Source organism: Mesoplodon bidens (assembly GCF_964165515.1).
Source record: "Mesoplodon bidens genome assembly, chromosome: 1".
In the NCBI taxonomy this organism is placed as follows: domain Eukaryota; kingdom Metazoa; phylum Chordata; class Mammalia; order Artiodactyla; family Ziphiidae; genus Mesoplodon; species Mesoplodon bidens.
The window spans coordinates 71,979,100-72,267,457 of NC_138176.1; the positions used below are offsets into that span (position 1 = coordinate 71,979,100).

Sequence of the window (288,358 nt, forward strand, 5' to 3'; positions counted from 1 at the left end):
TTTTTTATTAACTGGCTTTGGGAGAAAAACCTTCCATCAGCCCTTTTAGGGATTCTGAGGCTTTCCTCACCTTCTATGGATACACCTGCTTCACACATCTTGCTCCCTCTTATGACAGAATTCTTAAGCTTGTATGTCTTCTCTGGATCCTGCAAGGCACCAGCCCTCATACTGACGGCCTTCCTGTTGCTTTCTTAAGGGCAGAGATAAAGCTCAATTTTGTGCTCTCTCTGTAGCCCACATATTTCACTGGTTTTCTGCTTGTGTTCACTAGTCATCTGCCTAAGCCCACTCTCCCCATTGTCAGAGTGTTCTCAGAGAGTTGGCCATAGGGTGTGTGTGTGTGTGTGTGTGTGTGTGTGTGTGTGTGTTAATGAGGTATGCAGAGTGCTGGAACTGTCCCATTGGTCAGCTGAGGTGATCCTTGGGTAAGGCATCCTACTAGCTCATGGGTGATTTTCTTGATGGAGTCCATGATGCAGTCAGTAGGATCTATTTTCCTTTAATACTCTTCAAGAGTCCCAGCTGCTACACTCTAAGCATCTTCCCACCCATGACTCATTATTCTAGATGGGATGAGAGAAAGCCTCTAAGGCAGCATCCCACACAGCTTCCACTTTCCCCAGTGGGAGAAATCATGGGCTGAGAAGATTTATTTTGGCATTCAGCTATGCACTAAGGGATAATGTGAGTAAAGTCAAACAGTTCCTCTTACCCTCTCCAATACACCCAAACTTGTATTTTTTTGCTCCAGTGCTGTGATGGAAGTTTTCCCCTGGAAACCTGGATCTCCATAAAGCTTCTCCCATCTGGGGGTGGCTCTCTAAGACAGCATTCTCTAGGGACTTTCAGACCATGGCCAAGGGATGCTGGAGCCAGTTCATGGGCCACTTTATTGTCCAGAGCCAAGACCAAGGTCTGTATGCTTATTACTCAAGGCATGGGTGGATGAGACTTCTCTGAGGTCCCTTATTGTATGGTGCTGGATCCCACAGCTTCCACAAAGGCACTTTTGCCCACAGATGGATGCCAAATTGTTGTTGAGAGGGGAATACAATGAGGGACATCTTATTCAGCCATGTAGCCAACATTACTCCTTTAACTCCTCATTTTTAAGTAATTTCAAATAATAGAATGTCTTTGGTACTTGGGCTGTTATAACAAAATACTATAGAAAGGGTAGTTTAAACAACAAATGTTTATTTCTCAAAGTTCTGAAGGATGAGGGGTCCAAGATCAAGGTGCTGGCAGATTCAGTAACTAACGAGAGCCCTCTTTGTGGTTGGCAGAAGGCTGCTTTTTTGCTGTATTTTTACATGTTGGAGACTGAAAGGGCTCTGGTCTCTTCCTCTTCTAATAAGGGCACTAATCCCATCATCAGAGTTAAACCCTCATGACCTTATCTAAACCGAATTACTTATCAAAGGCCCCAGCTCCAAATACCACTTTACGGATTAGGGCTTCAACATATGAATAATGTGGAACACAAACATTCAGTCCACTACACAGGAAAAAAATATCGGCCATCACCATTCATTCAGAATGTTTTCTAGAAGATACACTGTGTTTTCTTACCGAGGAGTCTTTGTTGGTCTACTTCATTTTAGACATCTGAAGCACATGAGACTGCTAACTAAGGTCACCTGAATATGAGAAAGTGTTTTAGCAGGGTTAGGATGAACAGGGCAGGAGTCAGAAACTAAAAAAGGCAGTCTCATTGGCAAGTGGGTGGCTGCACTAGCAGATGTACTCTTTCCTGCTGGTGTTACTCTTTGCTCCTCCTTTTTGTGAGTAGTATACATTGTGTATCAGTTACATATTGTTAAATGCTATTTAACAAACCATTCTAAAACTCAAATGTGGCATAAAACAAAAATAATCTGTTATTCCTCATAGTACTGCAGGTAAGCTGGGGATCAGCTAATCTAGATTGGACCCAACTATGTGGCTCTGCTTCAAGCTGTAGGTCTGGCTGGCTTGGTTCACTCAGTTCATTCTGACTGATAGGGCAGCAGGGATGCTCTTTTCACGGAGATGGCAGTTATATAAAGAGGGCTGTATAAAAGTAATAATGCCACTTCAGGTCCAGGCTCAGAATAAGCACACTGTCACTATTCTCCACAAGCAAGTGGACAATATAAGATACATGGCTAAGGTCAAAATCAAGGCATAGGAAAGAACAGTATGCTCCAGATAAGGTCATGACAAGAATATGGGTGTGGAAAGGAATGAAGAATTGGATACAAAATTTCAATCTATCATAATCTATACTCTGGCCACAATTATTCATTTGTGACCCCTCCCCCCAGGCAAAAAAACAAAAAAACAGAAACAAACAAAAATCTCACCCTCTTCCCAGAGTCATTAAAAGTCTCATACCACATGACATTAGGCTCAAAGTTCAGGATCTTATAATCAACATCAGTCCAGATGAGGCCCTTTTTGATCTGGAAATCTATGAACTAAAATGGCAAGTCGTTTCCCCCAAACACAACACACACCACTGGAAGAGTGAAAGAATAGTTGCAATAAGCACTCCCATTTGAAAGGAGGAAGAGAGAAGAATGAGACACAGGTACATAGTAGGCATTGGGCTATAATTTTGAAAACCCATTGGGAAAATGTTGCCAGGAAACCCCTTTTTAGAGATAGGGAGTGGTCTTAGATAAGATCCTAATTGTGCTTGCAGGAAGTGGTTCCCCAGTCAATCACTCTCCTGGTTTGTTGTTCTACCCTCTTGAATGTCCTTTTCTCCCAATTATCTTCTTTGGCCATTTCTGAAAAGAACTTTGTCACAGATAACCTTTGTGGAAGCTGAGCAACTTTCTCAGACTGTTCCCTGCTGTAGACAGCTGTGGGCTCAGAGGTCTTACAATTCCAGCAGGCCCAGTTCTCTCAGTCCTGGATTTCATCATTTTGCCAACCAAATATCTCAAGAATATTGTGTATCTTCTCTATATTTTTCAATGTATTTCATGGGCCCCCAAACAGCCACAATTTTCTTGAATGTGCACTTTTTTCCCTGCTCTTAATCTTGGACACAGTAGGCTTCTGTGGACTATGCCAGTAGTCTCACATTTCTCAATGTAACTATCTTCATATGTAGAAAATGCTTTATTTTGTGATGAAAAATAATTGTTCCTGAGTATCAAAACCCAAAGTATCTACCAATAATAAAATATTTAATCTTCTGAAAATATATAACCTGATTCTTTTATATAATTCAAAATGAATATGTGAAAAATTAAGCTTGCCTGATTTGTATAAAATTATTATCAGTGTTTTTATATGCTATTAAAAAACAGTTAAAAAAAAAACAATAGCCTCTTTTATCCAGAAAGCCTTTCTACAGATGCCCTTTTTTAGGGCTGGAAGAGATCTACTAGGCACCACCTTAATTTTTTCAGAGACCTTAACAAATGGCGTGAGGGCCAAACTCTGATTTGTTCTACGCCCCCAGGCTGTATGCTAATATTGATTTTATCTTTGCTCCCATCTTGTATCTTAATCTTCTACTGTCTGGAAAGCTGAGGAGGAGGAACAGTTTAATTTTCAAATCCAATAATTTCTGGGTTTATAACATTCTGCTTACAAACTGATAAATTATTTTCTGATCTCATTTCTTTCTTGTAGAAATACATTCTATGCAGGTGAAAGAGATCAGCTCACACTTTTTATATTTTGCTTATAAACTATCTTGCCCAAGTCTACAATTTGGTGTGGTACATTTTTATCTTCCACCTGTCCCATATAACAGGTGAAAGTTTAAAAGTTTTTGCCTCTTCCCAATATGTTGTTATTTTTCCATATATATATATATAATTTTATTAAAGTATAGCTGATTTACAATGTTGTTAATATCTGCTATACAGCAAAATGACTCAGTAATACATATATATATTCTTTTTCATATTCTTTTCCATTATGTTTTATCATAGGACATTGAATATATTTCCCTGTTCTATACAGTAGGACCTTGCTGTTTATCCATCCTATATGCAATAGTTTGCATCTACTAATCTCAAACTCCCAATCCTTTCTTCCCCCACTCCCCACCTTGGCAACCACAAGTCTGTTCTCTATATCTGTGAGTCCTGTTTCTGTTTTGTAGGTATGTTCATTTGTGTTGTATTTTAGATTCCACATGTAAATGATATCATATGGTATTTATCTTTCACTTTCTGACTTACTTTGCTTAGTATGATAATCTCTAGTTGCATCCACGTTGCTGCAAATGACATTATTTCATTCTTATTTATGGCCGAGTAGTACTCCATTGTATTTTTGTACCACATCTTCTTTATCCATTCATCTGTCAAATGGACATTTAGGTTGCTTCCATGTTTTGGCTATTGTGAATAGTACTGCTCTGAACATAGGGGGGCATGTATCTTTTCAAGTTATAGTTTTGTCTGGGTATATGCCCAGGAGTGGGATTGCTAGATTATATGGCAACACAATTTTTAGTTTTTTGAAGAACCAACATACTATTCTCCATAGTGACTGCACCAATTTACATTCCCACCAACATTGTAAGAGTGTTCCCTTTTCTCCACACCCTCTCCACATTTGTTATTTGTAGACTTTTTAATGATGGCCATTCTGACCACTGTGAGGTGATACCTCATTATAGTTTTGATTTGCATTTCTTTAACAATTAGTGATGACAAGCATCTTTTCATGTGCCTGTTGGTCATCTGTATGTCTTTTTGGAGAAATGTCTATTTAGGTCTTCTGCCCATTTTTCAATTGCATTGTTTGGTTTTCGTTATTGAATTCTATGAGTTGTTTGTATATTTTGGAAATTAAGCCCTTGTCCGTCACATCTTGTAAATATTTTCTCCCATTCTGTAGGTTGCTTTTCATTTTGTTTATATTTTCCTTTGCTGTGCAAAAATTGTAAGTTTGACTAGGTCCCATTTGTTTATTTTTGCTTTTATTTCTATTGTCTTGGGAGACTGACCTAAGAAAAAAAATTGGTAGGATTTATGTCAGAGAATGTTTTTCCTATGCTCTCTTCTAAGGGTTTTATGATGTCTTGTCTTACGTTAAATTTTTAAGCCATTTTGAGTTTATTTTTGTGTATGATATGAGGGTGTGTTCTAACTTCACTGATTTACATGCAGCTTCCCAACTTTCCCAACACCATTTGCTGAAGAGACTTTTTCCCATTGTATATTCTTGCCTCCTTTGTTGAGTATTAGTTGTCCATAGGTGTGTGGGTTTATTTCTGGGCTCTCTGTTCTGTTCCATTGATCCATATGTCTGTTTTTGTGCCATTGCCATGCTGTTTTAATTACTATAGCTTTGTAGTTTTGTCTAAAGTCTGGGAGGGTTATGCCTCTGACTGTTCTTTTCCCTTAGTGTTGCTTTGGCAATTCTGGGTCTTTTATAGTTCCATACAAACTTTAGGATCATTTGTTCTAGTTATGTGAAAAATATCATAGGTAATTTGATAGGGATCTCATTAAATCCGTAGACTGCTTTGGGTAGTATGGTCATTTTAACAATATTAATTTTTCCAGTCCAAGAGCATGGTATATCTTTCTTTTCCTTTGAATCACCTTCAATTTCCTTTGTTAATGTTTTATAGATCTCATCATATAAGTCTTTCACCTCCTTGGTGAGGTTTATTCCTAAGTTTCTTTTTAAAAAAAATAAATTTATTTATATTTTTGGCTGCATTGGGTCTTCATTGCTGCACACAGGCTTTCTCCAGTTGTGGTGAGCGGGGCCCACTCTTCACTGCGGTGCGTGGGCCTCTCACTGCAGTGGCCTCTCCCACTGCAGAGCACAGGCTCCAGGCACACGGGCTTCAGCAGTTGTGGCTCACAGGCTCTAGAGTGCAGGCTCAGCAGTTGTGGCACAAGGCTTAGTTGCTCTGCAGCATGTGGGATCTTCCTGGACCGGGGCTCAAATCCATGTCCTCTGCATTGGCAGGCAGACTCTCAACCACTGAGCCACCAGGGAAGCCCCCTGTTTTTTTTATGTGATTTTAAAATAGATTGTTTGTTTGCGTTCCCTTTCTGATATTTCATTGTTAGTGTAAAGAAATGCAACTGATTTCTGTATGTTAATCTCGTATCCTCCTACCTTGCTGAATTCGTTTATCAGTTCTAGTTTTGTGTGTGGAGTCTTTAGTGTTTTCTGTATATATAGTACATCATCTGCGTATAATGACAGTTGTACCTCTTCCCTACCAATTTGAATACTTTTTATTTCTTTTTCTTGTCTGATTGCTGTGGCTAGGACTTACAATACTATATTGAAGAGAAATGGTGAGAGTGGGCATCGTTGTCTTGTTCCAGATTTTAGCAGGAAGGCTTTTTCAGCTTTTCACTGAAAAGCTGAAATATAATTGAGTATTATAATGGTTGTCGGTTTGTCATAAATAGCTTTTATTATGTTTAGAGATGTTCTCTCTACACCCACTTTCATAAGTTTTTTTTTTTTTGTCATAAATGGGTGCTGAATTTTATCAAGTGTTTTCTCTGTATCTATTTAGATGAACATGTGGCTTTTGCCTTGTCTTTTGTTGTGGTGTATTATATTGATTTTGCATATGTTGAACCATCCTTGTGACCCTGGAATGAATCCAATTTGGTCGTGTTGTATGATCGTTTTTATGTGTTGTTGGATTTTATTTGCTAATATTTTGTTGAGAATTTTTACATCTATATTCATCAAAGGTATTGGCCTGCAATTTTTTTTTTTTTTGGTAGTGTCTTTGGTTTTGGTATCAGGGTGATGGTGGCTTCATAGAACATCTTTGAGAGTGCTTCTTCCTCTTCAGTATTTTGGAGGAGTTTGAGAAGGATCACTGTAAATTCTTCTTCCTGTGTTTTGTAGAATTCCCCAGTGAAGCCATCTGGTCCTGGACTTTTGTTTGTAGGGAGTTTTTTATTACAGATACTATTTCACTTCTATTGATTGGTCTGTTCAATTTATCTGTTCATTCTTGATTCAGTTTTGGTAGGCTGTATGTTTCTAGAAAATTGTCCCTTTCTTCTAGGTTGTCAAATTTGTTAACATATAATTGTTCATAGTATTCTCTCTCTTTTTTTTGTATTTCTGCAGTATCAGTTGTGATTTCTCTTCTTTCATTTCTTAAATATTTTGTTTATTTAGGTCTTCTCTCTTTTCTTCTTAGTGAGCCTGATCAGAGGTTTGTCAATTTTGTTTCAAAGAACCAGCTCTTGGTTTTATTGATTTTTTTCTATTTTCTTTTATTTATTTCCACTCTGATCTTTATTATCTCCTTCCTTCTGCTGAACTGAGGTTTTGTTTGTTCTCCTTTTTCTAATTCTTTTAGGTGGTGGGTTAGGTTTTCTTGAGGTTTCTCTTGTTTCTTAAAGAAGGCCTGTATCACTATGAACCTCCCTCTAAGAACAGTTTTGCTGTATCCCATAGATTTTGTGTGGTTGTGTTTTCATTGTCATTTGCCTCAAGGTATTTTTAAGTTTTTTCTTTGATTTCATCACTGACCCATTGGTTTTTTTAGTAGCATGTTGTTTAGTCTCCATGTAATTGTTTTTTTCTCATTTCTTTTCCTGTGGTTGATTTCTAGTTTCATGCCATTGTGGTCAGAAAAGATGCCTGAAATAGAACTCTTAAATTGGTTGAGGCTTGTTTTGTGCCCTAGTATGTGGTCAATCCTAGAGACTATTTCATGTGCACTTGAAAAGAATGTGTATTCTCTTTTTATTTGGATCAAATGTCCAGAAAATATCAATTATGTCTAACTGCTCTATTGTATCATTTAGGATCTCTGTTGCCTTATTGATTTTCTGTCTCAAAGATCTGTCCACTGATGTGAGTGGGGTATTAAAGTCTCCTACTATTACTGTATTCCCATCATTTCTCCCTTTATTTCTGTTAGTATTTTTTTTTTTTATGTATTTGGGTGCTCCTATATTGGGTGCATATATGTTGACAAGTGTAATATCTTCTCCTTGTATTGATCCTTTTATCATTATATAGTGTCCTTATTTATCTTTATTTATAGCTTTTGTTTTAAAGTCTATTTTGTCTGATATGAGTATTGTGAACCCCACTTTCTTGTCATTTCCATTTGCATGAAATACCTTTTTCCATCTCCTCACTTTCAATCTATGTGTGTCCTTTGCCCTAAAGTGAGTATCTTGTAGACAGCATAATGTAGGCTCTTGTTTCTTTATCCAGTCTGCCACTCTGTGTCTTTTGATTGGAGCACTTAGTCCATTGACATTTAAGGTAATTATTGGTATATGTATTTATTGTCATTTTAGACCTTGTTTTCACATTGGTTTTATGTTTCTTCTTTGTCCTTTTTTTCTTTTTGTTTTTTCTTTAGTGGTTTGATGTTGTTCTTTTGTATCATCCTTATGTTCTCTTCTTTTTGTTTTTTGTGAATATACTGTAAGTTTTTGATTTGTGGTTGCCCTGTTTTTCAAGTAGGTTAACCCCTTCCTATATCTACTTGCTTTAGACTGGTAGTCATATAAGCTCAAACACATTGTAAGAAAACAATCTATATTTTCTTACTCCTCTCTCCCACACTTTATGATTTTGATGTCCTCTTTTACATCTTCATGTTCATCCTTTTGCTGTTCATTGTGATTATCATTGCTTTCACAGAACTTTTTTGATTTTTTTAAAATCTGTGTACTGACTTATTTAAGTGATTTACTTTCCAATTGTGATTTTCTCTTTCCTATAGAGTCTTCTTTTCCATTTAGAGAAGACCTTTCAAATTTCCTTTAGGATAGGTTTAATACTGCTGTATTCTTTTAGTTTTGCTTGTCTGAGAAATTCTTTATCTCTCCTTCCATTCTAAATGATAATTTTGCTGGATAGATTATACTAAGTTGCAGATTTTTCCCTTTCAGGACTTTGAATATATCTTGCCACCTGCTTCTGGCCTGCAAAGTTTCTGTAGAGAAATCAGCTGATAGACTTATGGGGGTTCCCTTGTAATTAACTCTTTGTTTTTCTCTTGCTGCCTTTAGAATCATCTCTTTAACTTTTGCCACTTTAATTATATATCTTGGTGTAGGTCTGTTTGGGTTTATCTTGTTTGGGACTCTCTGTACTTCCTGCACCTAGACATCTGTTTCCTTCCTTAGGTTTTGGAAGTTTTCAGCCATAATTTCTTCAAATACATTTTCAATCCCTTTTTCTCTTTCTTCTTCTTCTGGGATCCCTATTATGCATAGATTGACATGTTTTGTATTATCCCATAGGTTTCTTGTATTGCTTTTAAAAAAAAAAATTTTGGTTTCTATTTGCTGTTCTAATTGGGTGATTTCCATTATTCTATCTTCCAGATCACTTATTCATTCTTCTGCATTATTCATTCTTATATTCATTGCCTTTAGTTCAGCTTTCATCTCTGCAAATGAATTTTCTAAATTTTCTTAACTCCTCCTTATATTTTCTGCTTCCTTTTTACAGTAATCTGCATGTCTGTCAATAGCTTTTCTTAATTCCTTCAGTATTTGCATTATGTCCTTTTTGAACTGGATATCTATTAGACGGAATAGGTCTGTTTCATTGTTTGGTCTTCCAGGGGAATTCTCTTGATGTTTTAATTGGAAGTGTTTCCTCTGATTCTTTTTTTACTTATATTTCTCTTGCTCTATGAGTTTAGGAGAAACAATTATCTACTGTGGTCTTGGAGAGCTATTTTTATGTGGGAACATCGCTGCATAGCCTGCGTGGGTTTAATGTTTCTGGTGGAAGGGCTGTTTTTATTTTGGATGTCTGCTGCCTCTTTCCTCAGTGTATGCTGTCCATTATCCTCCTGATAAGATGTGTGAATGACGTTGTGGTGACCAGAGCCACATTGGATATTGAGCAGGGTCTCCTCTTTGCTCTGTGGTTGTCACTGCCCTCTCAGTGGCAGGGTCTGCTCCCTAGTTGTTCAGTGTAAGCCCACAGATGTTTCTGAGCAGTGGTGTAAAGTAGGCAGGATTTCAGTGCTCCCACTGGGAGAGGAGCCACTGAGTAGTCCTCCACCAGAGATGTTCACTGGTGAGTGTGCTCTGTTGTGTAACATGTCACCCTTTATGTGGGCTCACAAAGTACACTGTTGTTGGCACTGCCCTCAGCCCCATCTCAACTGTGGGAATGCCAGCATTCGGCTCTGGTGTCCCTCAGGCATTGTTTTCACAAGGCCACCAGAGCAGATCCATTGAAATCAGGTCCCAGGACTACAGTAGTCATGCACCTGGAACTGCTGTTGGAGCTATGGAGGCAGCTCAGACCCTGGCATGTCCCAGCCCCCTGAATGCACATGCTCACAAAGCCCACAGCTGCTAAGGGCAGACCCGTCCCAGCTGAGGGAGCACCCATTGTTTGTTTGGATGTCCCCCAGGTGCTGAATTCACAAAGCCAATGGCAAAAGTGTAAGTCTGTGGCTCATGCAGCCATGGGGAAAGATTTCAGCCCTGTTTCACAAGTCATGCAGCCCCTGGGGCTCAGATGTGGCCTCAGCCCTGCCTCTGCACATGGGCAACCTGCTGGTGTCTGCTCCCAGAGCCCACCAAGGTGAAGTGGTGATCACTGTGTGTAGAAAGAGGCTGCAATGGCAGTCCTGCCCTCTGAGTGCCACTAAACAGTGGCAGCTCCCTTCTATGGTGGCTCAGGCTTCTTCTGTGAACACTCCCAGTTGTGGTTGTACCACACCCCAATCCCTTCAGGCTGTGTTCATGCAGTCAACACCAGTTCTCTCCCTGGATCTGTCCTCTAAACCCCAAGTTTCAGCACCCAGCCCCTGCCTGTACCAGCAGACACACATCTCAGGCTGGGGAGTGTGGAGCAGTGGCATAGACCATCTGTGTAAGTCTCTGTTCTGCCTGCCATTAACCAGTTGTTGCATTCTCCTCTGAGCATTTGAAGCTGCCTTTCTGTCCAAGCTGATCTCTCCACCAGTGAGGGGGCTTCCCAGGATGCTGAAGCTCCCTCCCTGGGACGCAGATCCTGTCCTGCTTCCTTTTTATTCTCCTTTCATCCTACCTGATTACAGAGATCTTTCTTGACCTTTCATGTGTTTGAGGTCTTCTGCTAGTGTTCAGAAGGAATTGTTTCACTTGTAGGTGTATTTTTGATGCATTTGTGGGAGGAGGTGAGTTCTATGTCCTTCTCCTCTACCATTTTGATTAGAGCTCCCCCAGATATTTTTCAGTTTCCGTACCGTTTTCCCAGTCTTCACCCATGACTCAGTCCCAAATCCAATGGCATGTATTTCATGTTTTACTTATATCTGCTCTCTACTTCAGTACCAAGTTTGTATCAGTTAATTGTTGCTGCAGTGTGGCTGCTGAACAAACAACCTCAACTCAGAAGCTTAAAACAAGTTAATCATTTATTCTCAGAAATGTGAGGTAGTGCATGGCCTGGTGGTTTCTGCATTAAGCTGCAGGTCTAGCTAATCCTGACGCATCATTCAGGCCTACTCCAGAGCTCTGGCTGAAGGAATAATAGGTACCTAGGGAAACCTTTCTTAGGATCGTGGCAGAGGTACAAGGAGAATAGTGCAAACACTTGAGGCCCTTACCACCTACTCTTGGAACTGGCACTTTGTTACATTTCCCCCACCTGCCATTGACTAAGGAAGACCCTTAATTAAGCCTAAAGTCCCATAACAAAAATATATAAACTACCCTTGATGAGACCATGGCAGAATATTCATGCAGGGGAGGATTGGAGTCAATTTTATATACTACACATTCAGAGACCTGAATAGCCCTGAGTGCCACCAAGAATTATAAGTAGGGCCAGCACAAAGAGTATCTGCTTCTTTATTGCTAAATCCTTAATACTAGAATTATAATCAATTAGTGCATCATTATTCTATAGCTTCTAGTTTGACCCTGGTAAACAAGTATATGTTGTCAATTCATGCTGAAAAATACCTTCCATTACTTACCCATTTTCATGCTGGAAACTTTCATTTGAATGAACAAAATACTAACTTTCATCATAAGTCTTATCACCTCCTTTCTTCTCATTGTCATACTACTAGAACTGTCACTAGATTCTCAAAATGCACATCTTATCTGCATCACTTAGAAGCTTATATTTAGTCCCATGTCATCCTTCATAAATGCCCACAGATTTTGAGATGATGAAGTACTATGTATTCCCATTGCTCTTGAAATTTCCACCAGCCTTGATCTGAGAACCCCACTTTTTAGGCCAATCATTGTGTTGGCAATCTTGACAATCTTAGCTGAACGCCTATGGAACCAATTTTCTCATTGCTTCCATTAGTATTTGATAATTTTTACTCTGCCATCTAACACCAAAATCCAGTGACTCACTAAGAAATAACTCAAGACATTCTAAATTTGGAGTACTATTTAATTATGTATTCTAATGTACTTATTCAGGGTACAGTGATCTACATTTATCTATATTTTGGTTAGTATATTTATATTACCATAACAGGTTGCAAAGGGGTTACCCAACTTGAAAATTTTGCCATTAATAAGTAGCTTTTATCTAGTCAAGTTCTGTCACTGTGTGTTTTGTTACATTATTACAATTTACCTAATTCTGGGACTTCCCTGGTGGCTCAGTGGTTAAGAATCTGCCTGCCAATGCAGGGGACACGGCTTTGACCCCTGGTCTGGGAAGATCCCACATGCTGCAGAGCAACTAAGCCCATGTGCCACAACTACTGAGCCCACGTGCCAAACCTACTGAAGCCCGCGTGCCTGTAACCTGTGCTCCACAACAAGAGGAGACGCCACAGTGAGAAGCCCGCACACCGCAACAAAGAGTAACCCCAGCTCACTGCAACTAGAGAAAGCCTGCGCATAGCAACGAAGATCCAACACAGCCATAAATAAATAAACAAACAAAAATTTAATTAATTAATTAATTAAAATGAGCAAGAGTGTGTCACAATAACTTAAAAAAAACTTACCTAATTCCTTGGACTTGGAAGGGTAATTCATATAAAAATAAAATACTTGAATAAATTTAACAAAAGATGTGTAAATCCTCTATACTTAAAAATAAAAGTTGAGAGAAAGTAAAGGAGATGGAAACAGATGGAGAAACATAACAGATTTTTAGACTGAAAGAATCAATATTCCTAAGATGTCAAATTTTCCTAAATGGATCAATATATTCAGTGTAATCCCAATCACAATTCACAAGATTTTGTGGAAAACAACAAACTGATTCACAGAGTATGATGCTAAAATGTGTGGTAGTATAGAATATTGGTTCAGGACTCAGATACTAGACTCAAACTCTTGGCTGTACCATCTTCTATGTGTGACCTTTAACCAAATAAAGTTTCACAACTCACTGTGATATTTAATTTGTCTGAAATTTGGTATGTCCCCTCACTTTGTAAACAACATTTATGATTTTCTATAAACTGATGTGTTGGTAGTTTTCAAATGGGCCATGAACTATGTTCCAGTAACACAGAGACAATATGAAACTCAGCTATCTCTGAACTTTTATTCTCTCATTTCTATAGACAATAGCAATAGTAACCCACCTCATGGAATTTCTGTGAAGATTAAGTGAGATAATGCAAGCTAATTGGCAAAGTCCTGGCACACAACAGAGATTCAATAAATATGGATTACCTAAATGGAAAAAAAGATAATAGATGAATGAGAGTTGGACGCAAACAGTGCTTTTATAACTCACACTACATTTGCTATGGAATGATTAAACGAGACTAGTTCTTGAGCCTCAGATATAAAAAAAAAAGTCATCTTTTCAAATTAAAAAAAATACTTTTTCCCAAAATAGTAAGCCAGTTACGTATGGCATATCAGTTGAAGCAAGAAGGACCACTATGAGAGATAAGGAATAAGGGATTTATGATAGAACTGACTGAATTGTGGGAGCTGGTAATGGCATCTACGGAAAGACATTCTGTGTCTAAAGAGGGCTGAAGTCATGAATGTAAGCAGGCCACACATCTAAGATTAAAAGCTGGGCATGAAATGAGTGAAAGCAAAGGCAAATTGGAATCTAAATGAATAAACAGGAACCCAGAAGACAAACTGGAAACTGCTCACAGCTAGCTCTCATTGCATTTAAATCTGACCACACAGTGACCTGTATATTTTAAAGCTGGCACACTAGACCTCATAGCTGTGTAGGTGTCTGGCCCAGGTCTCAGAGAAGCTGAGAATATCCAGTGAGAGACAAAGAAGCTGCAGATTCAGCTGCTGCAGGACATCAACAAAGTGTATCTGAAGATCAGCTACAACATGCGTAAGCTGCAGCTGTGTTTGAGGTCCTGCACAAACCTTCTGATCATAATTAGTGCTGCTTCACTTCCATCTTTCAAATCTTACATAAATTTTCTTGTAGGCAACCCTAACTTGGAACCATACAGGGAAGAGAATTCTGGAAAATGTATTTCTCAATAAGACCATTTCTCAACCCCTATGGTAAATTACCATGTCCTGTTTTTATCACTGAATATTAAATCCTGCTATAAATATATAAGAATAAATGCATGAGTATGATATTAAGAACAATCATATATTGATAAATGCATAAAAGAAATTAACTTTCTTTGAATACTCATTATGTATCAGGGATATTTCTCAACACATTTCACATTACCATAATAATCCTCACAACTGCATAGTAGTGTATTCTCTAATTTACCATGATTTCATTTAAAAAGTAGTGAAATAAATACCAAAGAACACAGAATTTATGGCAAACATGAATCTGAACATGGGTCTTTAAAGTCAAGGTAGAGATGCATTTTCTACAGAACTACAGTAAAAACAAAACAAAACAAAACAAAAACAAAAAAAAACCCATCATGGTTAAAACTATTAAGAAAAAATACCAAACATTTTCAATGAGCTTGAACACGATAGTGGCAATTAGATGAAAGGAATGATGATTAGGTGGCTTGAAATAACTCATTTTAAAAAGGTATTACATCCAGAGAAGAGGAAGTTGAAAGGTAGAATGGTCTTCACATATATGAAAGATTCTTACTTATAGGATTGCATGGTTGTCAAAAATTTGATGATTTTGTGATTGACAGGAAGACACCAACACATATAGGCAAAGGATATGAGCTCTCTTTTGTGTGTGTGTATGTATGTGTGTGTGTGTGTGTGTATATATATATATATATATATATATATTATAGTTCAGTTTTACCCACTTTTTGTTTATTGGTGTATAATTGCTTTACAATATTGTGTTAGACTCTGCTGTACAATGAAGTGAATCAACTATATGTATTCCTCCCTCTTGCACTTCCCTCTCACCCACTCCCCCCATTCCACCCATCTGGGTAATCACAGAGCACCAAGCTGAGCACCCTGTGCTTTATAGCTGGTTCTCACTAGCTATCTATTTTACACATGGTACTGTATATATGTCAATCCTAATCTCCCAATTCATCCCATCCTCCCCTTCCCCACCCGCCATCCCCATGTCCACATGTCTGTTCTCTACATCTGCATCTCGATTCCAGCCCTGGAAATAGGTTCATCTGTACCATTTTTCTAGATTCCACATATATGTGTTGATATATGATATTTGTTTTTCTCTTTCTGACTTACTTCCCTCTGTATGACAAACTCTAGGTCCATCCACATCTCTACAAAAGACCCAGTTTTATTCCTTTTTATGGCTGAGTAATATTCCATTGTATATATGTACCACATCTCTATCCATTCATCTGTTGTTGGATATTTAGGTTGTTTCCATGTCCTGGCTATTGTAAACAGTGCTGCAAGGAATATTGGGGTACCTGTGTCCTTTGAATTATGATTTTCTCAGGGTATATGCCCAGTAGAGGGATTGCTGGGTTATATGGTAGTTCCATATTTAGATTTTTAAGGAGTCTCCATACTGTTCTCCACAGTGGGTGTATCAATTTACATTCCCACCAACAGTGCAAGAGGGTTCCCTTTTCTCCACACCCTCTCCAGCATTTATTGTTTGTAGATTTTTCAATGATGGTCATTCTGACCAGTGTGAGGTGATACCTCAATGTAGTTTTGATTTGCATTTCTCTAATAATAAGTGATGTTGAGCATCTTTTCATGTGTCTCTTGGCCATCTGCATGTCTTCTTTGGATAGATGTCTATTTAGATCTTCCACTCACTTTTTGATTGTTTTTTTTGATATTGAGCTGCATGAACTGTTTGTATATTTTGGGGATTAATCCTTTGTCCATTGCTTCATTTGCAAATATTTTCTCCCCTTCTGAGGGTTCTCTTTTTGTCTGGTTTATGGTTTCCTTTGCTGTGCAAAAGGTTTTAAGTTTCATTAGGTCCCATTTGTTTTTATTTTCACTACTCTAGGAGGTGGGTCAAAGAAGATTTTGCTGTGGTTTATGTCAAAGAGTGTTTTTCCTATGTTTTCTTCTAAGAGTCTTATAATGTTCAGTTGTACATTTAGGTCTTTAATCCATTTTGAGTTTATTTTTGTGTATGGTGCTATGTAGTGTTCTAATTTCATTCTTTTACATGTAGCTGTCCAGTTTTCCCAGCACCACTTATTGAAGAGGCTGTCTTTTCTCCACTCTATGTCCTTGCCTCTTTTGTCATAGATTAGGTGACCATAGGTGTGTGGGTTTATCTCTGATTTTTCTAACCTGTACCATTGATGTATATTTCTGTTTTGTGCCAGTACCATACTGTCTTGATTACTGTAGCTTTGTATTATATTTTGAAGTTAGAGAGCCTGACTCCTCCAGTTCTCCTTTTCTTTCTCAAGATTGTTTTGGCTATTCAGGGTCTTTTGTGTATCCATACAAGCTGTAAAATTTTTTGTTCTAATTCTGTAAAGAATGTCATTTGTAATTCATTAGGGATTTCATTGAATCTGTAGATTGCTTTGGGTAGTATAGTTATTTTCACAGTATTGATTCTTCCAGTCCAAGAACATGGTATATCTTTCCATCTGTGTGTTATCTTGATTTCTTTCACCAGCGTCTTATAGTTTTCTGAGTACAGGTCTTTTGCCTCCTTAGGTAGGTTTATCTGTAGGTATTTTATCCTTTATGATGTGATGGCAAATAGGATTGTTTCCTTGTTTTCTCTTTCTGATCTTTCATTGTTAGTGCACAGGAATGCAAGAGATTTCTCTGTATTTATTTAGTATCCTGGCAACTTTGCCAAGTTCATTGATGAGCTCTAGTAGTTTTCTGGTAGCGTCTCTAGGATTTTCTATGTATAGTATCATGTCATCTGCGAACAGTGATAGTTTTATTTGTTCTTTTCCAATTTGTATTCCTTTTATTTCTTTTACTTCTCTGATTGCTGTGGCTAGGACTTCCAAAACTATGTTCAATAAGAGTAGCGAGAGTGGACATCCTCGTCTTATTCCTGATCTTAGAGGAAATGCTTTCAGTTTTTCACCATTGAGAATGATGTTTGCTGTGGGTTTGTCATACATGGCCTTTGTCATGTTAAGGTAGGTTCCCTCTATGCACATTTTCTTGAGAGTTTTCATCAAAAATCGCTGTTGAATTGTGTCAAATGCCTTTTCTGCATCTATTGAGATGATCATTTGCTTTTTATCCTTCAATTTGTTAATATCATGTATCACATTGATTAGTGTATGTTGAAGAATCCTTTCATCCCTAGGATAAATCCCACTTGATCATTGTGCACAATCCTTTTAATATGTTGTTGGATTCTGTTTGCTAGTATTTTGTTGAGTATTTTTGCATCTATGTTCATCAGTGACATTAGCCTGTAATTTTCTTTTTTTGTGATATCTTTGTGTGGCTTTGGTATCAGTGTGGTAATGGCCTCATAGAATGAATTTGGTACTGTTCCTCCCTCTGCAACATTTTGGAAGATTTTGAGAAAGATAGGTGTTAGCTCTTCTCTAAATGTTTGATAGAATTCACCTGTGAAGCCATCTGGTCCTGGGCTTTTGTTTGTTGGAAGATTTTTAATTACAGTTTCAATTTCATTAGTTGTGATTTGTCTGTTTATATTTTCTAATTCTTCCTGGTTCAGTCTTGGAAAATTGCACCTTTCTAAGAATTTGTCTGTTGCTTCCAGGTTGTCCAATTTATTGGCATATAGTTGCTTATAGTAGTCTCTTATGATCCTTTCTATTTCTACAGTGTCAGTTGTAATTTCTCCTTTTTTCATTCCTAATTTTATTGATTTGCATCCTCTCCCTTTTTTTCTTGATGAGTCTGGCTAAAGGTTTATCAATTTTGTTTCTCTTCTCAAAGAACCAACTTTTAGTTTTATTGATCTTTGTTATTGTTTTCTTTATTTCTATTTAATTTATTTCTACTCTTAATGATTTCTTTACTTCTACTGACTTTGGGTTTTCTTTGTTCTTTGGGTTTTCTTTGTTCTTCTTTCTTTAGTTGCTTTAGGTATAAGGTTAGGTTGTTTATTTGAGATTTTTCTTGTTTCTTGAGGTGAGATTGAATTGTTATAAACTTCCCTCTTAGAACTGCTTTTGCTGTGTCCCATAGGTTTTGGATCATTGTGTTTTCATCTTTGTTTCTGTGTATTTTTTGATTTCCTCTTTGATTTCTTCAGTGATATCTTGGTTATTAGCAGCACACTGTTTAACCTCCCTGTGTTTGTGTTTTTTACAGGCTTTTTTCCTATAATTTATTTCTAATCTCATAGTATTGTCATCAGAAAAGATGCTTGATACAATTTCAATTTTCTTAAATTTTCCAAGGCTTGATTTGTGACCCAAGATGTGATCTATCCTGGAGAATGTTCCATGTGCACTTGAGAAGAAAGTGTATCCTGACACTTCTGGGTGGAATAGCCTATAAATATCAAATCTATCTGGCCTACTGTGTCATTTAAAGTTTGTGTTTCCTTATTTATTTTCTGTCTGTATGATCTGACCATTGGTGTAACTGGAAGTTAAAGCCCCCCACTATTATTGTGTTACTATCAATTTCCCCTTTTATGGCCATTAGCATTTTCCTGATGGATTGAGGTGCTCCTATGTTGAGTACATAAATATGTATAATTGTTATATCTTCTTCTTGGATTGATCCCTTGATCATTACGTAGTGTCCTTCGTTATCTCTTGTAACAGTCTTTATTTTAAAGTCTACTTTGATATGAGTATTGCTAATCCAGTTTTCTTTTGATTTCCATTTGCATGGAATATCTTTTTCCATCCCCCACTGTCAATCTGTATGTGTCCCTAGGTCTGTAGTGGATCTCTTGTAGACAGCATATATATGGGCCTTTTCAACCATTCTGTGTCTTTGGTTCGAGCATTTAATCTGTTTACATTTAAGGTAATTATCAATATATATGTTCCTATCATTACCATTTTCTTAATTGTTTTGTGCTTGTTTTTGTGGGTCTTTTTCTTCTCTTGTGTTTCCTTATTAGTGAAGTTCCTTTAACATTTGTAAAGCTGGTTTGTTGGTGCTGAATTCTCTTAGCTTTTGCTTGTCTGTGAAGCATTTGATTTCTCCGTCAAATCTGAATGATATCCTGCTGGGTAGAGTAATCTTGGTTGTAGTTTTTTCCCTTTCATCACTTTAAATATATCCTACCACTCCCTTCTGGCCTGCAGAGTTTCTACCGGAAAACCACCGTATGAGAATTCCCTTGTATGTTTTTTTGCTTTTCCCTTGCTGCTTTAATATTTTTCCTTTGAATTTAATTTTTGTTTGATTAATACGTGTCTTGGTGTGTTTCTCCTAGGGTTTATCCAGTATGGGGCGCTCTGTGCTTTCTGGACTTGGGTGGCTATTTCCTTTCCCATGTTAGGGAAGTTTTTTACTATAATCTCTTCAAATATTTTCTCAGACCATTTCTTTTTCACTTCTTATTATGGGACCCCTGTAATTTGAATGTTGGTGTGTTTAGCTCTGTCCCAGAGGTCTCTGAGACTGTCTTCAATCCTTTTCATTCTTTTTTCTTTATTCTGCTCCTCAGCAGTTATTTCCACTATCCTATCTTCCAGTGCACTTATTCATTCTTCTGCCTCAATTATTCTGCTATTGATTCCTTCTAGTGTATTTTTCATTTCAGTTACTATGTTGTTCATCTCTATTTGTTTGTTCTTTAGTTCTTCTAGGTTTTTGTTATACATTTCTTGTATTTTCTCGATCCATGCCTCCATTCTATTTCTGAGATTTTGGATCATCTTTACTATCATTACTCTGAATTCTCTTTCAGGTAGGTTGCCTATTTCCTCTTCATTTATTTGGTCTTCTAGGTTTTTACATTACTCCTTTGTCTGTAACATATTTTTTTGTTGTCTCATTTTTTTTTTTGATGGGTGGGACTATGTTCCTCTCTTACTGGTTGTTTGGCCTGAGGTTTCCAACACTGGAGTTTGCAGGCAGTTATGTATAGCTGGGTCTTTGTGCCTAAATGAGGACCTCTGGGAGACCTCACTCTAATTAATACTCACTGGAGTCTGAGGTTCTCTATTAGTCCAGCAGTTCAGACTTGGTACTCCCACCACATGAGCTCAGGCCTGACCCCCAGCCCATGAACCCAGATCCTGCAAACTGTGCAGCAAAAGAAAAAAGAAAAAGAATAATAACAAGGAATAAAAAATAAAATTAGAAAACAGATATATTAGAAAAAATGAAAATATAAATGAAACAACAATTGGAATGTAAAACAGAACCACAATAACAAAAAAAAAAGGCGGGGGGGGTGCTGAAAAAGGCCTTGGCTGTGGGGGAATGGAGCTTAGGCAGGTGTGGGGTTTGGGGGGGAGGTGGGGTCTAGGCTCAGTGCAGCCAGAGAAGGTCTCAGTTTGCCTCCAGCCTTGGAGGGAGGAGAACCAGGCCTGGGACCCCAGAAGGCTCCCTGGGGCCCAAGTGGGCAGGGGAAACACTAGCCATGTTCCTTCCCTGATCCTCTGATCCCTGAGGGTCCCTCTCCATTCACCTCTACTCTTCCTCTTCCCCCCTACACGTTGCCAGAGAGGGCCTCAGAGGGCAGAGGACTAGGCCCGGGATGCCAGCAGGCTCCTTGGGGTCCGAGTGGGCAGGGAAAATGCTAGCCACATTCCTCTCCAATCCTCAACCCCTGAGGGTTTTCTCCCTGTCCCTGTTGATCCCCTCATGGTGAGTGGGCCTCTCCAGGTGTGGGAACCCCTCCCCTCTCACAGCTGCCTCTCAGGGATGCTGGTCCCATCCCACCCCCACTTCTTATACCCCCACACTCCCCCCCCATATCCTACCCAGTTGCTTGGGGGTTCCTCCTGTTCCCTTGAGTGTTGAGGTCTCCCACCAGCATCTGGTAGATGCCCTAGTTGTGAGGAGACACAAACTCTGTGTCCTTCTACTCCACCATCTTGACTCCGCCCCCCACCCCGAGGGGCAGAGTCAAGATACATATTTATCTCTTAATGCAGGTAAAATATATATATAATTCACTACAAACAGACAGCTATACACGCCAGGCAAAACACCAGCACATCCAGACAGAAAGGCAAGGCAAGCTCCTTTACCCTTCAAGTCTTCCCAAAGCAGTCTTTCTACTGGGATACTACTTAATCAGAGTGAGAATTCTGTCCCATCTTTTGAACAGACTTGACTTATCATTCTCAAAGGTTTTGTAACTCCTGGCTATTTCTAGCTGTTGAAACTCTGGCTATGTGCTTGACTCCTCACCAGGTTCAAGAAATTTGTAAAAACCTCCACATGTGCATGAGTTGAATTTTTCCAGGCATAGCACACCACTAGCTTGCCCAGACTTTAGGTTTGCCTATGATCCATTCTGCTAAGAGAGTTTTCTTATCCAAAAATGAATGGGTGGAAAAGAGGAAATGATCTTAAGCTCTGAAACTAGAGGTCTAATTTAGGTACAAAACGATATTTTATGATAGTGGGACTTTAAGAGACTGGAATGAGGACTACAGAATCCCTATGAGTTAAGTTTTTTTTTTTTTAATAGGTCCTTTTCTTTCTGGTTTGCTCTAATTGTGATTCTAGATGTCTCAAAATACTTCCCAAAATTTTATTCAATTTTATTCAATCAAATTTTATTTAATCATTCATTTAGAAAATATTTTTTGAGCACCCACCATATACCAGGTACTGCCTAGAATGTCAAAAAATGGAAGACTTGACTATCTAGGTTTTAAAAAGAGATTACAAAAACCCTTCCTGATGTACACCAAATAAAGTTATCAGACTTCTACACACTGTTCTATCAGAACAAATTCATAATTTAATACTTCCTCTTCTTAAGTGACATATCTGTTTTCTATAAGTAATTAAAAATATATATATGTGTCAGGTGTGCAGCATTACAGTTCAACATCTGTATACACAGCAGATACACTACAGAGAGATCATCACCACAAGTCTAGTTACCAACCATCACCATACAGTTGACCCCCTTCACCCATTTTCCCTATCCCCAATCCCCTTCCCCTCTGGAAACTACTGGTCTGTTCTCTATATCTATGAATTTATTATTGTTTTGTTTGTTTTGGTTTTTGTTTTTTAAATTCTACATGAGTGAAATCATGCAGTAGGTGTCCTTCCTCATCCAACTTATTGTCTTTTTTTTTTTTAACTTTCCTTTCTCTATGTACTGCTCTCTTGTCAAGGATTCCTAGTTTCATGGACCCCAGATCTGCCTCCTACTTTGCTTATACCCTTCTTTTGAAACACAGATTCTAGTAACTTCCTGAGAAAGAGTAAATGGGAGGCAAATTTTTGAGACCTTGCATGTCTGATGTTGTCTTTATTACCCTTATATTTGATTGAGAGTTCAGCTGGGTATGAGAATCCCATGTAGGGAGTTTTGAAGGCATTTCTTCTTCTTTTCTAGTTTCCAGAGTTAGTATTGAGAAGTCTGATGCTATTATAATTCCCAATCCTTTTAAGAAACTTGTGTCTTGTTTTTCCTTATAAAGTTTTTGAATCATCTTTTTGGACCCAGTTGTGCTCTGGACTCTTCTTAATTGTCCTTTCCAGTCAGAAAACTATCTCTAAATTCTGGAAAATGTTTTAAAATAATTTATTCATTAATTTTCTTTCCTTAATTTTTTTTCCATTGTGCCTTTTTAAAATTTCTATTTTTTGAATGTTAATCTCCTACAGTGAACTCCTAATTTTATTATCTTTCTCCCTCCTTTCTATATCTTTTCCCACTTTTGGGGAGATTTGCTCAACTTCATAATTTAATCCTTCAGATGAATGCTTTGTCCCTGCAGTTATTTCCAAGAACACCATTATGTTCTTTCCTCTTTTTTACAGCCTCCTTTTCTTATTTCAAAGTTGCAGCAGCTTCACTATTTATTTGAAGACATTAATCATAATTTTTTAAACTTTTTTTGCTCTCTGAGTTGTTTAAAAATTCTTCAAAGTTCTTTTGTCTTTGCTTTATGTGTGTTCTATCTCCCATGTTATGGGACATTTTTTTCTCATAAAATGATTGTCCATTCATATTTCAGTTGAAGTGCTAAGAAACTGCTAGGGTGCTCTGTGTCCATGGGCTGGGCTTATTTACTGGTTCTCTGCAATATAATGTGATAAAGCTGAACCATTTTACCAGGAGTTCTGAAATTCTTAATACCTCTAGGGTATCCTCTACCAAAAGGTATGCTTTACTTTCCTACGTGGGATTTATAGTCTGGCTGCCACTGTTCTTAGATTCAAGTAGAGAAGGTATCTCGCTATTCAGAATGTAGATTTTCATGTAATCCCACTGTTTTCAGTATAAAACTCTCCACCTTCAGCTGTGTTTCTTTTGTACAAGCTCATCAGAGATTAAAACTCCGATTTTCAACCAGTCTCGTGGATCATGTGACTTGGCTTCTAGGATGTAAAATGTGCTACAACTCTTGTAGCAGAAACACCCTGTCCAGGGGCTTTCCTGGTGGCACAGTTGTTGAGAGTCCACCTGCCAATGCAGGGGACACGGGTTCATGTCCGGTCTGGGAAGATCCCACATGCTGTGGAGTGGCTGGGCCCGTGAGCCATGGCTGCTGAGCATGCACATCTGGAGCCTGTGCTCCACAACAGGAGAGGCCACAACGGTGAGAGGCCCGCGTACCACAAAAAAAAAAAAAAAAAAAAAGAAACACCCTGTCCACATAGGAGCAAGGTACTTTTGAGCAGAATTACAGTTGACTCAATCTATCCACTGGGAAAATAATGTCCTTTTTTTTTTTTTTTTTTTTTTTTGTGGTAGGCGGGCCTCTCACTGCTGTGGCCTCTCCCGTTGCAGAGCACAGGCCCCGGACGTGCGGGCTCAGCGGCCATGGCTCACGGGCCAAGCCGCTCCGCGGCACGTGGGATCTTCCCGGACCGGGGCACGAACCCGTGTCCCCTGCATTAGCAGGCGGACTCTCAACCACTGCGCCACCAGGGAAGCCCGAAAATAATGTCCTTAAACAGCTCTACATGGACAATTATAAGTCCTTACAGAATATGTTAGAAAGTTGCTAAATTAATATAAAATAATATCAGCAAATTCTATAACTACATAATGCAATGGACATCAAGTCACAAAAATACCACATTCTTTAAAAATTTTTCTAAATCCCTCATCATGCCTCCTAACTCTGTTTCCATGAACTCTGTAATCCTACATCACCTGCGTTCTTGGTTCCTACAACTTCACTGGTTTTAGAGCTTCCTACTGGGTCTTTCCTGTTAGGTCCTTTGGTCTCCCTCTTAGTTATTGCTTTCTCTTAATCTCCAGGCAATGTCAACTCTCTCTCTCATAACTTCCATCTTAATGAAATATTTATTTACCTTCTGTCAATATCATAGTATTTATTAATATATTTAAAACAGAAAAATCTAATAGTATTCCTAGAAACAGGACAAAAATCCCTCTCAGTTGCAAGATAGGACAACATGCAAACTAGATCCACTGCTTACATTTTCCTTTCCTGGTGAGGTTAGTTGTGTTTTATGATCATCTAAAATTCCCATTCTTTGGAAGCCTTCAAGCAGAGGGGTGGGCCAAACTTTAACCTATCTCTTCTCTTAAAATCTCTATTCTAGAGTTGGTTTCCTGATCCATTTGAAGGTCCAGAGTTGTGAGGCAGGTAATTGCCAACATACACCATGGCTTTTGGTATTTTTTCAGACCATTTAAAATGCCACCTTAAGAAAGACCCTGAGTTCAAATCCTGAATATAGATACGACTCACAAATGTAGAGGACTGATTGGGAAAGAAAACAGGAAGATCTCCTCTCTCTCTCCCTCCCTCCCTCCCCCCTTCTCTCTCTCTCTCTCTCTCTCTCTCTCTCTCTCTCTCTCTCTCTCTCTCTCTCACACACACACACACACACACACACACACACACACACCCTCTGCCTTTGGCAGTTAAAAATTATGACCAAATGTTTCTCAGTAGCTCTCAGTTGTTATGAGTGTATAAAGGAAGACGGCTGATCTCTAAGATAACAAGCGTCCAAGTAAAATAAAGCCTTATAAAGTCAACACTTAAATTACAATGGAATCATATCCTGGACTGGCTGTGAAGTGCAGGTGTTCCATACTTTCTATGACCAACAGCCATAGCCAAACAGGTTGTAATTAGAGCATGATAGTTCAAAACTTCCAGCCAAACCCTCACTTTGGTCTCCTGATAAAGCTTTGCCTGAAATTGTAAATGTTTGAAATATAAGAGAAATTCAGACAGAAAACAAGGGGTCCTTGAGAAAGAGACTTCCATTTGTACCTGGGCTAGTGGGTCGGGAGTCAGGGTCATGCCCTTTCCTGATGTGCCTCTAAATAGAACTAAGGCCCTGATGCTAAACTTTTCATAAATGATAGGGTTTGTGGTGGTTTCCTTTCAGCAACATATTTCTTGCTATGCAGGATACAGTTATAAATAACTTATTATTCTGCACACTTATGTCCTTCTTTTTCTTTCTCTCCCTCCTCATTCATTCTTTCCATATCTTCAATCTCCCTCCCACTCGAATGCCCCATCTCCCATAGCAGAAATACAAGCACATAGTGAGAAAAACACAGAATTTAATGACCTCAGAAATGTCTACATTTAAGCTCAATTTTTAGAATCTAATTTTTAGGTTGGAGTCTCTTCTTCTAATCCACATGGAATTCAGAAAATATCAGGCCCAGAAATATTGAATACTAACCACATTTTGTTGGTGATAATAACTATGATAGCAAATAACATGAAAATGCATTTTAATTACCAATTCTTTCCTTTAATTCATCAAAAAGGATATTAATTATAACAGCCAACATTACTTGGGTGCTTACTATGTTCCAGGCAGTGTTCTAAGTGACTGATGTGTATTATCTCATTAAATCACTGTAACGGTCCTATGAGGGATACTTCCCACTTTATGGATGAAGAAAGGAAAACCCAGAAGAGCACTGACCTGATTGACAAGCAACAGGGCCAGAGTTGGAACACAGACATCGACCCCCCCAAAGTCTGGATTCATAAGGAGTAGACTATAAGACCTCTCCACGTGACTGTGTACTGTATACTGAAAGAATCGTTAATCAGGGAAAGTTAGAATGAAAGGAGCTAGGAAACCCACTAGTCTACCCTCCCCACACATGGAGAAATGGAGGCGGCCTACAACATCCCTGAGAGGTTGCACCCAGCTTCTGTCGAGCTGACATGTTTGAAATTCAGCTGCTCTTCTATTTGGTCAGCCTGAGCCAGCTCTGGGTAGTATCAAAATAAGGTGGAAGAGGTTTCCTGGCAACTAGAACAGTAACCTTGGCCTAACAGCCCGAGTGCTCAATTTTTCTTTCCCTCAATTCACTCAGACATGTCTTCCCTTTCTTTTTCAAATATCTTCTTTCTGCTTTCTACAAGATAAAAAAAGAATTAAACTTGTTTCATGAGGTCAGAAATGAATTATTTTAGAATTTGATATTCAATTATTGTTATTTTTTTTAAATGTTATTTTTGAATTTCCACCCCTCCACTTCTTAACAGATATAGGCTGCATGTTTTTAAAAAGTAAATTAAAAATTGTATTCTTTTCTGTTTATCCTTTTGGAAAACGCGGGCATTCCCTTTGAGAAAAACTATTTTTCTGAAGCTCAGGTCAAGGGTTCCCATTCTAAGGTCTACTTCAGCTGGAGGGCTGTGATCCCACTTCACTGGGTTACGCCGCAGCGCCCAAGGTGAGTTAAAATGGAGTCAAACATCAAGGACAAAAGAGGCACCTTAGTCCTGGTGCTGTTTTTCTTCCAGGTAAAATGAGAAATCAAATCCTCCCCTCTTCAGGCAGCACTGTCCTCTGAACATGACGTTAACTTCCACAAACGAGCCTGGTGGTAAAGGGGGTGATTAGCTAGATAGGTCTTAACAGCTGGGCTCCCGGAGCAGGCAGCGGGGTGGGGGAGGGGCATTACCAGGCACCAGGGCTTGTAGTTCTATCCGCAGCAGCGGCAGCAGCAGCAGATGAGAAGCTTCTAGAGGTGGGGGCAGGGGAAAGCCCAGACTGTAAACATCTCTTTCCTGTTGCCTAGAAGCAGTGGCAGCAAACAATCCAAAGACTGCTCCCAGATTTTCAACATTTCCTTTATACACAGGGCTCTGTTTCTTTTTAAGATATGCGGCCATTTCATAAGGTCATCAGCACACATGTGACATGTGTGTCTATTTTAATCACTTCCTAGCCACCCCGGGGACTTGCTTACCTAAAGTGGTCAATTATTGTTTAGTAAAACCTTGTTAATATTAGTATATTAATTCTGGGACTTTTATAAGCCTTTTAATGACTACTCTCTATTAGGCACTCATATCAGTAAGAATCAACAGAAACTTAAAAATATAATGCTTTGTTTAGAGGGAAAATTTGAGAGTTCCTTATTAATAGTTTTCTGAAACAAGCTGTGATGAAGGGCAGGAGTTATGTATTATAAAGTTGTTGAAAATGTGATAACAGTAATGCTATAGACTGTCTTGCAGAAGTGAACTATGAAATATCTCACACACACACACATACACAGCAAGAAAAGGGCAGGGTAGTAATAGTGGAAGATTTTAATTACCTATGTATAGGACAGGATTACATCAAGTGGAGGAAGTAGGGCTGGATCTGGTGCAAAGCTGCTTTCTAATTTAATGTGTACATCAACCTGAAAAGGGAGGAAAGAATGCCAGGTCTATGATTAAATAATATTTAGGACTCAAAGGAAAGAGAATGTGGAAAACAGTGATTAAACCTCATTAAGCATAGGATTTAATCCCAGATACAAGGTAGAGGTGTTTAGAGACAACATGGAATTTTAGGAAGACAGAAAATTAAATACAGCATATAATCATTAACTCAGAAAGAGACATGCCACTGAATTAAGGTCAGGGTAAATAGCGGGGAAATGGTTTTTAAAAACACAGCATCACCCAGAATGCCAGTCCCACTAATAAGTGGTAAATTTGTTTAGCCTTTTACAAGATCACAGTGGAAAAGTAATGTTTCTAGAATGATGCAGCAAAGAAAAGGCTCCCCTACCCTTTTCCAAGATCCAGAAATCTTAAATAGAAAATCAAATCCTCTATACTTAGAAGGGAACTCTAAAAGGACCCAGGGGAGAAAAAAGAGGCAAAAAAATTACCAACTCAGAAGACAAACTTCTTTTATGACATTAAAAGCACACAACCCAGCAAGGCATCCATAGGGCCATTAAGGGGATGAGTGGGAAGTCAGTGACAGATGAGGCTGCCTTTGCTGAGAGCCTGAATGAATTCTCTGCCTGCGTATTTACCAAAGAAGCTGAAGGTCACATCCCGGAAATCGGGATACATTTTCTTGAGGGGAAAAGTGAAATGTTAAAAGGATTTTATGATCACACAAGAGCAGATAGTTGGACAATTAGAACTATTAAAAGTTGACAGGTCACAAGACCCAGATTAAGTATGTCATAGAAATCGGAGAAAAGTGCAAAGGAAACAGGAAATGCCTTCAGCAGTGTTTCTTGATAGCTTGCTCAAAGGAGCCTGAAGAATTGAGCCGGGAGCTATTCTAGGACTAGGTGTTTTAAAGAAATCCTGGGAATCTTTAGAAATCTAGCCAACAATAATCTGAGTCATGGTTACAAAGCAGATAGGACCACCCTCATTTTGCAGTTTTTAGAAATACATAATCTGGTGAAGAGTTAACATTAGCTTTATAAATCACAAACAATTGGTATTTTCACAGAAATGGGGCATTTATGCACTATTCCACACAGGTAAAAATGGAATTCACTTAACTGCGTCTAAATTTCCTAAATTATTTCTCATAATTTCATCTGTAGTCTGTCTGCATTAAATGCAGTAGTATGAGAGTAAATCCAAACTATCCCTAGACTCAAGGGAATGTGTATATGTGAAATGGAAAGGAAAGCTTTTGGAAATTACTGTCCGTTGTCACTTTCATCATCACCATCACTCTGCGATCATTAAACACATACTTGTGTACAATACTATAGCAAGGGAATGGCTTGAAGGGGAGTCATTCTCTGTCTCAGGGTTTGGATCTCACAGTGATTCATCTATGCTTTTGGTCATTGTCTTACCAACCATCATGGCATCATATTATTTTTAAAAACAAAAAGATAAGAACAGTCCACTTTCTGAGGATGTGCTCACAGTGGACGACTGCTCCATGCGTCAGCTTCCAGCTGTGTTTCCATGAACCCATAAAAATAATGTAAATAGTCACAGAACTGGGAAGTTAAAATCGGAAGGGCAGGTGGCATTACTTAGTGTTCATTAATCACTTAAAAACTGCATTTTCTTTTCCTTTTGCCCTTCCTCCTCTCCATCTGCCTGCCTTTCTTTCTACCCTCCCTCCTTCCTTCCTGTCTGCAAATGTTTATTGAATCTCCTAGGCCAGACTGTAATATTTGACAATAACAACATGCAAACATGTATTACTGCCCTCAAATAATTCCCAGAGTAGTGACAATATTGACAGTGTGATAGAGGCTAAAAGAGTAAAAACCCAAAGTGTCCAGAATTATATAAGAGAGTACATAACACAGCCACGGGCTAGTCAAGGGAAAAGTGGGCTATAGAAGGAAACAAGAGGAGTTAAGTGAAGGAGAGGTGAGAAAGGATGCTGCAAACATAGAGTATATTTACAAAGGTTTAGAGAGGAGACAACAGAGTGAACTGCAAAATGATGTGACCAGATTATTCTCTCATTTTGTATTTTTATATTTTTTCTACCAAACTCTACCACACTAACTGCATTTATTTATTTATTTTTAAATCAGTTTACTGTTTTTATTTTTTTAAATATGTATGTATGTATTTATTTATTTATTGGCTGTGTTGGGTCTTCATTGCTGCGTGCAGGCTTTCTCTAGTTGTGGCGAGCGGGGGCTACTCTTTGTTGCTGTGTGCTGGTTTCTAATTGCGGTGGCTTCTCTTGTTGCGGAGCACAGGCTCTAGGCGCACGGGTTTCAGTAGTTGTGGCACACAGGCTCGGTGGTTGTGGCTCGCGGGCTCTAGAGCACAGGCTCAGTAGTTGTGGCACATGGGCTTAGTTGCTCTGTGGCATGTGGGATCTTCCTGGACCAGGGATCGATCCATGTCCCCTGCACTGGCAGGTGGATTCTTAACCACTGAGCCACCAGGGAAATCCCACAGTATTTATTATTGAATTTAATTTTTTATATTTTCTTAAGAAGAAATTAGCAAAAGCAGAAAATAGAACAAAGTGAGTAGAGAGCTGAGTGATTTAGAAAAAGGATATCAAAAGTGTTCATAAATTTCAGAAATACATGTACTTTGTTTAACCTTTTCATTAATGACCAGGAAGGGTCTACTGCAAAAGTGCAATTTTGGTGGCTTACCAATAAGGATGATGCTGAGAGGTGGTGACACTGACATGATTGAATACATCAGGCTCTGTGAACCTAAAAAGAGCAAGAACAGTTTATGCAAGAAAGAGGAAAATCACATAGCAAGGGCTACTTATACGCATATGGAATAAAGAGAGCACAGTGGAAAATACGGACCAGGGTAATACAGTGAAGTTATGATCAACACGAAAATAATACCTCCTAATTTTTCTTAACAAGCCATCCCATTAGAAACTGGTGAAATCATTCTTGCAGAAGTACTGAAAAATCACTCTTGTAAATCACTCCCTTCTAGCTCTAAAGCTGTATTGCAGTTCAAGACCTGAACACACACCCACTGTTCCTCTTCCTGTGCCTACCGCAGAGCTCAAGCCAGGAAACTGGCTTTGCACTGATCACGTTAACTTTCTCCTTTACCATCTTCATTGGAATCTACAGTCACTGTACTACTCACATTCCTCAATCTTAGTGAACGCCAGCAAGCAGAACTCTCAGGATATGCAAAGTATTTTATACTCCCAAGTCTCCCTTTCCATCTTTCACGTTTTGCTTAATATTTCTCTAGTTTCCCTACTACAATGTAGCAAACCCTGTGTTTTGAAAAATACCTCTAATAATCATTTAACCATAGTGTATGGTATGCCAGCTTTACCTAGGTTATTCCCATTAAGTCATCACTAATTACAGAAGACAAATCTTTATTCCAAATGAGAGGAATTTTAAAAGCAAGCTAAGCAAATGACGGATATTTGCCTGGAAGAAGTAGGGAGAGGAAAGGGGACGCCATGGAACTTATTAGAGGCCTTGTAAATATGACGTTAAAAATAAAAAACTCCAATATCTCACTGGCCGTAATGCTGGAGCAGTATCCAGGACACATTGGCCAATGTTTATTTTTTAGTTGCTGGGTCACAGGGTAGCCATGTTTGTAAATCAAACTTATTTCATCTATCTTACTCAGAAAGTAGTCTCTCTACTGCAAAGAACATAGCCGGCATGCAAAAAAACAGTTGTTTTTTTTTTTTCCCCTGATTTCAAAGCCAGAAGTGGGTTATACCAAATAGTATTGAAGTTTTAAAAAATGATATATGTCAGATGATTAATTGATTGATGATTTGCAAATAAAAACATGGTCTACATGTCACTTTAATTCTTAAGGAGGTAGTGGAGGAGTAAAATATGTCAGCTGATCAATACATATAGATGATTAAGAACACTGAGCTGATTTCAGCAGATTGGAGCTCTGGGCCAAGAACTGCCTTTGACTTGCTTTCTGACCTCTGGCAAATCAATTAAAACTCATCTCTACACACTTGCCGCACTTTTAAAAATAGAAATAAAAAGATTCTCTGCCTACTCACCCAAACATTTGCTGCTGCAAAATAAGAGATGAACCTTAAAAATAACCTTGCACGGGGCCTCCCTGGTGGCGCAGTGGTTGAGAGTCCGCCTGCCGATGCAGGGGATACGGGTTCGTGCCCCGGTCTGGGAGGATCCCATATGCCGCGGAGCGGCTGGGCCCGTGAGCCATGGCCGCTGGGCCTGCGCATCCGGAGCCTGTGCTCCGCAACGGGAGAGGCCACAACAGTGAGAGGCCCGCATACCGCAAAAAGAAAAAAAAAAAAAAAATAATAATAATAATAATAACCTTGCAGTAAATACCATGTGATGGGTATCACTTTTTTTTTTTTTTTTTTTTTTTTGCGGTATGCGGGCCTCTCACTGTTGTGGCCTCTCCCGTTGCGGAGCACAGGCTCCGGACGCGCAGGTCCAGCGGCCATGGCTCACGGGCCCAGCCGCTCCGCGGCATATGGGATCCTCCCAGACCGGGGCACGAACCCGTATCCCCTGCATCGGCAGGCGGACTCTCAACCACTGCGCCACCAGGGAGGCCCTGGGTATCACTTTAAAGCAGTGACACATACGGCAGAGGAGAACCCTGTAAATATTTGTGAAACAAGTATAAATTTCTGGAAACAGTACTTGAATAAATTTAAAAAGAATCTCTTGGAAGGAATGGAAACCTAAAGTCAAACTACTAAAGTAAAAATACTGGAGATGTTGACACATATTTAGGCATGGTTTCTGAAGGAAAAGTTTCCATTATGAGGGACAACTTTTCACTTATTTTCAACCTCTCTTTCATACCTCTCCCTTGTTTGCACTCCTGGCGATCACCGCTGCTGATAAGGCAGGATGCAGGATGATGCTTGAGTATTTGTATGTTCATTTCTTCAAAATATGGTTTTCCAGCAAGTACCATAAGCTTTGGTCATTTAATATCTCTTCCAAATTTATACTTTATTTACATAGACATTGGACACACTTTACTCTGATTTTATAAAGAAACAATAATTCATTTTCAGGTACTGAATGATATGTGTACATTACAAAAAAGAAATGATGTACTCAAAGCCTAAATGCAGTTAAAGTTGCTTTAGAACTATTTTAAAAACAATTTTATAAATTCTTCATAATTTTTAGCATCTGGATATATATAGATAGTCCATTTCAACTTATATTCCAAATGTCAATTGTGTTTATGAAAACTCGTATATAATTTACAGACATTTCTCAGAATTCAAAGAGTAATATTAGAAAAATAATTCATAACCATATTCTAGAAAATAGCTAGGAATAGTATGTAAGAGATGGAAAAAATAAAAGGCCAGAGTGGACAGTAAGCTTATTAATGTGAACAAAAGTTGCTTGTATTTTTTTTTTTTAATTTTAAATTTTATATTGGAGTATAGTTGATTAACAGTGTTGTGTTTCAGGTGTAGAGCAGAGTGATTCAGTTATACATATACATGTGTCTGTTATTTTTCAAGTTCTTTTTCCATTTAGGTTATTACAGAATATTGAGCAGAGTTCCCTGTGCTATACAGTAGGTCCTTGTTGGTTATCTGTTTTAGATATGGCAGTGTGTATATGTCAATCCCAAACTCCCAATCTATCCCTCACCCCCACCCTTCCCCCCAGTAACCATAAGTTTGTTCTCTAAGTCTATGGCTCTGTTTCTGTTTTGTAAATAAGTTAATTTGCCTCATTTTTTTTAAAGATTCCACATATAAGTTATATCATATGATATTTGCCTTTCTCTGTCTGACTTACTTCACTTAGTATGAAAATCTCCAGGTCCATCCATATTGCTGCAAATAACATTATTTCATTCTTTTTAATGGCTGAGTAATATTTCATTGTGTGTGTATATATATATCTATATATATATATCTATATCTATATCTATATCTATATATATATATATATATATACACATACATCTTCTTTACCCATTCATCTGTTGTTGGACATTTAGGTTGCTTCCATGTCTTGGCTATTTTAAATAACACTGCAATGAACATTGGGGTGCATGTATCCTATCGAACCATGTTTTTCTCCAGATATATGCCAAGGAGTGGGATTGCTGGATCATATGGTAGCTCTAGGTTTAGCTTTTTAAGGAACCTCCATACTGTTCTCCATAACAGCTGTACCAATTTACACACCCACCAATAGTGCAGGAGGGTTCCCTTTTCTCTACACCCTCTCCAGTATTTATTGTTTGTAGACTTTTTGATGATGCCCATTCTGACTGGTGTGAGGTGATACCTCATTGTAATTTTGATTTGCATTTCTCTAATAATGAGTGATGTTGAACATTTTTTCATGTACTTTTCATGAGGTTTTGACATAGCAGTCTATATATAAACAAGGTCTTTTCAAGTTGCTGGTCTTTTAATTTCAAATGCATTTTCAATATCCTGCATTTGTGCTCTCTCTTCTCACAGTTGCTGGTTTTGATATCATATTTGTGTGTGGATGATTTCCTACCTTTACTGTATGTTTGCCTTTACTGGTGAGTTTTTCCATTTGTAGTTTTCTTGCTTCTAGTTGTACTCATTGGCAGACTACAGGAGGGCTCATGCCAATAAGTATTCCCCAGAACTACCACTGTCAGTGTCTTAGTCCCCACAGTGAGCCATAGCTGCCCCCTGCCTCTGCAGGAGACCCTCAAATACTAGCAGGTAGGCCTGGCCCAGGGTCTTACGAGGTCACTGCTTTTTTCCCTGGGCTCTGGTATGCACGAGATCTTGTGTGTGCCCTCCAAGAGTAGAGCTTCTCTTTCTCCCCATCCTGCGGGATTCCTGTGATCAAACCCCACTGGCCTTCAAAGCCAGATTCTCTGGGGGGCTTCTTCTCCCATTGCCAGACCTCCAGGCTGGGGAGCCTGTTGTGGGGTTCAGGACTTTCACTCCTGTGGGAGAACTTCTGTAGTATAATTATTTTCCAGTTTGTGGGTTGCCCACCTGGTGGTTATGGGATTTGATATTTTTGCTTTTGAGCCCCTCCTACCTTCTTGTTGTGGCTTCTTCTTTGTCTTTGGATACAGGGTATCTTTTTTTGGTAGGTTCCAGCATTTTTTTGGTCAACGGTTGTTCAGCAGTTAGTTGTTATTGTGGTGTTTTCATAAGAAGAGGTGAGCTCACATCCTTCTACTCTGCCATCTTGTCTCCCCAACAGTTGATTTTAAAGTCCATTGATACCCACCTCCTTACATACACACACACCCACACACACATGGATCATTTGGGTTGCATGCTATGTTATTTTAAATTTCATTCTACTTGTATGTGATACGGTTTTAAGAGCAGCTTTGAAATTAAGCAAAGTATATGTTGCTAATGTAGTATAGTTAAATAAATGCAGGACATAATGAGTCAACTGAGTTTAGATATAATACTTACAAGTATTTTGTAAGGCTCCATGGGATTGACTTTGTAAACCCCAAATTCAAAAAGTTACAACAAACTTTTCAAACTATGTCACTCTCTCATATTGTTAGAGAATGTTTCAGTCCTTAAAAAATATTCTACCACATAGGAAGTTAATTTTCACATTTATCTGGTCTTAGAGAGACCCCAATGTAAGGAAAGGTCAAGGAAGAGGTTAAGGTAAGTTGTGGGAAAGATGGCACATTTTCTTGCTCTAAACATAGGTCTCTATTTGGGTGAATGGAGGATCTTTCTTAATTGGCCAAACCTGGATGAAGGGCACAGAATTAGCAACTGAACTCAAAAACAAGGTAGAGAATGCCATTACATAATATCTATTAACATGGAAAGACATTTACAGTGTACTGTTAAAAAGAGAGGCAAATTATAAAACAATATTTACAGCAATTAATCACTCCTATGAGCAAGGAATAAAAAGGAAAATAAGTAGATATAAGAATGAATTCATAATGATTATCTCTACGTTATGGAATTGTGGAAGTTTTTTTTGCTTTATCTGAAATTTCTAATATTACTCAATGAACAAGTACTATTCTGCCATAAAAGAAATGGTATTTTTAAATTTTAAACAGGGCTTCCCTGGTGGCGCAGTGGTTAAGAGTCCGCCTGCCCATGCAAGGGACAGGGGTTCGTGCCCTGGTCCAGGAAGATCCCACATGCCGCGGAGCGACTGAGCCCGTGAGCCATGGCCGCTGAGCCTGTGCGTCCGGAGCCTGTGCTCCGCAATGGGAGAGGCCACAAGAGTGAGAGGCCAGTGTATTGCAAAAAAAAAAAAAATTAAACAAAAAATCAATTCTTGTTTTCTGAGATATTGTCTCAGATTTGATATTCTGATTTTGATTCATACATATTTGACATTTAGACATAAATTTTCCTTCATGTTACATGCATATTTGCATATAATCTGTAGATTACATAGATAAATGCATCTAGTAATTAATAACAGATTTAAGTTTATATAAAATTAACAAGACCTTTTAACCTAATTATTCAATGGTAGCAAATTTTGCTGAGACTTTTAAGTTAATTTATTACATGTTAACAATAGGAATATATTTTGACTTATAAAATCAATAGGGTCATGTAGAATTCATAGTTACTGGTTTGTTTCTCCAGTTACATGTAGAGAGTCTTGGAATCATATAATGGTTTAGGGCTGCAAGGAATCATTCAGCTTAGCCCATTAATTTTCTAGATAAGTATGCTGAGGTTCAAAGAGACTAAGATATTACCCAAGGTCACTTGTTTAGTTCATGGCAGTGAGTATTATGACCAAGTCTTCAGATGTTGAGTCCATCTAAGTTCATAGTGTATACAAAAGAATGTATACAGATAGAATTTACTTCTTTCTTCTGAAATTCTTTGCTTTACTGTATTTGAAATTCTAAAGTTGCCTTTATTTAATTTTAAAGTACATAGTTTATCTCTTTAGAACTTGTCTTTTAATATTAATAAATTTAGATTTATTTGAAGCAATTTTAGTCACTCATAGTTGTAAAAATATACATTGAATATAAAAGTATGGCTTAAAAAAGTTTTGACTTTAAATCCTGATTCCACTTTGCTGATTTGTTGAATTTTCAAGAGCAGTTTTAAATATTTCAATTTAGAGGTCAAGTAGTGTAAACTCACATGTGTCTGACAGTAATCCATATGAATGGTTCAAAAATACCTTAGTGTTACACATATACACACACATACACACATATACATTTAGTTCATTTTGATAAAACAGTATTGAGTATGAAAATTTATTTTAACTAATATTTCATATGAGGAATCATTTAAAACATTGATCACATTTAGGAAGCAACATGGCACAGAGGAAGAGCTTTGGCATCTTTGTTGTTGTTGTTTTTATTTTGTTTTGGCTTTGGAGTCTTAAACACCAAAGTGGAGTTCCAATCAACCTACCAACATTCAGACCTTGAGGCAAATTGTTCAACCTTTCTGAGTCTGTTTTCTTATCTGAAAGTAGGATTTAAAACTTTGTAGAAGAATTTTTTGAATGATAAGAAATGTTATGTAAAGCACCTAAATTACTGAAGGACACAGAAAACATCCAGTACATTGTACCTTATTTTTAAATTAGAATTTATATAAAGAATGCATGAGCAATGCCCTTTTTAAACTCCAGTTAATCTATAATTTCCTTCCATTCATACTCATCCAGTGGCTCACTGTTATGGTAATAGGTTATAGTCTCATCTTATTCCACAGCTCAGCAGACCATGAAAGAGTAGATTCCGGGGAAAACTTGCTCTCCTCTGAGGAGAATAGGAACTTTTAGAAAGAGGATACAGTATTTATTTTATTTTTCTGGGATCATCTTTCTAAAAATTATTATTAGAGTATAGTTGATTTACACTGCAGCATTAGTTTCAGGTGCACAGCAAAGTGATTCAGTTACACATAGACAAATATCCATTATTTTTCAGATTCTTTTCCCATATAGGCCTTTACAGTGTATTGTGTAGAGTTCCCTGTGCTATACAGGTCCTTATCAGTTATCTATTTTATATACAGTAGTGTGTCTATGTCAACCCCACAATGTATATTTTATATTTAAGAAGTTCAATCATCTTATTCCATGTAGAGAAACAACCAGATTGTAAACAATTTCAAAAATCTCAGATTTATACGATTTCTTAAAAATTTTTGTTACTCATCAGACCTTCACATGATTGCAAACAATATATGTTACTGAGGATATAGTTGTTAACTGTCTGTATCTCTGGAAAAGAGCAAACAGCAGACTGTGGTAGACACAGCATCTACCTTCAACTATTTGAATGGCTGTTGTGCTGTATCAGCCAGGGTTGCTAGCTGCAAGAAACAGAAATGGATTTTGAATTGTTTAAGCAGAAAAGTAAATTGTGGAGTAGTTCACAAAATCACTGGTAAGGCTATAGAATCAGGCTTGGAAATAGGCACAAACAAAGAAGGTTTAGTAGCAGCCAGGATCCCATCCCAAATCATCCCACAAAACCAGCACAGTAAGCACATAGTGCTGCCACCCCACTGGACATGTGATCTCATGGCTTGTATTGCTGTCACCCTGGCTCTGAACCCTGGACACCACTGATGGTCTTCTGCACTACTGCCCCTAGAAACAAAATCCTTCAAGCTCTCTTGCCACTGCTTGCTGTTACAGTGCATTGTCTTTGGTCTGTTTTTTTCTTGGGTCACTAACACCAGATTTAAAGTTGAGCGAAGGAAGACTGGGAATAAATATTTCTGCTTTTGCCTCTCCCCACCCCCACTACCAGATTCACAAATTAATGAACTCTCTAAACAGAGGAAAGGTTCAACTGTTGGGCAGCCAAGGAAATATACAAAGTATCCACTCTCTAAGTGGAAGAGCAGACAGAGTTTTTCTGAGTTGCCACAACAGAAAGCAGGACTAAGAAAGAAGATGTCAGGGGAAGGGGAGGTTTGGTGTTTGCAGATTTAAACATGATAAGAAACTTTCCACAAAATAAAATTGTTAAAGAATGAGATAACTGCTCTAAAAAGTTGGGAGCTTCCTGCTACTACTGAAATTTAAGTAAATGATATATGGCCATCAGAAAAGAGAGCTATAGAAAAAAATCCACAACGTTTCTATGATTCTTTCCTTCTGTTGAGATTGGGATTCTGCCTCAGATTATGTTTTTTTGTATGTTTCCACCATATTCTGTGTTATGGTCCTGTTGCAAATATTGCCAGGGCCTGGGACAGACAGAACTCCCCACCGACCTGTGCATCTCAATCAACTTAGTGAACTCCCAACTGACCCCAGTGAGCTGAAAAAATAGTATTTTTAATATCTGCTGTGACATGGATATGGTTGGGAAGCTGACTCTGAGGAGATAAAGATAATTATTTTTACAAATTTAACAATATATATTTCTGTGGTCAATATCTCTCTCTCTATATATCATATATACATACATATGTTATATGATGTGATATCCATGATACTTGATATCCGATATAATCTATCTATCTATCTATCTATATATATATATGTATAATATTTTCTACTTAAAAGTAAAAGTGATAGTGGGAGTAGATCTGCAAATAGACAGTATAGGTTATAAATAATAACAGTAAAGCTAATAGATTGCCTACTGATATTTATACAAAATGTACAATCAGACCCCTGACTTTTAGATGTGACTTTTATTTACAAGGTTTTGTAATTACATTTGCTTCTGAATTTTATTATTAATAATAATGGTACGTTGATAATAATATAATTATTGTGCTGTTAAGTGCTTAAGTATATCAGCTAATTTAAACCTCACGGCAACACAATAAGTTTGTTATCCTCATTATCAGATGAAGACACAGCCTCAAGGCTGTTACTTATGTTGTCGAACTTTGCAACACTGGCTGGTGTTAGAATCTGGGATGGAACCAATGCCAGTCTGACTGTAGCAACCCTGCTCTTAGCTGCTGCCTCTCCAGTCACCAATGCTTTTGCATCGTCAATGATAAATGTATCCCTACTCTTTTTGCTTTTTCCTCTCAGCCACCATTAGCTGCTCTATTTCTTGATGTATAAATTCAGTATGTGCTCAGTGTATTTCTGATGTCCACCTGCTTGCATCTATGTAACAAATAAATATTCAGTTTTGTAGTGATCATTTACCTATTTGTACAGATCTCTCCCAACAGAAAACAGTGCGATAAGCCTCCCATAATTTTGGGAGATCAGCTGGGCTCTAGATCCTCAGAGTTGGATGTCCTGATGTTCAACACAATCCAGAGACAGGGCGGATGCAACATCTCATGAGGCTGCTGGGGTGTCAAAGTTGAACCTTAGGAACCCATGAGGAGAGGTTTTAGAGGAAATCAGGATGTTTAGTAACAGAAGAGAGAACCCTTAGCAGTAGCACACGATTTTGCAAAGATTAGATGCAATTATGGTGGTTTTAAAATGAATGTTGTCTTTAGAGAAGAGCTAACACCTATCCTTCTCAAACTCTTCCAAAATATAGTAGGGGGAGCAACACTCCCAAACTCATTCTGCGAGGCCACCATCACCCGGATACCAAAACCAGACAAAGATGTCACAAAAAAAGAAAACTACAGACCAATATCACTGATGAACATAAATGCAAAAATCTTCAACAAAATACTAGCAAACAGAATCCAACAGCATATTAAAAGGATCATACACCATGACCAAGTGCAGTTTATCCCAGGAATGCAAGGATTCTTCAATATACACAAATCAATAAATGACACACACCATATTAACAAACTGAAGGATAAAAAGCATATGATCATGTCAGTAGATTCAGAAAAAGCTTTCAACAAAATTCAACACCAATTTATGAAAAAAACCCTTCAGAAAGTAGGCATAGAGGGAACTTACCTCAACATAATAAAGGCCATATATGACAAATCCACAGCCAACATCATTCTCAATGGTGAAAAACTGAAACAATTTCCACTAAGATCAGGTACAAGACAAGGTTGCCAACTCTCACCACTATTATTCAACATAGTTTTGGAAGTTTTAGCCACAGCCATCAGAGAAGAAAAAGAAATAAAAGCAATCCAAATTGGAAAAGAAGAAGTAAAGCTGTCACTGGTCACAGATGACATGATACTATACATAGAAAATCCCAAGGACGTTACCAGAAAACTACTAGAGCTAATCAATGAATTTGGTAAAGTAGCAGGATACAAAATTAATGCACAGAAATCTCTTGTATTGCTATACACTAACAATGAAAAATCTGAAAGAGAAATTAAGGAAACACTCCCATTTACAACTGCAACAAAAAGAATAAAATACCTAGGAATAAACCTACCTAAAGAAAAAAAAACACCTGTATGCAGAAAACTATAAGACATTGATGAAAGAAATTAAAGGTGAAACAAACAGATGGAGAGATATACCATGTTCTTGGATTGGAAAAATCAACATTGTTAAAATGACTATACTACCCAAAGCAATCTAGGGATTCAATGTAATCCCTATCAAAAAACCAATGGCATTTTTCACAGGACTAGAACAAAAAAATTCACAATTTGTATGGAAATACAAAAGACCCTGAATAGCCAAAGCAATCTTGAGAAAGAAAATTGAGCTGGAATCAGGCTCCCTGACTTCAGACTATACTACAAAGCTACAGTAATCAAGACAGTATGGTACTGGCACTAAAACAGAAATATAGATCAATGGAACAGGATATAAAGCCCAGAGATAAACCAACGCACATATGGTAACCTTATTTTTGATAAAGGAGGCAAGAATATACAGTGGAGAAAATACAGTCTTTTCAATAAGTGGTGCTGGGAAAACTGGACGGCTACATGTAAAAGAATGAAGTTAGAATACTCCGTAACACCACACAGAAAAATAAATTCCAAATGGATTAAAGACATAAATGTAAGGACAGACACTATAAAACTCTTAGAGGAAAACATAGGCAGAACACACTGTAACACAAATCACAGCAAGATCCTTTTTGACCCACCTCCTAGAGAAATGGAAATAAAAACAAAAATAAACAAATGGGATCTAATGAAACTTAAAAGCTTTTGCACAGCAAAGGAAACCATAAACAAGACGAAAAGACAACACTCAGAATGGGAGAAAATATTTGCAAATGAAGCAATGGACAAAGGATTAATCTCCAAAATGTATAAGCAACTCATGCAGCTCAATATCAAAAAAACAAACAACCCAATACCAAAATGGGCAGAAGACCTAAACAGACATTTCTCCAAAGAAGACATGCAGATGGCCAAGAGGCACATGAAAAGCTGCTCAACATCACTAATTATTAGAGAAATGCAAATCAAAACTACAATGAGGTATTACCTCACACCAGTTAGAATGGGCATCATAAGAAAAATCTACAAACAACAAATGCTGGAGAGGGTGTGGAGAAAAGAGAACCCTCTTGCACTGTTGGGGGGAATGTAAATTGATATAGCCACTATGGAGAACAGTATGGAGGTTATTTCAAAAGCTAAAAATAGAACTATCATATGTCCCAGCAATCCCACTGCTGGGCATACACCCTGAAAAAACCCATAATTCAAAAAGAGTCATGTACCACAATATTCATTGCAGCACTATTTACAATAGCCAGGACATGGAAGCAACCTAAGTGTCTATTGACAGATGAATGGATAAAGAAGATGTGGTACATATATACAATGGAATATTACTCAGCCATAAAAAGAAATGAAATTGAGTTATTTGTAGTGTGGTGGATGAACCTAGAGTCTGTCATACACAGTGAAGTAAGTCAGAAAGAGAAAAACAAATACCATATACTAACACATATATATGGAAACTAAGAAAAAAAAGGTCCTGAAGAACCTAGGGGCAGGACAGGAATAAAGACGCAGATGTAGAGAATGGACTTGAGGACATAGGGAGGGGGAAGGGTAATCTGGGACGAGGTGAGAGAGTAGCATGGACATATATACACTACCAAATGTAAAATAAATAGCTAGTGGGAAGCAGCCACATAGCACAGGTAGATCAGCTCGGTGCTTTGTGACCACCTAAAGGGTTTGGATAGGGAGGGTGGGCGGGAGACATGAGAGGGAGGAGATATGGGGATATATGTAGATGTATGTGTATAGCTGATTCACTTTGTTATAAAGCAGAAACTAACACACCACACCATTGTAAAGTAATTATACTCAAATAAAGTTGTTAAATAAATACATCATAAAGAAATAAAATGAATGTTGTCAAGTGTCATAGACCCCACAAGTAGGGCATACCCTACCCATAGGATTATCTCTTTCCACCTGAAGCAAAAACATCCTCTACAACACCCATGACAGATGGTTCTTCACCTCTGCGTGAACACTTTTGGAAATGGAGAACTCTAGCTTATTTGGTATTGAATAAATAGCTTCTTGTTGCTGCTGGCACTAAGTTTTTCAGGCCTAGAAATGTGAATTCATCAGCTCAGCAGGGAGTTTCAGAAAACAGAACCATATGCCTGCTATTCTGGGCACCTTTCATTATCAAGGTATCTGGAAACTAAATGAATAATCAGAAGGATGCTTTCTAAACTTAGAATAATAGAAAATAAAATTACATATTAATATGAAATTTTCCCCTCAAGTCATGGAAAAAGCCTCATTAATTATTCCTGTCCAGCCACAGAGAGAGCATTTCTGATAAGTGGAATGTACAAGGTCTCTCTCTCTTTCTCTCTTTCCAGAAGAATACTGAATAAATTCAATCCGATTTCTCAAATAACCAGTTTTTGTCAGCCACAAATCCATCACCTCATGCCAGAATTTTACTACGGTGATAAAGAACATGCTGGTGAGGATGGGTATTAGCACATTGAATATCTGGCAGTGGCCATCTTTTGCAGGCTGGTACTAGTAGTAGGAGATGCTGTTACAAAACTGGGCTCCCTAGTAGCAAGGGGGATGATGGGAACTAGAATAGCAGAGACTAGGGGCAGCACTTAACTTCAGAAGCAGAGTGGACAGAATTACTTTAAATGGAAGCAAAGTAAAAGGGTACTTTATTTTAAAAGAGCAGTACCTGGAATAGCAGTTGGGGATGGGGTGGGGGGCTGCTGACCTTCAGAAATCTATTGAGGTGGCTTATAGGGCATGATGTTTCTAAAGGTAAGAAAGATGAGAACTGCCTAACATATAATTAAAAGAGATCAAGAATGAATGCGCAGAAGCCTGAGATCAGGTGACCTCATGAAAAGTCACGATCCTTCACTCAGTTTCCAGATTTATACCAGTTCTAAGACCACAAACCGGTCAACCAAAGAAGAGGCAAGATCTTCATGAAGAAGGGCCCTGAAATACTATAGCATATATTTAGAAGTGTTTTCTCCTTTTTTTCTTGAAGGGATCTATGGCCATTTACTCAAGAAACCATACCCAGGGCAAAGAGCCTGAGCTCAGCTCATGAGTGTCATGGTGTGGGGTAGAAGCAGAAAAGGGACTGCTGTTGCACTATCGGCCCTACTCAAGAATAACCTCAAGTGACAGCAGTGGAGACTTATCCTCCCAAAGAGCAGACCTTTGAGCTATACATCTGTTCATTTTCTTCTAGTGGAATGAAAAGTTGCCTGAGGTTACAGTCTCATGGGCAGTGGTGAATGACTTAACTTGCTGGTCAGGGCCGTTGAGAGGAACAAGATTCCAAGACCAGAAAAAGGCAGTTCAAGGAAATAAGTAAGTGGCTGGACTTATGGTTAAAAGCAAAGAGTATTAGGATCTTTGTGTTACACATTAATGTTCATAAAAGACATACACTGAAAAAGAGGCATGGAATAACCGAGCCACAGGATGATTTGGCCAGTAGGTGTCAGCCAGCCTCTCTCCTTGCCCATTTCAGTGCTTATACAATAGGTTTATGAATAGGGTAAGCATGGGGGAAAAGATGGAAGCTATTTATGATCCCAAGAGCACAAGCTTCTTTTCACAAGGGCTGATTTACTTCTCATGAATGTCCAACCTGCCAGTAACAGAATTCAATATTGAATTCCCCATATGGTACCAAAGAAAACACTGAAGAAAAGTTGATTACATTAGGCCCTTTATATCCTAGAAAGAGCAATGTTCCATCATGACCTTGACTGACATGTATCTGCATATGAGTCTGTCTTCCTGCATAGAGTGCCACTACCAAAACCCTCCAAAGACTCACAGAGTATATGAGAAATTGGCATAGGGTCTATCATAATATCATCTTAAATTGGGGAACTCATTTTATGGCAAAGGAAGCATGGCATTGGACACATGACCATGACATACACTGGTCCTAATCACATACCATAACCTTCAGAAGCTGCCTCCTGAAGGTTTTCCTGAGGCACAGCTAAGAGGTAACATCCTTCAAGGATAAGGAGGTATTCTTCAAGATATGGCATATACTTTAAACCAATGGTCATTTTATGGTACCATATACCCAATAAATAGAATATATGGATCCATGAAACAAAGAGTGGAAGCAGGAGTGGTGCTGCTTACCATTAATCCACTTAGTTACTTTGGAAAATTTGTTTCCTGTCTCTTCAACTTTAGGCTCTGTAAGTCTAAGTTTCCTGATTCCAAGGGAAGGGATGCTTCCACTGAACTTTTATGTTGTAGCTACCATCTTAACACTTTATGCTCCTTGCACCAGTAAACTAGTATTGAAAGAAAAAAGTATTATCTCTGGCAGGTATAATTGATCCTGATCATCATGAGGAAGTAGGACTAATCTTACATAATCAGGATGGAAAGGAATATATTTGACACTCAGGTCATCCACTGGAGAGCATTCATTGTTATGCCCATGCCCAGTTGTAATCTGAGAAGGTAACCAGATCTTAGACCCATCAGGGTCAAATGTCTGGGTCAACCTACCAGGCAAGCCACCTAGACCAGCAGAAGAGGAAGATGATGAGTAGTAGTCTTACACTCAGGACCAACAGAGCAGTGAGAACTATAGTTTTTCTACTAACTCTTCTTATAAGCTTTCCCAGAAATTGTGACTAATCAGAAAATCTTGAGAAGCTGTGCCTGAATTGAGTAAACTGAATTAAGAAGCAAGTGGATCTGAGTGTTTCAAGGTGGGGACAATTGTAAATGCTGTTGATGACTCACTCTTCTTCATTAGCCACAGCTCCCATTCCGCATATGATATCATCTGATAGCTGCTCTGAGTGTTGGCTAATGACAACTCACAGCTGTCCATTCAGAGAATGATTCTTGGTCAAACAGAAGCTACCACATCCTGGACCTATGACCCACATGGGGGAGGACAAACTTTTGCCAATGATTGACATTACTGATGTACTGAATTAGTTTTGTCAATTTGTACAAGTCAAGTAGAGGTCTTCCTTTGAAATGTCATTGGTTAGGACTATTGTCCCAGATACCTACAAGAGCTTCCTAGCTTGTTGACATTTCCATAGTACCATTCCCCTCCAGCTCATCTTGCAAACTATGTCAGATGCATCTCCCTAAACCACATTTTTGTCATGTCAGCCTGCCCTTCAATAATCTATAATGATCGTTTAATTTTACCACATTAAGACTACTTATCACTACAGGTAAATTTAACAAATATTAGTTGAATATAGGCACTAAAGACACAAAAATGAATATGAAATGGTACTTACCTTCACATTTTCACAATCTGCTAGGGAAAAATATACTGCTTGTGTCTTAGGGGAGGACCAAGCTTTGCCAATATTGGTATCTTAGCTCATAGAAGACAGTGCTGCCTGAGAAACTTGGGGATGGTCTCAAGAAGGAGATGACAATTGACCCTTATCTTAGAGAATGTAAGAATAAGAGTTTTTCTTATGTAGACTGTGGTGTTGAGAAGTGTTTTCAATGAAGAGATTCCAGTGTGAGCCTGGGTGCAGAGAAAAAGGAATGCAGTGAGTTCCTGAGTGACTGGAGCAGCAGCTGTCACTCTACTGCAGACACACTGAAAGGTTGGGTGGCAATCATTTGTGAGGTGTGATGTAACTTGTTACTAATAATATTTATTGATACATGCTGAGGTTTGTGACTGACTCACCTATTGAAATAAATTAGAGAGAATTCAAAGCTCTCCCTCAGTACTTTATTCCATTCTGACGTTTTGTGTAGTAAAGATTTGGGTTTGTCCCAAAGAGTAGTCTGGCCATCGTTCCTAGCTCCTGGGAAGTAATCTCTCTATTCTGTGTCACTCTATTTCTGAATGATAGGAGTGTCTTTGTTATTCATGGTGGGCTTCTCAGACAAAATCTGACAGGTTTATGCTAACAAGGGGATTCCTGGTAAACCCTTTGGGTCACGTGATATCTGCCCAACCTCTAGTGGAACTGAGGGTGGTTGAAGACAGAGTTTAACTATTTGGACCATTAATCAAACAATCATGCTTACACTATGAAGTCTCAATAAAAACTCTGGGTACCACAGCATGAGTGAGCTTTTTAGGTTGGCAGTACTCTCTGTGTATTATTGCTCATTGATGCCAGGAGGGTGACACATCCTAAGGACACTGAAAGCTTTGCATTTGGGACCCTCCCCATGTGCCTCTTCCTTTGGCTGATTCTAATTTGTACCTTCCTTATAATAAGCCATAACTGTGAATACAATAGGATCCATTGAGTTCTGTAAGTCTTTCAAGTGGATTACCAAATGTGAGAGTCATTTTGGGAAACCCAATGTCAGAGGTGAGGGTTGTGTGGAATCTTCCGTCTAACTTTGTAGTTGGACCCTAACTACTTGCACTGTGTCAAAAGGCTTGGCCAGACTTGGAATCTGGAGGATTATACCTTTAATCCCATGGTTTGGCTCACTCTGGGTACTTTCTTAATTGGAACAGAAGAGGATAAAGTCAGTGTGTCAACTGATAATTATACATAACCCTGGGTCACTCATGAGCATGCCGTCCATCCTGTGTGCCCGGCCCAAAAAGTATGTGTGTGAGTAGATGTGGCAGAAAATGAGGTTACCAAAGGACGTATTGTCTAAACCAGTAATTCTTATTTCATATAATAGTATTTGAAGTGGACAATCACATAGTCTGGTAAAAATGTATAATCTAGAAAATCCTGATTGTTTACTGGAAATAAAATGGTATTTGAAATCAGAGACCTACATGCTCTTTCTAGCTATGTGGGTTTTAGCTTCTTATTTAGTAACTGACTTTGTTTCTTTATATATAAATGAGGGTAAAGTAAGGCATAATTTAGAGAATTATGCAGTTTGGATAGAAAATTCACAGCATATGAAAGTGCTTAAAATGTTGATGATGTTAGTAAATAAGAAGGGTTTTGCTCCTCTTCTTCCATCAACTAGTCATATGACAAAATTTTAACTTTCTTCATGCTTAGTTTCCTGATATGTTAAAATGATAAGATCACTTCCACTTCTCTGAGTTCAACTTAGAGGAAGATACTTTCATTATAATCTTTCTTTTAGGCATCAAAATTCTGGTGTATTTTCTTTTTTTTTTTAGAAAAGTAACTTCCTCTGAAGCCCAATATTCCTGATAGAGAGGAGCAATCATAATGGAAAATTGATCATTAGGTTTATAACCCTCTATTTGCTAAGACAAGCATCATAATCTGGGCCAAAAACGTACTCAGTAGTAAGAGATATATGTTGCCTAAAGGAGTGAAAAGTAATATAAAACTTTGCCAAGCAAGAACTTTCTAATTAACTATTAGGGGAAATATTAATTAACAAATTATATTCATATAAGAATTATATAATTTCACACATCATTTGTTGTATTTTAAAGAAATGTAAGTAATGAAATTGATACAATTTCAGTTCCTTGTTTCCTTAATTTCTTCATGGGAGCCAAATTGTTGCATTTTCAGGGAACAACAGGTTGTGGTGGAGAGAGTCTGCAATTGATGATTAGTGATTCTGAGAACAAGATAAATTCATTCTTCCACTTAGCAACTCTTATATTTATTGTAGCTGGATACTGTTTTGAGATAAAATGTCTTTCCCTCTATTTTCTCCTTTCTCCTAATTCAAACATGTGAGACACTGCTTATTGCAATGAGGAATGTTTGTGGCAGAGTGGAAAGCAGCAAAAGCAGCGTTTGTTTCCCAAACCTAAGGCCCAGGAGGGATAGGGAGTTATAGGTAGAGGCAAATGTCTTTAAGAGGCTTAAAAGACAAAGAATTCTTTCAAACTAAAAAGGGATTCTGTCTGTTGAGAGGATGAGGGGACAAGAGAGATGCATTGGCTTGGTCTGGCTAGGGCCTGGGGTGGGAGGGGCACCCTGGCTTCCTGGTAGCCAGCAAGGCTCAGGTGGGAATAGTTGTGCATGATCAGGGGTCTCAAGTCTGTACCAAGATTCCTGTTCCCCAAGCTTGGCACAGTAACAGCAGAAGTTGGAACTGAATGGCCCATTAGGCAGGGGAAATAGATGCCTGCATGACAAACTGTAAGACCAGATACAAGATCAAAAGTCTTCCCTGCACAAACCCCAGTATGTTACCACTGAATATGATCCTGGAAGTGTGATACAACTATGGTGAAGCCCCAAGGTTATTGCTACTGGGGACTTAAGTCACACCAGACCAGCAGGAATTGAATTTGAAATATTTTTAAATACTTCAAGAGATGCATTATTTCAAGTGCACCTGGGTCTGTACTCAATATGATGAATAAATGTGCTCAATTTTAAACATTTCAGAAGTAATCAATAAATTTAAACCCCCAAATATTTGTCCAAATCAAGCCCTTAGAAAAAAACTGATTAACTAATTTCAAATTTTCCTGTTTTATTTTTCCCTTAGCATCACTTATATTCTGCTGTATAAGAAATAGTAAAATTATCAAAATCTGGCAGCAGTAGGGAGAAGGTGAGGAAGACAAAGACCTAGAGAATGAATAATCTAGATGTCCCTGAGTAAATTAAAATTAATTGGTAGCTTAAATGTTGAAGCAAAGGCTACTTTTTGGTAGAAATTGGTTTTGTGCTTTTTTTCATTTGCATATAGGCATTGATACATTTTATGTATACAGATTTATATTTTATCATTCACTTAATGAAAATATCATCTTTCCATGCCTTTTCTTCAGTTTTTACAGGCACATGCCTACAAACTTTCTTCCAGGAAACATCAAGGCACTCACAGCCACTCTGCCAGTCCTATGACCTAGAAAGATTCTATTTTTTTAGCTTGAAGTTTCAAATAAGAGAGAGAGAGAGAGAGACTAAAATAGGAAGTGAATTTCAAAACTGGTATGAATACTAATATGAGATGACCTCTCTTTTTTTCCTCCCTACACTATAATGCCTCATTTTAAAATATATTCTCTCTTTTTCAGTCCTTTATTGTTTACTGAATCCCAGCTAACTGCCAGACACTATACTATGATCCAGGAATACAAATCTGGAAAAACCAGGATGCCTGCCCTCAAAGAATTCAAGTCTAGAGAGTGAGCAAAACTGTGTACACAACTACTTGTATCGACATAGAGCAATCTGGAAATTAATATGATAGAAAGATGTTCAAACTGCTGGGGGACCCCAGAAAAGGGCATGTTTGCTTCTTCCCAGAAAAAATAAGTAGCAAGAGGGCATCAGAAGGAGATTCATTCATATAGTGGTTGTTGTCTGGGCTGGTCCTTGAAGAATGCAATGTGGGAGTCGGTTGTGGTTATGGGGAAAAGTATTCCAGGTGTAAAAATGTGCATAGCAAAAAGGCAAGGACACAGATGTGAAGATGAACATATTTGGGGAACGTTGATGAAACAGGACATTTATGTGACCCAGAGAAAGCAGGTAGGACAAGACAGATGAATGAGGCAATACAAGGCTGGAAAGACAGAGTCTGGGTTTAAAATTATTTTGTTTCATTTCCAACATTTATTTCTCACTGTATGTTTCCATATATTAGAACAGTTGAAAAATTTTAGGTAAACAGGAATGCCTAGTTTAAAATTATTTAGGTCAATTTTTCTCACTTGGCATACTTCCTCTTTGGGCATTTTCAGAGGTCTGGCAAGGCAGGGACAAAATTTTCCTTAGACCTTCTTCAGTATTGATTTGGGAAAGCACCACACATTTGAAACCTGGTCACTGTTTTGTTTTGTGTTTTTTTGAAGTATAGTTAATTTCCAATGTTGTGTTCATTACTGCTATACAGCAAAGTGACTCAGTTATACATATATACACATTCTTTTTTCATATTCTTTTCCATTATGGTTTATCACATGATGTTGAATATAGCTCCCTGTCTATACAGTAAGACCTTGTTGTTTATCCATTCTATGTATATCAGTTTGCATCTGCTAATCCTGAACTCCCAATCCATCCCTCTCCTACACCTTCCCCCTTGGCAACCATAAGTCTATTCTCTATGTCTGTGATTCTGTTTCTGTTTCACAGATAGGTTCATTTGTGTCATATTTTAGATTCCACATATAAGTGGTATTGTGTTATTTGTCTTTCTCTGTCTGACTTAACTTCACTTAGTATGATAATCTCTAGATCTGTCCATGTTGCTGCAAATGGCATTATTTTTTTATGGCTGAGTAATAGTCCATTGTACATATGTACATTTTCTTTATCCATTCATCTGTCAGTGGACATTTAGGTTGTTCCCATGTCTTGGCTACTGTGAATGGTGCTGCTATGAACATTGGGTGCATGTATCTTTCTGAATTATAGTTTTGTCTGGATATATGCTCAGGAGTGGGATTGCTGGACCATATGGTAGTTCTACCTTTAGTTTTCTGAGGAACCTCCATACTGTTCTCCATAGTGGCTGCACCAATTTACATTCCCACCAACGGTGTAGAAGGGTTCCCTTTTCTCCACACCCTCTCTAGCATTTCTTATTTGAAGACTTTTAATGACGGCCATTCTAACCTCTGTGAGGTGGTCCCTCATTGTAGTTTTGAATTGCATTTCTCTATTAGCGATGTTGAGCATCTTTTCATGTGCCTATTGGCCATCTGTATTTCTTCTTTGGAAAAATATATATTTAGGTCTTCTGCCCATTTTTTGATTGGGTTGTGTGTTTTTTGTTGTTGTTCAGTTGTATGAGCTGTTTGTATATTTTGGAAATTAAGCCCTTGTCAGTCGCATTGTTTGGAAATATTTTCTCCCATTGTCTTTTCATCTTGTTTATGGTTTCCTTTGCTGTGCAAAACTTCATAAGTTTGATTAGGTCCCATTTGTTTATTTTTGTTTTTATTTCTGTTGCCTTGGAAGACTGAAGAAGCCTGGTCACTGTTAAAAATGACTGTCATTTATTAAGTCTTATCAATTTTGTTTTGATATGGCATTTCTGTTTCTATTCTTATCAAACACACATATCCCCCTCTCCATAATCGAGGCCATCTGTAATTCAAATATCATGGCTGAAATGGCTTTGGAAAGAATTTCCTGATATAGGAAGCTCTTGCCTTTCATTCTATGCTACTCTAGCTTTTAGAAAAGACTAACAGTTATGTCTGTCTTATATCAGAAAATTGCTTATACACACACACACACACACACACATGTCAGTACCACACCATTTTTTTTTGTATTTTTCATTCCACTGAACTTGCAGTCATTCTGTCTTTACCACTGAATCGTAACCTCTGTAAAGATGAGTCTCACTTTACATTTGAGTCGGCTCCAGGGTGTCTAGAACAGCACCAGACAGACAGGGTTTCCAAAATATGTATGCTGATTGATTACTTGATCCTTACCCACTCTTCCTATCTTCTATTTCTTGTTTATTTTAACAAACGAATGCAAGGAAAGATAAGTAGATTTAATATGGGTACAGGTTTGTTCAGGCAGTTTAGCTTTTTACTTTTTATTGTTTTTTGTTATTCCTCCCCCAACCCTGAAAGTAAACACTTAAAAATAGAGGCTGAGAGAGATGTGCAGGTAATGGTATGAAAATTGATATAGGAGAAATTCTGGATTCCTATTCTTCTGTCTGGGAAAAAGTCAAATAGCCTTACTTTACTTATTTATGCACATACTAACTTAAAGTTCAAGTAAAGGAAAAATGTACTGGGCTTTTCACATTCTCATTGGGATTTGAAACCCCAAAGAAATTCCCCACAACACTCAGCAGGTTTGCTGTGTCTGGCCTGGTTTGGAATGTTATTAAGTGCTTGACTCTTTCCGTGTGCTCTGCAATAATTTATAAACCGCTTTTTGCAAAATCCTAAGGGAAAGGGAAGACGTACTCTGGCTATTTTTTAAATTGCCAGAGAAGAAGGAAAGTCAGAGGAAAGAGAAAGAAACTTACGTTTGGGGTGCCTCCTGCCTTCCCTCACTTTTTTCTTCTGTGACTTTCCATTTCCCTCTTTGTTCATGACTTTTGAGAACATAAGTGCATATTAACGTACAAACTACATGCGGGAAGGAAAAATCACAAACATGTCTCCCAGTCGCTCAGAGTGGCACAGGTTTTAAGGTGGCACACCCCACCCTAACCTTCCTTGTCATCTCTGCTCTCTAAACTACAGGCACTCAGAGACTGGATTCTGGAACTGTGGAGTCTCTGATCCAGCCTCTCTGCACTCGCCAAGTCAAGGTCTCCGACCTCCTTTTATTCTTTGGAAAAAGAGTGTTCCTTCCTGACCCTCCTTTGACTTCTGGCTGAAGCTGTTCCTGCTGTGTCGTCTGTCTCCTCACATCAGCTGGGCGGAGTGCCTGGGAGTGCCTTGGGGGCTTTGCGTTCCCACCTGGCTCCCCTCTTCCACCTTGATTGGACTCCTCTGGGAGCCAGCTTTGTGGACTGCTCCCTCCTGGTGAAGTGTCTGCACTCTCAAATCTCTCTGCTCTTTCTCTTTCCTTTCTCTTGGAAGCTGGCTTTCTGAAAAGCTCACATAGGACTTTAATTCTCACGTGTCTGTCATACCACTCCTTGCTTGGGGAGTTCTCATGGTCTTTCTATAAACATATAAAATATCAAAGCCCTACATGGCCATTTTACCTCATTCACACACTCCCCTTTATCTGAGATTATCCCTCCATCCAGACTCACAGTTTACTTACTGACCTGTCATATTCCCTCCCATTTTAGAACCAAAATAATCATTGATTTGTTAAGATAGGTATATTGTTCTCTTTAATAAAGAGAAGAATCATCTCTTGCTAACTAATCCCAGTGAGAATTTTGGGAATTTCATTTTGGGAATTTCATTTCCCACCAAAAGTGGGGCAGAGTGGTCATAAAGGGAAATCACTTCCTATCCTAAGTGTCGGGGTTTATACAGGAAACAGGAATTACCTCTGCTTTCCTTTTCTCCCTTATACTCTGTTGCTCTCAGGACATAAAATAGGCTGCTTTTGTACCTGAGCTTAGGTCTAGATTAAGGAATGAATCACTACAGACACTGCAGTTTTCCAGGACCTTGTGGTGCCACTAGGCATGACTGGATCATGTCATTTGGCTTCGATTTTACTAGTCAATGAACAGCCTCAAACAGCAGCACAATTTGCAGCTCAGATTAGCACTTTGCCCCGATCTTTTCCTACTTATTAAATTACATCCTTACTGAATCACCTGTAATTTTGAAATGTTTTCATGCATGTGCATTCATTCAACTACAAACATATTATCAAGTACTATGGTAGATTAAATTCGTGGTCTTAATTTTTCACACCATTATAATATATAATGCATCCTTATCCTTTTCATGGCCTAATGGTGAGAGGAGTGTGTTTTTATTCCCCCTGACTTTTGGCTTGGCCACGCTTCTTGCTTTAGACAACAGGATACAGTGGTCATGAGTTAATTAGTGCTTGTACTGCTGCCACTTCTACGAAAAGAATAACCACTGTTTCTCTATCCAGTGGACCTCAGAATTTGGTATATGGGGGAGGGTGTGTGTGTGTGTGTGTGTGTGTATGTATATATACACACATATGAAATATATGTGTGTGTGTGTGTATATATATATACACACATATGAAATATATATATATGTGTGTGTGTGTGTGTATATATATATACACACATATGAAATATATATATGTGTGTGTGTGTGTGTGTGTGTGTGTATGTATTATTCAGCCATGAGAAAGAAGGTCACCCTGCTATTTGTGAGAACATGGATGGAGTGACTGTATCTTTTATTCTTTTTTCTAAAAATTTTAATTTTATATTGGAGTATAGTTGATTAACAACATTGAGTTAGTTTCAGGTATACAGCAAAGTGATTCAGTTATGCATATGCATGCATCTACTCTTTTTCAAGTTCTTTTCCCATTTAGGTTATTACAGTACATTAAGCAGACTTCCCTGTGCTATACGGTAGGTCCTTGTTGGTTATCTGTTTTAAATATAGCAGCGTGTATATGTCAGTCCCAAACTCCCTATCTATCCCTCCCCTGACTCTTCCCCCCACCATGTAACCATAAGTTCGTTCTCTAAGTCTGTGAGTCTGTTTCTGTTTTGTAAATAAGTTCATTTGTATCTTTTTTTAAGAGTACACATATAAGTGATATCATATGATATTTGTCTTTCTCTGTCTAACTTACTTCACTTAGTATGAAAATCTCCAGCTCCATCCATGTTGCTGCAAATGGCATTATTTCATTCTTTTTAATAGCTGAGTAATATTTCATTGTATATATGTACCACATCTTCTTTATCTATCTGTCAATGGACATTTAGATTGCTTCCGTGTCTTGGCTATTGTAAATATCACTGCAATAAAAATTAGGCTGCATGTATCCTTTCGAACCATGGTTTTCTCTGGATATATGCCCAGAGGTGGGATTGTTGGATCCTGTGGTAGCTCTATTTTCAGCTTGTTAAGGAACCTACATACTTTTCTCCACAGCGGCTGCACCAATTTTCATTCCCACCAAAAGTGTAGGAGGGTTCCCTTTTCTCCACACCCTCTCCAGCACTTATTGTTTGTAGACTTTTTGATGATGGCCATTCTGACTAGTGTGAGGTTATATCTCATTGTAGTTTTGATTTGCATTTCTCTAATAGTGATGTTGAGCATCTTTTCATGTGCCTCTTGGCAATCTGGATATTTTCTTTGGAGAAATATCTATTTAGGTCTTCTGCCCATTTTTTGATTGGGTTGGGTTGTTTGTTTGTTTTTTGAGAGTTTTTTTTTTTTTTTTTTTTTTTTTGTATATTGAGCCACATGAGCTCTTTTTAAATTTTGGAGATTAATCCTTCATTGGTTGCATTGTTTGCAAATATTTTCTCCCATTCTGTGGGTTGTCTTTTCATTTTGTTTAGGGTTTCCTTTGCTGTGCAAAAGCTTTGGAGTTTAATTAGGTTCCATTTGTTTATTTTCACTTTTATTTTCATTACTCTAGAAGGCAGATTGAAAAAGATATTGCTGCAATTTATGTCAAAATCTGTTCTGCCTATATTTTCCTCTAAGAGTTTTTATAGTATCCAGTCTTACATTTAGGTCTTTAATCCACTTTAAGTTTATTTTTCTGTATGGTGTTAGAAAGTGTTCTAATTTCATTCTTTTACATGTAGCTGTCCAGTTTTGCCAGCACCACTTATTGAAGAGACTGTATTTTCTCCATTGTATATCCTTGCCTCCTTTGTTGTAGATTAATTGACCATAGATGCCCGGGTTTATTTCTGGGCTTTCTATTCTGTTCCAATGATCTATATTTCTGTTTTGGTGCCAGTACCATACTTTTTGATGACTGTAGCTTTGTAGTATAGTCTGAAATCAGGGAACCTGATTCCTCCAGCTCTGTTTTTCTTTCTCAAGATTGCTTTGGCTATTCAGGGTCTTTTGTGTTTCCATACAAATTAAAAAAAATTTTTGTTCCAGTTCTGTGAAAAATGCTATTGGTAATTTGATAGGGATTGCATTAAATCTGTAGATTACCTTGGTAGTACAGTCATTTTGACAATATTGATTCTTCCAATTCAAGAACATGATATATTTTTCCATCTGTTTGTGTCATCTTCGATTTCTTTCATCAGCATCTTCCAGTTTTCTGCATACAGGTCTTTTGCTTCCTTAGGTAGGTTTATTCCTAAGTATTTTATTATTTTTGTTGCAGTGGTAAATAGGAGTGTTTCCTTGATTCCTCATTCTGATTTTTCATTGTTAGTGTATAGGAATGCAAGGGATTTCTGTGTGTTAATGTTATATCCTGCAACTTTACCAAATTCATTGATGAGCTCTAGTAGTTTTCTGGTAGGATCTTTAGGATTTTCTATGTATAATATCATGTCATCTGTGAACAGTGACAGTTTTACTTCTTCTTTTCCAATCTGGATTCGTTTTATTTCTTTTTCTTCTCTGACTGCCATGGCTAGGACTTCCAGAATTATGTTGAATAAAAGTGGTGAGAGAGGATATTCTTGTCTTGTTCCTGATCTTAGAGGAAATGCATTCTGCTTTTCCCTCATTGACTATGATGCTAGATGTAGGTTTGTCACATATGGCCTTTATTACGTTGAGGTATGTTCTCTCAATGCCCACTATCTGGAGAGTTTTTTATCGTAAATGGGTATTGAATTTTGTCAAAAGCCTTTTCTGCATCTATTGAGATGACCATGTGGTTTTTATTGTTCAATTTATTGATGTGGTGTATCCCACTGATTGATTTTCAGATACTGTAAACTCCTTGCATCACTGGCATAAATCCCACTTGATCATGGTGTATGATCCTTTTATTGTATTGTTGGATTTTGTTTCCTAGTATTTGTTGAGGATTTTTGTGTCTATGTTCATCAGTGATATTGGCCTGTAATTTTTTTGTGTGGTATCTTTGTCTGGTTTGGGTATCAGGGTAATGTTGGCCTCATAGAATGAGTATGGGAGTGTTGCTTCCTCTGAAATTTTTTGGAATGGTATTTCAGAAGGATAGAACTCTTCTCTAAATGTTTGTTAGAATTCACCTGTGAAGCCATCTGGTCCTGGGCTTTTGTTGTTGGAAGATTTTTAATTACAGTTTCCATTTTAGTACTTGTGATTGTTCTGTTCACATTTTCTATTTCTTCCTGGTTCACTCTTGGGAGATTGTACTTTTCTAAGAATTTGTACATTTCTTCCAGGTTGTCCACTTTATAGTAGCATATACAAGCATATGGTTGCTTGTAGTAGTCTCTCATGATCCTTTGTATTCTGTGGTGTCCATTGCAACTTATTTTTCATTTCTAATTTTATTGATTTGAGCCGTCTCCCATTTTTTCTTGATGAGTCTGACTAAAAGTTTATCAATCTTGTTTATCTTTACAAAGAACCAACTTTTAGTTTCATTGACCTTTTCTATTGTTTTCTTCATGTCTATTTCATTTATTTCTGCTCTGACATTTATGATTTCTTTCCTTCTACTAACTTTGGGTTATGTTTGTTCTTCTTACTCTAGTTTCTATAGGTGTAAGAATAAGTTGTTTATTTGAGATTTTTCTTGTTTCCTGAGGTAAGATTTTATTGTTATAAACTGCCCTTTTAGACTACTTTTGCTGTGTCCCATTGGTTATGGATGGTTGTGCTTTCATCTTCATTTGTCTCTAGGTATTTTTTGATATCCTCTTTGATTTCTTCAGTGATCCATTGGGTGGTTAGTAGCATATTGTTTAACCTCCATGGGTTTGTGGGGTTTTTTACAGTTTTTTTCTTGTAGTTGATGTCTAATCTCATAGCGCTGTGGTCAGAAAAGATGCTTGATATGATTTCAATTTTCTTATATTTACTGAGGCTCTCTTTGTGGTCCAGCATGTGATCAATCCTGGAGAATGTTCCATGTGCACTTGAGAAGAATGTGTATTCTGCTGCTTTTGGATGGAATGCTCTATAAATATCAATTTAATCCATCTGGTCTAATGTGTCATTTAACGTGTGTGTTTCCTTATTGATTCCCTGTCTGGATGATTTGTCCATTGATGAAAGTGGGATGTTAAAAAGTTCCCCAATATTATTGTGTTACTGTTGATTTCTCCTTTTATGGCTGTTAGCATTTGCCTTGTATACCGAGGTGCATGTTGGGTGCATAAATATTTACAATTGTTATATCTTCTTCTTGGATTGATCCCTTGATCAGTATGTAATGTCCTTCTTCGTCTCTTGTACCAGTCTTTATTTTAAAGTCTGTTTTTTCTGATATGAGTATTCCTACTTTAGCTTTGTTTTGATTACCATGTGCATGGAATACATTTTTCCATGTCCTCACTTGTAGTCTGTATGTGTCCCTAGGTCTGAAGTGGGTCCTTTATAGACAGCATATATAAAGGTTTTGTTTTTGTATCCATTCAGCCAGTCTATGTCTTTTGGTTGGAGAATTTAATCTGTTTACATTTAAGGTAATCATTGATATTTATGTTCCATTTTGTTAATTGTTTTGGATTTGTTTTTGTAGGTATTTTTTCTTCACTTCCTCTTTTATTCTCTTCTCTTGTGATTTGATGACTAACTTTAGTGTTGTTTTTGGATTCCTTTTTCTTTTTTGTGTGTGTATCTATTGTAGATTTTTGGTTTGTGGTTACCATGGGGTTTTGATACAGCAATCTATATATAAACAAGGTCATTTTAAGTTGCTGGTCTTTTAATTTCAAATGCATTTCCAATATCATTCATTTGTACCCTCCTCTTCTCACGATTGCTGGTTTTTGATATCATATTTTTATGTGGATGATTTCCTAGTTTACTTTATGTTTGCCTTTACTGGTGAACTTTTCTATTTGTAATTCTCTTGTTTTAGTTGTGGCCTTTTCTTTTCTGCCTAGAGAACTTCCTTTAGCATTTGTTGCAAAGCTGGTCTGGTGGTGACGAATTCTGTTAGCTTTTGTTTTTCTGTAAAGTGTTCGATTTCTCCACTGAATCTGAATGAGAGCCTTGCTATGTAGAGTATTCTTGGTTGAAGGTTCTTCCCCTTCGTCACTTTAAATACATTGTGCCACTTCTTCCTGGCCTGTGTAGTTCCTGCTGAGAGATCAGCTGATAACCTTATGGGAATCCCTTGTATGTTATTTGTTGCTTTTCCCCTGTTACTTTTAATATTTTGTCTTTAATTTTCGTCAATTTGATTACTATGTGTCTCGGCATATTTCTCTTTGGGTTTATCCTTCCTGGGACTCTATGCTTCCTGGAATCAGTTGACTGTTTTCTTTCCCATGTTAGGGAAGTTTTCAGCTGTTATCTCTTCAAATATTTTCTCAGGTCCTTTTTCTCTCTCTTCTCCTTCTGGGACCACTACAATGTGAATCTTGGCATGTTTAATGTTGTCCTAGAAGTCTCTAAGGTTTTCCTCATTTCTTTTCATTCTTTTTTTTTTTTTAATTCTGTTCCATGGTAGTGATTCCACCACTCTGTCTTCCAGCTCACTTATCTGTTCTTCAGCCTTAGTTATTCTGCTATTGATTCCTTCTAGTGTATTTTTCATTTCAGTTATTGTATTGTTCATCTCTGTTTGTTCTTTAGTTCTTCTAGATCTTTGTTAAACATTTCTTGTATCTTCTCATTCTGTGCCTCTGTTCTTTTCCTGAGATCTTGGATCATCTTTACTATCATTCCTCTGAATTCTTTTTTGTTGTGTGTGTAGATTGCCTATCTCCACTTCACTTAGTTGTTCTTCTGGGTTTTTATCTTGTTCCTTCATCTGGGACATATGCCTCTGCTGTCTCATTTTATCCAACTTTCTGTGATTGTGGTTTCTGTTCTGCAGGCTGTAATGTTATAGTTTTTCTTTCTTCTGCTGTCTGCCCCCCACTGGGTTAGGCTGAAGGAGAGGCTTGTGCAGGCTTTCTGGTGGAAGGGACTGGTTTCTGCCTGCTGGTGGGCAGAGCTGGGTCTTGTTCCTCTGGTGGGCAGGGCCAGGATTAGGGGTGTGTTTAGCAAGCAGCCATGTGCTCAGGAAGACTTTAATCACCCTGTCTGCTGATGGATGGGTCTGTGTTCCCACCCTGTTGATTGTTTGGCCTGAGGCGTCTTAGCACTGGAGCCTACTTGCTGTTGGGTGGGGCCAGGTCTTGGTGAGAAAATGGCAGCCTCCAGGAGGGCTCATGACAATGAGTACTCCCCAGAACTACCACCGCCTGTGTCTTTGTACCTGCAGTGAGCCATAGCCACCCCCCACAGGAGACCCTCCAATACTAGCAGGTAGGTCTGGCCAAGGCACTTCTGAGGTTGCTGCTTTTTTCCCTTGTTCCTGGTGTGCCTGAGACCTTCTGTGTACCCTCCAAGAGTGGAGTTTCAATTTCCCCCATTCCTATGGAATTCCTGGGATCAAACATCACTGGCCTTCAAAGCCAGATTCTCTGGGGGCTCCTCCTCCTGTTGCCAGACCCCCAGGCTTGAGATACTGACGTGGGGCTCAGGACTTTCATTCCTGTGGGAGAACTTCTGTGGTATAATTATTTTACAGTTTGTGGGTTGCCCACCTAGTAGGTATGGGATTTGATTTGATCACTATTGCACACATCCTACCGTCTCATTGTGGTTTCTTTGTCTGTGGGTGTAAGATATCTTTTTTGGTAGGTTCCACATTTTTTTTGGTCAGTGGTGTTCAGCAGTTGTTATTTTGGTGTTTTCATAAGAAGAGTTGAGCTCACATCCTTCTACTCCACCATCTTGTCAAATCCAGCCTGGAGTGAGGGCATTATGCTACATGAGATAAGTCAGATAGAGAAAGACATATACTGTATGATATCACTTATATGTGGAATCTAAAGAAGCTGAACTTATTAAAATAGAGACTAGAATGGTGATTACCTGGGGCTGGAGAGTGGGAGGAATGGAGAGATGTTGGTCAAAGGGTACAAATGTTCAGTTATAAGATGAGTAAATTCTAGGGGTATAATGTACAGAATGGTGAGTAGAGTTAACAATATAGTATTAGATACTTGAAAGTTGCTAAGAGAGTAGATCTTAACTCGTTATTGACCAGGGGATTTTTGCAGAAACTAATGCACATGGCTGGCGATTTGTCATGTAAATGAATATTGAAACGTTTCTGGTCAATAGCATTTGGGTAACAAAAGATGTATTAATATTTCTCTGGTCAACAGGTAAATAATTTGTTAAATGATCTCACCACCAAAAAGAAATGGTAATTATGTGATGTGATGCTACTGCTATGGTGGTAATCATTTCCCAATATATAAGCGTATCAAATCAGTACATTGTATACCTTAAACCTACACAGTGTTATATGTCAATTATATCTCAATAAACGTGAAAAAATTTTAAATTAAAAAAAAAATTAAAGAATATGGTAATACGGTACAGAGATGCCCTAGCCAATCCACAGACCTGCAGAATAAAGCAGCACCCTCCCAGCTGGTCCACAGATGCATAAATAAAAAATAAATATTTATTATTACAGCCACTGAGTTTTGAGATGTTTATTATGCCATATAGCATCATTTTGGCACTAGTTGACTGACAAAGACTAAAAGCTAGAGCCATAAGACACGAAACCAAATATGTGGATTTTAACTTCCCCAGGTTCACAGTTTATTAAGATATATATATATATATATATATATATTATATATCTCATAGCAATAAAGTAATTTTTCAAAGAGGTATGAAAAAGCACATGGGAACACAGAGTTTAGAATACTTAATTCTGTCAAGAAGTTGGAGGAAAGCTGTCCATAGGAGAAAACAACATTGGACCATTTGGATAAAGCAGGGAGAGGAGGAGTGAAGATATTCCAGGAAGGAGAATATAGGCAGGACAGGGAGCCACTGGTTAAATTAGGCACATGCAGATCATAGAGAATCCAAGGAAACTTATCAGAGCTATAGTAAGGGGTGCTTTTGAGTATTGCTCTAAAAAGGGTGCTGAAACAGGGCAAGAATTCATAAGAAATAAAAGGATAGTTAACAAGAGTGAGGGAGTCCTCATATAACTGGGAAAATATAAATTGATCTCATTGGTGCCAATATAGACAGGGACCTCAAGCGGGAAAATAAATCCTTGCAGCATTGACCTTATAGACCTTGGCTGTACTGAATACATGTTGAACAATTTTTGAAGATTATCACTTTGAAGGACTGCCAAATCATTTGGCAAGGAGAGATGCCAAGTCTTGGCCCGGCCTTGGTTCTTAGAGATTATCTAACTCAACCTTTTTATCTTATGGATGGGAAAACTATGACTCCGAAGATAGAAATTTACTCAAAGTAAAAAACCTGAAGTCAGAACCCCAGTCTGATTAATCACTCCTGACTTCTTTCCATCATACTATACTTCCTGCCATAAATTAGCTATAGCGTGCAGAGGACTGGGAAGTCTGCACTAATGGAAGAATCAGAGTTGAAGCTCAAGTATATGTATCACTTAAGAAAGAATTAGGAGATTTAAGAGAACAGAGAAGTTATACATGCATGGAGACATCCATAATATCATGGCATATTTATTAGGGATAAAAAGGGATGGGGCAGAAATTGATAGGTGCAGCTCCAAAGGAGCTAACTAGGAAGAAGCTATGGAACTAAGCTCTTACCTGGTTCTAACAGAGCAGTAGGCAGTAAGATGCCTTCTAGTAAGACACACAAAGAAGAAAACTGGACAAAATAAATGGAAACAACCTGGAAATAGTATCCTTCTGGAAAAATACAGAAGATGTAAGGTACTACCCTATGCTTTTCTCCTCTTGAAAACATCCAGTATCTTCTGTAAGGTTAAGTATTTTAGTAAAGGAACCAGAGCCCTCTTTTATAGCATGATAGAATATTATCTAATCTTACAGATGGTTTTAGATCCCTTCAGAGAATCCTTGGGAACAGAGAACAGGTTTTCCTAAGCCATAAAATCCCCATGGTATATATTATAGTGAGGTCCACTAGATGAGCAACAAATAAGCGTTAACTGAGAAAAAGTGCCCCCAAGATGGGGCATATGTCTTCCTGTTGCTGTGACCTGTTCACTTCACATTGTCATAAGGTAGATTCCTTGTCTTTACCACTCACGTCCAGTGGAGCTTGTGCAGGTTCTGAACCCTCATCTCAAAATGAAAGCTGAAGTTTCAATAAGTTCAGTCTGCAAAAAAGCCAAGTCTAGTTCATTCCAAGAGAAATGACCTTAGCTTTGAGTGAGTTAAATCAAAATAGAAAATTATGAAGAACTGTTGTCAGTACACTAGAATGTTGACTTTTTAAAAAATGGTCTTTTTCCAGAAAATAAAGTTTGAGTGAAAACGTTTATTGGTTAAAAATAAAGTGGAGGCAAGCAGGAGTACTTAAATAATAGATATTGATCAGGAGCATACAGATCCAGGCATATCTTTAAGACTAAACTTCTGCTATGTGTTCCTTATGAGCCTGGTGAACCCCCGTAGGTAAGCTGTTATACTTTAAACTTACTTATCCCTGAAACGACCACAGAAAGGTTCACTCACATCCTCCTTTTGTATCTAACTTTTGACCTCAATGTTCTGTTCTAATTAAACTTGCTTCACCAGGTGTGGTTTTCTCAGCTTTATCTCATCCTTCTGTTAAAAAAAAAAAAAAAGACTCACAGGTCTACCTCAACAGGGCCAACCTTTCTGATGCTGCTCTGAATCTCTCTGTGATCATTCCACCACCAAGTCAAATACAATACATTCTACAAATAACAAGATGGTGGACTTTCTTCTCCCCCATGGCAGCTCCCAGCATGATTTCCTTAGAAAGGTTCCATATCCTTCTGTCCTTTACCTGGCACTACCTCTTCATGGCTCTCCTTCTAGTTCATGTCTTCATGTTTTCTTGACCTCTTCTTACCCTCTCAAGTTTATTATTCTCCATCTTTGTCCTTAAATTTATTTTGCTTCTCTTTACATTTTCTTCTTGACATTCCTTGACAGTCTAATGACTTCAATTCCATGTATTTGGTAATTAGATTAATATCTTCAGACTTTTCCTCTCTCCTAAGTTTTTGACCCACATTTCCAGTCATCTGCTAAATATCACTACTTGGCTATTCCACTTACACACGAAACTCAATAAGCCAAAATGGAACTTGTTTTTCTACACAAACTTTATCCTCACTGTTTCTGTCAATGTTTCATGCATTTGAAATGTCAGCACTCTCACAGTGATTGTTTTCTTTCCCTTGCTCCATGAACCCCACAATCCAATCCAGCCATTTTCTTAACACTTTTGAATCTACATTTTTAATATTTCCCTCATCCACCCTCTTCTCTCCAATCTCATTGCCTATATCCTAGTTCAGGACCTTATGATTTCTCTCAAGTTATTGTAAGAACCTCCTAACGGAATCCTCCATTTATACTAACTCATTTAAAATATGGGCAAAATATTTCTAAATAATGCACTTCTCTAATACTGTCATTCCTTCCTCTTCCCCCAAATCTCTCAGTGTGGCTCCTTTACATTACTTAGTCTAACATGTAAAGCATTAAGTCTCTACATGACCTCATTCCCAAGCTTATTTCCCACTAAGTCTCCTCATATAACCACAAGATAAACTAAACTTAGCCACTGGATTGTTATTTGTTAGGATATAAAGCTGAAAGTTAAATGTTATTTTTTTTAACAATATTCTTTTTTCTTTATTTTAAACCCCACATGTTTATTTATTTATTTTTGGCTGTGTTGGGTCTTCATTTCCGTGCCAGGGCTTTCCCTAGTGGTGGCAAGTGGGGGTCACTCTACATCATGGTGAGCGGGCCTCTCACTATCGTGGCCTCTCTTGTTGGGGAGCACAGGCTCCAGACGTGCAGGCTCAGTACTTGTGGCTCACAGGCCTAGTTGCTCTGTGGCATGTGGGATCCTCCCAGACCAGGGCTCGAACCCACGTCCCCCTGCATTAGCAGGTAGATTCTCAACCACTGCAGCAACAGGGAAGCGCAAATGTTATTTAGTTTTTATTTTTAAACATCTTTATTGGACTATAATTGCTTTACAACGATGCATTAGTTTCTGCTTCATAACAAAGTGAATCAGTTATACATATACATGTGTTCCCATATCTCTTCCCTCTTGCATCTCCCTCCCTCCCACCCTCCCTATCCCACACTTCTAGGTGGTCACAAAGCACCAAGCTGATCTCCCTGTGCTATGCGGCTTCTTCCCACTAGCTATCTATTTTACATTTGGTAGTGTATATACGTCCATGCCACTCTCTCGCTTTTTCACAGCTTACCCTTCCCCTCCCCATATCCTCAAGTCCATTCTCTAGTAGCTCTGTGTCTTTATTCCACTCTTACCCTAGGTTCTTCATGACATTTTTTTTTCTTAGATTCCATATATATGTGTTAGCATATGGTATTTGTCTTTCTCTTTCTGACTTACCTCACTCTGTATGACAGACTCTAGGTCCATCCACCTCACTACAAATAACTCAATTTCGTTTCTTTTTATGGCTGAGTAATATTCCATTGTACATATATGCCACATCTTCTTTACCCATTCATCTGATGATGGACACTTAGGTCGCTCCCATCTCCTGGCTGTTGTAAATAGAGCTGCAATGAACATTTTGGTACATGACACTTTTGAATTGTGGTTTTCTCAGGGTATATGCTCAGTAGTGGGATTGCTGGGTCGTATGGTAGTTCTATTTGTAGTTCTTTAAGGAATGTCCATACCGTTCTCCATAGTGGCTGTATCAATTTACATTACCACCAACACTGCAAGAGTGTTCCCTTTTCTCCACAACCTCTCCAGCATTTATTGTTTCTAGATTTTTTGATGATGGCCATTCTGACTGGTGTGAGATGATATCTCATTGTAGTTTTGATTTGCATTTCTCTAATGATTAATCATGCTGAGCATTCTTTCATGAGTTTGTTGGCAATCTGTATATCTTCTTTGGAGAAATGTCTATTTAGGTTTTCTGCCCATTTTTGGACTGGGTTGTTTGTTTTTTTGTTATTGAGCTGCATGAGCTGCTTGTAAATTTTGGAGATTAAACCTTTGTTAGTTGCTTCATTTGCAAATATTTTCTCCCATTATGAAGGTTGTCTTTTGGTCTTGATTATGTTTTCCTTTGCTGTGCAAAAGCTTTTAAGTTTCATTAGGTCCCATTTGTTTATTTTTGTTTTTATTTCCATTTCTCCAGGAGGTGGGTCAAAAAGGATCTTGCTGTGATTTATGTCATAGAGTGTTCTCCCTATGTTTTCCTCTAAGATTTTGATAGTGTCTGGGCTTATATTTAGGTCCTTAATCCATTTTGAGCTAATTTTTGTGTATGGTGTTATGGAGTGTTCTAATCTCATACTTTTACATGTAGCTGTCCAGTTTTCCCAGCACCACTTATTGAAAAGGCTGTCTTTTCTCCACTGTATATTCTTGCCTCCTTTATCAAAGATAAGGTGACCATATGTGCAAGGGTTTATCTCTGGGTTTTCTATCCTGTTCCATTGATCTATATTTTTGTTTTTGTGCCAGTACCATACCGTCATGATTACTGTAGCTTTGTAGTATAGTCTGAAGTCAGCGTGCCTGATTCCTCCAGCTCCGTTTTTCGTTCTCAAGATTGCTTTCGCTATTCGGGGTCTTTTGTGTCTCCATACAAATTGTGAAATTTTTTGTTCTACTTCTGTGAAAAATACCAGTGGTAGTTTGATAGGGATTGCATTGAATCTGTAGATTGCTTGGGTAGTAGAGTCATTTTCACAATGTTGATTCTTCCAATCCAAGAACATGGTATATCTCTCTATCTATTTGTATCATCTTTAATTTCTTTCATCAGTGTCCTATAATTTTCTGCATACAGTCTTTTACCCCCTTAGGTAAGTTTATTCCTAGATATTTTATTCTTTTTGTTGCAATAGTAAATGGGAGTGTTTTCTTAATTTCACTTTCAGATTTTTCATCATTCGTGTATAGGAATGCCAGAGATTTCTGTGCATTACTTTTGTATCCTGCTACTTTACCAAATTCACTGATTAGCTCTAGTAGTTTTCTGGTAGCATCTTTAGGATTCTCTATGTATAGTATCATGTCATCTGCAAACAGTGACAGCTTTACTTCTTTTTGAATTTGGATTCTTTTATTTCCTTTTCTTCTCTGATTGCTGTGGCTAAAACTTCCAAAACTATGTTGAATAAGAGTGGTGAGAGTGGGCAGCCTTGTCTTGTTCCTGATCTTAGTGGAAATGGTTTCAGTTTTTCACCATTGAGGACAATGTTGGCTGTGGGTTTGTCATATATGGCCTTTATGATGTTGAGGAAAGTTCCCTCTATGCCTACTTTCTGCAGGGTTTTTATCATGAATCAGTGTTGAATTTTGTCGAAAGCTTTCTCTGCATCTATTGAGATGATCATATGGTTTTCTCCTTCAATTTGTTAATATGGTGTATCACGTTGATTGATTTGCGTATATTGAAGAATCCTTGCATTCCTGGAATAAACCCCACTTGATCATAATGTATGATCCTTTTAATGTGCTGTTGGATTCTGTTTGCTAGTATTTTGTTGAGGATTTTTGCATCTATGTTCATCAGTGATATTGGCCTGTAAATTTCTTTCTTTGTGACATTTTTGTCTGTTTTGGTATCAGGGTGATGGTGGCCTCGTAGAATGAGTTTGGGAGTGTTACTCCCTCTGCTACGTTTTGGAAGAGTTTGAGAAGGATGGGTGTTAGCTCTTCTCTAAATGCTTGATAGAATTCGCCTGTGAAGCCCTCTGGTCCTGGGCTTTTGTTTGTTGGAAGATTTTTAATCACAGTTTGAATTTCAGTGTTTGTGATTGGTCTGTTTATATTTTCCATTTCTTCCTGATTCAGTCTTGGCAGGTTGTGCATTTCTAAGAATTTGTCCATTTCTTCCAGGTTGTCCATTTTATTGGCATAGACTTGCTTCTAGTAATCTCTCATGATCTTTTGTATTTCTGCACTGTCAGTTGTTACTTCTTCTTTTTCATTTCTAATTCTGTTCATTTGAGTCTTCCCCCTTATTTTCTTGATGAATCTGGCTAACGGTTTATCAATTTTTTTTTCTTCTCAAAGAACCAGCTTTTAGTTTTATTGATCTTTGCTATATTTCCTTCATTTCTTTTTCATTTATTTCTGATCTGATCTTTATGATTTCTTTCCTTCTGCTAACTTTGGGGATTTTTTGTTCTTCTTTCTCTAATTGCTTTAGGTGCAAGGTTAGGTTGTTTATTCGAGATGTTTCCTGTTTCTTAAGGTAGGATTGTGTTGCTGTAAACTTCCCTCTTAGAACTGCTTTTGCTGCATCCCATAGGTGTTGGGTCGTCATGTCTTCATTGTCATTTGTTTATAGGTACTTTTTGATTTCTTCAGTGATCACTTCGTTATTGAGTTGTGTATTGTTTAGCCTCCATGTGTTTGTATGTTTTACAGATCTTTTCCTGTAACTGATATCCAGTTTCATAGCATTGTGGTTGGAAAAGATACTTGATACAATTTCAATTTTCTTAAATTTACCAAGGCTTGATTTGTGACCCAAGATATAATCTATCCTGGAGAATGTTCCATGAGCACTTGAGAAAAATATGTATTCTGTTGTTTTTGGATGGAATGTCCTATAAATATCAATTAAGTCCGTCTTGTTTAATGTATCATTTAAAGCTTGTGTTTCCTTATTTATTTTCATTTTGGATGATCTGTCCATAGGTGAAAGTGGGGTGTTAAAGTCCCCTACTATGAATGTGTTACTATCGATTTCCCCTTTTATGGCTGTTAGTATTTGCCTTATGTATTGAGGTACTCCTGATTTGGGTGCATAAATATTTACAATTGTTATTTCTTCTTGGATTGATCCCTTGGTCATTATGTAGTGTCCTTCCTTGTCTCTTGTAATAATCTTTATTTTAAAGTCTATTTGTCTGATATGAGAATTGCTACTCCAGCTTTCTTTTGATTTCCATTTGCATGGAATATCTTTTTCCATCCCCTCATTTTCAGTCTGTATGTGTCCCTAGGTCTGAATTGGGTCTGTTGTAGACAGCATATATATGGGCATATATATGGGTCTTATTTTTGTATCCATTCAGCCAGTCTGTGTCTTTTTGTGGGAGCATTTAATCCATTTACATTTAAGGTAATTATCAATATGTATGTTCCTATTCCCATTTTCTTAATTGTTTTGGGTTTGTTATTGTAGGTCTTTTCCTTCTCTTGTTTTTATTGCCTAGAGAAGTTCCTTTAGCATTTGTTGTGAAGCTGGTTTGGTGGTGCTGAACTCTCTCAGCTTTTGCTTCTCTGTAAAGGTTTTAATTTCTCCATCAAATCTGAATGAGATCCTTGCTGGGTAGAGTAATCTTGGTTGCAGGTTTTTCTCCTTCATCACTTTAAATATGTCCTGCCACTCCCTTCTGGCTTCCAGAGTTTCTGCTGAAAGATCAGCTGTTAACCTTATGGGGATTCCCTTGTGTGTTATTTGTTGTTTTTCCCTTGCTGCTCTCAATATGTTTTCTTTGTGTTTAATTTTTGATAGTGTGATTAATATATATCTTGGCATGTTTCTCCTTGGATTTATTCTGTATGGAGCCCTCTGTGCTTCCTGGTCTTGATTAACTATTTCCTTTCACATATTAGGGAAGTTTTCACCTATAATCTCTTCAAATGTTTTCTAAGTCCCTTTCTTTTTCTCTTCTTCTTCTGGGACCCCTATAATTCGAATGTGGGTGCATTTAATGTTGTCCCAGAAGTCTCTGAGCATCTCCTCAGTTCTTTTTTCTTTCTTCTGCTCTGCAGTAGTTATTTCCACTATTTTATCTTCCAGGTCATTTATCCATTCTTCCACCTCAGTTATTCTGCTATTGATCCCTTCTAGAGTACTTTTTTGTTGTTGTTGTTGTTGTTGTATGTGGGCCTCTCACTGTTGTGGCCTCTCCCTTTGTGGAGCACAGGCTCTGGAAACACAGGCTCAGCAGCCATGGCTCACAGCCCCAGCCACTCCATGGCATGTGGGATCCTCCTGGACTAGGGCACGAACCCGTGTCCCCTGCATCGGCAGGTGGACTCTCAACCACTGCGCCACCAGGGAAGCCCTAGAGTATTTTTAATTTCATTTATTGTGCTGTTCATCGTTGATTGTTTCCTCTTTAGTTCTTCTAGGACCTTGTAAATGTTTCTTTCTTTTTCTTTTTTTTTTTTTTTGCGGTACGTGGGCCTCTCACTTTTGTGGCCTCTCCTGTTGCGGAGCACAGGCTCTGGACACACAGGCTCAGTGGCCATGGTTCATGGGCCCAGCTGCTCTATGGCATGTTGGATTCTTCTGGACTGGGGCATGAACCTGCATCCCCTGCATCGGCAGGTGGGCTCTCAACCACTGCGCCACCAGGGAAGCCTGTTAAATGTTTCTTGAATTTTCTCTATTCTATTTCCAAGATTTTGGATCATGTTTACTATCATTATTCTGAATTCTTGTTCAGGCTGACTGCCTATTTCCTTTCATTTGTTAGGTCTGGTGGGTTTTTACCTTGCTCCTTCACCTGCTGTGTGTTTTTCTGTCTTCTCATTTTGCTTATCTTACTGTGTTTGGCGTCTCCTTTTTGCAGGCTGCAGGTTTGTAGTTCCCGTTGTTTTTGGTTTCTGCCCCCAGTGGCTAAGGTTGGTTCAGTGGTTTGTGTAGGCTTTCTGGTGGAGGGGAGTAGTGCCTGTGTTCTGGTGGATAAGGCTGGATCTTTTCTTTCTGTTGGGAAGGTCCATGTCTGATGGTGTGTTTTGCGGTGTCTGTGGCCTTATTATGATTTTAGGCAGCCTCTCTGCTAATAGGTGGGGCTGTGTTCCTGGTTTTCTAGTTGTTTGGCATAGGGTGTCCAGCACTGTAGCTTGCTGGTCGTTGAGTGAACCTGGGTGTTGGTGTTGAGATGGAGATCTCTGGGAGATTTTAGCCATTTGATATTACATGGAGCTTGGAGGTCTCTTGTGGACCAGTGTCCTGAAGTTGGCTCTCCCGCCTCAGAGGCACAGCACTGACTCCTGGCTGCAGCACAAAGAGCCTTTCATCCACACGGCTCAGAATAAAAGGGAGAAAAAGTAGAAAGAAAGAAGATAAAATATAATAAAGTAAGATAAAAAATAAAGTTATTAAAATAAAAAATAGTTATTAAGAAAAAAAGTTATTTTAAAGTAAAAAAAAAAAAAAAGGACGGACAGAACCCTAGGACAAATGGTGAAAGCAAAGCTATACGGACAAAATCTCACACAGAAGCATACACATACACACTCACAAAATGAGGAAAAGGGGAAAAAATAATATATCTTGTTCTCAAAGTCCACCTCCTCAGTTTGGGATGATTCGTTGTCTACTCAGGTATTCCACAGATGCAGCATACATAAAATTGATTGTGGAGATTTAATCTGCTGCTCCTGAGGCTGCTGGCAGAAATTTCCCTTTCTCTTCTTTGTTCACACAGTTCCCAGGGTTAAGCTTTAGATTTGGACCCGCCTCTACTTGTAGGTCGCCTGAGGGCGTCTGTTCTTCACTCAGACAGGACGGGGTTAAAGGAGCAGCTGCTTCGGGGGCTGTGGTTCACTCAGGCCTGGGGGAGGGAGGGGCACAGAGTGCGGGGCGAGCCTGCGGCGGCAGAGGCTGGCCTGATGTTGCACCGGCCCGAGGCACACCGTGCGCTCTCCCGGGGACGTTGTCCCTGGATCACGGGACCTTGGCAGTGGCGGGCTGCACAGGCTCCCTGGAAGGGGGGTGTGGAGAGTGACCTGTGCTCGCACACAGGCTTCTTGGCCGCGGCAGCAGCCTTAGCGACTCATGGCCGTCTTTGGGGTCTGTGCTGATGGCCGCGGCTCGCGCCCGTCTCTGGAGCTCCTTTAAGCAGCGCTCTTAATCCCCTCTCCTCACGCACCACGAAACAAAGAGGCAAGAAAAGGTCTCTTGCCTCTTCGGCAGCTCCATACTTTTCCCGGACTCCCTCCAGGCTAGCCGTGGCACACTAACCCCCTGTAGGCTATGTTCACGCCGCCAACCCCAGTCCTCTCCCTGCGATCCGAACGAAGCCCGAGCCTCAGCTCCCAGCCCCGCCCACCCCGGCGGCCGAGCAGACAAGCCTCTCGGGCTGGTGAGTGCCGGTCAGCACCGATCCTCTGTGAGGGAATCTCTCCGCTTTGCCCTCCGCACCCCTGTGGCCGCACTCTCCTCCGCGGCTCCAAAGCTTCCCCCCTCCGCCACCCCCAGTCTCCGCCCTCGAAGGGGCTTCTAGTGTGTGGAAACCTTTCCTCCTTCATGGCTCCCTCCCACTGGTGCAGGTCCCATCCCTATCCTTTTGTCTCTGTTTGTTCTTTTTTCTTTTGCCCTACCCAGGTACGTGGGGAGTTTCTTGCCTTTTGGGAGCTCTGAGGTCTTCTGCCAGCATTCAGTGGGTGTTCTGTAGGAGTTGTTCCACGTGTAGATGTATTTCTGATGTATCTGTAGGGAGGAAGGTGATCTCCGCGTCTTACTCTTTCGCCATCTTCCTTCTCCCCGCCAAACGTTATTATTGTATTGGTCATTCTGTTACACATGTTCTGTCCCATCATCTTTCCATATCCTGATACCAATAATTCAGCAGGGCCCAACTCATTTGCTTCCTTCTTTGTAAATGCTTCCCACAACTGGAAATAACTCCCACCCCAAAATTCAACAGTGTTTTTCTGTCCCCCTGTTTTGTATATTTGGTTTATCAAGTGTATCTCTCCTAGACCATAAGCTCCTAAGAATAGAACTACTTCTAGTGAGTAATGCATTCCTCAGAGAAAATACTCCAGCACCAGTAATTCGATGTTCCTGCCAATAGCAAGAATACAATAAATATTTGCTTGCTTAATGTACAAATGAATAATCATAGCTAACTCTTTTTGGAGGAGTGGACCCATGCTATTTCATGGAAGTGTGACTTTTATTTTTTCTTAAGAAATTGGACAACAAAGACCCTGAAGTTCAAAGTGGTTAAGTAACTTGTATAAGGTCACACATTAAATGTCAAGACTAGACTCTCAAAATCGTACTTCTAGCATAGACCTCTCCTTGAGCTCCAGTTCCATATATTCAATTGCCTTCTCTACATTTCCACTTGAGTGGTATGTTTGGTATAGACTATCATGGACTCATATCAAGACTACTGATTTTGTTTAATAACTGGTTCCTTTACTCCATACTTTTATTCAACTTGTCCTACATTTATCTTTCTAAATCACCACCTGTAATATTGCCAGCAAGCTGCTCCAGTATTTTCAGTGGCTCCTTATGATGAAAATAAGCCCCATCTTCTCTGTCTGGCAACCCACAAATTGGTCTCAGCTGTGTCTCCAATAAATGTCTCCAAATACTCCCCAACTTGTAGCCTCCATACCAAACAAACTAGTCTCTTCATTGCATTTGAATATACCATGTGTATTTTTGCCTTTTTTCAGGAATTATATACAAGGTTCTACTTCAGTGGAACACACTTCTTATTCTTTTTTTTTTTTTTTTTTTTTTTGTGGTACGCGGGCCTCTCACTGTTGTGGCCTCTCCCGTTGCGGAGCACAGGCTCCGGACGTGCAGGCTCAGTGGCCATGGCTCACGGGCCCAGCCGCTCCACGGCACGTGGGATCCTCCCGGAACGGGGCACGAACCTGTGTCCCCTGCATCGGCAGGCGGACTCCCAACCACTGTGCCACCAGGGAAGCCCACACTTCTTATTCTGATCCACTTATTAGAACCTAAAGTGACTGTACAATTTATCTTCCAAACGGGAACACTTTGGTGGGGTTGGAGTGAGGCACGTAGGAAGAGAAGTGATTACTCAGGAACCATCTCAGGTAAACCAGCATGTATAATTAACCTATTAATATCTATGTATATTTTCATATCTATATCAAATGATATTTATATCTATATCAAATCTCACCTTTCCGGAAAAGCTTTTAGACTCCCTGGGCTTAAGTAATCATTTTCCCTTTTTAGAGCACTTTGCACATACAAGTCAGAACCCAAAGATGAAGACCTGAACCCCAGTTCCTCTACTCATTAACTGTGTGATCAGGAGCAGGCCACTTAAACTCTTTGGATTTCTGTCCTCATTTGTAAGTAGGACTATTGTCTTCATTTCTTTTCCTCCCTGTAGTAGGATGATACATCCACATCCTTTGCCTTGTGACTTTGCATTGCTTGCCACTGTGGGTGGAATACACTTCCTCTTCCCACTGATGTTGGCCTTGGCCATGTTACTTGATTTGGCTGATGGAAGGTTAAGAGACATGACATGAGCAGATACTTTAAGTGTGCTTCCATGGTTCTGTTTGCCTTCCTTTGTGCTCCTATGATCCACTCTGTGGATAACATGCCCCAGGAAGCTATAACTTTATCCTGGGCCTCAGAATGAAGACAAATGAAGCTGAACCAAACCGAAATGGAAGGCTGCAGTCGAGAGTAACCCACTCAAAGCCAGGCAATCCCACATGACATCAGAGAACCAAGACCAACCCACAGATCAAATGTCAAGAGAAAAAATGCTTGAGGTATAAGCCATTGACATTTGAGGATTGGCACGTAGCCTAGTTTCAGCCAAAACTGAATAATATAACCATCTTAACATACTTTTATAAAATAATACATTTATGTGAAGACAATTTTAGAAATTGAAAATCACAATTCAAATGTTATTTATCATCATTGCTCCTCAGTATTATGAATTATTTTATATATATACTTCTCATCTCCACATTCTAAACTGTAAAATATTAGAGATAAGACCATTTTATATAAAAATAAAATAATTACATAGAAGTATATATTACATAAGAATAACAACTATGTGAGAATTATATAAGAAATATAATTATTTCATATATTTGCCAAGGTACCCTGCACAGGGCCTTACATGTTGAGCATACTGGGAAGTGTTACATGGCTACTGTTGCTGCTCCTCCTCCTAAGTATGTTTGTTTGTGTCTTTGTTTTTGCTCTTTTATACCTTTATTTTTTTATATTTTCACAAGACAGTATAAGATATGAAAGGGGTAGATTATCAAACCAAACAGGTGGATTTGAGACCCGCCTCGATGGCACCTTGGGCAAGTTGCTTAAACCCTCAAAGCTTTAACTTCTTTGTTTATAAACCAAATAATAATAGTAGTAGTAGTAGTAATACATTTCTAAATTAAAATTACAATAAATAATTTAACACAGTGATTGTCACATCTTAAAGCACCAAGTAAATAGTAGTTTTTATTATATCATCCATATACACTCCTTTCTCATCTCCAGAAATTTCAAAGCAGAAATCTCAGACAATCCTACATTCTCTAGACAAGTGTAATTCTCTTTATTCTAGACAGACAGACATGTAGACACACACCCCCAGAACTCACAAGATTTTCCATAATTAGGTGGGGGAAAGGTGACAGGAAAAAGATGTCTTGAAAGTCCTGTGTTCTCTCTTTGCTTTGTGGCCTTGTTCCTGATATTTCCAATGCCCTGAAATAATTCACATTTCTATTTACCTAACTAGCACTTAATCAATCTTCTGAGTTCAAAAAAAGAAAAAAATCTTCTGAGCTCTGCTTAGGGGACTCTGCCGAGTCTAGGTTAGGCATCTCTCTTATAAAAGAACATCTCTCTTATAAAATCCTGGTTAGAGGGCCCTTAAGCAAGGAATTGCAATTGCTTTTTTTTTTTTAATTTATTTTATTTATTTATTTTTGGCTGTGTTGGATCTTTATTGCTGAGTACGGGCTTTCTCTAGTTGCAGCGAGGGGTGGGGTTGCTCTTCATTGCGGTGCGTGTGCTTCTTATTGTGGTGGCTTCTCTTGTTGCAGAGCACAGGCTCTAGGCACGCGGTTCTCTGTAGTTGCAGCATGTGGGTTCAGTAGTTGTGGCTCAAGGGCTCCAGAGAGCAGGCTCAGTAGTTGTGGCACATGGGCTTAGTTGCTCCGTGGCATGTGGGATCTTCCTGGACCAGGGAATCAAACCCATGTCCCCAGCATTGGCAGGCGGATTCTGCCAACTGAACCACCAGGGAAGTCCAAAATTGCTTTTTGACTTGTCAGTCTTCTCAACTGTACTATAAGGTCTTTGAGGGCACAGGCCATGTCATTACTTTTCACCAGCACCTAGCACAGTCTTGACACATGCTAAGTGCTTAAAGACATGAGGTAAAAGAAAAAATGGAAGAAAGGAAGTATTGAAAGGATAGAAAGAGAGAGACAGAGGCAAGAAAGAAAGGAGGAACGAAATAAAAGGTTATTTTTATTTTCATTCTTCCCTGAAAAGAATGTTCAAAGAACAAGACAGTTACTACAGCATCATCAAAACTCATTTCCACCCAAATGTACATTTTGCATCAAATCCCATGTCAGTGTGTTCTGTTCCTCTCATCAGAGTAATAGGGTGTTTTTAAAATGTCAACTCATCATAAAACCTATTTGGGGCAAAATGGACTCCAGGGAGATTGACTGAAATTCCCATTCTTCTCCTCCTGGCTCTCCTTCTGCTTCCTGTTCATTTTAGGAAAAGGCTCTGATTTGTTAAAAAAAAAAAAAAAAAGTTGGCAGGGTACCTCTAGCAAGAGACACATATAGAACATGTGTTTCATCTGCTTTTTAATATTAAGTACAGGAAATTTTCAGCTTCATTCACTTAAAATACTTGTGCTTCACATTTATGGCTAGGTATTAGAGATGAGAAGCCCAGATCTGGTTAGTAATGGGGGAAAAAGATTAAAAATAGAGCCATAGAAAAAGAAAGATGATCCAATGGAAAGAAGAAATAGAAGTCGTCGTCTTAGAGTAATGTTTGTTCAGAGCTCTTCAGCTGTTTTAATCCTAAACTCTAAATGCTCCCTCTGAACATGAACAGAACAATCCAAATGATTCTCAGGTATGAGCTGGTACTGAGGAGTGGGACTGGAGTGATATCCCTCTGGAATTTGATGAAATCAAGTTGAAATTAAGATATGGTTATCAAACCAGCAATTGACATCTTTGGCTAAGGGTATGTTAATCAATAACATAAAGTAACAGGCTTCACTGTTCTTAATTTGACAAGTATTAGATAAGACTTCTCTGTGCTGCCTTTCTATTCTAAGTTTTTAAATAAGCATCTTCAAAACTGATTCAAAGAATTCAAAGAAAAAGGAGTAGCAAAAATAGTTGGGGTAAAAAGGAAGAGCTCAGCAATTTTAATTGTCCACATGGGTCATAAAAATGGATTTTTCTAAGGGACAGCTATCCAGTGCATTGGCCACAAAATACACAGATACCCCTAGTGATGCTATGTCAATGTACATTAACTTCTGGTATATAGATGGACTCAGTTCTCTTCACATACTTACTTCTCTGGTGTGTGCCTGACAGACAGAAATCTCTCAACAAATGTTAGTAAATGAATAAACACAAGATTGAATTAGTGATCTGCTTATTTATCATTAGGGCCAGGGCTGTTGCTGAATCCACAATTTGTACTCATAGTTGATTCCTCTGATAGAGGTAAAACTTAATGAAGACAACCTCACAGAGGAGGAGAGACAGTTCCTCCCTGCTACCTGACAAGCTAAGCCACTTGTCTAAACCAATTCTGCAGCAACAAGTGCCCAGTGGATGAGGAAGACAGACGTACAGATGGCTGCCTGGATGCATCACGGGATGGGATTGCCACTACAGCCCATTGTTACATTTATTGCTGACAGTGTAATTAATTGGCTGACTCCTTGTTTTTCAATTGGTCACCCTCAATGGACAGCTGCACTGGGGGTTGTACTAATCGTGCCTGGGACGAGAGTATGCTCTGCGGGTGGGCCCAGCTCTGCAGCAAGGGCTTTGTGATGTCAACCCGGGACTGCTGTACAGAAGCCCGTGCTTCACTCTCCCAGGACCCTGAACAGGCGTCCTCATGCCCAGGAAACACAGCATTTTTTTTTCTGAGTGTTCCTCTTTCTGAAGTATGATACAATGGAAACAAAACAAAACACTTCTTAGTTTCCTTTTCCAGTAAGTATTTCTTGAATATAGACTGAAATATCAGCTTTAATAATCACTGTAGAAAAAGATTACAGTAACTTCGTTAGATTTTATCCAAATTATCAAGTAAAAAGAGAAGCTAGAGTTCATGTGGAGGCATCAAAAAGCTCTTTTAACTCATCTTTGTGTCCAGCAATCATGTATATATTTTGATTTTTATACTGTGGAAAATGATCTTTATTTTGTGTGCAGTATGATGAGGATTAAATAACACTCGCAGGATCTTTTCATCAAAGAATTCTAAGGGTATTTTTACAGTGAGAAAGCCTCATATATCAAGCACAGGCTCATCAGGTAATAACACAAGACTGGAGTCATGGCTCAGGCAACAGTCTTTCCACTGGTCTCCTGCCCCTCTTTCTTCACCTGTAAAACAAGTCATTGCACTTCACTGACCTTACTTCCACCTGACTAACTTCCAGAAAGTCATGTGGCAGCTCTGTTCCCTAGGGTTTAATCTGTAAAATCAGAGAACTGAACTCAGTGAAGCTCTAACATTCTGTGACCTTACCTGGATATTGAGGTAAATAGAAATTTCAATATATTCCACAAATTAATAAAAATATGTGCATATACATTATAAGGGCATACATTAACTGAAAATGCAAGTAATTCTTGACTTCTTTTTTAATCACAAATATCAGTGTCCATGAGTTGACAGCTTGCTTATGAAAAAGTCCCTTACATGTTCCTTTTTATGGTTTGCTAATTTTCCATTCTGTATTCCAAGGCAGACCAATAATTGTAATGAAATCAGGTTAAACATTGATCTTCCACCCTGACATTGCATTAACTTTTCTAATAAACATCTTCACTGTGTCAGCCAGCACTGTGTTTACATATTGAGTCCAGCAACCAATTGTCTTGCTTCTTTTAGATGCTTTTGAATTCTGGAAGGAGTCTTCTCTGAAAGACTAGAGTCATGCATCTGCCATGCCTTTCAATTTTGTATTTCGGATTAACTGCTCCTTTTCCTCCATGTTCTGAAGGTCTTCTAAGAAATTTCCTTCCCAGTTCATCTGGTAAGTGCCTGCTCTGGCTGTTACTCTTTAGTGAATTCATGTCTTTTTTCCTATGTTTCTTGTGCCACCCTTGTTATCTGGAGTCAGGATTCTGAGCTCTGACCTCCTTCCTTGTCCTGCTGCCCAGGAGAATCGAAGGCAGACCCTCAGACCTCTAATATTCTAGATTTTTGAAGATCCAGCTTTGGCTGGGATGAGGCCAGGATTGGGGTGGAAATAAGCACTGAGGTTTTTTTTATTTATTTATAGCCTTCTGAAAATTAATTAACTATTTCTGTTCAGATTCAGGGGCTGAGCAAAAGTATTAACCAGTAGATGCGCCTAAAGGTCCCTGATCAAACACTCTATTTTTAATGTTGTGAAGAATACATGCTTAGGGAATACTTTTCCTAGCAAATTGAGCCAATGCTGCTTGCTTCACTAGAACTACAGGCAAAAGATGATTACCAGAGAGGCTGGGGAGAAATTGCCCCATGATGTGAAGCAAAGCCTTCATTCATGAATGATTTCTTGTCTCTGAATGTGGAAAAACTAGATCATAAAGTGTGGGGCTGGGATTCTAAAGGATATTTAATACCTCATTCCTGGAGATATGGTCTAAAATTTAAAGACTGTAATCACTGGTCAGATGAGAAAAGATGCTCCAAGATTCCCCTTATTTTAATATGTATTTATTAATTTATTTATTTGGCTGCACCATGTCCTGGTTGCAACATGCAGAATCTTTGTTGCCATGTGCAGGATCTTTTAGTTGCAGCATGAGGGATTCCTTAGTTGCAGCATGAGGGCTCTTAGTTGCAGCATGCAATGTCTAGTTCCCTGACCAGGGATCGAACCCAGGCCCCCTGCATTGGAGTACATAGTCTGAACCACTGGACCACAAGGGAAGTCCCTTCTCTTATTTTAACAAGAGTATCTAAGAATATCTGCCAATATCATGGATCTCTGGGAAAACATCCTATCCAGACCCACAGAATCAGATCAACCACCCACAAATCAGAATAGCTATAATGAAAAATTCATTAGACTAAGTCGCACCACTTGCCAAGAGCGTATTTACACCAGGCACTGTACTAAGTGCTTAACATATCTCATGTGTGATCCTAATAAAGCTCTATCAGGTACACATGGATATTCCTATTTTATGGACAGGAAAGAAAGTCTCCGATGGACTAAGTAACTTCTCCAAAGTCACACATCTACCACAATTACCAGGATTAAGCCCAAATCTGCACGACTCCAAAAGTTCCTAGCCATTCTATGCTCCTGCAGAATAGCCACGCCAGTGGAGAGCAGGGGAGAATAGGGGTGCAGACACAATGGGAGTCTTATCATAGCATCCCATATAGGCAAAGGTTCCTTATTCCAAGTGAGCTTTGCTCCTGCCCTCATAGCACCTTGCATAGACTTATGTCAATACTTGCAACTCATGGTATTGTGGTTTATAGTTTGGGGGCTGGAGAGAGAGAAAAATGAAAGAATGGATTTCTAAATTTTGGTTCTCTTATTTTATTAGCTTGCCTTGAACAAGTTACTGAATCTCTCTCATCCTAATATTTTAACTACAAATGGGAATAAAACTACTCCTCAGTGTGTGCTTATAAAAAGATAATAAAATCAAAGGACTTTAGACTAATCCCTTTGCACATATAGGCACTTCTTTAATGACCCCCTTCTTACATTTCAATCTTGCCCAATGTCCCATGACCTCTTCAGAGCAGGGACCATAGAGTATCCACATGCATGTCTCCAGATAAAATGCTTAGCACATATTTGGTGCTCAGTGACTTAAAATGATTGGTATATATTGAGAATTAGTTTGTTTGCAACTCTAAGGGCTGTTGTAAAACTTTAGGTTTTAGTGTAGATATTTATTGATTTTTTTAAAATGCATTCTTCACATTCTCCCTTATATATTATGGTCAGTCTCTTGGGCTCTCTAGAAGAGAGCATTTTCCAGCTTTCTTTGAGTGTCAAGTCAAGAGAATTAGAACACCCCATAAAAATAACACAGGCATCTCTGACAAAGAACCTGCTTCTGCCAATAGGTTGATTTTGCATTTAACAACTAATTTCACATATCAGTTTATACTAAATCATTTATTCATCCATTTATTCACTAAACACCCATCCATTGATGTCTATATTATCCTAGTGATAACAATGTAAATAGGACTAATCTCTGCCCTGGAAATGTTTATAGTTTAGTGATATGAAACACATATGAATAAGTCATTTAAAATTGAGTAAGGTCATTTCCACAACATATATGAAAAAAGGATTATGAGAGAAAAGGGCATATGGTAACACCTTCAAACTTTGTTTCACTTCTGTTACTGAAAGTTACTTTTTCATCCCAGAATTACATTTCTATTCTTCCCCCTGCCTCCATATTTTTCAGTAAACTTTTGATAATTCTCTTTTTAAAATAACTTATTTGTAAGGATTTTTTTCTTCTTTTTGTGCTTTTTCTCTTTAAATAACATAGAAAATTTGGCTTTTATCAAGTATCACTAAACTCTTCTATTTCTTTGCACATTAGGTATGCAACTGCACTGTGAAGAAATGCTTTCCAAAATTTTGTCTCCTTTACTTTCAAATACCTAAAATGAAAAAATCTGTATCCTGTATGAGGATATTTTATTTAACTAGGATACATATATTAGCCAGGTATTTATCTTAAATTCCCTTTGCCATCGTCAGCCTAATATGTTTACTTCTATACTGGACTTTGTTTACCAAGTTCACACCCTGGTCAACTATTTCCATCACATATATATTTATATATCAACTGCTGCATAGAAACCTCCCCCAAAACTTAGGGGCTTAACATTCTCTCACCATTCTGTGAGTAGATCGGACTCAGTTGGATGGTTTATCCACATGACATCAACTAGGGCTATAGTCATATGGGGGCTTGAATGTGCTACAATATCCAAGGTTGCTCCCTCACATGACTGGCAGCTGTTGCTAGCTGTTGGCTGAGAACTGCTGGCAAGTAGGTCTCTTAAGCTTTCCTCCATGTGACCTCTCCATGTTTCTGGTTTCTGAAAGGGAGTAGCCTAAGTGTGAACTTTTCAAGGGTAGAGAAGCAGAAACTGATGATCTCTTAATGCCTCCTTTTCTGCACTCTGTTGATCAAAAGCCATCCCAGATTCAAGGGGTGGAGAAATAAATGCTCCTCTTAACATGATATGCGGTTCATGGAGAGGAGGGAGTGGTTGGTCATTTTAAGATTGACTAGTATATCTATATACTAGTTAGTTTCTAGTATTTTCTTCAAAAATGATTCCCTTCTCCATTTTCCTTCTGTACATTTTCCTTCTATATGTGAGAATTTAAAATCAGTTATCTCTTTCTCTGTACTAACCTAAACATATAGTTGATTGTGTTTGTTTTATGTCTTTGATGAATATATTATGTTTTACATTTAGAATTCTAAGCTCTAACTCCCTCTTTATCTTCTGCTCTGTAATTAAAGAGAAGCCTTCAGACCTGAAATATACCAAAGGCTGCAATGGGCGGTATGGTAGGTGGATGGTGAGAATTTCTTGTAAGTATTACTTTTCTTTTTCAGTTCATATATTTTAAATTCTTAAGAAATATATAAAATGCTTTATTACATTTCTATTATAGTCTCAATTGTAAAAATAAATATCCAAACTCTAACAAATTTGGCTAAGTAAAATATTACATAACATTAATACACAGGAGGTGGGGAGAAGGAGTACATTCTGGACTTCCCTTCTCTTTAAGTTTTTTGAAAGGGAACACTGCCTGAAAGTCTGGGTGACCAAAGCATGGACTTCATTGGAGTAAACCAGTAAGCAAGATGTATAAAAAATGCTATCAAGATAATCAGATAAACTTATTAAAGAGGAAAAAAGATATTTTGTATCTCATTTGCATAGAGAAACATCTTAAATAAGCCCTCTGAAGCCTGAGAACCCCTAGGTGAGGAGAATATGCATTATTCCAGATCAGAACTAAAGAGTCAAGCAAGGAGGATGACCTCATGTGGCTTTCCTGTCTAGAGATATGTAAAAACAAATGTTACAACTATGAATTTGACATTAATCATGGGGAAATTTAACAAATGAAAATTACACATTACTGATGGATCTCTTTGTAAAACTTGTTGGATTTCCATGCCATTTTTTCATTCACTGATCATACAGTAAGGATACTGGGTCATTAATTATAGACATACACAACAAGCAGTGTTTCTACTGTGTAAGCTCTTTCATGCTTTTTTTCTTTTTTTTTTTCTAATGGGTAAGTTATACCTAGATGTTATTTAAATTGCAAATCTGTGTTAATGTATTGAAGCAACATTATGTCTGTTACCAGTATGGTAGTTATAATTAGAATTTTGTTACAAGTGGACAAGAAGGAAATATACATTATCATTATATTTAGACATGCAACCTATACAATAAGAAAGACAGTGATCATGGTAACTACATACTGCTTAGCATTGATTTCTTATTTGCTGCAAGGAGGGAAATCCAGAGGGGACTTAGAGATGGAACCTGGGAGATAAGAAGCCCACACAGTAAAAGATGAGAGCTTGAGATGAGGAGACTAGTCATTCAGCATTTGCTTTTACTAGACTACTTTAGAAAAGGCATGATACTACTGGTGGGAACAAATATAGCATAGTAATTTAGGGCACTGGTTCTGGAGACTACCAAATCACTTATTAACTCTCAATGCCTCTTTGAATGTCTATAAGATGGAGATAAAAATTTGGACATCAAATTTTACATGATGTAAGGTGTATGAACAAAAATTGCCAAGACATTTGCTATTTTTAAATAAGAACTGTAGAATCACAAATGTTTCTGTGTAACATCTCAACTTTAAAGAGAGAAAATCTTGAAAGAAGCCAGAGGAGAGGAAAAAAAAGAAACCTTCCTTACAAAGGAACAAGAGTAAGAATATATAGCAAATTGCTTCAGAAACCATGCAGGCAAGAGAGTGGGGTATTTTTTTTTTAATTTAAAATGTTGAAAGAAAAAAATCACTAACCTAAAATTCTACATCCAGTAAACTTATTTTCCAAAAGTGAAGTAACATCTTTCCCAAACAAACAAAAATTGAGGTAATTCCTCTCCAGCAGAAGAATAGTGCTTACCTCGTATTGTATGGGAACCTGAGGGAGTTGACATGTATTGGAAGATGTGCTAGGAGACTATTTTAGGAGAAGAGAGTGACATAGGCAAGAATCTCAACTCTACATAAAGAAAGGACAAAAGAGAAGAAATAATGAAGGTAAAATAATTTTTTTCTCAATTGAGCTACAAAAAACTTTATTAAAGTAATAATAGTAATAATGTTTTGGGTAATTATAGCCTGTAAATAAATAAAAACAGCAATATCACAAGGAATGGGAGGGAGGAATTGTGAATACTCTGAAAGTTACTTGTACTATACTTGAAGCAGTATAGTGTTATTTGAAAGTGGAATTAGATTGGTTAAAAACCAATATACAGATATGCTAATAAAGGAGAGAAAATGGAACCATATATAATGTTCAATTAAAACAAGAAAAAGGCAGAAAAAGAGAGGAAAAAAAGAATGAATGTAACAAATAGAAAATAATTATAATCATGGCAAATATTTATCCAACTATATCAGTATTACTTTAAATGTGAATGGTCTAATAACACCAATTAAAAGACAGATTTTTAGAATATATAAAAAATAACCTATTTACCATCACATCAAAAAGAATAAAATACATAGGAATAAGGCTACCTAAGGAGGCAAAAGACCTATACTCAGAAAACTATAAGGCACTGATAAAAGAAATAAAGGATGACACAAATGGAGAGATATACCATGTTCTTGGATTGGACTATACTTGGACTATACTACCCAAAGCAATCTACAGATTCAGTGCCATCCCTATCAAATTACCAATGGCATTTTTCACATAATTAGAACAAAAATGTTTTAAAATTTATGGAAACACAAAAGACCACAAATGGCCAAAGCAATCTTGAGAAAGAAAAGCAGCTGGAGGATTCAGGCTCCCTGACTTCAGACTATACTACAAAGCTACAGGCATCAAAACAGTATGGTACTAGCACAAAAAACCCCAGAAATATAGATCAGGGGAACAGGATAGAAAGCCCAGAGATAAACCCATGAACTATGGTCACCTAATATATGATAAAGGAGGCAAGATTATACAACTTAGAAAAGACAGTCTCTTCAATAAGTGATGCTGGGAAAACTGTACAGCTACATGTAAATAAATGAAATTAGAACATTCCCTGACACCATACACAAAAATAAACTCAAAATGGATTAAAGACCTAAATGTAAGACCAGATACTGTAAAAGTCTTAGAGGAAAACATAGGCAGAATACCCTTTGACATAAATCACAGCAAGATCTATATCCAGTAAACTTATTTTCCAAAAAAAAGTAAAAACAAAAATAAACAAATGAAACCTAATTAAACTCAAAAGTTTTTGCACAGCAAAGGAGACCATAAACAAAACAAAAATACAGCCCTTGGAATGGGAGAAAATATCTGCAAATGAAGCAGCTGACCAGGGATTAATCTCCAAAATATACAAACAGCTCATGCAGCTCAATTAAAAAAAAAAAAAAAAAACCAATCCGAAAATGGACAAGAGATCTAAATAGACATTTCTCCAAAGACATACAGATGGCCAAAAAGCATATAATTAGTGATGTTGAGCATCTTTTCATCAGAGAAATGCAAATCAAAACTACAATGAGGTATCACCTCACACAGGTCCGAATGGCTATTATCAAAAAATCTACAAACAATAAATGTGGGAGAGGGTGTGGAGAAAAAGGAACCCTTTTGCACTGTTGGTAGGAATGTAAATTGATACAGCCACTATGGAGAACAGTATGGAGGTTCCTTAAAAAACTAAAAATAGAGCTAACATTTGATCCAGCAATCCCACTCTTGGGCATATATCCAGAGAAAACCATAATTTGAAAAGATACATGCACCCCAATGTTCATTGCAGCACTATTTACAATAGCCAGGACATGGAAGCAACATAAATGTCCACCAACAGAGGAATGGATAAAGAAGATGCAGTACATATATACAATGGAATATTACACAGCAATAAAAAGGAATGAAATAATGCCATATGCAGCAACATGGATGGACATAGAGATTCTCATACTAAGTGAAGTAACTCAGACAGAGAAAGACAAATATGATATTCTTATATGTGGAATCTAAAAAAAAAAAAAGGGTACAAATGAACTTATCCACAAAGCAGAAATAGAGTTAGAGATGTAGAAAACAAACTTATGTTTATCAGGGGATAAGGGGAGGGAGGGATAAATTGGGAGATTGGAATTGACATATACACACTACTATATATAAAATAGATAACTAATAAGGATCAACTACATAGCACAGGGAAGTCTACTCAAATCTCTGTAATGACCTATATGGGAAAAGAATCTAAAGAAAGAGTTGATACATGTATATGTATAACTGATTCACTTTGCTGTACAGAAGAAACTAATACAATATTGTAAATCAACTATACTCCATTTAAAAAAATAAAAAACAAACACCTGTATGTCTTTACAAGAAACACACTTTAAATATAAACACTCATGTAAATTAAAAGTAAAGGAATGAAGAATGATACATCACCTTAACACTACTAAAGAGAAAGCTGGAGTATCTGTTTTAATTTCAGACAAAGCAAATCTCAGGTTAAGAAAAGTTATCAAGGATAAAGAGAGGCACTACATACCAATAAAAGCATCTCCAAGAAGATATAACAATTTTTGCTGTGTATGCACCTAACAACAGAACATCAAAATATGAAGGAAAACTAATAGAACTGAAAGTAGAAATACACAAATCCACTATTGTATTTGGAGACTTCATCACCTCTCAGTAATTGATAAGATACCACAGGCAGAGAAACCAATAAGAGCACTGTTGATCTAAACAACACTATCAGTAAATTTGATCTAACTGACATTCATAGAAAACTCCACCCAGTAAGAGCAGAATACACATTTTTGTCAAGCTCACATGGATCAGTAAGATAGACCACATTCTAGGCCGTGAAATGCACCTTATTAAAGTTAAAGGCATAAGACTCAAACAAAGTATGTTCTCAGATGACAATAGAATTATAAATCAATAACAAAAAATCCTCAAACATTGGAGATTAAATATATTTCTAAATAACACATGGATCAGAAAGTCTCTAGAGGAATTAAAAAACATTTTGAACTAAATGAAAATAAAAAATACAACTTATCAAAATTTATGGGATTCAGTGAAAGTAATGTTTAGAGGGAAATTTATAACATCAAATGCATATATCAGAAAAGAAGAATGATATAAAAACAATAATATAAATTTTCACATTAGAAAACTAGAGAAAGAAGAGGAATTTAAACCTAAGACAAGCATAAGAAAAGAAACCACAAAAATAAAAACAGAAACTATTGAAATATTAAAGAAAAACATTAGATAAAACCAATCAACCCCAAATCTGAAAAGGTTAATAGAATTGATAAAACTCTAGCCAGGCTAACAAAGAAAAAAGGAGAAAAGATGCAAATTATCACTACTAGAAATGAAAGAGAAATCACTAGTGATCTCATGGACAATAAAAGGATAACATGAATATTATGAACAATTCTATGCCCATAAATTTAATAACTTAATGAAATGAACTAATTCCTTGACAACACAAACTACCAAAACCTACACAAGAAAAAGCAAATAATATAAATATTTCTATTAAATAAATTGAATAGTTAATAATATTTCAAAAAAGATAACACCAGTCCTAGAGTGTTTCACTGGTGAGCTCTAATAAACATTTAAGAAAGAAATGATTCCAATTCTCCACAATCTTTTCAAGAAAAGAGAAGGAGAGCAAACATTTCCTAAATCATTCTATGAGACCAACATTACCCTAATACCAAAACCAGATAAACACATTATAAGAAAGGAAAACCACAGAATGATATCTCTCATGAACATAGATGCAAAAATCCTCAACAAAATTCTAGAAAATTGAATCCAACAATGTATAAAAAACTAAGTACTATGACCAAATAGGATTTATTTTGGGTATGCAAGCCTTGTTCAACACTCAAAAATCAGCCAGTACAATCCACTGTATCAACAGGCTTAAGAAAATTCATATGATTATCTTAATTGTTGCAGAAAAAGCATTTGACAAAATCGAACATCCATTCATGATTAAAAAAAAAAACCCTCAGCAAACTGGAAATAGAGAGGAACTTTCTCAGTTTGATAAAGAACATTTATAGAAAAACTAGTATCATACTTAAAGGTGAAAAACTGGATGCCTTCCCACTGAGATCAGGAACAAGACAAAGCTGTCCTTTCTCACTACTCCTATTCAACATCGTAGTGGAAGTTGCAGCTGGTGCAATAAGATAAGAAAGTGAAATAAAGATCTATAGATTGAAAAGTATGTAATAAAATTGTCTTTGTTAATAGATGGCATTATTGCCTATGTAGAAAGTCTCAAAGAATCTACAAAAAAATTCCTGGAATTAATGAGTATAGAAAGGTCACAGGATACAAGGTCAATATACGAAAGTTAATTGCTTTTTTATATTCTAAAAATTAACATTTAAAATTATATATATATGAAAGAAAGTATTAATTACCAGTATCAGGAAAAAATAGATGGATTTCTTTTACAGATTTTATTATAAAAGATAGAAACCTTGCAATAAACAACTTTGTTCTATATCTATTCAACAAATTGAAATTGAAACTAAAATCTTCCAATAATAGCAAAGAAATGTAAGAACCAGACAAATTTATAACGATTTCTTTCAATTATCTTAAGAAAAATAACAACTATCCATACAGACTAGTCCAGAGAAATAATCAAAAAGAAAAAAGAAAGAAAGAAACAGTTCACAAGTCACTTTTTAAGGCTGATGAAATCTTGATACCAAATGATTAGTTCATTTTTAAGAATGAAAATTTACAAACCAATATCTTTCATGAACAATGCAAAACCTGAAAAAAAATGAGCAAATCAAATTCAAATGTATATTAAAATTATATTACAACAGTTATATTTATTCCAAAAAGCAAGGTTGTTTTAGGATTCTAAAATTAAAATAATTAACTGCATTAACAGAATAAAGAAGAAAACTCATATGATGATCTCAATAGCAGCAAAAGAGGCATGTGAAATAATTAAACACCAAAATTAAAATACCTCAGAAAACTATAATTAGAAGAAAACTTACTTACGTGATACAGAGTATTTACAAAATTGTATCTACAGCAAACCTTGTATTAATGCTATATAGTATTAAAAGTTTTCCCCCTGAGACTAGGATGAGATAACATGTACACTATCACCCCTTATATTCTCCTCATGTTGTAGGTCCCTACTAGTATAATAAAGGCAAAAACAAAACAAGAGAAAAAAAGGAAGGGAGGGAGGAAAGAAGGAAAGGAGGGAAGAGGAGAGGGAGGAAGAGAAGAAGGAAAGAAAGGAAAAGCTCATGAATGGAAAATGAAGAAATAAAACTCATTCACAGTTTACATGATAGAACATTTAGAAAATCTAAAATGATATATAGCTAAATTATTAAATAAGAGACTTTAGCAATGCCTTTGCACAGAAGAACAATATAAAAAAAGCAAAAGAATTTATATGTATTGTACCACCAATTAGAAAATGAAACTAAAAATTGACATTTGAAATAGTATCAAAAACTCAAACAACAAAGAAATAGGGCAAAATATGTAAAATTTCTCAACACATAAATCAATAAAATATTGTGAAAAGTATTAAAATGATCTAGAAAACTGAGAGGTTATGTCAAGTTTTTGGGTTAGAAGACAGTATTTATAGGTTTCAATTTTTTCTTCAAATTGATTTCCCTATTTTATGCAGGTCCTGTACAAATTCCAACAGATACTTTGTTTTTTTAAAAATGGACAATCGGTTTTAATGTTAATGGAAATGTAAAGAGCCACAAATAGCCAAATTTGGAAGAACAAAGTTCGAAGGCTTACACTGCTACCTTAATTGAAGGAATATGGTATTGACATTTAGACAATGAAACCAAGGGAGCAAAAAAAATCCAGAAACAGATTTTCACCTACACCAACACTTGACTAGGGCAAAGATGACACAGCCCTGTGGAGAAAGGATGGCTCTTCAATAAACAATTCTGGGTTACCTGCATGTTCAGAAGAAAAAATGATTCTTGCACAATTCACACCACCCACAAAAATCACTTTTAGTTGGATTATAGATATAAATTTATGAGAGAAAATATAGCTTCTGGAAGATAAGAAAATAGCTTTATAATTTATTAGAAGCCAAAGATTTCTTTGACAGAACACAAAATGTAGTATTAGAAAATTATTTATAAATTGTATTACATTAGAATTTTTTGAATTACATAAAATTATTTTTAAAATTACATAAAAATTAAAAAGCTAAGCTCATTAAAGACACCATTCAAAGGCAAGTAAATAAGGGGGAGAAAATATTTGCAATACATACAACGGATAAAGGATTATGTCAAGAATATTTTTTAAAACCTCACAAATTAATAAGAAAAAGACAACACAGTAAAAAAAATAGGCAAGACTTGAAGAATCCTCTCATTAAATAAGTTATTGAAATGTCTGTTAATCACATGAGAAGGTGTTCTTCCTAATTAGTCATCAGGAAAATACAATTTAAAGCCACAATGTATTGATGATGTTCTGTTTATCGATGTGGATGGTGATTACAAATGGTGTGTTCATTTTTTGAAAATTCATCAAACTATACATTTATGATTTGTGCACTTTTATATGTATATCATATTTCAATAGAAATGTTTATTTCTACAAGGGATAAGTGGATGTGGTAATAAGGGGAATTTGTCTGGTAGAAGGCAAAAGAAAAAAAGCTGAATGGTACTTAACCTCATATTTTCCACACTGTTCCCTTTTCTCATCCTTCCTCTTTTCTTTTTAACACACAGTCTATATTGGCAATGCTTCAGTAGAAGTGTCAGCTATGGCAATTAAGATCAGGATTAAAGAAGCAGAATGGAGTTTACTTCCACCTCTCCACCCATTTCCTCACATTTTAATTCTATGTTCCCTTCTGCATAATTAATACTAGAGCAGAAGGAGCTGGAGGATTACAAGTGGGAGCTTAAAGTGGAAGGACCAAACTTTTCTTTTATTCTATCCAAACCTCATCAATTATTCTTGCTGCTAGATGAACATTGGGATAGATAAGAAGAAGGATTTTGGTTTGGGGAATCACAGGCCATTACAGGATCCACTGACTAGAAGGGGAAGAGTTAGAAAATACCTGGTAGTGGCAGCAAGGAAATGAAACACCTGTGGACACATCTGTGTTGTACATAATGGAAACAGGATAGCCCAACAGTGAAGATCATGGGCACCGGAGACAAACAGACTGGTGTGTGAATTCTGCCTCACACATTTACTATCTGATTTTGGACAAGTTACTTATTCTCCCTAAGCCTCAGTTTTCTCATCTGTAGTTTGTATAAAATACCAATGCCTATTTCATAAGATTGTTGTGCTGGTCAAATAAAAATTATTCACAGAAAATGCTTAATGGTGCCTGTTGCAGAACAGGCACTCAGTACATGTTAACAAGGATGATGATGATATTGGTGTGTTAGAAACCTCCATCAGCAGTCTTCCATTTTATGACCTTTTTAAGTTAGCTTAGCTCTAACGCCAGCAATGTCTTCTTGGTTAAATATAACTCAGTCTCCTCTAATAGAGGTCTCTTCAGCAGAAGTATACATTCATGAGGTTCGTAAGGTATGACCTGTTCTAGGTATCCAGTAATAAGACAAGTCCACTGATGGTAACTAATATTTCACGAGTTAACATGTCAAAGTCTTTATCAGAAGCCTGCCCTGATTCCTTGCTTCATTGGTATGCTGTAGTACTTCTTCTAAACGTTAATTTCTTAGGCAACTAGTATTGAGCACCTATTATCTACCAGGTACTCTATTAAGCCTTGATAATTCAGAGTTAAAAGATAAATTTGGTGTTCTCTGGTAAGACAGATAAACTAAGCCATGAATGCAATATTGGATGATAATGTCTTATGACAGACAAAAGTACACAGGAAGAATATCCAAAATCAGCTAGCTGAATTGGGCAGAAGAATATTAAAGAAGGATGCCTGGAAAATGTGATGGCCAAGATGAGTTTTAACAGATGAACAGGAATTAGCCAAACTAGAACAAGGAGAGAGATCTTTCTAGGGAGCTTGTGTGGAGGCAAAGTGGTATGAGAGAACGGTCTGCATCTAGGAAACGCAAGTATTTCAACAAAGCCACCTACTTGCATTTTGAATAATGGGTGCTTAAATTTTTTCCAATTTAAGATTTTACATCCAAAGTATGACATGTCCATTTGCAGAGTTAAAACTGCATATGCTCGTATTGACCTATCATCAATAAAAGAGAAAACTGATAGCACATACATGATTTATCAGACCAACTAAATTCCACTGTGAACAGGAAGTGGAATGTTTTTAAACCTTACTTTGGCATTTTGCCTGGTAACCACACTCCTAATCAGTTGAGATATCCTGGGAGGCTAGGTGAGGAATATTTAGATTGCACTTTAGGAAATGCAGCAATTAGCTCTTAGGCCCAGTCTGTCAAAGTGGTATCATATTAAACTTTTAATTCCGTCCCCCACAAAAATGATACCGTTGGGAGGGAGAGTTAAGGAGCAGACCTAGGGCCAAGTTATTTCTGTCATTATTTTGTTCTGTGACACATGCATTTTCAGAAAGAACAGAAATTTCATCCTGGGAAACTGAGTGATTTTAGGTACAAAAACCATAGACTACAGCCTGTTTTAGCCTATGCATTCAAGGATTATGTGAAACCCACCCAGAAAATAATCAACTTTATTCCATTCAAACACCATTCAGCCTGAGTAATTGTTACCTGTTTTGCAAATCTAAGCACCTGAATCCTAAGTGTAATTTTTAGTGTGAGTTTATGCAATTTAAAAACTCTCCTTATACATACCTACTTTTTAAACCCTTTTTTTAATCAGGATTTTTTTCTTAAATCCTCAAAATTACATGAGAATGAATAATTCCACAACACAAAATACAAATTATAAAAACTACATACAGGGCTTCCCTGGTAGCAAAATGGTTGAGAGTCTGCCTGCCAATGCAGGGGACACAGCTTTGAGCCCTGGTCTGGGAAGACCCCACATGCCGCGGAGCAACTAGGCCCATGAGACACAATAACTGAGCCTGTGCTTCTGGAGCTTATGCTCCGCAACAAGAGAGGCCATGACAGTGAGAGGCCCATGCACTGCGATGAAGAGTGGCCCCCACTTGCCACAACCAGAGAAAGCCCTCACACGGAAACGAAGACCCAACAAAGCCAAAAATAAATAAATTAATACATTAATTAATTAAAAATAAAACTACATACAACTTATTAGGAGTGATTGATAGATTTTCAAAAATTATTTGGCTGTATTTTCAAGAACTAGGAATAGTATGCAGAGTGATTCTGCATTAACTTCCAGGCCGTCCACATTAGGGACTTGTATTCTAAACCAGTTTTGTCTGAATGTTTACATTCTGAGTCTATATGTGTGTACCATGCCAATCTATACTGAACGTTGCCTAATTTCAGTCTCTCTGACAGAAAGATCTCAAAGTTTAGATTTCACCAACAGTATTTCTATAGTTCTATGCCTGGTCCATGTCATCCTGAAATGTAAGGTGTACTTTATTTCAATATGCTCTGCAAAATGCCAACCATAACTGCTTATTTCCTGGGGAATGACATCTTTTGTGCATTTTCTAATCTGTTCTATGGCGTTGAGTACGTGTTCACATAAGCACCTGGAGTTTTGGCAGAGAGACGGTACCAGATTGGCAATATAACACCTGAAAATAGCTGTCAAAAATTTTGGACTCCATGATGCTTCGTCTGTAACACTATCAAAGATACACTTTCACTACCATCTCTTCCTACTCCAAACTCTACCATGTAATAGTTCCAAAGTTTAATGTCTAAACTTTCATGCCTGCTCAGCAGAATTCACTACACCTGTATAAACTCTGTATTTACTAATCAAAGATAAAACAGTTAAAATACCATATCTCAAAAGAAAATTACATAAACCAATAACGTGTAATTTGCAAAGTTGCCCAAATTAGAAGAAATAAAATAGGTATGTTATAAATCAAAGATGTCATTTTGTATAGTTCAGCTAATTTGAGAAATATGAATGTGCGTGAATAAGGATGCTGATTTTTTTATTCCATTAGCAAAATCTGTGACTTATATTATCCTTGCCCTAATCTACATTTGGACTGTCAAAGCATCCTTCTGATCTGATCACACACCCTAGGACAGATGGAGACAGTGATATTTTTATGAGTTTGTAGACAGAGAAAGGAAGGTGTTTGTTTATTTTGTTTTAAAGTGGAAAGGAGGCCTTTTAACACTGCAAATCCCTTCAGTCTAGTGAGGATAATTTGCATTGTTTACTTTTATTGGCCTCATCAATAGACCCAACTGTATTTCTGTTTAGCCCCTTTATTTTTCTTACTCACTTTCACCTTCCTTATCCGGTCCTTACTGATTTCATTTCAGTTTTTAACAATTACCTTATCTCTGTGATTAAAAAACTAATAAAAATTTCTGAGTGACAACTGTATAGTGTTAAAATCAATTGTTAAAAAGATGTACAATTAACATTTGTATCTCCAGTCAGACAATTTTAAGTATGCACGATGATATCTGTTATCTACATAACCAAATCATAAGATTCATCACTTTAAGGCCCTCTGCAAAATGCAAATGTATTAACAGTTATATGTTATCTATCTTTCTATGATTCTGTTTTTGGGGGATACATACTTCATACTGCTTAAATCCTGCATGTGTGGACATAAACCAGAATAAAAGGAGGGAATGCATATAAATTTAGATAGCTGATCCTTTAGTCTAGAGCAAAAGGCCACCTTCATGTCTTTTCAGGAAGGGAGCAAGAGCTAGTCCACGAAAACATCTCTGTAGCCATCCTCCCACCCTGAGCATGAAATACTAAGGTAGGTTCAGGGAATGATCAGAACATGTCATTATTTTGCTTTCAAATCACAATTTTTGCCACTTTATAGCCACAGAGGCAATCAGTACAGCTGAGCATAACTTCAGGAAGGCTGGCATAAAGCGTTTAAAAAATCACTTTCTAGTCTGTATTAAATTCTATGAGAACACTTATGAAGAAACAGGAAGTAACTTTCCATCCTTCCTCAAGAACTGGCTCATGAGAAAAGGTAAAATATACAACTTGGGGTGTTCTAAAAATCTTTATACTCTGACCAAACAAACAATAAATAAATCACCTTCCTGATAATATAATTTTCACTTTAGGGTTTCTTTAACCCTTAAGAGTCTCTTATTAACAGCACACTTTCTTCAGTTTTCTTTTATCTTAATTTTTCCATGACTACGCTGTTTATTATCTTAATTTTCTATGACTAGTCTGCTTATTCTAACTCCAGGTTTATAGAACAAACCAACAAAAATCTTGGAATAAATCTCTGAAGCAAGGCCCTCTTTACACTAGGGACCAAGTCTCTCTGACTAATTTTGGGATTACTGATGGCTGCACACCCACTTCTCTATCCAACTCCACCTCTTGGTCTTTCCAGTCCTACACACAGGAATGTGCACACCCTGGCCTGCTTGTTCAAGCTCCATTCACACCTATGGCAACAGTTACTCAAGGGCCAAGGGGTGTGGTGCACACTGGACCAGGTCTTGAAGAAAGGGGTCCCATGGGACGTGGAAGATGGCTTGGGAAACTTGAGCATGAAAGTCCAGGGTCCTATGTAGTGAAATGTGATCAAGAAAGCAGTGCTCACAGCAAAGGAAACCATAAACAAAATGAAAAAACAACCTATGGAATGGGAGAAAATATTTGCAAACAATGCAATGGACAAGGGCTTAATTTCCAAAATATATAAACAGCTCATGCAACTGAACAACAACAAACAAAAAACCTAATTGAAAACTGGGCAGAAGGCCTAAGTAGACATTTCTCCAAAGGAGACATACAGATGGCCAACAGGCACATGAAAAGATGCTCAACATCGCTAATTATTAGAGAAATGCTAATCAAAACTACAATGAGATACCACCTCACACAGGTGAGAATGGCAATCATTAAAAAGTCTACAAATAACAAGTGCTGGAGAGGGTGTGGAGAAAAGGGAACCCTCCTACACTCTTGGTGGGAAGGTGAGTTGGTGCAGCCACTGTGTAAAACATTATGGAAGTTCCTCAGAAAATTAAAAATAGAATTACCATATCATCCCACTCCTGGGCATATATCCATACAAAACTATAATTCAAAAAGATACATGCACACCTATGTTCATGGCAGCACTATTCACAATGGCCAACACATGGAAACAACCTAAATGTCCATCAATAGAGGAATGGATAAAGAAGATGTGGTACATATACAATGGACTATTACTCAGCCATAAAAATGAACAAAATAATGTCATTTGCAGCAACATGGATGGACCTAGAGATTATCATACTAAGTGAAGTAAGTCAGAAAGAGAAAGACAGATACCATATGATATCACTTATATGTGGAATCTAAACTATGACACAGACAGAATAATTTCTTTGAATGAAGGGTTATTTGGACATACAAAGAAATACTAAGGGCTCATGTTCATAAAGGGACATTTACGTGAGGACACAGCAAAAAGGTGGCCATGGGAAAGACAAAGAAAGAGGACTGAGAAGAAGAAAACGTGCTGGCATCTTGAGCTTGGATTTCCAGCTCCCAGAACTGACCTCTCAATTCCCTCTTTTGAGCCTGCATGGATTTCTTCCTAGGGTTTTTTCCCTTGAAAGCAGACTTCACCTACAGATACACCAGAAATACATCTACACATGGAACAACTCCTACAGAACACCTGCTGAACACTGGCAGAAGACCTCAGAACTCCCAAAAAGCAAGAAACTCCCCATGTACCTGGGTAGGGCAAAAGAAAAAAGAATAAACAAAGACAAAAGAATAAGGACGGGACCTGCACCAGTGGGAGGGAGCCATGAAAGAGGAAAGGTTTCCACATACTAGGAAGCCCTTTCACGGGCAGAGACTGCGGGGGGCGGATGGGGGAAGCTTTGGAGCTGTGGAGGAGAGCGCATCAACGGGGTGAAGAGGGCAAAGCGGAGAGATTCCCGCACAGAGGGTCGGTGCCGACCAGCACTCACCAGCCCGAGGCTTGTCTGCTCACTCGTTGGGGCGGGCGGGGCTGGGAGCTGAGTCTTGGGCTTCGGTCGGATCGCAGGGAGAGGACTGGGGTTGGCGGCGTGAACACAGCCTGCAGGGGGTTAGTGCACCACGGCTAGTTGGGAGGGAGTCCGGGGAAAAGTCTGGACCTGCCGAAGAGGCAAGAGACTTTTTCTTCCCTCTTTATTTCCTAGTGCGCGAGGAGAGGGGATTAAGAGCACTGCTTAAAGGAGCTCCAGAGACGGGCGTGAGCAGTGGCTATCAGCGCAGACCACAGAGAAGGGCATGAGACGCTAAGGCTGCTGTAGCCACCATGAAGCCTGTGTGCAAGCACAGGTCACTATCCACACCTCCCCTTCCGGGAAGCCTGTGCAGCCTGCCACTGCCAGGGTCCCGGGATCCAGGGACATCTTCCCCGGTAGAGCGCACGGCGCACCTCATGCTGGTGCAACGTCACACTGGCCTCTGACTCCACAGGCTTGCACCGCATCTGTACCCCTCCCTCGCCCTGGCCTGAGTGAACCAGAGCCCCCGAAGCAGCTACTCCTTTAACCCCGTCATGTCTGAGCGAAGAACAGATGCCCTCAGGTGACCTACACCCAGAGGCAGGACCAAATACAAAGCTGAGCCCCGGGACCTGTGCAAACAAAGAAGAGAAAGGGAAATCTCTCCCAGAAGCCTCAGAAGCAGCGGATTAAAGCTCCACAATCAACTTGATGTATCCTGCATCTGTGGAACACCTGAATAGACAACGAATCATCCCAAGTTGAGGACGTGGACTTTGAGAGCAAGATTTATTATTTTCTCCCCTTTTCCTCTTTTTGTGAGTGTGTATGTGTATGCTTCTGTGTGAAATTTTGTCTGTATAGATTTGCTTTCACCATTTGTCCTAGGGTTCTATCCGTCAATTTTGTTTTTTTTATTTTTTCTTAATAATTATTTTTTATTTTAATAACTTTATTTTATCCTTTCTTCCTTCCTTCCTTCCTTCCTTCCTTCCTTCCTTCCTTCCTTTCTTTCTTTTCTTTTCTTTTCTTTCTTTCTTCTTCTCACTTTTATTCCGAACCGTGTGGATGAAAGCCTCTTGGTGCTGCAGCCAGGAGTCAGTGCTCTGTCTCTGAGTTGGGACAGCCAACTTCAGGACACTGGTGCACAAGAGACCTCCCAGCTCCACATAAAATCAAATGGAAAAATCCCCCAGAGATCTCCACCTCAGCAATAGCACCCAGCTGCACTCAATGACGAGCAAGCTACATTGCTGGACACCCTATGCCAAACAACTAGCAAGACAGGAACACAACACCACCCGTTAGTAGAGAGGCTGCCTAAAATCATAATAAGGCCACAGACAACCCAAAACACACCACCAGACATGGATCTGCCCACCAGAAAGACAAGATCCAGCCTCATCCACCAGAACACAGGCACTAGTCCCCTCCACCAGGAAGCCTACACAACCCACTGAACCAATTTTAGCCACTGGAGACAGACACACAAAACAATGGGAACTATGAACCTGCAGCCTGCAAAAAGGAGACCCCAAACACAGTAAGATAAGCAAAATGAGAAGACAGGAAAACACACAGCAGATGAAGGAGCAGGATAAAAACCCACCAGACCTAACAAATGAAGAGGAAATAGGCAGTCTACCTGAAAAATAATTCAGAGTAGTGATAGTAAAAATGATCCAAAATTTTGGAAATAGAATAGAGAAAATGCAAGAAACATTTAACAAGCACCTAGAAGAAGTAAGATGAAACAAGCAATGATGAACAACACAATAAATGAAATTAAAAATACTCTAGATGGGATCAGTAGCAAAATAACTGGGGCAGAAGAACGGATAAGAGACCTGGAAGATAAAATAGTGGAAATAACTACTGCAGAGCAGAAGAAAGAAAAAAGAATGAAAAGAACTAAGGAAACCCTCAGAGACCTCTGGGACAACATTAAATGCACCAACATTCGAATTATAGGGGTCCCAGAAGAAGAAGAGAAAAGGAAAGGGACTAAGAAAATATTTGAAGATATTATACTTGAAAACTTCCCTAAAATGGGAAAGGAAACATTTAATCAACTCCAAGAATCACAGAAAGCCCCATACGGGATAAATCTAAGGAGAAACACGCAAAGACACATATTAAACACACTATCAAAAATTAAATACAAAGAAAACATATTAAAAGCAACAAGGGAAAAATAACAAATAACACACAAGGGAATCCCCATAAGGTTAACAGCTGAACTTTCAGCAGAAACTCTGCAAGCCAGAAGGGAGTGGCAGGACATATTTAAAGTGATGAAGAAGAAAAACCTACAACAAAGATTATGCTACCCAGCAAGGATCTCATTCAGATTTGATGGAGAAATTAAAACCTTTACAAAAAAGCAAAAGTTGAGAGAGTTCGGCATCACCAAACCATCTTTACAACAAATGCTAAGGGAACTTCTCTAGGCAGGAAACACAACAGAAGGAAAAGAACTACAATAACAAACCCAAAATAATTAAGAAAATGGGAATAGGAACATACATATCAATAATTACCTTAAATGTAAATGGATTAAATGCTCTCACCAAAAGACACAAACTGGCTGAATGAATACAAAAACAAGACCCATATATATGCTGTCTACAAGAGACCCACTTCAGACCTAGAGACACATACACACTGAAAGTAAGGGGATGGAAAAAGATATTCCATGCAAATGGAAACCAAAAGAAAGCTGGAGTAGCAATTCTCATATCAGACACAAAAGACTTTAAAATAAAGACTATTAGAAGAGACAAACAACGACACTACATAATGATCAAGGGATCAATCCAACAAGAAGATATAACAATTGTAAATATTTATGCACCCAACATAGGAGCACCTCAATACATAAGGCAAATACTAACAGCCATAAAAGGGGAAATCGACAGTAACACATTCATACTAGGGGACTTTAACACCCCACTTTCACCAATCGACAGATCATCCAAAATGAAAATAAATAAGGAAACACAAGCTTTAAATGATACATTAAACAAGATGGACTTAGTTGATATTTATAGGACATTCCATCCAAAAACAACAGAATACACATTTTTCTCAAGTGCTCATGGAACATTCTCCAGGATAGATCACAACTTGGGTTACAAATCAAGCCTTGGTAAAGTTAAGAAAATTGAAATTGTATTAAGTATCTTTTCCGACCACAACGCTATGAGACTAGATATCAATTACAGGAAAAGATCTGTAAAAAATACAAACACATGGAGGCTAAACAATACACTACTCAATAACGAAGTGATCACTGAAGAAATCAAAGAGGAAATTAAAAAATACCTAGAAACAAATGACAATGGAGACACGATGACCCAAAACCTATGGGACGCAGCAAAAGCAGTTCTAAGGGGGAAGTTTATAGCAATACAATTCCACCTTAAGAAACAGGAAACATTTGGAGTAAACAACCTGACCCTGCACCTAAAGCAATTAGAGAAAGAAGAACAAAAAAACCCCAAAGTTATCAGAAGGAAAGAAATCATAAGGATCAGATCAGAAATAAATGAAAAAGAAATGAAGGAAACGATAGCAAAGATCAATAAAACTAAAAGCTGGTTCTTTGAGAAGATAAACAAAATTGACAAACCATTAGCCAGACTCATCAAGAAAAGAAGGGAGAAGACTCAAATCAATAGAATTAGAAATGAAAAAGGAGAAGTAACAACTGACACTGCAGAAATACAAAAGATCATGAGAGATTACTAGAAGCAACTCTATGCCAATAAAATGGACAACCTGGAAGAAATGGACAAATTCTTAGAAATGCACAACCTGCCAAGACTGAATCAGGAAGAAATAGAAAATATGAACAGACCAATCACAAGCACTGAAATTGAAACTGTGATTAAAAATCTTCCAACAAACAAAAGCCCAGGACCAGATGGATTCACAGTCAAATTCTATCAAACATTTGGAAAGGAGATAACACCTATCCTTCTCAAACGCTTCTAAAATATAGCAGGAGGAGGAACACTCCCAAACTCATCTATGAGGCCACCATCACCCGGATACCAAAACCAGACAAGGATGTCACAAAGAAAGAAAACTAGAGGCCAATATCACTGATGAACATAGATGCAAAAATCCTCAACAAAATACTAGCAAACAGAATCCAACAGCACATTAAAAGGATCATACACCATGATCAAGTGGGGTTTATTCCAGGAATGCAAGGATTCTTCAATATACGCAAATTACTCAATGTGATACACTTTATTAAAAAATTGAAGGAGAAAAACCGTATGATCATCTCAATAGATGCAGAGAAAGCTTTCGACAAAATTCAACACCCATTTATGATAAAAACCCTGCAGAAAGTAGGCATAGAGGGAACTTTCCTCAACATAATAAAGGCCATATATGACAAACCCACAGCCAGCATCGTCCTCAATGTTGAAAAACTGAAACCATTTCCACTAAGATCAGGAAAAAGACAAGGTTGCCCACTCTCACCACTCGTTTTTTTGTTTTTGTTTTTTTTTTGTGTGTGTGTGTGCTTTGCGGGTCTCTCACTGTTGTGGCCTCTCCTGTTCTGGAGCACAGGCTCTGGACATGCAGGCTCAGCGACCATGGCTCACGGGCCCAGCCACTTTGCGACATGTGGGATCTTCCTGGTCCGGGACATGAACCCGTGTCCCCTGCATTGGCAGGTGGACTCTCAACCACTATGCCACCAGGGAAGCCCCATCACCACTCTTATTCAAAAGAGTTTTGGAAGTTTTAGCCACAGCAATCAGAGAAGAAAAGGAAATAAAAGGAATCCATCAGAAAAGAAGAAGTAAAGCTGTCACTGTTTGCAGATGACATGATACTATACATAGAGAATCCTAAAGATGTTACCAGAAAACTACTAGAGCTAATCAATGAATTTGGTAAAGTAGCAGGATACAAAATTAATGCACAGAAATCTCTGGCATTCCTATACACTAATGATGAAAAATCTGAAAATGAAATTAAGAAAACATTCCCATTTACCATTGCAACAGAAAGAATAATATATCTAGGAATAAACCTACCTAAGGAGACAAAAGACCTGTATGCAAAAAATTATAAGACAGTGATGAAAGAAATTAAGGATGATAAAAATAGATGGAGAGATATACCATGTTCTTGGATTGGAAGAATCAACATTGTGAAAATGACTCTACTACCCAAAGCAATCTACAGATTCAATGCAATCCCTATCAAACTACCACTGGTATTTTTCACAGAACTAGAACAAAAAATTTCATAATTTGTATGGAAACAGAAAAGACCCTGAATAGCCAAAGCAATCTTGAGATCAAAAAATGGAGCTGGAGGAATCAGGCTCCCTGACTTCAGACTATACTACAAAGCTACAGTAATCAAGACAGTATGGTACTGGCACAAAAACAGAAATATAAATCAATGGAACAGGATAGAAAGCCCAGAGATAAACCCATGCACATATGGTCACCTTATCTTGATAAAGGAGGCAGGAATATACAGTGGAGAAAAGACAGCCTCTTCAATAAGTGGTGCTGGGAAAACTGGACAGGGACATGTAAAAGTATGAGATTAGAACACTCCATAACACCATACACAAAAATAAGCTCAAAATGGATTAAAGACCTAAATATAAGGCCAGAAACTATCGAACTCTTAGAGGAAAACCTAGGTAGAACACTCTATGACATAAATCACAGCAAGATCCTTTTTTGACCCACCTCCTAGAGAAATGGAAATAAAAACAAAAATAAACAAATGGGACCTAATGAAACTTCAAAGCTTTTGCACAACAAAGTAAACCATAAACAAGACCAAAAGACTAGCCTCAGAATGGGAGAAAATATTTGCAAATGAAGCAACTGACAAAGGATTAATCTCCAAAATTTACAAGCAGCTCATGCAGCTCAATAACAAAAAAACCAAACACCCCAATCCAAAAATGGGCAGAAGATCTAAATAGACATTTCTCCAAAGAAGATATACAGACTGCCAACAAACACATGAAAGGATGCTCAACACCTTTACTTATTAGAGAAATGCAAATCAAAACTACAATGAGATACCATCTCACACCAGTCAGAATGGCCATCATCAAAAAATCTAGAAACAATAAATGCTGGAGAGGGTGTGGAGAAAAGGGAACACTCGTGCACTGCTGGTGTGAATGTGAATTGGTATAGCCACTATGGAGAAAAGAATGGAGGTCCCTTTAAAAACTACAAATAGAACTACCATATGACCCAGGGCATATACCCTGAGAAAACCATAATTCAAAATGAGTCACGTACCAAAATGTTCATTGCAGCTCTATTTACAATAGCCAGGAGATGGAAACAACCTAAGTGTCCATCATCGGATGAATGCATAAAGAAGATGTGGCACATATGTACAAGGGAATAACTCAGCCATAAAAAGAAATGAAATTGAGTTATTTGTAGTGAGGTGGATGGACCTAGAGTCTGTCATACAGAGTGAAGTAAGTCAGAAAGAGAAAGACAAATACCGTATGCTAACACATATATACAGAATCTAAGGAAAAGAAAATGTCATGAAGAACCTAGGGGTAAGACAGGAATATAGACACAGACCTACTTGAGAATGGCCTTGTGGATATGGGGAGGGGGAAGGGTAAGCTGTGACAAAGTGAGAGAGTGGCATGGACATATATACACCACCGAACGTAAAATAGATAACTAGTGGGAAGCAGCCGCATAGCACAGGGAGATCAGCTCGGTGCTTTGTGACCACCTGCATGGGTGGGAAAGGGAGGGTGGGAGGTAGGGAGATGCAAGAGGGAGGAGATATGGGAACATATGTATATGTATAACTGATTCACTTTGTTATAAAGCAGAAACTAACACACCATTGTAAAGCAATTATACTCCAATAACGATGTTAAAAAATAAAATAAAAGAAATAAACTATGACACAGATGAGCCTATCTACAAAACAGAAACAGACTCACAGACATAGAGAACAGACATGTGGTTGCCAAGTGGGAGGTGGAGGGGGGAAGGTTGGAGGGAGAGGTGGGAAGTTTGGAGTGGGAGGTTGGTGTTAGTAGTTGTAAGCTACTATATATAGAATGGATTACAATATCATACTGTATAGCACAGGGGACTATATTCAGTATCCCATGATAAACCTTAATGGAAAAGAATATTAAAAAAAAGAACGTAGATATATGTATAACTGAATCACTTTGCTGTACAGAAGAAATTAACACATTGTAAATCAACTATACTTAAATAATAAAAAAAGTGAAAATACGCACAAAGAAAGCAGTGCTCAGGTGTGAGTGAGCACATCCCCTTGACCTCATGCACTCTGATCCCATAGATGAGGTCAGCAGAGAGGCAGGGTGCAGACCTCTAAGTGCAGGGCTCAGAGCTGGGCCCAGTGTCCCAGGTCACAAGGTAATACTGGGGAGAAGACTGATGGATACTATACATGTTAGAGAATAATCAGTATTAGAAATAGGCTTATTCCTCGTTATGAAGGACAACACTAGGCAGCCCATATTTAATTATAAATGTGGAGTCAGAAAGGCAAATATGCATTTCATAAGCAATCATAAGCTAAGGAAAAATGAAATGAATGTAAAGAAAAAATGTAATGACAGTCCAAGAAAAAATGTAACAAGAAAAAAAATGTAATAAGACAGTCCAAGAAAAAAGTGATATTTCATGAAAATGAAGATGCTTTGAGAATTTTAAGCTAGTATTCACTCATTCTGTGAATATTTTGTAGGTTAACTATTATGTCTCAAATGCTGTACTAGGTGCTAGAGATAGAGCAATGAATGAATGTAACAAAGTTCCTGTCCTCATGCAGTTTTCATTCTAGTGAGAGACAAATGTTAAAAATGTATTTAAGGGGCTTCCCTGGTGGTGCAGTGGTTGAGAGTCTGCCTGCCCGTGCAGGGGACACGGGTTCGAGCCCTGGTCTGGGAGGATCCCACATGCCGCGGAGCAACTGGGCCCGTGAGCCACAACTACTGAGCCTGTGCATCTGGAGCCTGTGCCCTGCGACGGGAGAGGCTGCGACAGTGAGAGGCCTGTACACCGCGATGAAGAGTGGCCCCAGCTCGCCGCAACTGGAGAAAGCCCTCGCACAAAACGAAGACCCAACACAGCCAAAAATAAATAAATAAATTTATTTTTAAAATGTATTTAAAAAGCAATCATGTGTATTATTGAAGTAATTAGAAATATCAATAAGTTCAAAAAATAATCAGTGGAAGATGAGCATTCAAGGCAGGGACAAGTCAGTGCACAGATTCTTTGGCGGGAAATGGCTTTTCATGAAACAGTAAGAGAGGAGATTGGAGGCAAGTGTATTCAGTACCTTGGAGACTAAGGATATGGGCTTTATTCCAGGAAGCATAAGAAGTCATTACACGATTTTAGGGAGGAAAGTTCTACCATGTGATTCACATTTTTGAAAAGATGGCTCAGGCTGTGAGGGGAGAGTGGCAGGGAGACTGGAGGCTCATCATCCTTGAGGAATGAGAGTCAAGAAAGTCATCATAGAGAACAGAACACAACAATTTATTCAAGAGTCTTACTAAGACAACATAGCATGTTTTTGGATGTTGCCATTTGAGTACCAGATCTTAAAACTCCGCATGAGCATTTCGCAATTGTGTTCATGTGCTGTTTGTGCGCATAGAATGTGCTTGTAGGAAGAAAGACCAAGAACAAGTTAGCCTTCCTTCTCAGCCTCTGCCAATATGGCTTGTCAGCTGGAGAAGTGACAGGATTAGAGGGGTAAGATGGAGTGAGCTGAGTGGATTTAAACCAAGCCTCTATGTACAGAGTTTCTATGATCGCACTTTCAAACCCACCTAAAATAGCTGTGTCAGGACACAGATTTCAGCCAAATAAACAGACAAAGCTAGGATGAGAAGAACAGAACACAAGGCCAAATGTGCAAATTGTTTCAGATCTAGCTGATCCCAAGTTCCCTTAATTTTTTATGCTCCAACACCTGTTCCTCCCACCATCTCTTTTTATTCATTTTCCTGCTGTTATTTTCTGAATCTGTGATGTTACCTGTTCTAGCTTGGTCCATCCTGGGTCAGTGCTTCAATTTCACTGGCCTCCAGCTATTTGCAAAGCACTATAGCTTTTCCATGAAATCCCTACCTGGGCCTTCTCTTTTCCTTTTCTTCAATTTGAATGCAGACATTTCTGTTAAACTGTTTGTTAATTCAATTACAGGTAGTGAAAGAAGCCCAGGGAACAAACTACAAGCTGCCTTGTTTCAGCAAAGTCTCCTAATAGCATCCTCAACTCTAGAAAACTGTCAGTTTCAACTGAGGGTGCTATGACACGTACAAAAGAGTAACGCTAGAGCAGCTGAGAATGTGACAGTGAAAAAATACAGTATTTCCACTCACTGAGAAAAATAATTATTAACGTGTACCCCATAGCCACTGTCGACAGTATTATGTACTATGGAGGATGCAGCAGTAAATGATCTAGTGTCTGTTCTCATCCCATTTGCCCTGAGAACACAGCCTCATTAATTCCAGAAGACCCCATTACAAAGGTGGCAATGTTCTGTAACCTTGTTTCCTCACCCATTAACCACAGTGCCCTGACCACAAGATGGCCTTTTTCATGTAGGATTACATGACACCACTCTGACTTGCCCAAACATAGCTCACGTCATATAATAAGAAACCACTGTCTTTGGCCAAATGAGGCTTAGCTGTCTCCAGCCTGAGTGACACTCCTTCTTGTCACTAGGGAGTGATGATCTAGTTGGGGAACCAAAAAAAAAAAAAAAAAAAGTACTTACATGAAATACTCACTGAACAATTCCAGGTAACATAAAAATAAGACCTCTTTGTCCATTAATTTAGGCTATGAGAAGGACGTCTCAAGTGAACTCTTATTCTTTCTAGGCTCATCACACGCTGCTAATCAGGTTGAAACAGTTCAAAAACTGTTTCCTTCCTTAGGTCAAGTCCCCATTTTTTTCCCTTGAGGAAAGTCTAGAAAGATGCTGCTAGTAAAGCTCTCAGGACAGCTGGAGACCAGACCTCCATTACTCATTGTACTGTTCTTCCAAACACAACCTTGATTCACCGTGGATAAGTGAACACAGAGGCAGCCAGGTTAGGGAGTGAAACTTTGAAATTAGATATGATCATTGCCAATAAATCTATTTTGGCAACTTAACCTCTAATATAACCCTCTCACAAAGACAGATGCTGTAGATAGAGATGTAAAGAGAGGCATAGATATAGATGCAGAGATACAGATTAGATACAGATATAGTGCCTACCACACATACAAAGCTTTGAAGCTCCAACAGGGCATAGAAGAGGCACACTTCCTGCCCATTCTGTGAGGGGAAACAGGCATTAAGTAAATAAACATACAATTAAGTATATAATTAATATTATGTGCCTTGAAGAAGAAATACAGGTGCTTTGAAAATGTATAATGGTGGGCTTCCCTGGTGGCACAGTGGTTGAGAATCTGCCTGCTAATGCAGGGGACATGGGTTTGAGCCCTGGTCTGGGAGGATCCCACATGCCGTGGAGCAACTAGGCCCATGAGCCACAACTACTGAGCCTGCGTGTCTGGAGCCTGTGCTCCGCAACAAGAGAGGCCGCTATAGTGAGAGGCCCGCACACCACGATGAAGAGTGGCCCCCACTTGCCACAACTAGAGAAAGCCCTCGCACAGAAACGAAGACCCAACACAGCAAAAATAAATTAATTAATTAATAAACTCCTACCCCCAACATCTTAAAAAAAAAAAAAAAGAAAATGTATAATGGTGTTTTGATCTAGTCTTGGGGACCTGAATTAGCTGTTAGGATTGAGTTTCGGCACCAATGAATGAACTTCTCATCACTCATCTGGAATTATTCTGCCTCTCTGCCTGGTGATGACTCCTCTAGCCTACACATTGGCTACAGAGGAGCTCTGCCAGGCTTCTGTAGGACTTTCACATACCATCTTCTGAGCAACTGGGGGAGACTGGTCACCAGAGGGAGTATAATCAGGACCGTCAGCCTCATACCTCACCTTATCAGTTTACCTGACTCAGCAGAACCAGCCCAAATCTCACAAGTTATTTATCATTATAAGGACACTTGTCCCTGTCTGGTTCTGTACATTCCCTAAAATCTGACCCAGTCTTCCTCTCCTCCCTAAATCCTTGGCTAGTGCCTTCCAGAAATGAGTCTGTTACCAGCTAAGCTCTGTATCTGCAGCCTCTGCTGAGCATCCACACTTCTGCACTCTCACTGAAACTTGACCCTCCCTAAGGTCACAGCTTCCTCTGAAGCTTTCTCAAGTGGCATCTCTTTTCTCTCCAACACCTCATGTCTTGCTGGGCCTTGCTCTTTATTGCTCATTCCTGGATGATCCCTGATAAAAACATGCTTACACGCTTACACACACACACACGCACACACACGCACACACACACACTCTGAAAATCCCACCTCACAGTTTATTCCACAAGCTAATAGCACTTATATATTGATTACTCTTTGCCAGGCGTTGATCTGATTTAATCCTTACAACAAAGCTGTGAGTTATGTATATTGCTTTCCTTATTTTACAGATGCATTTGAGGTAACTGGGATGTTAAGTTAGCTGTCCACAGTCAAACAGCTAGAAAATGTTAGAGCCAGGATTTGAACACTGGCAGTTGGCCTCCAGAGTCCATTCTCTTAATAACTGTGTCATATTGCCTCCCATCACTTGGTGCCATTATCTTCCGTCTTTCAAGCCACTGCCACTCATTCAGTGAAGATTTTAACTCCTAGCTCACTGTTTTTTTGTTTTTTTTTTTTCCCTTGCATTATTAGTCCTGTTATCAGTCTTGGTGATTGCAATAGATATGGGAAAGATCCATTCAGTACCAAGGCCTCACAGTTCCTTGATGCCATCCCCTCTACCATGCACCTCTTTGAGTGCCCACTAGATTTTGTCATTACCAGTAACTGCCCCATATTCCCAATCTGTTTCAAATGTCCCACAGTGTAATCACTACCTCTCATCTTTCCATTTCAAAGTTCTAGGACCTCCACTCCCACAATTTTTCTACCACACCACTTCCCTACTTTCTTCTTATTTGCTGGGATTCCATGCATTATTATTACAATTGCTCCCCTGAATGCACCCTCTATTTCCTTGCCCCTTTCTTTCTCAGTCTTTCTTGCGTGACACAATTCTAATCCCAGTTGAATCTAGTTCTTCACCTACGCTTACAAGCCTGTGAAGCTGAACCTGAAGCAAATATGTAGTCGGGCTTACTTTAAATGAAGGCAAACCTCAGCACTGTCTAGTAGTTCTACATTTTACTAATCAGTTCTCTCTACCAGTTCAAGATAACGATTTCATTGACTTTCCTCCCTCCACAAACCTGAAATATCACCTACTTCATCCTGCATCGGTGATAATCTTGACTCTTGTTTCCTGAACAGTAAGAATCCATAAAAATAGACCATCCTCACCCTTCTACCTGCAAACCTACAACCTATTTGCATCCCTGCACACTACTCTGCCTCTATTCCTTTCAAAAGGGATGGCAATCTAAGCCCACTTCCAACCACATTTTTTTCTATTTCACAATATAATTAACTCTCAATATCATTTAGAAATCCAACTATATATCCTAAAAATTTAAACAAAATAAAACCAAATGAACCTATATCCAATGTTTTTTTTTTAATTTTCAGCTGTTACTGTTTTCCTCTCAAGATCTATCCCAGTAGTTTTATTCTCCCCAAAGTAACTGTGCACCTATCAGCACAATTGATTGCAGAAATAAGTAATAGATGTAACATCTTCACTTTCTTATTGGATTCCCATAATGAATTCTGCATTTCTCAGCATATTGAGTTTTAAATTATTAATCATGTACGTAGTCCAAAACCACATCCATAACATACAACATATAATATAGAGAGAGCAAACTGTACCCTGGCGTCCAATGTTTCCGGTGGCAAGACAAACCAGAAGAGGAAAGCTAGAGCTGTCTGAACATGTCACCCAAGATTAAAAGATGAGAAGAATATTTAAAAAGTAAGTGATCTTATGCAAACTTTTATGCATATTTACCTTCTGGATAGTTTGCTATGATCAATAACAAATAATTTCTTTCATTTTTCCATCTCATTCTTATAAAAGGAAGCATTAGTTTAGTTCTTCTAGAATGATGGTCTATGGCTATTTAAATTAATATTAACACCAGTGTGTGATCAGACCACCCAAGATGGCTTTTTACTTTCTCTCGGTACATCCCCGGCCCAACCTATACCTACACCCCACTCACAGGACTGACCTCTCCCCTTAATTGTAGGGCCTAATCAGTTAATGCCTACATACTTGTCCCCCGGTCCCAGCCAATGATTGTTTTAGTCTTTAGATCAGAATGATAGTTTAACAAAGGGAAGACCTCCACCCCATGAAGTCACTTAGCGTGAGGAGCTAGGAGGGCCGTGCCCCTCTGCTGGTTTCCCTGGTAACTAATGAGCCAACCTGAGGTAATTCCCCTTATAACTGGAAATCTCCCCCTCCCTCTGGGAGGGAAGACTGCTGATGCATCCTGCCTGCCATCCGCATGTCCAAGGTAGGTTGCCTGCTTTCGTGACAGATGCGTGAGATCTCCTTTCTGTCTAATAAGGTCAGTATCCTCATAGCCATATGAAAATCTATGTTTTCTGAGCCTTTATAACTCTTTTTTCTCACTTAAGCAGCATTCTTCACCACTTCTGCCTCTAAAATTTCAGCCTGTCCTTCAAGTCCCAGCTAAGACCCACTATCTCCATGTTAGCTTCCTATTTGCATCCCTTGTTTCCCTCTCCTCTGTGCTCCTGTGACACCCATGGCCTGTACCACATAGATGAGCACATGTCCACCAAACTTATTCAAAAGCTCATTCAACCATTTTCTTTCCTCCAATTATCCATTCCTAAGAGGCAGGAACTATATTTTATACAGATTTCATTGCACCTGCTCAGTAATGAATACATAGCAGGAATTTATAGACAGACACCTAGGATATTTATAGACCCTCTCTGTGCTGATTTATGTTTCCTAAAAAGCATACATTTAAATAAGTTAGTATAAAAACATTTATCTATTGTTTAATATAATTTCAGTATGTTATTACACATGAGTATGTAATATAAAACAAATTTATAGTCTTTATTTAAAGGATCTTTCTGGAACTCTCAAAAGAATCTAATAAGCACTTAAAGTGATAATTTCTGTTCTCTTTTTCTTTCTGTATTAAAAATCTTAGCAGTATCCTGGATTCAGTACTAAGAGCAAAAGCTAAGGGAGGTATTTTTTATGTGGCCTCTAGATAACAGAAAATGTACTGCACTGAAAACTTATGATTTACTTTGCGTCTTAGACAAAGCCAGACAGGTAAGATTTTCTCTATCATTGTCCCTAGCACAGGCCTGGGGGTGTAAGTGCTCAATAACTTCTTGTTAATTGATTGAATTTTTGATCATTCACTCAATAGAAGATTCCATTTCTGAAATATGCTCATAATATCTTCAGGAATTAGATCTAGGTGGTATTTCCCAAGACAATTCCTCATTCTAACTTTAAGAAGTGATGTGATTAATGGGAAAGTGATATTCTAATTTCCCATTTTTAGATTTGACTATTACCTTGAGAGGTAGCAGGTCAAGAATCTTGCTGCCACACTTCCAGTAATTTTCCTTGGGTGGCAAAAAGTTTTAGAGCTGGAAAGAGTTTTAGAAACCATGTATTCTAACCTATTCACTCTTTGGATGAGGATGCAGACCCAGAGAAAACATAGATCAGGTCATATAGAGAAGCCAAGGCAGGAATCAAGCTCTCTTAATCCAGCAAGTACCTTATCTTCATATAACTAATGAAGGATGGCAAAATACCATCAAATCCTGGAACTGAATACAACTTACAGATGGTTCATTATTCTTTGCTTTAGCACTTCCAATAATTGGCAAACAGCTCTTTCTACAATGGAATGCCTCTAAAAATTAGAAACGTTCTTTGAAAGAGTAATTCTCAGTGTCTTATATTTAGTCAAAATTTGCCTTTCCACAACTCTGTAGCAATAGTCCTAGCCTTGTATTCTCGAACAGAAACAACGATCCACTCTCCCTTCCATGGGGCAGATGCTTCTAAACAACACATGTGACTTAAGTTTCCCTCTTCTCGAGTTCTTCTAAACTTTCTTCGTATGGCATGGCCTTCCTCTGTTCTGACAATTATCTTAGAATTTTGCCCTTGGATTTGTTAGAATGATTTCAGTTAAAGGTGACTAAAAAACAAACAAACAAAATACAACAACTCAATCTGGCTTAAAGAATAACTAAAAACTCCAGCCTCAGGGCAATTTAGGCATAGTTTGGTCAGAGCTCTGAGTCCATTTTCCATTGCTTTGCTCTTCTCTGCCTTTATCTCTGTGTTTGTGAACTTTCTCCTCAGACTGATGACTTCCCTCATAGTTGTTGGATGCCTGACAGCAGCAATCAGTGCTGCCTGATTCCTCATTCAGCAGGACGGGCAGGTTGCTTCCCGTTAACTGCTGGGAAAAAGAAAACACTGAGATTTACATCAATTGGCCACCCCTGAACCAATCCTTAAAATCAGGCAAATGCCACACACTGATAAGCTTAGGCCTGGATTAATTAAACTAATTACAGTGCAAAGGAAGATGGAATTTTCCTTATTGGTCTTCGCTGGATATTGCCTACCCTTGAAGCTGGAGTGAGGTCAAGCCCAAACTTTACTGCTGGTATCAACAAGGCAGGTGGAATGGACATTGAGGAAATAGCCATATCTTGCATCTGTAACTGTATGTGATACTCAAGATGAGTCTGACCAGAGTCCAAGTTCAGTGAAATATTCGAAATCAGTCTTATTGCCACTCCCCTCATTGGGAAACTGTTCCTCTATTAATACAGTCTTAGCTTGAATTCACTTTTGTTTAAGCAGGTACAACTGTTGGATTTTGTGGTTAACAAAAGGACCTAGAGTTTCCTTTTGCTTTGTATTGCTTTTGAGATGAACTTTAAAAAGCTCTTAGGTAACTGATTTTCAAAGCCAAAACTTTACCTGCATTTCTGTTGCTAAATCTCAAAGTCCAGATTTTTATGTGTTGTTCTAAGGCATTTTTGAATTCTATCAGTCAATATATGAACTTCCTCCTTCCAGACTGTCTCTTCAATCAGATTAGATTTAAAAGTGAGACCAAGACAAGGCCAAGGACAAAGCCATGAAACACAGCCTGAGAAATCTCCCTGCGAGCTAACCCCAAATTATTAATTACACGCAGTGTTCAACCAGCTACATATCCGCCTATCCCTACTGACATATTTCTATACCACTCCACAAGGAGGACATTCTGAGTGATTTCATCAAAATCCTTAATTAGATACAAATAGTGCAACCTCCCAACCTCCTGAAATCTCCCAGGTAACTCAACCTATGGAAAACTGATGGATCCTACAGGTAGTTTCATTAGTTTCTAAATACTCACAATTCCTTGTTAGAGTAATCCATTCTAGAATGCTATTAAAGATCAACACTGCTGATCTAATAGTTTCTAGAATTTACTGTTTTACCTTTGAGAGAATTGGTGTGACATTCACTCAGATCACATCTCCTGGCAACACTCCCTTCCTCCATGATTTCTGTAGATTGCTGGCAATCATTCTGTGATTACATCTGTAAGCCCTTTCAAAACTTTGGGATGTAAGTTATCTATGGCTACAAGTTAGAATTCATTTAAAATGTCTGGGTGACTTGATAATCTATTTTTTCTGGGACTGCAATTCACTTTTAATGGTGTTTTTCTTTTCATTCTAGTTTGATAATAACTTTTCCATAATGACAAGGACAGATGCAAAATAGGAGTGGAATGATTCTGCCTCCTGTCTGTATTTGCTAGCATCTCACCATCTTTTCTAAGCAGTGGGAAGATCTATTGTATATTCATAATTATGATTCCTAACCTTTACATAAATCCTCTTCATTGGGACCACTCTTCTTGTTCTCAACCTTCTTGTTATCTTTTATTCATCCCTCAGACCTTAGAAATAATCTCCTTGAGAGGGCTTCATTGATCCTCCAAACCTAAACTAAGCACCTCTCCTACATCCTACATTCCCTCGTGATAGCCTTCTGTGAAATTTAGCACACTGTATTGTAATTGCCTGTTATCGTATCTGCATTCCCCATTTAACAATAAGACATTAGAAGGCAAGGCCTTTAACTTATTTTTTTTTTTTCTGCAGAGACTTTTAGTGCTTAGCACTTAAGAGGTACTTAATATTAACAATTACTAAATTAATTGAAAATGTAAAGGTCCTTGTTAATGTTAGCGTTTTTTCCAATTCTTATATTTTTTCCCAAGATTTCTTTTATGGCCATGTCACCATGAACAATATTCCTTGGTGATCAAAACTAAATCCAGTGTAACATTTTTTTCAGAGCTTTTCCCAATAAAAGGGTACTTGTTGGGCCTCTAAGGTGTTTATCAAAATAATATTTCTTATGAAAAAAGAAAGGAAAAAATCTAGTATCCATACCTAGTCAATCAGAAAGCCATGACTCATTATAAATTCCTTTTTGAGGCATGTGAAGTGTATCCTTACAAATGGGAACATATGAAAACAAAAGTGAGGTAACTATTTTTGCAAAAACAAAAATGAAACAAATCTGGTTTAGAATTTTTTAAAACACTTTTCAGACATTAAGACAAATTTAATATTTGAAAGCTTGAAAAATACATTTTTTAATCAAATGTTCTTGGTAAATTTTACATAGTCTTTAGTTTTCCTATTTTACCGAGGGTATTTCTTACTGATACACTTTTCTTATAACAATAAACCTCCTAGCTTATCCAATTTGTCACCTGTTCACTAGTTTATAAAATTTTAAAGCTAACGGTATAACAAACTCAAATAATGATATTTCATATTTATAAGTGCATCCTGGGATGAATAAATAATAAAAACACAGTCAGTTTCTATTAAAAGTGTAGGGTGTGAATGTTTAAGAAGTTATCTACCAACAGGAAAGTGGAATAGTCCTGATTTCATCTGATTTTAAAATTTAAGTAGACTTCAGCCAGATTGGTTCTTGAACAATTGATAAAAATATCCTGTTTGGACACTTTTTTTTTTTTTTTCTTTCTGTTCAACACTGGCATACAGCAATTGTCTTGATCTACTGCCACAGATCACTTGCTCCAGTATCTTTTCAAACTATCTTGGGCTATGTCTACATGCTTGATGACAACTTGCCTGGCTATACTAATCAGTCAAAGGCCATTTACAAGCAACTACAATTGACTGAGATCCAGAAGTATGTTTCTCTGATTAGGGTTACGAGAGAAAAATTGTTGCTGATTAGTACAATTGAAAGTTATTGTACAAATTATTCTGCAACAATTCTTTAGCCAAGTGTAATGACAAATCCCAAAAGAGAAGACAAAAAAGTTGTCTTTAATTTTTTAAGTATTACTAATATATTTACAATTCATTTTGTACCTCGTACTAATACAACCATGAATTATCTGGACAATCTGGGGCAAATCAACCTCTCTAGGTCTCAATTTTTCCATATAAAACATTAAGCTCTCCAAAAGTTGCAATTTATGAACTTTGTAGTAGGGAGTCCTTGAGTTATTTTTAATACGTCAACAAACTCTTAGCAACCTTCTACTTAACCACAATAGTGATTTACAAGCCAGAATAGTTTCTGATACATTAAAACCACTCCATAATTAATGAATTCAGGAATGAATAGGAGAATGAATGAAAAAAGTAAATGAATGAATTAAAAAAATTAGAACATTGGCTTTTGTCTACATCAACCCTGTAGTCTATTGTTAATTTTTTGCTGATCTGATGTCCAATTATGTATGCCTTTGACTATGGAAAAGTGAATTGAGTTTTTCTTAAGTTTGAGGAAGAAAATATTTTTAATACACAAAGTTGTGGGTATTAATAATAAAAAATGATCCTCGGTAGCAATAATATTAGAAACTACCGAAAGAGAGGAAATATTTCCACCTATACAAGTACTGTTAATCCTTTTCATTGTCTCTATTACACCTATGAATTCTTAAACCTTTTCACAGGGATCTTTGTCTATTACTTTCATCACCTTGTGACTTTGATCCTATTTATAACTCCTGCTTAGCCTAAAATCTCAACTGATCCTTGAAGAAAATCAATAAAAAAATTATTTACATACTGGTTACAACTAATATAAGCTCAATGTTACTTCATTTAAAGCAACATTTTCCTCAACAGTCCATTCATTCATAATGATAGAATCCGAAAGCGAGGCATAATTCTTCTCTCCACAACAAAAGGATCTAATTAAATGAGGAAAAGGTAGAAAGTTTTCTGTCCCTCTTTTTTTTTTTTTTTTTTTTTTGCGGTACGTGGGTCTCTCACTGTTGTGGCCTCCCCCGTTGCGCGGCACAGGCTCCGGACGCGCAGGCTCAACGGCCATTGCTCACGGGCCCAGCCGCTCCGTGGCATGTGTGATCTTCCTGGATCGGGGCATGAACCCGTGTCCCCTGCATCGGCAGGCAGACTCCCAACTACTGCGCCACCAGGGAAGCCCCCCTCTTTTACTTAGGTCAAATTATTTGATGTTCTTTTTATGTAAAAGAAAATTTAAAACATTTTTTTCTTGTTCTTTGAAGTTATAAACTTTTAAAAATTAGTGCTCTGTGTTCTAACTTGTCCCTAGATATGTTCCTGAATCCATAACTCTACACGCTCTATTTTTATTATAGCTGAGTGGGTAATAGGCTCCAATTTTGTTGTAATTTACCTACATTCTATGTCAAAGGCCTTCATTAAACTGTTTTCTGTTTTGTGTTTTTTGACTCATAGAATTTATCTCCTAGTGTGTCTGATATTTTTTACTACATTCTAGACATTGTATTTGAAAAATTATTTGGGAAATATTTTGAAGACTACAATAATGGTACTTTCCTCCACGGAGAGCTTGTGTTTGCTTGGGGGTACTGCCAGTTCAAGTCCAGAGATTACATAAAAACCCATGACCTGGGCTGTGACTTACCACAGGCTGTGTTATTCCAATGAATCTCACCCTGAGGTGTGGCACTTCGACACTTCAGCTCACTGTAGAGAGAGTCTCTTGTTTGACTCTGAATTTTATCAGAGATCTAAGCTTTGCTTTTGAGTGCTTTATTTCCTAAACATCTTATAACAAAGGTTTTCACATTCTGGGAAAATTCAAATGCAGTTGGATCAAAACACACTTCTATTAACAAGCTTTTGCACTAAATGAACAAATAGTACAATACCCATTTAGAAACAAAGGTTTTTGTATGTTATCTGATCTTAAGTAGATGCCTTTGGTGTATATTTGTACAAACTATAAACGGTTTTTTAAATTTTTGTACAAGTGAATTGACTAGTATCCTAGTCAGTTCAGGCTGCTATAACAGGTTGTCTATGTACCATAGACTAGGTAGCTTATAAATAACATAAATTTGTTTTTCACAGTTATGGAGACTGGAGGTCCAAGATCAAGTTGTCAGTACGGTCAGGTTCTGGTGAGAACCCTGTTGTGGATTGCAGACTGCTGACTTCTCCTTGTATCCTCACATGGGCAAAAGAGAACTAGAAAGGTTTCTGGGGTCTCTTTCATAAGGAACTTATCCCATTCATGAGGGCTCCACTCTCATGCCCTTACTCCCCACAAAGCCCCACCTCCCAATACCATCACATTGGGGGTTAGGATTTCAACATGTGAATTTGGGGGGGGGTACAAAAGCATTTAGTCCATAACACCTAGGATAGTGGTCCTGTTTTAAGAATCTGAGTGTCGTGAAATTTAAGCTCTGAGCAGGTCTAAATCCTGTTTAAAATAATTTTAAAAATTATTTGTGTTTAGAAGTGCATGCATTATAATAGACTAAAAAAAGACTATCCAACATAATCCTGTTTTCTTAGTTTATAATTAAAAGTGAGTATTTACTGTCCTGTCAAAAAATATTAATTTAGCCCTTAAAGTAAATCAAAATAGCATGAATGAGATTGACACAACCTTATCATCTATGTTTTCTATTGTCTAGCACTCCAAGCCAGATTGATCAATGCACTGACCTCAGTTGTGAAACTTAAATCTTTGCAGGTCAATTTACTTTTAAGAGTGAAGTTGAAAAATACTAGTTTTCATTCATAATCTCAGAGTAGAAGCAGAGATAAAATTCAAGTACAAAAGAAAATCCAATCAATAACAAACATCAAGTCAACAAACTGTAAACACATGATAGGCAATATGGAGTTTTCATCCTAAAAATTATTTGGTTCCATTGCTTTTGTTTCATTCTTCTGAGGGTGAAAGTAGAGTTGTAGAGCAGTCCAGCAACAACCCAGATCCACAGTTTAGTCAATCTTCCTAAACAGTAGTATTAAATTCCTTCACTATATGGCCCAAACTGAGAGTAGCCTTTGGAAAAATTCCAAAATAATAAAAGCCTTTCTACTAGAAACTAAGCAGCACATTTTCTGTGATAAGCAGCAATAGAGTGGACTCCTTCTAAACAGCTTAATGAGATAAAATTATACCATAATATTCACTCATTTAAAGTTCAATGGTTTTTTAGTTTATTTACTGAGTTATGCAATCATCACTATAATCTAATTTTAGGATATTTCCATTACCTCAAAAAGAAATCTATGTCCATTAGCATTCACTTCCCATTTGCCCTTATTCAACCTCCCCACCGCCAACCCCAGACAACCACTAATCTGCTTTTTGTCTTTATAGAATTGTCTAGTCTAGACATTTCATATAAATGGGATCATGCCCTCTACGGTCTTTTTTTTTTTTTTTTTTTCGGTACATGGGCCTCTCACTGTTGTGGCCTCTCCTGTTGCGGAGCACAGGCTCCGGACGCTCAGTCTTAGCAGCCATGGCTCACGGGCCTAGCCGCTCCGCGGCATGTGGGATCTTCCCAGAATGGGGCATGAACCCGTGTCCCCTGCATCGGCAGGCAGACTCTCAACCACTACACCACCAGGGAAGCCCCCTCTATGGTCTTTTAGGACTGGCTTTCTTTACTTAGCATATTGTTTTCAGGTTCATTCAATAGTAGCAGTTATCAGTACGCCATTCCTTTTCATTGCCTAATAACATTCCACTGAAGAGATATGCCACATTTTGTTTATTCCTTCAGCAGTTGTTGGAAATTTGGGTTGTTTCCCCTTTTGGGCTATTATGCATAATGCTCCTGTGAACATCTGTGTACAAATTTTGATGTAGACATATGTTTCTTATGAGTAAATAATTAAGAGTGGATTTGTAGATCATATGGTAACTCTATATATAACATTTTGAGGAACTGCCACACTGTTTTCCAATGTAGCTGCACCAGTTAACATTCCCACCAGCAATGTTTGAGAGTTTCAATTTCTTCACATCCTCACCAAATTTTTACTGTCAGTTTTTTTTTTTCTACAGCTATTATAGTGAGTTGTGAAGTGGTATCTCACTGTGACTTTGATTGGCATTCCTGTGATGATTAATAATGCTGAACATCTTTAATGTACTTATTAGATGTTCCTGTATCTTTATGAATATTTTCCAGTCCTTTTTTGTTAATGAGTTTCATATATTCTGAATACAGGTTTCATTGAAAACAGGATTTGCAAATATTTTCTCCTTTCAATTTTTTGATGATGTCATTTTGAAGCACAAAAATCTAAAATTTTGATGCTATTCAGTTAATCACTTTTTCATTTTTTTGTTTGTGCTTTTCATCTCATAGCTAAAAAAAATCATTGTATAATCCAAAGTCACAAAGATTTATACATGTGTTTTCTTCTACAAACTTTATAATTTTGACTCTTACATTTAGGTCTTTGACCCATTTTGTGTTAAATTTTGTGTATGATGTGAATTAAGCATCCAGATTCAATATTTTGCATCTTGATATCTAGTTGTCCCACCACTACTGATTGAAAAGACTACTCCTTCCCCATTGAATTGCCTTGGCATCTTTGTTAGAATCAATTGACCACAGATGTAAGTGTTAGTTTCTGGACCCTCATTTCTGTTTCATTGATGTATATGTCTATGATAGTACCACACCTTTTGATTACTGTAGCTTTGTAAATAAGTTTTAGAACTGAGTTCTACAACTTTTTTCTTCCATTTCAAGATTGCTTTGTTATTTTTGGTCTCTTGAATTTACATGTGGATTTCAGAATCAGCTGATGAACTCCTCTAGAGCAACATTTATGTGTTAGCTCACATAAATTCAATTTCAGTGCCATACCTTTTTCAAAATGTTTTCTAATCAAATGTTTCATTTATTCAACCTCCACCTTTCCATTGGCCTCTTCTTATTCTCCTAACTTCCATAACTAATCATGCTTAGTTATCCCCATTCTTGAAAAAAGATCATTTCTTGACATTGTCTCACTCTTCACAGTCCAAATTCTTCAAAGAGCAGTCTCTAGTTTTACTTTTAAGTCTCTCTTAAAGCTGTATGAAGAAAAGTTATCAATGACATTCTAATTGCCATGAAGAACAGCACATTTTCAATCCTTATTGCAACATTTTATAGCAACAACCCTATATTTTTCATCCTTTTCTCATTTGTTTTTATGATACTACCGTAGTCTCCTCTTATCTAGTTCTATTTCCTCTTGTCTATGTCTATTTTGCTCAACTCTTGCTTCTACTCCTTACATGTTGTTTTTACCCAGGATTTTTCCCTCAGCTTTCATGTTTTCTCATTTTATAAAATTTTACCAATCTCTAAACTCTAATCACAGACTCCCTTTTACAGGTTTTATTTATCTTCACATGGTTATTCAATATGTATCTCAAAAATGCAAAGTTGAACTCAATACCTTTCTTGTCAAAACTTGTTCCTCATTCTTCCTTCCATATATCAATAAATAAGCTACCTAAATTAAAAAACGAAGGATTTTGAAGTCATTTCTAATTCTTCCCCCTGCCCTTTCTCACATGTAAATGGTAAACTTGTCTTGTAAATTGTATCTCTAAAATTTCTCTCATTCATCCACTCCTCTTTATTCTCTAACTCAGCTCAATTCCTCATCATTTTTTCTTTGGACTCCAATAAAAACTTGCATGCTATCTTTCATGGTTCCAACAATTTTGCTATAAAATATAGAACTTATCACATCACTCCTATTCTTAAAAAGCCTCCACTGACTTTCCATTACGTGGAGAGTAACTGAATTTACTTAGTTTAGTGTTAATGATGCTGCAAAACTCAGTCCAGCTTAATTTTTCAATCTTATGCCCAGTGACACAATTGTTCCTTTAACAATCTCTACCTTTTCTCTGTTGTTTCATTTCCCAAATATACCACCAAATATACACACGGCTGTTTTAGGCATAAAAGACTTGCTCACTGTAAACCTCACACATTGCTCATATGTTTATATGAAAGGGAAGCAGGAGAGGGAAGAGAAGAAAGCCAAACAAGAGTATAATCTCAAAGACCTGTAGAGCATAGCTTCAGCCTGATCCTACAGAGGAACTCTGAAGTTACACTTCTCAGATGTCTAAGGCAATGAAACTAAGCTGTCATACTCCTGTATCTGTCAGCCACTGGGCAAGGGCTATACAAAAAGGGACTATATCCCCAGAGACTTCTAGATTTCTGCATGTGTGGACAAAGAACCTCAGTAGAAAAGTGGAGTTCCTAAAGTAGAGGCATATTTCAAACTTGCCAGATTTTAGTCAAAATAGCTTTTGTACTTGCTTACTTCTCTTGGTTCTTATTTTCCCTTCAATTTTGGCTTGTTCTTATCAACTCTGGGAATATAAAAATAATTTTAATATGTAATGCATTTTTTAGTTGTCTACAATGAGAGGCTTGGTTCTAATAACCTAATACATTTTTTTTTGTAATTTTAAGCCCCATTTTTATTCTCACTTTTCACTATCTTTTATTTGAAGTGTTTCTTTTATATTTTGTATATTGTTGGATGATGTTTTTCTAATTCATTCTAAAGATCTGTTTTGTCAGTGAATTTAACACATTTACATTTATTACAACTGTTGCTAGCACTCATTTCTACCTTCATATTGTATTGATTTCTTTCTATTACATATTTTCTATACATTAATTCTCCTTTCACACCTTCCATTGGACATATCAAGTTTCTTCTTATTGTATAGAAGTTGACATCGCATTCAATTTCTTATGTTGGTTACCATGAAAATGACATATGTCAGCATTAATTTTTTTACTTTCTACCCATTTGTTATGCCTATCAATATCTATATCATCTAAAGTCTCTCATGACATGCTCTCCTCACTCCCACCACCAAGTTTGTATTTTTTACATTTTTAACTCTGAGATTTATGGATCTTTTATGGATTTTAGGTTTGTTTTAGCAACAAGAAAACTTACTAAGTTATTTCCTCACCTCTACATTCCATAGAGAGTAGATCTTTCCAGGTTTATTTGACAACTTACTGGTACACTTCTGAAAGAGTTTTCAAAAGAGCCATTTGCTTAATGAAACTTGAGTTGTTTGTCTAAGAATGTGTAAGTATATTTCCTTTACATTTAAACTACTATTAGTTGAATATGGTAGTCTAGATTTAAAGTTCCTTTATTCTGACTCTTTAACAATGTTACCCCTCTTATCCACAAAACAAAATGTTATATGCATTTTGCATATAAGATTTACATTGAGAAGTATGTTACTGTCCATTTTTTGTGTTTTTTAAAATAATCTGCTCTTTCTATTGGGGGCTTTAAGAGAGGTCTTTGATGTTTTAAAATTCACTCTAATATGTTTGTATTTTTTGTTGTCCTAAAGCTGTGATACTATGAAACTTGTCAATGTTTACTATGAAACTTGTCAATGTTTATCTCTCTTTAATTCTTAGAAATTCTAGGTCATTATTTCTTCAAATATATCCTTCCTGCCATTTTTTTTCCAATTGGTTTTCTGGAAAACCTTTAATGTGGAAATTAACACTTGCACACCCTTCCTTCACATCCCTAATTTGTTTTACTATTTTTTTTCTTGTCCCTTCCTGATAACTTTTTTGAATTCCTCAACTTAATCTCTAAAGTCACTAATTTGTTAACCAGTTGTACTCATTCTCATGTTTTAATGAGAATTAAACTTCTACTGAGTACTTTATTTTATTTTTTCCTTTAAAATGTTATTCTGCTTCTCTTTTCCAATATTCTCCTTTATGTCTTTGAGAATGCTAATTATGCTTGCCTTATACTTAACTTTTTGTTTATATTAAGTTTTTGGTCCACTAACTCTCCATTATGTGGTATTAGGTGGAGGGATTCACCTCAAGTTTGAGATTTTCTAACTTTACAATCTGAGCTGAACCACTCTTTGCATATCTCTCCCCACAGTCAGCAACTCCACTCTTGGGGGATCCTCCTTTCCTCCTGTCTGGTCCTGGCAGGGATAGTGGGGAAGAGGGGATTCTCAGGAGCCAGCCAAAATGCCTGAGAATCTGTTGTTATTCACCTTCTACCCCAGCTAAGCACGAATTCCATTCTGCTATTTTCCCACCATCTGTCACTGGTGCTGGGCTGTTGGTGCTATTTTTTTTTTCTTACTGTAGACAATAATCCATGCAGCATAATGTGAGTACAGGTAGGAATTACAACTTAAAATTCCTCCTCAAAATTCTGTTATCCTTCTACCTGGCTCTTTTCATATCTAGGTTGTCTTTCCATACATGAAAAATAATCAGCTTATGTCTTCATCAGAATTCTCAGTCTGTTAATTTTAGTTTCTCAGAATCAACCAAACATTCACTTCTGTCACACCTACAGAATTATATCTAGAGGAAAGGATCCAGCGCATTCAGTTATCAAAAACTAGGGGAGGTTTTCCAATTATTCTATATTTTACCCTTATAACAAAGATCAACTTTGCTACTGTATCTCCCTCTTCAACACTCCATTTTTGGCTATCTATTACAAACGAATTCAGTTCCACAACATTCTATGTACCTAGCACAGTGCATTGGGCAAAAGTGTGTATTATGGTCCCAAACTTCTAAGAGAACTTTCTATTTTGCTGGAGAGGTCAATTTATCAAGACTTATATAAATCTCTGAGGAATAACAAAGTTGTCGAAGTTGTAAGTTAAATAGTCCTGAACTTAATATGATAAAACCCCTCAGTATTACACATTCAGGTAACAAGGAGACAAGAAATAAGTAAAGAGCTTAACCAATGCATCCTATGAATGTATAGGAGCAGATAAGTGAGGAAGATAGAGTATCATGAGTCTTCTAGCATCTCAGTATCACACAAGTGCTGTGAAGCAGTTCATGGTTTGGCAGTATCTTCTCTGAAAGAGAAGAACAACCTCAACACTGACCTTGAACTTCTTTCTAATTCTCCAGAGTACATTATAAAATGAACTTAAATAAGTTGAAAATTGCTTCTCTATCTCTCAGGAAGATTAATACAGATAAAGTATTCCTTTTAAATCAGATTTATTTATATATATTTACCAATGCCCATTTTTAAATCATCCCAGAAAATTTTACTTTTTACCTTTATGATCCCTATGTCATGGCAGAGCTGTATCTGTTGATATTGACAGTAATTAACTTGAAGAACTGTTGTAAATTACCTCTCCCATTCAGAAGTCTGTAACACCTCTAAAATGAGATTGTTTTCCTCCTACATGCAGTGTTATTTCTTTTAGCTCCTCAATACTTTAAAGCCATCTATTTGGCCACTGAAGATCTTCGAGGATTAATTGAACAAACAATTTGGTGAAGACTTCTGGCAAATTACCACAAAAGATAAATCATAGTAGGTGGTTGCAAAAGCAGAAACACTCTTTTAAGAAAAGACTTTCAGGGACTTCCCAGGTGGCACAGTGCTTAAGAATCCACCTGCCAATGCAGGGGACACGAGTTCGAGCCCTGGCCCAGGAAGATTCCACATGCCGCGGAGCAACTAAGCTCTTGCACAACAACTTACTGAGCCTGCACTCTAGAGCCTGTGAGCCACAACTACTGAGCCCGTGAGCCACAACTACTGAAGCCCACGTGCCTAAAGCCTGTGCTCTGCTACAAGAGAAACCACTGCAATGAGAAGCCCATGTACTGCAAGGAAGAGTAGCCCCTGCTCACCACAATTAGAGAAAGCCCACGCACAGCAACAAAGACCCAATGCAGCCAAAAATGAAAGAAAGAAAGAAAGAAAGAAAGAAAGAAAGAAAGAAAGAAAGAAAGAAAGAAAGAAAGAAAAGCCTTTCTCCAGACTCTAAGAGTCAGAAAGAGTCAGAGTCAGAAAGAAAAGCCTTTCTGCAGACTCTAAGAGTCAGAATCTCCTACCAGTTTTGCAAATAGCAGCTCTGGTTGCAAATCAAAGGCCCGACTGTAGGTACACAGAGCTCAGCTCAGGTGGTAACTGGCACAAAGGATCAGCCCTAAATGAAATTGTGAAGTAAGTGATTCGTTTCAGTGCACACAGTGGTATCTTCCTCCTTCACCTCTCTTCCTCTGAAAACTTTCTCAATGCTTGAAGCTTTCCCCTTCTCTGACTACACAAACTCATTTAATCATGTATTCATTCAATGAACAAGTTGTAAGTGTCAAGTGCCAGATGCTAGACTTATTAAGACACATAAGGCATAAAGTATAAACTTAAAAGCTCATAGTCTAATGGGGAGAAAGATACAACGTAACTGATACAATAAATACAATACTTAGAGTTTGATACTACGCATAAACATGAGTCATAGAAGAAAGATATCAACTTCACTGAGAAGATTCAGAGAAAGTTTTAAATGGGAAAAGACACTTAAACCAGGTCTTGAACCATTAGGTATGGGAGAAAGAGTATTCCATGAAAATTAACTGAATGTTCAAAACAGAAAAAGTTATAGCAAACTGTTTCACATTGAGGTGTGAAATTGCTAGGATAAAAGGCAAAATTTTAGGTCTAAGGAATAAATCCCTAATGTATGAACTTATAGAGCCTGATAAATTAAGAATATTATTTGGCTTTGCAGGGGAAACCTGTCTAGAAACCCAGGCAAATGATCATTATCAGTCTTCACAGTTTGTGTGTCTGTCTCTCCCTCATCTCCATCTCTGTTTTTCTATCTCTATCTCCATTTTAGAACATACTCACATACACACACACTCATTCTCACTCACACACATGCATAGTATTCAACACCTGAAGTGGACAGAGTACTATAAAATATGTCATTCTACCAGGTTGAAAAGAGTGGTCAGACCATTTGTTTGCCACCATGCTGATGGCAAAAAGTCTAATCAGATTGTTTTCCTGCTTTGATTCTTGGACAGAGTTAGGGAAAGGCCAGAAAAATCTAGGGAAGAAATGTTTTGAGCAGCCTGAAAATAGCAGGCATGACTGAACACTCTCAGTAAGTCCTAAAGATGCTGAGAATCGGGTCTGTGGCTTCTCTCATTTAGGGCCCTGTTATGCAGACATGTCCCCCCCCACCAGCTATACAGAAATGTTCCCTCACACCAGGTCTGGGCTGCTTTTAAGATTTTTAACAACTACTGTCACATGTACCAGTTTATACTTTGTTATAACTTCCTCTCTGTTTTGCTGTTAAAGACACATAAGCTAATGGTATGATTTTGCAAGCCTTTTTCTTTCTATGTACAGCCATATTTTATCATCTCCTCTGAAGACCATATCCTTTATGAAGTTCTGGTTAATGCACTCTTCATTGGCTGGTTCATTGTGGATCTTAGAAAACACAGAAAAATAGTCCAATTACAGAGTGTTTAGTATAAAAGTAAGCGAATCACTTCTTTATTTCACTGCAACGTTTAGCAGTTTGTATTGAGCCACATGTGCTTTGACAGAAATTTGTTGACCTGTGCATTAGGCAGATAGACCAAAAGACAATCCATTTGCACTGGAAACTAAATTGATTATGCTGCTGAATCAAGAGTAAGTTCAGAACATATCACTATTCAAGACAACCAGATATCAAGGAGTCTGCTAGTTTTTCATTTAAAAACACATGGTGTATATTTCCCACATTAGCAAGTATCAATCTTAAAAAATTATTTAATGGTTAATTAGCATTCCATCATATGCTGTTCATACTTATTTATATATATATTATATAAATAAATATATTGCGCATATGTGTGTTATTGCCCGTTATTTTTTACAGGCAAAATAAACAATGTTTTGTATTTAGTAGGTATTCAGTTAGTGTAGATCAATCGTAAAAATGGTTACAATAATGTTTTCTACCAAAAGAGGGGATAAGCCAGTGGATTTAATTATTGGTATTGCAAAACTTCAATTTTATACTGATAATCCTCTTTTACTAAATGTTCAATTCAAAATGACTCCATTAGGAACTGTTACCTGATGCTGTTATTCAGAATTGTGGAACTGAGACTGAAATGTAAATTTCATAATATTTTTCCTAATAAGGTCTTAATAGGGTTAAGGGTTGATAAATATTAGATCTCACAATAATGCACCATTTCACAATGTAGAATATTCAGCAGTATCCATAACAACCATGATTTTTAAAAAATATTTTAATTGCAACATTCTTTGGAATTGTTGATGGTTTACTGTGACAAAATGAAGACAACTTATTTATTGATAATGGGTTTCTAACCAAGATGATGGAGAATAAGCTTTATATTCTGCTTTTCTGACAAGGCAATGGTTGTATCTGAAAGGAAAGAGATGCAAGACATTGCTTCTATGCTATCTATTTGAGTAAAAGAATTATGTCAAGCATATGAAATAAAAAGAATGTCACCTTCATGCCCCAAACAATTGAATCTAGGAAACCTTAAATTTAAATATACATATATTGATCAATCAGCCAGAAAACAAAACACTATAAAAAATAAAAATCATTTCAGATTAGAATTTTAGCACTGGTTAACATGGCATTGCACAACACAACTAAATGTGGCCAAAAATTACTCCCATATTCAAAACAACAATATTATTTTTCTGTGCATGACAGAATGTATATAGGTCATCTAATTAACACTAATTAAAGTTCTATTTTTTTTAATATACTCTGAATCATTGGGTAAGTGTAACTGATAGACAAGTCACAAAGGTACTGGGAATAGGGATATAGCTTAAGGAAAAGATGCTAAGGAGTCTACTGGAAGCCTTAAAAAATTCATAAAGAAAGAATAAGATAGTAGAAATGGAGGGAAATACTCTGTTTAGGGGTATGGATGAAGGATGAGTAGAAAGGAGATGGAAAAATCAAGTATGAGGAGTAATTCAGGATACTAAGATCACTGAAGCTAGAAGATAAAATAAATACAGTTTATTGTTAGTTTTCTTATGTGAAACTAAGAAAAAAAAACTGTAAAAAGGTGACTGACATCTGTGTACAAAATAATATCATGTAAAAATCCAGACTCTCCTACTGAGCAGTTTGTTATAATGTGTATCTCTACCAATATGAAAACACTTCCTCCTAGACATTGCCAGTGTTGTTGGCAGTCACCTTATATCAATGTGCCTGAGATCTAAAATTCCATGGTAAAGAATTCATGAAAAAATTTACTTTGGGAAGAATATCACCAAAATCTGTGCTAAATGTAATCACCTGACGTAAACGTTATCAACATTTTCCCCTGATCAATAAGAATTCCCCAAAACTATCTTGGTAAATGATTTTTATTTCTATATAAAAATTTATTTTCAGGGGCTTCCCTGGTGGTGCAGTGGTTGAGAGTCCGCCTGCTGATGCAGGGGACACGGGTTCGTACCCCAGTCTGGGAAGATTCCACATGCCGCGGAGCGGCTAGGCCCATGAGCCATGGCCTCTGGGCCTGTGCGTCCAGAGCCTGTGCTCTGCAATGGGAGAGGCCACAACAGTGAGATGCCCACATACCACACACAAACACACACACACAATATATATATATATATATATATATATATATATATATATATATATATATATATATATATATATATATATTATTTATTTATTTATTTATTTATTTATTTATTTTCAGTTTCTAGGAAGTAAATTTGCTTCAGACAATTTCATTATTATTGGTGCAGCCATAAGATAGAAACTTCATTTTGCGTGGTCCCTTGAGTATTCATTTTAGCATATAGTTCACGTTTCACCCTTTGTGGCAGACTGGCTAGACGTTATCAGTCCTGCTTCCTCCCCTGGCACATAGGAAGACTCTGTTGCCCAAAGTCCCTTGCGTTCAGGGTAGGGTTGTGCTCCTGCCTCCTGTTGGAAGAACATGAGTGGAAGTATTCTATACCTCTTCCAGGGCTGACCAAGAACTCCACTCACTCACTCTTTGCTTGTTGCCAGTTCATAGCAGAGAAACCTATGGAGAATTTTGAAGAAGGCCTAGAAGACAGCAGTGCCACAGATGGAAAGGGCTAGGATCCTTTAATCATCATGCAAAAGGCCACACATCAAATATCCAAACTGTGATATAATCCAGAAATAAACACTTACTTTACTAAGTTACTGAGATTTGGGGGTTCTTATGGCAGCTAACATTGATCATTCCTGAATAACAAACCTGCCGTTAAAAGTTTTTCTGTTGACATTACTGATTTTGTGTTTTAAGTGTTAGGTTTGGTAGTCTGAGGAGCATTTTGTGCCGATTGTTCTCTGTAGGAATTTAGGAGATTTTAGTATTGAGTTCAAAAGAAATAACTAAAATAATAAATGGGTTGCTCACACCATATTATTAACTGAACTACCTTGTAATCAATGAAAGACTCTACATATTTATTCCTCCTAAATATCAGTTCTCTAAACTACCTCAAGACTTGAATATTTTGAAATATGTTGCTTCATTCAGTTCACAGCTAAGTGATGCTAATACTCACTAGTGCTTTGATTACTCATCAAAGCCAGCAGCTTTACGGAATAGAGAGAACTGCTTTCCTTTTTTTTTAAAAAAATGGTCAAATACTGTATAAAAGAACTGTAGATATTTTGGAATTGGAGTGAACCTTAAAGACTATAGAATTATGACACTTTTCAGATGAGCAAACTGTGCTTTATGAAAGGTTAAGAGATTTGCATAAGGACTCAGAGCTGGTTGGCAGCAGAGCTGAGATTAGGACTATCATCTCCTGAATGCTCAATTACATTCTACCTGCAACTGTTTTTTGACAGCAGTGTTAATCACAGGACTTCCAACACTCACAATCCATTCTAAGGGATACCGGCCAGCCCACAGACAAATCTTGTTCAATTTGACTCACTGGCACTACACTCCTTTCCTATTCGTCCCAGCTGAGTAGTCAAAGGGTGGACCCCAACACAAGAACAGCCAATCTATATATTGACCAGCAATTTATTTAGATTGAGATCTGGTATATAAAGATTAAGTGGGTCATGGTCTTTGGAATCTGAATAGGCAAACATGGAGAGCTTCAGTCAGCAAATGTGAACAGTCTATATAAAGAGAGAGAGAATGAAGTAAGTGGAGGTCATGTGGGATCATGACGAGGCCAAGTTATAGGGGGGAATTTATACTTGGAGATACTTGAAATTCCACCAGAGGGAGATGCTAGAACCAGCGGATTGCCAGAGCTCCCTACATTCCTGATGTCTCCTTTGACCCATTCTAGTACCAGTCAATAAACCCTCTGTATCTCATGGTGACCTAGATGAGAAACTGTCTTTACAACTGAAAAACAAAAAAAGTTATATATGAATGAGAAACACTTAAATACATCCTTCAACTAAATGCTTGTGAAAAAATATATAATTCTATGTGGAAATAAATCACAAAATAAAATATCAAAATAAACATTTACATTTTTAAATTTAATGCATAGCAAAAATATAAATAAAATTTAAGGGCATACAAATTGAGTATGAATATTTACTAAAATCATATCACAAAAAAGGTAAATAACTTTACTGTGTAAAGAGAACATACATATGGATAAGAAAAATACTAATGCTGCAATGAGATAATATGAAAATATAATGGACTAATAGTTCATAAAAGATATAGAAAAATCTGACTAGCATATGAAAATATGCTTTAACCTCACTAATAAGGAAATGAGAAAGAAGTCAATTAGGAAATATTTTTACTTATAAAATTATCAAATATTTATCAAATGTTAATAATATGCTAATAGTGGTTTGGTGAGAAATGTGATCTTAACACACTCCCAATGCATTCGTGAATTGAGAGAATCATTCTGGAAAACCATTAGGCAGCACACAGCTAAAGTCTTCAAAATGTTTTTTCATACTGACCCAATAATACATGATTAGAAATGTAAACATAGATTTATATCAACATTATGTTAGCAATTATCATACTTTATTGTACTTGTTTGTGTTTATAGGTTATCCTCCTCGTTTATTCACTTTGGTACCTCCAAAGCCCAGCTTTAAGGCTAGGACAGTGCCTGGCATAAGGTACCTGACACATAAAATGTGTTTGATAACAATTTGTAGAAAGAACAAATAAAGAGGAGGGAAGACAGTTGCCACAGTACTATTTTAAACAATAAAGAATTAGGGGAAAAAAAGTATCCTATGAATGGTTCAATAATTTATAGTACACAAAATATATAAGCATCAAAATTATGTTTTATGAAGTTCTTAATACAAGAAATTATTTAAAAGTAAAGGGTAATGAAAAAGTAAAATATAGCACTTTATGTATCATATGTTCTCAACTATGCTAAAACATGCATGTTTATATGAAGAGGAATAGAAATGTACTAATACATAAATACTCATCAAATTTTGGTCAAATATTATAAATAATGGTCAAATATAAGTGAGAGTCTTCTGGATGACTTTTACATTCTTCTTTATGCTTCTCAATATTTTCCAGTTTTTTATACTATTATATATTACTTTCTTAATTAGAACATAGTTATAAAATTTATTTTTAAACTGCTTGTAAGGCAGTGCCAGCCCTATTCAACCAATTTAACAGAATGTTCACACTGGCACTTTTTCTGTGAATATTTGGTAAGTGCTAATTGGTGATGATGGTCATTAAAAAAAAATTTTTTTTGGTATGTTCAAAATGACAGACTTTAAAATTACAGGGACTTTCAGCACAGCTTAAAGGGCAAAGAAGACTTTATCAGGTGATACTTCAGAGCAGCTTTAAGGCTAGTGTAGGAATAAAGCGTTAAAATGGCTTTTTTATGTATTAAGATAGAATATGTAGAATACATGACAAAGTGTAGCACACAGCATACATTTAATATATATCAATCTTGTTTCCTTATTTGCCCTCTTGCTAATCAATTTAGTTCCAGTTTGATCCAGGACTCTCACTGGTCTCATTGACCTTCTCCCCATACCTCCCACCCTTTTACCTCCCAGATACCAAGTCTTGCACAAAGATATGTATATAAGGCAGTGCCACAGCTATTCAACCAATTTAACAGAATGCTCAGAATTGTACTCTTTCTGTGACTTATTGATTATGCTAATTGATAATGATAGTTATTAAAATGGCCTTTTCTTGGTATGTATGTCAGTATGCTCAAAATGAGAGACAAAAATATTCCATGGACTTTCAGCACAGAGGGATATAATATATCCCTCCAGAACCAGGCACTGGGAACTCTGGAAGACGGTTGGTCAGAATCATGGTGCTCAGATTTGGATTGCGGATATTATCCTTCAACATGGTACCTCTGTAGGAACCTGCATTTCCCTTACCATTGTGTGTGTGTCCTTTTGCAAATTAGCTGCTACCCATAGTGTTCAGCTTTTTAGCTATGTAGGTGTGATACCTCACTCCAATTATCCCACCCCTATATATTTGACTACATTTCTTCTGCATAATCTGTTACTTTGTTTCCAAGGCATCTAACTTCATCTACTCACAGATTTATACTAGGTTGAATGTACCATTACTTTTCTCCTGTTGTGTGTCAGATATTCCATGTGAATGTCTATAAATAATCTCTGTTCGATAGACTTCTTTTAGAAAGAAAATGTCTCATTTCTTCCTAATGCATTAATGGAAAAAATAATCATGATTAATGACACAGATGTCCCAAATATTCAACATACCAGTGGTATCTGATGCCATCTGTGTCTATTCACCCAACTTGAAGCATGTAACCATGACCAGTTGCCTTACCTTCATCATTCTAGATTGCACCCTTAATTGAAATTCAGTACAAAATGACAGTTGTTTTATCAATATGGAAAAAAACACAAATAAGCACTTGAATACTATTCATCATGGATGACATTGTCATCATGCCACCTCTATCTACTTCCCATTCTATCTGCCTGTCCCCATAAATTTGACTGTTCATGTTGTCACTTGTATACATTTGCATTGTTTAGCATACCAAATTTCTTTCCTTCTTACAATATTTCAGCTATGGTATATTGTCTTCTTGGTAAATGGTAAGTGTTATTATTTTAAAATCATGATAAAAGTCTACAAATTTCTTCTCCAGGCTTTGCGTACAGCACAGCCTTTATCCTTTTGTTTCTCTCTCTCTGGATTCCCTCCATTCCCTTCCATTACCACATCTTTTATTACCTGGCTTGAGAAGTTGAAGTGACATCACTGAGATCCTAGGCTTAGAAGAAATGGCAGTACCCATTGCATACTTCTTCATTAGTACAAGGAAGAAGGGTATATGTGTCCCTAGGGGAAGGCCCTCATCACCAACTCACAGAACATTTCAATTACTTAACCCTAATCCTGTAACCCCAGTTAATTATATCCCAAATGCTTGCCACTGTTCAAAATAAAGATACTCCAAAGGGAGTGTATAGACAAGGGAGAAATGCCTATGTAGCCAAGAAGGAGGGAAGAATCCTCCTAGAGTCCTATCATCAAGAGCTTCCTGTCTATCAAGAGTGGTAGGTGTCACTGCCAGAATCCCTCACATACAAAGGAAACTTCCACATGTAGTTGGATCATCACATATGCAATGTATTCTACTAGGAAAATTGTAAAGCATCGTTCATGAGTATCCTCAACATAAAATGCCTACTCAGTCAAAGCTTAAATAACCCATAAATAGGCATATTCGGCTCTCCCTGAAGCATTTCTCTGCTGTTGTTATGACTCCTTGAGCATGAGAAGAATTGTTTCCCCTAGGTTGAGTTCTGGGAGGGTTAAGTATCTATCCACTGATTTATTGTGGCTTATATCAGAAGACTGAACTTTTGGTAGATTATATTCAAGTAGACACTGCCTGCTGAAAATTTAACAGCCAAGCAATAGATTGGTCTGTGGTCAAGGCCTTAGAAAAGTGACTGGTGGCCTTGTAGAGATGCAAGCCACTTAATCAATAAATAAAGCTCCAGAAAGCCAAACAGGAGACAGCTGGCACCTTGACATTCTATTTTGATAGTAGTTTCATTAAATTTTGGAAAATGCATACTTGACTTAAGCATTAGTTGTTGAGTGTTGAATGAAAGAGGCAAACACACTATGTTTGCTGTGTGCTAAAAAAAGTATGTCTGGTGAAATACCTGATTCTGTAATAATAACCACAGTGTACACCCAGACGTGAAAATGAGTAGTTAGGTTTATAGGTTAATGATAAATATATGCAGACAAATTAGGATACTCAGCCCACACATCATTTTCTTTTAACTAACAGGGCACTTGCTGAAACTCCTGCAAGCATGTTTCCTTGAGTTCTTATTGAAAATAATTTGGTTCATTTTCTAATTTACTTTTCTCACAAGTCAGAGGAAATTTACCTTGCTAAGGAAATCATACTTACCATGCTAAAAAAATTACAATGTATAGGATAAACTGAATAATCACCTATTCTTTAGTAAAAGAGAGAGCTTTACTAAATAGGATCAAACCAATGTACTTTTCAACCAAACATTATATTTATAATATTAAGAATATGAATATGCATGAAATCTGTAGGTAGCTAAAGATTGTCCACAGTTGCTAATATGTTTTGACAGGACTATAAGTTTGCTATTCCTTGACAAGAGTTAGGGGTAGTCATGAAGTACAAACTGTGGGTTGGCTACTTAATATGTTGTACAAAGAAAAATAGAAAGCAGAACAATCTCATTGAATCATGATGAAAAAACATAGATTAAGCGTATTTAGTCCTTAGAAATGAGCTAGTTCTCAAAAACACTTTAAAAAACTGAAAATAGAGCTAATTCTAATTATTCATATGAATGAAGAAGAATTAATAGTTAAGGTAAATCGTAACAGTTAGTAGATATGCATAATTATGTATGTCTTGTATTGATTTCTATATGCTCTTATGAATGCAGACAAGAACATGCAGGGTTCATTTCTCTTGCTAAGTAAAGTTGATTACATAGTTACTGGTATTTTTAAATTATTTCACTTTCATATTAAAAATCAGTGTAGTTTTCCTTTTTTTAATCATAAAAATAACACATACAAGTGAAAGTAGTTAGAATATATATACAATATGAGTACAGTTGTTTATCATCACACTACAATCTTATTTTTGCACCAGGATCTCTTAGAATGAGAATATTCCTGAGTTACATAAGGGTTAAAAGATGGAAATACTCTTAACAAATCTCTCTTCCCCACCCCTTTCTCTCTGAAGTAATCAGAAAACTTATCACCTGTCAAAATAAACATGTAAGGTTAGAAAGGATAGCATTGACAAGTGATATACATTTCTTTTTCTGGACTAAACAACTTTAAAGACATACTTAAATTCTTGGCCATTATTCAATTCACCTTGGTACTGGCTTATTCTCATATAAAAGGACCTACTTGACAGTTGCACCATTGTATAAAAACATGAAAACTGCTACTACTACGAATAGCTAATATTTGAAAATGTAGCCTATGTCACGTACTCTTACATACTCTACATATGTCTTGTTTACTCAGCCAAACACACTATGAGGCGGCACTCTTATTATCCCCAATTTGTATATGAAAATATTTAAAATATAGAGTCTAAATAACTATCACAATGTTACTCGACAGAATCTAGTTAGAACCTAGTCTTGGAAATTCACACAGTCCAAGGGACTCTAATATCACACTTTTAACTACTGTGCTATCATGTGGTAGATAAAATATGCTGCAGATACAATATTTAAATGTAAAAAAGCATTCACTTAAGGAATAAGCTGCACTGAAGTTGTTTTCGGATATGATGAAATTAAGAATGATGAGACCTAGGACTTCCCTGGTGGTCCAGTGGTTAAGACTCACACTTCCACTGCAGGGAACACAGGTTCAATCCCTGGTCGGGGAACTAGGATCCCACATGCTGTGCAGCAAGGCCAAAAAAAAAAAAAGGAGTAATGAGACCTCAAATCATGGAATCTTAGAGTATTAGGGTCTGGAGAGGTAACCAAGACCAACAAAGTTTTACTGATTCTCTGTCATGGGTCAGACATTGTCCTAGGAGTGAGTGGTAGTGATTAAAACAAAGTTCTGCTCTCATGAATCTAATACTGTAGTTAGAAAACAAGTAAGTAGAATGGATGATTTCAGGGAGTGATCATGGTTATGGGGAAAAGTAAAATAAAGATAAATTACAATGACAAGAGAGAGTTCCTTTGGTTTGAGTAAGGCCTCTGTTAGAAGGTGACATTTAAGTTGATGCTAAATAACAATCAGGAGTCAGCAGTGGGAGCATTAGGGGTCAAAGCCAGCGCAAATGTCTGAAATTGGGAAGGAGTCTGGCATATTCCTAGAGAAGAATAATGGCCAGTATGGCGGGAACACATGGAACAACAGGGAAGAGGAGGGCAAAAGGTAGTAGGCAGGGACTGTGTCATTTAGGGCCTTGGAGGCAAGGGAAAAGAACTTGAATTTTATACTTTCATACTAAGTAAGAAGATACTAGAACGGGTTTAGGCAGAAAATGCACAACATGATTTTGTTTTTAAAAATATCTCTCTGGGGCTTCCCTGGTGTCCCAGTGGTTGAGAGTCCACCTGCCGATGCAGGGGACACAGGTTCGTGCCCCGGTCTGGCAAGATCCCACGTGCCACGGAGCGGCTGGGCCCGTGAGCCATGGCCGCTGAGCCTGCGCATCCGGAGCTTGTGCTCCGCAATGGGAGAGGCCACAACAGTGAGAGGCCCGCATACCACCAAAAAAAAAAAATCTCTCTGGCTGCTCTTTAGAGGGTGGATTAGAGTGACAAAAAGAGTAGAAGCAGAAAGACCAGAACAGGAAATTTACTGATGCAGTTGGTGTGAGTGATGGTGGTGTCTTGGCCTGGGGAAGGGAAGTGGAAAGAGCAGAATATGCAGTAAAAGTTGAGTCAATAGGATTTACTTCCTTAAATTGAGTTACGAGGGTCTCCACATAATCTTCACCCACTGACTCGGTCTGGACCTCTAAGGAAATGCAGAATAGATTTAATCCCTTCAAGTATGGAAAAGCAGTACACACGACCTTCCTGAAATCTTTCCGTATTGAAGAGCCCTCCAACTATCTTCTGATATCTTTTTAATACTCCTGAATAACCTGAACACCTTCTACTGGTTACTTCTTGTTTGACAATGTCCCCTTTAAAAAGTGGTGCCAGCACTGACTGAAGCACTTCTTTTGGGTGTTCCCTGACCACTGTAGAGGACAGTAAGGCTACTTCCTCCCTATGTACTGCATTTCTTTTAACAGATCCTAATGCACATGAATTGCATGCACAGTGAAGAAAAGAGGTGAGGGATATAGCTTGAAGGGTCAGAACCAGGACCTTCTCTTGTCATCCTGTTGTTGCAGAATACCTGTGAAAGTGATTCCTGTAGGTAAAGGGAACAGAGCTGGGGAGATGATGGTTTTCTCGGCATATGATCATCTTAAGAGAAGGTGCTAAACTGATAATTAAATGAAGCTGATGTTAAAAAGATCTGCTGGGTGTGGGGTACAGTGAGGAGAGCAGATAGAGAAGCAGGATAGGAAAGAGAGCAAAGCAAGGTTAATCGTGAGAAAGCATTCTGAGGTTTTCTGTTCAAGGAATAGGGTGAGTGAAGTGGAAATTTCAGGTGAACAGAGAACAATGTTTTTAAGTTGGAAGCAATGGTAAACATGATTTTTGGAGTACAGTTCTCTGGGCTCTTTAACGACCTTAATTGGTTTGACTCCTTGTTTTGCATGAATCACAAATATAAGGTGAACCAAATTTTAATCAATCACTACAAAGGAGGTGTCTTAACTCTGTTTCAGCTAACTTGTTTCCTTATCAGTTCTTTCTGTACCAGCGTGCCACAGGACATACATTAAGTCTATTAACTTTGCAGCCGTCTTAGAATATGAGAATTTGTGCCATATTAGAACTGCCTCCCAAATGCCAGATCTGATTTTTCATCTTTGTTACATTTCATTTTTTTTATTCCATGCAGAATATTGTCCTATTCTGTGAATGAGCATCTGAAATTAGGGGAACACCATGAGATGGTGGAGAGGGACATTTTGAAGAGGAAATTAACTTAATCCTTAAGAGGAAATGTGCCATATTCAATGAATGAAAATACGTCATTCCATTTATCCTCCTCATTCAGGAAGGGGGACATTATGAACACAATTCTCTTCTCGGTAAGAAAAGGGATGAGAAGGAAAAATAAAATCATAACAGTTAATATTGAACTCTTGTATTTCTTATAATTCATGTTGAGAATGTTGAGTTGGAGGTAGAAATAAATAGGAAGGCCACAATCAGGGCTTCCAAAACAGTCCTCTTTTGAGACCAAATAATCCTTTTGATATTCACAATCTAGATTATAGAATACAATCCAAGAACCAAAAGACATATCACTACAAGAACCAAACAACAGCTGAATCTCATTTTTAAAATGTTTTCTAGGATTACTAAAGATTTTACAGAAATTAATGCATTCATTTTTACAGCTTCCTGAAGAGTAAATTTAAACAAAACGAATAGTTATAAAGGCTAGCATCTATTAAGAACTTACTATGTGCTAACTTCTGTGCCTAGTGAATTGCCCTGATGCTTTACAGACCACCGTAATCCATCCTTAATCCACCACTTAATCCACTGTAATCAGACCTAAAGAGACAATATTTCAAAACATTTATATAAAAAAATCATCTAAATTCCTTGATAGGATACCCACGTACCACATTTCATTGGACTTCCTGAATAACCAAAGCATCTATTTGTTAAATTCTACAGCTTTACCATGCCACATCAATTCAATGTCTGTAAGGAGACTTTATTATTGGCTAAAGCTTTACAGATGTTAAAGGGTAAAACTAGGCTCTTATATGAGGGAAAAAAACATTGAGTTTAATGTAGTTAAATATTCAAAGTATTTTTGGCAAAGCTCTTCCCCAAAGGTTAAGAGTACTATTATACAGATCAGAAACTAGTTGAGATTTACAAAATAAAGAGTAGTTAAAGACTTTTGTTGGGACTTCCCTCGTGGTCCAATGCAGGGGGTGCGGGTTCCATCGATCCCTGGTGGGGGAACTAAGATCCTGCATGCATGCTGCACAGCACGGCCAAAAATATAAATAAAATAAAAATAAAGACTTTTGTTATTTAACCTGAACTGGGACAATTTTTATTTAACCTTTTATAAATTAACTGGAGGGAGCTCATGAGTTACAGATAACACTAAGCTCGTCTAGTTAGTGGTGAAAGAAACAGATGGGAATATGTTGTAGCAAGATAACGTGAGACTGTGAGATGGCATAAAAATGGTAGCCAAGCTCCTATGGGAGCAATTGCAAAGCAATGCATTAGCCATCAGTTATATCCTTTTAAAAATACTAGACCTGAGTATATGTGTAGAATACTCAAGACATTGGAACATGGTTAAAAAAGTAAAATCAAAGAGCAAATATTATTTTACCCATTTATAAAGTAAGACCTATCCTTTACTGAAATGGTATACAAGGCAATAAGTAACTATTGTTCTACTGAAAATAAAGTCAATGCGTTACTTGGAAGTAGGATATGTGGTTTCCAGTCCTGGCTCAATTGCTTATTCTTTTACTCAATAAATCATTCATTTAGTCATTCATTCAAAGAAAGATTTATTAAGTATTTATTATGAGTCAGATACTCTGCTGGGTATAAGGAAGTGATGTGTAGATGATGAAATTACATTCCCTAAGCTGAAAGATCTCATAATCTAATAGGAGAGATACACAAAATAGCAAACAATTATAGTGATATATTAAGTGATTAAACATAAATTTACGGAGCAAAAGTAATGTACAAGATGAAATTATTTCAGATGAGGGTAGGAAAGGTTTTGCTAGTAGTTCAGTGTGGTCAAAATTTAAGGCGGGAGCAGACTGGAATAGTCTTGATAAAACTGAGATAAAGCAGGGAAGAGCTGGATTATGAACAACTTACTGTGTTAGGCTAAAGTGTTTGCTTATGTGTTCTAACAACTGTAAGGCAAGCAAAAGTCAGAAAAAGGTAAGGAGAGATGGGTGAAAGGCAATTGTTAAACTTATGTTTCAAATAGATCAATAATGTTATGGAGACTAAATTGGATGAAATTTAAATCTGGAGACAGGAAATATTAGGATACTACTGAAAAATCAGGGTAAGAAATAAGAAAGACTGTTTATGGTGATGAAGAGAAAATTGGTGGATTTGATGACATATTGGAATGGGAGATAAGTAAGGAAGGATAAGTAAGGAACCACATATTTCTGGATTGGGCAACTGGGTAGATAATGAAAATAATACTCATCAAAATAAGAGGAGTAGACTTGTTATAAATAATTTGGAGACTATTAAATTTGAAGAGCCCACACCTCCAAGAGAAGAAGTGCAATAAATATTTGAGTGTACACAAAACCCTGGACATAAAATAGATATCTATCCTGCAGAGACAGGTTTTACAGTTCTCAAAATGTATACGATAGTTGTAGCCAGGAGTCTGCATAAGAATGAGAATAGAAGATTGTCTGGTGATGGAACCTTGAGAGTCCTCAACATTCTACCAACAATAGCACCATAATATAGATACAAATGTATTTATACACACATTTTACAATTCCACATTGGAAATTCATACAAAGTATGTTCTCAGATCATTATGGAACTAAAGAAGCAGTCAATAATAGGAAGATACATAGAAAATTCTAAAGTATTTGGAAATTAAACAATATAATTCTATGTAACACATGGGTCAAAGAAGAAATCTCAAGAGAAATTAGAATATATTTTGAACTGACTGAAAATGAAAACACAACATAGCAAAACTTGCAGGATGCAGTTAAAACAATACCTACAGGGAACTTTATAGTGTTAAATACTATATTAGAAAAGTAGAAAGTTCTCAGTCAGTAATCTAAGTTTCTACTTTAAGAAAGTAGAAAAAAGAGGAGCATGCTAACCACAAATTAAGCAGAAGGAAGTAAATATTAAAGTTAGTAGCAGAAATCAATGAAATTTATAAAAATAGAAAAAAGAACAATGAAAACAAAAATTAATACTGTAAAAATCAATAAAACTGATAAACCTGTAAGCAGACTTTTAAAGGGAAAAAAGAGAGAGAAAATAAAAATTACAAATATCAGAAGTAAAGAGGTGATATTATTACAGACTCCATAGACCTTAAAAGAGAATACTAGAAACATCTATATGCACACATTCAAAAACATAAATAAAATAGGCCAATTTCTTTAAAGATACCAACTATCAAAACTCACTTGAGAAGAAATAGATAACTTTTTCTACTGAAGTTTAAAATCTTAAGAAAAAGAAAAGAGCAAGATCCAGAACATGCTTTCACCACTGAATTCTACTAAACATTTAAGGAACAAATAATTACAATTCTGTACAATCTCTTCCAGAAAATAGGAGATAACAACTCACAACTCATTTTGTGAGGCAAGCATACCCTAATTCCTGAACCAAACAGGCATAACAGGAAAAGAACACTGTAGACCAATAAACCTTATAAATACAGGCATTAGCAAATTAAATCCAATAATATATAAAAAGGATAATATATCATGGCCAAGTAGGTACTTTTTCCAGGAATGTAAACCTGGTACAATATTTAAAAATCAAACACCATAATTCATCGTATTAAGAGACTAAAAGAAAAAATACATATGATCATCTTTATACATGGAGAAAAAGGTTTTAATAAATTTCAACATCTATTTGTGATAAAAGTCTCAGCTAACTAGGAATAGAGGGAATATTCTTAACCTGAAAAAGCCTACCTTGAAAAAAAAAAGTTACCATGATACATATGAAAAACTTAATGTATTCTTCTTAAGATCTGCAACAAGGTAAGGATGTCTTCTCTTATCATGCCTATTCAATAACACACTGGAAGTCTTAGCCAGTACAAAAAGGCAAGGAAAAGAAACAAAAGATATACAGCCTGAAAAGATGAAATAAAATCTGTCTCTTTTTGTAGATAACTTCTCAAAGAATCTATACAAAAGCTCCTAGTAAATGAGCTTAGAAAAATTGCAGGACACAAGTTCAATATACAAAAATCAACTTTATTTCTGTATGCTTGCAATGAATTTGAAATTTTTCAAAATACCATTTACGGTAGCACTGAAAAATAAAATTTTAGAAATCTAAAAACATAATCTCAAGGTCTGCATGCTAAAAGTTATAAACACTGATGAAATAAATCATAGACCTAAGTAAGTGGAGAAAAATACTGTATTCATGTGTTAGAACACTGAATACTATTCTATTTAATTTAATCCATAGACTTAACACAATACAAATGAAAATTGTAGTAGACTTTTTGTAGATACCAACAAGTTGATTCTAAAGAAACTAGAATAGCTAAACAATTCTGAAAAAGAAGAACTAAATTCTGGGAATCACACTATCCAATTTCAGGCCTTACTATAAAGTTACATTAATCAAGAAAGTATGGTATTGGTGAAGGATAGTCATATAGATCAATGGAACAAAATAGAGAGCCCAGAAATAGGCCCTCACAAATAGTTAATTCATTTGTGACAAATGTGTAAAGGCAATTCAATTGAGAAAGATTAGTCTTTTCAATAAATGGTGCTAGAATAATTGGATATCAACAGGAAATCCATACCTCACATCTTACACAAAAATTAATGTAAAAGATATCATTGGCCTAAATGTAAATATAAAACTTTAAAACTTCTGAAAGAAAATGTGAGAAGATCTGAATGACCTTGGTTTTGTTGATAGACCTTTTAGATATACCACTAATAGCACAGTTTGTAAATGAAAATATTGATAAATTGAGTTTTATCTAATTAAAATCGTTTGCTCTGCTAAATATACTGTTAAAAGAATGAAAGGGAGAGAACATTTGCAAATCACATATCTGAAAAAGAATTTGTGTTTATACTATAAAACAAATTCTCCAAACACAACAGTAATAAAACAAACAGCCCAATAAAACAAATTGGCAAAAGATCTGAACAGGCACCTCACCAAAGAGAATATGTGAATGGCAAATAAGTGGTTAAATAAGGAAATGCATATTAAAACTATGTGATACCACCCATTCTTATTAAAAAGGAAAATAGCACTACCAAGTTCTGACAAAGATGTATAACAACTGGAGTGCTCATACATTGCTGGTGGAAATTTAAAATGAACTATCACTTTATTTTTTTTTATTAGTTTCTGCTTTATAACAAAGTGAATCAGTCATACATATACATCTGTTCCCACATCCCTTCCCTCATGCATCTCCCTCCCTCCCACCCTCCCCATCCCACCCCTCCAGGAGGTCACAAAGCACTGAGCTGATCTCCCTGTGCTCTGCGGCTGCTTCCCACTATCTATCTACCTTACGTTTGGTAGTGTATATATGTCCATGCCTCTCTTTCGCTTTGTCACAGCTTACCCTTCCCCCTCCCCATATCCTCAAGTCCATTCTCAAGTAGGTCTGTGTCTTTATTCCCGTTGTACCCCTAGGTTCTTCATGACATTTTTTTTTTAATTCCGTATATATGTGTTAGCATACGGTATTTCTCTTTCTGACTTACTTCACTCTGTATGACAGACTCTAGGACTATCCACCTCATTACAAATAGCTCAGTTTCGTTTCTTTTTATGGCTGAGTAATATTCCATTGTATATATGTGCCACATCTTCTTTATCCATTCATCCGATGATGGACACTTAGGTTGTTTCCAGCTCCGGGCTATTGTGAATAGAGCTGCAATGAACATTTTGGTACATGTCTCTTTTTGAATTACGGTTTTCTCAGGGTATATGCCTAGTAGTGGGATTGCTGGGTCATATGGTAGTTCTATTTGTAGTTTTTTAAGGAACCTCCATAATGTTCTCCATAGTGGCTATACCAATTCACATTCCCACCAGCAGTGCAAGAGTGTTCCCTTTTATCCACACCCTCTCCAGCATTTATTGTTTCTAGATTTCTTGATGATGGCCATTGTGACCGGTGTGAGATGATATCTCATTGTAGTTTTGATTTGCATTTCTCTAATGAGTAAAGATGTTGAGCATCCTTTCATGTGTTTGTTGGCAGTCTGTATATCTTCTGTGGAGAAACGCCTATTTAAGTCTTCTGCCCATTTTTGGATTGGGTTGTTTGTTTTTTTGCTATGGAGCTGCATGAGCTGTTTATAAATTTTGGAGATTAATCCTTTGTCAGTTGCTTCATTTGCAAATATTTTCTCCCATTCTGAGGGTTGTCTTTTGGTCTTGTTTATGGTTTCCTTTGCTGTGCAAAAGCTTTGAAGTTTCATTAGGTCCCATTTGTTTATCTTTGTTTTTATTTCCATTTCTCTAGGAGGTGGGTCCAAAAGGATCTTGCTGTGATTTATGTCATAGAGTGTTCTACCTATGTTTTCCTCTAAGAGTTCGATAGTTTCTGACCTTACATTTAAGTCTTTAATCCATTTTGAGCTTATTTTTGTGTATGGTGTTAGGGACTGATCTAATCTCAAACTTTTACATGTCCCTGTCCAGTTTTCCCAGCACCACTTATTGAAGAGGCTGTCCTTTCTCCACTGTACATTCCTGCCTCCGTTATCAAAGATAAGTTGGCCATATGTGCGTGGGTTTATCTCTGGGCTTTCTATTCTGATCCACTGATCTATCTTTCTGTTTTTATGCCAGTACCACACTGTCTTAATTACTGTAGCATTGTAGTACAGTCTGAAGTCAGGGAGCCTGATTCCTCCAGCTCCGTTTTTCGTTCTCAAGATTGCTTTGGCTATTTGGGGTCTTTTGTTTTTCCAAACAAATTTTGAAATTTTTTGTTCTAGCTCTGTGAAAAATGCCAGTGGTAGTTTGATAGGGATTGCATTGAATCTGTAGATTGCTTTGGGTAGTAGAGTCATTTTCACAATATTGATTCTTCCAATCCAGGAGCATGGTATATCTCTCCATCTATTTGTATCATCTTTAATTTCTTTCATCAGTGTCTTATAATTTTTTGCATACAGTTCTTTTGTCTCCTTAGGTAGGTTTATTCCTAGATATTTTATTCTTTTTGTTGCAATGGTAACTGGGAGTGTTTTCTTGATTTCATTTTCAGATTTTTCATCATTAGTGTACAGGAATGCCAGAGATTTCTGAGCATTAATTTTGTATCCTGCTACTTTATCAAATTCATTGATTAGCTGTAGTAGTTTTCTGGTAACATCTTTAGGATTCTCTATGTATAGTATCATGTCATCTGCAAACAGTGACAGCTTTACTTCTTCTTTTCCGATTTGGATTCCTTTTATTTCCTTTTCTTCTCTGATTGCTGTGGCTAAAACTTCCAAAACTAGGTTGAATAAGAGTGGTGAGAGTGGGCAGCCTTGTCTTGTTCCTGATCTTAGTGGAAATGGTTTCAGTTTTTCACCATTGAGGACAATGTTGGCTGTGGGTTTGTCATATATGGCCTTTATTATGTTGAGGAAAGTTCCCTCTATGCCTACTTTCTGCAGGGTTTTTTTATCATAAATGGGTGTTGAATTTTGTCGAAAGTTTTCTCTGCATCTATTGAGATGATCATATGGTTTTTCTCCTTCAACTTGTTAATATGGTGTATCACATTGATTGACTTGTGTACATTGAAGAATCCTTGCATTCCTGGAATAAACCCCACTTGATCATGGTGTATGATCCTTTTAATGTGCTGTTGGAGTCTGTTTGCTAGTATTTTGTTGAGGATTTTTGCATCTATGTTCATCAGTGATATTGGCCTGTAGTTTTCTTTCTTTGTGACATCCTTGCCTGGTTTTGGTATCAAGGTGATGGTGGCCTCGTAGAATGAGTTTTGGAGTGTTCCTTCCTCTGATATTGCTTGGAAGAGTTTGAGAAGGATGGGTGTTAGCTCTTCTCTAAATGTTTGATAGAATTCACCTGTGAAGCCATCTGGTCCTGGGCTTTTGTTTGTTGGAAGATTTTTAACCACAGTTTCAATTTCAGTGCTTGTGATTGGTCTATTCCTATTTTCTATTTCTTCCTGAGTCAGTCTTGGCAGGTTGTGCATTTCTAAGAATTTGTCCATTTCTTCCAGGTTGTCCATTTTATTGACATAGAGTTGCTTCTAGTAATCTCTCATGATCTTTTGTATTTCTGCAGTGTCAGTTGTTACTTCTCCTTTTTCATTTCTAATTCTATTGATTTGAGTCTTCTCCCTTCTTTTCTTGATGAGTCTGGCTAATGGTTTGTCAATTTTGTTTATCTTCTCAAAGAACCAGCTTTTAGTTTTATTGATCTTTGCTATCGTTTCCTTCATTTCTTTTTCATTTATTTCTGATCTGATCCTTATGATTTCTTTCCTTCTGATAACTTTGGGGTTTTTTTGTTCTTCTCTCTCTAATTGCTTTAGGTGCAGGGTCAGGTTGTTTACTCGAAATGTTTCCTGTTTCTTAAGGTGGAATTGTATTGCTATAAACTTTCCCCTTAGAACTGCTTTTGCTGCGTCCCATAGGTTTTGGGTCATCGTGTCTCCATTGTCATTTGTTTCTAGGTATTTTTAAATTTCCTCTTTGATTTCTTCCGTGATCACTTCGTTATTGAGTAGTGTATTGTTTAGCCTCCATGTGTTTGTATTTTTTACAGATCTTTTCCTGTAATTGATGTCTAGTCTCATAGCATTGTGGTCGGAAAAGATACTTGATACAATTTCAATTTTCTTAAATTTACCAAGGCTTGATTTGTGACCCAAGATATGATCTATCCTGGAGAATGTTCCATGAGCACTTGAGAAAAATGTGTATTCTGTTGTTTTTGGATGGAATGTCCTATAAATATCAACTAAGTCCATCTCGTTTAATGTATCATTTAAAGCTTGTGTTTCCTTATTTATTTTCATTTTGGATGATCTGTCCATTGGTGAAAGTGGGGTGTTAAAGTCCCCTACTATGATTGTGTTACTGTCGATTTCCCCTTTTATGGCTGTTAGTATTTGCCTTATGTATTGAGGTGCTCCTATGTTGGGTGCATAAATATTTACAGTTGTTATATCTTCTTCTTGGATCGATCCCTTGATCATTATGTAGTGTCCTTCTTTGTCTCTTCTAACAGTCTTTATTTTAAAGTCTTTTGTGTCTGATATGAGAATTGCTACTCCAGCTTTCTTTTGGTTTCCATTTGCATGGAATATCTTTTTCCATCCCCTTACTTTCAGTGTGTATGTGTCTCTAGGTCTGAAGTGGGTCTCTTGTAGACAGCATATATATGGGTCTTGTTTTTTTATCCATTCAGCCACTCTGTGTCTTTTGGTGGGAGCATTTAGTCCATTTACATTTAAGGTAATTATTGATATGTATGTTCCTATTCCCATTTCCTTAATTGCTTTGGGTTCATTATTGTAGGTATATTCCTTCTGTTGTGTTTCTTGCCTAGAGAAGTTCCTTTAGCATTTGTTGTAAAGCTGGTTTGGTGGTGCTGAACTCTCTCAGCTTTTGCTTGTCTGTAAAGGTTTTAATTTCTCCATCAAATCTGAATGAGATCCTTGCTGGGTAGAGTAATCTTGGTTGCAGGTTTCTCTCCTTCATCACTTTAATTATGTCCTGCCACTCCCTTCTGGCTTGTAGAGTTTCTGCTGAGAGATCAGCTGTTAACCTGATGGGGATTCCCTTGTGTGTTATTTGTTGTTTTTGCCTTGCTGCTTTTAATATGATTTCTTTGTGTTTAATTTTTGACAGTTTGATTAATATGTGTCTTGGTGTATTTCTCCTTGGATTTATTCTGTATGGGACTCTCTGTGCCTCTTGGACTTGATTAACTATTTCCTTTCCCATATTAGGGAAGTTTTCAACTATAATCTCTTCAAATATTTTCTCAGCCCCGTTCTTTTTCTCTTCTTCTTCTGGAACACCTATAATTCGAATGTTGCTGCATTTAATGTTGTCCCAGAGGTCTCTGAGACTGTCCTCTGTTCTTTTCATTCTTTTTTCTTTATTTTGCTCTGCATCAGTTATTTCCACTATTTTATCTTCCACCTCACTTATCCGTTCTTCTGCCTCAGTTATTCTGCTATTGATCCCACCTAGAGTATTTTTCATTTCATTTATTGTGTTTTTAATCGATGCTTGATTCATCTTTAGTTCTTCTAGGTCCCTGTTAACTGTTTCTTGCATTTTGTCTATTCTATTTCCAAGATTATGGATCTTGGAAATAGAATCTTGGATCAGCTTTACTATCATTATTCTGAATTCTTTTTCAGGTAGACTGCCTATTACCTCTTCATTTGTTAGGTCTGGTAGGTTTTTATCTTGCTCCTTCACCTGCTGTGTGTTTTTCTGTCTTCTCGTTTTGCTTATGTTACTGTGTTTGGGGTCTCCTTTTTGCCGGCTGCAGATTCGTAGTTCCCGTTGTTTTTGGTGTCTGCCCCCAGTGGCTAAGGTTGTTTCAGTAGGTTGTGTAGGCTTCCTGGTGGGGGGGACTAATGCCTGTGTTCTGGTGGTTGAGGCTCGATCTTGTCTTTCTGGTGGACAGGTCCACGTCTGGTGGTGTGTTTTGGGGTGCCTATGGCCTTATTATGTTTTTAGGTAGCCTCTCTGCTAATGGGTGGGGTTGTGTTCCTGCCTTGCCAGTTGCTTGGCATAGGGTGACCAGCACTGTAGCTTGCTGGTCGTTGACTGAAGCTGGGTGCTGGTGTTGAGATCGAGATCTCTGGGAGATTTCCGCTGCTTGATATTATGTGGAGCTGGGAGGTCTCTTGTGGACCCGTGTCCTGAAGTTGGCTCTCCCACTTCAGAGGCACAGCACTGACTCCTGGCTGCAGCACCAAGAGCCTTTCACCCACCCGGCAACTCAGCTCTCTCTCCAGTTACCTCAGGACTGCCTGAACTATCACTTTAAAAGTCAGTGTGGCAGTTTTCTTATAAAGTTACACATATATATACCATATGACCCAGCAATCTCACTTCTAGGTATTAACTTAAGAGAAATAGAAACAGTTTCACACAAAAACCTGTATAGAGATTTTTTAGCAGCTTTTTTCATTATAGCAGCTTTTGAAAGACATAATCATCCATATGTCTTGCAAATGATAAATGGATAAACAAAATGTCATACATCCATATAATGGAATACTGCTCAGCAATAAAAGGGAACAAACATGCAACATAGATGAATCATAAGTTCATTTTACCAAGTGAAAGATACCAGACCCCGAAGACTATAAACTGAATGATTCCATTTATATGACACACTGGATAAAGCAAAAATACAGATACAGAAAAGAAGTAAGTTGGGAATGGGGAAGGTACTGCATATTAGTTACAAAGAGGCAACAAAAGAATTTCGGGGTGATGGAACTCCTCTGTAAGAAAACGTTGTGTCAGATACCTGACTCTATGTCACACAGGGAACTCTACTCAATACTCTGTAATGACCTATGTGGGAAAAGAATCTTAAAAAGAGTAGACATATGGGGCTTCCCTGGTGGCGCAGTGGTTGAGAATCTGCCTGCCAATGCAGGGGACACGGGTTCGAGCCCTGGTCTGGGAAGTTCCCACATGCCTTGGAGCAACTAGGCCTGTGAGCCATAACTACTGAGCCTGCGCATCTGGAGCAAGTTCTCCACAACAGGAGGGGCCTCGATAGTGAGAGGCCCATGCACCGTGATGAAGAGTGGCCCCCCGCTTGCCACAACTGGAGAAGACTCTCATACAGAAATGAAGACCCAACACAGCAAAAATAAAGTAAATAAATTAATAAAGTTATGAAGGCTACCAATATAAGAATAATTATAGTAATAATAAAAAAGAAAATAAACAACAATAGTACTGGATTTTAACTCATAAAAGAAATATCCATGAGTTCATACTAATATAAATAAAAATGTGAATAAGTGAGATAAAAGGTATAATGTTTCCTTATAAAAATTACAAGTAATAAATGAGGAAAATTCAAAATCACCATTAGAAGAGCATGGTACAAATTATGCAGGCAGGATTCACTTATGGATGTGAAAAGTCATGGTGAAAATTTAAACATGGTATTTGCAGATTCTCAAAGCATCTTCCTCCATATGTTTATGAATCAAAAAGGGGAAAACAATAAGCTTACAATGAAGAAACTGGCACACACTTTAACCAAATGGTCAAAGTTATCAAGATGAATGTATTTCAACATCATTAACCTGATTTGATGTCCTGAGAAGGGAACATCATCCCTGCAGCTTTCTTCCCAAGAATGCATAACCTTGATCTAATTATGAAGACATATTTGAGAAACACAAATAAAAGGATATTCTACATACGAATCCACCAGTACCTTTTAAATATGACGATCATGAAAGACAAAGTCACCAAGTAAAGGAGAATCTAAGGAGACATGACATCTAAGTGTATTGTGGGACCTTGGATTGGATCCTGGAACACAAAAGGGACATTAATAGAAGGGCTAGTAAGGCCTAGTGAAATCTGAGTAAAATGGGTAGTTTAATTACTAGTATTATACCAAAGTTCATTTTTTACTTTGATAAATACATTATGATTTTGTATGATGTTTACTAAAGGGGTATCTAAGCAATAGATAACAGGAACCTCTGTCATACTTTTGCAACTCTTGTGTAAGTCTAAGATTATCTCAAAAGTAAAAGTTAGAAAGAATTGAGGATATTGAGCAACTCATACACTGATGTTCATCATCAGTATAAAATATAAATTGTTACAAATACTTTGAAAAACCACTTAGCCTCTTCTCAAAATAATCCTATACATGCCTTATTTTGTAATAAGTCCACTTCTAGGGATACATCATACAGAGATGTATACATATGTGCTCCCAAAATATATACGATAATGTGCTTGGTAACATTATTTAAAATAACAAAAAGCTTGAGAAAGGCCCAATGTCTATCAATAGTAGAACGGATACATTTTCATACATTCATACAGTGAAATACTACACTGCAATGAAACTGAACAGACTACTGTTAAATTAAACAACATGGATGAATCTCATATGGGTAACGTTGAGTGAAAGAAGCTAAACACAAAAGAATATGTACTGCATGATTTCATTTACATGAAATTCAAAACTAGACAAACTAATCTATGGTGTTCCAGATCAGGATAGTGGCTCCCATAGAGGAGAACAAAGGGTCTCATGATTGGGAGGGGATACAAAGAATGCTTCTAGGATGCTGGTAATCTTCCAATTCTAGAGCTGAATAGTTGTATGAATGTATTCATTTTGTAAAATTCATCAAGCTGTACATGTGAGGTCTCTGTATTTTTCTACGTGCATATTATAAATTTTAATACAAGTAAAGTTTGGTTTTTTTAAGGCAAATGATTCCTTGGTTGCTCTACTGTGAATTGACCTGAAGGATGCCAGAATGGAAGCAGGGTGATCAGTTAGACAATTCCACATTATAAAATATTAAAATATTTCATTTACAATGTTTTTATAAAAAGGAGAAAGACAAAATACTGGATCACAATAGCATATAAGTGATGAGAGATGATCTGAAAGTGGTCTGAAGTCCTAATGTTCTTTGGGAGTAGATTAAGATTGATTAACCTTTGTTAATCATGGATGTTAAAATTTCAAGGATAATTCCTAAAGGAATAAAAATAGATTTTATTCTTCTAAAGGAGTAGAGAAAATGGAATGAGGAAACAAACAATCCTCAATCAATCAAGAAAAAAAATGCACAGAAAAGTGAGACAATTAGGAAACACAAAGTAAGGTGGTAGAAACAAATCCAAATATCAGCAACCATAACCGAATGAACTAACTTCCTTTCAAAAGAGAAGATTTTCAGCTTGGGAATAAATCCAACCTTACACTGTTTTCGAAGAGACACACCTAAAATACAAGCTGTTAAAAGGTTGAAAGTAAAAGGATGCAAAGAAATATTCTAAGCAAAGATCAAGTAAAATAAAGCAAGGGTATCTATAGTAATTTTATGTCAAAGGAAGAATTAGTGGAATTAAAAAAAGGGGGACTCACAATTTAATGATAAAAGTTTTAACACGGAAGATTAATGTACTCAAAACTTGTAGCACCTTATAAAACAGCTTAAAAATTACAAAACAAAAACATACCAGAACTACAGAGGGAAGTAGTTATCCCACTATCATAGTGGGAGGTTTCAACACACCTCTCCACATTATTCTTAGGTAAAGAAGATGGAAAACTTGGTGAAGATAAAGAATACAACAATCTTGATCTAAAGGACTTATATAGAACCCTAGGTCTAATAGCTAAAGAATTTCCATCCTTCTTGGATACACATGAGCCACATTTTAAAAGTGAGGCAGGGGCAAATACTAGGCAATCCTCTACTAAATTTCAAAGAATATGTGTCATCAGAATATCTACTCTGACTACAATGAAAATTTCCAATGCAAAGCAGATATATTTTAAAACATACATTTAAAAATTTTTTTTAAAGTTCTAAAAATTCATTGATCAAAATGAAATCATAGGGCTTCCCTGGTGGCGCAGTGGTTGAGAGTCCGCCTGCCGATTCAGGGGACACGGGTTCATGCCCCAGTCCGGGAAGATCCCACATGCCGTGGAGTGGCTGGGCCCGTGAGCCACGGCCGCTGAGCCTGCGCGTCCGGAGCCTGTGCCCCGCTACGGGAGAGGCCACAACAGTGTGAGGCCCGCGTATCGCAAAAAAAAAAAAAAAGAAATCATAACTGAAATGATAATTTTGAGCTGAACAATAATAAAAGTACTTCATATCAAAACTTAGAAATGCAGTGCAAGTAGAAATTTGGGGGAAATGTTTGTCTTAAATGCTCTAAATGCATGAGGCTAAAATTAATTAGCCACCCCCCCAAAAAAAAACTATTTGAAAAAGTAAGAACAACAGAATACAACCAGATCAGTTAAGAGCAGAAGTAGGTGATGAGAGAGAAAGAAGTCTCAATAAAGGTAGATTTTGCTATTATTTTTATTATTTGTAAAAAAAAAAAAATGCTGAGTATCTATAGAATTGCCAATTACTGAAGAGAAGTCAAAGATATGAAAACCTGCTCCTGCCTTCAAGGAAGATTATACAAATCACAGTGAAAAATAAAGATTAACCAGCAGGAGCAGAGATTTGTGACAAAGCCTGAGAGTGGCAGCTCATTTGGGGTTTTGGGGGCTGATGAGACAGGGCAGCCCTCACCAGCAGCTCTTCAGGCTGAGAAGATCAACTCCTGGTCTTCAGAGATGGGTACAGGAGAAAGGTGTGTGTCCTTAAGGGAGATTCCGGCTTCAGATAAAGAAGAAAGTGGAAGGAGCTTTCTAAGAAGAGACTGAGGGTGTGGGAAGCTTTGTTTACTGTGTTACAGAGGTACCAGAGGAAGGGAAGAAGGAGGGAGTAAAGAAGTGGGAGAATGAATCTGGGAAGAACCACATGACAGTCCTAGAATGAGTAGGCGTGACAGGAACAGGCAACAGAGACTTTCATAATGACTTTGGACAAGAAAAAGAGAATGTGAGGCGTGAGGCATTTTCCCTTCTGAAGATTCTAAATGAAACTCAGGAGGAATGTTGTATTAGTGCTTCTGCAGGCTAAAGCTTCTAAATTGCTGTAAGCTTGGTGATTCTGGCAAAATGTAGCCTTTGGCCAAAGTTCTAATGAAACAGTTTTAAGAAATGATTAAGGCCTTTCTGAAGTTCTTCTGGCAAAAAACAGCAAGTCATAGGAGGCCAGTGACAGTTAAAATTAGACACATCAGAAATAATCCACTGTGCTGCATGGCTAATGGTTAAATTGGTTTCTAGGAACCTTTCCCAGCGTGGATCTCTGGCAACAGTTGATTCTGGCCTCATTTAATGGAGCCAGGTTGGATTGTTCCAAAACTTAACAGTTGTGTGGCCCAAGTTGAAGTAGTTCTTGAAGTTCCTTAGTTTTTTTTGTTTTTTTTGTTTTTTAACTCCCTATATATAAAATTGTGAAAATGATACAGGGATCTTGAGATGATTACTGATAATGTAAAAAATTGCCTAGCACAGTAGGCATCTGCCACATCGTAGGTAGTTCCTAAATGGTATCTCATCATTATTATTGTCACTTATTCCAGATCACCACTGTATCTACAAGTTACAAGCATACCTAAGTGCTTTTAAAATCACCAGTCCTTTATCACACAGGTACATAACAACCTCTACCTCCTGGCCAGAGTCCACTAGATCAGTGATTTTACTTGCTTTGCTGCCTCCTGTTGACCAGTTCCAGCTTCCTCTTCAAAGTTGCCTCATGTTGTCCACATTGATACTGCCTACCATCTCCCCTATGGGACGTGGGTAGGGATAGTAGGAGAGCAGGAAGCCTTTTATGCTGTCCTTTATATGCTTGCTCTCATTCTTTAATGCTGCTCTCTGCTTTCCTCTCTTTTATCCTGCTCTTGACTGATTCATTTATCAAATGTTTACTGAGTGTCTAGGTTGGACACTAGCGATACAAAGTTGACAAAGGCACAGTCATGCCCTGAAGGATATTACAGTCCAGTGGGAGAAACAGATGTGAGCAGATACCCACAGTGCAATTAGATAAATGGTAATGGGAGGGTTTCCATGGTACTATGGGAACACGAATGATGAGGCATCTAATTCTTCTGGGACAGATGAAGTTTCACAGAAGTATCTGAGCATCTTTTAAAGAGATGGTTAAGGGGCCACCAGTCCATGAGGTGGCAGTGAGGATGGGGAAGGAAGAGAGAGAGAGAGGAAGAGAGAGAGTCACTACAGACCAAGGGGTTGGGTGTGTGTGTGGTGGAGCAGGGAGGGGGGTGGATTCCAGCAGAGAAAACCTGGGTATTATCTTAGCTGCAAGATTTTATGGGGAGGCTTAGGAAAAACAAAATGAAATTCAGGGGAAAATGAAATAATATTTCTCAAAGATGCTTTGCATGGACTAAAGAAAAAAAAAATCTTTCCACAAACGTCTAAGATTGCTCAAGGCAAGAATATAGGCTGTCCCTATAATTCCTACTGAAAAGATGAAATCTTTGAGATTCATGTCATACTTTATAGAGATATTGCAGTAAACAAAATTATCAAGACACCTTTAAGCATCATCCAGGGAAGAAGGATTAGGTTAGGTTAGTTTGAAGTGATCACACTTTCTCTTGTCTTTCATCCACCTTCTTGTGGTGCAGTTCAGAAGGCCTCACTGCCCTCTCCTTTCCTTGTAAGAGTGACCTTGCAATAGGAAGAAAGGACGACGACGGCTATGGAAACCCAGTGTCTGCATTTGCATCTCGAATGCCCTTATATCCATTCCCAGATTGGGAAAAGATTAAAATAAAAAAAGTTCTCAGCACCTCTTCTGCCTCAACAAAAAAGTAACATTATAGCAAAGCAAGCCCTACCCAGTGAAGACAACCAGCAAAAATGCAACCTTTTGACTTCGGCTTTAACTCACCATCCCAAGACCAGTGGGTTACACAGGAGGTGCTGTCGGGAAAAGCTTCCCTCAAGAGTTATTAGGAACATAACCATGTTTTAGGATAAAGTAGAGAAAAAAATGTTCTGGGAGTGTGTAAATGCAGGAGGAGTATGTTAACTGAGATGAAAAATGGACAAACCAAGTACTTTTTTGACAACTCTGCCAGGCTCCTTCCTTGACCCTAGGTTCTCCCTCCAGCTCTTAAAACATACATATTTCCTAACAGTTTCTATCATTTCCTCGTTCCTGAGGGAACAGATCTAGAAGAGGTGGACTTTTCCTTAAGTCCCAAAACTCTTTAGAGCACCTTGGTAAGTCAGACCAAATAGGAGAGGAAAGCAGAATACATTTGTTTATGATGTTCTCACAAATATTTACAGGTCAAACACTCTAATACTGCTGAGGGGTATCTTGTGTGGGCATAGATAGTTTGGATTTGTTTCATCTCAGGTAAAGACTGGTGTCAGCAATTTTAGTGAATATCAGAAGTGTGTCAAACTAGCACAACATTGTAAATCAACTATACTTCAATATAAGATAAAAATTTAAAAAAAAGAAATGTTTCTGTTTCTAGATATGGTACAGGCCATGCACATACCACATCTCCTTGTCCTGTGGAGCTTTATTCTTTTTTTTAAATTGAGGTGTAATTGACATGCAACATTGTATTGGTTTAAGGTGTACGACATATTGATTTGATATTTGCATATATTGTGAAATGATCACCACAGTAAGTCTAGTTAACATCTAGTTAACCTATGTTACAGGCCATGCACACACCAGATCTCCCTGTCCTGTGGCATTTTATTCTAACACTGATGTTGAGACAGTCAACAATTTAAAATTTAAATTTTAAAGAGTTAGGACAACAAGGTACCAAAGATAACTGTCTAATGAGCAAAAGCCCTCACTTCTATGTTGAAACGGAAATTAAGTGAGGTTGAACTATTTGGTTACCTTAACTTGGTATCTCATATCAAGGAACAGTAAATGGTTTAATGTTAATGCTGTGTGAATTACAAGAGTTTAGAACATTTAAAGAGAGGAGAAGAGGACATTTTAATTACTGTGAAGTTACTCATGAACACAGAACAAATATTTTCTTACTATTTTGTAAATAACACTGAACCCTTTTTATCTCCATCAGCCCCAGCCACTGTGGTACCATTTTGCATGCAGACCAGTCAGGCTGAGGAGCATTAAATTTAATTTGTGCAAAAGTTGAAGGTGGAAGAGCGTGAAATTAACTTGACACATTTTTATGGCATTTTCTATCTTCTAGCTTCCCTCAGCCTTTCCAATCCAGAACGATTTGGTTGGCTGTGTCAGGATCTCCTCATCCCTGGAGCTTCCCTCTCCTCTCTATTCATTAAGATTTGAGGGCATCTGTGTATGTGTAGCTTATTCTTCCTTAGTCCACAGGCAACCCAGCTGAAGGAAATGCTGATTTAGTTGGCTTGTTATTTACCTTGGCAGAGCTTCAGCCTGTGCTCAGGGTTCACTCATCTTGGTGACTCATCTCTTTCAGGAGTATGTGTGTGTGAAAACAGCCAAAGATGAGTCAACTCATTCAAGAAATCATTCAGCATGTCCCAAATGGTTTGCACACATTTTGAAAGAAAATGAAAACTTTTATAAGACTGTATAGTACGTAGCAACTTAGCAATCGGTTGTTAGTATAATACCTATAAACTCGAGAGGTTATTACAGACACACCTCAACCGATGGGGATAAAGCTACGATATCCCATATTGTATCAGTAAAGGAAGCACTTCTACATGACTTTAAAAACACATAGAATAAGAACTAATTGAAGACAATTATGTTTAGAAAGAGAGAGGCAGATGGAAATGAGATTGTGGGTTGCCTACTGTAGATTTTATTTAGTGACTAATTGTTACAAGAAATGCCTGCACCACGCAGTATAAGCACTCCCCTCATTATTAAGAATCTAGGAAGATGTTCTATCAATTCTGTTCAACTGCTGACATGAACATTCAAATAGTACATATTATTCAAATAACATGGCTGTGCAGAGATTCTGAAGTTTTATCAGGAGAGTTTTGTGAAGGAATGTATTTACAAATTACAAATGAAGATGGATAATACAAACAAAAAAGAAATGTATAAACACCGCAGATTGCAAATTCTACCTTATTCCATTATGCCCTTATTATTTAAAAGGTAATGATCAAAGCATATTTTGTGCATATTTATAGAAATAACCATGTAGTAATTTTTTAAAGGTGCCTATTTAAAATTTCTTCTGTTCATGAAAATGTGCCTTTTCCAGAGCTGGCCCATTATCCTTAATAGAACCTCTTCTACCACATTAAATAATTTATCTCTTTTTCAAGAGAAACCAGGTGTTTCTCACCCCACACAGGACTTGTACTTCATTTGCCAATATCCAACACAAAACCAGATCATCTACATTAATTAATTTTGTCCACTCTACATGGATATTTCCATGGGTGCTGGGCTCTGATGGTGCAGGTTTTATGAAGCATCGCACATTTATATTTGATAAATAGAAACACAAAAATGCACATTGACTCATACCTTGATCCTATGAAATATAAATAAATGTCTTCCTATTTCTGAAAGGAATATAGAAAGAAATAATTAAAATGATTCAGAGGATTTCAAGAAAAGGGGACAAATAATAAACCTGTAATTTAGGAAAATATAATTAGCTTTCTTTTTATTTGAAACAATAAAAACACCGAAGAGATGGAGAGAAAAAGTGGAAGTGAGAGAACCTTTATGTGTTGGGAAAGAAGGCGTAGATTTGTTTGTCCTTTCCAAAAATGTTTTAATACTCACAGAAACCCATAAGATAGGGATTTTCAACCTCATTGCACAAATGAGAAAACTGAAGATCTGAGAAATTGTTACTTGATGAAAGTTATACCAACAGGATGTAATGGAGCTGAGATTGAACCCGGTTGTAACAAACTCAGAACTTAATTCTTGTAAGTTTAACCAAAGTATTTCAGAGAAGGTGATGTCTGTGCTGAATTCTGAAGAAAGAATTGAGCCTGTTTTATGAACAGGTGAACATTGGAGAAAGAATACTTTAGACAAAGGGTGAGTAATCATAATAACAGCTATCGTTTAAAGCATTTACTATGTGTTAGATTCTTAATGTACAAGTACATAACTATCAAATTAACATAACTTATATGGTTCTCATAATGATCTAATGAAGTAGGTGATACTACATTCATCCTAAAGAAGAAAAGATGGAGCCAAGGAAAGTTTTGAGTAACCTACCAAATGTCAGAGCCTGGTTTGAAACTAAGACCCAAGCATCTCTAAAGTCTCTGTTCTTTCCAAAGTCTTAGGATCACTGGTGAGGTGGATCAGAGTCAGGGGGGATGCAAAGTGGTGGGATTGAGCCTGGTGAATTGAACAGACACAGGTCACAAAAAGCTGTGTAAGCCAAGTGAGAGTGTTTACACCTTATTCTTAGTTGACAAGAAGCTTTTGAAAGATATTAAAAGAGGAAATGATATGATCATATTGTAGCTTTAAAGTCATTCTGGGTAAGGGGTAAAGTATAGAAGGGGGAAGTGTAAGGAGAAGCAGAGAGACCAATTAGTAAACTAGCTAAATAAACCAAAGCAACATATAATGCCCATCTGGTTAACTAACCATGGAATTGGAGTAGACAAGGATGATTCTAGACATATCAAAAAGGTGAAAATGACAAGATAGAGAGACCAATAGATTTCCTTGCTAAGAACAGAGTCTATAATGATTCCCAGGTCTCTGATTAGGTTACTTAATAAATCAAAGACATACTAGAAACGAACTCTACAGTCATGGGGAAGCAAATAAACAACATCTAACAAAGATCCAGTTATCAGGCTAGGTTTAAAATTCATGGTAAAGTTTTGTTGTGGTAAAGATTAGAAAATGCTAACATTAGAATAAATTTGAAGAGCACATGAAAAAGCGATTTGGATTTTAAACTATGCGATGGGTGATTTCTGTATTTGAAAGCATTTTATTTGTTTTCATGTTTAATTTTGCCTACCCCACATTCCTAAAATGTAAACTTCTTGAGGGCAGGGATTTTATAATTCTTGTTACCACTCTAAATCCCACACATAGGATAGTCCCCAGTACAGAGTAAGAGCTCAATAAATATGTATACACTGGATGATAGCCCACTGAATATGACTGAGATCCTGATTACAGCAACCCTCATAGTTTACATAGCATCTTCATCTAAGTATTCATGTGGTACTTTGCTTCCTGCCCTGTCAAATCAATGAAGTTGGGGTCATTTCTGACATTCTGAGAGGATAGAAATGAGAAATGTAATGACAAAACTCCCTGAAATCTGGCTCTACCTTCTTCCTCCAAATAATGAGCACCAAATTAATTTTCAGATTGGACACTCTTAAAATTCCCTAGAAAATCAATAATGCAAAGTGATAAGACTAAGTTTAGAAGATAGATTTATCCATTGATTTTTCTTTTAATATTTCTGGCAAGAGATGGTCACTTCAAGGCCACTGATGACTACCTCAACTCTTACTCCTTCCCCTAACCTTCAGTCTCCTCATTGCTGCATGTAACATTGAGGACTACCCAGTATGGCTACAGAAAGATCTCAAATCTTCCAGTGCAGTCATCTCTAATTGGGGAGAACTGAGGGTAAAGGTAAGGTCAGAAACACTGAGTCTAGGATATGCCTGCAAGGAAGAAGAGTCAGTGAACAGGAACAAGCTCAGAGACAGAAAATCCAAACAAGGTTATCAACCCAAAGTCAGAACAGCATAGAGAGAATCAGATGTTGGTTCAGAGGCAAGAATTGCAAGAGAGAAGCAGATCTTGGAAAGAAAGGGAGGATTACATTCACCTGACTCAGAGCCTTCCCCTTTCTTTTACTCAGGTGCATTTCCATAGGAAACTTCTGGAAAAGCTTTTCATTCTGTGCATGCCCTTTCTCTTTTTTATTCTGTGGTTTTCCTTATTCTGTGCCTGATCTTTGATAGTCCTCTAAGGTTTCTTCTCACCCCTTGCACACACCCCTGGAAAACCTTATACTCTTAACAATTTTAGGTATTCTCATAATGTTAATTATATTAAAGTGCCTCTTTCTCTCTGTTTTTGTTGTTGTTGTTTTGTGGTTTTAATGGCCATGCTATGAGACATGCTGGATCTCAGTTCCCCAACAAGGGATCCAACACATGCCCCACGCCTTGGGAGCACAGAGTCTTGACCACTGGCCCACCAGGGAAGTCCCTCTTTCTCTCTTGAATCCCTGTTTCATAGTATTAACTGCATACAAAACATCTTCGTTTGAAACACTTCAAATTCACAATATTTAAAAAAAAATATTTTCCACCTCTGTTTTTAAACACATCCCCATCATTACTCCCTGCATCTGAGTGGTCCTCACCTTGGGTTCAGATGACTGCCATTCATTCTCATCTGGAAATTCTTCCTTCAATCTCTTCCACTTCAAAATCCAACTTATACCTAACTTCGAATTAAAAAGAACCCAAATTCCATTTTTATCACATTATTCCACTGACTTAAAAGGAAAAAGCTTAATTACCTTTCCAATATAACAAAGTTTCTTAACCTATCTTGTACAGGAACTCTTGTTTCTCTGATATCTCAAAAGCACTAACTAGGAGACTGTATCATCACTAGACCCAATCCTGGATCGTGCACTTCGAGATACCACTTGGCCCTCCTCTGACTATGTCTTCCCAGAAATTCCCCGCCCTCTACCCCCAGCAAGAAATCCATAGAGCAGGACAGTTACCCGTGGAAAGCTTTTCATTCCCTAATCTGAACTCCAGATACCTGTGACCCTGATGGTTCCTTCCCAAATAGCCTAGGGCTTGCTTCTGGGGCCTGTGTGGCCCTCTTCCCTGAATCTGTCCTCCTGATGAAGTCATGAAGCAAATTTTTCCAAGTCTAGGTCCAAAGAGTGGCCAAGAAATAGGTGTTTACAGAGGGTGTGATTAAAGTTGAAACATGTATGCTCAAGTGCCCCAGGTTTCACAGTGAGGGATGGAGCTAGGGGTAGGAAGAGAAAGAGTATGAGCTCTAGACCCACTACTCTCCTGTTCTGAGCTAAAACACTAAGGGTGTTGTAGTAGTTTTCAATTGCTGCATAAGCCAATTACCACAAACTTACTAACTTAAAACAACACCAATTTATTATCTCACGGTTCTGCAGGTCAGAAGTCCAAGTGGACTCAGATGGATTCTCTGCTTAGGGTGTCCTAAGGTCAAAGCTATGGTGTTGGCTGGGCTAGGGTGTTACAGAGGATCTGGGGAAGGATATGCTTCCAAGTTCACTCAAGTTTTAGCAGAATTCAGTTCGCCACGGTTGTAGGACTGAGGTCCCAATTCCTTTCTGACTGTCATTCAGGGGTCTTTCAGCTCCTTAAGACCCTCTGCATTCCTCCTCACATGGCCCCTCCATCTTCAGACCAGCAACAGCTCATGGAGTTTTCATCTCTCTGACTTTCTTTTCAGCCAGCAGACAGAGAAAGTTCTGTGCCTTTAATGGCTCATGTGATTTCCTTGGCCCACCAAGAAAATCCAGGGTAATAGCCCTATTTTAAGGTCATCTGTGTCCTACAAACTTACATGACAAGTGACATCTCATCATATTTACAGGTTATGGGGATGAGGGCCAGACACGTTTGGAAGCTATATTAGTGCCCAGGCTGCTGCAGCACAGTACCACAGGCTGGGGACTTAAACAATAGAAATGTATTTTCTCAGAGTTCTGGAGGCTGAAAGTCTGAGGTCAAGGTGTCAGCAGGGTTGGTTTCTTTGAAGGCCTCTCTCAGTGACTTGGAGATAATTGCCCTCTGCCTGTGTCTTCACATAATCTTCTCGGCATACATGTCTGTGTCCTAATTGCCTCTTCTTACAAAAACACCAATCATAATGGTTAGGGCCCACCCATATGACCTCATTTTAACTTAATTAACTCTTTAAAGATACCATCTCCAAGTACAGTTACATTCTGAGATACTGGGGGTTAGGACTTCAACACATGAATTTTGGGGGGACACAATTCAGCTCATACTAGGGACTATTTTAAGAAATCTGCCTACCACAAGAATTAGAACTGTGAACCCAGACTTGAAGGTTTCTATGAAGGCATATTTGTCAATGTAGGAAGATAGAGCATATTTTATTTAAGAGTTTTCCAACTTTACTATTTTAAGTATTTAGATATATGGTATGTAGGTCTTCAATTGTATTCCTGCTCCAACTTTGCAGATCTGGTGGATGTGCCTGGACAGAGAGGTGAGGAATCTGAGAGGAAATGAACAGAGCTGGAGGCTGCCCTTCAATGAAAAGTAACTGTGTTGGCAGCAGCCACATTGGAGTCTATGAGGTGAAGTCTAAGGCTCTACTGATGTAACTAAGCCTATGATCAGGGAAAAAAGCTTATTTTCCTTAACTTGTCATTACTATGCATATAGATGGTCCATCAGACATTCTTTGCTCATCCTTGTAAGATGCAATACCATGCTCCATGCCTCCTTCCCCTCCCCCAGCCTCTACTCCATACCACACCCACACACAATCTGACTGCTTTGTTCCTTCCTGCATAGCCCGAGACTGTCCAACTGTCTTAGTCCATTCAGGCTGCTATAATGGGTGGTTTATAAACCATGAAGACTGGGTGGCTTATCAACAACAAAACTTTATTTCTCATATTTCTAGAGGCTGGAAAGTCCAAAATCAAGGTGCTGGCAGATTCAGTGTTTGTTGAGGGGCTGCTTTCTAGCTAATAGACAGCTATCTTTTCTATGTTATACCTGGCAGAAGAGGCCAGAGAGCTCTCTGGGTGTGTTTTAAACAGGTACTAATTGCATCCATGAGGGCTCTGCCTTCCAAAGGTACCACCACCAAGCACCATCACATTGGAGGTTAGGTTTCAATGTGTATTTGGGAGACACAAACAATTCAAAGATGACACCAAAAATCTACTTCCTGTACTACTCCTCTCAACTTCCAAAGCATGTGCTTGCCTCTCAGTCATTTGGAACTTAGCATTTATAATTTTATACAACTTTTTAAAATTTTTAATGTCATGAACAAAATATAAGATCTCTTCTAGATTGTGATCTTGTTGAATTCAAGTACCATGGCTTACATATCTCCCCTAGTGTAGAGGGAATGCACCAAACTTGGTAAATACACAGATGAAATGAATTAAGATTATTTTCCTAGTGTTTGTTCCTTATGGATGCTGCATGACAAATAATTTGGTATTAAAATAAGTTTGGACAGATTTTACATTGTTAAAACATGTTTCTTAAAGACATCTCAGAGTCTTGAATATACTACTGCATATGGTTAATATCTAAAGGAGAGATAGTCATGAAGACTTTACCAAATTTATTGACCTTTTATTTCAAGAGCATGTTATGCAACTGGTGTTCCTGAATATATACTTTTTAAAAGGCTGGCTTAAGAATTATTCCTGGGCTTCCCTGGTGGCGCAGTGGTTGAGAGTCCACCTGCCGATGCAGGGGACACAGGTTCGTGCCCCGGTCCGGGAAGATCCTACAGGCCATGGAGCGGCTGGGCCTGTGAGCCATGGCCACTGAGCCTGTGCGTCTGGAGCCTGTGCTCTGCAACGGGAGAGGCACAACAGTGAGAGGCCCGCATACCACAAAAAAAAAAAAAAAAAGACTTATTCCTCACCCAACTCTCTTTCTAAATATATAATATTATTTATATGCAGCATATAAAAGAATTACACATATCTATATATATTCAAAAGTCTTTATTCTGACCATCCCCACATCAACTATGGGCAATTGTTCAGGTTATATGAAAACTCCTATCTGATATGAAAATTTCCTGCTCACTCAAGGTCTTCAGGGATATAAGTTCAGGTCTTTCCCACAAAGTTTAGTGATGAGCTGAAGTGCATGTCCTTTGAGGAAAGATCCAGAGTAAACAGCTTTATATCAAAATATAAAATATTAAGATTCCAGTTATTAACTGGAATGTGTTAAGGAGGGAGAACATGGAATCTTTGGCTCTGGAGAGCACTTAACATTTCATTGCTATAAATGGTTTTGACATCTGTGAGGTTGAACTTATCAGGCTCTCTTAGGTTGTAAACACTGTTCAGATGGACACAGTAGCTTTCTTAAGTTTCACAGAGTTTCTTAAGAGTATATTGTCTAAAAATGTTGATGACAGCAATGAACAGGATGATTTTCCCTCACAGACATGCTGTGAAAATTAATAACAGACAGTCTAATAAATACTTTGAGCTCTTTGGGGAAAACCGAATAAAAATTAAAGTACTTTCATATAATAATGCCCTTGTCAACATACCTAAGCACTTGTATATTAGATGATTTTAAAACATAGGGAGGCATTAACCACTTTGAAATGCAGATGGATAAAGTTTAGGATCGGCATGAGTGTCTGAACAAAACAAAGCTGGGTCCAGTGGGTAAACCCTTGACTAAATAGTCCTGATTTTCATTGTTTACAAATATCAAAGGGATCAAAGTTTTAGGATGTAACCTCTAGAGTCAAAAAGAACTGGCCATCCCCAAACCATTCCCCTATTATCTTAGCTGACCTGCAGGGAACTATGTTGTGGAAAACTTTATCTAATTTGTAATAATGCTGTGGGACTGAATTTTCCATTAGTACTCTCATATATTCTATTTTCCTCAAATACTTTCACTTTTTTTTCTAATTGAATTTCTCGCTTTTGAAGCCAGAGTTTCTTTTGTCAATACTGTTATTAACATTTGCATTCCTATTTTTAACTCCCATTTCAAGGCATGCCTTGAAAACATTTTGTTGAAAGCAGTTATTTGCCATGTTTAGAGCTCTGTAGTTCAGCAAAATTGAAAAATACCTCTACTGCATTAGTAACATAAGAACAAAAATGTATTTTATCACTTTGAGTATGTAAACACACAGAGAACAGCAAATCAAATAATGGAACTAAGAGGAGACATAGTCTAATGGACTCAGCAGAGAATTAAGAGCCAAAAATATCTGAGCTCCAACCTCAGCTCCAATACAGGGTCCTATGTCCTTGGGTATGTTCCTTTGTCTTCATGGAATAAAAAAGAACTTTAAAAAAAAGGAAAAAATAGAAAAACAGAAAACCTCACTGTAGTAAAAATAGGGGAAAGTGGTCAGAAACATGACAGTTATTTCAGTACTATCTAAAGCAAGATTTTCCCCTTAGCCATGACTGTTTTATTTCCATCAGTTTCTGTCACAAACGTGATACTGTTTCTGTTTATGCCACTTTAATTCTAATTGTTTTGTCTCTGTACCCTTTGAACTTGGGTACTTCCCAGCCATAAGTAAGTCATTTGAAAGCCTTAAATCAAGCAGCCTTACCCTTCATTCTTGTTATAAGAGTGTGCAGTTATATAAGTCTTTAAAGACACAACTAGATCAGGAACCAGAGTATGCATACTTTGTGGTCTCAAGTTTCCCTAAGGGTTTAACCAGGTTGAACATATTCTATTACATGCAATCACCATCTGTGCTGTTTGGCCAGGAAATAGAATGCATGGCACCTCACCAGCAACTTGTATCAACTTGTCATTTTAATTAGTCAGAGACCATTTGTGTGAGGGCTTACACATCACCTCATGAAAAACAGTGATCTCCTCACATCAGCAAACATCCCAAAACACAACCTGAATGCAATACCATGTGCTGCTCCTCTGATTTTTCCAGCATCTTACAAAGTGTTTGATATATAAAGGGCCAAATAAGTGTTTGTTAAATTGACCTGAATGAGTTGAAGTTTCTCTTCTTAACTGTACAAGTAATACTATTTCCCTCAGGTATCACTTAGGGAAAAATGAATGGGTAAGAACCAGGATTCAGTTCCTTTGCTGTCCATTTTCATCACTGAGGCTGTTGCTGGTACATCCCATCATCCCCACAAACACGGATGGACTGGACCACAGCCTGGATTCTACCCCAGGGGAGTCCTTCTCCAGATGCTGTGTCTTGGTGTCCTAGACAAACTGCAATGGAAGTCACCTCTTCTTCTAACTCTTCCCACTCCTCAAGGCCTGACTTACACAGGAAGGGCTCCATCTCTCTTCCCCCAGTGGGCTTCTCAGAATTTCTTTGGGCAGCAGTGGAAATCTTCCCTCAACTACCCCAACCTCTCTCTACCTTGTGAGTTAACACTACCAACACTTCACCATCCCCCACGTTAAATGGCCAGACTGCCCCCTCCACCAGAGTCCTCCTGCAGCCACTTCGATCCTCTTTGTTGTGAGGCTCACTGCTGTGTGAAAGATATACTTTCAGTAAACCACTCAGCTACTGCCCTGGAAGTATCCTCTTATCTGAGTTTTTGCGTAAAGTCACCACCACATCTCTGGAAGATAAAATATGTGCATACTTCCAAATTAAATTCTTTTTAAAATTCATGAGGTTCTTGAGGTTCTATATATAAACTGGAACTATTAGGGAATAGACTTTCTTCCCAGAATATTCCTTTGTTGGACCTCTTTCCTTCCCTGCGTCACCCAAATGAGACAAAGGCAAAATGTAGCTGTCTCCCACAAAGCTTAATTTTATCAAATGTGCAAGTGGAAAGCCCCACATAAACTTCCTTTCCCAGACAGAAAGGTGAGTGTGATACACAGTACTTTTAACAGGAAGTAAGTCTGTTTGGGGGTTAACTGCTGTGCACAGGAAATGAAAAAGTGAGCATTCTCCAGTCAGAACAATTCCTTAGCCTTTGGCCCAGTCTATCTTTCAGTGTATGTAAGGTATGGAGAGATGGGAGAGAGGTTGCCACTTGGCACAGAAATTTTCCCCATCTAGCTCTTCAATTAGGTGCTGGCTTGGGTGATCATAAGTTGAAGGTTGAAGAAACAAGAGCAGACAGGACCTGTAAGCTTAGTAGGTAAAGGGGAATGAATTAAGAGAGACAGCATTTCACTTGGAAAAACATTGATATGATGGACTTCATAAATCCACTTTGGAAGAGCTTTGACATTTTTCCTTACACTCCACACTTTGACAAGTGAAGTCCTGTTTTATTTTCAGGCTGGGACCTCAAAAGAAAATAAAGCCTGCAATGTTCACAAGCTGTTAAGCTCATGTTGTGGACTGAATGTCTGCATGGCCCCAAACTTCATATGTTGAAATCCTAACCCCCCAATATAATGATATTAGGAGGTGGAGCCTATGGGACGTGATGAGGTCAGGAGGGTGGAACCCTCATGAATGGGATTAGTGCCCTGATAAAAGAAGCCCAAGAGAGCTCTCCCACTCCTTCTGCCATGTGAGGACACAGTAAAAAGACTATGAATAGGAACTGAGCTCTCACCAGATACAGACTCTGTCGGCATCTTGCTCTTGGACTTCTCAGCCTCCAGAACTGTGAGAAATAAATGCTGTTGTTTAAACCACTCAGTCTGTGGTGTTTTGTTACAGCAGCCCAAACATACTAAGACAGTATATATGGACCAAGAGAAAGATCTAGAGCCAAAAGGAAGTAGAAATTTGAAACCACTTACTCAGTGCCATGTAAAACATTCAAAACAAAGAGTGACATAAAACTAGAGATCTGACAAAAATTAGCAATGGACACTAATCACAGTAGGATAGGCCACTGAAATACTGTGCAAGGTTTCAAATAGATTATAAGAAAGTATATCAGAGACTTGGAAAGGCACAGAAATGGCAAGAAAATGATAAATAGTGTCAATGTTTATAACTGCGATGGGGGTGGGGGAATTAGCTTTATGTTCATTAGAAAAAAAAGAGATTAGAAGGGATAATTACTGAGGTGTCTAAAACTCCGCTGCGTATTGAGAAGGGAGAGACAGGAAATGGCTCAAAAGCAAAAGAGGACATGAGCAGAAAGGAACAAAGAACTGTGCTTTAAAGGGAATTCAGAAGCAATGTATTTATAGAGTAATTACTGCCGCCTGCAGAAAAGGCTACCGATATCAGACAGGCAATACCCTAACCCTGGGTGTATTTTTACAGTGAGTTAAATGAGTGCTTTACGGGGTGGGGTGGGGGGGCTCTACAAGGCGCACGACCTGCACGGAGGGATTGAGTTTGTCAGGCCAACGTGGCTGCTTTCCTTCCTGAAATGCGAGCTGCTCTCTCTCATTAAGTTAACACACTGATCTGGCAGAGCCACATCCTGGAATCCTAAAAACATCAGCTTCCATCTAAACTTTTCATTTCTTATGTGCTTAATTTGGCTTAGTCAGCTTGATGGCAAGTTTGCAATATTATAAATATGCATATGGCCTGGTATCTGCCACCCGCCGTCTGATCCTGACTTATTTGCCTATGGGAAGAAGCATAAGCCAGATAGGATGTGCAGCTGGGCAAACCTCCAGGTCTGGAATTCGGGTTCAGTCTTGCTAAACATCAGATAATGTTGAGTGCTTATCTAAACTGGTCAGTCCCATAGAGCCTCTGACCTTCTTCCAATCACCTGACTAGTTCTTATTCTCTGGAGGGAGGGTAGAAATTCAAAAAAATGGCCTATACAAATCAGTTTTACCATGCTTTGGTCTAATATTGTTATGAAATATTTTGACACCCAACTGTCTCATGGTTTAGGGGCAAACCAACATTTGTTCTTCTTTATGGGGATGTATATGCTCTAGGTTACACTCTCCCTGAACATTGAAAGGTGTTAAATCCAGAAAACAGCCTTAACACAGTGGATGACTGAGCCACCTTGGTCCATCCACTGAGTGGAAGTTCAGTCTCATGGAAAGAATTTTTCTGCCTCCTTCCAAACAAATTCAACCTTTGTGTTTCCTTAAGACATTGCTCTGTTAAATTTCTCCTCCCTTCTAAAACATCAATCTCTTTCTTTCCCTTCAACCTGTAAGCATGCTCAAATATCTCCCCACCAAAAATGTCCTCTCTAGTTACAACTGTATTCCATCCCTTTATAAATTCTCTCTGGGGGTGGGGGGGGGGAGAAAAAAAAGGCACAGACTCATGGACAATGCTTCTCCACAGCCCCCAGACCTCATTAACTCCCAAGCCTCAGCAAGTTGCCTTCTGGCCTCACCATTACAGTAAAACTGCTTCGGTAAAGGTCACTAATGGCCTCCTGATAGCCAAACATAAAGAGCATTTTCAGTGTGGGGTTTACTTCTGCTTCAAACTCTTGTCTTTGGCTTCAAAGACATCAGGGCCTCTTCAATGTCCTTCCAACTGCTCTGTTTGCTCCTCTTTTTTGTTTTTGTTTTTGTTTTGTTTTCTTTCCCCCTGTGGATTCCTCTCGCTCTATGTCCTCTTTCAAGTTGGTGTTTCCAAGATGATCTCATTATTTTTGTTTCTTTTCACTCTATTATTTACCCTGAACTTCCCTATCTAATTATCATCCACATTCTGAATGTCCCAAATCTGTATTTCCATTCCAAATCTTTGCTTGAGTTCTAAAACCTTATATGAAACTGTCTACAAATACATTGTCTGACTGTCCCTCACATACCCCAAGCTTATTACATGCATGACTGTAACTCATTGACCTTCAATCCCTTTGCCTATCTGCCAACCTCCTCCTCTTCCCATTTTACCTCTGTGAATGAAAACTCGTAAATAGAGAGATAATCTTAGATTTTTCTTTTTTCTTCAACATCCACATCCAATTGGTCAACAGTTTTATACATTCTACTTCAAAAAAAATAGGTTTATTTTTAGATTCAGTTTCCATCTCTCAGCTTCATAGCCTTAGTTCCTGCTTCAAGAATATTTCACTCAGCCTACTGAAATAGCAACCTCATTGATATTTCAGACTCCAATCTACCCATTAGCAAAGTTTTCTATAAATCAAATCTGATTACATTACTGTCCTGCTTAAACTGGGCCATTTACTGTATCACCCCCAGAAAAAGTGCTCTAAAGTCTGCTTCCATATTGTCTCATCCCCTGCCATTACCTCTTGTGCTCCATCCAACCTGTCCTGAGCCTTTTAATGTCCTTGAGGACAATGCATTCTCTTGTGCTTGATGACACTGCAAAGGTCCTCCTCTGCTTAAATAACTTTTCTCCCACTCCAATTATTTACCTGGAAAACCTTTCCTTATACTTCGAGGCTTGGTTTCAGCATTATCTGTGGCCCATCTTCCTTGGTCCTCCCCAGCCAGCACCAAAGTTAGGCATACTTTGAACTACCACACCCCAAAACCACTTTGTAAAAGTCTCTATTACAGCACAATAATTGCTCAGTGACACCAACGGACAGTTTTGTTAAGTATTTCCCAGGAGTGGAATGTTCAAGTTCCCATGGTACCAGTTGTTGGGAAAGAGCTTAGGTGGTTTCTTCTACCATGAAAAGTCAAGAAGAAGGTGGGAGTGGATGACTTTGTGCAGGCTAGCTGGAAAAATTCCCATGAATTCAAGTCACTAGAAAAAAGTTTTTAATCTACTCTCCCCCTCTGAAAAGTGCAAAGAATTCAAGTTTTCGAGCAAATGCTTACTAACCAACCCCAGAAGGTAGTTTAGAGGTGTCTAGATCTGAATTTTCTCAGAGAAGTTTAATAGTAGCAACACATGTGGTATATGTAGCATTTTTTTTCTAAATGTTTCCATCTTTATCTTGGCATATATTCTCAAAAATCTAGCCAGCAGATATGAGAATATACTGAGATTTCATTTAGCATATGAAGAAACCAAGGACTCAAGATGTTAGGCAATTTTCTCAGAATTATACAGTGTGTCACCAACTGATTGATATCCAGTCTCCCAAATCTATGTTTCATGTTCTAGAAACCTGAACGTGTTGTCTTCTCTCTAAAGGGTCTTCCTTTCTCATGTCATTTCTTTCATTAATGCATATATTCATTTTTTACACAAAGATTTTATTAAGAGCTATGATAAAATAGAAGTAATAATCAATTTAGAGTCAGGAGGCCTGACCTTGACTTCCTCTTAGACTCATGTAAATATTCAAAGACAGCAGAGCATAATGAAGAGAGGAATTGGATTTGGAAGATCTGGGCTTGATCCTAGCCTGACTGCTTTCTAGCTAGGTGAGCTTAAGCAAGCCACCTCACTTCTCTGAACTTCACCTCCTTAATCAACAAAGTTGGAATAACAATACTTATGTGGATCACTCTTTCAAGACACAGCACATGAAACCACTTTGTAAAGTAAAAATGTTATACAGTGATACTCCCAACCTTTTACTGAGTGTTTACTATGTGCAATGTGATGCTCTAAGTATTTTACTAAGATGGGCTCATTTGAATTTTCACAATGATTCTATGAAGTAGACAATATTGTTATTCATACTTTATAGATGAGAAATGAAAGGCATGCAGGAATTAACTAACTTTTCAAAAATCACACAAATAAGCAATGGATCTAGGATTGAACCCAGACAGTGAAATGCCCAAGCTCATCTCCAAACTACTTAATGATGCTGGCTCTCCAGCTAACATACTGAGTACTTTCATGTTTCATGATCTTAGTGCATATGAACTCAATTGCCCTTTATATGTATTATCTCCCTCAGTCCCCTCTACAACTTTATAATTTTATCCAGAGGAGGTAAATAAATATAACAAAGGTCCATGCATACTCCTCGAGTCTATTCTGAACACATCAGCCAGAGCAAGCCCTCTTTGTTCAAAACCCACTAGTGCTTCCCAATTCATACAATGTACAGTCCAAAATCTTTGCTATGGCAGAGAAGACCCTGTAAAGTTAAGCCTTTGATGATGCTCCTACCACTCCCCTCATTCCTCCCTTCCAGCCAAACTGTTCTCTTTGTTATTGCTGAAAATGTTAGACATGCTCCTGCTTCAGGGTCATTGTCTCGACTGTTTCCTCTGCTTGGAATGTTCTTACCCAGATAATCACAAGGCTCAGTTCCTCACTTTATTCATTTCTCTGCTCAAAAAAATAACCTATCAGAGGCTCCTTGGGCTATTCTAAGATGGGAACTACCAGCCCCTTCAGTCACTCTCAAACTCATTACCCTGGTTTTATTTTTCTTTATGGCACCCATCATCAGTGGCATCCTTTTATGGCACCTAATAGATTTTATATATATACATATATATATATATATATATATATATATATATATATATATTTCCCTCCTGCCATAAACACCCTTAAATTCTCCCTCAACAAACACACACATATACACACACAGTGGAATACTAGCTGCTTACCAAAAGTTCAGGTTTTGTTTTCTGCTATTACCCCCCAGTACCTAGAACTGTGCCTGACATCTAGCAAACGCCTCAAAACCCATAAGTTTTGTCAGTAAGTGTGAATAAGTGATTCTATGAAAAGGCAAAAGAGTCTTGTTAAAGACTCCTCAGAAACAGCTGATAGTGACAGGAAAATCTTGGATATTTTTTATTCTATTTCTTTAGAACGTTTTGGAGCTGCAAACACAGTCTTCTGTTATAAAATAAGGTTGAGTAAATATTACAAAATAAATATATAAATTTAGTTCCCTTCCACGGAAGTGCCTCCCTTTTGGTTCCAGCCAGATAGTGGCTTACTTTACTGTCAGGGGCAAATAAAGGATTAAAATTCACCTGATCCTAGCCAATTCTGGACTAGGAAGTAAAGCTGAGTCAAATGCAAAAGGATTTTTTTTTCATTTCTGCTCTATTTTATGAGAAGTTTTTGTTTAATGAGAAACTACAATGCAGTCATGTTACCAAAATACCTTATGCATCATTTTTAATCCAGGAGAAGGTAAACCCTAATTGACCTATTATGGTTCCCCTCCTTTTTCTCTGATACCATTTATCTACCTGGCTGTTTCATAGTGCCATACAGCAAGTGAGGTGGGAAAGTAGGTGTCTCAAGAAAATTCTAGCAAAGCAAAGCATGGGTGGAGGGGAGAGGAAATCTCTTGAGAGGAAGTGTTTATGCAAGTTTTAGAAGGACTGTGAATAGGACAGAGGTAGAGATGTTAAGTTTTTTACTGGTTCTAGTTACCAGTGTCCACTATATTCGACAACCCTGAAATGAAATATAGTGATGTTATCACCACTACTTTGAAGAATTGCTCAGAAACCAGGGAACTGGAACCTAAATCTCCATTGTTCCCTGGTTAGGTCATGTACCTCAATTTCTTTTTTTGTATGAGGCATTAGGAGTCAGTGGAAAAAGTGTGGGCTTTAGAATCAGGCAAAATTCATTTTAAATATTGGATCTACTACATATTAGCTGTGTGATGTCAGTATGTTACCTAACCTTCCTGAGCCTGTGTCTGCCCATCTAAAATTGCATTTATAATACCTACTCACTAGGACTTGTGTGAAAATTCAGTTAAATTACTGTGTAGTAGCACACCCAAGTGGTCTTGGGGCATGAAAGTTTATTACTACCTCTCTTTGTCTTGATAGAAAAACACAAAAAATACTTGTAGCTAATTTTTATAAAGTATCCAATGATAAAAATATCACTTTATCATTTGCTTTTTGAAGTGAAGATTTCAAATATTTCTCCAGAAATGTCTAGGGATTTGAGAATACAGGGACTCTAATAAAAAGGCCTAAGGGCCAAACAAGAAGGTTAGGGATGAATGAAAACTCCTGCATTTACTTTCTATACATCGAGTAAAGCATTTAAGATCCAATGGACGATGGATGTCCTTGCAGCGTCTGTCCCTTAAATCTCGTCAGAAAAGAAGAGCTGCTCAAATTTTAGCTTGTGGGAGGAGATATAAGATAAAATGCAAGAAGACCTTTGGTATAAAAAGGGAGCCGAAAACAGGATTTGCCCCTAGGGAACGTCAGCTCTCCTCTGACTCTCTTCACTCACACACACAAAAAAATGCTGAGAAATTTCAAAGTCCCTGGGTTAAAAGAAAACTTTAAAACATCCGGGGTACCTACAAAGCAATCCCTATTCTGCCCTGAGTTATGTAGAGAGCAGCTTGGATCTTCGCATACCTAATACAGGGTCAGAGCCCAGCCAGTCCCCGGATTGTCATGAATCTTTTATGAAGGCTAAGCATGGCTTCAGTCCACTGCCATTTGGGGGTAGGAGCTGGAACACCAAATTTAGCCCTGTGTCTTGATCATGTCTCAAGGGGGTGGGAGCACTTGAATGAGTTCCTTTGATTGCCCAGGTTGATATTCACAGAATTCAGTAGTGAAATTGGTATCAAGAACTAGCAAAAATAGAAACTCTGATTCTATGAGAAAAAAAAATGGACATAATTATACAAGGAAGAACAATAACATACTATGAAGCTGTATGAAATATTTTCTTAAAAATCATGCCATGGTCCTTTTGGAAGGGAAATAGAGCTAAATATTAGTAACATATTTAGTTTTTTGTTGAATTTATTTAATTTAAAATGTTTGAAGCCACCAAAATAAAGTTGGAGACTGATTTTAAAGAAATTTATGTATTTTTAATTTTCTATTTTAAATATCTATTTCTCCAGACTGCTTACTTGCTGTAATTTAAGGGCTTGATTTATGAAAATCACTTGACTCTACAAGTACCCAAAGTATTAATGATATCATGGAGGTATCTTAAGAATGCACCCAACAAGATGAATGCTAATGTACCCTAAAAGATTTTTTAAAAGCTTAGTGAGTTTCTGTATATCAAGTGTATCTGAGCAACTTCTATCTTCACAAAGAACGAAGTTAGGATTAGAGGTTACATTAGGCAAGAATAAGGCATTGCAATAATTATAATAATATTTTACTATCATACAGTATCCACCTCATTTGAATATTTTTTTTTTACACACAGTTCATTTTATTGTTTCTATATACCAACAATGCTGTGAAGTGAAATTCTCCTTTATACAGATGAAGAAATCGGAGCTCAGAGAATTGAAGGTTCTTTGCCAAGGAACCTGGCTGGAAGAAAGTAAAGCCAGGGCCAGAAGTCAATTCCTCTCGGCTCTGAGAGTAGTAGTCTAGACCAGTAGACAATGAAAACGGACCCAGTACCCAATCTACATTATTTGAAAGATTTTTTTTGAGATCCGAGAATTTTTCTTTCTTGCTTTCTACTATAAAAGCAACATATTTTTCAAATGTAATTGTGCAATTCAGGGAGAAAAGTGAAAATGTTTACTGGCAGGGAATTTGATAAGATAGTTTTAAGATCATTATGTAAACATCTTATAGCATGTAACATTTTTAGTTTTATTGGACTTTTATATTTAAAATAACTTAATAACTATTTTATGCAATACTTTAAAAATATACATTCAGCATATTTCTACACAGAGGGTGGGTATTTTCTGTTTTTTAAAGGTTACCCTTGAGTCCAGAATGAAAAGTTCTACAACTTTTCTCAAGGTCACTTTTTATGCTAGAAAAGGTCTTAATTTTTTTTCATTTCATTCTAAATAAACAGAATAGTAAAATACAAGAAATTTCATTTTTTAGTTTGTGTTAACTGGGGAAGGGACATCTGTTTGTCTTGTAGTCTTGCGCTTTAGGAATCAAAATTATAAACATGCAGACTTTTTTCCAGAACTTATAAATTTCCTTCATATTTCGCAGAAGCCTACTCATATGCAGATAAACAAAATCAGATTTTACCTAACTAGAAAACCAAGTATTCCATAAAGAATTAAGAAAATGTACAGTCTGTAGGATCCAGGCCTGCCATCTGTTTTCCTTTCAACTTTTTGGTAACTAGGAAGCAGGGGGATTTTAAGAAGTAATATTCCTTTCAGATATTTAATTTGGGGGGCGGGGGGTACATACAGCTGACCTCCATCACTGCACCCAGGGTCCACACAAAGTGATTTGTATAAATGTTAACCTCCCCTTCCTGACCTCTCCTGTATAGGAAATTAGAGAGGTCAGAAGTGGTAAGTCAGAACTCCAGGGCTGTTATCAAGAAGGAAAACTCTACTGAAAAATGAAGAAGGAAAGGAGAAAAATCACTAGAAAACTATGTGAGGATCTATTTCAAAATACTGTAGTAGATAAAGATCAGGACTCAAAATAAGAAGGAAGTATCCTCAACACTGCCACTCAAGAACTTTTTAATAAATAGTATATTGGCTGTCTTGATAATTAGTGAACATCCTAGGTTTTCACCCACTCTTGGAGTACCTACTATGAGTCAAGCACTCTGCCAGGTGCTGACAATGAGATGGCTCACTGTCTTTCCTCAAGAAGCTGACAGTCCGTATGCAATATTATAAGTGCTGTGCTAGAGACTGGATGGAGGAAGGGCTCTTAATCCAGCCTCAGGAGAGAGGGAAGATTTATTATTGGATTACTAGCTCTATATCAACTAAGGTTGTGCCTCCATAACTTCTACACCCTCACTCAAAACCAACCACTATACATACCCCTAATAGATTCCCAATGAATTTGATGACAATCTCTGCTGAGACTTATAGAATGAGCAAGAGTTATACAGGTTATGAGAAAAGAAATGACTTTTCCTGCATGTCCAAGAGTAGAGGCTCTAGGGTAACCAAAGTTCTAAGAATTGTAAGGCAAATTTTAGATATGGCTGAAAAACTAAGTGTTGGTGGAGCCATGAGGCCAGACAGATATGCAAGAGCATACCTTGAAGATTTTTGTAGGCCATGTTAAAAAAATATAAATATTTTACAGAGGAACATCAAAGTTCTTACTTTAAGAGGTTAAATAAACCAACAATCACAGTAAAATGTATGCTTCGGTTACTGCTACAAGAGCGCAGAGGAGAGGCCATATAATCAAAGTTGGCTGTCCAAGAGGCCTTGCCAAAAATGTCACGCTTGACCTTTGGATGAGCAAAGTGAAGAGAGATCATATTCTAGGGGGAAAAAGTGCACATCTGAAGACATGGAGGTGTAAAGTAGCATGGTGCTTAAACAAACAAATATGCCTAGAGTTATGGGTGATAAAACTAGAGGAATGAAAGCGACCAGACCATGCTGGTTTCTGTGTGCTAAGCTAAATTGTTGAACTTGACCCTGAAAGGAATGGAGAAACACTGAAAGACTTGAAGCAAGAGAATTACATGAGTAGATTTCCATTTTACTAAGATCTATACATGGTGTGGCTGAAAAGTAAAAAAACAAACAAACAAAAAAAAACAAACAGTGAAAATGGTTCTCAGAGGGAAATTACCACCCTTGAAGGCAGTTTGAAAATTTGGGGAAGTTTTTGTTGCCACAGTATTAGGAGGCATTATGAGCATTTAGAAGACAAAAGGACAAGGATGCTGGAGGTCTCCCAATGCCAGTAGCTCTGAACAAGGAAGATTGTTCCTGTACCAAACACTACTTCCTAATGTCCCATTGGACAATCACATATTTGAAAAATCTTTTCCTAATATCTGAATTAGAATCTAACACCATTTTGCATATTAAAACAAACTGGTTTTCACTGCTTTAATTTATAGTGAAGTTTGCATGAAGGCAGGTACCATATAAACTGAGGTAAAATTTTATTTTGTTTTCTTTGGGACTTTATCAAGAGTTGTTCACCATTTCAGAGGGAAAAAAAATGCATCACGGAAACACTTTTCGTTACCGATGTAGCACACCTGAATTATAGCAGTTGTAGTGACTATGCTTCCATGGGCCCAAGCTTCCAGACCTGAGCTTTGACATCTGTTCTCTCACAACAGCCTTCTCTATGGCCCAGCCCCAGTTCCAGCCACAAGTCCTGCTAGTGGTACCTCACCAGGATCCAACCCTCCTGTAAGGAGTGGTCTTAAAGAAGATCTAGAAGTCATGAGAGACAATGTAATAGTTGAATTGGAAAGAAAATTGGATTTGAACAGTGGCTCTCCAACTCCAGTGTACTTGTACGTGAGGATGAGAATTACCCCGGGAGGTGAATTTAAAAGGCAGATTCTCAAGCTTTACCCTCTGAGAATCTGGGTCGGCTCAAGGAGTAAGGCCAAGGAGTTTGAATTTTTAACAAGGTCCCCAGGGGACATTTGCAGACCTTAAGGCCTTAGAACACCTTGGAGAAGCACTACATGGGGTGATGTCTAAGATCTCCTCTAAGCCTAATGTTCTCTGACCCACTGAAGACTATGGCAATGGGAATGAGGGGCTTCTATCCATTCCCTGACTAGGAACACCAAAACTCTAAGCACCACCATCCTGACTTTGGCTCCAACATAAGTGACCACATGAGTCACATGTGTGTTAATGACCACTTAACATATGCTCTAAGCAACTGACAAAGTAACCACCTTGTCATTATGTACACAAAGTACCACCTTTAGTATTCACACACATCTGTGAAAAGGTAAGTGTTTAAAAAAGACTCAAAATGTGTAATGTACATCATAGCAGGTGTATAAGAGATAAAGTTTTACCAAACTGTACTAAAATTTACTCCATAACAAGAGCAGTGCATTTTCTCCATGGCTGCCATAGATTTCATGGATCCTGAGAAACCGAGCCATTTTTAGAAATCCCATGAAATTTACCTTTTCACTCAAATCCACATGAAATCAAAATTTTTCCCTACGAGTCCCCATAAAATTGGCACATTTCCTCAGAAGACCCCATGAAATTATAAAGAATATTGCAGATTCTTTGCTCCTGGCCCTTGTTGTGCATCTTAAAGAGACAGGTTAGATTACAGAATTATTTCATTTTTCTGATAAAAAGATGAAGTTGCCCCAATTTTTTCCTTAAATAATCATTGTTACCCATTTTTCTAATCATTCTTTAAAAATAGAATGTATCTTTACTTTGAAGGAGTAAGCATTTCTTGAAAATCACCTGAAGTTAGGAAGTTATGAATTAAGGGACTATCCCAGTTGTTTTCACATTCACAAACTATGCAATATTCAAGTCAAAATAATATTTTTCCCAAAGCAAAAAGTCTCATCTCATTGTAATATACAAATTTACAATGGCAAACAACATCTTTTATAAAGTTCTACTTCATCGGATATTGTGAGAATCAAATGAGATCATGAATGTACAAGTACAGATGGTAATGTGCTTTAGAAATATAGAATGGTAAGGTGGGATAGTTTTAGAATTAATGAGAAAAAATTCATTATTATAATAAATGAAAATATAGACATTTCTGCTAAAAGTAACACATGCATTCCAATTAATACAAAATGAATACTCAGACTTTTTTGTTCACAAAGAAAAATTGAATGCGAAAAAAATAAAAAGGGGATCACGGCAACACAAAGCAAAATTGCAGCACATAGATGGCTTTAAGTTATGACTATTTATTTGTTATGAAAATGAAAGGAACACACATATTTCATATTCTTATAGTAATCATAAAATCTTACCCTCCTGGTTTTACCTAGATCTTGATTCCCTCAGGTTGTTAAGCAAAACAAGCTCTCAGTTCAAGTTGGTAAGGCCGCAGTTAAAATGTCATTTCCTGAATGCGAGCCAGTATTCCATTCAAAGGAGGAAGTTTTGCTGCAGACGTATCCTTCTAAATGGTAATCGATCTAACAGAAATTCTAAGCTGCCCTCGTACTTTGACTTTGAATCATGTGAATATTGAATCTTTTATTAGATTCATCATCCAACAATCACAAATCCAGAAAGATGCTGGGGATGACCACAAAAAATCAGTATAATGAAGAGAGTTACTCCAAGATGTCAGCCAGAAATTTTAACAATATATCTAACTACCATACAAAATAGACAGATGCAACTACAGAGAGGAAAAAGTCATTTAACTTGTTCTGATATTTTGAATTCTGATTTTGATCCAGATGCGAGAGACTGGGCTGTCCTGGTAAAAACATCAGTGTAGAAAGAAAAGCACTTCTGGCTCTCTACCAACATTGATTGGATTCCCCTTTAGGTTAATCAATCTGCAGCTGAATTAACTTTCTTTCTGTTGTGATAACCTTTCAAGTTTTCTGCCAAGACACAGCAGATGGAATCTGGGGTTGAAAAGCAGAGGAATGGGATTCTAATCCTAACTTTGCTATTAAATAGTGATGTGACCTTGTGTGCCTCAGTTAACCTCTTTGAGCTTCATTTTCCTTATCTGTAAAATGGGGACAGTAATCCCTCATCTGACAACTTTTCAGAGTTTTAGTAAAGCTCATAGCACATTTTTAATGGAAAAGAGCTGTGCACTTGTAAAAGCATTTCTCAGAAGGAAATTCAGTGAAAAGGGGACCTCCAGGAGCATCCTCCTGAAGCCATAGCTAGGGGATACCCCTCAAATACTTTCCACATTCAGGATGTTTGGACTGAGCAGAGGAGGCATGTATATCTATCAGCAAACCACTCTTTATGCCTTGGATTTCTAATCTACAAACAACCTGGGTAGTGAAATTGAAACTGATGTTTTTCATGTTATAATGTGTTCTGAACATTGAGTGCTTAAAACAAACACACCTTTGGTCAAATGTCAATAATCCAGAGCTTTTCACCTGTTGATAAATTAGTTTAGTCCTTGGCTCTCTGTTTAATGAACTCATGTGGTAAGTTATATTACTTTCCTTACTTTATTGATGATGAAACTAAAATGCAGAGATGTGGTTGACTGTCCTAGGGTCCTCAATTAGGAAGTAATGGAGCAGGGCCTTGAATCCAAGCATCAGTCACCTGTCCCATGAGGCCCTCGTCTTTGTTTCCATTGATACTTTAAAGTGGCTTCTAAAAAGCTTTGTTAACAAAAAGGGTTGTCTGTAAATTTTTTTTTTTATTAACAGACAATTTGGGGGTAGAGAGTGGAATTTAGGATTGGTTAAGGAAAACTTATATAAAGGTAAAGCAAAAATACTAATTTACAAAATGCAGTTTACTTTGTTTTACTTTTATTAAAAAAATAAGAATAAACCAGTAGTGTTAGAAATTACCACAATAAGAAATTTTTGTGATTGGTCAAAAGTGAAATTGCTACTATTATGTTTTCCATGTTCCCCTGCCTAGAGAAAGCAAACACACAACAACAACAAAACTCACATACTGCCCTGAAGGTCCCAGTGGTCACATGTAGAAACTCTAGGCTCTAAGAATTGAGGTGAAATGGAGTGTGGACTGTGAACTGAATGGCTTAGAGAAATGTCACCCATCCTGTTGCCAGGGACAACTGGTGTTCCTTCAAAGCTATAAGACTACAGTTGACCCTTGAACAACTTGGGGATTAGGAACACCGATCCTCCACACAGCTGAAAAATGCCATCTAATTTAGTCAGCCATCCATATCCGAGATCCCAATTCAACCAACCATCCATCATGTAGTACTGCTGTATTTACTACTGAAAAAAATCCACATAAGTGGATCAGTGCATATAAGTGGATCAAACCTGTGCTGTTCAAGTGTCAACTATATTTATATTTGACAACACGTTTAAGTAAAGTGATTGCCTGGCTGAGGTGTCCTGAAATCTCTCTGTCACACAGTCTCCACGACTCACTTTTCCCAAAATTGATAAGCTTTATAAATGGAGCATAAATATTGCACAAATAATACTCAATTCATCTGAAGTATCATAGGATTTCATATGTGGAATTTTAAAAATATTAAATAGTAGGAAAAAAGTTGGCTACTATACTTCAACTAAATGGTTACATTTCTTTCTTTATAACATCATCAATATCCTGGGATTTTTCTGCACCATAACAATGCATTTGTTAAGTTATCTACTCACTAATTTTACAGCTATTTAATGAACCCCTGCTCTGTACCAGACACTAAGCCTGGTTCTGAAAATTCAGCTATGACCATGATCCCCTGCCTCTCCCATGCTCAAGGTTGTTTCAGGGTAGTGTAGTAGAAGTCAGCCATCAGGCAATTGAAATAGGATGTGTAATTAGAACATTGCTTGGTGCTATACCAGTTGCCTCAGGAGTGGATTAGCAATAATTGTTGCCTTTCCTATGGCCTAAGAAGTAGCTGGGCTTAAATCAGCATGCTGATACCACACCTAAGAAGTCTAGCAACTGGGCAAAAACACCCAGGCATCTAGAGGCTGTAGGATGGCGGGGGGCGGGGTTTCATCAGGAAGGAGCTGAGGAGAGGTCAGAAGTCAAGCTAGAGTGGATCCTTGTGTCACAAAATTGAGGACGCTCCTGAAGTGTCCACATGTGAACCCCAAAGTAGTGTAATCATTTGGGTACTTTGCCCCGCACATGGTGTCTATGACCAGTTGAAGATTGGGTTGGGGGTGGGTAAGAGCAGTGACTGATAAAGGTCTACAGCAGGAGCCATTAAAGAAACAGAACCAACCTACTGCGTCAAATCCCTCTCCACCTGTTTCAATACAAAACCAAATGGAAATCGGAGTTGAGTAGATAAGCTCCACTCCTGACTCAAGCTATTAGTCAAATCTGGGCTGGAGAGATGGGAGTGTTACCCTGGATATGAGGTTAGAATTTAAAATTTGATGGGACTGATCTTTTTTATAACAACTGAAAGTGATCAGACAACCATGGGATTTACCTGAGTTGCTACTGAATGTGAAAACCATTTGAAGGGGGTCATATGAGAAATAAGAAAACTGTCTCTTCTTTGTAACTCTGGGGGAGTTAGGACTATTCAAAATCATAGCTATAAGTGTGATAAATAAGATAGACGTGTCAACAAGGATATGGTGAGGGCACTTAAAAGAGACAACTGACGTAATACTGAGATGCTAAAGGGGTCTCAGAAATGTTTATAGTTATGAGCAGACTCTCACCTCTGTTAGCGTCTATAAGCCTCTCTTTTTTTCTTTTGTGAAGTTACTTTGTGAAGTCAAAGTCATTGAGTCATGTTTATTTTGGTCTTAACTCTAGATCACTGACTTTTAAAAATAGTAAAGGCCTTGCTTTGCACAATTCAGAGTCTGGTGAATTATTATTATTTTTTTTAATAAGTGAGCTCTACTTTGGACCATGGTGATTTCATTCCTTTAACTGGCTGACTCACCTTAAAGCATCTTGAGGACATAGAAGTTTGTTCTTAGGTTGTAAAGAGAAACATGAGTGCCTTATAGAAGCACAGATTTCAAAAACCATATCATTTGCGTTACTTGTATTACTCAGGTAGGGAACAAGGAAGAGAAGCAGAACAAGAGAATAGTAAGTATAAGCCATTCTGAGGAGCACAAGAGCCAGGCCTTCAACTGACTTCCCGTGGGGATGCTGCAATCTCATTTGTGCTACGATGGAAGCTGGCATCAAGGGGAGGGATGCTAGGCCTGCCTCACTGCTCACCACCAGGTGTGACTGAGCCGCTCACACCTCCACTCTCACCCTCCCCTGCCTGACCTGTTGCAGAGTGTGCTTTAAAGAGAGAGGTCCAGGAACTGAAACAAAAAAGTTTCCTTGTTTCTTTTTTAGGTTCTTCTGCCTGATTTTATCCTCAGCCCCTTTTGTCTCATACCATGTATACTAAGACTATAAGAAGTGAAATGCAAACCCTATGGAACTAGAGTATTTTAAGGGAATAGATTCTCAAACCAAAAGCAGCCATTTTATTCAGGAAGCTGTTAACATGCCTTTCTCTGACAATGCTTTTATTTTTATATAATTAAGAGATTTAAAAACCTGGAAAACGTGAATGGTTTTTGCTCATATTTATGCTCATATGTATGCCCATATATACACAGCACTCACAATGAATGATATGTTATTTTGTGCAACCAACCAAAAAGTATTCCTTTACAGTTTAATCATTTTCATCTTTACTTGTTGCAAAGCCTGGCCCAAGTTGTACACTGAATGTTCGAAAGTGACTTTATGTTACAATTATTTAAACTGAAAAGAAAGACTTTTCAAGTGGGAATAATAAAATTATCTAGTTTCACAAACTGACACCTATTCTACCAATAAAGTGCTGTTACATTTTTGAGCATCTACTGAAAATTATTACTTGTAATTTAGGAAATTGTTATCATTTAGCACTTGGTTATATGGACTAGTAATGATTTTTCTTCATCACAGATAATTAAAATTTAGTACAAATAGATTATATAATCATATAGCCACTTTTTCTAAAATTATTACATTTCAACAGCATAGTTTAAATGCACAATGTGAATAATATACAAATATTTGAAATGCAATATAAAGAAAGTAAATGTAAGATACAAATGAGGTACATTTTCATATAACTGTTACCAGATTTATTAAGTGAAAACCAACCTGGTTTTAAAGTTTGCACACTTATAGCTTATAAGCCTTTAAGCCTTCTTATATTCTTGCTCTTGGGTTTTGTTTTGCTTTGAATTTCTTGGCAAAAATTTCAAAAAACCATAGTGACTCTTGCATCTCTATTTATAAGTATGGGAAAAAGTGACTCAATTGACTTTAGTTGTTAAATTTAATCACTTAACCAATACACATTAAGAGAAAACAACTTCAGTAATAACGATCAACAACAACAGAAAGGAAACTTCACGTTACATGTAGTTTTGCACTTTGGAAAGTAGATGGGAATTTCCTAAAAAGTTAAACATGCATTTACTATATGACTCAGCAAATCTACTCCTAATTATCTGTCCCATCCCCCAAAAGAAAAGTGTATGTCCACACAAAGACTAATGTGAATGCTCATAGCAACATTATTCAAAATTTTAAAATAATAGAGACAATTTTAAAATCCATTAACAGTTGAATGGCAAAACAAACTGTGGTATATCCACATGATGGAGTACTACTCAACAATGGAAATGGAATGAATTAGTGGATACATGCAACATGAAGCCTCAGAAACATTACACTAAGTGAAAGAAGTTTTACACAAAAGACTACTTATAGTATGATTACATTTATATGAAATTTCTAAAAATAGCAAAACTGTAGAGACAGAGAGCAGATCAACGTTTACCTGGGGCTGGTGATAGGAGTGAGGATTGGCTAAACTGGTCATTAGGGAATTTGTGGGGATGATGAAAGTGTTGTAAAACTAGATTGTGCTGCTGATTGAACAACTTTAAATTTAATAAAACTCCACCAAAGTGTATACATAAAATCAATGGATTTTATGGTAAATTACATATAGAGAGAGCTTTTAAAAACCAAGGCTTGGACTTCCCTGGTGGTACACTGCTTAAGAATCCACCTGCCAATGCAGGGGACATGGGTTCGATCCCTGGTCTGGGAAGATCTCACATGCCATGGAGCAAATAAGCCCGTGTGCCACAGCTACTGAGCCTGCACTCTAGAGCCTGCGAGCCACAACTACTGAGCCTGCATGCTGCAGCTACTGAAGCCCGTGCATCCAGAGCCTGTGCTCTGCAACAAGAGAAGCCAATGCAATGAGAAGCTCACTCACCACAACGAAGAGTAACCCCCCTCGCCACAACTAGAGAAAGCCCACACGCAGCAACGAAGACCGAACACAACCAAATAAATAAGTAAATAAATAAATAAATAAATAAATAAAATTGCCATCCCTCAAACCACTAAAAAAAAAAAGTTTGAAAAAAAAATCAAGCCTTTTTCTATTCTCCTTCTACTAATACTTCATATATTCCTCTGCTTTTTATTCATGATCGGAGTAGAACATTTTTCATTCTGTGATCTTCTACTGAAAACTCACCCAAATATAGCGGCTCTTCACATCTCCCTCCTTCTGTCTGCCTGGCTTATTCATTCATTCTGTCATTCAATTATTCAACAAAACTATATTGAGCATCTACCAAGTATCAAGCCCTGCTCTAAGTGCAAGATGAATAAGTCATCTAATGCTCCTCTTTTCTTCTCATTACAAACTTTCTTCATTTCACAGCCACTCTTTCCCCATCTTCCCTATTTATACTTACTATCCTATATAGGTCAGTGATTTGCAAGTTGGTTCAGTGCTTTGCAGATGTGCTACTTCACTTGAAAGTGTCAAGCTCTTCTGCTTTAATAAATATATCTTTTTTTTAAATTTATTTTTTGTTTTTCTGGTACACGGGCCTCTCACTGTTGTGGCCTCTCCTGTTGCAGAGCACAGGCTCTGGACGCGCAGGCCCAGTGGCCATGGCTCATGGGCCCAGCCGCTCCGCAGCACGTGGGATCTTCCCGGACCGGGGCACGAACCCGTGTCCCCTGCATCGGCAGGGGGACTCTCAACCACTGCGCCACCAGGGAAGCCCAATAAATATATCTTTAAAACACCTAACCAATTCAAAATTAATTAATTTATTAAAATATTTATTCAGTGGTTTCTTCCAAAAAACACACCAGGCAACACCAATGGTTTGGGACAAAGGACTTTCACTTTGCTCAGCAGTATCAACTTAACTGTCTCCATTATTGACAGCTAAGGCAGTTCTGGAATTGTGTAAAGGATACTGTCCACTCTAAGAAGAAATTTCTAAGCCTGCTTTGGAGACGTCCCTAAATCCAAAACTGACTTTTGAACTGGTATCCATTTTCCAGACTAAGTGTGGTGGACTTATATAGTGTCCAGAAACAATTTATGACAGTTTAATTTCCTAGATTCATCCATTCACTCTTCCTACAAAGTCGTCTATCTTGTAACTCTTGTGCACCAAATATCAAGCCATACACTGGTGTGCAAGATGAATAAGGCCTAGAGTTTGCCCTCAAAGTGCTTATGGTATGAGAGACAAACAAGTAAAATGACAAGACTGATAAGAGCAAAACAATGAAAACATATACAGAGAATAGAGACTATATATACAGTGATATATATATATATATATATATATATGTTTTTGTTTTGTTTTGTTTTGTTTGTTTTGTTTTTCTGAAGGTGAGTGATATTGAGCTGATTTTCAAAGACTAAGTCATGGTCTGACCAATATAGTAAGAGTAGGATGGTAAGGCATTCAAGCTAAAGGAACAATGTATGCAAAAGTCACCTTCAGGGAATTATATATAACACAAACAGATGCAGTGCATGGTGTAACTGGGGAAGTAGCTTGACAAAACTGAACATTTATTTCCTCAAGAGTTGAATAATGAATGAATTTATATACTAGTCATGATATTGTGATTAATAAAAAATATATGTTTTGTCATTCAGATGACCCAAATATATTTCTCATACATATTTGGTCTTCATCCACGGTTCCTGGCTCACAGCTCCCCAAATCCTTGGAATTGCCTAAATGTTGAGAATGATAAAAAAGTGTCTTTTGTTATGTTAATGAGCTGACTTTTGGAGAACAGCTAAGGGTGGGGGCTGGTTGCCAGTGATTAGAGGGTTGGAACTTCCAGTCCCACGCCCTGATTTCTGGGAAGGAGAGAGGGGCTTGAGGTTGAATTGACTGCCATTGGCCAATGAGTTGGTCAATCATGTCTATGTAATGAAGCCTCCATAAAATCCTTCCCGAGAAAAGCTTTTTGGTCCTTTTTTGGACAGCATCCATGTTGGGAAACCAGAATGCTTCTATGTGCCACCAAGCCACGTCCCATGCTCCAGGAGGACAGAAGTGCCTTTGTTCAGGACCTCGCCAGATGTATGTCTTCATCTGGCTCTTGATTCATATCCTTTAATATCCTTTTATAATAAATTGATAATCTAGTGAGTAAATGGGTTTTCTTGAGTTCTGTGAGCCTTTCTAAACAACTAACTGAACCCAAGGAGTGGGTCATGGGGACCTCTAATATATAGCCGGTTGGTCAGAAGTAGAGGAAATAACGGGCTTGTGACTGGAATCTGAGTGGTAGGTGGTTTTGTGAGACTGATCCAACTACCTGTGGAATTTGATTCTATCTGCAGGTAGATAGTGTCAGAATTGAGGTGAATCCTTGGACACTCTGTTGGCATCCAATAATTGGTTTGGGTGAGACTAAACACACACACACATGCTGGAATTGGGTCTAGGAACTCTTTTTCACCAGTCAAGAAATTATACTTTGTCTGATAGATAGTAAGTGTTCATGGAAGTGTTTTAATAGGCAAGAAACATGAAATACACCAATTTTATGGTGGTATGGGGGATTGGGGAATGAGTGGTTTGAATTTTTTAGATGGTAAAGGAGAGGAAGAGATGTGGGATGATTTTTCCATTTCCCTGGCTTTTCCAAAACTGATCATGACTTAGTGGGTAAGAATTCTGGTACCTCTTATACTTGGAAAGTAAGTGGCCCTCAGATTTTTGTTAAATAATGCCCAGAAATATTAGTATGCCAGCCTTCAGAATCTAGATTAGCAATTCAAGTCTATTTTCTCTATGCATAGATTTTTTTTCCCCATTTCTGATTTCACTCATGCTTAACAAAGACATGACTCTCTTCAGTCTTCTATAATATCATTTGCTGGAGAAATCACTTGGTGACCAATACTGCTATAAACACAAACACAAGGATTGTATCAAAGAAAAAATAATTCACTCTCCAATATTTAACCAATTTTTTTTTTTTTTTTTTTTTTTTTTTTTGCGGTATGCGGGCCTCCCACTGTTGTGGCCTCTCCCGTTGCGGAGCACAGGCTCTGGACGCACAGGCTCAGCATCCATGGCTCACGGGCCTAGCCGCTCTGTGGCATGTGGGATCTTCCCAGACCGGGACACGAACCTGTGTCCCCTGCATCAGCAGGTGGACTCTCAACCACTGCGCCACCAGGGAAGCCCTAACCAATTTTTTTTTCAATACTCTGGCCCTTTTTTTTTCATATAAAATGATTAACTTAATAAAATTTAAAGCATTTTCAATTTAAATATATATCTTTAAAAATTTCATTTCTGCAGAGACTTTGTGAACTCTGCTCCTTCTCCATCAATCCCAGCATTTTGAGAAATGAGGAAGAAAACTTTGGACTAAAGGATGTGCACTCCAAAAAAAAAAAAGAAGCACACGAAGAGCAGAAGTCACTAATGTATGCAACACCACCCCTCCCACATAAACACCAGGCTTTACCAGGTCCAGTTTCGATGTTTGCCTTTACCCAGTCATTCAGTGACAAAAGAGGAGACTATGTTGATTTGAAAACTATTATAGCATACAAAAATAATTCTCTTGCAGTTATTTATAATAAATCTTTTATTCTCTTATTGTTCAAGGACTTTTTTTGTTTTTGTTTTTTTTCCTGAAACTGCTCCTATCTCATCTTTTAGTGTTATTTCTTTGTAGTGAGCAGTTTGGTTTCTGTAAAACTATCATCTGTACACACTGATGTTTTCATTTCACGTGGTACATGGCCCTTTGACCCTATCTTCCAACCTGGTCAGAAACACAATGTCAAGTGACAGAAGTATGCTCATTCAGGGTCATTGATCAAAGTAAAAGTCTTACATAAATCAGACTCCCATAAATAAAAAATAAAAAATAAACTGAAATTTGGTGTCATCTGTGAAAATTGTCTCTTTGGTTGAATTTGTATGGAAATATCTTAAATTCAGGCTCTAGAATGATGTTTTGCTTCCATCATCTTTAACACACCTGAAGGTGTGGGTCCTGGGAAAGATTTCCATTAATAGAAAGACTTTAGTATTGGTTGCTGTGACCAAACACTTCATTTAAAAAGAGTTCTGACATGTTATGTTCAAAATATGTCTAAATGTAAGGAAGAAAAAAGTTTGGTCCTGCAAAGGACTCAGATTTAAAACTGGGAGTGGGGATGAATAAAACCAGGTTTCCTTAAAAGCACATAGGAAATATAATATCAGAGTTGTGTATTCTAAGTAATATTCATTAGTAGTCATTAACAAGGGAAAAAATGAAGTGAGAGAAGTGATTTTTAAAAAGATAAATAGCAGGAAATTTTCTCTTCATCAGCAATAATATTGTGAAAGTAGCTATTTTTTAAATGGAGGTAAGTTATCATGGGTTCTTTGAGAACTAGGGAAGAAAGAGCAGAAGGATGGTACCCTGTCTATATATTTCTATTCTGAGGTGGAAATGGGAAAGATAAGAATATAAGGTGATTTAGAAACACAGCAGGTATACAGAAGCCTTGAGATGAGTTGCCCTTTCACAAGTACTAACTGGATAGAGAGACCCAGGTAAGAGGTCAGTGGCTTTTCTCTAATAAGGAGCTGAAAAGAATAATGAGGTGATGCCTGAAGCAAAAGCTGCAGGAGTCAGGCTCCGCGTGTCACAGAAATATTAGCATTTGTGAGCAGAGCAGCGAATAGGTTCAATGCAATGCAAAGGACAATAGATCAACATTTCAGGTTGGACTGAAACAGAAATTAAAAATAGATTAAAAACATACTTTTAGGTATTGGTATTTCTTTCAGTCTTGCCTCCCAAATCTGAGAAATGAACTCTTAAATGTAATTTGCAGAGTAGAAATTAGATTCCTGTTGTCTAAATCAAAATTAAAATAATAGTGAAAGGTGACATCAAAATATATATATATTGTGTGTGTGTGTGTATTTTAAAGAACTCATACTCTAGCCTGAAAGTGTGACATTTTTTCTCCTCTATCTCAAGTTATCGTACTAGGAAAAGAATAACTCATTCAGTCTGAGTTCCACAATCTATAGCCAATGCTGTCTACTTCAGATCTGCTACCTACAATGCAGGAATTGTGCCTAGAAGGAATCGGTCAGCCTAAACTGAAGATACCCTATTTTTGTAATGACATTTACAAAACTACTGTCATTTTTGAAAGTTAGAATTAGGTTTTGAAAGTTTTAACATTTGTACACAACAATTTAAAAAGAGAGGCCATATTATGAAGAGATGGTGGGGAGAGTCTCTGTTAACTAGGGGGAAAGTCATTCTGATAAATGTTCTTAATGTTAGTTATGAAATTGGAAGTGACTTCCAGCCATTCAACATGCAGGCAGAGGAGCGAGCCATAATTCAGATGTTCCTGGTGTCCTATGGTAACTAGGTCTGTTCAGAGGAATTGCATACCCTCAAGCCTGTCTTAATCTACAAGTACTCCCCAAGGACTAAATTTGACCTAGAAAATTTTGGCACACATATGGTTAGTAAAGTAAATACATCATTCAAGGTGAGCAGTCCTTCCTGTCCCTGATAGCATTCAGCATACCACCTCTGGCTAAAAGACTCATTTCTAAACCTCAAAGGCTACTCCTACCCTCTCAGCAAACTCTCTTCCCCATTTGCATTGGGCTTTACTACATTCCATATTCCTTTCCTTCTGGAACCTCAGGCTGTAGCATGGCCACATACTACTGTGCTGGCAACCTAGAAGGGGGAGGAAGTTACTGTTCAACGGGATACACTTTGAACAGTAAGCAGAGGGATCCAGAAGATAAATTCCTCTCCCCTCCTCCCCTCTGCAGACTATACAAGAAACCATGGTTCTACATGGTTCCCCAGAGCCACCCCCAAAGACTAGTTAAATGTCTATGTCTTCTTTTGAAGCTGTGGCCACTTCGATAACATGTCGTGTTACATCTGCTTTCCCTTCATCTCTTGCTCACTTCCTTTTTCCCTTCACTCTTGCCACCCCTGAACTGTACTCTACAATAAAGCATTAACATATAGATTTCACCTCAGATTCATTCTGTTGTCTAAGGCTAAGAGCGGATGCCTGATAATTTTCATTATTTTGATTGAATGCCATCATGAGCAGAAATTATTGGCCCATGATAATATCTAATCAAAAGTCTTTACCTAATTCAGAACACTATGGATCAAGTGTACTCTATTTTTTATAGAAACACAAAAGCATAAAAAGGACAAACACAAGGTTTTCAGTTGTGGATTTACAGATGGTACAGATGCTACCCTGATTTTATCTTCAGGAAAGGACAAGAAGACTTTGACATATCTCAATTTAGGAAATTAGTGATTGCCTATTAATCCTATATGTTATGTGAGATGGGAAAAAAAGTCATTACATTGTGGTTCCAGAAGTATTAGGCCCCATAAGAGACTTTCCTGAAGGTGTCATTTAAGGTGTCCTACACATAAATTCTGGATATATCGAACTTCTCCAAACACAACACTATAAAGCTCTCAGACTTCCGTGTCCTTGCACAAGCTATTCATTCCCCCTGAATATCCTACAAACACACACACACGCATGAACACACACAATTTCTACCTTGAAAACTGATGATGCAAATAAAGACCTTTTTTGTGACTTCCTCAACTGTCCCTCCTTCTCATTGCAAAATAGTTTCTGCCTCCTATATATACTTCTATTCCAAAACCTCACTCATAGACAGCACCTATCTTTCTACTGGCCTTTTTTTTATTTTTTGAATTTTATTTTATTTTATATATTTTTTATACAGCAGGTTCTTACTAGTCATCAATTTTATACACATCAGAGTATACATGTCAATCCCAATAGCCCAATTCATCACACCACCATTCCCACCCCACCCCCCGCCGCAGCTTTCCCCCCTTGGTGTCCATACGTTTGTTCTCTACATCTGTGGCTCAACTTCTGCCCTGCAAACCGGTTCATCTGTACCATTTTTCTAGGTTCCACATACATGCGTTAATATACTATATTTGTTTTTTTCTTTCTGACTTACTTCACTCTGTACGACAATCTCTTGATCCATCCACGTCTCTACAAATGACCCAATTTCTTTCCTTTTTATGGTTGAGTAATATTCAATTATATATATGTACCACATCTTCTTTATCCATTTGTCTGCTGGGCATTTAGGTTGCTTCCATGACCTGGCTATTGTAAATAGTGCTGCAATGAATATTGGGGTGCATGTGTCTTTTTGAATTATGGTTTTCTCTCGGTATATGCCCAGTAGTGGGATTGCTGGATCGTATAGTAATGCTAGTTTTAGCTTTTTAAGGAACCTCCATACTGTTCTCCATAGTGGCTGTATCAATTTACATTCCCAACAGTGCAAGAGGGTTGCGTTTTCTCCACACCCTCTCCAGCATTTTTTGTTTGTACATTTTCTGATGATGCCCATTCTAACTGGTGTGAGGTGATACCTCTTTGTAGTTTTGATTTGCATTTCTCTAATAATTAGTGATGTTGAGCAGCTTTTCATGTGCTTCTTGGCCATCTGTATGTGTTCTTTGGAGAAATGTCTATTTAGGTCTTCTCCCCATTTTGGATTGGGTTGTTTCTTTTTCTAATACTGAGCTGCATGAGCTGTTTATATATTTGGAGATTAATCCTATGTCTGTAGATTCGTTTGCAAATATTTTCTTCCATCTGAGGGTTGTCTTTTCCTCTTGTTTATGGTTTCCTTTGGTGTGCAAAAGCTCTGAAGTTTCATTAGGTCCCATTTGTTTATTTTTGTTTTTATTTCCATTACTCTAGGAGGTGAATCAAAAAAGATCTTACTGTGATTTATGTCAAAGTGTGTTCTTCCTATGTTTTCCTCTAAGGGTTTTATAATGTCCGGTCTTACATTTAGGTCTCTAATCCATTTTGAGTTTCTTTTTGTGTATGGTGCTAGGGAGTGTTCTAATTTCATTCTTTTACATGCAGCTCTCCAGTTTTCCCAGCACTGATAATTGAAGAGACTGTCTTTTTTTCATTGTATATCATTGCCTCCTTTGTCATAGATTACTTGACCACAGGTTTGTGGGTTTATCTCTGGGCTTTCTATCTTGTTCCATTGATCTATGTTTCTGTTTTTGTGCCAGTACCATATTGTCTTGATTACTGTAGCTTTGTAGTATAGCTGAAGCCAGGGAGTCTGATTCCTCCAGCTCCGTTTTTATCCCTCAATACTGCTTTCACTATTCATGGTCTTTTGTGTCTCCATACAAATTTTAAGATTTTTTGTTCTAGTTCTGTAAAAAATGCCATTGGTAATTTGATAGGGGTTGCATTGAATCTGTAGATTGCTTTGGGTAGTATAGTTATTTTCACAATATTGATTCTTCCAATCCAAGAACATGGTATATCTCCCCATCTGTTGGTATCATCTTTAGTTTCTTTCATCAGTGTATTATTGTTTTCTGCATACAGGTCTTTTGTCTCCCTTGGTAGGTTTATTCCTAGGTATTTTATTCTTTTTGTTGCAATGGTAAATGGGGGTGTTTCCTTAATTTTTCTTTCAGATTTTTCATCATTAGTATATAAGAATGCAAGAGATTTCTGTGCACTGATTTTGTATCCTGCAACTTTACCAAAATCATTGATTAGCTCTAGTAGTTTTCTGGTGGCATCTTTAGGATTCTCTATATATAGTATCATGTCATCTGTAAACAGTGACAGATTTACTTTTCTTTTCCAATTTGCATTCCTTTTATTTCTTTTTCTTCTTTGATTGCCATGTCTAGGACTTCCAAAACTATGCTGAATAATAGTCATGAGAGTGGATATCCTTGTCTTGTTCCTGATCTTAGTGGAAATGCTTTCAGTTTTTCACCATTGAGAATGATGTTTGCTGTGGATTTGTCATATATGGCCTTTATTATGTTGAGGTAGGTTCCCTCTATGCCCCCTTTGTGGAGAGTTTTTATCATAAATGGGTGTTGAATTTTGTCAAAAGCTTTTTCTGCATCTATTGAGATGATCATATGTTTTTCCTTCTTCAATTTGTTAATATGGTGTATCACATTGATTGATTTGCATATATTGAAGAATCTTTGCATCCCTGGGATAAATCCCACTTGATCATGGCGTAGGATCCTTTTAATGTGTTGTTGGATTCTGTTTGCTAGTATTTCATTGAGGATTTTTGCATCTATATTCATCAGTGATATTCGTCTGTAATTTTCTTTTTTTGTAGTATCTTTGTCTGGTTTTGGTAACAGGGTGATGGTGGCCTTATAGAATGAGTTTGGGAGTGTTCCTTCCTCTGTAATTTTTTGGAAGAGTTTGAAAATGGGTGTTAGCTCTTCTCTAAGTATTTGATAGAATTCACCTGTGAAGCCACCTGTTCCTGGACTTTAGTTTGTTGGAAGATTTTTAATCACAGTTTCAATTTCTTTACTTATGATTGGTCTGTTCATATTTCCTGTTTCTTCCTAGTTCAGTCTTAGAAGGTTATACCTTTCTAAGAATTTGTCCATTTCTTCCAGGTTGTCCATTTTACTGGCATAGAGTTGCTTGTAGTAGTCTCTCAGGATGCTTTGTATTTCTTTGTTGTCTGCTGTAACTTCTCCTTTTTCATTTCTAATTTTATTGATTTGAGCCCTCTCCCTCTTTTTCTTGATGAGTCTGGCTAATGGTTTACCAATTTTGTTTATCTTCTCAAAGAACCACTTTTTAGTTTTATTGATCTTTGCTATCATTTTCTTTGTTTCTATTTCATTTATTTCTCCTCTGATCTTTATGATTTCTTTCCTTCTGCTAACTTTGTGTTCTGTTTGTTCTTCTTTCTCTAGTTCCTTTAGGTGTAAGGTTAGATTGTTTATTTGAGATTTTTCTTGTTCTTGAGGTAGGCTTGTATAGCTATAAACTTCGTTCTTAGAACTGCTTTTGCTGCATCCCATAGGTATTGGATTATTGTGTTTTCATTGTCATTTATCTCTAGGTATTTTCTGATTTCCTCTGATTTCTTCAGTGATCTCTTGGTTATTTAATATCATATTTATTAGCTTCCATGTGTTTGTATTTTTTACATTCTTTTCCCTGTAATTCATTTCTCATAACATTGTGGTCTGAAAGGATGCTTGATATGATTTCAATATTCTTAAATTTACTGAGGCTTGATTTGTGACCCAAGATTTGATCTATCCTGGAGAATGTTCCATGTGCTCTTGAGAAGAAAGTGTAATCTGCTGTTTTTAGATGGAATGTCCTATAAATATCAATTAAATCTATCTGGTCTATTGTGTCATTTAAAGCTCCTGTTTCCTTATTTATTTTCATTTTGGATGATCTGTCCATTGGTGTAAGTGAGGTGTTAAATTCCCCCGCTATTATTGTGTTACTGATGATTTCCTCTTTTATAGCTGTGAGCAGTTGCCTTATGTATTGAGGTGCTCCTATGTTGGGTGCATATATAATTGTTATATCTTCTTCTTGGACTGATCCCTTAATCATTATGTAGTATCCTTCCTTGTCTCCTGTAACATTGTTTATTTTAATGTCTATTTTATCAGATATGAGTATTGCTACTTCAGCTTTCTTCTGATTTCCATTTGCATGGAATATCTTTTTCCATCCCCTCGCTTTCAATCTGTATGTGTCCCTAGGTCTGATGTGGGTCTCATGTAGACAGCATATAGATGGGTCTTGTTTTTGTATCCATTCAGCAAGCCTGTTTCTTTTGGTTGGAGCATTCAATCCATTCACGTTTAAGGTAATTATTGATATGTATGTTCCTATGACCATTGTCTTAATTGTTTTGGGTTTGTTTTTGTAGTTTCTTTTCTTCTCTCATGTTTCCCACTTAGAGAAGTTCCTTTAGTATTTGTTGTAGAGCTTGTTTGGTGGTTCTGAATCTGTTAGCTTTTGCTAATCTGCAAAGCTTTTTATTTCTCCATTGAATCTGAATGAGATTCTTGCCAGGTAGATTCATCTTGGTTGTAGGCCTTCCCTTTCATCACTTTAAGTATATCATGCCACTCCCTTCTGGCTTGTAGAATTTCTGCTGAGAAATCAGCTGTTAACCTTATGGGAGTTCTCTTGTATGTTACTTGTCGTTTTTCCCTTGCTGCTTTCAATACTTTTTCTTTGTCCTTAATTTTGGCCACTTTGATTACTATATGTCTCGGCATGTTCCTCCTTGGGTTTATCCTGTATGGGACTCGCTGCACTTCCTGGACTTGGGTGGCTATGTCCTTTCCCATGTTAGGGAAGTTTTCGACTATAATCTTTTTAAATATTTTCTCGTGTCCTTTCTCTCTCTTCTCCTTCTTAGACCCTGTAATGTGAATGTTGTTGCTTTTAATGTTGTGCCAGAGGTCTCTTAGCCTGTCTTCATTTCTTTTCATTCTTTTTTCTTTATTCTGACCTGCAGCAGTAAATTCCACCATTCTGTCTTCCTGGTCACTTATGTATTCTTCTGCCTCAGTTATTCTGCTGTTGATTCCTTCTAGTGTAGTTTTCAATTAATGTATTTTTCATCTCTGCTTATTTGTTCTTTGATTCTTCTATGTGTTTGTTAAACATTTCTTGCATCTTCTCGATCTTTGCCTCCATTCTTTTTCCGAGGTCCTGGATCATCTTCACTATCATTATTCTAAATTCTTTTTCTGGAAGATTGCCTATCTCCACTTCATTTAGTTGTTTTTCTGGGGTTTTGTCTTGTCCCTTCATCTAGTACATAGCCCTCTGTCTTTTCATCTTGTTTATATTTCTGTGAGTATGTTTTTTGTTCCACAGGCTGCAGGATTGTAGTTCTTCTTGATTCTGCTGTCTGCCCACTGGTTGATGAGCTCTACTGGTCTTTTAACCATAGTGGGAATTCCCTAAATTTTCAGTTTGTGTTGCTTTTGCTTTTATATCCCCAATATGTTTCATGACCCTTGAGACATGATAAGGACTGGGCAAAAAGGAACCAAGAGACAGGCCAAAGAGGTGAACAAGGACAAAGAGAAGAAGGAAAAAAGCCCCACAGGAATGTACTCTATCAGTCTCCTTCCTTTCCTTCTTTCTCCCCAGATTTTGGCTTTGAAGAAGAGAATCCAAAGTTAAAATAATGCTACATATTTTTGAGAATTTTAGAAACATCACAATATTTCTGCACTGTACCACAAAATATTTTAAGTCAACCCTCTGGAGATATTTTTCTGATTGAAACATGCTTTCAAGAGTACAATAAAAATCAATGAGGTATCACCTCACACTGGTCAGAATGGCCATCATCAAAAAATCTACAAACAATAAATGCTGGAGAGGGTGTGGAGAATAGGGAACCCTCTTGCACACTTGGTGGGAATGTAAATTGATACAGCCACGATGGAGAACAATATGGATGTTCCTTAAAAAACTACAAATAGAACTACCATACGACTCAGCAATCCCACTACTGGGCATATATCCTGAGAAAATTATAATTCCAAAATAGTCACGTATCACAATGTTCATTGCACCTCTATTTACAGTAGCCAGGACATGGAAGCAACCTAAGTGTCCATTGACAGATGAATGAATAAAGATGTTGTGGCACATATATACAATGAAATATTACTCAGTCATAAAAAGAAATGAAATTGAGTTATTTGCAGTGAGGTGGATGGACCTAGAGTCTGTCATACAGAGTGAAGTAAGTCAGAAAGAGAAAAAACAAATACCGTATGCTAACACATATATATGGAATCTAAAAAAAGGGGCAGGACAGGAATAAAGACACAGACATAGAGAATGGACTTGAGGACACGGGGAGAGAGAAGGGTAAGCTGGGACAAAGTGAGAGAATAGCATGGACATATATACACTACCAAATGTAAAATAGCTAGTGGGAAGCAAGCAGCATAGCACAGGGAGATCAGCTTGGTGATTTGCGACCACCTAGAGGGGAGGGATAGGGTGGGTGGGAGGGAGCCGCAAGAGGGAGGGTATATGGGGATATATGTATATGTAGAGCAGATTCACTTTGTTTTAAACCAGAAACTAACACACCATTGTAAAGCAATTATACTCCAATAAAGATGTTATATATATATATATATATATATATATATATATATATATATATATATATATATAAAGAGAAGTATAAATTTAAATATAAATGGGGTTTAATTATTGAATTTTCAAATTACAAAAAAACATTCAATAAAGAAAATGTTGCTTTCCAGAAACTTGTTTTGAGGGAAACTGTCCTGAAACATTTCAGATCTATAAACAGATATTTGTATTAAATCCTTAAGTTTGAGATGCAGAAAATGGACACCATGAATTAGAATGGATCATTGTGTAACGTCTAATAAGCCTGCTCATTCTACAGAAGAGATAGAAACTTGTAAATACAGTGTTTTTAACAATAAATTTGATTGAGCACTAACAGACAAATCTCCTCCTGATCTTGAACCTCAAAGAAATCTTCCCTAAGTGGAATATTTGTGCCATACTCAGGCTCTCAAACACTGTGAGATAAGCATCATTTCCAGAATGGGACTGTGGTACCTTGACATATTTTAAAGACTGAAGAGGCAATTACTATTTTTGATTGTGTTAACCTGTGTATAATTATGTAATTACCTACAAAATTTAGGCAGAGTGTTACAGATCTAAATCATTAACTTTAACAATTGACAAGCTGCTTTGATTAGTATTTTCAGAGTGTAAGATAACATACTTTTGTCAGCTTTCATATGATTAGTGATGATTGGGAATCTATTTATGTAAAATGTTTTACTGCCTGTTTGGAGAAACAGAGCTGGAGAGTGAGGGCAGGGGAGTCACATACCTTCCTCATGGTTCAACTCAGGAAATGTCAGTGATGAGAAAACACCAAAGAGGTCTTCATTATCACCCCCAAATGACATAAAATTGTAATGTCGGATTAGAAGAGTATCCAGAGAATTCAATTTGGGAGAATTGGACTCTCCTTTGGCAAATTGGACTAACAAGGACATCAGTTTATGTGGCATCAACTCAGACTCTCATACACAACCCCCGACTTGGCCAGGCAGCCCCTCTAACAGCATTGATCCATGCAGCTGCTCTTCTAAGGAAAATGCATGTCAATATATTTGTTATTTACTTTCTAGCAGAAACCCAGCAGCTGCAGCAATTTTTGAGAGAATTCTCTGACACATCTCATTTCCTATCAGTCTTAGGTGCTAGTGGCTGTACACACATGTTCCTATTAGGCTAACATCTCTGAATGCAGCTAGCTATTGGAAGAGAAAATCCTTTAATTTCTTGGCTATGACAAGGCTGTGTGAAGCCAAATTTCAACTCTCTATGGGAGACAGGAAGTCCTCAGGACATGAAGCCTTTCTTGTCTCCCCAGGCAAATTGGCTGGGCTCATTTGTTTAAAGGAACCTATTACAAAAAGTGGCTTAGATAAATTTTAAAGTAAAATTAAAAATAAAAAGTCTTTCCCTTTTGAGGAAAAGTGTTTGGGGTGGAGATGGGAGTATTCAAAAGGGGCCAACACAAGTAATACATTCAATTGGGAATGAAAAAAAAAGTGTGATTTGTCACTGTGATCAGAAGGTGAGTCCATCCTTCCAAAAGAATTTGTGGAGCAAAATAGACCCTTAGCTCTTGTTAATCTTTCCTTTCTCTCTGCATTTTTATGGCATTGTATTCTAGTGAAAATGCCTAGAAAGGAATAGTTTCATATGATTGTCTTTCATTGTCTCCCTACAAAAAAATAAATAAATCACATTCTAAATGCAGTTTGTTTGTCAAGAGGAGCAGAGAACGCTGTAGCATGTGAGAGATTTTTTTCTTTATCAGATTAGGAATGTCAAAACTCCACAATCGTAAAGTATTGATCTCTCCAAATCAGACATCTCTGTTGTCATGTCTCACAAGCATGACATCGGCTCCATCTTTCACAATAAGACTTTTCCCCACAATCACACAGGCTACTGTCTTTGAGATGCAGGCTTAATTATACTGTTTTTAAACCTTCATGATTGAACACACATGCAGCAATGCCACCCCCTTACTGCGTCTTTAATCTTGTCTTTCCGTCTCTCTAAATATATTTTAAACGTAGGACTTTTTACGAATTTCAAATCACCATCCAGCCTTATAATTTTTCTCCTACTTGGTACTAATTCTACCTTTCTTGACCATCACTCTCTAATAGTTCTTATCAATTTAAGAAATATCTATCTTTCTGAAAATTTGGAGACTGAATCCTACTCTACTTCTCTTCTCTGATAACGTAAGTTATCTACTCCATTATGCAAAAAAAGGAAAGTTGTATGACGCTTTATCATATTCTTTTGCTTTCTAAATAAAATAACCACTCCTAATTTTTATTATTAATTATTTTTGTGTCTCCTTTCCATGCCCTACATAGATATGAATGTTTGCAGCCCATTTGGGGGAGGCAATATGCATTTCCTGGGTCAGAGCATGCCTACCCAACAATGCAAAATACCAGGAATGAAAAAGGAGCCAGAAGTCACCTGGGTATTATAGGTAGGATGTGTTGTTGAAGAGTCTTCCTTCATAGGCACATCATATTCAGTAAGGCCATTTTGCAGCCTAAAGAACTAAAACATTTGTCTTTCTTTCTTTTTTTCTAAACACAACGCATTTGAATCCAATCCCTCAGTTGAAACTCAGGTATGAGATGATGCTCAGGGATGGGGTCAGGAATGGGATACAATGGGCATTTGGAGTGGAGAGAGATTTGGGGATATTATGGGGAATGATGCGAGACTCAGCAAAGAAGGGAGGAATGGGGTAAACTCTAGGATGGTGTTAAACAAAGAGTGTCTTTGCACATATTACTTGGTAACAATAAGCTGTATTTATATCTTAATATGGCTGTTTGGGACATTAAGATGACTGTGTCAAAAAAAAAAGACAAATCAAATTTCTAAACCAAGATTTCTTTGTTGTGATGACCATCCTGTGCATTGTAAGATGTTTAGCAATATCTTTAGCCTCTACCCACTAGATGCCAGTAGGCTTTCATTCAGTTGTGGCAACCAAGAAAGTCTCCAGGCACAGACAGATATCCCCTGCCTGGAACGCAAAACTTCTTCCATTTCAGAACCACTCTTCTAAAAATCTTTAAATGTCTCACTTTACTTTTGACTTCACAAGCATCCCTAACATTATCTGCTATGGTTTTCAGGGCAAAGCCAAGGGTCCTTAGAGTTTAAACACTCCATATTTCTAACCCAATAGTAACGGTTAAACAGCTGCCTGCTTGCTCAGAAAAGGAAGTTGATGGCCCAGCTTCATCACAGATTTATAAAGACCAAGTTACAACTCTGTTCTCCACAATAGAATCTAGATGGTGAGCAAGCAAAGCAGACCTGGAACACTTTTGGGACACTCTAAGAGGACATGATGCTCTTTACTTACAAGACATCCTTTGTTATATGTAACACGCTATTGACAAAAATCTCAAGAATGCTTGAGGTTGAGGTTGGAACCCAGAAGAGGGAAGTCAGTCCTCTGAGATATTCTCTTAGAGCATGCCAGGTTTTTTCACAGAACAAAAGAATAGTCTTGTATCTGGATGAAATTACTATTATTTCTACTTCAGCACATTCAAAGGTCCATGATAAGTTTCTTCTTCATTTAAAAATTAACGAGTGCCTTCATATTTCTACAATTCTTTGTAATATAGTCTTTGATTAAAGGGTCCAAACAGAATTGTATAAGGACAGCAAAATCTATCTAATAGAATTTTATTAAAGTTTTATAAGCAGCAGATGTGCTTTTAGATTTGAAAGGTATGTTACTATCAAGCTTATAGAAACAATACATTCTACCTAATTTTACATTTCCAAGGATATGCTGGCCTTTCTTTTTCTGATCTCATAAACTTTTCTAAATTTCTTAGGAAATGAAAGATTCTAAAAATCATAAAAGTTCCTCTTATTTCCTAAACAGCATGCAAAGCTGTTGCATAATCTCAGAAAAAGATAGACAGGACAGACCTTACAAATATATTTTAAAGCTCTGAAATGTAGACAAGAATATGTAAATTGAAAGTAAATTTATTTTAGTGAACTGGCAAGAAGGGAAAAAATATAGGGCCATATGTTACCATCAGTTTTGCTATGCATATTTGGGGGGGAAAAGTTTCTTAAGCCAGGCATTTGCAGTCCATAAAATGCCTTCCATAGGTAACCACAAGCTGGCAGAAGTAGCAGGCAAGTGTTGAAAGTTAGAAATGAGGACAATGCTTTTATTGGTGGCAGAGCGGAATTGGGAACTTGGTCTAAGAGGAATGGAGATGAGGGTATGATAATTTTACGTAAGTGAAAATGGTACAAGTGAGTAAGGAAACTCTTAGCGGAAGCAGAAGTTCTTTGCTTCATCTCCTTTCCTCCGGTTGATCTCCCTACTCACAGAGAAACAATTTTGAAAATCACCTACAACGTAAAGAATGTGTATTCCAACTCACCTCTCTGTTCTAGGCACTAAGTGACTTCTTCTTTTGTTCTTTGCTTAATAAGCACATCACAGTCCCCAGGGGGTCAGTTCGAGTTCTAGCCATAGGTACAAATAACAAATTACGTGGATTTAAATATAAATAATATGCTTCCTGAAAGCAAGGCTTTATCTGTTTTGACTATAATCTGCAATGCTGTAAAAATGCCTGGCATACAATAAGTGCTCAGTAATTTTTATTGAATGAATGAATGAATGAATACCATAAACAATAATTATTTTGTGCATGACACCTGGAGCTTATGTATTTTAAGTTAATTATTTTTCTCTGTGTATGTGTTTGTGATTATATTTGAACTTCACATGTTTCCACAATATATTAAAGATTGCTTGATGATGACATGATTTTATATATGTGTACCCCTTTAGCATTTATAAAGCATTTTCCCATGTCTTGTAATAAATAAATTCGGAGGACAGAATCCCAACTATTTCAGAAGACAGCATTCTATTTTCTAACTGACACCATAAGCAGACAAGTGACTGAATCTCTAAACTTCTGTTTCTTAATCTATGAAGTAACAATAACACAGCTCTCCTAGGGTTCCTGTGAGAATTAAATGGACTGACATGCATGAAATTGCTTGGCAGAGTGTAAAGTACTGGATAAATATAAGAAGCATTACTGAAATTATTCTCTCTTCCCCATTTCATACTTCCTAAACCACCACTCCTGTTCCTTGGGATCACTTCCCAAATTAAGCTACCTGAACACAAGCCCTTGTCTCATGCTATGTTTTGCTGATAGATCACAGACTTAGAAACAAGTCTGGAAAGCAGACCCTCAGGGTGGGATTTTGGAATGGAATCATTCACCAAACACACTGAAATAAAGACCTAATCATTGTAGTAGCAGGTGAAGTCCTGATAACCCTTAGCATGCTGTACCCTCACCATTATTGAGGCTAGCACCAAAATTTAGTTGAGAGGCTATATAAGTCATAAGAATCCCAGGGAAGTATTTGGGCTCTTGTCTTCTGCATCTGCAAAGCAGACTTTGCTCCAGTCTGAGCCCTGCATTTAATTGTAAGCAGACTGAACTGCAGGGTTTATATAATTTTTATATACCAATGTCAAAGACATGATAGAAAAATCAATGGTATTCCAGGATCTGAGATTGGGGAATTTCACACCAGGAGGTTAGATTGTAATGCTGCATGAAAGAAAATCTATTGACATCAAAGCATTCATGTTTTAGGATTTAACATTCTAGCAAAGAAACCTAGAACCAGTCTCAATATGCTGCTAGGATGGCACCCTGAAGCTTGGTCTACAATAAATAATATAGAGATATCCTTTGCCTTAGCAAAGGATTGAGGAAGGAGTCATAAGACTCAGAAAAAAAGAAATAACAGAATGATTTTTTTTTTTAATGTGAGACCAAAGAATCTACACCTGTGAACCTGCCACATCAACAAAAATTTAGGGGTCAAAAGGTCTGGGGCGGGCTTCCCTGGTGGCGCAGTGGTTGAGAGTCTGCCTGTCGATGCAGGGGACATGGGTTCGTGCCCCGGTCCGGGAAGATCCCACATACTGCAGAGTGGCTGGAGCCATGAGTCATGGCCGCTGAGCCTGCGCGTCCGGAGCCTGTGCTCCACAACGGGAGAGGCCACAACAGTGAGAGGCCCTCGTACCGAAAAAAAAAAAAAAAAAAAAAAAGGTCTGGGGCAAGCCAAGGCATCCCCAAACCCTAACCTAATCCTGTAAGGCAAAGGACAAGGTGTTGGACCTTGCACCTTCACTACCAGTATAGATGTACAGCATCTAGTAAGCCTATTTGGATGCTGGAGTCAGTGTACACTGTGCTTGGGAATACTCCTCAAACCCATTTATCTGATGACACAGAAAGTTGCCAGTTTTGAGTAGATTTCAGAGCAAGAGATGGCATTACAGAAGTTCCTCACTCCAGTGCAAGCTGCCCTGACCAACGGGCCATAAGACACAGTGGATCCAATGATTCTAGTGGTGTCTCTGGTGGGTTCTGAGTTTGAATGTGGGGTCTGGTAAGTTCCATTAGTTGAGTCTTAATGCAGAGAACTCTTCTCCTTTTGAAAAGCAGTTCCTGGCTTGCTACCAAACATTAGTAGAGACAGAACACCTTGACCATGGAGCACAGTTAATATGCTACCAAAGCTATCTATTCTTAGCTGAATATTATCCCAACCATTGAGCCATAAGTTTAGGTAAATGAGGCAGTGATGGTTAGGTGGATTGTGTGTATGCAGGTCCAGAGAGTACAAGGAAATTCTATGAACATAAGGCCCAGAATCTTATTTCTCCTACTTTTGTTCAACCAACACTTTCCCTCAACTAAGGCCTAAGGCCTCCTGGGGGTGTTGCCAATGTTATAACCCAAATGGCAGAGGAGAAAAACATGTGGACCCAGTTCATCAATGGATTATCTTGATATGTTGTTACTTGTCAAATATGGACCACTGATGTACTACAGAGCCCCACGCCAGGAGATCCCGAGGTGAAGGAAAATCCCTAAAGTTCTTTTCTGTTCTGATGTTCCATAACAGAACAGGTATATTGGAGCACTTGTAGCAGTATCCAGAGTGGAGGACTGTATTTATTAAGCATGTACTGGACTTCTCTTGCACCCTTCCCTTGGCCTATCTTGTACGTTAGCCTTCACTGCCATAACCAGAAACACAGAATCAATCCTGACAGCACCTTGTCTCAACGACTCCAAATATCACTTGCTTTAGGCTCTGGGGCTTCAGTGACTCCTCAGCAGCATAGGACACTTTTGGGAACTGCCAGACCCCCGCAAGAGAGCAGTCTGGAAGTGAAAGGGACATAATGTCCCATTACTAACCCTTTTGTTAACTTCTTAAGAACCTTGAAAAAAGAATAGACAACCTCAGATTAGCTAATTATAAACTCAGATCATGCTATGAAGGTCAGAAGGCCTCCAAGGTAGTGTTTAAAGAGACCCACTAGGTATTAACACAAACACAGCTTGGAAGTGCAAGAATGTTATGGCCTCAGGAAATCACTTCCCAAAACGCACTACCCCCAATCAAGCCTTGTTGTAGATTCTTTTCCAGCTGGGAAAGCTAGACTAGTCCGGAGAGGTAGGAATAGGAAGCATAGTTCCTTAATTGGAGACCTGGCTCTGATATTCAGTAATTCATGAATGTATAGATTTAACACAAGAAATGGCATTAAACACTCTAGCTGATATCTTGCACCTTAGGCAAGAAATTTTGCTTTGTCTGCTTTGCAGTGATGATGGCAAGGGGAAATTCCTCAGGGAAATGTGGGGCAGGGGATAACAGGCCTACCTAGAGTAAACTTTACCCGGCTGTCACAATCTATGATGCTGACCCTCCCCATGCTAGACTGATTTTTAATCCCTAGCTGAGATGAAACTGCATTATATCTCTTCAAGGCTTTCTTGAGTAATCCCCGTCTTCTTATAACACCTTGACATTTCCCATATTGGATTTGAAGAGGGAGCCAACAGCCTTGGTTAGTTAACCATCTTATCTGAAAGATACTTTAATTTTCAAATCAAAAATAGAATTTAACCATGTATCATCTATATGATCTTGAGAAACTCATTTATCTCAGCATCCTCATCTGTAAAGTAAAGGGTTGTTATAAAGATTACATGGTAGTATCTAGAGTTGTGTCTGATACATAGTCATGCTCAATAAGTATTAGCTGTTATTATTAATATAGATGAATTAAAGTTGTATAATACATATATTCAGTTGATTTATAATGAATAAAGGTACTCCCTAGTGACTGGGCAATAGAAGGACCTACTCCAAAATTAGGTACATCTCACTGTGGCCCTGTCACTGACCCTGTAAGAGTACAAACCCAACAGAACAGGGGAGCCCCAAAATGGCAGCAGGACTACATCAAACACTGAAGACTTGCTTCAGAAGGATACAAGTTCCCTAAAAACTTCTTCTGTGTGGCAGGAAATAAAGTCAAATACACCATGTAAGTGCTGGAAGAAGCAGGGAGGAAATCAAGACCAGCAAATCTCCTCAAAATTTTTGAATTCAATTATTGTAGAATTTGAAACTTGGGCTTTGGAAACATTAATTTTTTTTTTACTTTTTAAATTTTCTACAGCTTTTTTTTTCTTTTCTCCTTTATTACCTGAAGGTTTTGTCTGTTTCATTAAACTCTGGGAAAAAAATAGTGTCATCCCTAGAGACTGTCCTACAGGGTGAAGTGAGTCAGAAAGAGAAAAACAAATGTCGTATATTGATGCATACATGTGGAATATAGAAAAATGGTACAGATGAACCGGTTTGCAGGGCAGAAATAGAGACACAGATGTAGAGGACAAACATATGGACACAAGGGGGGAAAGTGGGGCGGGGGGATGGTGGGATGAACTGGGATATTGGGATCGACATACATACACTAATATGTATAAAATAGATAACTACTAATAAGAACCTGCTGTATAAAAAATCATAAAATTCAAAAAGAAAATAATGTCATTTAAGGTGAAGTGTAAACAAGATAGCAATCCTATCCCTAAAAGTCACACATGATCGAGGCAGTTTATCAAGATGAGGCACCCTCGAAAAGAAGGGTACAGATTGAGGAGGGGTGGCCCAACTAAATGCCTTATTTAAGGCCACAGAGACCTCTACAGAGCGACCTCTTCAGAGAGATCTTAAGCCTTGGAGATTTCTGTGTGAGTTTATATAAAGGAAGCCAACGTCTTTTTTGTTTTGTTTTAAATTTCATTGTTTAAAAAAATTGTACATATTTAAGGCCTCATGATGATTTGCTATACACAGTGAAAGGATCACTACTTTCAAACGAATTAACATCTTCTCCTCACATACTTTCCATTTTTGTGTGTGATATAAGCACATGAAATGTTCCCTCTTAGCAAATATCCTGTATTCAACGTGGTATGGTTAACTATAGTCACCATGCTGCACTGGATCTCTGGACTTATTTATCCTACATAACTGCAACTTTGTATCCTTCTACCAACATCTCCCCATGTCCTCCATCAGTGGCCCCTGATAACCACTGTTCTACTTTCTGCTTCTATGTATGCAACTTTGTTAAGTTCTACATATAAGTGAGACGATGTAGGGTTTTTCCTTCCTGTGTCTGGTTTATTTTACTTAACATAATGTCCCCTAGGTTCATCCACGTTGTTGCAAATGGCAGGATAGTAAAGGGGGTCAGTCTCTTAAAACAGCATCAGAATCAGGCATCTGTCATAACTGCCACTTCTAAATGCCAAGGCCAAATACGAGTCAACACTTCCAAGATACACACAGAAATGTAAGACTCCGTGGCTACTCTATATTACCCTAAAATGGCACAGTGTTTTATATAAGGATCATCTCTAATACTCATCAGTTCATTCATTTTTGCATAACTACTGACATTAGCATATGCTTATGTCAGTGATGTCAATAAACAACAAAGAAAAAGTTCAGAAACTTCATCAATTTTATATTATCTTCCACAATTATTACCAGCTCTTTCACACAGTTGTTTGTCTACATTAGTTCTTCAACCTCATAGGGAGCTCCTGCCTCAGGATCCTTTTTTATTTCTTTCTTATGGACACCCTCATCTCTTTACCTCCTTCCTTATTAAGCTTACATTTCTTAATCCATCATTTAAATCTTTCTGTTGTCAATATAGAGAACAGACTTGTGGTTACCAAGGGGGAGAGGAGGGCTGGGGAGGGACGGATTGGGAGTTTGAGATTAGCAGATGCAAACTATTATATATAGGATGGTCCTACTGTATAGCACAGGGAACTATATTCAGTGTCCCGTGATAAACCATAATGGAAAAGAACATGTAAAAGAATATATATGTGCAACTTTTGCTGCACAGCAGAAATTAAACACAACATTGTAAATCAACTATAATTCAATAAAACTTTCCAAAAATCCTTCTGTTGTCAAAAATCTACAAGTCTCATTCTCTATTTTTCCTTCCAAGAAAGTAACAAACAAAACCCTGGTTTCAGAAGAATCCAACTTTCCATCCTTCCATTCTGTATCAGGACTGCTGAGTGCCACAGGCATCACTCAATTCTGTAAGCTGCTGTTGTTATAGGCCTGAGGTTTCCAATGTGTGTTGAGTCCTCAACACTGCCTGACCACCACTTACATCAGGGATTCTCAACCCTGGCTACCATTAGAATCCTGGGGAGCTTTTTTCAAATCCTGATACCTGGGCCTCACCCCAAACCAATAAAATCAGATCCTCTAGTGGCAAGATTGAGGCATCAGTAATTTTCAAAGTTCCCTAAATGATTCTAACACAGTCAGGATTTACAGCAGTGTTCTCAGCCTCGGTAGCAGATAATAAGCACATGAGAAGTTATTTAAAGTACTGATTCTGGGTTCCCCTCCTCACATATTCTGATTTATTTTGCCTAAGGTACAGTATGGGAGTTTTGACAACTCTCCATGTGATTCCAATGTGTAGACAAGGGTAAGACCCATTGGTTAGAGACACAGTCCTCAGTTCTACAAACTTCTTCCAACTCACAGCAGATGATGGCCTTGCCTCCTTCTTCACAGAGAAAATAGAAGCTATCAGAAAAAAAAAAAAAAAACTATTTTATCCCTCCTTTCTGCCATTAAAGTCACAGACAAACCTCCTCCTAGCTATGGTTAGTCCCTGCACTTCTCTTCTAGCTCTATCCCTTCCCACACTCTCTGTAATTTCTCTCCACCAGTCACTCCCCTCTATTTGCTCTGTCCACTCCCCATTGGTACTTAACACACTCCACTCTCTTTTCTTAATTTTTATTTTATATTGGAGTATAGTTGATTAACATTGTTGTGTTAGTTTCAGGTGTACAACAAAGTTATTCAGTCATACATATACATGTATCTATTCTTTTTCAAATTCTTTTCCCATTTAGATTATTACAGAATATTGAGCAGAGTTTCCTGTGCTATACAGTAGGTCCTTGTTGGTTATCTTTTTAAACTATAGTAGTGTGTATATATCAGTCCCAAAATACCAGTCTATCCTTCCCCCCACTCTTCCCCCTGGTAACCATGAGTTCATTCTCTAAGTCTTTGAGTCTGTTTCTGTTTTGTAAATAAGTTCGTTTGTATCATTTTTTCTAGATTCCACATATAAGCAATATTGTGTGATATTTGTCTTTTCCTATCAGACTTACCCCTCTTAGTATGATAATCTCCAGGTACATCCATGTTGCTGCAAATGGTATTATCTCATTCTTTTTAATGGCTGAGTAATATCCCATTGTATATAATGGGCTGGCCAAAACATCTTACTGAAAAACCCAAATGATTTTTGGCCAACCCTATATGTACCACATCTTCTTTATCTACTCTCGCTCATTCCAAAGGAATAGATAACAAACAAGGACCTACTGTATAGCACAGGAAACTCTACTCAATATTCTGTAATGGCCTATATGGGAAAAGAATCTAAAAAAGAGTGGGTATATGTATATGTATAACAGAATCACTTTGCTATACACCTGACACTAATACAATATTGTAAATCAACTATATTTCAATAAAATTAAAAACAAAGGAAATTTTTCCCCCTGCTCACATCTGCTTTCAATTGCTGTCCTATCTCTATCACCTGTTCAGAAGCAAACATCTCAAAACTGTCATGCACCCTGGCTGTCTCCTCTTCCTCACTGAGTGGTGACTCCTTTACATGTTGCCATCTGTTTTTCCCAACAACTCCAACGAAATCAGTGACCTCATTGTCACGAAATCCAGTGTGAACATCTCAGCCTTTATCTTCATTAAATCCTCAGCAGTGTTTGGCCCTGCTGACTTTACCCTAACTTCTTGAATTCCTCCACCTCCCCTTGATTTATATAACTCCACATTCGTTAGGTTTCCCCCTTGTCTCCATGGATGTGCTCTCTACTGCAGTTGCAGGTGCTGCTCCCTCTGTTCTTTTAAATGCTGCTGTCCCTCAGGTTGCAGCCACTGGTACCCTCCACTCTCATGTCACATGTTCATTGTCTCCCATGGCTTTCATAGTATGTGCTAATCACTCCTTTGTTGGTGTGAAACTCAACCTACAAAAGCAGGCAGTTAAGAATTACAACTCATTTGAAATTCCATCTCAGAGATGTTACTCTATAGACTGATTAAAAAAACAAAACAAAACAAAACAAAACAAGTTTCTTTAGGGGTCCCTGCAAGTAATGCTGCCTCTCTGAGGTCATAGGCATTGGGGTTGGAATGGAGAGTTAAGTAGCACATCCCTTACAACTGGACCTCAAGATTTCTAAAAAGATCTCCCTGTACCTAGCCTACATTTGCTGTTCAGGGTCCATAGCTTTTCTGCTGTTTCTGTTTCATTACACTTAGGACATAAGGACTCCACTGTCCTCCTACTTGCAGGGTGCATTATCCCCTAGAGCATCTCTCTTCCTCTCCTGTGCAAACTGCTCCTCTGCCACCTTCAATTCCATTTCTTACCTAGCTGACTTCTTCTCATTGTATTTCTCTAGGAAAACTGTCCTCACCCCTCTAAGTGTTTCTGCAAATTAAATCACTATATTACAGCTAATAATGATGCAATCAGGAAAATGGTCCCCAAGAATAAACTTTGACTCTAAATTTGATAAAACCAGACAGCAAATTAGTCAATAATATTTATAAAGAATTTATAACAGGGCTTCCCTGGTGGTGCAGTGGTTAACAATCTGCCTGCCAATGCAGGGTACGCAGGTTTGAGCTCTGGTCCAGGAAGATCCCACATGTCGCGGAGCAACTAAGCCTGTGCGCCATAACTACTGAGCCTGCACTCTAGAGCCCACGAGCCACAACTACTGAGCCCACATGCTCCAGAGCCTGTGCTCTGCAACAAGAGAAGACACTGCAATGAGAAACCCGCACACTGCAACGAAGTGTAGCCCTCATTTGCCTCAACTTGAGAAAGTCCACACGCAGCAATGAAGACCCAATGCAGCCAAAAATAAAAAAATTAAATTAATTTAAAAAAAGAATTTATCACAGTGATAAACACATAGGGAGCAGTTAATAAATGATAGCAATTTATATTTCCCTATTTAAAAATAATTTCTGATACCATATGTAAAGTAAATGATTGAAACAAATATTAAAATGTGAATGTCAAGTAATGGGTTATTTAATGTTTGGCATAAGGATTTCATACCTAATGACAGTTTAAATGGACCAAAAAATCCAGACAGAAAAATCATTCATCTTCTATAAGTGTTTTATGCTGAAAAGAACATGAGTAAAGAGTCACATGATTTTGTGTGACTGTATGTAAAGCACTTAGAAATATCTAGCCTGGTTTGCTGACTAGTAAAATGAGAAACCAGACTTGTTTATTTCAGAGGTCCTTTCCACCTCTAAAAGTATCTTATACCATAAAAATAATTTCAAAGAGTCACCAACCAGCTTACTACAGAGAACATTACTAATAACACTGAATCTCTGCCATGTACCCGCAGAGACTTCATTCTCCTCCCTTCCACGAACAGATAGTCTTGATTCTAAATGATCTTGTGAATGAATCCATGCATTTCTAAGCAATATAGTGCTTACTTTTGTGTTTTGAACTTTCTAAAATTATATCATGCTGCGTGCAGTTTCTAAGTTGGTTTTTTTACTTATGCTTAATGAGACACATACGTTTGGATGTGTAAAAATGATGGGATTTTAACATCTATATTCATCAATGAGTTAGCTCTATAATTTTCTATAATTTTTTTTTACTGAGTTTGGGTACTAAAGTTTATACTATGTATATACAAATAATTATATATAAGTATTATATATGTTATATATAATAGACATTTATAATTTTATACATGCTTATGTAAAATGAGGTAGGAAGTGCTTGCCATTTTATATTTTCTAGAAGAGTTTTTATTTATTGGGAATGATCATATCCCTAAATGTTTGGCAGAACTCACATAAAAATCAGTTGGCCTTGGTATTTTCTTGGTAGGAAGACTTTAAAATACGGATTTAATTTCTAGATTAGTTAGGGTTATTTGGTATTCCTGTTCTTCTGAGTCACTTTTGGTATATTTTTCTAGTAATTTTATCCATTTTAACTAAGGTTTTCTATTTATAGTTCACATTGTTCATATTATTCCTTTATCATTTTAACTGTTTACTGTAACTACAATTATGTTCCTTTTATGTTAATATTTTATGCTTTTTTTTCTTGATCCATTTTGCCAATGGTTTATATATTTCACTAAATGTTTCAACAATTTATTTTTAACATGTGTATTCCATATTTTTTTTTGGTTTATATCACATTAATTTATGCTTTTATCTTTACTGTTTCCTTGCTCCTATTTTCTTTGTGGTTATTCTATTGACACTTTTTTCTATCTTACGGTGAACACAAAGCTCATTAATTTTAAGCTTTCATTCTAATATAAGTACTTACTGCCATACATTTCTCTCAAAATGTGGTATAAATCTATTCCAGAAGTGTTAGTGCATATGTTTTGTGTTGTGGTGACCGTGGAGGTGCGCTGCTCATCTCTCCTTCGAAAGGCTGTGCTGTGAGAACACGGCTGACTGGCAGCTGCTGCACCTTCTGATACCCTCCCAGGCTGCTCAGAGCCAAGGACCAAGCACAGCTAGGGTGCCAGAGCAGGTCCTCATTTGCTGGGTATGGGACTCTTTCAATGGGCAGCCTTGACTTGGGGACTCCCATCAGCTTGGCTGAGGCTTTCTCAGAACTGTGACTGTGAAGTTCTTCCCTCCCAATCCTCCTTTCTTCTGTCTTTTCACAGACGTCAGTCCTGCATCACAGTCTGAAGGCTCTGGTGACGTACTCCTTCCCCATCCCTCTTTATTCTTCAAGGGCATCTCCCCAAAATAGCTCATGTACATCTCATTCTGTATTGGTGTCTGCTTCTCAGAGGACTTAAACTGACACAAGTGTTTTTGTTATTATCCATCCTAAAAGTTTCCAAACTCCTATTAAGATTCCTTCATTTTTATTTATGAGGTTCTTTTCCCAAAATGTTTAAGAGAGCTTTCACCTCCTAGCTTAATTTCATTGTCTAATGTTCACAGATTGTATCCTTTGAAATCTGTATTTTTTTCATGGTACTTGAAGAAGAATGGATATTCTCTAATTATTGAGCCCAGAGTTCTTTATAAGTTCACTAAAACTGTTTGTTGTGTTATTCAAAAATAAATAATATCCTATAATGTGAAAGGTGTAAATCTCCCATTCTGATAGTGGATTTGTTCAGGTCTCCTTTTAGTTCTGTCAAGTTTTACCTTATATGTTCAAGGCTATTTCATCAGGTGTACACAGGTTTAGTATTGCTACATGTTCCAAGTGAACTGGAACTTTATCACTGTCTAGTGAGTCCCCTCCACCTTGGTATTGCTTTTGACATAAAATCCTGAGTTATTCTTATCTAAATTTTTCAGGCTAGTTTTGCCTTTTTTCCCATCTTTTACATTAAAATATTTGCTTACCTTTATGTTTTAGGTGTGTCCTTGGAAAACAGCTTTTGCTATATGTTGGCATTTTATACAATTTAGAAATATTACCAGTTTCATTAATGAGTTTAATATTTTGTTCACTTACATTTATAGTGATTGCTGGTACATTTTTTTCTACTTTCTTATTTTGTGTTTTTCATCTGTTCCACTTTTTTATGCTACCTTTTCCTCATTTCCTCTTTCTTTTGCTTTGATTGTTTTGATTTTTTAAAATTTCATTACACCATTTGACCTATGTTCTTGGTGGTTATCTTTGAAAATTTACCTTGTATCCTTAACATTTAAAAAATCCCTTTATTGGGCTTCCCTGGTGGCACAGTGGTTGAGAGTCCACCTGCCGATGCAGGGGACATGGGTTCGTGCCCCAGTCCGGGAGAAGCCCACATGCCGCGGAGTGGCTGGGCCCGTGAGCCATGGCTGCTGAGCCTGCACGTCCGGAGCCTGTGCTCCACAAGGGGAGAGGCCACAACAGTGAGAGGCCTGTGTACCACAAAAAAAAAAAAAAAAAAATCCCTTTATTATTCCTCTTGCCAGACAATAAAAAGACTTTAGAATATTTCAACTTTCATACTTTAACTCTGATTGCCTCCATTGAAAATTACCTTATATTACTGCCTAGTATTTTAGTTCTCCTTGCTTTCTAGTTAATCTTAACCTCATACATTGGACATAACCGTTTCTTTTTTTATATACAATGTATGTCTACGTTTGTTGGCATGCTCACTAATACCTTTGTTCACTATTATTCCTTACACTTCAAATCTTCTATGGTCATTTTTCTTTTCTATTATATGCATCCTTTAGAATTTTTTTTGCTTGATGAGGGTAAATTTGTAATGAAGTCCCTCATTACTGGAAAATATATTTCTATTGTACATAAAATCTAAATATTTTTTTTCTAGTTTTTAATTTATTGAGGGGGAAAATCCTTGGGGATTTAAAAAATGTTCCTGTGAGTTTATCAATGCATTTAAAAGTATGTTCATTTAAAATCTGAATTGATTTGCACTGGAAGGCTTTTAGAATAATCTTGTCTATTATTATAGTCTTCCTATAGTCTAGTCTTCCTATAATTCTGGAAGCAGTAGTCTATTTCTATTATTTTACCTATAAACATAATTAAGCTTTATGAATACTACAATATATAAATTGATGTATGTGCCATCACTTATTACACAGATTCTAAGGTCAAAAGTCACCTACAGAACATGAGGTCCTGAGGAAAGAGAGGAATATGCTCAATTTAGATAAGAGTTGATAGGGATCCCTTCATGAATGCATTTCTGCTTAAAATATTGATATATATTACAGTCAACAATTAAGTAGCTTTATGAATTGTATTATCTAGTTCCAACGAAATAAACCCCATATAAGGGACAAGAGTCTTAAAAAAATTTTGTAGAAAAATCACAGATTGCAAGTTACACTAAATTGAAGCATAAAAAACAATGTATAGTAGCAGAGCTGACAGTTCTCCTATACCCAGTATGAGTTCTTTGTTGGCCACTGTACAAAGTAAAAATAATGACAGTCTAATTAGATGTGACAAGAAGCCAGCCAAGAACCTTAACCTAATGAAGAAGTTGATTTTATATAAAGAGTAACAATTATCATTGTTAAATATGAAACTGGTCTAATTGATTATCGTGGCTTTAAGTAACAAGTTTTTTTTTTTAAAGGAATTTTGCCTTTTAAAAAAATTTAATTAATTAATTAATTAATTAATTTATGGCTGTGTTGGGTCTTCATTTCTGTGCGAGGGCTTTCTCTAGTTGCGGCAAGTGGGGGCCACTCCTCATCATGGTGTGCGGGCCTCTCACTATCGCGGCCTCTCTTATTGCGGAGCACAGGCTCCAGACGCACAGGCTCAGTAATTGTGGCTCACGGGGCTAGTTGCTCCATGGCATGTGGGATCTTCACAGACCAGGGCTCGAACCCGTGTCCCCTGTATTGGCAGGCAGACTCTCAACCACTGCACCACCAGGGAAGCCCCTAAATAACAAGTTAATGATAGATAAGGGTACAACTATTAGCAAAATATTTTTTTTTTCTTTTTTTTTGCGGTACGCGGGCCTCTCACTGTTGTGGCCTCTCCCGTTGTGGAGCACAGGCTCCGGACGCGCAGGCTCAGCAGCCATGGCTCACGGGCCTAGCTGCTCCGCGGCATGTGGGATCTTCCCAGACCGGGGCACGAACCCGTATCCCCTGCATCGGCAGGCGGACTCTCAACCACTGTGCCACCAGGAAAATTTTTTTTTTTTTTTTTTTTTTTTTTTTTTTTTTTTGCGGTATGCGGGCCTCTCACTGTTGTGGCCTCTCCCGCTGCGGAGCACAGGCTCCGGACGCGCAGGCCCAGCGGCCATGGCCCACGGGCCCAGCCGCTCCGCGGCATATGGGATCCTCCCGGACCGGGGCACGAACCCGTATCCCCTGCATCGGCAGGCGGACTCTCAACCACTGCGCCACCAGGGAGGCCCAGGAAAATATTTTTAAAGTAAGATTTATTTCATCTTTATTTTACTCTTTTTAATTTATATTATACTTATTTTTTACTGTGTATATGTTACATCCATAAATAAATTAATATACTTTTATTAGGGTTGAGTGCTCAAAATATTTCTCCTAATAAAGATATGCAATTTTAAAATAATTGGGGGCACCAATTTACTACCAAATAAGCAACTTGAGGGCTTAAATCATTTAGGATTTATCTTTATTTCCTCCAGAGGCTAAATTTGAGCTTTGCACATGGTAGTAAACAAATAATTATTTATAGAATATTTTGTTCATCTTACATATTTTAAAAGTTGTTCTTTCCATTGAGTCTATTTTTGTACATGTGGGGATTTTTTTTTGTTGTGGCCTCTGCCATTGCGGAGCACAGACTCCAGATGTGCAGGCTCAGTGGCCATGGCTCATGGGCCCAGCCACTCCGCGGCATGTAGGATCCTCCCAGACCGGGGCACGAACCCGTGTCCCCTGAATCAACGGGCAGACTCTCAACCACTGCGCCACCAGGGAAGCCCAACATGGCAGGGATTTTGAAAAGTATTCCCTCTTGGATCATCTAATCTATTCCCAGAATGTTGGTAGAATTGATTTTTATTATTCCTAACTTATACCTGATGTATGAGTGTCAAGTGCTACTTTGAATATTATTAGTAAAGGTGAATTCATTATTTCCCTTGATAATCTGCATCGTTGTTTAATTGTTCTCATGGTTAAAAAGTTTTCTTTTATTTAACTTAAATTTCCCAGGTGCAGTTTAAGCCCATTACTTCCTGCTCTGCTCTCATTGACTAATGAGAATTGGTCCCTGTCCTCCTGGGAATATCCGTTAACATATTTTCAGATTCTAACATGTCTCCCCTTAGCCTTCTTTTCTCCAGATTGGGAAATTGCCAGCTCTATTAATCTTTTATCATACATCGTATCCTACCTGAATTTCTCATATTTTGTGGTTTTCCTCTTAACTACATTAATTTATCCATAGAGAGAAAAAATGCATTCAAAATTTAGTAATTTCCTGAAAATGAGAAAAAAATAAATAGCACCATGTATAATTTACCTAATTTGATAGAAAGTAGGCATGAAATTCTACTTGGAAAATAGGTTTGCTTAAAGTTAATTCTTATTCACAGTTTCATAACAGACCGTGTAAGATTATCTTTCTGTTTCTACCCTTATTAGAGAAAGATTTCAAGGGTCTGAAATTTTATGCAAACTTGTGTACATGCACCCATATGCACAAGGTTACATGTGCAAAGTCCATTTTTCTGGAAAACCCACTCATAGCTTTCATAATGGAGCTCTACTTCCTTCAAAAATGTAAAATCTGACTGGATTCTAGCCCTGAGACAAAACTAAAGTCAATAGAAAACTAATGGGTTTAATTTTTCTGTTACTCAAATTTCCTTGCTGAAAATGAAGTAATTTATAGCAATATACTTGAAGTAAATAAAGTAATATCTATGTCTAACAGTTTTAAAAGAAATCTGAAATAAGTAGTGACCTGTAAACCAGGACTTGTTCTTAGCATTATTTTCAGTTTATTTTTATCCCTCTGCACATCTTCACTAGGGCACCAATTCAGAGCATCCTCTTTCTGTCAGTTACAATGTTGGCAGCTATATTACCAGCTGTTCTTGGCCACTCCCAAGTGTGTAATATACAGCCATCACATTTGTGAGTGATCCTTGTAACAAGGCACAAATTCTCCATAAATATTACTCCCAAGAAAGGAATCAAAGGAGAGAAGAACTGTACTTCCAAGCATGCTCTACATTCTCCCCTCTACAGGTATGGACCACGAGGCCCTCCATCCACCTTACAATGTCCCCCATGCATAACCCTTTGGTAGCAGAAATCCCATCAGCAATATCCAATAGGGAGATAAATCCAATAAGTAGGAAGTTGTCTTCAGTGCAGAGACTGAGCACACACAGTCTCATATCCATGAGGATATGCTTAGATCATGTATGTTTACAGAAGGAAACAAAGGAAACAAAGACCTTTGTATTAGACACCAATCTTCCTTCTCTTCAGATCCTCATCTTGGCATCCTTGTTCCAGCTCTCCATGTGTTCTAATCAAATACACACAGATGTAACCAGATGATACCCCATCTTCCACCCCTTCCATGTATGTATCTCTGTCCTCCTATCCCGGGGCTGCCTTGCAGGTGATACCACAGGACTCTGCTAAGTTACCATACCCTGTATGCACAATGTGCAAGTCTGGGGGGCACTATTATGTCATGAGGTAAAATTTACCAATGGCTTACAAGAGCTAGTGGATAGATTATTCTACATTCTCCCTTTCCTCCACAGGAATTGTTCAGAGAGGCAGTTTATAAAATAGCTGCACATTAGCCTTTTGCTTTGGCTCTGCTTTCTGGGGAAGTCAATCTAAGAGACTCTCTTAACTCTTTTGACCAGTGATACATGATAGAAGACCCCAAGTGTTTACTGTAATTTTCCTCATATAACAGGTATTCAATACAAACCTCTCTTTCAAATTAGAGATAAGGCATCCTCTATCTTGATCAGTAAAGATAACATATTGAACATGGTGAATATATCTATTGACAATTCAACAACTATTACTGAGCTTCTAGAATGTCTCAGATTTTGTGCTATAATATGGTTTTCTGTCCACAAGCTGAGGATTGAGAAAATTTTCATATTATAACAGGAAATGTTAGCTAACTAATCTTAAGGACTTCCCCCTCCCAACTTCTGTAACTATAGCCTTTCTTTTCCTTTTTCTTTTTTTTTTTTTTTTTTTTGCTGTACACAGGCCTCTCACTGTTGTGGCCTCTCCCATTGTGGAGCACAGGCTCCGGACACGCAGGCTCAGTGGCCATGGCTCACGGGCCCAGCCGCTCCGTGGCATGTGGGATCTTCCCGGACCGGAGCACGAACCCGTGGCCCCTGCATCAGCAGGCGGACTCTCAAACACTGCGCCACCAGGGAAGCCCAACTGTAGCCTTTCTAAACAGCAGATCAGTAAAACTGATTCCAAGAGATCAGATCAGATCAGTAAAACTGATTCCAAGAGAACCAAGAAAAATAAAATGTGAACTTGTTAAGAAGTTCCCTTGGAAAACTCTTCAAACCCCAAGTGACAGTACAACTAGAACTAATACAAACAAAGGGAAATTCTGCTGAAAACAAATCCATTAAAAAAAAAAGTGAGAGAGAGAACACAAGCAAAATCAAAGTTTCTCAGAGAAGAGGGACATAAAGAAGGAAAATTTGCTGTTTTTGCAAAAAAAAAAAAAAGAAAAAGTAGAAGTGATGACTAACTCTATTCTTCTGATATCCTTATAGTGTTAATAAAAAGAGATATTAGGACAAAGGTATTCCATAGTTATAGCTATTTCTGTATGCTTTTAATTACAATTATGAATGTATTGAGTATAGTAAGGAGAAACCTCTTTGACTTATTACATGCTTTCTTGAATCCAATGTATACAGAGAGTCTATAAGAGGTGAGAATGGTAATCACTGCAAAAATGTGGGTAACTGAAGCTTTCAAGGAATAAGCAAGGTTGTCTCCCAGGAAACCAGATTACATGGGTGGTTGTCAAGAGGATTTGCAAGAACAGTGAGGTGAGGTTGAGGGCAAGGAGTATGTACTAAAGAAACAAGAAGATTGATGGCATCTAGTTTGGAATCTAAAAAGAACTGAAGTTATGAACTGGTGGAGGCAAATGAAAAGGAGAACCAGTGAGGAGACAGAACAGAGGTCTGAAGTGGTCCTTCTCAAACATTTTTCATTCTACATTCTTCATTTGCTTAATATAGGGAGAGGAGCCAAGAATACCAGCTACATGAGAGTTGATGCTAGAAAAATAAAATGGGCTTATAGAAAAGACCCAGGTGTGGGTTTTTAAAAATATTGTGCATGACCATGGGAGAGCCTCTTCCATGTAAAGTACATTTCAGACATTAAGAAACCACTTTAATGAAAAATAAGAAAGAGTTGGTTGCAAAGATAAGGAAAAAGGTCTTGCTTCCTTGACTGCTAGGACACCTAGATAGGGTGACCATGCAACCTGAGTATGGAAGTAAAGAGAGAAGAACAAAAAAGAGAGGGAGAGTGATTTCTGCAAAGGTAGAGTTCTCAGGAGACAGCATCAAAGAGGTATGCACATTTATATCAACTCACTTGGAGCATTATGACAAAGATGCAGGTTCTAAACCAACATCAAAGGTTCTACATTGCCAGCTAACATAGGCAGAAACTTACTCATTGACTCTACAGTAATTCCCTGTCATACCGCTAACTGTCCACAGCCTCCCAAGCAAAATCCCCTGTTCTCTTCATCTCCCCTCATCTCATAGGAAACAAATTGTTTCTACACATGTTCACTCAATTTATTAAAATCAAACTTCTCATCTGAAGAACACTGACAAGGTTAGCCTGCTCTCACATTTTTTAAAGTGTGTGTAAGTACATATGTCTGTTTTAATGCAAATTTTGAATACTTCGTATGAATAAGTCATATCTATTGTAGTCAGGGTCTATACCCAACCATATGGGAACATGCCCTTATGCGCTACTAGGACTAAATGGATAAAAAGACAGCTCTGACCACTTTAGTCTAATACTGCTACTTAAATTTCTTATTTGAGATTTTGTGAGAGTTTTATAAAATCAACTTAATTAGGTATAGTTTAAATACAGTAAAGTGAAGCAACTTTGACTGTACATGTTGGCAAATTTTGACAAGTGTATACACTGAAATAACCACCAAAACAATTTTATAAGGTGTTTTCATTGCCTCAAAAATTTCCCTCGTGCTCTTTGTAGTTAGGTCCCCACCCTCACCTGGCCACAGATAATTACTGATCTGCTTTCTGTTACAAAAGGCTATATTTGTCTGTTTCATAAAATGATATCATAAAGTATGTATTATTTCGGACTCAATTTGTGACTCAGTATAATATTTTTGAGGTTTATCCATAGTATTGAGTATACTAGTGTTTCATTTCTTTCTTACAGTGAAATAGAATAAATAGTCATAGTACAATACATACGAATAGTATGTATAGTATGGCTATAACACAATTTGACCCATGACCTGCTGATATACATGTGGGTTCTATTCAGTTTTGGGCTACTATGAATAAAGCTGCTAAGAACATTAGTGTTTTGTTCTTTGTATGGACCTATGTTTTCATCTCCCTTGGGTGAATTTCTACTCTGTTGAGGTAGTTGTAACATGTTCGTTATGCACAAGCAATGTGTGCATCACATCCTTGATGAAACTTGACATTGTCAGACTTGTTAATTTTAGATATTCCAATGAAAATATTGTGGTAACTTGCTATTTTTAAAGTGCAATTTCATTACATTAATGATGTTGAGCATCTGGCCATTTGCATATCTTCTATTTTAAAGTGACTGTTAAAATATATTGTCCATTATTAGATCCTTTTTCTTATTATCATTGAACCATAAGTTCTCCTTACATATTGTGATCCAAGACTTTTGTAGCTATTTGTTGCATATATTTTCTCCCCATCTGTGACTTGCCTTTGCAGAAGTTTTTAAATTTCATGAAGTCTAATTTATTAATTTTTCTTTATGATTAATTTTTTCTGTTTCAGCTAAGAAATCTTTGCATTTCAACAAGGTCAATACCACAACTAATCAAGTTCAGGTGAAGTCATTAGGGAGGGCCCTAATTCAATATGATTGGTATCCTTATAAGAAGAGGGAAAATTTGACCCAGACACCTGGAGAGAATGCCATGTGACAATGGAGGCAGAAATTGAGGTACCGCAGCTGAAAGCCAAGGAATGCCTGGAGCTTCCAGAAGCAGGAAGAGTCAAGGAAGGCTCTTTCCCTATAGACTTTGAAGAGAGCATGGCCCTGTCAAAACCTTGATTTTAGATTTCTAGTCTCCATAACTCTAAGAGAATAAATTTCTGTTGTTTTAAACAAATTTGTGGTATTTTGTTATAGCAGTCAGGAAATTAATACAACGTCTTTGTGTGATTCTGGAGTTAGTGTAATTCCTGCCTCAATAAAATGATTAAGGCAGTGTAACGTTTTTGTATAGAAATGTTATCAATTCTTCATAATGTCTTCTCAGTGTTACAACTGCTAGTAAAGCCACAAGGGCCTGAAGATTTTTAGTTTGGGAAGATAATTACAAATTTTTCTTTAAGTGATATAGAACTATCTGGAATTTCAATTTCTTCTTGAGTCAGTTTTTACAATTTGTGTCTTTCATGGAATTTGTCCACTTTGTCTAGGTTTTCAAATTTATAGTCATAAAATTATTTGTAATATTTAATTATTATACTTTTAATGTCTGTAGAATATTTAGGATGCTTATAAAACACAAAGAGGTGTAGCAGGTCCTATGTTTCCCTTTTTGGTGAAAGAGGATGCACTATGCAGCAATTTGTCTGAGGGTTTTTTTTTTTTTTTTGGAGTGGATATAGCTGTACCCTAACCACCAAACCCTTAAAATTTTCACTGAAGAAGCAGGTCCCTGAAACTACACAGAATTTTTTTCCCAAACTCTGGTGGAATGTGTCTTTCCAAAGTTTCCAGTTCATTAGCCAAATCTTATTCATCCTGTCTCATTGGCATGATGTCATATATTTCATGGATCTGTATGAAGACTGGTGGGATGACCAAACAGTTCAGATTTCTTCAAACTATAGTATAACAGAGAAGAGAGTGTTAAAGTAGCCTAGTGGTAAACTAAATGAAAATTGTTGTGTACCCTACATTAATGCAAACTATTTTAGATCTACTTTTTAACTTAGAATGAAAAATAATGAATTTTCCAAAACAGTGGTTATATAACATGCACCCAGGGCCTTATTAATCTCCTCTAGCAACACACACATGTAGAAAAACAGATGTTATAAGGGCAACTATTTGGTCGAGATTGTTGTAATCTATAGTCATTTGCCAGGATGCTCCAGTTTTTGCAGGGACAAGAATAACAAATTTGGACGTCTCTGCTGTGCAGTGGTTAAGAATCCACCTGCCAGTCCAGGGGACACAGGTTCAAGCCCTGGTCCGGGAAGATCTCACATGCCGCAGAGCAACAAAGCCCATGCACCACAACTACTGAGCCTGCGCTGTAGAGCCCATGAGCCACAACTACTGAAGCCTGCATGCCTAGGGCCCATGATCCACAACAAGAGAAAGTCACCGCAATGAGAAGCCCACACACCGCAATGAAAAGTAGCCCCCACTCTCCACAACTAGAGAAAGCTCACGCAGCAATGAAGACCCAACACAGCTAAAAATAAAAAATAACAAATAAATAAATTTATTAAAAAAAAGAATAACAAATTTAACAGATTTGATAGGGACCCCTACTGCTCTCTTCGGGTCTTTAATGGTCTCACTAATCTCTACCATCCCCTCAAAATGTTATAGTATGTTTTATTTACAATCTTAACTGGAATATTGGGAGAGGAACAGCAAAAACATTTCAGAAGTTCCTGCTTGACATTTCCCACTATGATAGTGCACAGGCAATGTGAGGGTTGCTCCAACTACCAAGTATATCAACTTCCCATTGATAGGAAGGGGAAATGACTATTGGGTGAATCTGGGGATCCAAGGAGCCTACCACGAGCCAATTTTACTGAGGACTCCATTTACTATCTGGCCTCCATATGTTTCCATTCTTAGAGCAAAATAATAATAATTCTTTGAGCCTCTAGGTATACATATCAACTCATACCTTGTGTCCAAATGTCCTCAGAAGTCTGGGTATTCCTTTGTAGTAAGCAGAATGGACCCAAAAAGATACTCATACCCTAATCCCTAGAACCTGTGAATAGATTTCATTTCATGGCAAAAGGGACTTTGCAGATGTAATTAAGGTTACAGACTTTAAGATAAGGAAATTAGCCTGATTTATCCAGGTGGCTCAATCTAATCATATAAGCCCTCAAAAGCAGAAGACTTTCTCCAGCTGGAGTCATAGGGACCATAAGAGGTAAGAAAGATTTTAAGTGTGAGAAGAATTCAGTGCACTCTTACTGGTTTAAAGACAGAGGGGGCAACATGACGAGGAACAAATGTTGCTTAAAAGAGCTGAGAGTCTTCTGTCTGACAGCCATCAAGAAAATAGGGATCTCAGCTTTATGACCATAAAGAAATGAATTCTGCTAATAGCCTCGTGATACAGATACATACTCTTTCCCAGGAAGAAACCTCCATAAAGGAATGTGACACTACCAACCTCTAGATTTTGGTTTTGTGAGACCTTAAACTGAATCAGCTGAGTCACACTGTATTGACCTTCTGACCTACAGAACTGTGAAAGAATACATTACTGTCATTTTAAAGTGCTATGTTTCTTGTGGTGTGTTATGGCAGCAAAAGGAAACTAATACATCCCTTTTCCCTAATGTGCAGTCACCCAAGCAAACAGCCATCAGTCCCTTTGGGAAAGGAATGTGAGAGTACTACAGCATACATGTGCCATGCAGTTACACAGTATTTCCTCCTATGCATCCAGTCCTCTTTTCAGTCAAAGAGTTCTAGATCTGGAAATTGGCTCAGGTTCAGAAAATGAGCAAGGGGTAGAAACGTTTTATTGGGCTGACCCTCCTCTGCCTACTGCTCTTTTGCTCACTTTTGGTTATAGATTTAAAATATCACGCTTGTTGGTTGCCAAGCTATTTTGCCCCAAGGGACACCATGCTCTATTAACTATCTCTATCATTTTCTGAGGGACAAGTCCCCTTGGCTGCCCCTTTGATCTCGCTAGTAATTAAGGTAATTGCAGAGGCCTCATTTCTGATGATTAAGTGCCACCTCCTGGCCTCCATTACTTCAGGGCCATCCTGAAGTGTACACAATGTCCCTGCGTACACTAACGAGCCCAGGTTTATGACTGCCTCTCCTATCTTCTGCGAAGGAACACCACCACAGACCTATTGGTGCTGGTGTGTCTCTCGTCAACACGTTCCTAATGGCGTTAGTGAGGACTTTGGTCTCTGAGTCCTCCTGTGGAACTAACCCTTTGAGGGATCTTCTGGTTTCACACCCTAATGCAACACACCCACTCCCCCAGCATCTTTAATCCTTCCTTTCAGCACGCCAGGACACTTCCACTTCTCTCAGTGTTGACAACTGTTTTTCTTAAGAGCAACTCCATTGGAGAGTTTGCCCCTTCCCTTAGGGTCTTTGCCAGGATAATAAACCCCATGTGCTGAGAAAGCGTTCCCAATTAATTATTTTTTACTTGTTCCCTCTTTCATCCCAGGCTTCTTGATCAAGTGCCTATCAGCATGGCAGGCAAGAGACAAGGTAGGACCAGCCTCTTATGGGGGTACCTGCTGCCTTGTGGGTGAGAGTTCTCTGCAGCATTGTCCATCTTAGGAAAAGTACTAGCTCCAGAAAGAGTGGGCTACCTCCAAGTTCTGAGGATCTAAGCGAGGAGAGTGAGTCCACAGTCAATAAATTCTCAGGGGTTTCCAACCACTTGTCTGCATCCCATGTTTCAGGGTCAGCCCCAGACTTTCTCAGTCAGGGCCCTGACGTTAGCATAATAGGTCAACCTTGGACGAGCATTCGAACAAACCTGGAACTCTACAATTCTAAGTATCAGATTCTTAACTTACTTGGCTATGTCTGCTCTTCCACTGCAGGAGAGAAGGATCTCTTTGAAAGCTCCTGCTTTCACACTTAGTATTAAACTGCTTATTAACAATCGTCCATTTCTGATGATTCCTCTATGTAACATAAATACAACTCAGAGAACAGTGAACTCCACTATCTTTGTAGAAATGTTTTTGCGTATCTTTCAAATGACCCACAGAAACTACAAGGGCATTTCCCTCCACTGGTACACTTTCTTGTTCAACAACGGTGAAATCTTTATCAACCATGCCACTACCTTGTGCCAGGGACAATTCATGTCCAACCTACCATTCAGGATGGATTCCATTTTGCCTGCCCTTCAGTGAATGAGCCAGTCTCAAATCCCTATTTATCACCTGTTTATTTAGACTATTCCTGGTACCATTTGTATTAGTTTGGGTCTATTGCAAAGCAAATGTCAGGATGGGTTTTAGGTATGCAAGAGATTTAATGTTGGAGAGAGCAATAAGAGGTGTGGAGAGCCTTTAAACCATGATACAGATCTGATATTTATAGAAGAGATAAAAGGAAGGGAGAAAAATCTTGGACGGCAGTATATTTCAAAAAAAAATTCAGTAAAGTCAATGGGAGAGTTTCAGCCAAAGTCACCCATTCAAGAAGTCCCAGCACTTGCTGGAATAAGCCCACATTGGTGCTCTCACCATGCCCAGGCTTGGGCTGTGGGCAGCCTGAGGGCAGTGTGCCTTCAGCACAGAAACAAAAGTAAATCCAGAATGATAGCCTGTTCCCTGTTGCAAAATATCTGAACAGTACCTTTTCATGTCCTCCATAATTAATTTTCCACTTGGCTATGATTCCCATTTTATGCTTATCTGTATGTCTAGTAATTTTTATTGAATATTAAACATTATAAATTTTACATTTTTGAAGACTGCATTTTGTTTTATTCTTTTAAGGAGTGTTGAATTTTCTGGCAAAGAGTTAAGTTCCTTTTAGGTTCTTTTTCTGTGTATCTCCATAATCTCAAATTCTCTGTCCCATGCATTTTAGCCATCTCAGTCCCCCTGTCTTCTCAATTTATGAGATTACCAGACCATGTTTTGGTTCTTCCTTGCTGCTCCATAGTCTAGAAATTACTTGAAGTTATAAAACCCGGGTAGTCATAGAATTCACTTCAGTTTTTTCCTTTTCTCAGTCCTGTACTTCCATTGTCTAATTCCTGAAATATTTGTTTCTTGTATTTTTGTCCAGTTTTTTTAATTGTTTGTAGTAGGAGATTAAATCTATACCATCTTATTCCCTCATGACTTCATCAGATGTCTGAGTTTCTCAAAAATTTAAAAGAAGCATTATATTTTTAATTTTATGTAAACACGTGCTCAGCTTTATCATTCGTATTATTTTATCTGAATGAATTTTATTTCCTCCCTAGTACAGGGACCATGCTTCTGTTCCTTGGCTTTCCTGCTCTTCCCTTCTGTGTGTTTTTTCACCTATCACACAGTTAGGATTGCAGGGCAGACATCTATACAAATGTATGCCCAATGAACAGTAGCCCTGAAAGTGAAACTGGATAAATTACAGAGGAAAAGTGCAGATTAAGAAACTAATACAACATTGTAAAACAATTATACTCCAATAAAGATGTTAAAAAATTGCTTATTGAACCATAACTCTAAGTGCTCTAAACATTTTCAAGATTCCTTATTATTTCAGATCCCTTGTAATGCACACATAAGAAAGCATGAAAGAGTTAAACACAAACCAATCTACAGTGAAAGAGAAAATGAATAGCATTTAACCTTAGCTACTGAAAGAAGTGTAGAAATTGATAATATCACACAGGAAGTAAACATCATGTAATGATCTTTTAAAAATGTGAGGAAAGATTTCTGATAGCATCTGTGTTAGTGGTGTGCTGTTTCCTACCAAAAGCAATGGGCTTTTGAAAACTCTTCCTGTACAACAACACAGAAAACAAGGCACTTTAAAATTTTTGCAGCAGGCATATTTGCAGAATTTGAAGATAGTAAAACCATTAACAACCACAAGGATGTGTATAAAAGCAAGTAAAAACTAGAAATAGCTCCAGTGAGACTATAAATACTTTGATATCAGCAAATGTCTTATTCATTTTGTGTATCTTTTAAATATTCCACACAAATTGGGAACCCAATAAGTACTGATTGAATTAAATTGCCTTAACTTGGGGTTTTTTTTTTGAAATTACAGAAAGTTTCATATTTATGTGGTGTACTTGAGTTGATGGAAGTACATGTTAGGCTATAAATTTCCAAGAACAGGAGAGAAATAGATGGAAAAATAATAGAGAGCACTAGTTCATCACAATGGCTGACTTCCTCTTTTTTCTCCCAAAAGATAGAAGGAACTGCCATAGAATTTCCTAAAAAAGATAATTGTGTTCCCAGAATTTCAAAAGATAAGTGAGGAGGATTCTTCCCCTACTATGAAATGCATTGGAAAATCTGAAAAATACAATTGGGAAAGAATGTTCAATAAGATGGACAATGTACAAAATATCAGATTAGAAAATATCAACAAATCAAAAATAAATGCCACTTTTTAATGGTATTTTTATTTTGGAATACTTGCCATTTTTTTTTTTTCTTTTTTTTTTTTTTTTTTTTTGGCGGTACACGGGCCTCTCACTGTCGCGGCCTCTCCCATTGCGGAGCACAGGCTCCGGACGCGCAGGCTCAGCAGCCATGGCTCAGGGGCCATGGCTCAGGGGCCCAGCCACTCTGCGGCATGTGGGATCTTCCCGGACCGGGGCACGAACCCGTGTCCCCTGCATCGGCAGGTGGACTCTCAACCACTGCGCCACCAGGGAAGCCCTACTTGCCATTTTTAAGACTTACTGTTCAATGTTAAACTGAAAAAAAGAAATCCAAGCAAGAAAAAGCCAAAAGGAGTATTTACTGTGGATTACGTGGGGGAAAGAATTAACTGTCACTCAATACCATTAATGCTGATGTCAACTGTAGTGTGTGAGTATTCCCAGTTATTCCCAAGATGGTATTCTTCCTCCAAAGTGTTTATATAACATTCCCATCTAAAATCTGAGATAATAAATATGGAAAAACTATTACCATTTTTATTAGGGTCATTTAAAAATACATATATATCAACCTATCAGTTTTCTGAGGTTTCCCTGCTTCACTGACATCACTACCACTTACGAATGTTAGTGTTCTTAAAATTTTTACTTTTATTGAATTTCTCAGTAGTAAAGTCTGACTCATCAAATTTTACTTCATAAAAAAGAGAAAGAGAATTGTTATTGAGACACAGAAGTTTTCTTAATCTGACAAAATATTATACTTCCTAATGAAAAAAAGTAGGACCTTAATAAATTATTTTTTTAATTTCATGTAATGCCTGAAATATTTATATTAACATATTTCCATACAAATAACCCAAAGAAAGTTTAGTATTAGTTTTTTCTTTGAATTTTTGAATTTTATTTTATTTATTTCTTTATAGAGCAGATTCTTATCAGTCATCAATTTTATACACATCAGTGTATACATGTCAATCCCAATCGCCCAATCCATTACACCACCATCCCCACCCCCTGCAGCTTTCCCCCCTTGAGCTCCATACGTTTGTTCTCTACATCTGTGTCTCAACTTCTGTCCTGCAAACCAGTTCATCTGTACCATTTTTCTAGGTTCCACATACATGCGTTAATATATGATATTTGTTTTCCTCTTTCTGACTTACTTCACTCTGTATGACAGTCTCTAGATCAATCCATGTCTCAACAAATGAACCAATTTCATTCCTTTTTATGGCTGAGTAATATTCCATAGTAGGGGCTTCCCTGGTGGCGCAGCGGTTGAGAGTCCACCTGCCAATGCAGGGGACACGAGTTCAAGCCCTGGTCCAGGAGGATCCCACATGCTGCAGAGCAGCTAGGCCCGTGCGCCACAACTAAACATCCTGTACTCAAGTGTCAGTGAGCCACAACTACAGAAGCCCGTGAGCCTAGGACCCATGCTCAGCAACAAGAGAAGCCACTGCAGTGAGAAACCCGTGCACTGCAACAAAGAGTGGCCCCCGCTAACCGCAAATAAAGAGGGCCTGCGCACAGCAACAAAGACCCAACACAGCCAAAAAATAAATAAATAAATAAATAAAATTTTAAAAAATATATTCCATTGTATATATGTACCACATCTTCTTTATCCATTCGTCTGTCAATGGGCATTTAGGTTGCTTCCATAACCTAGCTATTGTAAATAGTGCTGCAATGAATATTGGGGTGCATGTGTCTTTTTGAATTATGGTTTTCTCTGGGTATATGCCCTGTAGTGGGATTGCTGGTTCATATGGTAGTTCTATTTTTAGTTTTTTAAGGAACCTCCATACTGTTCTCCATAGTGGCTGTATCAATTTACATTCCCACCATCAGTGCAAGAGGGTTCCCTTTTCTCCACACCCTCTCCAGCATTTGTTGTTTGTAGATTTTCTGATGATGTGCATTCTAACTGGTGTGAGGTGATATCTCATTGCAGTTTTGATTTGCATTTCTCTAATAATTGGTGATGTTGAGCAGTTTTCATGTGTTTCTTGACCATCTATATGTCTTATTTGGAGAAATGTCTCTTTAGGTCTTCTGCCCATTTTTGGATTGGGTTGTAGGTTTCTTTAATATTGAGCTGCATGAGCTGTCTATATATTTTGGAGATTAATCCTTTGTCCATTAATTCATTTGCAAATATTTTCTCCCATTCTGAAGGTTGTCTTTTTGTCTTGTTTAGGGTTTCCTTTTCTGTGCAAAAGCATTTAAGTTTCATTGGGTCCCATTTGTTTATTTTGGTTTTTATTTCCATTACTCTAGGAGGTGGATCAAAAAAGATCTTCCTGTGACTTAGGTCAAAGAGTGTTCTTCCAAGAGTTTTTATAGTGTCCGGTCTTACATTTAGGTCTCAAACCATTCTGATTTTTTTTGTATGGTGTTAGGGAGTGTTCTAATTTCATTCTTTTACATGTAGCTGTCCAGTTTTCCCAGCACCACTTATTGAAGAGACTGTCTTTTCTCCACTGTACATCCTTGCGTCCTTTGACATAGATTAGTTGACCATAGGTACGTGGATCTATCTCTGGGCTTTCTATCTTGTTCCATTGATCTATGTTTCTGATTTTGTGCCAGTAACATATTGTCTTGATTACTGTAGCTTAGTAGTATAGTCTGAAATCAGGGAGTCTGATTCCTCCAGCTCCGTTTTTTTCCCTCAAGACTGCTTTTGTTATCTGGCGTCTTTGGTGTCTCCATACAAATTTTAAGAATTTTTGTTCTAGTTCCATAAAAAATGCCATTGGTAATTTGATAGGGGTTGCACTGAATTTGTAGATTGCTTCGGGTGGTATAGTCATTTTCACAATATTGATTCTTCCAATCTAAGAACATAGTATATCTCTCCATCTGTTTGCATCGTCTTTAATTTCTTTCATCAGTGTCTTATAGATTTCTGCATACAGCTCTTTTGTCTCCTTGGGTAGGTTTATTCCTAGGTATTTTATTATTTTTGTTGCAATGGTAAAAGGGACTGTTTCCTGAATTTTTCTTTCAGATTTTTCATCATTAGTGTACAGGGATGCAAGAGATTTCTGTGCATTAATTTTGTATCCTGCAACTTTACTAAATTCATTGATTAGCTCTAGTAGTTTTCTGGTGGAATTTTTAGGATTCTCTATGTATAGTATCATGTCATCTGCAAACAGTGACAGTTTTACTTCTTCTTTTCCAATTTGTATTCCTTTTACTTCTTTTTCTTCTGTGATTGCCATGGCTAGGACTTCCAAAACTATGTTGAATAATAGTGGTGAGAGCGGACATCCTTGTCTTGTTCCTGATCTTAGAGGAAATGCTTTCAGTTTTTCACCATTGAGAATGATGTTTGCTGTGGGTTTGTCATATATGGCCTTTATTATGTTGAGGTAGGTTCCCTCTATGCCCCCTTTCTGGAGGGTTTTTATCATAAATGGCTGTTGAATTTTGTCAAAAGTTTTTTCTGTATCTATTGAGATGACCATATGGTTTTTCTTCTTCAATTTTTTAATATGGTGTATCACATTGATTGATTTGTGTGTATTGAAGATTCCTTGCATCCCTGGGATAAATCCCACTGGATCATGGTGTAGGATCCTTTTAATGTGTTGTTGGATTCTGTTTGCTAGTATTTTGTTGAGGATTTTTGCATCTAAATTCATCAGTGACATTGGTCTGTAATTTTCTTTTTTTGTAGTATCTTTGTCTGGTTTTGGTATCAGGGTGATGGTGCCCTCAGAGAATGAGTTTGGGAGTATTCTTTCTTCTCTAATTTTTTGGAAGAGTTTCAGAAGGATGAGTGTTATCTCTTCCCTAAATGTTTGATAGAATTCACCTGTGAAGCCACCTGGTCCTGGACTTTGGTTTGTTGGAAGATTTTTAATCACAATTTCAATTTCATTACTTGTGATTGGTCTATTCATATTTTCTATTTCTTCCTGGTTCAGTCTTGGAAGGTTATACCTTTCTAAGAATTTGTCCATTTCTTCCAGGTTGTCCATTTTACTGGCATAGTGTTGCTTGTAGTAGTCTCAGTACGCTTTGTATTTCTGCGGTGTCTGTTGTAACTTCTTTTTCATTTCTAATTTTATTGATTTGAGTCCTCTCCATATTATTCTTGATGAGCCTGGCTAATGGTTTATCAATTTTATTTATCTTCTCAAGGAACCAACTTTTAGTTTTATTGATCTTTGTTACTGTTTTCTTTGTTTCTATTTCATTTATTTCTCCTCTGATCATTATGATTTCTTTCCTTCTGCTAACTTTGGGTTTTGTTTGTTCTTCTTTCTCCAGTTCCTTTAGGTGTAATACTAGATTGTTTATTTGAGATGTTTCTTGTTTCTTGAGGTAAGCTATATAACTATAAACTTTCCTCTTAGAATTGCTTTTGCTGCATCCCATAGGTTTTGGATCATCGTGTTTTCATTGTCATTTGTCTCTAGGTATTTTCTGATTTCCTCTGTGATTTCTTCAGTGATCTCTTGGTTATTTAGTATCGTATTGTTTTGCCTCCATGTGTTGGTGTTTACATTCTTTTCCCTGTAATTCATTTCTAATCTCATAACATTGTGGTCAGAAAAGATGCTTGATATGATTTCAATTTTATTAAATTTACTGAGGCTTGATTTGTGACTGAAGATGTGATCTATCCTGAAGAATGTTCCATACACACTTGAGAAGAAAGGGTAATCTGCTGTTTTTGGATGGAATGTCCTATAAATATCAATTCAATCTATCTGGTCTAATGTGTCATTTAATGCTTCTGTTTCCTTATTTATTTTCATTTTGGATGATCTGTCCATTGGTGTGAGGTGTTAAAGTCCCTCACTATTATTGTGTTACTGTTGATTTCCTCTTTTATAGCTGTTAGCAGTTGCCTTATATATTGATGTGCTCCTATGTTGGGTGCATATGTATTTATAATTGTTATATCTTCTTCTTGGATTGATCCCTTGATCATTATGTAGTGTCCTTCCTTGTCTCCTGTAACATTCTTTATTTTAAAGTCTATTTTATATGATATGAGTATTGCTTCTCCAGCTTTCTTCTGATTTCTATTTGCATGGAATATGTTTTTCCATCCCCTCACTTTCAGTCTGTATGTGTCTCTAGGTCTGAAGTGGGTCTCATGTAGACAGCACATAGATGGCTCTTGTTTTTGTATCCATTCAGCAAGCCTGTGTCTTTTGGTTGGAACATTTAATCCATTCATGTTTAAAGTAATTATCGATATGCATGTTCTTATGACCATTTTCTTAATTTTGGGGGGTTTGTTTTTGTAGGTCCTTTTCTTCTCTTTTGTTTCCTACTTAGAGAAGTTCCTTTAGCATTAGTTGTAGAGCTGGTTTGGTGGTGCTGAATTCGCTTAGCTTTTGCTTGTCTCTAAAGCTTTCGTTTTCTCCATTGAATCTGAATGAGATCCTTGCCAGGTAGATTCATCTTGGTTGTAGGTTATTCCCTTTCATCACTTTAAGTATATCATGTCAATCCCTTCTGGATTGTAGAGATTCTGCTGATAAATCAGCTGTTAACCTTATGGGAGTTCCCTTGTATATTATTTGTCATTTTTCCCTTACTGCTTTCAATACTTTGTCTTTAATTTTTGCCAGTTTGATTACTATGTGCCTTGGCATGTTTCTCCTTGGGTTTATCCTCTATGCGACTCGCTGCACTTCCTGCACTTGGGTGACTATTTCCTTTTCCATGTTAAGGAAGTTTTTGACTATAATCTCTTCAAATATTTTCTCAGGTCCTTTCTCTCTCTCTTCTCCTTCTGGGACCCCTATAATGTGAACATTGTTGCATTTAATGTTGTCCCAGAGGTCTCTTAAGCTGTCTTCATTTCTTTTCATTCTTTTTTCTTTATTCTGCTCTGCAGCAGTGAATTCCACCATTTTGTCTTCCAGGTCACTTATCCGTTCTTCTGCCTCAGTTATTCTGCTATTGATTCCTTCTAGTGTAGTTTTCATTTCAGTTATTTTATTGTTCATCTCTGTTTGTTCTTCAATTCTTCTGTGTCTTTGTTAATCATTACTTGCATCTTCTCGATCTTTGCCTCCATTCCTTTTCCGAGGTCCTGGATCATCTTCACTATCATTATTCTGAATTATTTTTCTGGAAGGTTGCCTATCTCCACTTCATTTAGTTGTTTTTCTGGGGTTTTATCTTGTTCCTTCATCTGGTACATAGCCCTCTTCCTTTTCATCTTGTCTATCTTTCTTTGATTGTGGTTTTTGTTCCACAGGCTGCAGGATTGTAGTTCTTGCTTCTGCTTAATAAATTAATTTTTTAACTGCTACTCTCTGTTCTATAATCCCTGTTGGGTCATTTGCTGTTGATTATATATTTATATAAACTTATATACCCACCAGTTAGTAATTTCTATTTTTTTTTTAGGAAAAGGAAAAATAAAGTCTACAGAAAATGAATTTAGACAACTGAAACTAAGTGGTAATACAGCCTTCAACATCAAGTATTTAAGCTACTTGACTAGTATATGCAAGTAATTCACATTTGTTTTATTTTCAGTTTTGTTTTTCTTTTAAGCTCATGTTTTCTTCGAGAACACACTTATAGCTAGATATTTTAAAAATCAGGGTTTGCATTGTCTACGTGTTTTCTCATACTTTCTATGTGTTGGTAGTGGAAGGGGAGTCCAGGACAATTCGTATCACCATGTGATCAAAACTGGAAATTGTTATATTGGTTTAATATATGTATTCTTCCCAGAGCTGTTTGTATCCTTAGAGAACATTAGGCCTACAAAATAGAGATCACTCCTTAGAAGTTTCCTGTTCCTTACAATCAAGATACTCTTTGTCTTTAGTTTCCTGAATCAAATGCAAGCCCACCTCCATCTTGGGTTGCCAAACAAATCTGAGTACCCTCCCCTTTCCACTATCTGTGAACCAGCCTCATGACTGTGCTTAGGATATTTGTGTGTGTTTGAGATGGATGTGTGTGGTGACTGAGCTGGAGCACTTTCTTGCTTCTCTTTTTTCCTTATTGTGGATTCACTTCAAGTTGCAACATTCACTTATCTATGCATGGCCTAAATAGTTATATCATACCAGGAATTTTTGGTTTAGAGTTCTATAACTGGGCCACTACAGAGGTACAACTGTGGAAATCTATACCTGGAAATTTTTCTGTACTGTAGCTGATGTCAAGATGTGAAATAATTGCTAAAGAAACTTAGACCATATTTATAAACTCACATCAGAAAATGTGTATGTTTTGTGAACTGCTGATTGGTGATTATGGCAGAAATAGACAAATTGTTAATTGAACCCATTTCCCTTTTTTCCCTCTACACAGGGGATTTTCCTTGTCTCCCTTGCAGTTAGGTGTGGTCATGTGATTATGTTCTGGCCTATGGAAAGTGGATGGCCAGTAAAAATCTCCTACATCATTCTCTGTCTCTCAATTCTAACATCTGTAGTCTATATGACAATATCTATATCAATTTTTGGAAGCCATATATTGAAAATGGTAGACATTTCTGAAATTTCTGTATCTATACAATTGCCCTCTTTGCTCCTACATCACTCCTCACCTCTCACCATCAACTGTACTTTAGAGAAGCAAATAATAAATTTCTTTTGTGTTCCATCACTGAGTTACTTATTACAGCAGCCAATCATAACTAATACAGTAACAGATATTTAAAAGATCCTATATGTTGACTGCCACCTGCCTTATTTTCTCTACTAATATTGCTTTTATGTGGGTGAGTAGTTCATCATTTCTGAGAATTACTACCAACAGAATTTTTAATGAAATTTACCTCTTACACAAGGATGTTATAGGAATTTCTGCAATATTTTTATAAATCTTTCAGGGGTCCATGAAGCAAAGATTCCATATAAAGCAAAATAATGATGCTAATTTTATTATACATTATAATTTTAATGAATAATACTGCATAATATAAATACAAAACAACTATTTCCAGAGACAATTGTTTCTCTGAAGTGAACACTGTTTTTGAATACATCAGAATAATCTTATGGAACAAATTAAGAAAGCACTTGGTACAATCTATCAATTTTGTACTCTTCCATTTTCATAGTTATGAAGTTAAAATGCTTAGAAAATACTTATGATTACCTCTGGTAATAAAGAAAAGTAATCCTTTTTTTAATCCAACCCACTTCACCTCCAATAAAAGCAACAGGGAATTTCTGGCTATGATCTGCACCTTCTGCCCATCCATTAAAAGTAGATAACTTCCTGCTCTGACCCTCTTTTCTAGGTCCAACATTGCTTTCTATTACTGGAATATAATCTCCCAGGGTCTCTAGATGCCCATGTTCAGGATTTCCATTTTCATCATAATGCCAGGGCCACCATCATGATGTGTATCATGGAAAGACCTGTCTTCTGAACAGCTCTGAGAAAGCGGAAAATGCATTGTCTCCACAATCAGACACTTTCTCACTTTTAAGCCTTTGTTCCTGCTGGTCTCTCTATTTGTAAAGGGTTTATCCCTGTCTATAAATCAAACTGTTCCTTGTACCACAAAGTACCACTCTTCTATATTATGAAACCTGTCCCAAGTGGATTTCATTTCTCTTTCTTCTCTGTTCAGAGAGCCTCTAATCAGTAACCTGACTTCCCACTTAGGTAACTAGAAGAACCATATGGCAATACCTGCCCAGACTCACACAAATAACACCCAGTCCAGGACCACCATGGGTGGCTACACTGGTGTGCAATGCATACCTCCAGTGGGCATCATCCATATAGATTCTTGTGTAGACTAAACTAGCATAATAATCATTCATATATAGTGGTTCCACACAGTACCATATTCTTAACTCTTTCATGTTCTGAGTTCCACTGCCCTTCATCTACTCCATGGTTATAATTGGAGGCTTTTTCTCTGTTATTTAGAATTACTACAACTCTGAAAATATCTCCAATGATGATACATTCTTTGACTATAATTCTTGTTGGGTTTTTTTTCTAGTTTTCTCATTCCTCTATTCTCACTAAATCTGTTCTTCAAACTCTCAAGACTTCTATTCCCTATTCCTTTCATTTTTTTCCATTTTTATTATTCCTCTTCCCTGGCCTCACTTTCTTTCCTACCCAGCCTAGACCCCTAGTCAATTACCTCAGGAACATTGTCACAGATACCCTCCACCATCTCCCTAGTTCTAAATCTTTCTGCATCATGGACTCCACAACTCACTAAACCTGGATCAAGTCTCTCCTGCTATGGCCAGTTTGGTTCAGTTTAATTCAAACACACATTCTACTGAATGCCTGCTATAAACTAAGCACAAATACATGATTTTTTACTGTGCCTTGGTGAATGCCAGGAGCAATATAAGCACAGGGCACTCACAGAAATAATAGGAAAGAAGAACTCAAGAGGGCTATAAATTCATCATAGATGGTAAATGCAGTAGGGAAAATCCAGCAGGCATGCAGATTGGTGTCACCATATATGTGTGGGCTTGGGATTCTTCTGAGCTCTCAGTGAACTCAGTAATCTTCTGCTTGCTCATAGATAACTCTTGTCCCCATTACCCTCAGTATTACTCCAAACAAATGCACTGGTCTCAGAATTAACCCCTGCCAGACCCCTTCTCAGCAGCCATCATTACTCCCTACTTCACAGAGAAGATAGAAATCATCACCCATCAACTCCCTCATTTCACCACTTTGAACCCTATTTTTGCACCATGCTCTATTATTCTCAGTGTCAGAGAAAGATTGGTCCTTCCCAAACTCTCCAATCATACTTTGCTCTCAACCTCTCCTGTCTCCCTCAGAGACTTTGCTTCATTAATAATCATCTCCTTTGTCATACTACAAACTGTATTAGCTTCTTCCCTTCTGCAAACAGTCTAGCCAAGTATTATCACCTTTAAAAGGAAAAAGAGCTAAATCTTTTGTTTGCCTTTAATAACCCTAACTCCTTTCATTCTTTTTCAATCAATTTTCCTTTAAAAAAATATCTCTTCTGTGACTTACTTCTCTTCCTAAGCCATGATAACTAGTCTCACACGAACTCCAGTCCTGGACCGTTTGTGGCCAGCTCAGCATCACCATCACTCATCCCTAAGCCTGGGAAATTCACATCCCAGAACCCTTTACTTTATATGGTTCTAGGTTAGAGTTTATCAGTGTGAGAAACTCAGGTGAGAATTAGGTGAAAGTAAAGCAGAAACTACTATTCTTTGGAGCAGGCAACATATGAGACATATAGAGAGATGATCGAGTGGCTGTGGCTTTGGGGGAAGCTCTGAAGACCCATCAGTTTCCCCCAACAGACAGAGACAGAGACAGTTTCTGGGGGTTTTCTACAGATTTTCAAGACTTGAAATAAATTCTGGCAAGCTTTTGAGAACAATTTACTTCAGTGTTTCAGACTGAGATCTTCCATGTCAATTTCTCTGACATTTGGGCAACAGCTCCCCTTATCCTGAATGGTAGCTTCCCTGAGTTTCAGTCCTTCAGTGTTTCCAACAAGTTCTGTCAATCCATGATTCTATATTAAACCTTCTATGCACAGAATACATGGACTATATTACCTGAGTGAATGCTGATAAACACACTCAAATACCCCCCTGAATCTATACTAGCAAATATCACCAATAACCTCCAGATTTCCAAAGCCCAGATATTTCTGTCTTTATTTGATGTCTCTGAAACTGTTGCCAATGTGGCAACTGCTTTCTTGGAACTTACTATCCTTATGGAACTTAGGGAATAGTAGAAGAGATATTTACAGATATAATAATGTATGTAATAAGATAAGCTGTAAAAAGAAACAAACTTCTATGAATGTAAAGAGCAAAAAGCAACTTGGTCTTTCTTAGGGAATTATGATGAAGGATTCCCTCTGAAATCTCCTGACTATACTGAACTCTTCTGGGGCCTCCAAACAGTACATGCAGCCTCTTGGGCAGTATTAACATGCTAATGACGTTTCTTCCTTTCTCCCTTTTTCTTTTATCCTCTAGGATATAACTTGACTATGTCTACAAATAAATGCTCTTATTTTTCTATCCTACACATTTTTGTTTCTAAGGCTATAAGTAATGAACAAAGGGAAAAGTGAGCAAAAAAGAGAGATTTTATGTGAGTAAAGAAAATCCATTTACAAAATCCTGTCCAGAGTTTACAGGCTCAAAAGCCTAGATATAATCAAATACATTTCTCTAAATCCAAAAGCAAATATCTAAAGTTTTTCCACCATTAGAGCCCTTTAGAGAGTAATATCAATTATATATAAATATATATCCACAACTACTACTTAAAAGAAAATCAATTAAGTCAAAAATTTAGATACAAGCAAAAAACAATCTTATTAGCGTTTTTTCAGAAAATCAAGGGCAAGATCCTCAACTACTTTATATTTTAATACGTTAATAGATCTAACAACAACAATCAATTTACTGTGTGAAATCCACTCTTCCATGATATTTTGACTACAGTGATATTCTACAGCTGTCAGCATGGATAGAAAATTTCCATAATTTTAGAAAACTAGGTCAACATCATATAGATACACTACTCATAATCCAGCCTATTCTGTCGATATCTTAACTCTAGCAGGAATGTGAATTCCATAACGCTATGAAATGAAACAGGAATTTCTGACATAAAGGCAATTGGAAAATGCCCTATACTTCCAAGTTAAATTCATGTTTGGAAAATCTACGTGTAGTACAATAGATTTAAATAAGGAATGCTGCAGATGAAATAAACAAGAATTTGGGTATGATAGTCATTTTAGTTGATTACATCATAGCCTGAATTTAGAAAATCTATGATGTTACTGTGGAAACTGTTTTTGCTTAAGTGTAGTTATAGATATTCTTTAAGTACAAATTAAATTAATTGAAGGCAGGAGTAAAATGTCAGAACAATTTAGATGGTTAAAGAACAATCTACTTACCTAGAAGGATTAAAAAGAGTGGTAGAAAAGTGAAGAATACATAAACTAGTCTCCTAAAATGAACAGTATATACAGAATATTTTCAAAGCAAGCTGTACACACTTTGAAATCCAATTAGAATAATATGAACTCCAAATACTATCCAATCCAAATTCAACCTGATGTTTACAATCTACTGGGACTAAAACCATAAATTCTCTGATGCCTACTTTTAGTTTCTAAAGCTCAAGTAGAAGAATTAATCTTCCTAGGGATTACCTGGCACATAGTCAACACTTACTAAGTGTTTGTTGCCTAAATGAATGAATAGAGGAAATAGCCTAGAATGCAACAATGATACAGTGACAATGCTGTGATTCAATAAGGTCCAGTAAATAGTACTCTATTTCCTATTTTTTCCTAAAATAGTTAAAAATAAGAAAGATAGAAAAGCAAATGGAAGATGCTATGGACAGTTTGTTTTCCTGCAATATTCATATGTGCAATCCCTAATCCCCAATGTGATGGTACTTGGAGGTGGAGCCTTTGGAAGGTAATTAGATTTAGTGGCAGTCATGACGGTGGGGCCTCCATGATGGGATTAGTGCCTTTATAAAAAGAGAAAACGACCACAGCCCCCTCTCTCTCTCTACCGTGTTAAGATACAGCAAAAAGGTGGCTGTATGTAAAATAGAGAGCTCTCACCATTCAGCAAATTCGCTGGCACCTTGATCTTAGAATTCCCAGCCTCGAGAACTGTGAGAAATAAATGTCTGTTGTTTAAGCCACCCCGTCAATGATATTATGTTATAGCAGCCAGAGCAGACTAAGACAGAAGACAATACAAATATCTCCTTTAATACTGAACAATCTCATAAGGGAGAATGGGGCTATTGCAAGCAAGTTTCCTAATTTTGAGCTCAGATTTTAACAGACACCAACCCAGGCACAGGCAGCATTAGGACATCACAGACCTTCTCATGTGGTAGCTTGCATTTGTAAACCTAACACATAGAGAAGCACAGTTTCTGCGAACAGGTTTGGACCCAAAGAAAAAGACAAAAAGAAGTCACTGAGCTAGAATATTAAACATATTCTTCCAAAACTAAGTCACATAACACATCCAACTCCCCAAGAAAGCAGCATGTGAGGGTGGAGTGACAGTCCATGATGGTTATGTGAATGAAATACACTCCAAAAGAAAAGAATAATCAGGCTTGTGAAAAATTATTCTACGAATACCAATTATGGAAAGACTTGTGTTACCTGACAATCAGTTAATCACAGGATAGGTTCAGTATACTCTTATTCAATAGGTTAAATCAGGGCACTTCTAATCACTCAGTCACTTAACAAGTATTCATTGATACCTACTTGGTCTGAACATTCTTGTAGATGTTGGGGTTATGAGGAATAAGAAGGCAGACACAGTTTCCATCCTTATGAGGTTTATAACTTACAAGGAAGACAACAATTGAGTAAGCAATTATAATTCAGAATAATATTAGAATAGAGGAAGTCCAGAGTGTTCTGGAGGCTCATAGTGAGATTTTAACCTTACGAAGTTGAAGAATTATACCTGAAGGAGTCAACTTTGCAGCGAGAGCCAAAGCCTTGGTAAGAATTAGCCTGACAAAGAAACTGATAAAGAGTTTCTCAGGCAAACAGGCAGTAAGTTCATAGGCCTAGAGTAAAGAGTGAAAAGGTGATAGAGTCAGCAAACCAAAAGAAATTCAGGAAGGTTAGAATGTAGTGTAAAGATGAGAGAAGAGATGGATTTCATTAAAGAAGCAAGAGGAAAGAGAAATGTCCAGGTTCACATTTTAGAAAAATCACTTTGGCTTTAGAGGGGAGAAAGAGCTAAAAAATAAAGTTATGGACACCTGGTAAAAATAACTGCAGTAATTTAAGGGGAAAAAATTAATGGCTTGAACAAGGGGACTAGAAACAAAAATGGATAGAAATAAATGTGCTTTAGAAATATTTCGTAGGTAGAATAACTAAAATTTGGTGATCTTGAGAACATATCCAATATGAGGATAAAAGAAAGGGAGATTAATGTATTCTGCCTCCAATAGCTAAGTAGATGTTGGTGTCATTCAATAAAATAGGAACTCACGTGAAGGTGGTTGGGAAATGGGACTGCAAAATGACAAGTACATTGTGGTACATTTTAGATTCAGCTTGAGGCTATAACCATTTTAGTAAGTGGATGGAACTTGGTATTGTATGATCGGCAAACAGCATTTTTTTTCTTTTTTGTCCATGCCACGCACAAGGCTTCCAGGATCTTAGTTCCCTGACCATGGATGGAACCTGGGCCCCCGTCAGTGAAAGGACCGGGTCCTAACCACTGGACCGCCAGGGAATTCCTAAACAGCATTATTATTTAACTACCAAATTCCTTCAAATGTAGTCTGTAAGATTTCCCTTCTTTTTCTTTTTTCTCTTACAACATTCAACATCTTTGCTAGTCCTGTGGCTTTTAATCATTTTCATTTATGTAACAAATTACATTCCTTTAAGTCACATGTATAAATTCTACATATATGGAGAATTTTTCTGTAATACTTTGAGTGTGCTCTATTATAGATGTGACTCTAACCTAAACATTATCTATGCTTCTTATGAGAAATGAGACTGGGAGAGGGAGAAAAAGAGAGCACTGAAAAACTAGTGAAGTCTGTCATAAAAGAATTCTGTCTCAGATCTTGGGGAAAAAAAAAGAAAACGGAATTATTCAGCATAGTACTTTACTTTTATTTATTTTTTAAACATATTTATTGGAATATAGTTGCTTTACAATGTTGTGTTAGTTGCTGCTGTATAACAAAGAAAATCAGCTATATGCATACATACATCCCCATATCCCCTCTCTCTTGCATCTCCCTCCCACCCTCCCTAATCCACCTATCCAGGCGGTCACAAAGCACAGATCTGATCTCCCTGTGCTATATAGCTGCTTATCATTAGCTATCTATTCTACCTTTGATAGTATATATAAGTCCATGCCACTCTCTCACTTCGTCCCAGCTTACCATTCCCCCTCCCCATGTCCTCAAGTCCATTCTCTACAACTGCATCTTTATTCGTGTCCTGCCCCTAAGTTCTTCATAACCTTTTTTTTTTTTTCAGATTCCACATATATGTGTCAGCATATGTTTTCCTCTTTTTTTACTAACTTCACTCTGTATGACAGACTCTAGGTCAATCCACCTCACTACAAATAACTCAATTTCATTTCTTTTTATGGCTGAGTAATATTCCATTTTATATATGTGCCACATCTTTATCCATTCATCTGTCAATGGACACTTAGGTTGCTTCCATGTCCTGGCTATCATAAACAGAGCTGCAATGAACACTGTGGTACATGACTCTTTTTGAATTATGGTTTTCTCAGGATATATGCCCAGTAGTGGGATTGCTGGGTCATATGGTAGTTCTATTTTTAGTTTTTTAAGGAACCTCCATACTGTTCTCCATTATGGCTGTATCAATTTACATTCCCACAAACAGTGCAAGAGAGTTCCTTTTTCTCAACACCCTCTCCAGCATTTATTGTTTGTAGATTTTTTGATGATGGCCATTCTGACTGGTGTGAGGTGATACTTCATTGTAGTCTTGATTTGCACTTCTCTAATGATTAGTGATATTGAGCATCCTTCCATTTGTTTGTTGGCAATCTGTATATCTTCACTAGAGAAGTGTCGATTTAGGTCTTCTGCCCATTTTTGGATTGGGTTATTTGTTGTTTTGATACTGAGCTGCGTGAGCTACTTGTATGTTTTGGAGATTAATCCTTTGTTAGTTGCTTTGTTTGCAAATATTTTCTCCCAATCTGAGGGTTGTCTTTTCATCTCTCTATGGTTTCCTTTGCTGTGCAAAAGCTTTTAAGTTTCCTTAGGTCCCATTTACTTATTTTTGTTTTTACTTCCATTTCTCTACGAGGTGCATCAAAAAGGATCTTGCCGTGATTTATGTCATAGAGTGTTCTGCCTATGTTTTCCTCTAAGAGGTTTATAGTGTTTGGCCTTACATTTAGGTCATTAATCCATTTCGAGTTTATCTTTGTGTATGGTGTTAGGAAGTGCTCTAATTTCATTCTTTCACATGAAGCTGTCCAGTTTGCCTAGCACCACTTACTGAAGAAGCTGTCTTTTCTCCATTGTATATTCTTGCCTCCTTTGTAAAACATAAGGTGACCATATGTGCATAGGTTTAGCTCTGTACTTTCTATCCTGTTCCACTGATCATATTTCAGTTTTTGTGCCAGTACCATACTGTCTTAATTACTGTAGCTTTGTAGTATAGTTTGAAGTCAGGGAGCCTGATTCCTCCAGCTCCGTTTTTCTTTCTCAAGATTGCTTTTGCTATTCAGTGTCTTTTGTGTTTCCATGGAAATTGTGAAATTTTTGTTCTAGTTCTGTGAAAAATGACATTGGTAGTTTGATAGGGATTGTGTTGAATATGTAGATTGCTTTGGGTAGTACAGTGATTTTCACAATGTTGATTCTTCCAATCCAAGAACATGATATATCTCTCCATCTGTTTGTATCATCTTTAATTTCTTTCATCAGTGTCTTACAGTTTTCTGCATACAGGTGTTTTGTCTCCTTGGGTAGATTTATTCCTAGGTATTTTATTCTTTTTGTTGCAATGGTAAATGGGACTGTTTCCATAATTTCTCTTTCAAATTTTTCATCAATAGTGTATAGGAATGCAAGAGATTTCTGTACATTAATTTTGTATCCTGCTACTCTACCAAATTCACTGATTGGCTCTAGTAGTTTTCTGGTAGCATCTTTAGGATTTTCTACATATAGTATCATGTCATCTGCAAAGAGTGACAGTTTTACATTTTCTTTTCCAATTTGGATTCCTTTTATTTCTTTTTCTTCTCTGATTGCTGTGGTTAAAACTTCCAAAACTATGTTGAATAACAGTGGTGACAGTGGACGGCTTTGTCTTGTTCCTGTTCTTAGAGAAAATGGTTTCAGTTTTGCACTACTGAGAACAATGTTGGCTGTGGGTTTGTCATATATGGCTTTTATTATGTTGTGGTAAGTTCCCTATATGCCTACTTTCTGTAGGTTTTTTAATCATAAATCGGTGTTAAATTTTGTTGAAAGCTTTTTCTGCATCTACTGAGATGATCATATGGTTTTTATCCTTCAATTTGTTAATATGGTGTATCACATTGATTGCTTTGCGTGTATTGAAGAATCCTTGCATTCCTAGGATAAAACCCACTTGACGATGGTGTATGATCCTTTTAACATGCTGTTGGATTCTGTTTGCTAGTATTTTGTTGAAGATTCTTTCATCTATGTTCATCAGTGATAGTGGCTGTAGTTTTCTTTCTTTGTGACATCTTTTTCTGCTTTTGGTATCAGGGAGATGGTGGCCTCACAGAATTAGTTTGGGAGCATTCCTCCCTCTGGTATATTTTGGAAGAGTATGAGAAGGATGGGTGTTAGCTCTTCTCTAAATGTTTGATAGAATTTTCCTGTGAAGTCATGTGGTCCTGGGTTTTTGTTTGTTTGCAGATTTTTAAACACAGTTTCAATTTCAGTGCTTGATTTTCATCTGTTTATATTTTTTATTTTATTTTATTTTATTTTATTTTTTTGCGGTACACGGGCCTCTCACTGTTGTGGCTTCTCCCGTTGCGGAGCACAGGCTCCGGACGCGCAGGCTCAGCGGCCATGGTTCACGGGCCCAGCTGCTCCGCGGCATGTGGGATCCTCCCAGACCGGGGCACGAACCCATGTCCCCTGCATCGGCAGGCGGTCTCCCAACCACTGCACCACCAGGGAAGCCCCGTCTGTTTATATTTTTTATTTCTTCCTGGTTCAGTCTCTGATGGCTGTGCTTTTCAAAGAATTTGTCCATTTCTTCCAGATTGTCCCTTTTATTGGCATATATTTACTTGTAGTAATCTCACATGATCCTCTGTATTTCTACAGTGTCAGTTGTTACTTCTCCATTTTCCTTTCTAATTCTATTGATTTGAGTCTCCTCCCTTCTTTCCTTGATGAGTCTGGCTAATGGTTTATCGATTTTATTTATCTTCTCAAATAACCAGCTTTTGGTTTAATTGATCTTTGTTATCGTTTCCTTCATTTCTTTTACATTTATTTCTGATCTGATCTTTATGATTTGTTTCCTTCCGCTAACTTTGGGGTTTTTTTGTTCTTCTTTCTCAAATTGCTTTAGGTATAAGTTTGGGTTGTTTATTTGAGATGTTTCTTGTTTCTTGAGGTAGGACTGCATTGCTATAAACTTCCCTCTTAGAACTACTTTTGCTGTATCACATAGGTTTTGCGTTGTGGTGTTTTCCTTGTCATTTGTTTCTAGGTACTTTTTAATTTCCTCTTTGATTTCTTCAGTGATATCTTGGTTATTTAGTAGTGTATTGGTTAGCCTCCATGTGTTTGTAATTTTTACAGATTTTTTCCTGGAAGTGATATCTAGTCTCATAGCTTTGTGGTCAGAAAAGATACTTGATATGATTTCAATTTTCATAAATTTTCCAAGGCTTGATTTATGACCCAAGATATGATCTACCTGGAGAATGTTCCATGAGCACTTGAGAAGAAAATATATTTTGTTGTTTTTAGATGGAATGTCCTATGAATATCAACTAAGTCCCTCTTGTTTAATGTATCCTTTAAAGCTTGTGTTTCCTTATTTATTTTCATTTTGAATGATCGGTCCATTGGTGAAAGTGGGGTGTTAAAGTCCCCTGGTATGACTGTGTTACTGTTGATTTCCCCTTTTATGGCTGTTAGCATTTGCCTTATGTACTGAGATGCTCCTATGTTGGATGCATAAATGTTTACAATCGTTATATCTTCTTCTTGGATTGATCCCTTGATCATTATGTAGTGTCCTTCTTTGTGTCTTGTAATAGTCTTTATTGTAAAGTCTATTTTGTCTGATATGAGAATTGCTACTCCACCTTCCTTTGATTTCCATTTGCATGAAATATCTTTTTCAATCCTCACACTTTCAGTCTGTATATGTCCCTAGGTCTCTTGTAGACAGCATATATATGGGTCTTGTTTTTGTATCCATTCAGCCAGTCTATGTCTTTTGGTTAGAGCATTGAATCCATTTACATTTAAGGTAGTTATCAATATGTATGTTCATATTACCATTTTCTTAATTGTTTGGGCTTTGTTATTGTAGGTCTTTTCCTTCTCTTGTGTTTCCTGCCTAGAGAAGCTCCTTTAGCATTTGTTGTAAAGCTGGTTTGGTGGTGCTAAATTCTCTTAGCTTTTGCTTGTCTGTAAAGGTTTTAATTTCTCTATTGACTCTGAATGAGATCCTTGCTGGGTAGAGTAATCTTGGTTATGGGTTTTTCCCTTTCATCACTTTACGTATGTCTTGCCACTCCCTTCTGGCTTGCAGGGTTTCTGCTGAAAGATCAGCTGTTACCCTTATGGGGATTCCCTTGTATGTTATTTGTTGCTTTTCTGTTGCTGCTTTTGATCTTTTTTCTTTGTATTTAACTTTTGATAGTTTAATTTATATGTGTCTTGGCATGTTTCTCCTTGCATTTATCCTGTATGGGACTCTCTGTGCTTCCTGGACATAACTATTTCCTTTCCCATATTAGGTAAGTTTTCAACTATAATCTCTTCAAATATTTTCTCAGTCCCTTTTTAAAATCTCTTCTTCTTCTAGGACCCCTATAATTCGAATGTTGGTGTGTTTAATATTGTCCCAGCAGTCTCCGAGACTGTCCTCATTTCTTTTCATTCTTTTTTCTTTATTCTGCTCTACGGTAGTTATTTCCACTACTTTATCTTCCAGGTGACATATCTGTTCTTCTGCCTCAGTTAGTCTGCTGTTGATTCCCTCTAGAGAATTTTTAATCTCATTTATTATGTTGTTCATCATTGTTTGTTTGTTCTTTAGTTCTTCTAGATCCTTGTTAAATGTTTCTTGTATTTTCTCCATTCTATTTCCGAGATTTTGGATCAACTTTACTATCATTACTCTGAATTATTTTTCAGGTAGACTGCCTATTTCCTCTTCGTTTGTTTGGTCTGGTGGGTTTTTACCTTGCTCCTTCATCTGCTGTGTGTTTCTCTGTCTTCTCATTTTGCTTAACAGACTGTGTTTGCTGTCTCCTTTTCACAGCCTGCTGGTTCGTAGTTCCCATTGTTTTTGGAGTCTGTCCCCAGTGGGTAAGGTTGGTTTTTTGGGTTTTATACACTTCCTGGTGGAGGGGATTGGTGTCTGTGTTCTGGTGGTGAGGCTGGATCTTGTCTTTCTGGTAGGCAGGACCTTGTCCAGTGGTGTGTTTTGGGGTGTCTGTGAACTTAGCATGATTTTAAGCAGCCTCTCTGCTAATGGGTGGGATTGTGCTCCTCTCTTACTAGTTGTTTGGCATAGGGTGTCCAGCACTGTAGCTTGCTGTTCATTGAGTGGAGCTGGGTCTTAGCATTGAGATGGAGATATCTGAGAGAGCTTTTGACATTTGATCTTACTTGGGACCTGGAGGTCTCTGGTGGACCAGTGTCCTGAACTCAACTCTCCCACCTCAGAGGCTCAGGCCTGACACCCAGCCGGAGCACCAAGACCCTGTCAGCCTTATGGCTCAGAATAAAAGGGAGAAAAAATAAAAGATAGAAAGAAAGAAAAAAGATAAAATAAAATAAATTATTAAAATAAACAATATTATTAAAAATAAAAATAAAAAGTAATTTAAAAAAAGAGACAGCAGAACTCCTACAGAACACCTTCTGAACGCTGGCAGAAGACCTCAGACCTCCCAAAAGGCAAGGAACTCCCCACGTACCTGGGAAGGGCAAAGCGGAGAGATTCCGGCACAGAGGATCGGTGCCGACAGGCACTCACCAGCCCGAGAGGCTTGTCTGCTCACCCGCAGGGGCGGGCAGTGCTGGAAGCTGAGGCTCGGGCTTCGGTCAGAGTGCAGGGAGAGGACAGGGGATGGCGGCGAGAACGCAGCCTGAAGGGGGCTAATGCACCACAGCTAGCCGGGAGGGAGTCCGGGGAAACTCTGGAGCTGCCGAAGAGGCAAGAGACTATTTCTTCCCTCTTGGTTTCCTGGTGCACATGGAGAGGGAATTAAGAGCGCTGCTTAAAGGAGCCCCACAGATGGGCGTGAGCCGTGGCTGAAAGTGCGGACTCCAGAGATGGGCGTGGGATGCTGGGGCTGCTGCTGCCACGGCCAAGAGGCCTGTATGCGAGCGCAGGTCACTGTCCATGCCACCCTTCCGGGAGCCTGTGCAGCCCGTCACTGCCAGGGTCCCGTGATCCAGGGATGGCTTCCCTGGGAGAACGCACGGCGCGCCTCGTGCTGGTGCAACGTCACGCCGAACTCTGCCACTGCAGGCTCGCCCCGCACTCCGTGCCCCTCCCTCCCGCCCGGCCTGAGTGAGCCAGAGTCCCCGAAGAGGCTGCTCCTTTAACCCTGTCCTGTCTGAGCGAAGAACAGACGCCCTCCGGCGACCTACACGCAGAGGCGGGGCCAAATCCAAAGCTGAGACCCAGGAGCTGTGAGAACAAAGAAGAGAAAGGGAAACCTCTCCCAGCAGCCTCAGAAGCAGCGGATTAAAGCTCCACAATCAACTTGATGTACCCTGCATCTGTGGAATACATGAATAGACAACAAATCATCGCAAATTGAGGAGCCAGGAGTCAGTGCTGTGCCTCTGAGGTGGGAGAGCCAACTTCAGGACACTGGTCCACAAGAGACCTCCCAGCTCCACATACTATCAAACGGTGAAAATCTTCCAGAGATCTCCATCTCAACACCAGCACCCAGCTTCACTCAACGACCAGCAAGCTACAGTGCTGGACACCATATGCCAAACAACTAGTAAGACAGGAACACAACGCCACCCATTACCAGAGAGGCTGCCGAAAATCATAAAAAGTCTGCAGACACCCCAAAACACACCACCAGACGTGGACCTGCCCACGAGAAACACAAGATCGAGCCTCAACCACCAGAACACAGGCACTAGTCCCCTCCACCAGGAAGCCTACACAACTCACTAAACCAACCTTAGCCACTGGGGACAGACACCAAAAACTACGGGAACTATGAACCTGCAGCCTGCAAAAAGGAGACGCCAAACACAGTAACATAAGCAAAATGAGAAGACAGAAAAACACACAGCAGGAGAAGGAGCAAGATAAAAACCCACCAGACCTAACAAATGAAGAGGTAAGAGGCAGTCTATCTGAAAAAGAATTCAGAATAATGATAGTAAAGCTGATCCAAGATTCTATTTCCAAGATCCAAAATCTTGGAAATAGAATAGACAAAATGCAAGAAACAGTTAACAAGGACTTAGAAGAACTAAAGATGAATCAAGCATCGATTAAAAACAGAATAAATGAAATGAAAAATACTCTAGATGGGATCAATAGCAGAATAACTGAGGCAGAAGAACGGATAAGTGAGGTGGAAGATAAAATAGTGGAAATAACTAATGCAGAGAAAAATAAAGAAAAAAGAATGAAAAGAACAGAGGACAGTCTCAGAGACCTCTGGGACAACATTAAACGCACCAACATTGGAATTATAGGGGTTCCAGAAGAAGAAGAGAAAAAGAAAGGGGCTGAGAAAATATTTGAAGAGATTATAGTTGAAAACTTCCCTAATATGGGAAAGGAAATAGTTAATCAAGCCCAGGAGGCACAGAGAGTCCCATACAGACTAAATCCAAGGAGAAATACGCCAAGACACATATTAATCAAACTGTCAAAAATTAAACACAAAGAAATCATATTAAAAGCAGCAAGGGAAAAACAACAAATAACACACAAGGGAATCCCCATCAGGTTAACAGCTGATCTCTCAGCAGAAACTCTACAAGCCAGAAGGGAGTGGCAGGACATAATTAAAGTGATGAAGGAGAAAAACCTACAAACAAGATTACTCTACCCAGCAAGGATCTCATTCAGATTTGATGGAGAAATTAAAACCTTTACAGACAAGCAAAAGCAGAGAGAGTTCAACACCACCAAACCACCTTTACAACAAATGTTAAAGGAACTTCTCTAGGCAAGAAACACAACAGAAGGAAAAGACCCACAATAACGAACCCAAAACATTTAAGAAAATGGGAATAGGAACATACATATCAATAATTACCTTAAATGTAAATGGACTAAATGCTCCCACCAAAAGACACAGAGTGGCTGAATGGATACAAAAACAAGACCCATATATATGCTGTCTACAAGAGACCCACTTCAGACCTAGAGACACATACAGACTGAAAGTACGGGGATGGAAAAAGATATTCCATGCAAATGGAAACCAAAAGAAAGCTGGAGTAGCAATTCTCATATCAGACAAAATAGACTTTAAAATAAAGACTATTAGAAGAGACAAAGAAGGACACTACATAATGATCAAGGGATCGATCCAAGAAGAAGATATAACAATTGTAAATATTTATGCACCCAACATAGGAGCACCTCAATACATAAGGCAAATACTAACAGCCATAAAAGGGGAAATCGACAGTAACACAATCATAGTAGGGGACTTTAACACCCCACTTTCACCAATGGACAGATCATCCAAAATGAAAATAAATAAGGAAACACAAGCTTTAAATGATACATTAAACGAGATGGACTTAGTTGATATTTATAGGACATTCCATCCAAAAACAACAGAATACACATTTTTCTCAAGTGCTCATGGAACATTCTCCAGGATAGATCATATCTTGGGTCACAAATCAAGCCTCGGTAATTTTAAGAAAATTGAAATTGTATCAAGTATCTTCTCCGACCACAATGCTATGAGACTAGACATCAATTACAGGAAAAGATGTGTAAAAAATACAAACACATGGAGGCTAAACAATACACTACTCAATAACGAAGTGATCACTGAAGAAATCAAAGAGGAAATTAAAAAACACCTAGAAACAAATGACAATGGAGACACGACGACGCAAAACCTATGGGACGCAGCAAAAGCAGTTCTAAGGGGGAAGTTTATAGCAATACAATCCCACCTTAAGAAACAGGAAGCATTTCGAGTAAACAACCTGACCCTGCACCTAAAGCAATTAGAGAAAGAAGAACAAAAAAACCCCAAAGCTAGCAGAAGGAAAGAAATAATAAAGATCAGATCAGAAATAAATGAAAAAGAAACGAAGGAAATGATAGCAAAGATCAACCAAACTAAAAGCTGGTTCTTTGAGAAGATAAACAAAATTGATAAACCATTAGCCAGACTCATCAAGAAAAAAAGGGAGAAGACTCAAATCAATAGAATTAGAAATGAAAAAGGAGAAGTAACAACTGACACTGCAGAAATACAAAAGATCATGAGAGATTACTATAAGCAACTCTATGCCAATAAAATGGACAACCTGGAAGAAATGGACAAATTCTTAGAAATGCACAACCTGCCAAGACTGAATCAGGAAGAAATAGAAAATATGAATAGACCAATCACAAGCACTGAAATTGAAACTGTGATAAAAAATCTTCCAACAAACAAAAGCCCAGGACCAGATGGCTTCACAGGCAAATTGTATCGAGCATTTAGAGAAGAGCTAACACCTATCCTTCTCAAACTCTTCCAAAATATAGCAGAGGGAGGAACACTCCCAAACTCATTCTACGAGGCCACCATCAACTTGATACCAAAACCAGAAAAGGATGTCACAAAAAAAGAAAACTACAGGCCAGTATCACTGATGAACATAGATGCAAAAATCCTCAACAAAATACTAGCAAGCAGAATCCAACAGCATATTAAAAGGATCATACACCATGATCAAGTGGGATTTATCCCAGGAATGCAAGGATTCTTCAATATATGCAAATCAATCGACGTGATACACCATATTAACAAATTGAAGGAGAAAAACCATATGATAATCTCAATAGATGCAGAGAAAGCTTTTGACAAAATTCAACACCCATTTATGATAAAAACTCTGCAGAAAGTAGGCATAGAGGGAACTTTCCTCAACATAATAAAGGCCATATATGACAAAGCCATAGCCAGCATCATCCTCAATGGTAAAAAACTGAAACCATTTCCACTAAGATCAGGAACAAGACAAGGTTGCCCACTCTCACCACTCTTATTCAACCTAGTTTTGGAAGTTTTAGCCACAGCAATCAGAGAAGAAAAGGAAATAAAAGGAATCCAAATTGGAAAAGAAGAAGTAAAGCTGTCACTGTTTGCAGATGACATGATACTATACATAGAGAATCCTAAAGATGCTACCAGAAAACTACTAGAGCTAATCAATGAATTTGGTAAAGTAGCAGGATACAAAATTAATGCACAGAAATCTCTGGCATTCCTGTACACTAATGATGAAAAATCTGAAAATGAAATCAAGAAAACACTCCCAGTTACCATTGCAACAAAAAGAATAAAATATCTAGGAATAAACCTACCTAAGGAGACAAAAGACCTGTATGCAGAAAATTATAAGACACTGATGAAAGAAATTAAAGATGATACAAATAGATGGAGAGATATACCATGCTCCTGGATTGGAAGAATCAATATTGTGAAAATGACTCTTCTACCCAAAGCAATCTACAGATTCAAGGCAATCCCTATCAAACTACCACTGGCATTTTTCACAGAACTAGAACAAAAAATTTCACAATTTGTATGGAAACACAAAAGACCCCGAATAGCCAAAGCAATCTTGAGAACGAAAAACGGAGCTGGAGGAATCAGGCTCCCTGACTTCAGACTATACGACAAAGCTACAGTAATCAAGACAGTGTGGTACTGGCACAAAAACAGAAAGATAGATCAGTGGAACAGGATAGAAAGCCCAGAGATAAACACACACACACATGGTCACCTTATCTTTGATAAAGGAGGCAGGAATGTACAGTGGAGAAAGGACAGTCTCTTCAATAAGTGGTGCTGGGAAAACTGGACAGGGACATGTAAAAGTATGAGATTAGGGCCTCCCTGGTGGCGCGGTGGTTGAGAGTCCGCCTGCCGATGCAGGGGATACGGGTTCGTGCCCCGGTCTGGGAGGATCCCACGTGCCGCGGAGCTGCTGGGCCCGTGAGCCATGGCCGCTGAGCCTGCGCGTCCGGAGCCTGTGCTCTGCAGCGGGGGAGGCCACAGCAGTGAGAGGCCCGTGTACCGCAAAAAAAAAAAAAAAAAAAAAAGTATGAGATTAGATCACTCCCTAACACCATACACAAAAATAAGCTCAAAATGGATTAAAGACCTAAATGTAAGGCCAGACACTATCAAACTCTTAGAGGAAAACATAGGCAGAACACTCTATGACATAAATCACAGCAAGATCCTTTTGGACCCACCTCCTAGAGAAATGGAAATAAAGACAAAAATAAACACATGGGACCTAATGAAACTTCAAAGCTTTTGCACAGCAAAGGAAACCATAAACAAGACCAAAAGACAACCCTCAGAATGGGAGAAAATATTTGCAAATGAAGCAACTGACAAAGGATTAATCTCCAAAATTTATAAGCAGCTCATGCAGCTCAATAACAAAAAAATAAAGAACCCTATCCAAAAATGGGCAGAAGACCTAAATAGACATTTCTCCACAGAAGATATACAGACTGCCAACAAACACATGAAAGGATGCTCAACATCTTTTCTTATTAGAGAAATGCAAATCAAAACTACAATGAGATATCATCTCACACCAGTCAGAATGGCCATCATCAAAAAATCTAGAAACAATAAATGCTGGAGAGGGTGTGGAAAAAAGGGAACACTCTTGCACTGCTGGTGGGAATGTGAATTGGTACAGCCACTATGGAGAACGGTATGGAGGTTCCTTAAAAAACTACAAGTAGTACTACCATATGAGCCAGGGATTCCACTACTGGACATATACCCTGAGAAAACCATAATTCAAAAAGAGGCATGTACCAAAATGTTCATAGCAGCCCTATTTACAATAGCCCGGAGATGGAAACAACTTAAGTGTCCATCATCGGATGAATGGATGGAAACAACTTAAGTGTCCATCATCGGATGAATGGATAAAGAAGATGTGGCACATATATACAATGGAATATTATTCAGCCATAAAAAGAAGCGAAATTGAGCTATTTGTAATGAGGTGGATGGACCTAGAGTCTGTCATACAGAGTGAAGTAAGTCAGAAAGAGAAAGACAAATACTGTATGCTGACACATATATATGGAATTTAAGGAAAAAAATGTCATGAAGAACATAGGGGTAAGACAGGAATAAAGACACAGATCTACTAGAGAATGGACTTGAGGATATGGGGAGGGGGAAGGGTAAGCTGTGGCAAAGCGAAAGAGTGGCATGGACATATATACACTACCAAACGTAAGGTAGATAGCTAGTGGGAAGCAGCCGCATAGCACAGGGAGATCAGCTTGGTGCTTTGTGACCGCCTGGAGGGGTGGGATAGGGAGGGCGGGAGGGAGATGCAAAAGGGAGGGGATATGGGAACATATGTATATGTATAACTGATTAAATTTGTTAAATGAAAAAAAAAAAGAAGAAAGAGGAAAAGCTACAGAAGCTGTATATGGCCCACAAAGCCTAAGGTATTAAAAAAAAAAAAAGAGAGACAGCAATCAGACCAAAAAACAAATCCACCAATGATAACAAGTGCTGAAAACTATACCAAAAAAAAAAAAAGAAAATCAGACAGACAAACAGAACCCTAGGACAAATGGCAAAAGCAAAGCTATACAGACAAAATCACACAAAGAAGCATACTCATACACACTCACAAAACGAGAAAAAGGAAAAACAATAATATATATATATATATATATATAAAAGGAAGAGAGTAACCAAATCAATAAACAAATCTACCAATGATAATAAGCTCTATATACTAAACTAAACTAAGATAAACATGAAACCAGAAACAAATTAGATGGAGAAAAAAAGTGTGTAGTTGCTCCCCAAGTCCACCACCTCAATTTTGGGATGATTCATTGTCTATGCAGGTATTCCACAGATGCAGGGTACATCAAGTTGATGGTGGAGATTTAATCTGCCTCTCCTGAGGCTGCTGAGAGAAATTTCCTTTTCTCTTCTTTGTTCACACAGCTCCTGGGGTTCAGCTTTGTATTTGGCCCTGCCTCTGCGTGTATGTCACCTGAGGGTGTCTGTTCTTCACTCAGACAGGACGGGGTTAAAGGAGCAGCTGACTAGGGGTCTCTGGCTCACTCAGGCAGGGGGAGGGAGGGGTATGGAATGTTGGGCAAGCCTGCGGCAGCAGAGGACAGAATGACGTAGCAACAGCCTGAGGCGCACCGTGTGTTCTCCCAGGGAAGTTGTCCCTGGATCACAGGACCCTGACAGTGGCAGGCTGCACAGTCTCCTGGGAGGGGAGGTGTGGATAGTGACCTGTGCTTGCACACAGGCTTCTTGGTGGCTGCAGCAGCAGCCTTAATGTTTCATGCCCGCCTCTGGTGTCCACGGTGACAGCCGTTGCTTGCGCCTGTCTCTGGAGCTCACTGAGGCAGTGCCCTGAATAGCCTCTCCTCACACACCCCGGAACAATGGTCTCTTGGTTCTTAGACAGTTCCAGACTTTTTCCCAGACTGCCTCCTGGATAGCTCAGGTGTACTAGCCCCCTTCAGGCTGTGTTCATGCAGCCAACCCCAGTCCTCTCCCTGGAATCTGACCTCCGAAGCCCGAGCCTCAGCTACCAGCCCCGCCCGTCCCGGCGGGTGAGCAGACAAGCCTTTCGGGCTGGTGAGTGCTGGTTGGTGCTGATCCTCTGTGTGGGAATCTCTCTGCTTTGCCATCCAAACCCCTGTTGCTGCGCTCTCCTCCGTGGCTCCGAGGCTTTCCCCCTCCACCACCCGCAGTCTCCGCCCACAAAGGGCCTTCCTAGTGTGTGGAAACTTTTTCTCCTTCACAGCTCCCTCCCAGAGGTGCAGGTCCCATCCCTATTCTTTTGTCTCTGTTTCTTCTTTTTTCTTTTGCCCTACCCAGGTACGTGGGGAGTTTCTTGCCTTTGGGGAAGTCTGAGGTCTTCTGCCAGTGTCCAGTACGTGTTCTGTAGGAGCTGTTCCACATGTAGATGTATTTTTGATGTATTTGTGGAGAGGAAGGTGATATCCACGTCTTACTCCTCTGCCATCTTGAAGTTTCCCCCCAGCATGGTTCTTTAAATAATTGTAGAAAAATATCTTAAGATCATTAAGAGAAAAACAGCACCCATCTCTTGGGTCTCTTCTATCTTCTAGATGTGATTCTTCAAATAGCAATAACTTTAAAAAATAACAAATCACTTCATTGCAAAGGAAAAATTAATGAAGAACTATCCAGAAATGTTTGAAACAGGCTCAGATGTTTAAATATAAGGATGTTTCCATAGACACTAAATTTAGAGTTCTAGAAATTAACGTGAAACCTTCAATCAATTATCCTAAGCAAAGCTTGAGAACACCAATAGGAAAAGAGAAAAAAAATGCATCTTGCAAAATATTTGCAGCTGTTGTCACACTTGTTTGATACTGATGGAATGTCCATAGTGTATAAGGTGTTAAACTTACCACATCTAAAGCAGCTCTCGATCCCCAGAGTTTTCATTTTACTATGTATATGAATAAACAAGTGCAACATCTATGTATATTGACTTTTTTGACTCTAATATTATATTTTGGTCTTATTCCCAACCCTTATTTTGGCTTTGTTTGACAGACCAACAATGTCTGAAGAACTATAATCTTAATTTTGTCCATTATATTTTCCGATTTTGATTTTTTTGAGATTGCTGATGTTCACTTTTAGGAGGTCATATTTTGAACAAAAGGAGCCCCATCCCACCTTTCAACACCCTCCTCCAGTCATGGCTGAGTCTGTCAGGTGTGGACTCCTAACCCATCTGAAGGAAGCTATTTCATAAGACAGACAGGTATCTATGATCCCACACACAGACATACACACAAAATGAGCAGGGACAGTCACACTGCCTCCAGAAACTAAATTGGATATAAAAAGAGAATGAGTTACTGAGAAACAAACCTGAAAAATAAATACATAAAGAGAAGCCCTGAGTGGAGGCTGTAAGGAATCCTAAAAGCCAAAGTTATGGTAAATTATAAAGTTTAAAAGAAGCTACAACATAATGCTTTGTTCTGTTTGTTTTTAATATACACAGAAAAGAAGGAGCTTATTGGTACTAAAGAGTAGAAACAGACACAATGAGCAAGGTGACATGAGGAGAGACACTGAGTCATGTTAATGACAAAGCTCTAGGAAGGATATCCAGGAGTTCCTTCTACTGGGAGCCCAGTGCTACAGTGGATTCAGAACTAACTTTCTAGATATGTAATGGTTCTGGGATTTCTGTGAGGTTTTGTTTTCCTTATCTAGGGCCACAGTGAATGTTTGTAAGGTTGAGCTTTTTTTTTTTTTTTTACATCTTTATTGGAGTATAATTGCTTTACAATGGTGTGTTAGTTTCTGCTTTATAACAAAGTGAATCAGTTATACATATACATATGTTCCCATATCTCTTCCCTCTTGCATCTCCCTCCCTCCCACCTTCCCTATCCCACCCCTCTAGGTGGTCACAAAACACCAAGTTGATCTCCCTGTGCTATACAGCTGCTTCCCACTAGCTATCTATTTTACGTTTGGTAGTGTATATATGTCCATGCCACTCTCTCACTTTGTCACTTCTTACCCTTCCCCCTCCCCATATCCTCAAGTCCATTCTCTAGTAGGTCTGTGTCTTTATTCCTGTCTTACCCCTAGGTTCTTCATGAGAGGGTCAAGTCCAAGATGGAAGGCTACAGTGACACACAACCCACATTCAGAGCTGTGGTGACCTGAACAAAGGACACCTTTGTATGATTCATACATCCAATCCAGTTCCTTCTAATTTGCACACTGTGGTCCCACCCTTATCACCCCAAATGAAATGTTAGAATAAACTCCCCCTTTATTAATTGAACTTATTTTTGAAGTAAAAAAAAAAAAATCAAACTTAAACAGTGTATTACTCTACGTTTACCTCATGTGTATAAAAAAGTGGGCTCTCACAATGAGATATCACCTCATACCTGATAGAATGGCTATTATCAAAAAGACAAGAAATAACAAGTGTTGGTGAGGATGTGAAGAAAAGGGACTACTCATGCACTGTTGGTGGGAATGTAAATTGGTGCTGCCACTATGGAAAACAGTATGGAAGTTCCTCAAAAAGTTCAGAATAGAACTACCATATGATCTGGCAATGCCAGTTCTAAGTATTTATCTGAAGAAAACAAAAACACTAATTCAAAAACATATATGCAACCCTCATGTTCATTGCAGCATTATATACAACAGCCAAGAAATGGAACAACATAAGTGTCCATCAATGGATGAATGGATAAAGAAGATGTACATTACCTCCCAAGGACTTATTTTATAAATGGAAGTTTGAACCTTTCGACTCTCTTTACCCATTTCACCCACTTCGCCAGAGGCCAGAGGTAGGGGTGTGAAGTGGGTGACTATAGTTAATAATACTGTATTGTATTTTTGAAAGTTGCTAAGAGAATAGACCTTAAAAGTTCTCATCACAAGAAAAAGAAAATGTGTAACTATGTATGGTGATGGATGTTAACTAGACTCACTGTGGTGATCATTTCACAATATATACATATATCAAATCATTATGTTGTACAACTAATATAATGAAACTAATATAATGTTATGTTAGTCATATATCAATTTAAAAAAAAGAAACAGGAAAGAAATGTCGTCTCTAGTAAGTTTGCCTCTAAGATTCCTTCAAGTGCTATTATCTGTTCTTTCCTTAAAATTTAATGTGATTTTTTTCAGAATTTAGACCCTGTGATTGAGTTGTTTACATCTAGATGATTTAATCCTACGTGGATCTGCTCACTGCAGGAAGCATGAGATTTCTAGATTCATATTTTAAACTTACTTTAATTGTCTCAAATATATATGATACAATTATATATATATAATATAAATATATATAAAATTTAGACCAATGTTTGTCATTCTCTGAAGTATAAAGAGTACAATGACAAAATAGTCTCCTTCTTTAATCTGCATGTAATTTAAGAAGGAGACTTAAAAAAATAATTATAATAAAATGGAGGTTATAACATAAATAAACACACAGTGTAATAGAAGAATTTAAGATTGTTGTCAAGCCCAAATTTGGGGATTAGGGATAAGGAAAACTTATGGAGAAGATAACACCTAAGTTGAATTTTAAAGAAGAGAAGAGAGCCAGTTAAGGGAAAAATCAGACAGTCATTGTAGGCAAGAGAATAGATACAGAAAAGAATCAATTGTTGAGAGAGAGCAGAGCTTTACAGCAATGCTGATTGAACATTTTTTTCAAATTACAGTCCACTTGTGTAGAATATAAGACCTACAGCCCTCTGAAGACAATTTCCACTCCCTAGTAAAAAAGTATTTTTAAAAAGTAAAGGGACTTAAGATAACTGAATTTCAGTAAACTTTTGATGTTATCATGTATGAATTATTCTCATAACAAGATAAAAGTATCAATACATATGTAGTTATATAGTTAAATAATTGACACATTTTATATTAACCCTATAAATCATTACACTTACTTTAGCAATATAATGCCCTTTACATTTTCTTTATTTTGCTTTTTTGTTACAGATTATATATGTACATGATAAAAAAGAAAAAGAATATTCAATGAAAACTGTATCTCTCACTGTCTCCCAAAATCTCTACAAATATTGATAGTTTCTTTGTGTCCTTCCAAAGCTAATATATATATTCACAAACACATATATTTCCACACACATACACAACTGGTGAACTTTTATTTTCCAGATTTAAGTATATATCTTGGAGAGCTTTCCAGACTAGTTCAATGTTTTTTTTCTTTTTAATATTTTTAACATTTTATTTTGAACTAATTTTAGACTTATAGAAAAGTAGCAAAAAATATTATTAATTTCCTTATATCACTGACTATGCTTTTCAAAATGTTAACATCTTACATAAAGAGAGTAAATTATCAAAAACAGGAAATAAGGGACTTCCCTGGTGGTGTAGTGGTTAAGGCTCTGCGCTCCCAATGCAGGGGGCCTGAGTTCGATCCCTGGTCAGGTAACTAGATCCCACATGCATGCCACAATTTAAAAAAGTTCACATGCCACAACTAAGGAGCACACCTGCTGCAACTAAGACCTGGTGCAACCAAATAAATAAATAAATAACAGGAAACGCTGTTACAATATTGTCACTTAAGCCAAAGACCTTATTCTAATTTCAACAAATTTTTAACTTATGACCTTTCTTTCTTTCATGATCCTATCCAAGATCCCACGTTATATTTAGTCATTATTTTCCCTTAGTCTACCAGTCTGTAAGAGTTCCTCAGTCTTCCCTTGTCTTTCTTGACCTTGATACTTGAGCAGTACTAATCAGTTATATTTGCAGAATTTCCCTCAATATGGTTTTGTCTAATGTTTTCTCATAATTAGAATGAGATTATGTGTTTCTACATGAATGCCACAGAAATGGTGGAATCATTAAGAAGTTGTTGATTCCAGGACCAGGACAGGAAAAACACAAGGTAAACCTGGAATATGTGGTGATGTAGGAAGGTAAGAAAATGCTCTAAAAGATGAAGGTTTTCTGGAAGGACACAAAAGCCAGCATGGCTAATGATCTAATGTCCAAATGGCCCTAATGGCCAAAGTGGGATCATTGAGCAACAAAATGAAAAAACAATGGTACTGTATTTTAACCTATAGAATAAATTAAATATTCATAAGTATGTAGTGATATAAATGAATAATTGAGTAAATAAATAAATGGGGAAGTGAATAGCTCTTAAAATAAAGTTCCACTTAGTGAATTTGGAGAAACAGAGAATCGACATTAGGCAAACACCACAGTAACAATTATTGCAGATAAGATTCACCAACAAATCCCAAAATTAATGGGCAAAAGTATGAGAAAGGGGAATTGCCTAGTCTCAAACCATCTCCCCTATTAGCTATAAAAGAAAAAATATTAACTTTGCTGTGGAGAAATCTGATACACACCAACTTAACCATATGATCACAGCAGCCATTATTTGTCATACAATATATGAGCTATTTGATGTGATGCATGGAGAAGGATACAAGATCATAATTTAGTTTTCAACAGATAACTTTTTATATAGATAACGTATTTATGAGACTTTAAATTTTTTAATATTAAAAATTTAAAACAATACAGTGCAAATCTTTACACTTACATTAATAGTCTATTTTATACATGATTTTCAACATGTGTATGTCTAGAACAAATTTCCAGAAATGAATATTTAAGTAATTTGTTATGTTAACATCTATAAACAAACTGCCCTCCATGCAGCTGATGCCAATTTATATTCAACACAATATTTGTATATCAGTATCAACAACAGAATGTGCTGAGCATTTAAATGTTTACAAATGTTATGGGTGATACATAGTGTTTTAGTCTGTTTTTTTACTTATGTTTCTCTTTATATATTTTCTTGGGCTATTTTTACTTCATAACCTAAGAATTATATTTTCATATCCATTATCCTTTTTAACGGAGTAATTGGTCTTTCTTCTTTTTATTAACTTATGGGAGCTCTTTATATATTAGGGAAATAATTCCCTCATCTGTAATATGACTTGCAAATATTTTACCACATAAAAAGTTATTTAAATAGCATATATTCTGAGGAGTAAGTTCTATTAGTGGGTCATCATTGTTGTTAGTAGTGATTTTCCAACTACTTTTATTCTCACAATTAGAACCAGTATGTTTGTATCTTTAAAGTGATAGAATATCAAATGTTTTAAAGATTAGCTGCTTCCATTTTTTTCTAACATTTCTTCTAATAAATTTAAACTTTAGGCATGATACATAGAAAATTTGCTCTATATTTATTGGTCAAAAAGAGCTATATAAATCAAGACTTCGTTAAAAAAACACTTCATAGGATTTTAGATCTAGCATATTATTTTTAAGAGGTAGTATTTTTTAAATTGGATATGAAATTAGAGATTTTGCCAAAAAATACAGTTATCATCTTTCCCACAACCATAAAATCTCTGGGTTTATTTGACTCAATGTCAGGTTGTCAATTTTAGCATACATGTATAGTGGTTTAAATTTGTTAACCTGTACCCCCAAGGGAAACAACTTTATCAACTGGATTACAGTGTTTATTACATCCCTTTCTCCTTTAGGTTTACAATCTTCACTCGTTTCCAAATGTACATAGGTAAACACCTTTTCCCCTTCCCCTTCAGGAAAGATGCTTCATACATTTGTAGTACAGTTAAATTGTCTTTTTTTTTCTTCCATTTGCATTAGATTCTGGGATCCTTCAGCATCCTAAATGATTTTCTATTGTATTATAATTTAATTTTTAATCTTTAATTTTTTAAATTGTCTTTCTTCTTCCTGTTTTGAGTTTAGTTTACTCTTCTTTTTCTAGTTTGCTAAGGTGAAAGTTTAGGTTGTTATTGATTTTTTAGATCTTTCTTTTCTAATATGTGCATTTCATGTTATAGTTTTTCCTCTAAGCACAACATTCACTGCATCACATAAATTTTGATAAGTAGTATGCTCGCATTTTGTTGATATTTCTCTTGATATTTTTTCTTGGATTTTGTGTTATTTAGAAGTGTGTGGTTTAATACTCAAATATTTGGGATTTTCCACATATCTTTCTGTTAATAAATTCTAGTTTAATTCCATTATGGTTAGAAAATATACTTTGTATGATTTCTATTGCTTTAAATTTGGTAAAGTATGTTTTATGGTCCAGAATGTGATCTATTTTGAGGAATGGTTCATGTGGGCTTGAGAAGAATGTGTATTCTGCTCTTGTTGAATGAAGCATTCTATAACTGTAAAAGAAATCAATTTGGTTAATAATGCTGTTCAGGTCATCCATATTCTTATTGATATTCTGCCTGTTTGAACTGTCAAACGGGTTTTTAAATTTTCAATCTATAATAGTGGATGAGAGTTGTCTGTTCCTCATCTCAGTTCTTGCCTTCTGTGATTTGACATTCTGTTGTTAGGTGCTTATGCATTCAGGATTGTTGTCTTCTCACAGAATTGACCCCTTCATGATTCTGTCATCTCCCTCTTTACTCCTGATAATCTTCCTTGTTCCAAAGTCTGATTTGTCTAAAACTGATATAGTTACTCCAGCTTTCTGTTTTTTCCCAGCTTTCTTTTGATTAGTGTAGCATAGTGCATCTTTATCCCTTTTTTTCTTTTTTTTTTTCGGTATGCGGGCCTCTCACTGTTGTGGCCTCTCCCATTGCGGAGTACAGGCTCCGGACGAGCAGGCTCAGCAGCCATGGCTCACGGGCCCAGGCACTCCACGGCATGTGGGATCTTCCCAGACCGGGGCACGAACCCGTGTCCCCTGCATCGGCAGACGGACTCTCAACCACTGCACCACCAGGCAAGCCCTATCCCTTGATTTTTAACCTACTTGGGTTTCTTTAAATTTAAAGTGGGTTCCTTGTAGAAGTCATACTGTTGAGTCTTTTTTTTTCATTCCACTCTAACAATGGCTGTCTTTTAATTGGTGTATTGAGTCCATTCATTCATACTTAAAGTGATAATAGATTTAGTTGAATTAATCTCTACTATGTTTACAACTGTTTTCAATTCACTGACTTTGTCTTTTTTCCCCTTTCACTCTATTTCTGCCTTCTGACTTTAATATTTTATATTATTCCATTTTATCTATTACCATATAGTAATTATACATTTTTAAAGTTTTGTAGTTGCCCTAGAAGTTATAATATATTTTAAACTAATCTGAATCCACATCCAAATAACACTATAGCACTTCACAGGTAATATAGTTCCCTTCCCACAGAGTATTTCCAATTCCTCTCTCCTGTCCCTTGTAATATACCTGTCATTCATTTCAATTTTCCATATGCTATTATCACCCAATATATTGTTATTATTAATGTTTGAAACAGTTATTTTTAGATCAATTAAGAATAAGAAGAAAGTTTAATAAATGATTTTATTTTACTTCATTTATTCTTCCTCTGATGTTCTTCTTTCTTTATGTAGATACAGGTCTCTGCTTATATGCTTTTCCTTCTTCCTGAAGAAAGTCTTTTAACATTTCTTTCTGAGTATAATTCTAGGTTGGCAAGTTTTTTTCTTTCAACACTTTAAATATTTTATACCACTCTGTTTCTGCTTTCATGGTTTCTGATAAGAAGTTCACTGTAATTTTTATGCTGCTCTTCTATAGACAAGATTATTTTTCTCCTCTGGCTTCCTTCAATATTTTCTCTTTGTCTTTGGTTTTCTGAACTTTGAACATGATATGCCTAAATGTGTTTGGGTGTTTTTAGTGATTATCTTAGTTTTCTCTCAGCTCTTGAGCCTGTAGTTTGGTGTTTTAAGTTCTCAGCCATAATTACATGAAGTATTTCTTCTGCTCCATTTTCTCCTCTCCTTCTGTATTCTAGTTATACATGCTACACATTTCAGTGTTGCCCCCCAGGTGTTTTTCTTTTCTCTCATTGTATTTCAGTTTTGGAAGTTTATACTGACCTGTGTCCTTGAACATTTTTCTTTCCTCAGCCATGTCAAGTCTACTGGTATGCCCATCAAAGGCACTCTTTGCTTGTTAATATGGGTTTTTTTTTTCTAGCACTTTCTTTTGATTCTTAGTTTCCACCCCTCTGCTTACATTTCTCATCTATTCTTACACATTGTCTATTTCCCACTAAAGCCTTTAAGATATTAATCACAGTTATTTTAAATTCCCAGTCTGATAATTCCAACATCTGTGTCATATACAAATCTGGTCTTGATGACTCTTTGTCATTTCAAAGTGTTTTTTCCTGACTTTTGCCATGCTTTGTAATTTAAAAAAAATTCAAATATGTTGTTTTGGGCAATAGCAACTGAGGTAAATACTCCTTTAGTATGAAGATATATGTTAATCTGCCAAAGATTTGGGTCATGTAGTTCGTAAGTGTAATAATATTGTAAATTGCATTTTATTTCAATTTCCAGTTGTTTACTATAAGTATATAGAAATTTGAGTTGTGTGTATTGAAATTATACCCTACAAAACTGTTAAATCCACTTATGAGTTTGATTAGTTGTTTTGCAGATTCCTTATAATTTTCTACATAGACAATAATGCCACCTATGAATAGAAGTTTTACTTCATTTCTAATCTTTCTAACTTCTCTTTTTCTTTAGTGTTTTCAGTAGCTAGGAATTCCAGTACACTGTTGTACAGAACTGATGAGAGTAAATATCCTTCTGCTGTTCCTTATCTTAAAAGTATTGCATATTTCACCATTAAGTATGTTGGCTAAAAGTTTTACATAGATACTCTTTATCAGACTGAAGAAATTCCCTTCTACACCTAGCCTGCTGAGGTGTTTTTAACATCAAAAATGGGTATTAAATTTTGTTCGTATTTTATCTACATAGTCAGAAATAATCATAAGATTTTTTTCTCCTTTATTTTGTTAATATGACAAATTGTTGCAGAAAAATGCCATCCTTAGATAAATGTCAGTTAGTCATGGCTGCCTGTCTGGTCCACCACCACATTCACTCAACGCCATGCTTGCCACAGCCCATTACTGGATACACTGAGTACTAAGGCAGATCATTTCTGGCAAGACAGGGGATTGATCCAAAAGGAAACTTTGGCTCAAAAACTCCTCATTCACCTGGCCAAAACTTTCTTGAACTGTATCTAATACTCTTCTACCCAATCTTCTTTCCTTCACTCTCTCTTTCCATGTGTTTTGGATTTTCATACCCTATTCTTGCACACACTTATTTTGCTTTTTTCCTCAATAAATATCTTGCACATCTAATTCCATCTTGGAGCCTGCTTCTCCGAGACCGAAACTGATGCAGAGAGGTGTTAAAACCTCTAATAATTATAGCAAATTTGTCTTCCCCCCCACCTTTGCTTTGTTAGCTTTTGAAACTCTATTATTAGGCAAATTCATATTTATGTCATTCTGAAATTAAGAGATAGAACGTAATCTTTTGTATTTACCCACACATCTACTATTTCTTGTGGTCTTTATTCCTTCTTGTAGATCTGAGTTTTCATCTAGTGTGATTTCTATCACAAGCAAGGATAAATAAAATTAAAGAGGGCACAGACACACACACACACACACACAAAAACCTTTCTTAAGCATTTATCATAGGACAAGTTTACTAGTGATGAATTCCCTCGGTTTCTATTTAGCTGAAAATGCTTTTATTTTACCTTCATTATTAAGTATATTTTCTCTGGATATAGAATTCTACACTGACTTTTCTTTTTATTTTTCCTTTTAGTATTTTAAACATGTTTTTCCATTATCTTTAAGTTTCACTGTTTCTGATAAAAAGTCAGCTATCTTTCATATCACCAGCCACTATACGACAGGTGTCATTTTTCTCTGGTTGCTTTCAGGATTTTCTCCTTTTATTTTCAGTTTTTAGCAGTTTGACTATGTTGTGTTTTGAATTTTATTCTATTTAGGGTTTGCTGAATATTTTTAATCTGTAAGATATTTTCCTCCAAATTTAGAAATGTTTCAGTCATTATTTCTTCAAATATTTCTGCCCCATATTCATTATTTTATCTCCTTACTCTTTTCCTCCCTCCCTATCTACCCCCTTCTGTTCTCTATTTCCCTATCTCCTTATCTCTACTCCAACTGTTCATATACTTGAGTATTTCCTACTGTCCCATATGTGATTGAGGCTCTGTTCATTATTTTCAATCTTTTTTTTTCTGAGTTCTTCAGACTGAACAATTTATTTGATCTATTTTAAAGTTTACTGAACCCTTCTGCTATTTCCAATATGCTCATAAGCCCTTCATTAAAGTTTTTATTTCAGATACTGAACTTTTCAGTTTAAAATTTTTCATTTGAAACTTGTTTATAGTTTTCATTTATTGGCTGAGATTCCCCATTTGTTCATTAATTATAATTTCTTTTAAAGTCTTGGACATATTTTTAATAGCTTCACTGAAGTCACTGTTTGCCAATTTTACCATTTGTTTCATCTTGGGTTTGATTTATATGAACTGCTTTATCTCACTGCTAGGAGTTTACATTTCATTGTTTCTTCATGTGTCTAATAATTTTGTTAGTGTTCTGGACACAGTTGATATTACATCTTAGAGTCTCTGCATTCTGTTATCTTCATCTGTAGAGTATTTATTTTTGTTCTAGCAAGTAGTTAGTTTGGTTGGACCCAAATTCAAAACATGCTTCCACTGTGGTAGGCAGCAGCCGAAATCTCTGCTTTAAGTGTTTCATCCTTCAATCTATTCTTTCTTGCTAGCCTCCTTACAAACCCCTCATCCCATTTTCTCATGTGTAGTCCAGAATCAGGCAAGAATTTGAGTGGAGTTACTTGCAAATATCGGGGCTTCCCTTTATATGGTTCCTTTCTGGGATTTTCTTCTTACTTTTTACCTGCTCAGACAGCCCTGACTCCATCCTCTGACTGCTCAAGCCATTAACAATATAGCTTATTGCTTAAGTTTAGCTTTTCCATGCTTCATAGGCTGGAGTGTTTTCTAAGACCAAAAGCTATATAAAATCAAATACACCCAATGCAGCATCCTATTTTCAAGAATTGACTGTCCTCTGGTTTTGGCCTTCAAATATTTGTTGTTATTACTGTAAGTTTTGCCCAGAGTTTATCATTGTTATCTGTGGGAAAGCTACTCCAATACAAGATACATTGGTATTACCAGAAGCTGAACTCCCTCAATGCATTTGAAGCTGACTGTGTGTGTTCAATTTAGCAGGCACCAAGCAAGACCAGAGTATATCCTGGAAGCCCAGTTTTATTAGCACTACAATAATATTGGTATGCATGCATGTGTGATATTTTTAAATGCATTCTGAGGTACACAGTGTAGCACATTGACCAAAAATGAAAACTTTCAAGACACTCACCCAAGATTAAAATCTAGGCCCTACCATTTACTCACTCTATGACTTTGGACTATTAAGGTTTTCTAAATCTTAGTTTCTTCATTTATACCATGAGGATAATAAACTACCTACCTATGGTATATTCATGGCTAATATTCTATAGATATTCACTTCCAATTATTTGCAGCCAGTTTCCACTCTAGTTTATCAGTGTCTGTGCACTAACAATTACTTTTAAATTTACTTTTTCATAGTAATTGTCGAACCCCTCCTCTTTTGCCTTTCTTACACCTAGGAGAGGTAAGCAAAAGTTGATGGAGTGTTTCAGAATAAGTTTTGCTTCCTGATGAAAGCAACAAACATGATTGGTTTAGCCCTTCCATCTTATTCCTGTGTTAAGTACAAGCATAATATTCAGAGCTTCTGCAGCCATTTTAAATCCATGAGGGAAAAAGCAAGAGAATCTCAGTGATGCTATTCCTCACAACACTGAGCTCTCAAATAATGTCAATAGCTACTTTTCACTAGACTTCTTGTTATATTAAGATAAATACTCTCACCTTTGTTTAAGTCACTATTAATTAGATATCTAACTACTTGCAGCTGAATACATTCCTTACTGATACACTACTACTTCATGGATTTGTTTTGAACATCAATTGTGATAGTTCATGTAAAATGTTTAGCTCAGAGTGAATCCCATAGTGAGCAAACAATAAATGTAAACTGTAATTTTTATTTACTTATTTATGATCTAACTTTCTTCCAGAATTATTTGAGATGGCTTATGGAAATACAATTCAACAGAGTCAGAAAGAAAAACAGCTTAAAAAATAGAATTACTAAAGTTAAGACACAAAACTTATTCCCAGAGATACATAAAATTGCTACAGGCAGTTCTCAAATTTGATTTGGGTTTCCTAGGAGGTAAAGTAAAAAGAAAGCAAGTCCTGGTATTAAGAACCAGGACAAAATTTTTTTTGCTAAATGTCAAGTAACAGTAAAATGAAAGAGAGGAATTAGAACTTGTAAATACTGAATTTCCAAGATATAACCTAAGCTTCTGAGTTACTGCACACTGCATCATGTTAGCGGGCTTTAATAGGGTACCCAGATTTCACACAACATCATTATCCCACACCTAGTAGAAAAGGAAAAATTCACTATGATAAAAGTGAGTTTTCCCACAGGGAGAAAAATGTATCTGCTCTAAACTGATAACTAGAAAAATCTTAAAAGTTGTCTACCATGATAACTTCTTGCAATGGTTGTTTCCTTTAACATTTATATTTGCATCTTGAAAAATAAAATCAGCCTGGGAAGTTTCTGAAAGACTCTAACATACCCAACTGCTTTATTTTTAAAAACTATTTATAACTTTTAATACCCTTGCAGTAACCAAGAAAATCACAGTCATGTAAGAGACAGAGAAATATGCATCATAAATACCCAAACATTGAGGCAATCTTAGAGAGAGACAGAGAGACAGAGAGAGAGATGACTCTCAAGAGAAGCAGTAACATTTTCCTATTGGTATATGCCCCATTTATTGTGAAGTATCTATTATCTAACACAGAGTTGTCAGTCTGAAAACAGAAAATCTGCTTTAGGAAAACAGTAGCCTCTTTTCTTAAAAGTTCAAAACTCTCAAGAGCAAGGGAGTATTTATAATTTTTGATACCTTCCAAAAGAAAATTTTAACATTTATTTTAGAAATTTGGGTGCATTTCTATAAAAGAGGAAACCAACAGTAACACAATAAGAGTGGGGGATTTTAACACCTCACTTACACCAATGGACAAATCATCCAAACAGAAAATTAACAAGGAAACACAAGCTTTAAATGACACAAGAGATCAGATAGATTTAATTGATATTTATAGGAAATTCCATCCTATAAAACAGCAGATTACACTTTCTTCTCAAGTGTACACAGAACATTCTCCAGGACAGATCACATCTTGGGTCACAAATCAAGCCTCAGTAAATTTAAGAAAATTGAAATCATACCAAGCATCTTTTCAGACCACAACAATATGAGATTAGAAATCAATTACAGGGGAAAAAACATAAAAAACCCACAAACACATGGAGGCTAAACAATACGTTACTAAATAACGAAAAGATCACTGAAGAAGTCAAAGAGGAAATTTAAAAAAATACCTAGAGACAAATTACAATGAAAACACGACAATCCAAAATCTATACGATGCAGCGAAAGCAGTTCTAAGAGCGAAGTTTATAGCAATACAAGCCTACCTCAAGAAACAACAAACATCTCAAATAAACAATCTAAACTTACACCTAAAGGAACTAGAGAAAGAAGAACAAACAAAACCCAAAATTAGCAGAAGGAAAGAAATCATAAAGATCAGAGCAGAAATGAATGAAATAGAAACAAAGAAAACAATAGCAAAGATCAATAAAACTAAAAGGTGGTTCTTTGAGAAGATAAACAAAATTGATAAAGCATTGACCAGACTCATCAAGAAAAAGAGGGAGAGGACTCACTCAATAAAATTAGATATGAAAAAGGAGAACTTACAATGGACACCGCAGAAAAACAAAGTATCCTAAGAGACTACTACAAGCAACTCTATGCCAATAAAATGGACAACCTGGAAGAAATGGACAAATTCTTAGAAAGGTATAACCTTCCAAGGCTGAACCGGGGAGAAATAGAAAATATGAACAGACCAAACACAAGTAATGAAACTGAAATTGTGATTAAAAATCTTCCAACAAACCAAAGTCCAGGACCAGGTGGCTTCACAGGTGAATTCTATCAAACATTTAGAGAAGAGCTAATACCCATCTTTCTCAAACTCTTCCAAAAAACTGAAGAGGAAAGAACACTCCCAAACTCATTCTATGAGGCCACCATCACTCTGATACCAAAACCAGACAAAGATCTCACAAAGAAAGAAAACTACAGGCCAATATCACTGAGGAATATAGACGTAAAAATCCTCAACAAAATACTAGCAAACAGAATCCAACAACACATTAAAAGGATCCTACACCATGATCCAGTGGGATTTATCCCAGTGATGCAAGGATTCTTCAATATATGCAAATCAATCAATGTGATACACCATATTAACAAATTGAAGGGTAAAAACCATATGATCATCTCAGTAGATGCAGAAAAAGCTTTTGACAAAATTCAACAACGATTTATGATAAAAAAACTCTCCAGAAAGTATGCATAGAGGGAACCTACCTCAACATAATAACGGCCATATATGACAAACTGACAGCAACATCATTCTCAGTGGTGATTTCCTTTAGGATCAGGGACAAGGCAAGGTTATCTGCTCATGCCACTGTTATTCAACATAGTTTTGGAAGTCCTAGCCACAGCAATCAGAAAAGAGAAAGAAATAAAAGGAATCCAAATTGGAAAAGAAGAAGTAAAACTGTCACTCTCTGCAGATGACATGATACTATACATAGAGAATCCTAATAATGCCACCAGAAAACTACTAGAGCTAATCAATGAATTTGGTAAAGTTGCAGGATACAAAATTAATGTACAGAAATCTCTTGCATTCCTATACACTAATGATGAAAAATCTGAAAGAGAAATCAAGGAAACACTCCCATTTACCATTGCAACGAAAAGAATAAAATACCTAGGAATAAACCTACCCAAGGAGACAAAAGACCTGTATGCAAAAAACTGTAAGACACTGATGAAAGAAATTAAAGATGATACAAACAGATGGAGAGATATACCATGTTCTCAGATTGGAAGAATCAATATTGTGAAAATGATTATACTACCCAAAGCAGTCTACAGATTCAATGCAATGCCTATCAAATTACCAATGGCATCTTTTACAGAAATAGAACAAAAAAATCTGAAAATTTGTATGGAGATACAAAAGACCCTGACTAGCCAAAGCAGTCATGAGGGAAAAAAAATGGAGCTGGAGGAATCAGGCTCCTGGGCTCCAGACTATACTACAAAGCTATAGTAATCAAGATAGTATGGTACTGGCACAAAAACAGAAATATACATCAATGGAGCAGGATAGAAAGCTCAGAGATAAACCCATGCACTTATGGTCAACAAATCTATGGCAAAGGATGCAAGGATATACAGTGGAGAAAAGACAGTCTCTTCAATAAGTGATGCTGGGAAAACTGGACAGCTCCATATAAAAGAATGAAATTAGAACACTCCCTAACACCATACACAAAAATAAACTCAAAATGGATTAGAGACCTAAATGTAAGACCGGACACTATAAAACTCTTAGAGAAAAACATAGGAAGGACACTCTTTGACATAAATCACAGCAAGATCTTTTTTGATCCACCTCCTAGAGTAATGGAAATAAAAACAAAAATAAACTAATGGGACCTAATGAAACTTAAAAGCTTTTGCAAAGCAAAGGAAACTACAAACAAGACTAAAAGACAACCCTCAGAATGAGAGAAAATATTTGCAAACAAATCAACGGACAAAGGATTAATCTCCAAACAGTTCATGCAGCTCAATATTAAAAAAACAAACAACCCAATCCAAAAATGGGCAGAAGACCTAAATAGACATTTCTCCAACGAACATGTACAGATGGCCAAGAAGCACATGAGAAGCTGCTCAACATCACTAATTTTAGAGAAATGCAAATCAAAATTACAATGAGATATCACCTCACACCAGGTAGAATGGGCATCATCAGAAAATGTACAAACAACAAATGCTGGAGAGGGTGTGGAGAAAAGGGAACCCTCTTGCACTGTTGGTGGGAATGTAAATTTATACAGCCACTATGGAGAACAGTATGGAGGTTCCTTAAAAAACTAAACATAGAATTACCATATGACACAGCAATCCCACTACTGGGCATACACACAGAGAAAACCATAATTCAAAAAGACACATGAACCCCAATGTTCATTGCAGCACTATTTACAACAGTCAGGTCATGAAAGCAACCTAAATACTCATCGACAGATGAATGGATAAAGATGATGTGGTATATATATACAATGGAATACAACTCAGTCATAAAATGAAATGAAATTGGGTCATTTGTAGAGATGTGGATGGATCTAGAGACTGTCATACAGAGTGACGTAAGTCAGAAAGGGAAAAACAAATATAGTATATTAACACATATATGTGGAACCTAGAAGAATGGTACAGATGAACTGGTTTGCAGGGCAGTAATAGAGACACAGATGTAGAGAACAAACGTATGGACACCAAGGGGGGAAAGCGGCGGTGGAGGTGGGGGTGATGAATTGGGAGATTGACTTGACATATATACACTAATAAGTATAAAATGGATAATTAATAAGAAACTGCTGTTTAAAAAAATAAAATTTAAATATTAAAAAAAAGAAGAAATGTGGGTACATTCCTTGTACTCAGGAATCCACAAGGCAGGAAGACCTGGTAGTTTATGATGACTCATTAATTCAAAGTAAATGTGAGCAAGAATATGTTGGCCATGACATACCTTGGGGGCAAAAGCAAAGAGGATGACTATGAGAACCAAAGCAATGGCGAAGGGAAAGGACTAGGTCTTATTTTTGTTCCTGGAGTTTTCTTCTCAAGATGAGTGCATAGGAAAGTCTCCAATTTGAGCTTGTAAGAGAGCTGTAAGCCCATTGCATGGAAGCTAGAGCACATCCCCAAGGCCCTGCTTCCCAGGCAACTTGAAAAATGTACTGTCCTGCCTGATACTAAACAAAGCTATAATACAGCTCCAAATTATGGGTTTCAATTAAGTTTTCAAAATTGTTTTTTTTAGTCATTAGATATAGGGGGTCAATCTTTGAGCACAGAGCTATATTTGAATAAATAAATGAAACAGATACCTACTTATTCTATTTCAAGTTTGCTTCAGTGCCTAAGGATTAACTGTAAGGACAGAGTTAAAATCTGCACAAGTCTTAAAACATAATTTGGAAACGATTCCCTCTCACTTATTGTAATTCACGAGATCAGGATTCTCAGGGCAGAGACCATTTGGTTTTCCTGAAGCCATGCTGTGAGAACAAGAAATGCTCATGTTTAGTTGTCATGGCCTCCCACAGGGGAGATGAGCAACCTTGAACTCTGGTGTCAGCTGCTCCAGACACATTTGCTCAGTTTTATGAATGAATGCACTAACTAAAAAGTATCCTAATCTGTTAATTATTTGTTAACCACTTTACATACCCTGTATTCCTAATTTAGGTTTTGAAGCAATTCCACTGTCACTGAAATTCTATAGTTCACCCTTTAGATACATTTTTTTTCACCTTCAGAGAATACAAGGAGTGTTTCAACCTACATTTTTAAATATGAAGAAGCAAACGTGTGAAGTGAGGAAATAAAAATACACTGTTTTTTTTTAGAACATATACTTACATACTTTCAAAACATGCCTATATTTTAACGAGAAGTAAGCTCTACAAGAATACACCCCTGGCCTATCTTATACATCAGCATAGCCCCAGTACTTGTATCAGTGTCTGGCATAGAGTACACACTCAATAAACATTCCTGGAATACATAAATAAATATATACTTCTTTTAGGAGATTCATTATTATGGACCTAAATCATTTTCCCATTCATGCTAACCATGGTGTTTTAAAAAAATAAATTATTTTGTCTGCTGTAATAGCCAAGAATGAGCTCAAAATTCCTCCCAACTTCTTCTGACTACCCATCAGAGACATGAGTATCATCTGTCAGGTGGCTGTCAGACCCAAGCTGAAATTACTGTTGTCTTCTTCATCAACTTACAGCTTTTATGCTTCATACCTTTCCCTTAATTTGAGGAAGCTAAGTTTTGTTTTTTAAGTAAATAAAGAATTAAAATGAAAGAGATAAAGAGTAGTCCCATCCAAGAATTTTACCACCTATCTTGCTTAAGGATGCCAATATGAGCTTTAAAGAAAGATGGATCAAGAATAATAGAGATGGCTGGATTTGTTTTTGTTATTGATGTGCTAAAGGGTACTGGTAAAATCTTTGCAAGTAAAAACCCTCTACACATTTTTAGAGAGGATATTTTAAATGTACTTACATGTATAGTTAAATAGATTCCTTGCTATCTGACTCTGAAGCTTCAGGCTGTGGTGGAGTATTTAATTTTAGGCACCTTTCAAACTCTATACTATAATAAGTGGAAAACGATCCCAGCGGTTACGAACCTAAACCCAGATTAGTCCCCGCTGGTTTTGCTGGGCTAACTCTGACTTCACCTTTACAACATGTGTTTCACCTTCCAAGAGACATCCCCTCCCCGCCACCACCAGCCGTCTCCCCCCGCTGCCTCGGAGATACATGAGGGCATGGCTTTGAAATCCCACTTGGGTTTAGCCTTGTGGAGCTGGAGCTCTATCAGATGTGCTCTTCCTTCCTTCTCGCTCCAGCACAGGCAGCTCAAGCAGTTAACCACCTTCCAAGTGTCCTGTTAATACATTCCTGCCGTGATACCCCTCAGCTCTCCAGAATTGAATTTCTGAAAATGTCTGTGCGTGGAGACATTCACTCCCCTGCTCAACAGGAAGGGCTGCAGTCAGGGCTAAGGAGAGTAAAATATGAGCTTACAAATGTGGGGCAGGACATGCGTGCCTTTCTTTTTTTTCTTTTGACTCAAAGAGCTCAAGCTTCTGTGTGACAGTTGGAGACTCGGGCAACCAGCATTCCTTAAAATGCACATGAAGGATGACAGTTTGCTCCCTGAATACCACTGGCTGGCAGAGCCCCTAAACAAATTATGAGAAAGTGTCTGGGATGGAGGCAGGATTTACTCTCAATTATGAACCTATTGGCAGCTGTATACATGCAACTATTATCTATATATTCATCATTGTATCTCCAGTTTTCTCCAAGTGCTGGCATTGAACGAGTTAAAAGTCAAATGACTAGCAATTAAGGGTGTAAGTAAAATAATCTTAAGGTATTTGACTGAAGGTATAAGCTTGCTCTGTGTGCTGAGAAGGAAGAACACAGGGAGGCTGAAAAAGAAGGCAGTGGGTTTGAGAGAGTGCATTAAGCCAAAATAACACACTTGTCCTGACCATCCTGGGTACTGTGTCTCAATAATTAGGAGGAGCAATACCCTTCTGTGGGATGGAAAAGCCAGTAAGAAGGAGACTTAAGTTAAGCTAGCATACATCAAAAATAATTGACAATGGTTAGGCTTCACTGTAGAGAAGACTGCACTGGCGTTGCAGCCACCAGCCCACCACCCACCTAAGAATTATTATTTGAAAAGGATGTCAGAGGATTATAGAAGATCCTTGTGTCTGCTCCAATTAGGATCAACACTTTTGCCGCTTGCTCACTGAGCATTCAGTATGTAATGATGAAAACATATTGACCCCTGCTGGAACTGCGTAGAACTGCAATGTTTTCCTCCTGCAAAATTTGACCTAAAAGGCAGGCATCTTTGTACTATCATTTGCATGCGCCAAGCCTAAGGGGCTGTGTTTGCTTATTTGAAAGAAGCCTCTATATCACAATACCAGTATCAAAATAATTTATTAGTTGCAAAGATAACTTCAGAATACTCCATGAGTCCAAGACAATTAAAACGTCTAATAATGTAGCCTTCTAATTTTCTGTATGGTGTTTATCATTTTCTTGGTTCAAATTGTGGCAACAGCCAATAAGCATCAAATTTGGGTCCTCCCTATTAGTTTTTAGACTCCCCATAGATTCACTGCCTCCAAAATACAGTATCATTTTCAAAGAAACTTAAAATATGGGAAATACTCTAAAATTCTGGGTAATTATTTTGTTTCCACTATATCATCCCAGAGTTTGAATCGTGATGGCAAATTCCTTCTAAGCTATTTTCCATATGAATAAGTGTTGTAAACTTATGTTATTGTAGAATATTACTGGGAAATTTTGTCTCTTAAGAATTCTCAGAGAAGAGCTCAGGGAAAAAGACCTTTTCCAGCATACCTGGGGTTGCCAAGTTGTTTTCCAGCTACATGATTACAGGACATGGAACAGTTAACTCACAGAATACACAACTTGTTATTTTGTGGGATGTATTAAGATGGCGTAGATATTATTAGAATTCTTGCTCTGTGTTGGGGGTTAGAAAGAAGAAGTATTTCTTGAATAAGTTAACAGAACAATTATATCAGTGTCAACAAAGTCGGCATAAGCTCTCCAGCAAAACCTAGGCATGGTCTCCTGGCATGCTTTATTAGTTGGCCCATCATGGGGTTCAATGCTTAGCCAAGGCTCAGAGGCCATTCTCTGTACAGATCATTTAACCTGGCTCCATTTAATGGTTGTCACAGCGTCCCTCAGCTCAACCAATTGTTCTGAAAATACACACTGTCAGTCAAATGGAAAAACCTGCAAGCTCCATTCTAGCTCCATATAAAGAAAATGTGTACATGGTATGTATAATAGTTCAGTAGTCACCCTAATATGATAGTCTTTTCTTAAAAAAAGGATCTCCATGTTTAGGGTAACTCACACTAAACTGATTATGTACATGATGTCACAATGGTTTTGTATTTTAAGCAAAAAAAAAAAAAAATTGAGTCAATAAAACCCCATCTTGGAATATGAACTGTATGAAAGCAGAGACTTTATATATTAACTCCTACCCCAATACCAAGGCCATCACTCTACATATAACAGGCACTTATTAAATATTTAAAATTTGTGAACTATATATTTTTTAAATAATAATGTTACTCAGCTTGTGCCCTGACTTTCCCATTTTCCAAAAATATCACCATGGACAGATTACTTACTTAATTGCTCTAAACCCTGATTTCTTCAGCTATAAAATGAAGACAATTACAACTACCATCTCAAGAAAATAAAATGAGATTAAGTTTACAGAGATACTTTACAAATTTAAAAACATAACACAACATGCATTATAAGTACTACTGGGCACATGTGAAGTCTTAAATAAGTGTTTCTTTCCTTAGAGTCAAGAAAAATTCCAAGGTAAAGGAAGAATTAGGAAAAAGGGTTCATAAAGGTCATAGAAGCTGAACCAAACATCAATATATGGAGTTAAATAAGAAAAAAAGAAAAAAGAGGGCTTCCCTCGTGGCACAGTGGTTTAGAATCCATCCGCCAATGCAGGGGACACGGGTTTGAGCCCTGGTCCAGGAAGATCCCACATGCTGCAGAGCAACTAAGCCTGTGCACCACAACTACTGAGCCTGTGCTCTAAAGCCCGCGAGCCACAACTACTGAGCCACCATGCCACAACTACTGAAGCCTGCGTGCCTAGAGCCTGTGCTCTGCAACAAGAGAAGCCACCACAGTGAGAAGCCCGCACACCCCAATGAAGAGTAACCCCCACTCGCCACAACTAGAGAAAGCCCATGTGCAGCAACAAAGACCCAGTGCAGTAAAAAATAAATGATAATAAATAAATTAAATATTTTAAAAAGTCTTATCTATAAAAAAAAGAGTTGATACCATTTGTTAAAGAAAAACAATTTCAAAGGAGTCACATGGATTATTATTATAGATTAACTTAATAAGAGACAAGGACATACAGGAGTGGAGAAGGAGGATGAGTAATCCTTTCAACAGGGAAAGAAAAATAGAAATTAGCTTGATTTCCCAGAAATAATGCTGTCAGAAAGGCAGAAAGAAATATTGCTGTCAGAAAGACAGCACAAATAGGAAGCCTGGGCTACAGTGGCTCTGCGTCACAGGGGCAGCCATTTTTAAAAGTCCCTATCCATGACATTGATATCTCATATTTGTTCTAAGAAACAAAGCCTTTGAACAGTAATATACAGAAAGACATTCCAAGCCAAATTTATCATTTAGGATGGAAAACATCAATTAAAATATCTATTTGTCTTTCAAGGAAAACTGTATAGGCTTAAAGTCAAAGCAAAATATTTCTCAGAACCTCTCTGGGTTGCCATGTGATTTCCTGTAACTCATTTTCAATGACAGACATATAATTAAAAAAAAAAAAAGATGTAGCAGATGAAAGAATGAGTGGGAGAGTTGTTGTAATGTGTTTTAAAATGCCCCTCCTGCTCTGAGCAGGTTGAGGTAATGCAGTCATACATAGTACACTAGCTTCATTTAGAATGCTGGAACCTCAGTGATACATTTCAGAAAACGTATCACTCACTGCAAAACTGCCAGAACACTTAGCCGGGGTGGTGACAAGACCTGGCCATCTCAGTCAACCAAAGTCCTAGCTATCATTCCTTAAAATCTTAATTTATTTCAGTGCTTTGTGGCAACCTAGTTCATCCTTTAAAACACATGCCGTTTTGCATTACTCATTATTTTCAAAAGGAGATTTAATTTACCTCCAAATGTTATCCAGAATGTCTAAATGTTCATGTTCCATAGACATTGGCTGTCTCCTATAGATACAATCCATCACCAGTTATTCAATAAACAGCATGCCTGATACTACAGAACTATAAATCGCCAAGATTTCTTTTTCTTACATAAAACATACAGTGGCAGACACCATACAGGCAACTGGGTTATTAAAGTTATATTTAATAGGTTAATCGCTTAACTGCTAACTAAATAAAACTTATGAGAGAATGTAAAAAGCACATGGAATTTTTAATTATAATTCACACTTTTTTCCCATCTACATGTACTTATTTAACATCTATTACACACAAGGAATGGTACTAAGTTCTGTGAGGGATATAAAAAGAGAAGTCCAATAAGATCTCTGCTCTCAAACTCCTTAGAGTCTAATTAGGGGCCCAAGACATAAATACAGAACATTAAAGAACAATACAAGAGTTAAATGAAGCCAAAGTAATCAACATTAAAAAAATGCCAAACATTTCTCACAGCAGTTAAATTTCTCTCAACGCTTGCAGGTAGACAAATGACTTGACTCTTCAGGAGAATTACCTGTGTGAATAATAATGAACAGAAGCAACATTCTGGAGGGCTTACTATAGGTACAGCATTTGTAAGCCCTTTACCCATTATTTTATTTAATCTTCAGAAAAGTCACAAAAATGTAACAAAAATCTTAAAGAGCGAGGCATGATTCAGGTTTAAAACTAGATACTGCAATAAACACCACTCCTGTAAAATTCACACGTTTTTAACTACTCCACAAGTCAGAATCATAAAAACTGAAAAATTTACCAAAAAGGATGGTATGATCATGACATTAAAAAATGAATAAACCAAAGAAACCCAGTAGCTTTAAGCCTCAATTTCTGAAACCAGTCACTTTTCCAATATCATTCTTCAGGCTGACCCTAAATCATTCATGCTTCACCTGGATAATAACAAACATTATTCAGCATTCTTCACTTTTAATTCTTCTCTATTGTCAAATTTAACTGTAATATATTGTTATAACCTAGTCATTATTTAAGTGACTTCTTTGATTAGGAGTTCAGGGAGGCCTGGCATAATTCACATTTAAGAAAAGTGTAGTACCTGTGCTATAGTTATTTTAAACTGATGGTCAAAATCATTTCAATAAAGAGAAATTTCCCCTTACATTTTTACTCAATCATCACATATTTTGTGTTTACCTGAAAATTTTGACCACTGTATCTAGTAGGGAAAGTACAAGAAAAAGTGAAGGTTTGCTTAAAAAGGGAAATTAACCATAAAAATTGCTCTATTTCAGCATCTTTTATAAAGCAACACTTTGAAATACATACACACACACACACACACACACACACAGAGAAAGCCCATATCACCTCTATCATCAGGTCCTGTCATTTTATCTCTTACATATCTTTTGAATTCCTTCTCTTCCTTCCATGCCCACCTGCAAGCAGACACAGGTGACTTCTATCTCTTGTCTAGGCTTCCCCAGTAAGTTCCTGCTGGGACTCCCCTGTTCTAACCTAACCACCCCTGACACCTTCCCATCTCCCCCCTACACCCACCCACCCAAACCAGCTCCAGTCAATTCTCCTCAGGGCAGCCAGAGGGATGTTTCAAAAGGCAAGGCAAAACCCAGTTCAGTTACCTACCTGCTTCACGTCTTTCAATCCTTCCCACCATTTTTAGGATCAAGATAAATTCTTGACATGGACTATAAGGACCTGTGTTGTCGGCTTCCTACCAACCTCCCCAGTCTCCACTCTCCCCACTGACATTGCTCACCAGCTCACTATACTCCATCTCTCCTCCTATTTCCATTCCTTACCTATCCACTTACTCAACTTACAGATCTCACTAGGCATCTTCACTGAGGAAATTTTTCCTGACACCACAACTATTTCAAATCCCCTTATTCCAAGCTCTCCCAGAATCTCCCCTTCAGAGCCCTTCTCACAGTTGAAATTTCATGTGTTTATTGATAAACTAATGTTGTCTTTCCTTCTAGAATACCAGCTCCAAGAGGGCAGAGGCAAATGTTGGCTTTGTTCACCATTCTATCCCCAGGACTTGGCAAAGTCTGGAACTCAAGAAAATTCTCACTGGAAAATTTTTCAATGAACACATGAATTCAGATTACCTAATCTCATGTCTTAACCTATCCATCCACGACCGACCTGTCTTAAGTTTGTGAAGTCTTACTATAAAGTTGTTTTTACAGTCAAGAAAAACTAAGCTCCATTCTTTTTTTTTTAAATACATCTTTATTGGAGTATAATTGCTTCACAATACTGTGTTAGTTTTAGTTTCTGTTGTACAGCAAAGTGAATCAGCCATATGCATACATATGTCCCCATACCCCCTCCCTCTTGAGCCTCCCTCCTACCTTCCCTATCCTACCCCCTAGGTCATTGCAAAGCACCGAGGTGATCTCCCTGTGCTATGCGGCTGCTTCCCACTAGCTAGCTATTTTACGTTTGGTAGTGTATATATGTCAATGCTACTCTCAGTTCACCCTAGCCATGGCAATCAGAGAAAAAATAAAATAAAAGGAATACAAATTGGAAAAGAAGAAGTAAAACTGTCACTGTTTGCAGATGACATGATACTATACATAGAAAATCCTAAAGATGCCAACAGAAAACTATTAGAACTAATCAATGAATTTGGTAAGGTTGCCGGATACAAAATTAATGCACAGAAATCTCTGGCATTCCTATACACTAACAACAAAAAATCAGAAAGAGAAATTAAGGAAACAATCCCATGTATCATCGCAACAAAAAGAATAAAATACCTAGGAATAAACCTACCTAAGGAGGCGAAAGACTTGTACTCAGAAAACTACAAAACACTGATGAAAGAAATCAAAGATGGCATAGGCTCCATTCTAATATACACAGAAATCTTTCTCTCTGGTTCTAAATCTCCTCAAATATAATACTTTAAGATTTTAGTTAAGAAGGTTTGCCATCTTACTTTTTGTTTTCTATTTAAAAAAAAAACAAATGCTTGACACAACATGACTGAAAGCTTGATGTTACTCTTTTTTTTTAAATTAATTTAGGGAAGGAACAAACATCTTTTCAATGTCTATTTTCTGTTTGCTTCTGTTACTCAACTTCAATATTTACTCTAAAATAGCTAACCCTAACCCTAGCCTTGCAATGAATGCTCAAATTTAAAGAAATATAAGAGGTGGAATAGCTCTGAGATTTAAATTTATTAAATATGCCACATATGAGATACAAATGATTCCAATACTAAAAAGGGATTCCACGTCTTTTTTTGTTCTTCTGCAAACAACAGTAAGTATGTAGGATCAAGAATAAAATATTATTGGGGCACACAGGGCCCCAAAGTGACTTGTAGTCCTGAAGTTTATTTCCATCCCATCCCGACGTGGGACCACACACTAGCAAGTGTATATATATTTGGTTTTTTAGCATTGATGAAGAGCATTAAAATGCATTACAAAAAAGTTAAATTAATCCAGATGACTAGGAGAGGTGTTGACTCCAAGATAGGATATTTGCATTAAAAACAAACAATTTTCCTGGTATCAATCTAGTCTATTCCTTGGATGAACCTTTGTCTTCTCAATCACTATTTTCTCCTTCTGGCTTGGAGCTACTCGATTCTTCCCTGTCACCTCTTTCTAGTGATAACTTTCTTTCTGCCATCACAAAGCTCTTCTTATGCATTACCTCTTAGACAACTGCTCTTTAAAATTTTTTTGTTTGGTAAATTCAGGAGATGATCTTTTAAAAGATTACATATATTCTCCCCTATATATTGTAAAATATACAAAAGTGCTAAGACTTCCTACAGAGAAACACAGAAATCTATGACTCATAGTTTATACTGTCACTCAAATCCATTAATCCCTGAATATTATGACTGAAGATTTGGTAGCATTTTACATCATTGTAAAGGCACATCTCTGTTGCATTCTTCATTCCTGTCAGTATCACATCACCATACTTTTGTTCTCTAAAAAATGTTTTCATTTTATTCTTTGCCTAGAATACTCTAACTTGCTTTTCCTCCAACTCTCTCCTTGGTTAAATCATCTAAACATGCTTTTCTGAAAAAGGGGAAAGTAGACAAGAGGAATTCCTATGATTTGGAGACATTCCTTATTAAAAACATACACACTTCCTCTAAAAGAAATATAAAAGTTGAATTCTTGAGTATGAAAGATGCAGTAATAAAATAGAGAGGTGTAATATATCATCTTTGACAATGATAGAAATAGAAAACAACACTAGAAGTCCCTACTGACAAAGATCTAACTTGAAACAAGTCAATTAAGATATACTCTCATAGGACGGAGTTAGTTGGTGAATGTTCGGAAGAGTTCTGTCCATGATTATGGAAATCATACCTGTAATGTGGGATATCTTTTTCTTTCTTTTCAACACCAAGAGCATTGTGTGTGTGTGGTGGGAATTGGGTGAAGTGGGGTAGGATCGGGAAGCGGTTGTGGGTTCTGATGATTTCGTAGACAATTTAGAATGAATTCGTGACAAAACTGTGGAGTGTCCATTACTTCAGCATATATTAAATGTTGAGGTTTTCAAATGTTGTACTTTTTCTAAGCCTTTATACTGAAGATTCTTCTAGTTCCTTTTTATTTGTATTAAAGATGATCTTATCACATTAAGGACCATTAATCTACAAATGAAATCAAATTATGTTTTCTTAAACTTTTGCATATTAACAGATATAAGATGATATAATTTTTGTTATTTTGTTTTCTAGGCACCTAGAATTATCTATTAAGTAAAGGTTTGGGGGTCAAAAGGTACAAACTCCCAGTTATAAATAAGTCATGGGGATGTAACGTACAGCATGGTGACTATTGTTAATAATACAATTTTGTATATTTGAAAGTAAGAGAGTAGATCTTAAAAGTTCTCATCACAAGAAAAAAACTGTAACTATCTATGGTGATGGATGTCAACTAGACTTATTGTAGCGATCATTTTGCAATATACACAAATATCGAATCATGATGTACATTTGAAACTAATATGATATTATGTCAATTCACCCCAATTAAACTATGTATTTTTAAAAAGTGAAGGTTTATCTTTTTAACATAATATTTTCATTCTATTTCTTACTATCTTCACAAAAATATATTTTTTCACAGCTGCCCATACAGTTTCAAATTTACTTTCTGTAGGAAATGCTCCCAATGTGAATTACATCTTCGTTTGGGCATGCTCTGTTGATTTTAATAATCTGGGTTATAAGTACTCATGGTCATTTATGTATTGTTTGGCAAGCATTATTTCATGTGTATGTCCTGAATCCTCAACTAGAATGTAAACTTGCAGGGAAATAAAATTAAATGTTCAAAGAAAAATTTACAGGCTGTAATGTCAAAAAAAATCAAATTCAAATCCTACTTCCATCACTTCCTGTTA

General features: G+C 37.5%; 2 long non-coding RNA genes across 3 annotated transcripts; one reads left to right on the forward strand and one right to left on the reverse strand.

Moving 5' to 3' along the window:
• Positions 1-26,610: 26,610 nt before the first annotated feature.
• Positions 26,611-27,349, reverse strand: LOC308621876. The gene is made up of 3 exons (XR_014016533.1): positions 27,289-27,349; positions 27,100-27,204; positions 26,611-26,736 (listed from the first exon to the last, which is right to left on the reverse strand). It is a non-coding gene; the product is annotated as an uncharacterized lncRNA (long non-coding RNA).
• Positions 27,350-79,640: 52,291 nt separating this feature from the next.
• On the forward strand, positions 79,641-224,302 carry LOC308622135. Of its 2 annotated transcripts, none has more exons than XR_014016568.1 (3): positions 79,641-79,814; positions 83,296-83,367; positions 224,250-224,302. It is a non-coding gene; the product is annotated as an uncharacterized lncRNA (long non-coding RNA). The 2 variants fall into 2 exon arrangements; XR_014016569.1 differs by lacking the exon at positions 224,250-224,302 and adding an exon at positions 106,050-106,327.
• The last annotated feature ends 64,056 nt before the right edge of the window (positions 224,303-288,358 follow it).